Genomic DNA, 244,341 nt, shown 5'->3' on the forward strand with positions numbered 1-244,341 from the left:
AGAGCATTCTTGCAAAGTGTTGACATAAGCATATCTGTATTTGTCTTGCAGCTAATTCTCTGTAAAAATGCACGTCACATTAGTTTTTAACTTGTCGTATAATTGAATACTAATGAGTGAAGCAGTATTTAGAAGTATAAATACTTTGGTAATCAAATAAAAACCACAATACTTGACAGTTTTTGCTTTATTTCCCATAATTTTTTTTTAAAAAGACTATTTCAGAAATTAATTTTGAAACTGGTAAAAATGACTCAAAATATTAAATTTAGTCAAAAATACACATTTAAAAAGTGTATAATAATTGAAGACATACCATGTGCATTTTTATTTTTTGCAATTTAATTATCACGTGACTTTGTTCATGTCAATCTGCTGAAAAATGGCAGCTGCACCAAAAGAAAAAAAATGTTTCAGTAAAAGACCATCAAAAAGATCATATTGCCAGTAGGAAACTCGTAGAGAAGAAAGCAAATAAGACGGCAGCAATGGCAAAGCATTGCATTCTTCTATGCCGAAATCTAAGGTACTGTACTGCGTGTTTAATTGTTGTTTTATTTATTTCTTTTATGCTATCTGCCTTCAATAAAGGTATAATTAACAATAGTACACCATGGCCATTTCTTAATTACATTATATTATCTGACGATGAAGAAACTAACTCAAAGCTATTTTTGAAGCTATACATTCCTTAAAGGAAATGGATTGCTTTACTGTGTAGGAAACAACGTTTGTTTCATAAAGACATTCTGTCCAGAGACACCCCTCTTGTTAAACTTAGCAAATAACAAGGCAGAACCAGGATTGCTCTCACATGACATTGCTGAACTGTTACTAAACAATTTCCTATTTTTTTTTATTGTTATTGTAACACAAGATAGACACGTCTTCTCAAAACACCTTCAATTGTAGACTGAACTAGTGTCAGTGGAAGACTATAAATAAGACTCTCACAACAGTGCTGGACATTTGTTTTCTAATATAATTCTTAGGTTTTCCTGCTTATTTTAATGACAGCAATGAGCCAAGTGATGTCTATAAACATTATGACAGGTCTGAAGTGTCTTCAGGTGCTTTACTTACTATTACAGCAACAAGTGTCCTATTGAAAATGTTGACTTTAATAAAAATAAATAATTGTGGTAATATCTATTTATTTAAACTCCCAACATTATAGTTACATTCAAATGCCATGTTTAATTATTAATACAGTGATAAAAAGTGGGGGGCATTTTTGAAAAACAGAATTTGCAATTCCCAAAAATGGAAAATCCGTAGCCCTATGGTTACAATTGAAGGCAGTGCACAAGACAGTGTTTTATAAAGCAGTATAAAGCAATTATATGCAGACCACCAGTTAAGCATGCAGTCTACATCTATGAGAACAACTGACATGTCTGCAGTTATAATAAGATCTCAGGCAGGCTTCATAAAAGGTAACTATACACCTCATTTAAAAAAAAAGAGTATGTTATTTGTGTGTGTGTGTGTGTGTGTGTGTGTATATATATATATATATATATGATATAGATATATACACACACACATAGGCATGATTCAGAATCAGAGGCAAAGCCACTATAAATGTTGTTAATTTAAAACAAATTGTAAAATTGTTGATCCTTGTGTTAGAATATTTTCAAAATTGTGTAATGCAACAAAAATATATTTAAAAGGGTTAATGCGTGGCCGAAGGTTTCTCACTGTTAATTTACCCCCTCAGTCAAAAACAGCAAGTTTCTCAGTATCTAAAAAGCTTAGAGGGAACGCTGCCCAGTACCCAGTCAAATGATCTATAAAAAAGGGACTGAAACACCCACAACACAGCAGAATGGGTCTGATTTACTCAGGATGTGATTTCTGCATTTGTTTCCTTGCTATAGGGTACAGTTTCAAAATATCAATAGGCTTGTAATGATAAACTACTGTCATGGAACAATACATACAACCATATGGACCACATCACATGCTACGGTCCTGATGGGCTACTGGCATGATCCGTAAGGTCAAATGAGCATTTAAATGATGGTCAAGGATGTGTACTACCACCTACAAATCACACTTATTCTTCATTCAAGAACCATTTGGTGAACTACAACAAGCTGTTGTGCTTTTGGACTTGTATCACAATACAAATGATTCATACCTATATCACAATGTAATATGTAAAGAAAGTATTACAATTCATTGATACACAAATAATTATTACACCCCTAAAAATCAATATTACACCCACCCCTCGTTCTATCACCCTTCACTATACTGTGGATTCGATCTATCATGGTCCTGGAGTTGGCTCCCCATTTTTCCTGTCTAACCAAGTATGCCTTAGCTGCAAAATACATAGGCATTTACAATTACTGTTTGTTTTGTTTCGTACTGCACATCAAACAAATATACAAGACAATTAAAAACAAAGCATTAATATCATACTGTTATCATATACACACACATTGCACAATAACTCAGCAAATTAAACATCTATTTGCTGAAACAATTTTTATTTTAGCCAGCGAGGTGTTCACTTGTTGCAGCAGCAATGCACTAGCAGAAGTCACAGGGTAGTGACGTCGGCTCCCTAGCAACAAGCCTATGTTGAGAATGGATTCTTTCAATGCAGCAGGTTTGTGCATTTGAGAAAGGAGAGGAAGACTCATGAAATTAATTGGAGACTAAAAGTTGATGAGAAGCAATTATCCTCCACAGTACAAATTAAAACAGTGTGTTGCTTTTCATATAAAAAATGAGAAAAAGCGGGATTTATAGTGAGTGATTGTACAGTATTTGCTAGCCTATTTGTTTTTCTATGGGTCTCTCGCTATACAGCGGATTTATATCGGACCCCGACACCCATGATATATCAAGTGGATGTTGTACTGCAATGATCAGTACCAGAAGTTTGAGCAATCATAAACGGTTCATACCCTACAGCTGCATGGACAAGCAAGCCCTCAGACTCACAGCACAGGTGAGACTTCTACCCTATTAACACTACCTGAATAATGTGCAAGCATGATGTTTTGAAAGTGAAGGGCAATCATCTGGTTACAACACATGCTGCTTGCACATTGAGACAGAGTGGATCAGGAGCAATTCATGCTGTGAAAAGCATGATCAGTTCAGAGGAGCAGGGTTCTCCCCAGGCCTTTTCAGCCAAAAAATCTGACCTGTCCGTCTTGCAGATGCTACTGTGCCTTTAACAGTAAAGATTGATTGCGCTTCTAGCAGAGTAGATCAGTTGCGCGTTGCTGGGTGAAAAAAAAAAAAAAACCTTGATATCACGACTGCTTTCTTTCGTCTTGACACATTTAACCAATCAGAAAATTGAAGGAGAGGATTTTCGGTGTTAAGCACTTCAAGACGCTAAAACCTTAAAAATAGTCCCAATGAATGCAGGGGGTTAAAATAGCCAGCGATCGGCGCAATCCACCACCTAATACTAAATTTGCGCCTGTTACTTTATTAAGATATAATGAAAAAGAAAATAAACATAAATAAGAGTAACCAGATACAGTCAACGAAAGACGACACTATTTAAATTTATTTGTCTTATTATATATTTTAAAAGGTAAGGCAAGTTTATTTTTCCATTAAAAGTGATCCCGGCTACGGAGTTCTGCCGTCCGGCCATACAGAATTCCTGGGGAGAACCCTGAGGAGATTAAACAGGGGCCTGACAGCTCAAATTCCTGGCACCTGGTTATTACAGCAATACCTAAACAAGGGCAGTACTGAAACCCAGGACTGGTTTCTGGACTTGAGTTTTCAACCCAGTGTACTGATTGTCACAGAATCCTGAAAATGCAAAACAAGACCAGCTTGAGCCAGTTAGTTCAATTAAAAATCTTACTCAGGTGACAAACATGTACTGGTGTTTGTCTTCACTTGAGGAACATCTCATTTCATTTGTGAATTAGAGCAGAGAGAACTATTCTTCTCAATTACAAAAAGCAACTCAGTTAGAAAGCCTTGTAATTTCTACATCCCAATAAACAAGCATGTTTCAGTGCAATTTCTTTCTGCTTCAAACTAGGTATTAAATAATACAGCAATGTGTCTCGAAGAACAAATTATAAAACTCTGCTAATGAAACGACCAAATAGCAAGCAGACCAACTCAGTGCTTTATTTTATTTTTATTACAAGCTCAGTCAGCTGCAGTGAGCAATTTGTAGAATTGTGTTATGAAAGCCCATCGAATTATATATATGCCATCATTAAAAATTTTATTCATATTGCCAGTGGGTGAAAGTGTTGTACATTTTTCGATGGATAATATCAAAGTCTTCCAAAAAAATATTTATTTTTTGCCAAATTACCCTTTGTATTTTTTCATTATGAAAGTTTGTTATTTTTAAATTGGATTTTTTTTTTTTTTCCCCCCCAATACCTTTTTATAAAGCGGGTCAGGTCACAGGTAAAAAGACGGTGTTACATTGAGTTGCGGATTCGGGTTGATAGCGGGTCTTAAAAATCAGACCTGCACGTGATTCTGGCGTTGTGTTTGGGGAACATTTTACCAAAGCAGAAATTAAAACTGTAAAATTCACACTTTGCAATGAAAGACTTAGCTTCATGAACAGCATAAGGACAATGTTAAAACACCTACGATACAAGCATGTACCCACCTACCAGCAGACAAAGACCCTGACGCAAGCCTCGGGCTGTGTTGACTGTGAGAGTATGCCTTGCACAAGCAGAAGTAACGATAAATCATAACAAAGCATTACAGCTTGCTGCACCAAAAGCACTCCAAAGGCGCTAATAACCAACCCAATTGTAAATGAACGCTAAAGATAAATTGACTATCAGCACTGTTCAAGGACAGAGTCAAATAATTTATACATTAAAAAAAAAAAAAAAATTAGTTTTGTAGCTTAGTTTCTGTAACATACTTTTTTTGGAAGTTTTAGTTCATGACAGTCAATGCTCTAACGTCCAAAGTCATAGCACAGAAGATTTAGATTTTAGTCCAAAACTGTTCGTGGTCTTTACAAAATTAAACCTTAAAACAGAACAGCCCATGTGTTGAAAGGTCTCCCCACTGAGGACAGCACTAGCTTTCTTCACTTTTCTCAGGATATTACTTAAATTACTTAGGCCAAAGTGGTAATTATATGGATTTCAATTATTCCCCTGGTGACTAACTTAATGTATTTTGCTCAAAATGACTTCCTAAATGAAGCAAATGTTTCAATAAATCAACAGAAATTTCAGCAGCTTGTAAATTGTGTACCACAAATTCAGACTGACTGTAGTTAAGATTTGATTTACTGCCAGACAAAGAATAACGGAGAAATTGTTCAAACAGCTCCCTTGATAATGTAAATGATGAAGCCAGGAGAGGCCAGTTAATGGAGAAACAATAAACATGATTTAAATCAGCTTCTTTTCACAATAAGAATTGATCCCATCTTAACCCGGTCCTGTGGATTAAATCAAACTAATTCACTTGTAGCATACTCTAGTTGTTTTAGATTTCTTGACTATTTGGAGTGTTAGGGATCACATGCACACTTTGACCAGTCTTGGCCATAAAAGCCTGTAGCTCTTGCAAAGTTGCCATTGGCCTCTTGATAGCCTTTCTGATCAGCTTCCTTCTTGCTCGGTCATCCAGTTTGGAGTTCGTTTGGCTGCTGAGAGACCCTCAACGTTGTTGACAACTACAGCTCATGGAGACGCCAGGTGAATGGGCTCCCACAAGGCTCTGTGCTGTCACCAACTCTGTTTAACGTCTACATAAATGATATGCCTGTAACACAGTCACGCAAGTTCATTTATGCAGATGATATATGTCTCGGGTCTCAAAGCGGTTCATTCACGGAGGTCGAGGTGGTTCTGAACAAGGACCTGGAGGGCATGGCGGTATACTTTAAACAATGGCGACTACAGCCAAGCTCAACCAAGACAGTCTCCAGCGTCTTTCACCTCCACAATGTAAATGCCAAGCGTGAGATCAACATCATCTTAAATGGGCAAAGCATCTGACATGACCCGACAACGGTGTACCTCGGCGTGACTCTTGACAGATCATTAACCTATCATGAACACCTGAAAAAAAATGGCAGCGAAGGTCAGCACCAGAAACAATCTACTCTGTAACTTGGCTGGTTCAAGCTGGGGTGCCAGTGCCCAGACATTGAAAACATCAGCACTTGCTCCACTTGTGTTATTCCTCAGCCGAGTACTGTGCTCCGGTCTGGGAGCGTTCATCCCACACAAAGCAAACTGACGTGCAGCTAAATACCACCATGCGCACAATTTCAGGAACTCTATGTCCTACTCTACTTCCATGGCTATCGGTACTTAGCAACATTCCACCTCCGCATCTTCGTCGTCAGGAAGCGACAACAAAACTGCTAGTGAAAGTACAGGCAAACGACACCCTGCCACTTAACGAGAACATCTCCTCTCACCCTGAAGTTCGTTTGTCATCTAGGCGACCCGTCTGGCTAGATTTACCGCCCCTGGAAACAGCTAATTCGGCATGGAGTGTCGAGTGGTCCACAACCGACATTGTTAACCATTCCCTCGTAGCTGAGCCATTTGTCTGTCCCCCTGGCTTCAATCTGCCCCGACGTTTGTGGACTTCACTGAACCACTTCAGGACAGGGCAGGGTCAATGTGCTGCCAACCTCGTTCGCTGGGGCCACCGACCCTTCCTGCAGCTGTGGAGCCCGACAAACCATGTCACACATCGTCAACGACTGCCCACTGACCAAGTTCCCTGGTGGACTGCCGGCTTTGCACCTTGCTGAAGATGATGCCGTTCAATGGCTTGGCATGACACGCATACGACAGAAGAAGAATCCAGTTTGGAGGGACAGCCTGATCTAGGCAGGGTCTTGGTGGTGCCATACACCTTCCACTTCTTAATAATCGTCTTGACCATGCTCCAATGGATATTCAAGGCCTTTTATATTTTTTTTATACCTATCCCCTGATCTGTGCCTTTCAACAACTTTGTCCCGGAGTTCTTTTGAAAGCGCCTTGGTGCTCATGGTTGAGTCTTTGCTTTGAAATGCACTACCCAGCAGAGGAAACCTACAGGAACTGCTGAATTTATCCTGAAATCATGAGAATCACTACAATTTAATGCAGGTGGAGGCCACTTATCTTGGTGCGTGATTTTGAAGGCGATTGGTTACACCTGAGCTAATTTAGGATTGGTATTACAAGGGGGTGGACACTTATGCAACCAAGCTATTTCAGTTTTTATTTTTTATTAATTTTCTACAAATTTCTAGAATATTTTTTTCACTTGGAAGTTGTGGGGTAGGATGTGTAGATAAATGAAAAAAATTAGTTTCAGGCTATAAGGCAACAAAAGGTGAACATTTTGAAAGGGGGTGTAGACTTTCTATTTGCACTGTATGTGCTGTAACCACATTAGAGAAAAAACAAACAAAACAGTAGTACTTTAACTGTAAGACCTTGCAGAGCAGCCTATGGAAATGCACAAGGTTCACAAGATATATTCAAAGAATCGTTGAAGAAATAATTTATTTTAAATTTTTATTTGCTGTATAAAAAATGTTATTAGGTTGAATAAAAGTTGAAAATAAATTGTTCTATTTTTGGACAGGTTTTGTTTTATTTTGCTGACAACAATACGTCCATATTATCAAAACCTCTTAATTGCAAGAGTAACATAGTTTCCAATTCGTACAGGACTGCGTTTGAATTCACTGCCGCTAAAGCCACGGTGTTGGCTCTCGATGCCCCCACGAGAGCAGCTTACTGCTAATGTACAATACCAAATGCCCCATGCTCTCTACCTCCTGGGGAAGATCCATCCCTAGTCCTACTACATCAGAGGCATCAGTCTGCAGGATAAAATGTATGAATCAGTCTCAATTTACGTACTGATTGACTTCAGTTTTAGGGCTAATTTAAAAACCTGTCCTGTCTCAAATGTTCACAGTATGCCTATTTACATTTTAGAAGTTTTCCTTTTTCATTTGGGGGTTGTAATTTTAGAAAAAAAAGGCAGGTAAAGGTAAACGTGTACAAAGTGGGAGGCTGCAGGAAATTCAAATCTGGATGTCTACAGCCGGCAAGAGTGGTTTAAGTCCATAGTGTTTGTTTCTCTTCCTCCAAAAGAAAACTAAAAAGTAATAAAGGACATACAAGTTATTCCCTTTTTTTGTTAAACCACACTTTTGTTCTACTGAAGGCAATCCTACTATTGGTCTGTAGAAGGAATCTACAAACAGGTTTTGAAAAAAAAAAATTGCTTTTGCTTTGTACTAATATATATATATATATATATATATATATATATATATATATATATATATATATATATATATATATGCTGCTGTATATTAGCTGCTGGACTTTCTGGTAAACTAACAAAACCACTGACCATTAACCCCAGTGGATGTTATATTATGCACTTGCCAATGCTTTTCTACTTCACTGCGTGGGACTTTACAGCTTTTTTTTTTTTATGTCTGTGATCCATATTGCATCATTTTGTGTTCTGTGTTCCCACGGATGTTTGAATGTTAATTAAAATGATCATTAACAGTGAGATTTAACTATTATCACTCACATGTGATTTCAAGGCAATAAAGGCATACAGTTTAACAAACCTCATGCCCAGCTATGATCAGCAATGAAAAAAGCCTACATAAAGAGCTCAGATAATCGAATTTCAATTAGATGACGCTTCCTCATTATTATTGATTGGTACTGAAAAAATGTGTAAATTGAAAATAAATTTTAAAAAGTTAGGAAATATCATCTTGCAATTAACAGGTTCCTATGATGTGGTGTACGATGTACTCACCTATTTAAAACTTTGCTGATGACTGGTATCAAATTAGCTTCACACTGGGCTTGTTTGTATCCGACTATCTCATATGGAGCTTAAAGCAACCCACAAACACATATAAGCGAGTCTCAATGGGTCTAACTGACCCTCCTGTAGTGGATGAACTATCCTTAGGAATGCAGAAAATATAAGCCGTGTTCACAGTGCTGTATTGGTGCATAAACACAGAACTGTAAAAATAATATGTATGTAATAACCACCGACAGATGGGCACACTGATGCTGGTTCTCACATTTTTATAAGGCAGCTCCACAATTGGGAGAATATACACTTCTCTCCATAATGTTTTAGAAAGTGCAATGCCAATTACATTGAATATAAAAGTTTTTAAAAAAATGCAATTCAAGTCTGCAAAACATAAAAGTGCCTAATGTTGGTTTGAAACTGGAAAAATAATGGTTACCATGGACAGGCATGATGGAAAATACTGTACAGTGAGTGCATCTGTATTTGTCAGATTTATTTAAAAAAATTAAAAAATAAATAAATAAATAAATAAATAATAATATTGCAAACTCCATGGCCTAACGTGTATTTAAGAAAAAAGCTCCCCCACTCCATATACAATTGGCCCAATCCACTCACACTCTCTAGCCCTCAATACAGGGCCGGATTAACCAATATGCCAATAACACCATTCGCCATTATATGCATAGGGTCCCCAAAATATGGGTTAGCATAGAGTCCCTACATCCTTTAATCCAGCCCTGCGCAAGACATTCCGATCAATAAACCGATTAGAAAATTAACTGAAGCCCTTCTAATGAAAACAAAAAGTACACTTCTGATTGTAAAAGGCTTCTTCTAACAGTTAACAGATACTAAGCATAGGCATAGAACATGAGTTGTATTTACTTAAGCTGTGCTTTGTCCTTGTTAGACACACCTGTACGATTTCATCCCATGATGTTCTAGTGTGTTCAAGGCTGCCCTCCATACAGTTTCCAGACTAACCTTGGATAATGTAGGCTACCTGCTTATATGAGATTAAGGATTTTTTTTTTCAAATGTAGGTTATGCTGTAAATATATTAGTCTGTATTGATTAGCAGCACCAACAACATAACAGATGCAGTATAACTCAGTTATTTTCAAAAGGCACTGCTCACATCTACGTCTGCTTCACAAACTTATGTTTGTCACTATTTAAAATATACTATACAATAAATTAATAAATAATTGTGGTTATGTCACAGTGATACATCACATTTTTACAATGCTGTGTCGCTGCCAAGGACACAGCGCATATTTACTGACTTATTCTAGCAGCACACAGGTATTTTACACAAGCTCCAAGAAGAAAAGCCGCTATTCTAACTCCACAATGTAAACAAACTCACTTACACAGAGGAGGACCCTATCCTGCAGCATGTCTCTGGATGATCTATTCACTCTCCATTGCCCTCACTATCTGGCAGCTTAGATCCCTGCAGCGCTCAAATGCGCATGCACGCTTCGACGGGGAGCATTATGTGGCAGGATACCCCGCAACCTATTCACTTTCACTAACGGCTCACTATCTGGCAAGGCAGACCCCTGCGCTGCTGCACAGGCCCTTACGGTCCAAATAAAACATAAAAATGTAACTATTTACAGTTTCCAAAATAAGGACAGGAGAATAAACCAATTCGTTACATATTTAAATGAGACAGAGGATGATAGTTTACCAAAAATATGGCCCTTATATGCAAACAATAACACTCTCTTTGTGTTTCTAGTTTACAAATCAACTGTTTCTACCGCTTCTCGGTTTAAAAAAAAAAAAAGTTTTTTTTTTTTTTTTTTTTCAAATGAAAGAAAAAATGCACTTGTGTCAAAAGCGGCCACGGTAGTTTTGTTTTGGAAGTGAGTCTGACAAGGGGTTAAACTCAATAGACTTGTCCCGCTCCACCGATAAAGTGAAAATCAGACAGCATGATACACATGTAATACTAAAACAGCTCTACCAAGCCACACCGCATACTGATAAGATACGTTAAATAAAACAGTTGTTATTATTATAAACTCACCCCCTTAGGAGCTGCTTCGCCCGGATCGGACTTTCTCACAGCCGCTTCTCTACATCCGGGTTACCACTGTGACGACATCGCACTAATAACTAGCTTGGCTGACATCACTGCGCCGTTTATAACGATTGACGCATATAATAAAGAATGGTAATTGACATGTAACTTGAGCTAAGATTTTTTTTTTATCCAGTTATGAGCCAGCGTGTTTATGCCAGTAATCACAGCTTCTCCTGTGGATTGGTATAAGACTTCTATTTTAATGTATTTAAAATATATATTTTAGGCTTTCAATACTTGTAATGTGCACTGCTTCATTGTGGTGTTTTGCATGACTGGTTATTCTATTTTTTATTTATTTTATTCAAATTAACATATGTACCCTACTGGAATTGTCTGACACTCCCACAGGTTTCCTCACTCTGCTGGCCAAGCCTGCCTCACAACCCCAACCACATAATCACGCATTGATTTTCACAAGAACACACACAGCCTCCTAGTCTCTCAGCTCTACCACTAGACCACACTGCCTCCCTCCCAGTCACTCAGCTATAACCACTAGACCGCACTGCCTCCCTCCCAGTCCCTCAACACTAACCACTAGACCACACTGCCTCCCTCCCAGTCTCTCAACACTAACCACTAGACCACACTGCCTCAATCCCAGTCACTCAGCTCTAACCACTAGACCACACTGCCTGCCTCCATCCCAGTCCCTCAGCTCTAACCACTAGACCACACAGTCTCATTCCCAGTCCCTCAATTTTAACCACTAGACCGCACTACCTTGAAGTTAATGATCATACTTTTCACTCCTAGGGTAGTTGTTAAGCTCAAAGCATGCAGCCCAGGTTTAGACGTGCTGTGGCTGGTTAGCAGTAGCTTTTTCTGCTTTTTCCGACAGGCTGTGCTCTATGGTCGAGTCTTGTTGTCAAATTTCTGGAACATTAATTTCCTGTGGAACTTACCGATTCTGCTTCTGTAGTCTCTGCTGCCTATTCCCCTTATCTCCAGTTGTTTTTAATTTAATTATAAATTAAATAAATAAATAAAGGAGACAGAATGGGAAGGAGGGCTTTAGGGACCAGGAGAGAAGACTAGACAAGTAAAGCTTAAATAACCACGTTACACCAGCCCTCCATAATGCAGGACTGGTGTAACGTGATACACGACAAAAGCACTACATAGCTGCTTGTAGTCCAGAACATGCTTCATGCATCAATAAATAATAATAGATCTGAAGAGCTGATGCTGATTAAGTATGATAACATCACTAGCTTTCAAGACCTCACAAGCTTCCCTTTCAGGTAGAAGTTGGAATTTCCTGATTGGTCTTCTTGGGAGTCACATCTTTAAATAATTGATAAGACTAATTAAACCATTTCAATATAGGCTATTTTAATGGTTATTTAAATAGCCATCCTCTCACTCTTAGTATTATCTTTTTTTTAAGCAGCTAGCTAATTTCACAACACTCCTGACTCCTGGATGTATAATTTGGGGCTACAGTTCCACAAATAAAAGTAAACAAATGATTTTTTATTTATTTATTTATTTCCCTCAGTGCATCAAGCTCTGTTTATTGACTTAATTAGTGTGGTTTAACCATCTTGTGCTTCCAGATTTATTTTATTTTTTTCATATGCAATACTTTGAACTTTCAATGTTGCCCCCCTAACAGAAGACTCCTGTGCATATTTCAGTCAGGTAGTTTTATTACAGCTCAGCTCTGCTGCTTGAGAATACTCTGCAAGCTGCTAAACCAACTGAAGATCTGGAGAACACGCTGGGTCGCTGCTTACTGCTCCAGCCTCCTGTGAACCACTATGTTGCAAACTCCTTTTTAAACACAGATCATTGCACCTCACTAACAATTAGTAAGTTTCATTATTAGCAAATATGTAATGGTTCATGTGTAAAATCTGTAAATCTATAGACTAAACGCTAAATGTGTAGATTTACCAGCTCAGCAGTCAATCTATAAAATAACTAAGGAGATGGTAGTTATAATGCTACAGCATTTGAGATGAATTCAGAAAAAACGTCAGGTAGCTTAATGGCAAAAAATAATAATAATAATATAATTATTATTTAGAATCCCTCCTTAGAATCCTATATATATATTATATATATTATATATATATATTATATATATATATATATATAATATATAATATATATATAAACATTTAATATAAATGATTAATCTTTAAGAACTTGCATCCCCCTGCTTTATTATTATTATTATTATTATTATTATTATTATTATTATTATTAATTAATAATAATAATAATAATAATAATAATAATAATTAGAACTGCCAGGCAGTTTTATGGCTCCCAAGCCCCAGTACCAGTACCAAACACTTAAGCAATTACTGGAAGCAGCTGGTTTAGTTCTTGATATTTGACAAGTTTGAAATCAGTAACTTGTATTGATACAGAGATAATGGTTTTCAGGTTTGGAGTTAATCAAGTAAATTATTTTTAAACTGAAGCAATTATAAATTTAAGAAGATGTAGGTCTGGCAGCCATCTTGTTTTACGAAAGAACACCATTTTTCCATATTTGAATTTTATTGTCCCCAGGATAACGACTACCAAGTTAGGAGCTAGCTGGTTAAACAGTGTGCAAATAGATGCAGTTTGATGTTGATGGAAGAAGGTTAGCAAGCCTAATAATGTACAGTATGTATTTAGCAAAGAATATGTAATGTTTTGTCTTGTATACAGACGGGATAGAGACAGATTTGTTTTTATTGCTAACGATTTTATAACTCTTGCCTTTCACTTTTATGTAAAAAAAAAAAAAAAAAAGCTTTCTCCCGATTTTTATTTTACATCAAAATTTAACATAGAACAGACACTAGGTATGGTAATAATGACATCGCTTCAGCAAAACTCATGTCTCTACAAAGTGTGATGTAGTATTATTCATTTGAATTAATTTAGAAAAAAGCGTAAGTGCACGCTTGTTTTGGGTTTTGCATTTCAATGAGAATCATACAGTGTGCTCTGTCATTTTCCCGGCTAAACGTTACTTTGTTTTGTGAATTTTTGCCTGACAGTGATCATGGATCTAAGTGAAAGAGATCGTTTACTACCATCTCCTGAGTTATTTGATCGATTGATTGCTGAGCTGGTAGATCTAAACATTTGTCGGTTAATATATAGATTTACCTACAGTAGTGTGCAAATGTATTAGAGCACGTCAAGATTTGTTATTTACAGTGGTGGCTGGTGGCCAGAATTTTTGGTTGCTCACACCTCAGATGCGGTGAGGGGGTGGGGTCCTGGCAGGTGGGGTCCAGGGGGCCAACCTCAGTGGTAGAAGCAGTGGATCTGTTTCATGTTGGAAGCGATACAAAATGTTTGCTCTGCAATGTCTTATTGTGGCAACTTTTTCAATTACAGTACTTTTTTTTATTAAAGACAGCAATGTCAACCATCATGTCTTTTTCAATTGATAACATAACTAAAGCATTTAATCACTCGGTTTTCATACTATATATATAAAGTGAGATGTTGAAATAAGACAAATATATCAATATATATATGACATATATATGAGAATATATGAAGTAGATTTTATTTTTATTTTTAACAAGAGTATTCATAAACATTAATTTAAAGTTAGACCAAGTTAGACAAACATAATTAGACTGCTCACATGTATTGCCTTTCGTTATCATGTTGGCACATACACACTTATTGCCTGATCACCGTGTTCACTAACCGGCTCCACGCCATCCAGACTTTTTAAGCCAATCATAGCCAGTCCTGGCTGATGGCTGGCTACTACTGCGCATGTGCATGGGAGATTTGGGTGAGCTTCTGAGATTCCAGGCAAGCACAGCCTGGCTTCAGCCCATTATACAGATGGGATGTCACGTGAGAGGGGGAAATGAACACACATCACCCAGAAGAAGGGAAGTGTAATTCATTAATAAGACTCGGGGTTCAGCAAGCAAGCGAACACTGTTAACTGACTGCCTCTGGTCATTTATATCCTGTATATACCTACCTGCAAGCAAACCTCTGGAGTGTGTGAAATTAAGTGGCCTATTAAAGTCGTCATTTAAATTAGATTATCACTAATTTGACTATGTTGACAATATTCTTCAGTGGTTTGATTTCATCTGCAAAACAAAACTGCAGAAGCAATGGGGTGTTCAAATACATTGGCACACTACCGTATATATATAATTAAAAGATTTGTCAAAATGCCAATATATTTTGCCTTATCTAACCTTTTTTTTATTTTTTATAAATAGTTAATACTAGAGCGCAATCAGCAATCAATTTCCTAATAATCGACAATAATGCAACTCAAATTAAGCATAATTTACTAATATATATGCATGATAAATGAGTGTTATTCAAGATCAATTAATGTTTTATTGACGTTTGAAAAAAAGGCGATCAATAATGAACAAGAGATTAATTGATGCGTGTATAGTAATACATTGTTTGTAGGGAGTCTTTTGTTTTAGGAGAAAACATTCTGCACAGTTTGAGCCGCCAGAACCACTCAGCTTCGCTTCACTCATGCAAAGTGCACAAGAGGACCTACGCTGTATACACAGCATATTGACTGACTGTCACACTGTGGGCTAGCCTTGCACTACCTTGCCTGGAGTAGCATTAGATAGGCCTTCAGTCCTAATCAGTGCTATATATATATATATATATATATATATATATATATATATATATATATATATATATATATATATATATATTTGCAGTTTTATTAATATCCTATTGTGTGTGTATTCTGTGTGATTCTCTATTTGTTTCTGCTTAGATCATTATTTGCCATGCTTCTTAACTATTCCAGTAAAAAAATGCTTCTGAAAAGACTCCTCTAGTTTGAGGGTCCCAGGTGGGGAAGCATATTGGTGCCGATTTCAGTGCACAATGCTTCACCTATGGGCTTCGGCGCACAGCGCAATACTAATGCTTCCCCATGTGTCCTCGGCTATGTCGTTTTTTCGGAAGCAACTTTTGCTTGAACAGCTAGAAAGCATGACAAACAGCAAATGATACAGAACTTGCGTAATAGAAAATTAAACAGCTAAGAAACACAGGGTAGCAAGTAGCCCTTTAACATTGCAGAGCTTCCCCACACTGTTTTCCAAAACAGGGTTTCAATTATTTTCCTACTGTGAGATCATTTGGTTCGTAATTAAATTGTTTATAGTTTTTATAATAAAAGCTTACTGTTATATCCCCGTGGTGAAGAATAGAATAGTGTTGCAAAGCACAGCCAATGCACAAGACAGCAAAGAACAGGGGAGAGTGGTAAAGCATAGCCCTGCCACTGACATCCTGCCCCATTGTGAACCCCAGGAGTGAGTCTCTCTGTGAGTCAAACACTGGGAAAATTGCATTCCTCTCAGGAGCAAAATACAATTAAAAACTTGACTTGGGCTTTTAGCAAAAAAAACATGAAAAAACAGGATACTCACCTTTCACGTGCAAAAATAAATTATTCGATGGACAGCTTCAAACAGGAGCTAGGACTGTCAGTACTGTTTAAAATCATTTAAATATGAGTGGGTTTACATGGGATGTGGCAGAATAATTGAGCTCTGGAATCTAGACAATCTACAGTAAAATTAATCAGGCTTTGGGAAAGCTGCTGTTGTGATGGCGATTATACCTGTACGGGAGTGTGGTGGATGGCTTTGTGGATGACGTCGGACCAGGAAATGAATGAAAATCAACAGCAGACTGGGGTATGAATGAGCTGCTTAATTCATAAATAAAAAGTTTAGACAAAACAGAACAAAACTATTTTACAAAACAAAAGGCACGTTGGCCATTACAAACAGAAAAAACACAAAATAAAGCAAACACTGATAAAAACAAGTATCGTGTTGGGTTAAAGCCAACATGAGTAGCAATTGCTTCTATTTCTTGTTCTCGCTTTCTCTTTCCACCTCTGAACACTCTACCCCTTTCTCAACCATGATCACCCTATTTATACACCCGTGGCTGGATATTTCACCATTTATTCAATTCACGGGTCCAGCCACATTCCCACGTTTTTACAGGGAGGATTTTAACTGCCTCCCTGTCACCACTATTCCGCACACACATAAACCCACATCCGTGCTCACGTACCACAAATATACATTAACTCCCCAATGATACATAACCCAAACTATACAAAATAATCCAAACATACACCCAGGTAAAGCACATCCATTCCTGTAAATAAAAGCAATTAGCAGGGTCATAAAGTCATCAAATCCTGATTTAGGTGAGACTTTAATGGGCATGTCTACTCAAGCAGGAGGCGTATTGGAGGTGTTACACAGGGACTGACTGGTCATAATACTAAAGAGTTCTGCAAATATACTGTGTATGGTCATGTGAGAAACCACAGGACGCTTCTGGACAAATACTGGACACAATAATCACAGATAGGGGGTTTATTTGTAATGAAATAAAATTTTCTTCAGTGCATTATGCACATTTAATCCTCCATTTCAGAAACAACATGTTAATACCAGGACTGCACCCCCTGTATTATTCAAGGTTGTATGTTTTGTCCAAGGTATTAATAAAGCTGTCACTTATACTGTAGTTGAATCACCCATAGGTAGTTCTTGCTTTAAACTTGTATTGTGGTATCATGATTCCTGCGCTTTCACTAATATAGGGTGGCAGAAGGAGGAAGGCGAAGCAGACTGTCCACGTATGTTCTGTCTCACAAAATGAATTACCTGTATTGAGACAGTTTTTGCATTCCTGAAGTCATCGCTGACATGTCTATCTGTCTGTCAATTGAAAGTGATATGTTATGACCTGGTTAATTCCAGATTTCTCTCTTCATAATACCTGAAAAACATTTTTCCTCTTTTCTTAAACGCTATGGTCTTGAACACGATAACTAATTATCCCCCCCGAGTGTCATATATGAGAAGACCAACTGGGATCTAAAACAAGCACAGTGGCCATGCAGTACAGTGGAGGTGCATGCATTTTAAATCTGATCATAAACAGTACGTATAACACTCAATGACAAATGTTTCAACTACACGTATGTCTTAATGCCAGATGAATTTCTGTTAGTTTTACTACATATACCCTCTTTGAGTGTTTTATTGTGGATTGAACAATGCATTGTATTGGGTCCTTTGTAACAGGATATTTCTGTGATTTGAGGCAATCATGTCAAGGTTAGAACTCCCATACTCTTTGCTCTTTATAAATATGGCAGATTGAATTCTACCCTGCTAAAAATATCAGTATAAACAGTGTGAATATGACCAGCTGAGTTGAGATTGAGTTGCCAAGTGAACACAAGGTAAACAGACACAAGGAATTACACTTTAGTGGAAAATCGATAGCGATCTTGAGAAACTGCGCCTTTAATGATCTTAGCAATGGAATTCCTGAAAAAACACAATATCCGATATGCTCGGACACAGATGGAGTCAAGTCAGTTGCCCTGCCAGGATTATACGAATGAGCAATGGAGTCTAAAACGTGATGCATGGTAGAATATTTAAGTTAAATGGGTCATTTCAAATGTCCAAACTGGTGTGGTGGAATAATGATACATTTCCCCTTTTTAGATTTGATTTTGGCAAGGTGCATTTAGATTTTGTACGGGGTGATTTAAGAAGATGATCCTTTTTTTCTGAAAAACTAATAACAACAAGAAGCTTGATTATGTGCATTGTGACTGCTTGCCAGTGCATCACAGTAGTTATTTTCGCGCTTCAAGAGGCTGATGTGAACCAATAATTTGTCATTTCAGAAATTAAGATTTTAATCCAGTGAGAAAGGAGATTGCACCGAGGCGAGGCGGGGGGCAGGATAACCCATAATGATGGTAGTTGTAAGTGGCACACTTGTTTGCTGGAAAAAAGAGTCTTACAATCATTTTTACTAGTAAATAGACTGGAACAAAAACTGAAAATACCTACAACACGTAGCACATACTTTTGCTATAAATAAACAATCATGAATGTATCATGCAACTGACGTTTACAAAATATACTGTATACAAGTTGCATTTCCCTGTTGCAGTGGCACTAGCAGCAAATTGAACTTTGACAGCCCTTATAAAATATTACCACAGTAAATATGCTCTGTAATTTTGTTATGCTTTTCCCACGGTTATACTACGCATATACTATAGTTTACCAATGTTTGCCATACCTCTCCAGACTTTACAATGCTTACCTAAGGTTTACCATGTTTTAACTTTGCTTTATTACACTTGCCATGCTCTTACTATGGGAAACTTCTGTAAAGGCAGTCCCATGCTGGCTGCCATGGTGGCTCTGCACCCTACTGACACAGTCATGGCAGGGGCTTCTAAATAAAGAGTAAGCAGCTTCAGAATGTCATTGTAACTGCTTACATTCCCTTATACACCCTCACTATTCTATGGGGTTTGTAATCATTGTGAGTAGGTCTGGGTTCTGAGTAATAAGGGCATATAAAAAAGCAATTAAAATGACATCTGAAGCTGCTTGCTATTCAGTGAATTACTGAAGCTGAATACGCTGTGATCTCTGCTAATACCTGCTGTGGAGGGTATGACTGAGATCGTTTGCAGACGAAGGTATAGAAGGTGGATTTTATTTCTGCTTTATCTCTTTATTTTCGATGCATTTTAGGAAAGTACTTCCTTACAAATGACTTGCATTGGGATATCTGTTTATAGAGTTGCTGACCAGTTCTTGCACTTATGTTTTTTTGTTTTTTTTGTAATTACTTGGTGCTAGGGACATCTTTCAAAAAATGCCTGTCACACTGTACATGGTGAGCAGATAACTGTCTTGATTTTCCAAACCTTTATCATATATTCCTAGCCTCCAATAGACATTTCGGATTGTTTAACCTTTTAGGTACTGAGCGATTCTAATGGGATTCTGAAGATCTTCTGTATGTGTGTGCACTGGTTATTATATTACTGCATTGTGTGTAGCCTTCTGTGTTGTTTATGGTGTTCAGATAATGCAGCCTTAACTGTAGCCAAAACATTTGTCTACTTGACTTAGTTACCTTCTCTGCAATACAAAGAGGGTGAGGAGTAGGAGAGAAAATATTAGGAAGGGGAGGGGATCGGAATCCGAAACCAAGTGGGCTGGTCTTCTGGGACCGGTTTGTTATTTTGTTCACTCCATGAGTCTTAAGTTTCACTTTTAACAATGTTAAATCAAACTTGGTTGCAGTAGCTTTAAATGAGCTTCGTACTCCCAATTCTTAGGCTGTGCACAATATTAGTATAGGCGTAGTAATTAGCAGCACCCAGCAGAGGAGGAAGGCACACAAACTCCCATTAATGAAGCTCCACAGAGGTAGCATTTACTCAAGCCCTTTCCCAATTCTATTCTGTCTAGGATGAGAAGACAAAATTAGGCAAATAAAACAGAAGAAATGTCATTATAAACTGGCTGGACTCCAAGAAATTTGCAGGCGTTCACAGGCAGCACCATTAAATATCTGTGCCCTTTTAGCAGAGTGATTGAACCACAGTCTTCTCCTAATTACTTCAAGGGTGTCAGCAAAGGCACTGCTAATAAAAGCTGATAGGGGAGTATTGCAGTTGCACTTTAATTAGAGCGCTTATAGACTGGAGGTTGTGACGAGGGCTGCCGAGCCCACGATTACTCAATTAGATCTTCTCATGCAATTAGGTGGAGGATTGGCTGCTAAGATTAGAGCAGGTGCCAAACAGGAACAAGCTCCTCCGACGAGGCTGTGACCTGCCGACTCCAGGAGAGCAGCACTCAGCAAAATAACATTCAAATCCACACTCGACTCTCCAATCCCAAACCAACCTGTCATGCAAACTGGAAACTGTTTCTTTTTTTTTTAATTATTACTTTAAACAGTGTCCTGCACAGTACAATGCAGGAAGAAATAGTCTATATTACATTAGCTAACAAAATAGTTCCACGTCATGCACTTCTATTCACTATACATGTCGCAAATGTGCAGTTTTAAAAGATGTTAGAATAAATGTGTATTTTCATTTTAAAAGATATCGAACGCTATACTAGGTTAGAAATCACCATTTGTAAGCCTCAAGTTCATTGCACACACTGCACTTCCTTGGTCACCTGGAGAGTTAAATTGTTCCTACCGAGCCTTCTTTCCTGTCATTAACCAACCAGCTGATTCATCTATAGATTGACATTCTTTACACCCTAACCCAACAAGACACTTCTACATAAACTAGGAAGTCAACAGACTTCCTGTCACCCGGATGGCTTGTGGGTGACGTCGTCAGACCAGGAAACAGACAGACTCGGTACTACAGCTGTTACACGTTTTAATTATAAATAAAATATTTAAACAAACACTTCAAAAACAACTCGGCAATAAACAAACACAGCTAACAAAACAAGTATTGTGCTGAGCGAATTCTGTTCTAATTATAAGTTTGCAGGTGAACTACTTTGGCAGGGAAGGCAACGAACCTTAAACACCTGTGCACAAATACATGCATTTAAATTGATATCAAAACCCTTAAACAAGGACTAGTCCAGACATTTTTGCCTGATAGAGATTACTGCACTGAACTGGGTCCAGCATAATGGGTTAGGATAAGGGACAGTCTAGTGTGTTGGGGGTCTATCCTACTCATCAAATCAATAAACAGCACCCTCTCTGGTAGAGTATTGTGCATGTTTCTACAGACAGGAATACACAAAAAAAGGTTCACAGCCACTGTTCGATGTCTCAAGTTTAATGATCGAAGCAGTGGTATGTTGAACTATAGACCTCATTGTCTACAGTCATAAAAACGAGACAGCATGGGGCATTACTCCCCATGTGCCAGTCAGGAGGGCGAAGTTAAACAATACAGCTGCTGACACAATTAACTGAGGCCTTGTCATGAAGCACGCTGTCTGATTACTTAAATCAGAGGTTCTCAGACTTTGTTTGCTGTGACCCCCTTTGGAAATGTTTCAGGCTGTGATGACCCCCCACCTCGCGGTGTGAGATCATATGAAATCACTGAACATCAGTGACCCCAAAACTTTGCTGGCCCATGGGCAACAACACTGAACAAGTACGCACCGCAGGTAGCATCATACTCTGCTCTACCAATCAGCATGAAGAACCATGTACTTCTGGCAAACAGAATATAGGAAAAATGTATGTGTGTAAAATAAAATATAGGACCTACATCTCAGACATAGCACAAAATGGGGGCACCAAGGGGGCCCCAATTTAATTATGGAGGGGCACTTTAGGGGTTCTGCAGTGTTTTCACATCTAATAAAATGCCCCACAAAAACAACTGTGTTGATTAAAAATAAGAAATCTTCAATGGCATAATCTGATGCTTTAAATGAAGCGGGGGAAGAAACCACACACACACACACACACACACACACACACACACACACACACACACACAATTGTGTATCTTCCTGCAAATTAGTGACCCCCCCCTAACTTTAGTATCAAACTGGCCTGTATTATTACAAATATTATACAGATTGAATTTATTTAATTTTTTCCCTAGATATGTGAAGACTGGGTTTGCACATGTACAGCTGCAAACAAACCACTCTCCAAGAGTGACCATCCACATGTCAGGCAGTTTGTTCAGGAAGGAGTAACCGATGGGGGAGCCATTCCTGGATCTCACCAGTTACTTAACTGATACCTCAATTTGCTCCAACACACCTTTTTGAAATTATTTTTCAGGTGAAAACTATTTTAAAAATCTGGTTAAGATTGTTACTACAATTAAGGTGGCAATTAGGTAATTGGGTACTCAGTTGGAATGAAAACCAGCAGCCACAGCAGTTCCCCTGAACCAGGGTTGGGAAAAGTTAGTTAAACACATGATTCTGTAGCGATCTAAGTTAACGCAGGCAGACGCCTCACACAAGGCGAGGGAATCCAGGCATAGGTGGAGGGCGGGCGCGATTCCTGATCTCTTGCACTGAAGTATAGCACCGATACCGCTGTACAAAAGATCCGGTTTCTTTGCTGCCTTCCCCCGTGCACACCACAATAGGTTTACATAAGCAAAGCTTTATTTCTGTTCGGGAGTCTCATCCAGTTGTATTCTGTGAATGTATACTGTATTACTTCTTTTTTCTATATAAAAATACTAAAATGTAGTCACAGAATCTGACTTTTTACATCGCTGATTTAAAAAATAAATAACCATATAAATAAAAATTGCGGAATCCTGGATGGATTATAGATTATAGACTGCCGCTTACCTAAATTAACATTACATTTTATAAAACGGTGTTTTGAGTTACGAACTCATCTCGGACCCGTTTACTCAACGGAAAAAAATGCAAACAACCTGCCAACCCAGTGGATCGAAAAAATGGTGTACTATTAAGCAAAACAGACAAACATTTACATGTTAGTTTAAACCGAATAAAGAAATCACTGCATTTAATCTACCGAACCTAAAACAGCATTCGTAGAGTGCAAAAACCAAACGTTTTATTTGTAACTATTCTAGTCTGTGTCAAATCCATGGGCGCCGATCTCTACTGTAAATCGGGCGTATGGCAATTTAGGAAAATAAGGCGTGACGTCACGACAAATTATTATAAACACAGATGGCGAGTATTGAAACGGCAGCGATAACAAACGTTCTTCATGTACCTAATGTTAACCCTTGTAATTTCACCCCTTACAAACCCTCCACACACCCACAAACTCTTGTTTGTTGCCTAACTATATATTAGTTTCATTTATCATAATCGAAATTACACTAGTCTCTGCGATTACCTTCGCAAAACGATAAACTACATTTCATCAAAACATTTTTCTATCTCTTTTTTTTTACTTTGCGTTTTTTCACCTGTCCCCTTAATTAAACAATCATATCAAAGTATTTTCTGTAAATAACAGAAGCTGCATCAAGTTTCCCAAAATCGCTGTAAGATTAGCCCTTATATTTTATATATATATATATATATATATATATATATATATATATATATATATATATAAAAGAAATCCTACCTCACTAACTTACGTCAGTTTTTCGCTGCTACCATCGTGTTGTTGCACGCTACTGTTATGTTTGTTTGTTTGTTTGTTTTGCAGGTAGCTTCATAAAACAAAATCGAAGTTACATTTCTTAAAAAAAACATTGCTGTCTCAACATCAATGGCACGTGTAAGCAATGAGGCGTTCACAGGCTCGGACTAGTTCATTGTGTAAAATAAGGAGAGGTGGAGAATCTGGTGCGTTACAGTCCCAACAAAACATGTTAACAATTCTGAATTATCAAACCGTTTAAAAAGAGTTTTTAAAGGGTCGTAACAGTGTGTGTGTGCATATGGGGGGGCAAATATATATACTGCCCCCCTCCCACTATGAAGAGTGAGTGGGACTTGACCCCCTCGTCCATTACAGTGCGCCCAGCTAAATAATAAAACTTGAATAAAAGGCCTACAGATCAAGGCACGTTTTCTATTTATCATTATTACTTTAAAACATTTTATGCTTTAATGGCATGAGGTTTTTGTTATTCAAACAAATGTTAAATTCCTGTCAGGGTTTGTAGTAAACAAATTATTATTTTTTTTTAAATGTAAACAAATATAATTTGTATACAGACGGTTTGCTTCCACTCACATTCCTACGAAACACATTTGTTTCGAAACATGTCACTCAATCTGCTTGCAGTGTGTGGTGGACGGAGAGAGACGACGCTGTTAAGCGCTGTGCGCTTATGGTATAGCTCCAGTCGAGTAAAACAAAACAAAGTTAATTAGCCGACTAGTAAAACATGGCGGGAGGGCAGGCTTCATAATACATCTTTTACTGTTCGGGATTAAGTGTATATGCGCTGTAATGAAATGCTTAGAAAGTTATGACTGTATTTTGTGATTACGCGACCCCCCTACAATAGCCATGCAACCCCCTTATCTATGAGTCGGGACCCCCAGTTTGAAAAACCCTGATTTAAATGATTCAATTTAGATCGTTATGAAGATCATTATTTTAATTTTTATATCAGTTTTGTCACTTAATTTTTGTTCTAGTTTTAGTCTTGCCAAAGCGATATTTTTGTTTTTGTCATTATTATTATTATTATTATTATATTTTTAAAAAATGCACATTCATTGCAAAGTAACAGCTATTATTTCAATGGTGTTCCACTACATCTTATTATGAATCTGGGGCAATTTTCTTTACTTTATCTGTAGAACTAGAAAATGTATTTGATAATAACTGGAAAACATAAATTATTCAGGCTCTATTCAAGTGCATTACAATGGAATTCTATTAGCATGCATAAGAATTGTGTGGTCATTTTAAAGTGTTAATAATTGTATAAAAACTACTTCATACAGTAAGCCCATAAATGACCATTCTTGACAGTCCCTGTTTCAGTAGTGTTTCTGTGCCAGTACATGGTTTGGGGTTGTGTACAATGGGCTCCATATGTTTCAGCAGTACTGAACAGGGAACGGCCATTTCTATACTGGCCAGGGCTCTGTTTGTCACACTGCTGTTGGTGTATTTGTTTTTCTTCAATATCTTCATTAGAAATATGTCCTAAAGTAGAACAATGTCCAATAGGTCAAGCATAGAGTAGGTTAATATCTGAGAGAACACTCCTGAGACAACAGAGAAATTCACAAGTAGGATACCAAACAGGACGGCTGTCATTGCAGGTCTGATTAACGAACTAAACAAAGCATAGTAACACCACAGCTGCCCTTTTAATCATAGCTAACAGCATTATTCTATTACCTGTTTAGCATTTCCATTAGCTACACAGGTCTCAAGTGTGCACTTGTGAAAGAAACATGTAGCAAGAAGTGCATTGATTTTAAAGCATGATATCTAGTGCTACATGAGTACATACAAACATAACAAAAGTTTGGAAATGAGAAAAGGTCATTCGGCCCATCAGGGCATGTCCCTTGTTAAAGCATCATTACTGGGGGGAACTAATTTAAAAGCATGGAATCTCGCTTTTTTAAAATGTCCCCAGTGTTTTAGATCCTACTATTTCACCTGGTCGGCTATTCCATGCATTTATAACTCTCTGTGTAAAAATGATCTTCCTACCTCTGTTCCAAACTCACTTTTACTCAGCTTCCATGTATGCCCTCTTGTTCTTGTTCTCTCTGCTGAATTTGAAGTAGTGTCTTGAGTTAACTTTAGCTAGACCATTTATGAGTTTAAAGACTTCAACCAATTCCCCTTTCCCTGTGTTTTCTAGGTTTAAGAAAGCTTTCAGTCAATTCTGTTGAGAAATTCTAACCAACGTTTTAAATACATGTTCTTGTCTATTATTAGCACTAGCAACATTATCTTTCCGGTTTCTCAGCCCTTCTCTCCCTGTGTAAGGACACTGGCCAGGACCCAGAGAGATGTTTCAAAGCCGGATAATCATTTCACAGCTTCCCAGGCTCTGCTGTTTAAAGCTGGCTCCCAGTGGAGAGAGGATGATTCAACAGCAAAATGAAACTTGTTTGAAGGAATCAGCGTCTTGCAGCTCTCGTCGCCTGTCAGTTCTGTAATTACATACCACTGGGTCACGAACTCACACGGTCTCTCCAGCCTCAAGCACCCACGCTGGCTCTACCCCAGCTTCAAGCACCACAGCAGCTCCGTCTTGTAAGGTGTGAGAGGTGATTACCAAAAGAAGGGCAGCCCTTCTGAGGCGCTAGACGTCATCATGGGCCTGTGTGTGTGTGTTCGACTGCAGAGGTGTGAGAGTGAGATTTATATTATAAGAAATGGGACTGCAAGCAATAAAGCTGTGTTAAAGGACAAAGCAGTAACCAAATAATAATGTATTCCTTCATCCCATAGGTCTCAGATTGTTCCTATATAAAAAACACACACATTATGGGAAAGGTGAATTACATTTTTTAATGGTATTTGTTATATTCAGGAAGGCAATAACATATACTTATTATTGTTTATTCAGCAGATGTGAGACACAGAGATGAGTTTGCATTAACTTCTTTATTCGATTTCTGTAACATAACACAAAACGTAACAAGATGGTCCCAGCTATCCAGTAATTTACTTGCTTCTAAATACGCTAAACCACAATTATAGGTAATGTCTATTAAACATAACATTTTCTAAACTAGGGAATGAGGGTAGATGGCTTAACCCTGCGGATTATTCTGCCCCAATAACCTGAGTTCACCCATAACTATAAATTCAAATGTTGTGGTGGTCAGCTCTCTCTAGTTGAGTGACAACAGACTTTTGGTGTTCTTGTAGTGGACAGACTCCAGACTCACCATTGGAACAGGGAGGAATGTAGTATTCTGAACTGTGGAGATGGATCCGGAATGTGTAGCTATGGATTTAGGCATGACTCGTTTTCCATGGCAGAACAAGGCAGTATAGTACTTTCAACAAGAGGTGTGTCCTGAGCTACTGCTGCTTACAACAGTTGATCAGCATGTCTCTACCAGATGAGATTGTTTGCAGTCTTGACAGTGTACGAAACAGGTCCTCTCTGTACAATTACTGTAGCTGGGATCCATTTAGCTTCAGTAACATAGTTTTGAGCTTGTACTGACTGTTCAAGATAAAAAAAGTCTAACCTTTGCCCTTACTTCTCGTCCATTTACTTGTGCTTGTTGTTGACGTTGCACAACTTGTTTTGCTTTGGATTGTTTCAGTAGATCGAAGCAGGTACACAGCTGGCATCCCATTGTAGGACAAGAAGTTATCCAGACATTTTGAATGTCCCCATGCTGATCTTAAAGCTTGATTTTAAAGCTTGTTTCATTGCCTGAACAAATCTTGATATGGTGTATGCCATTTACTTGTAGAAAGTTCCAAACTCATGAGAGACAAACTGAGGCCCGTTCTCACTTACTAGTTGTTCTGGAAGACCAAGACGACTGAACATTTATCGTAACTTCTGAATAATATTTTCAGTCATGGTAGATGTCATCACAGAGATTTCTGGTCATTTGTAATAAGCATCCACAACTATCAAGAACATGTTTGCTTCAAAGCGTCCCGCATAATTGATATGGATGTGCTGCCTAGGATTTTCAGGCCAATCCCAGGGATGCAGGGGTGTCAGCTTAGATATGATCCTCACCCTCTGACATGAGGTGCAAACTCTTTCCTTCTCCTCAATAGCATTGCACCAGCCAGGTCACCAGAAGTAACTTCATGCAAGTTCCTTCATACAAATTATTCCAAAGTGACCCGAGTGGTACTGTTGTAACATCTGTTGTCGCAATGGTGGAGGACTGATGACTCACATCCCCCACATCTAGCATCCAGACTGAGCTGATAGCTATAAGGCATTAAGTCTGGTGAGACCCTGCAGTTCCCTGGAGACTTCCCATGTATCACCAGGTCCATAACTTGGGACAGGATTGGATCCACTTGTGTACACTTCCTTGCTTGGGTAGAAGTTCTAGGTGCATTCTCTGCTTGTCCAAAATAGAAAATTTCCCTCTGAAGAATGGCTGGCTGGCTAGCTAGTAAAGGCAGTCTTGAATGACTGTCAGCAGTATGGATCTCCAATACTTGATGACTTATGTGTGAACAGATAACAGCAAGTGATGCCAGTGTGTGGTCCACAAATTGAAGAGATAGGAAGAGAATCCATCAGAACTATAAAGTTTTGTTCAAACAAGTACTGGTGAAATTTGTAAACACCATAGATGATTCCCAGTGATTCATGTAAATTTGGGCGTAGTTACTTTCTGCCTTGCTTAATGTCTGGTATGCAAAAGCAGTTGGCTTCTCTTCTTCTGAAGGCATAATGTGAGACACAACTTCTCCCACCCTACATCATAAGTCAATTGTAGAGGTAACGGTGGATCAAAATGTGTTAACTTCTGAATTTAGCAGTGATTCTTTAGCCTTGCTAAAGGCCATATCACAATCTTGTGTCCACTTCCAGGTCTTGTTCTGACATAGTAGCCCATGTGAAGGTTTCAGAATTGTAGCTATCTGAGGAATAAATCGCCTGTAGTAATTAAGTAGCCCTAGGAAAGACTATAATTGGATCAAGTTCTGAGGTGCCGGAGCCTCTACTGTAGCTTTAACCTTTGATGGAGTCTTAAGAAGACCAGTGGAATCAATCACGTGCCTGAGGTGTTCGACAGAGGGCTGGAAGAATAATTCACCTTTGTCTTTGCAGACTTGTAAGCCAAACATTTCCAGTCTCTGTAAAGTGGCACCTAGATTTCTGAGGTGTTTCAATCTTGCCAGTTAACAGGATATCAGCCAAGTAGAGCTGGACTCCTGGTAGCTCACTCAAGGTCTGGTCCATGGTTCTTTGGAACAAAGCTGGAGTGGATGTTATTCCAAAAGGTAAACGGCAATCTTGATAGAGTCCTTTGTATGTCACAATAGTCAGCAGTTCCCGTGACTTTTCAGCAACATTAATCTGTAAGTATGCCTGACACAGATCAGTCTTGCTGAACTTCTGTCCTCCAGCGAGACCAGCAAAGAGGTCATCAATAAGAGGAAGTGGGTATTGTTCTGCCTACAACAGTGGATTAATAGTAAACTTAAAATCCCCACAGATCCTAATGGTGCCATCGTTCTTTAGTACTGGAACAAAATGCATTGCCCAATCACTATGGTCGATTGGTACTAGGACTCCCCCCTTGACCAGGCTCTCCAGTGGTGTGGCAGGGTGAAAGCCCTGCCAGTGCACAGGTGTGCGTATCTGTGGTGAAACTGGGTTGGCAGGGAGGGGGTTAAATTCCTCCCTGTAGATACATGTAGGTTTGCGACTGGAGCCGTAAATTGAATAATGGGTGATTAATTAGGCTCCAGTTACAGGGTACAAAAAGGCTGATAACAGGTGTTAATGTTAGAATTAATGTTGGTGATAGAGGTTGAGGTTCATGTTGCTATAGTGCTGTGCTGTGTTTATGTCCGTGTCTGTGTGTGTCAGTTTTTGTATAGACCTTTTGTTTTGGCCCTTATGCCTTTTATTTTGTTAAGTGTGTTTTTGTCTGTACTGTTGAGTACTGTCATTGCTATTAAATGTGTGCATTAGTGGTTAAAATTACAGCTTCTGTCTCTGGGTCTCATTCCTGATATTCACTAGCCTGGGGTGTAATGCTATCCTTTCCACACGTGATGTCAGAGCGGGACAGCATCCCTAGAGACTTAAGGAGGAACTGCAGGTTTAGAAGAAAGAAAGCAAGTAGAAAAGAACAATGGACAGGGATGAAAGCATGGAAGAAAGTCAATGGTGGTTAAAGGAAGAAGGGGCTCTGTGATACCGAGCTTATGGGGAGTTTGGGCACCTGTGGAGCGTGTGCCTATACAAAGACCTCCTCTGGATGGAGGCTTACTGTAGGGGTGAGGTGAGCACAGCAGAGGAATGGCTTCTCAAGCGAAAAATCCAACCCCAGCCACCTGCCCAAAAGAGTCTGAAGGAGGAAACGCTTCTATGGTGCCTCATCTATGCAGAGCCTGGGCACTATACACGGTGCTGCCCGTTTCAGGGGTCAAAGGAGGTGCCAGCTGCTACATGTGCTCTTTAAGGCTGTAGTTTTACTTTCAGCCTTTTTCAGTGAAAACAGCTCCAGCCACAATGTCAAATGTATAGTTTTCCTTATGTTAAATGTTTTCCTCTGAGTGGCAGAGCAGACGCAGGTCAGTCATTCTCGTCACCTATGTGCTATATTCGGGAAGGCAACGATTTATTATTGTTTATTCAGCAGACGTGAGACACAGAGGTGAGTTTGCATTAACTTCTTTAATCTCTTTCTGTAACATAACATAAAACGTAACAAGATGGCCCCAGCTATCCCATAATTCACTATGCTTCCAAATACGGTAAGCCACATAGGACATAACATAATTTATTTGAGGTTGTTAGTGAAGAAAATGTGTCAATCGTTCTTAGCAGGTGCTACACTTACAGATAATTTGCATGAAAGAACCAAGTTGACATTGAAAAACAAAATATTATTAGAAACATTTTACCCCTGATTTTCTCTCCAATTCCCCCAAACAAACTCATGATATCATCCTTAACATTGCAAATAGTGTCAATCAGCTGGTCATTTTTATACTGGCCTCATTATTGCAGATTACAACCCCCCCAATGAACCCAAAGGAATAAAGGTGTCAATCATTGAGGAACTGTCACTTATCCCAATGTCCTATTGTAAGTGACTCTGCATACAATACACAGTTCACAGTCTATTTCTGTAAAGCGCTTTGTGATGGTGGTTCACTATGAAAGGCGCTGTATAAAAATAAAAATAAAGATATTATTATTATTATTATTATTATTATTATTATTATTATTATTATTATTATTATTATTATTATTATTATACCCTATTGACAGTGATATGGCATGTGTTTATAATATTCTATCCCCTGCACATAGCTGGTTAAACTTCTGAAGTCAATTTCCTCTGAGATTAATACCCTGTGAGAAAGCACTCGACCCTCGCAGGCATATACATACAACCTTTACGTCTGTGTCTTTCAAAAGGCTATATTTTAATAATACTTCCCAGTGCTACACCAACACAGACGACTACCAGATTCCCTTTGGGTTATAAAAGATATACCTTCCTGCTGCAAAAACAACTGGCTTGATTTCACAAGAAAAGGAGGAGTGGGGCTGCAGTAGGGTTATGCATGGTTTACGACAGCAATAACACAACTGGAGAAGCAAGCTGTAATGATCCAGGAAATGCTTTAAACCCCATTTTGCTTCTTAATAGTATGAGCAACCTTATCACTGGCCCTCATTTCATGCTCTACCAATTTCATGTATGTAGCATCCTTCATGTGCAAAAAGGAGCAGGAAGCCAAAAGAGCTCCAAACTGCTCGCTAGTGAAAGGCCCACTCAAAGAGATCTGTTTTGAGCTTAGATTTAAAATTACTGACAAGTAAGTTCCTAAAGTGAAGGCGTTTGAAAATCATTTGCTGATCTCAAAGTAGCAGCCGGTTTATTAGGAATAAATAACTCACGTAGACAGGCAGGGAAAGTGACTATGTACTTTGAAGAGACAGTGTGCTCTTTGTAATGGATAGTATTGTACTTGCAATATCTGTACATCCCAAATTCAAGAGCTCCATAGTTTTTTGTTTTGTTTTTTCCTTCCCCTTATCTTTCTATGTTTGCAGTCATTTGGAGTGGTTCTTATTGGAATTACTCAAATGTTGGGTTTTTTATTTTTATTTTTATAAGACCATGTTAAGGTACTTTCACTTTAGTTCAGGAGCTGCTCTTCAGTTCAAGATGCCAGACAAAGATATAGGAAACATGGGCTAGATCCGAAGTACAAGCCAGTGCCATCTAGTGATCCCATACTTTCGATCAAGCTTCCTTCGGTTTAAGAAAAAAAAAGTACTCTGAAGTTACTTTATTTGGGATATACAGTATAATATTGCAAATACACGCTTCCTGCTAATGCTCGCTTCCGGTGTTGTAGGTCATACATCTCAAACTCACTTTTAATAGAGCTGTAAAGATCTATTTGTTTTTAAATAATGGCCATCAAACCTTTAAGTGTGTTTTATTTCATCGTAGTTCATTTAAATAGGATTGTAGATGTGCAAATGTATAAAATGGCAGGACAATCCTTTGTTTGGGTGAAGGTGACAGCTCAGTCTGGAACAGTAAGGTATGCTTGTTAAAGTATTTGTAGTGTTTTGTTTAAACTTTTTATTTCTACAGAAATTATATTCATAAACTGCCAACAAGTATTGGGATTGCTCTGAAGAAGTGGTGCAGTACGTTAAGACTTCACATAGTCAGGGTGAAATATTAAATGCTATGAAAAGAGCTAAAAAGAACTACCTGCACTGTCAGTTTGATCCCCCTGCTCGCCTCCAGGCCCGACACTTCTCCCGCGTTTTAATGTTCTTGTTAACGCCTGCAATGGGAGATCTCCTGATACGAAGGTTGCAGTCAATCCTGCAGGGCGCTGCTCCCAACAGAGCTTCTTGTTTTTAAATAACCGCCGAGGAGCCTGTCAGGCCCTGTCAGAAGAGCACAGGGAGCCGGGGAGCCGAGCGGGACCACAAAGCGCTTTGGGTATTCATCTGTCACAGCAACACATCTGAAACATGTAGAACTGGCAGGGGATCTGGGAAGGGAAAAACAGAACTTGGGTGCCAAAATGCGAAAATGATTTATTTATTGATTCGGAAGAGCATCCCAAATGAGACAACATCAGCTTCTCCAATGGGATTATTGGATGCATTTCTCCCTGCTGTTGGTGGGCTGGTGTTGGGAATTAACTGCATTCTTACTGGAAACCACAGCTGTTATGTAAAACCCCAGCAGACAAACATTACCTGACTTTAGAATTTTTTACGGTTTCTTGAACCATGTGCATAGTATTCAATATGTTGCTTTCTGATACATCCTGGACTAGAGGACACATTGCAGTTTGGCAATGGAGTAAAAATGACATACAGCACAGGAAGCAAGAGCAACTTTCATTTTAAAGGGTTTTATCTAAAACAGCTGCAGAATTATTTTTAAGAAAGAAAAGGGGAAGCTGTGCCATTGTTGCTAGTGTTAATAAGTGATGGGTTTTCAAAGCTCAGCTAGCACTCCTAAGTGTAAAATAACACAACACACATGGAGTCTATGTAGCCTAAAACAAAGAAGAATTATTAGGGAACATGATTGAAGTCTTTAAAATCTTAAAAGGAGGTGACACAGTTAACTCGAACCAATACTTTAAGCGCAGAACAGAAACCAGGAGAGAGGACAGAACTGGAAATTAAATGGAGACAGACTTAAGACAGAAGGAAGGCAACACTTATTCACACAGTAAGTGGTCAAAGCATGGAATAGGCTACCTAGTCATGTTGTAGAGGCAAAATCCTTTAAGACCCAACCAAGTTCTGAGATCAATTGACTACTAGGAACCAGTCAAGCTTTGATTGGCTGAATGACCTTCTCTTATGTACACTACCCTGCATCAAGTGTTGGGACAAGTGAAAGAATGCAATTTTATCTCCTGTGCAAATGTCTCCATCTGTATCCAATTGTGAAGAAACTTGGTATTAACATTATTTAGCATACATTATTAGCAGTATCAGATTCTGGGGATATGTTGCGCTGTCTCTCTGTCTGTACATCTGCATTTGTCACTATATTTCCTCTTGATGATAATAGAATGCCACCTTCAACAGTAATGTATTAATGTCAAAACATTTGTCACGAAGTTTCTTTGAGCATTTCTAAATGTAGCACCATTGAATGTTTTAATGGTTATGGATGATTCTTCAATGTAAGTAAAATTTAGTCAAGCAGACAAATGATATCGTAAGTGCCTTCATCTGTGTGTCAGGCAGGAGCCGAATGCTCCCTCCTGGACTTCTTTATTTCTAGAGATTAAATGAGTCCAGATTGTTTTCACTCAATAGGTTGCTTTTAGACTAGTGTGAAGTTCACATTGCTCCTCCGAGTGCTGATGTCACTTTAAACAAACAGTGCCTGGATATGGAATCCCCATGGAGAACCCGTGGCAGCCAGCTCAATCTGGAGTGCAGGATCTTCATGGGAACCACCAGATACCATGGCACGATCTTATAAGGGAGTGAGCAGGGTGTGTGTGTGTGCGTATGCGTGTGCGTGTGCGTGTGCGTGTGCATGTGGGTGTGAGAGAGAGACTCCAGACAAGTAAATTGACTGGAAAGAAATAAAAAACAGGAAAATTACATGCCATGGATGTAATATATGAGATCTACAAACAGCTGCCTTCATGTAGTGATGTGCTCATAATCTCGGAGATTGTGCTAAAGAATGTCCAGACCAAATTCCATCACATTTGCTTCCCTAGATAAATGTAAATACTTGTGTAGTTGACATATGGTGGTCATGGTGTCTCTATATACCCCACTCTAAATAACCAGTGCTAATGAATTTCCTTTTCAGTTATCATAAAATAATTGGCAGTTTGCTAGACATGTATTAAAATGTAAATGTGACAGACAAACAGTTGGCCCTGGGAATTAATAGCTGTCCAAGATTTGTTTGGCAAACTGGGATATTCTATGATTTCTTTACATGTAAAGGATAATCAACAAAAACATGTGCAAAACCCAAGAAACTATTCTAGCTTGGCAACAGTGACTGCAGTGGTTCTCAAATGATAGACCTGCTTGCATTGCCTGCAATCTTCTCCCCCTGCTGCCCCTGAATGGACATCTCATAAGCACTACCCCTAAATGGATATCTCACAAGCATGCAGAGATAATGATGAAAGATTCTCTCTATAATCGTACTATTTTATGAATGTAAAGATTAAAGAGTAGTTTAATTAAGTGCTTTTTGGACGTATTATAGAGCATAAAGCCATCTCTAGTTTAATCACGTATTTCCTCATATAAAAGCAGTCATTTGAAGAACACTATGCCAGGGTTCTAGAATTGATTTATGAGCTTGTGTCAGTAGAATAAACTTGCTGTGTGCTGGCTGTACTGCTGACTGAAACCTAATTTCACTTCAATCTCAGCTTTAAAACTAATCTCTTGTACAAGCTTCATTTTGTGTGTCGTACAGCCACACGGCCGTGAAAACGTCTCTGTGTAAATTTTTAAGAGTACACAGCTTCAAAAACCATTAATGTTTTTTTAATCTTTGTATTAAATTCCCATTTTGTCTGGTATTCACGGATGGAATTGCTACCTTTAAATGGAATTTAAAAAAATAACCATACAGCAAAACAAAGTTGATAGGATCATCAGTCTTTCTGTTACAATTCTATGTTAAAGTCCTTTGACTAGTCCAGGAGCTGCTCTTCAATTCAGCAAAAGTGTATTTGTATTAGTAAGCACCAGCTATTCCCAGTGCACAGAATTATATTGCCAAAAAATCCAGAGAACCCGATGGGAAGATGACTGTGCTCTGGCTAATCCAGCCTGTGTTACAAGTTAACAATATTTATATATATATATATATATATTATATATATATATATATAATATAATATAATATACTCATATATACGTATATAAATATATATATATAATAGTATAATATATATATAAAAGATAGATATATATATATATATAATATATATATATAATATATATAAACTGTATAAACTGTATATAGTGTAAACATATATACATTATAAAGCATAGCTAGGAAATTTAATATGGTACAATTGTACACGTAATGACCAAGAGGTTCAAAATGGTTTTGTTAATAATAACCCATTGTTTTTAACACACTGTGTAAATCTATACATATGGAAACTTATTGTCCAAATAATGTCAGGTGCCATTTTGTTTTGCTGAGGACTTTTCCCCCCTAAGCTCGTAACCACAGTGCCCAATAGAAGCTCGATATATTACTTACGGTGTCCTGCAACCCAATTATCTCTGCAATCTACCCTCTGTAAACAGCTGCTTTTCATTTGGAAGCCTATGCTGTGGGGTGAGATTGACCCACTCCGCTGGTGCAGCCCAGACTGACAGGTCAGAACTTAATGCTGTGGCTGCAGGAGAAATGGCCTTCCTCTGAGTATAATGTTATGTTGATGAGAGGCAAGACACTGGTTGTTAATACAATGAAGTGCTGATTTCTAATTCATCCCTGAACTATTTGATTTTACAAAAGTCAAAAGGCATTATGGCTGTGTTTAATATATTCATTTAATTTAAACTTTTTTAAAAAAATTGCAAAATTACCCAGTTTCTCTAAAGAAAAGTCATAATAAACAGAGAATACTATATAGAAAGGAGTTCAGAATAAACCAAAATGCTTTAAAAAGATAAATTATGGGTTCCAAAGTGATGCATCACAATGTTGAACCTTTTCATTGAAATTATTGTATGTTATATAATTTGTCATTTGTAACATTGCTGTTTTACACCCTCGTTTAAAAGAAAACGAGTGTTCATGTTAAATTTATTTTAATTTATATATTTGCTGTCAGTAACAAAGAAAGAATTATAGACACAGCAACACACATGACTGCCACAGTAACCTTGATACGCGTCCTAGTCGCTATCCATGGTGCTGAACGCACAGCGAGCTCGAGTCTAGCAAGTGCACGTGCCAGCTAGCGTTTTGTATATATGTATGTACTCATTAGCTTGATTGACTGTTTGGTTTATTGATGTATCCGTGTGTATAATTTAGTTTAAACTCAGTTTGCTTAGTGCATGATCATAACCCCGTTTTGAGACGGAGGAAGGACGGCCCTTTTAAAAATGTTCTTTGTGTTTTACATTCACTTTGTGTTCTTATGTATTTGTGTTGTAAGATAGGTTGTAGGCTGACTGGTAATTATTGCACTACATACATAAATAAACAACCCAGCAGCTGGGGGATATAAACCCTTGAAAACCCTTTTTAGACTAAACAGGCCGATCAAATAGTGAGTTATCTTTCTTCAACGCGATGTGTTAATCAGTAAAAGCTTTAACATCTTAAAAAACTAAATAAAACCATGTCTGAAATTTATTATAATAATCAGAGGCAGTCAAATTCTGTCTTGGTCATAGCGTTTGCTGTCACTCTGAAACGAGTTTTTACCACCCTTGGATACCACGAGCCGAAGTTTGTCCACGTACTTTAATTACAAAGCTTTTAATTAAATCCACACAGCGTGTTTAATAAGCCGAACTCTGTACCGAGCCTCCCAGCTTATTACCGGAAAAAAGGATGGTTATGCATCGAGTGAGTTTTAATTTCGAGACCCCTTTCAACTTTTTAAATCGCCTAAAGCTCCTTGCATATTGATGCTGAAATTACCGCTTTACTTACACGTTTTTGACCTGCCTGGTCGATCTCATTCTAATAATGAAAAGTCTTTTATCCCGCTGTTTGCAGACATAAATTTGCAATCGTGAGCCGCTACAGGTATTTGTTGAAAGCGTCGTTTTATTTGTTTGGCTTTACTGATCGGGAAAGTGATTTTGATCGGTGCATCGTGTAAGCTAACCTCTCTGAGAAAGCTGTCTGCAGGTGTTATAGTTCTACCCGGTTCCATCCCCACTGCCCTTAAAAAAATATACTTACTAAATATCTTGGTAAACCCGAATAGTTAACCACCCCCTCTTCTAATGATTTTGATGAGGAAGCCTTTCTCACAAGAACAGTGGTATCCCCAAAATGTTATCTGGTTCTAAGACTGACAAAGAAATTGACATCTGTTACCCCGTTTGCCTTCTCTTCTTGGTCATTCTATAATTTGTGTCTCCAGATAGATGAGCATCCACTCTTAAAAAACAGATTTAAACAAGGCAGACTTTGTTTTTTCTTTCCACAGCCCTGATGTTAAACTACTGGCAGCAGTCTTTTAGGGGTTTCTTACTGGTAACAAAATTTGTACTGGCACCCCCAAAATCTATTTACTACAGATGCACAATGACTGTACAGTGACTGCTAGGATGTCATATAATTACTCCTTGCTGTTTTTTGCCAGTATATGATGCTTAAATGTCACCGGCTTTTATCTACAGCAGCCATGGTTTCCCATCGGGATTGCTCTATTATTTCCATTCAATTTGCAACAACGCTCAGACGAAAATCGTGTATTTCTATCGTAGCAAATCGATGGAACAAAAAGCATGTTATTAGCTAGCCAAAACTCAGAAGCGGCCCAACAGAGAGATGTCTGATAATTGGTACGGCAGCGCTCACTCACCACTTCCCCCTCAAGTCTCACACCTGTGCTAAGAAAGTAGTAGCGTCCAGAGCGACAAAGAATCTGAATCTGACGTGGCCATGTAGTCGCTGTGTGGGAAGCCGGGCTACTACAACCAGTACGTCCCATTCTGATAATGTCAGCTTGCTTTGTCTCTCAATTGTTGCTACTACAGTCCAGGGCAGGTACATATAAAAATAATGTGACAGGCGAGCAGTCAGACAGACTCCGATGCGCAAAAGAATGTCCTTTTAAAGTTTCATCAGAATTTGAGAAGGGGGTTCTTTAGATAAATTTAGAAAAAATAACTGTGACACACAGGTGGCTGTCATGTACCTCTAGGATACACTCAGTAACCTGTGCCACAGAAGGGCCTGTCCTTTCTATACAGAACTATATTTAACAGATTTCATAGAACAGCTTGTAGATGAAAGAATACAACTAAGGGTCTGATGTCATTGGATTCCTAACACAGATTCCAAATGAGAAGAAGCCATTTTAGAAGCTCAATAACACACTTGATGAAGGCATGGGTGGCACAGATACAACCCAGTGTCCACTGGAACTCTACATCAGAATCATTGCATTACATAACCTATATGATTGGTTTCATATTGAACACATTACACGGACTGCCCCATTACTTAGCATTTAGTAAGAATCTATATCATAGCACATTGAGATAGCTTTTATTTTTGACTATGCATATTTGTGAAAAGCAATAACTAGCAATGGAATTGTAGGTGTTATAAAGCCGGATACCTGACAGTGATAAGTGGTCCTGCAATTGCAATATTGTCAGAAGAGGGCATCTGTAGCAGAAACCTGGCCCCAGACAGCAATATACAGAAGCTGTGCAGCACCTGCCTGAGTAGCATGCATAAAAAAGAGGGCTGCTGTTGGATCAGTCCTCCATTACAGGGGAGGAAGCTTGTGTGTTATTGTGCTTGGCAATGAGGGATGAGCAGCGCTGCATCTATGTCTTCCACAAGACTTCATTGCTCTTGGGAAGATACAGCTAGCCAGGACCGGTAAAGAAATTGCAGATAGCAAAAGAGTTCCATAAATCTTACCTGTCCTGCACGTCCATTCTTTATACTGATCTCAAATGTGCAGTTTTGAAAGAAACACTGTTGCGAGACAGGAAAGCAAGGACGGGCTGAAGCGGAGCTTGTGGTGTCTGTGTTGAGGAAGCTAGCCCATTCACCGTAGGGCGGCAGGCCTGCTGAAGTGTGGTTAATGTACATGCCCTCTATTGAAGTCCGCTGCCGCTGTCATCTGCACTTCTTCTCTCTGTTTTTCATATATGTGGGAAGGCTTCTCCCCATTGTGAGCTTGTTGTAAACCTTTTTTGCTTTGTGTCTTAGAAAATCATTTTACAAAGACCCAGACCTGTGATGTATATTAAAACATAACTATAGTCTATGTATACCTCTTAAAATGAAATATTTTTTGAACGTTATATAGTTGGCAGCAGGGATGAAATTCTCAAGAAACAAGTGCAGGTACTCGTATGAACTTTTAAAATGTATACATATTGGTACACGATACATTTATGAATACAAAATAAGCCTTAAATAACCGATTGATTATAACCAATTCACCATAAACAAAAGCTGAAAATATTGAAAGCTTTATACCTTCTGCACGTATCACTCAGTCATAATATAACACTTAAGTTAAACCTTAAATGACATGCATTAAGAAATATTATCCAATGCAGTAACTGATGTAGACAGGAAGTTCTGTTACAAGATATCCAAAAAAAAAGGATCATGTTATAAAAAATGATATAAAAAGACAACTGTGCTATGAAAAATGTTTTATGTAACAGGCACTACTACTATTAATGATGTACCTGTCCATTTTAATCTCCATAGTATTCTCAGCAATCATCCCCATACTTTCCAGACCCTGGGTACTCACCTACAACAGGACCTGGCCATGCTACAATAACAGCCTTGGATTAGAACATGTATCCCTGTTTCTTTCATTTATTTTGTATTTAGTACTTATCTTACAATAATATGTTCAGTGTGCTTCTCTGTTGTGTTTCTGCGTGGATTAATTACCATGATCTGTTCCAGGAAAAGATTTTCCAGGCAGAATCAGTATAAAAGTAGACTTTTAAAAAATAATTTATCCCTGGTATTATGGTTTCTGCACAAGAAACAAACTGGCAAAAGACACATTTTCATAAAGTAATATCATTACTGTGGTTTACATCTGCCTTTTTTTATATACACGCAAGTGAAAACTCATACTTAATTTAAATAAACTTCAAAATGTTTTAGAAAAGGGGGCATTGTACAAAGAAAAAACACCTCAGCATTTGGTTTTCGTTTATTACAGTCCTTATAATAGAAAATACTAGGATCACAACAGAGCAAAATGTTGATCACTATATTTGACATTCACTTTGCAAGTTGGGCCTGTGTTTGAAAAACGTGAAGCACACCTCCGTCTGTATCCCGATTCTGACTCGCTCACCAAAATCTGAAGCTGCACTTTCTTGATCCTGTTTCTTTAATGTTAATCCCTGTTGTCCCACACATCACTTTCCATTTGCAAGGCAAAACACGTTATGATAATTATTTCTAATATTTATCAACTGTGTAATTTATGGAGAACACCGATGTGGCTTTTTGCCTTCAAATTCATGTGCAACAATGTTTGTTTCGAATATGTCAGATGGTTTCTCCGCCACGCTAAAGAAAATAATTATTACTTAATTATTACAAAATTAAATGTGATCAGAATGAAAGATCGGCCAAACAACATGCACTGATTATACCAACATTAATGCTGGCCAATAGCAGCTAACAGAAACAGAAGCAGTATGAGGAAACAGAATCAAGCAGCACGAACTGTGTTGAATGAAAGTGCATTTGAGAAACTCTGCACTAGTGGACTGTGTTAGTAAATGGAATGCATCCTCGTTGGATGAAAATCATATTAAATAAGTCCCCGTACCCAGTGAGTACTGGCATCAAAATAAGTGTCATTACGGAGTACCTGTGAGTAACGACAAAATTTCATCCCTGGCTATTAGGCATTATCGTGGCGTTTGTTCGCCCTAGAGGTATTGACTGGTATTGTCAGTTTCACAGGTTCACTTTCATTTATTATTTTGTTTGGGGATTTATTAATATTTAAATGTGGATTATTTTACATATACTGATGCGCAAAAGAAAAGAAGTTCTAATGGATTTAATCAAATATTTTAAACCAAATTTATATCAAACCAAATCACAGAAAATGTGAACAAAAATATACATTGTTAAAAAGGAAACATTACAGAGTTAGTATCTGAGCATTAACACAATCCTAGCAGTGTTGACACATACACCTGATCAGCCTCTGGTTAGACTGCTGTGGGATGTTCTGCCGCTCTTCCTGTGCAGCTGCAGCCAGCTGGCGAAGGCTGGCTGGTAGCAGTTGTTTCCTGTGGATGGCACTGGTGATTTGGTCCCACAGATGTTCTATTGGACTCAGGTCAGCAGAAAAATCTGGCCACGGCAAGACCTCGACATTGTGTTTCTTGAAGTTGTGCAATTGTAATCTTAGCACTGTGTGGTCTTGCAATGTCCTGCTGGAAAATGGACACTTAAGAATATAAAAACATAAGAAAGTTTACAAACGAGAGGAAGCCATTTGGCCCATCTTGCTTGTTTGATTGTTAGTAGCTTATTGATCCCAGAATCTCATCAAGCAGCTTCTTGAAGCAGCTTACTTCCGGATTGCCTTGCAGGAACTGAAAAACTGTTGCCTCAAGGACTTTGTCAGTGTATCGTTGATCAGTAAGGTCACCCTCAATCTGCACCAAAGGCGTTCTTGTGTTAAAGGAGATTCCTCCCCACATCATCATACTTCCACAGCCCCACCGGTTGGCTTGGACAATGCAACAGCCCGCATAACACTCACCATGAAGTCTCCATACACGTTTCTTACATCAGGTCTGTCAAGGGCAAAACCGGCATTCATCTGTGAATAAAACACTCCACCACTCTCTCTGCTGCCACCTCAGATGTTCTCTTGCCCGCAGAAGACTACAATTTCATCTCTCAGCTTTCAACATGATACCCCTCAATGGCCTCCAAGCATGCAAATCATTTTCCTGCAGATGGCGAGCTACAGTCATTCTGCTGATGCCTGGGTTATTTCTTCCTGGAATTTCTCGTGCTGTAGCCACTGCAGTCTGAAAATGATTACGCAGACAGATCAGTCAGATGGGACAGTTCTGGGCCGGTGTGGTGACCCTTTGCCTTTCAGGACATGGCCTGTCCCTCACAGAGCCGGTTTCCTGGTTTCTCTGGACTAGTCTGCTGATTGTTGAAGCAGAACATTTCATTCTCTGGGCAACTACTCTCACAGACAGGCTTCCTTCAATCATACTGATAGCAACCAGGCGATCTTCATTTCTCAAGCGAGGCATGGTCGTATCTTTCACTGTTCTTGTGTTAATTAAAATTAAAATCATGTCTTTTCAAATGACTATACAAAGTCTTAAACTCATTTTGGCAATTTTAACTCAACTCAAATAACAAACCTACAGTATCTGCTCACTATTTAAAATGTAAATAACATTCTGTATGTGCCCAATGAGCTGTCGATGTAAAAGCATTTTCATTGTGCATCAGTATATATTAGATATTTAAGTAGTGTATGTTTTCACAAAGTTAATCTTTTTTTGTGGTTATTTTGTGTGTTCTGATTTACACTGTGTGTTCAGCAGAGCTACATCTCCAGCCTCCCACCCCTTCCTGGTACAGCTGCCTAGATTTTGCCTGTATTATGAAAGTTCTTGTCTTGGGTTTTTATTGAAAGAATATTGTGACCCCCACCTGCTTGAACCAGGACCTGTGGTTGTGTGTCATATAAGTACATTTTCCATGGTTTGAACTCAGCCTTAAGTGCTGCAGTTGCCTACAATAATTTGTTATGCAGCCCTAATTGGCCAGATGTTGCACATGTAATAAATGAAACATTCTGAAAGTGTGGATGATATAAAATATACTTTTAATGATATAGTACAAAAATAGGTTAAAAAGTATTTTCAGCCTAGAAAAGGAAGGGGTGAGGGTAGTTTATTAAAGTCCTGAATGGGTTAGATTAGGTGAGCCAAGTCGCTGCTTCAAGCACAGACAGCAGTACAAATAGAAGAAACAGCAGTTTTAAAGCAGGGTTGGAACAGCTACAACAAAACAATAGGTGCCCTGAAGCCAAGTCTGTGCTAGCAATGGATAAGAGTCGACTCTCATCCTCTAATCTAATATAACATGTACTGTTACTTGGGGCACCGAGTTCAGTGTGCTTTAGATATTTCTCTTTTGTATTGCACTCAGTGGGAAGATCAGAGCAATCATATCATTATCAGTATAATGTACAGTCCCCTAAGAAAGTTCCCCACAGTAGATGTGCACTGTAATTTTGCAGTTTTCCCATGGTTATACTATGCACTTACCATAGTCTACCATGGTTTGTTTTTTTAGTATGCTTCATCATACCTCTCTATTCTTCACCATACCTCTCTGTGCTTCACCATACCTCTCTGTGCTTTACAATGCTTCCCTATGCTTTACCATGTTTTCATTGTTCTTTATTTACACTTTGCTATGCTTTGACTATGGGAAATATGAAAATCAAGGCTGTAGGTAGCACTGCCAGCCATCATCTCTGTGGAGAATGTTCCCCCACAACAGCAGCCTGATGTGACAAAGCGACACTTTATCCTTTGCAATTTTTATTGTTTATTGGTTAATGGGGTAGTTGCTTTGCCAAGACTTATTTTAACAATGCAGACAGTAATTACTTTAAGATTACAAATGCAGAGACACTGACTAGTTCTCCAACAAAGGTTTATTCAGGATCTAAACAACATCAGTGTAAACAGTAAGCCTAAACACCTTTACTGCGAAGGAAGACTTGGCAAACCTAACAATGATCCAGACTTCTGTTTACGTTGTACTGCAAGAATCCTCTTTGTAACTACATGCAATGTACAGTTTCAAGCCAAGAATCTCTTATATTTAATTCTATAGAAGTTGCTTTGACTGATTACCCAAATGCTTTTATTGTTTTGTTTTGTTGTACAAATAAATCACATTTTTTTAAACAAACAGAAGAGTCTCATTTGCAAACTTGCTCATATATATCAACCTCAGGCTGGGTCTTAATAATAATAATAATAATAATAATAATAATAATAATAATAATAATAATAATAATAATAAATAATAATAATCTTATTTTTATATAGCGCCTTTCGTAGTGGACCACCATCACAAAGCGCTTTACAAGATACAAGACCACACAATGAGCCCGAGCAAGCCTGTTTCTTTCACCAGTGGACCACACAGCCTCCTGGGGACTTAAATCAAGGGGGAATTAATATTGTTTGCTACAGCATATAAATCTGATGTTAAATTCAGAGGATGACATCACAAAGAATTTATATGAGGTAATGAATGCTAATTACATTACTTAATAATTAGAATATAAATTGGAATATAAAATGTAGCTACACCAACACCCCTACAATAGATAGGAAACTTAACATAGACCATTAATAAACGCAGTGGCTGAAATTCTAATAATCCGAGCACTGTATTATTTACAGATGATCACGTCAATGTTAGGTATTATTCAGTGCCTGTTCTGGAGAATGAAAATCAATCCAGCTCAATTGATTTTACAGAGCAGGCAATGTAGTACAATTTGGCTGGTGATGTGGCGCATTGTCTATGCTGCAGACAGCAGTCTGTGTTCTAGAAAGGCCATCTCGCTGCTGAGATGTGTGATAATAGCCTTTCTTGCGGCCCTTTTCTCTGTTCTGATTGTTGAGTGTTTTTCTGTGTTAAACCCGGTCTCTAGGGACACCCCAGACAGATGAAATAGAAAATGAATATTTCTCACTCCTCTCACTGATCAATTACTTCTCAGCTGACACCATAAAGTAGTGTTGGGGCTCCTCTGTGCTAATCACACGTCAAAGAAAGGGGGTCTAGAGACACGTACAAGTGTGGGGTTCTTACAAGCATTGTAAAGCCCAAAGTGGTATGGTAAAGCTTATTAAAAAAAAAACTATTGTATAGAAATACATTGCAAAAATTACAATTCAAATTTACTGTGGGAAACTTTTATAACGGAAAGGTCCAACAACTACAAAGTTAAGTAAGTTTATTTATTTTTGATTGGGTGTTTTGAAGACAGCATATTCTTCAATGATAACCAAGGCTCTGAAAACCATTCCTTGCGTCTCATGAATGTGTGCTGCCTCCTCTCTGCTGCCCTCTTCACTGCCAGGAATATCTGTAGGTTCTTTCTTATCCAGCTCCTTTCATTTGCATTTAGACCCCTGAAGTGAAACTGATCTGCAAACACCACTGGTCAGATATACAGCAGAAGCTCCAGGATTGCATTTCATATACTTCTATGCATAACGTGGATAAAGAATATACAAAAGAAAAGCACTGTCTTCAGTAATAGAAGAAGGGGTCTAGGGATGATTTTCCTTGTGCTAATAAGAGGTGATGCTTTAGAGCTTGCAGTCTGTAGAAGAGCATTTATATACACAGGGTTGGGGAGTAACTCATTACTGTAATCTGATTACATTTTTCAGTAACTTGTAACTGGAATGGTTCCTTTTTCAGACAGATAACAAAATGTGCTGATGCATGACATTTTGTGTTAAAAAAATAACATAATTACATTTAAAAAATGGGAAGAAGGCTAACGCAGAACATGAAAATCAGAACGCACTTCAACAGTGCAGCAAACCTTACACGTCACATGAACGTGCTTTTCAAATCATCCTGCCAGAGGAAGGAACAAGTGGGTTCGATAGTTGGATCTTCAAAGAATATTTCAATCTGCAGCCTGACCAAACTGAAAAAAAAAAAAAAAACACGACTAAACGGTACTGTAGAAACACAAATGTTTTTATTTGTATTTATGTAAATTTTGACCCCCCTCTTCCCGATGGCGTCTTGTACTTTTGTCTTTCGTTAAGTTGTCACGGTCGTTTTGAATGTGCAGTGACTTGCACGAAAAGTTTTAGTGTGTAAACTGTGCCTAAGAAGTTAATTATTTGTAACCTTAAATAGTTACATTGTGTTCAAGTAACTTGTAATTTTTCTAAATACTATACTTCTCTAAAGTAACTTCTCCAGCACAGTACAGTATATAGTAATGTCCACTCACAATTGGGGTTTGTGGTTTGTGTGCTTTGCTGCCATCTGCTGGTGGTCATTGTTATTAAGCAGATTAGAGTGCAAACAATTACTGTGAAGATCTGTGGGTTGCTCAGATTATTGGTACACAACGTAATCTGTACCATACTAAAGATTCTAGTCTTTGTGTCTTTGATACTTACATTTCATCAAACAATAGCAAGAAATCCTTCAATCAAACAACCATGAGATGACACACATCACTAAATGATGAGAAGGAAGTTCAGTTTCTTCAATTGCTTTTAGCTTGCCTTTCGTTATGGTAGCAGCTTTCATTTCATAGGTCAGTTCACAACTCAAAGAAGCATCTGTCTCGGAGCAGACACCTGTCTCTTGCTCACAAAGCTCTTGCCAGTGAATCTTCTCAAACTGGCAGAGTTTCCTAGCCCTGGCAAGAGCGACTGCAGGCCTCACACACTGAGGAAAACTTTCACCAGTAATATATTGCAAATATTTACATTGCAAATTTGGTGTTACATATTATAACTGTACTTGGACAAAAACATAGAAACTCATGCCATAGCACTGTGAATGTGGGGGGTAAAAGCCACAAAGACAGACTGGATTCATTTGAGCAGTCGGCTTTATACTAACCTTATCTGTGCAAGTACATCATAGTCCCACATTATTAGGCAGTCCCCACATAAATCTGCAGCAACATTTCTTAAAACTAAAAAGAGGAAGAACATTTTCCTGCACTTGTTCCTCACTCAGATATCTCTACATGCAGCTCTGGTGCTATCTCGTGACATCATCTAATATTAGGGATTACAAATACTCAATTAGTGCAGTTCATGTTCTGCAGTAAATTATAAAATCTAAAATCAAAACAATTTTTATACTACCGCAGATTTTACTTCCTAAACCAAGAAAAAGAAATGTGTTTCTGTGACTGTATTGAGAACGAACAGGTTATTGCTTCATCTATGTATGGTACTCGAAATACAGCTACTACAGAAATTGGACCACAGGGTGACACTGTAATCCCAGTTTTTCATACTTTTTTAATAATACAATTACTGAATCTATTCTGAAAACAGCCCTGTAGGTCACACATGAACACTTTCAATAGATGATTGGCGGCTGTAGAACAGACATGCAGCCAATGTGTAGTTTACCTTGGGGGAAACCTCGGGCACTCAATGGCCACATGGGGCCCTTCAGTCCGTATTATAAGGACCACTGCTTTAGTACCAGAGCCTCACATTGACACTCTGCCAGATCAATAGACTGAAGCATCTGCTTGTAATCTCCTCTACTATCTCCACTAATAAAGTGAGAATAATTGCAATTAAACAGTTTTGTGGTGGAATAGTGTGCTTGGTTAGGCACTCTGTTTATAATCAAACATGGAGTCAAGGGGCAGCAGACAAAGCAAATGGACAGGGGGGCTCTGACAGCCTGTGTGTCATCCCCGGTCTCCTCCAGCTCCCTTCCCGAGGGGGGCTCCTGTTCATTTAATGAGCGCAGCTGCAGGGCTGTGTTTCTGGGCAGCAGGAAGTTAGGAGGTCTGTGGGCGGGTTTTGACGTTAGCTGGGGACTGAGTTTCTGTTAATGAGCCTCTCACTTTGAAGAGGCTATTTGCATATTTCATTAAGCGCTGACTGACAAGTGAGCCAGCTGTTCTATTTTCAGCTATTTAAATTTTGACCCTGTTTTTTTTTTTTTTTTTTTTTTTTTTTTATTCATCTCCTGTTTTGGTTTACAGGTTTGTTACTGCAAAACAATATGTTCCCTTTAGTGTGATCTTGAGAAAGCTCAGCTGGTATCAAAGGCCCGTCAAAGGGAGTCAGTATGCAGTGTGACCGAGAGGGCGAGGTTACTCCGGCCCCAGCCGCAGCCATGTCCAGAGTGGCCAACTCCAACCTGTGCACCAGGCCTGTTCCTGATTCCTTCATCAGGGGAGAAGTGGAGCTCCCGCTGCTGCCTTACTTACCAGGGGCTCTCCTCCTACCGCCACCTCCCAAGGGTCCGCTGCTGCCATCACCTACAGAGGAACTGCCTCTATCCTATTCTGATTCGCCTGGGGTCGCCAGCGCTGCTTTACCTGGGGTTGCTGACTTTGCTTCACCTGGGGTCGCCAGTATTGCTTCACCTGGTGTCACCTGCTCACCATCGCCTGGGGACGTCTGCACGCCTCCACAGGGGGATGATGCCGCCTGCATGCTACTGGCCGAGGTTACCAGTATGCCACTGGAGGCCAGGGGAAGCCTCCACTCCCACCCTAGAATGTGGACTTGGACTCTTGGAGTTTTAAGGGGGAAGGAAGCTGTTGAGGCCATGTCTACTGCACACAAAGGACGGAGTATGTGACAATGTCCCCACCCCTTTTATTATTATTATTATTATTATTATTATTATTATTATTATTATTATTATTATTATATACTGTGTTTGTGTTCGGATCCAATCAGACCCAAGAGCAAAACGTTGGGCAACGTTTGTTCCCTACCTCCTTTTTGCAGTGAGAGAGGTGCCACAGAGTTCGACAGGGTTCTCCTCCTTTGAGCTCTTGTATGGCCGACAGCCTTGCGGCATCCTTGATCTCTTGAGAGAGGGCTGGGAAGAGAAAAGGCTCGTCCAAAAATGTATTGCAGCATGTGTTCCTACTCTGAGATTGTCTGGATTTGGTCAGTCATTTGGCCCAGGACAATCTAAAATCATCTCAACACTGACAACAGCAAGAGTACAACTTTTCGGCCAGGAGACACAGTACTGTTGCTCCTTCCCACGTCTGAATCTAAACTGTGTGCTAAATGGCAGGGGCCATATGAGGTGATTCAGGCTGTAGGAAAGGTAAATTACAAAATGAAACACCCTGATCACCAAAATGAACGCAAAATTTATCATATCAATTTATTGAAGCCCTGTAAGGCAAGAGAGGCCTTATTTATAGCCCCAGGCGAACTAGAGGACGATTTAGGCCCCTGTCTAGAAGCTCCTAGCACCAGAGACATTTCAATGGGGGAACAGTTACTTTCAGATCAGAAAAGAGAGCTGAAAAGTTAATTGAGGATTTCAAGGATGTTTTTTCTGACTTGCCCGGTAGGATTAACCCTGTTATCACTCTCCCGGGCATCACGGTTCGAGAGACACTTTACCGGATCACAGAAAGTCGACGGAGTGGCGTTAGCAAAGAGGTATGGGCGATGCTTGAACTGGAGCCTTCCAGGAGCACATGATGTAGTCCAATAGTGACAGTCGCCAAAAAGGACGGTACCAACTGTTTCTGCGTTGATCTCCGCAAGGTAAACGCTATTGCCAAGTTCGATGCCTACCCCCATGCCTCTGGTTAAATCACACCAATAGCCTGGTTGTGCCACCTCAAGTAGGGTATCATTTTAAAGCATTTCTCTTCAAAATAAAGTACATTACAGAGTCACACAAGTAGACATTTTATATGACGCAACAGTACCAATTTTATCAAGCAGTTCCTTGATACGTGCAAAACACCACATTTCTATTTCAGGAAACCAGGGTTATGATAATAACCCTAACGCTCCCTTTCAAATATGAAATGTAACCATTACCGAATGAGATATATCTCTTATAACCCAGATTACCTGAGCACATATCAAAGCTGCCCCTTTAAGAGTCCCGTCTGTGTCAGGCGTCGTCTCCGCCCCCAAGAGATAGCAACGACAGTCGCACAGGGATCAGTGCCCTTTTTCTTCCAGCCTGCCTGAAAGGGATGAGCTCTGACTTTTCAGTCAAAACTACAGAGATATGTTTATATTTCACTTTTTCTCTGTCATTTCAATTCTCAAATAATTTTGCTTTAATATTAAGTGTATAATTATATCTTAGCCTCGGTTCTTATTAGGTCCCAAACCAGCTGTGCGAAACAGATGGTTCTGCCCGCCCCTTTCCCAGGATTCAGTCCTTTTATAAATTTTATATTTATATATATATATATATATATATATATATATATATATATATATATATATATATATAATTGTTTAGCGACTAGGCTGTCTCCCTGTACTAGGTTTGCCTCTGTCCACAGACGGTAGCCTGTGCTAGATGTCTATTTTTTCCAGCCAGCTTTTCTTGCCAGAGACACTGCCAATGTTAAGGGCTTTTTAGGTACACTGCTGTTGATTTGGCAGGAGCCTTTTCGAACGTATCTTTTTTCCGTTGCTGTGTCTGCTTTAGCATCTCTGCCAATGAAGGCTACTGATTTTTGGAGTTAACAGGCGTTCTGCAGCCTCTGTTCAACAGTGCATGCTTGCAGTTGCCAGTGGCTCTTTCAGATATTAAGGAGACAATGTGGTCCAGTGGTTAAAGTCTAGGGCTTGTCATCAGAAGGTTCAAATCCCACCTCTGGCACTTTCTGGCTCTCCCTGTGACCCTGAGCAAGTCACATAACCTTGTTGTGCAGCTCCTCCAGCTGTTGTGTGTCTTGTGCTCATTTCTCTACGAAGACATTGGAAAGCAGATGGGACTGCTCTGGCACAGATCCTCATGTCCTTCCTCTCCCTCCTCAATGTAAGTGACTGCATATAATACACAGTCCACAGCCTACCTCTGTAAAGTACTTTGTGGTGGTGGTCCACTATGCAAGGTGCAATATAAAGATATTATTATTATAATTATTATTATTCATCTGCACAGCATTTCTTGTGGTACCAGATCCGGTATCAGTGACCTGGTTAGGTACCATAGTCGTTACCACCCACCTTGCTCGGCACGAGGTTGGTATCAGTGGCTGAGCTCGGTACCAGAGCCAGTACCAGTGACTTGGCACCAGAACTGATATCAACAGCTTGGTTCAGCATCAAGACCGTTAACAGTGCTCAGTTCTTGTGCATAACAGTTCTCAGCACTCCAGTCGGCGTTGCTATCTGTTTTTTGTTTGCATATATGGAATGGCTAAACTGCTAACTTCAATCGTGCACCATGCCTGGGTTTCACCCTTTTGATGTGGTCTTGCAGCTTTGGGTCTGGCCCTTGAGCAGAGTCATTTGAGTCACCCCTGGTTATTTGATAGGGTCATTTTTACCCTTAAGAATGACAGGGCTGCGCCTACCCACTCCCAGTACAGCTACAAATGGGGTGTTTTCCAGGCATGTATATTTCATGGCATAGCCTGCGAATTCCTACTTGTGCACTCTGAAATCTGCTTATTTTGAAGAAAAATGCTACATGCTAAATGCTAATACTACAAAAGATTTAGAAGTGAGTAGTTTTTCGAGATATACGATTATACTGTAAATACAGTATAATCGTAAATCTCGAAAAACTACTCTCTTCTAAATCTTTAGTAGTCATTTTTGTATTACTTTAGTATAAATACATGTTAATTTGGATTCATATGTTGTTTTTTTCTGACTTTATGTGAACGAAAAGACACATATTTGCCAGTTTTTCCATTAGAAATAGTGATATTTTGAAATATCACTGTCCTGGTCACAAAAGCAAAGTTTGTGGGGAATAATAGCTATTTTCTATACTTTTGAGGCATAAGCAATTAGGAAATAACACTTACTACCCTGGAACAAAAAAATAATAATTTGTTACACGGTGTTATTATTATTATTATTATTATTATTATTATTATTATAAAAGTAAAAGGGCTAGTTGAGGTTTACAGTCATACATCTGATTTCAAAGCCTAGTTTTGGGCTGATTTGACTGGTACCCAGCTGAGTATAGGGCTTGTTGGTAAGCCAAGGTAAATAGGCTACCTTCCATTATGCAGGGGAAAAAAAGTCCAAACTGTAGAGCACACTACACCCCTATAAGTAATTATTTTAAATGAAAACACGTTTTCTGTAACGTGTTTCTTTAGAAACTGCACATATGAGACCTGCATAGCAAATGGCAGTGCACAACAGGTGTACTTCCTCAGCCAGAACCACTGGAATAGGCATTTGGGTTCTTACACAACTGCCAATAACCCAACAGAAGACCGCGCTGGCTCTCACTATAGACTAGAGTAAAGGGGCACTGACTAGTCAACTAGGACAGTGACAGTCAAGCTCAGAAACTGGTAATCGACTAATCACTTCAATTTCAAAGCAGTAGGAGCAGCAACATAGTAATGTTTTTGTGTGTTCAGTTTAAACTAGCAGCAAATATTGATATTTTCAATAAATGGTATTTTAGAACATTAAATATTAAGATTTGTGCTTACATGAATAGAGCATCAGACATTATCAAATACATGATTTATTTATATTTTGTGACACCTAATCGTTTTTCCCTTGACTATTCAACTTGTCGTAGTCGTTCCAGCCCTACTACAGTATCTGCACAGCCCCTCCTTTTTATTAGAAAGCTCTGAATCTAAGTGGTGAAGAGTGAACAGCTCAGACCGCCTCAATTCAAGCATGATTAAATTGAGCAGGCAAAGTAATAGCTGCTCTATTTAATTTCTCTGACCACAGGCTCTTTCTGCTTCATGGATGCCAGCCAGGTTTATCACACATCAAATGAACAAGGCTGGACAAAGTCAAAGAAAAACTCACTCGCTGTCACCGTTTTTTTAATGCAGTTTAAAAAGTTTATCCTTATTTCTGAAATGTTCAGCATTACCATATGGAGACATAAACAGATTTTCCGTTTCACTTGCTTACGTGTTTTAGGATAAAGCCAATGACATTCATAACCACCTGCTGCTGCAGGTTTAGAAGCTTGGACGTTTAGTTCAAAGAGAAACTTGTTAAAGTAAACTAAAGCTAACGGAACACAAAACCACTTTGGAACTTGGTTTCAGGCCACTGCATGGAACACCAGTGAAGACTTGGGGTTTGCTATATCAAGTATAAGGTTGCCCAACAGAGAGGCTGCATTGACCAACATGTCTATCAGGGGAAATTTAGGGGCTCTGCAATGGGAAGATTTGCAGAAAACCACCACCTCGCTGTCAGGTACCCAACCACTCAGGGACACTAAAGCATCACAAACTGTCCCTAAGCAATTACCACCACTAAACCACAGAGCACAAGGACCAACACAAGCACATATTTAGGATAAAAGGTTCACTTTCTTTATGCAGCAATGAAGTACCAGATGTTAGGACAATCAAAGTAAGCGAGGATGAGCAACACTGGTGACTAGGGAATACCAATGCACAGGCATAGTGCACCTTGCAATTCACTGCAGGAACTGTCTGCTATGCTAAGTCAGGTTTCATTACTCTGTGGTGTAATGTTGTGTAGTAGACAAACTGTATACTGAAAACAATACACAGATTTTTACAAGAGGCATTAGCTTTATTTCATTATTGCAGACAAAGTTACCCTTTGAGATACAGTATAAACACTAATTCTTTGTGCGAGTCGCTTCGTGATTTCTGTACGGATTTGCTTTGGTGAGCTGTCTGGCAAGAGAGGTATATTTAAAAGTCAGGTCCATTCTTCTTCAGTTTGCTGTAATCCATGTTCACAGCATAAAACTAGAAATGAAGAGAACAAGAAGGAAAGTCAGGAGTCATTATACAATAATGAATACCAGATTAAATACCTTGTTCTAATTAAGTGAACTAACTTATGCAGTGCCAAGGTAGGTACATCAAAATGTGGTAATCAGTTCAGCAATGAACATAAAAGCATTTAGAAGGCCAACCAACACAAGATTATAAATGTCACCATGATCTGGATGCGCAGTGACCGACTTCCCTTCCAGGTCTTTGTTCCAACCACGTCCTTTTTTATTAACCCAATTATACCCTAAAAGCACGAATCATGTAAAACCTGGAATGGAATAGTCCTCCAGAACCAGAGGTGCATAACCCTGACATGGACTCTGCTACCTTCAGAAACACAGTACAGAACACCCTTGCCAAGCCTCCTCTTTGGGCTCCACCAGCTATACTCTGTATAACAGAAATGGCACAGCAGCATCTTATGCTCTTTGGGAAATTACACAATATTCAAGCAGCTAGCAAGAATTCAGCAACAGAACTGTGAACTGCATTTTAAAAAAAAGTTAAGATCGATCTATTCAAAGCACTCCTACCCATACCTTGTACTGGGAAGTGGGGTTCATCTTGTTCCAGGGCTCAGGGTTGTTCTTGCGGTCCCAGCTAGAAGAACAGATAGGACAGCAAAAGGTAAGGCATCTCCAGTTTCAGAAACTGAATGCACACATCAGTGCGCCTGCTGGGTGTCTCCATTCAAACCTCACATTTAAACATTCAGTACTTCAATTCTAACATTCGGTTTCACTATGCTATGCTATGAACATAGAAGGAATACTCCTTACAGTTCAACCACCACAGCAATTGCATAACACACAAACATACAGTAATACTAGGTACTATGCAACAGGTAATACTTCATCAAGATGATGTCTCACAAAAAGCTTGTCTAACCTGTTGTATGAAGCTGCTACAAACAATGTTTACATGCAGACCACATTTGGAATTTGCTTTATTTATTAATTTTTTTAAAGGGTGATACAAATTGCTTTTCAATAGGGTTCTGGACCTTTGTTCTGTCTGATTAACTGGCCATTTTGTCATAGGTAACGAATAAGAGACACCATAGATATTTACTGGTAAGAGAGCTCCATAAAAAGAGGGTAATGACTTGGTTCCTGTAGTAGTTTGCTAGTTCCCTGTGCCATTTAATATAGAATTTTAGTTCCACTTTAAACTGAAAAGATGCACAGCAGCCATGGTTTGCAAAGATCTGATTGGTGTCGATTAACGAAATCTCAGCTTCTGTCCTTAATATTGCTACAGAACCGTAAGTTACACACACTGCTAAAACTAAAACTAGAATACAACAGCCCAAGTACTGCAACAGCAAGTAATCAGTTATTTCAAGGTAGAATACAAGAAAATAATCACACTATTTTAGGCAAAACTACTGTAAATTGCTGTGTTCGACATTCTACAAGATCCACCAAGGTTACCCCAAGTAGCAGACCAGTGGTCATGCAGAAAAAATAACTGCATATGCATTTCAAGCACTGGCAAGTCCCTAATTTTGCCGTTGATCGTTTTTTCCCCCCCACACCATTCCACTCGGGTGATGCCCATTTATTCTGCCACAGCACTACGAATAAATTCACTCTGCAGTGGAGGACTCACATGCATCCCTAACGCTGCGACACTCAGTTGCTGTCTTAATGCCTCCTGTAATAGGAAGGTTAAAACCACTTTATGTAGTAAGAGAAATAACAAAAAAAAATCACTTCTATCGTGCCCCCACCCAGGCAAACATACTGCACAGCAGAACGTCAGGATATAGAATACATGCTGTGATAGGGATGGTGCAACCATTGAAAGAGGCACAGGCACCCAGGATTTATTTTTAGAAGCACACAGGAAAAGCCTCGGTATAGCCGGGCCCACAACATGCAACTGTGTACAAAAACAGAAACACAAATGCTAAAGCAAACACTGAAAAAGAAACTAAAAACAAAAAAGGCACAGTGAACAAGCTGGGGCTGGGCAGCAAGCTGCTCTTACTAAAAGGAGGTCCTGCGGACAGCCCCTGTGTGGTTGTTGGGATCTAACAAAATCTAGTCCCAGTCCCTTACAGAGAAACGATGAAACAGTGACCCCGGTTCCACACGCAGGAGTCAGATGTGAAATAAGCAGTTAGGTTTTGCTCCGTGGCACAGGCAGGGTTGTTCTGGCTCTCGACAACCTGCTGGTTAGGAATCCTCAGCTGGCCAATCACCAGCTGCATTTCACCACACCCAAACACAGCAGGAAACAAGTTCCATACAGAGCGTCCGATTCTCTCCTCAAAGATACACATCTGTCCGAGGAGCCAGTGACAAGATGTTGTCTGTCACTGCAGAATAACGTTAAACCACTCCCACAGCAGTGAATGCCCCATCCCTCACTTACCTGACATCAGGGTTACGCATTGCCAGGCGAGCGAGGTACAAGCCTGCACCTGCAGCTCCAGTGCCAATGAAAATGAACAGAGGGATCAACTGAAACAGAGGAGGGGGAAAAAAAATGTTTAGAGTCTTGTACTTTACAGTTAAAAACGTTAATGGAAGGGAACCTTTTTATTGCTGCACCCTGACACTGTTGGTAAGCTCTGTGCTTTATTGACCATTTCCTAGGTGGTAATTCACAAACATATTTCTTGAAAAACATCAATAAGTTGAACTTTGTGAAGGTAGGGGCTATATGTTTAGAACTAATAAAATTAATTTAATAAATCCAATGACAAACGTTTTGCCTAGACGTGTTTTCAATGTCTTCAAAGAGTTTTTAATAGTTATAGATGACCAGGTATGTAATTAATAAAGTCGCACAATACAAATATTACTGTTATTAAAAAAATAAGGTACAACATACTCCAATATCCATACCCTAATACTGGACAGGAAAAATATATATGGTAAAAAGCACCACCAATGAAAACTATTTTGTTAATATACTGTGTATTCCCTTGGACAATGTTTCAAACATGAACTGCCTCTACTTGATACATAACAGTGTATATAGTTTTGGTGAATCGGGGACTTCTGTTTTTTTGGATTTCTAATGAAATATGCGGATTTTGCACTTCACCACTTGTTCTACTCGAGGTCTTCTGCGAGATTAATGACGCGCCAGAGATTTGACGCAAACGCCAGGTGATTTGAGTACTGCTGTAAAAATCTACTAGGAGGCGAGTGGAGTGTTTGTACCGGCCAAGGTCACACCCAAACTCAGAAACGTTAATACTGGAGTCGGGAATAATATTATTGCAATTGACATTTGATTTAGACACCAATAAATAAATAAAATATCTGAATCAAGTAAAACGAGTCCCAGTACTTCCAAATATGTCTAAGTGCGATACTGGTATTTTAACAACATCTGACTCCTAACCTTCATCAAGGTCACAACACACCAACGTGCTGCAGTTAAATATTACACATGCTGTTATTATTAATTAGGCAAATTTACTACATACGTTTCCAGTACACATATAAGCGACAGACGCTTCACTTCACTCTTAATGGCTGGGAGACAAAACCTACCCCAATTAACACCGTTTCCCCAGTTACGGTAGACTTATACACAGTAGTGTGTATGTAAAAAGAAACAAAACAACAAAATATTTTCTGTACGTTTATTCTGTTTGTCTGTCCATGTCCCAAACCACTGAACCCAGCGTTTGACCGCCAAAAGCCCAATGTCACGTCCTTTTAAGACACAGCTCCTCTTTGTATACTTACACTGGGGTGCTTCTTAGACTGACTAATCATAGTCCGGAACATTTTGATGGTCTTGTGTGTTTTCTAGCTCCCAAAAACAGTATAAAATGAAGGCCCTTGCACACAAACGTGCTGATCTGCTCTCCGCTTCCGATAAAGAACTTCAATAGGGAACCTCCGTCTTAAAAAAAAAAGCACGCTATCCACATTCCTGTAGTGAAACCAACAACAACATATTAAGAAAGGAAATCAGAAGGAATTAAGATAATTATTTATTTTTAAAATATAAATACTGACTGATGTGGTTTGAAGTAGGCAGTTTTATTTCGTTTAAATCGCGCCGAATTATGACAGGCAAAAACAAGGGCAACCAAATACTTGCATTCTTAAAAAAATAAATAAATAAATAAATAAAATTCACTCCAAATCAGGTCACGTTTACTCGTTTAGGTTTGTGGAATTGCAGTGACATTTTGGTCAAAAAGTAATTATTAATCCATACTTTGTGCATTTGCATTCTGACGGAACTCTAGTGCATCTTCAATGTCCTTACTGGAGTTTGGGTCTTTATTACGTGTTTCGTCTGCAAAATGGAGAACTGAGAAGTCTATTGCTCATGAAGTAAAACTCTTTTAACAACGGTTTCTGTATTGTAATCTGGAAATACAATATATTTTAAATAGACCATTATTGTTAAATAATATGTATGATTTCAAGATAACCTATTTGTATAATACGTTACAGGTGTATTGTATTATTGACCTACCTTGAACCTGTACTAACAGTGGAAAACTAGAGCTTTTGTAATCATAGGTAAAATCAATCATTTCATTTGGTTACACAATTGTCAACTCCCATCATATCTAGCTGCTGTAATTGAATTAAACTCTCTTGATGAAGGGGGTGTGGTGGGTAAACCACAGCTGAATTAAATTTGAATATTTGCAGCACTGGGAGGGCAACCAGGATTACATCAAGCACTGAGATTAGGTGGTGGTGCAACCATGAGGATTCTGCAGTGCTGTAAAATGCTCTAATCCATCTCTGAATTGTATTCCCTGAGGGTGTACAGTTTGATCATATTGACCCCTAGGTGGTGTTGCTGCCTCTGGTAGCTCAGCTCCAGCTCCATGGGGGCTGCAGAGCAGAGGGAGACCCCTTGTCTTTACCTGTTGACCACACAGTTTGGCATGATTCAGCACACTGTGCTTGAGTAAAACCAAGGCACGAATGGCAGGCAGGGGTGATAGAATAATGCATTATTTTTTTAAGGACAGCAAGTTTTTACTTTTCAAAAATGTAATATTGATAATTAATCAGAATACTTTGTCAGGGCCAAAAGAAGATTACTTTTCATTAGGTCAGCTGGAAATCATGCAGCATCTGCAGAAGCACCTGTGTGCAAATCACACGGGTACAATAGGAATGCCACACAGAGCACAGTGTTTGATTAAACTCAACATGTAAACATACCTCCCAGCTACACCGCAAGCTCTGGAGTTGCGCAGTATATTTTGTCTCGGCTGACAGCTGTACAGAATATCACAGCTCCAGGTGGAAGGAAAAAAACAACAACTTTCCTTTGTCCTTTTTATTGGTCTTGTATAGATGAGAGAAATTAAACTTTTCTTATTGTGAAATGAACACATTACGCTATTTAAAAAGATTGTTTGGGTTTAGTACCTGCAGACAAAAAAATCAGAGGGAATTACTCAGAAAGTATCAGCACAGCTGTAGTGAAATTCAACATGTCCATGAATTCTTTGGGGTGGGGGTGAGGATGCATTCATGGAGGACGGGGTTACAAGCCATGAAAGTTTGGGAACCAAAGGCCTACGCAATATTAGTTCTACCGAAAATACAGGCGAGGGGATCTCCTGATATGATTTTAGCATTCTAATACAATAATCCCTCTGTAGAGCACGCTTAAAGGGGACAAGGAAAATAAGCATTATACTGGGAGCGGGAGCGTTTTACTAAGAGCATGTGCTTTCCATGAATAAATAAAACACAGTGAACATTATTATACTTAAAGTGGGTTTCCTGGTTGCATTTATTGAACACTGTAGGAAATAAAAACAGAAATAAAAGTACTGTATTAAAGTATTAAATGCAAACTCTGTTTAATAATATACATGTATCTAAATGGAATACAGCAGAATAAATTATTGTAAAGTACAGTACAGCGTATTGCTGCTCAGGAATTATTTTCATATGTAAAATCATACTCAATGCTTTACTGTAATAGTACTAACTAGTACATAGTAAACAAAAAACAAATTTCTTGTACATATTTACAAAAAACAAAAACATATTTCACACTGTTAAATATGTAGGCTATCTGATTCATTGCTTACTGTGCTGGAAACCAGAAACAAATACAAGAACCAGTTAGTGTATAGTCAAGAGCAAGAGGAATGGTGACTACAGTATTCAGTACATTACAGTAGAATGCAATACTCAGAAACTATGTAACTGAGCAACCTTATAAAACTGTCAAAAATAGTGGATCAACCACACGTTTTAGCCAAGGGCATGGCTGATCCAAGAGCAATCTACCAGGGGGTTACTGTACCACAGGCACTCTGACATATTTGTTCATGTGCATTGGAAACAGAAAGCCCTTGAGTCATGCACTGTCAGATCAGACACTTTTGACATGTGATCATTTCATATTTAAAAATAAATAAATAAATAAAAGTGGTTAGTAAAGGTTTTATCCAGTGTACAAAGAGATAATAGTCTAAACAGTGAAGGATGCTGTACTAGTGAGGGAGTCTTCATGCACACTGCAGACAGTACACCCTGTAGTTATAACTGTTACCAGGGCAGGGGCGCCTAACTTTGTTTAATAGTTGGGGAGCAAAGGTAAAGAAGAACTGCCGAGCAAAGCTCTGGTAAGCCTCATTTTAACTGTTCAATCTTTTTTAAGGTACTGTTTTTGAAATAGTAAACCCACAAAATTGGGCAGGTGATTCAGCATAAAATATAGAATATTTATTAACTGAGTATTTATTAAATACAAGCATAAGTAGCATCACATGGCAGAACAAGTTCCAGTGGCATCTCTGCACCACACCGTACCAGGGTTGCCAATTGGACCCGTAAATCCGGGACTCAGACAGGTCAGGTTTTTTAACTCACCTCTAAACCACAAATGGATCGATTTAAAAATCAGTAAGTTAAGTGGGTGTGAACGGCATCAATAAATACGTTAATTGTTGTGGTGATTTTATTGCATCATATAAAATCGTACTGCTTGAAATTTTATATGGTCTATCAAAACATTACAATTCCATCGCTATAGAGAGAATTTTGCACGCACACACACACACTCTTTCTCGTTTATTAATACTTCTTCTGGCTTCACAGTCCCACGCCAATCAAACGTATACAGCAAATCAGCAAGCTGTATAAGTTTGACTGAGAGACAATGAGTTCTAAGAGATTTCAGTATGAGCTACATTGGTAAATATTGAGTTGCCCTTTTTCATTTATTTCTGGACTTATTAGCAAGTACACACACGTTTAGATATGAAAGCTGAACGTTCAAATAAGCAAAGAACAACTAAGGTAAATTTGTAGCCAACTTTTTCACTAAAGTAAAATCAGGCTTATGAAAATCCACTTGATATATTTACTACTACTTAATCTAAACTAAAAAAAAAAAAAAAAAAAAAAGATTTTGGTGGGAATTTAATTTGTTCAGGGTCCCACGGCAACATCAACCTAATTTTTAATTCTTAAACCCATCATTATTTAATTTTTAATAATTGTCTCATACTCTCTCTTCCTTATCATAAATAATAAAAAAAAATATGTCTGTATATATTGATGCATGAATACCCCTGCAGTCAAGTTCACATTCACTGAACGATGTGTTTTCTTGCTGTGCAGCTAACGTTAGCCACATGGTGCAGACCTTGGGCCAAACCAATATGTTAATGTAGGGAGAATTCATGGTGATTCTTTATATAATTTTACATTTTATTTCAAAGCTTTTAAAGACAAACCAATGCCAAACACAGCAAGGTATATTACATGTATGATGAATGAAAAAAGTGGAGGGTCAAAGTATATAGTTGGGGGGGGGGGGTGGTTGTTGAGGCATCTGTCCCTCCATCCCCATGGGTTAGGTGCCTATGTGCTTAGGTCCTTCCTTCCTTGTTTGTTTTTTTAATATCTGGTACTACACTTGGTTAAATTAATCTCAGTTTGCAACCATGCTTTCAGTTAGTGTTGCACTTGCCATTCCTTCAATGGCTTCTTTCCTGTCATTGACCAACAAGCTGCTTCCCCTATTGGCTGGCATGCTGTCAGCCAGTAACATTACCCAGAAGACAATGCCGAGGTGAAATGACCCAGGAAGTACAAATGTAAACAGACATGTAAAGTACAAAGTGAGAGCTCCCTTAAAGTACAGTAGAATCAAATACTGGGTTGTTAAATGGGAATACACATTTGAGTGCTATTTAGCTCCTGAAAAGTGTAAAACAGGTAAGACAATAGCTACAATTACTTTAAGTGCTGTATGCACTCTGTCTAACTTTATTGAGCTCTGTGACAGGCTGCTGGGGCTGTGCTGTCAATGGATTCTCGTGTGCCTGGACTGGGGCTGGATGTGTTAATCGCAGGGTAACAAGAGCACCGATGAAAGTGAATAGCAGAGATTGCACATGGCATATAATTACCTGTAACTCCTTTAAAAGGACAACGCGTGCTGTGAATAATGGGGAACGCTGGGTTGTCTTAATGCCTCGTGATGTTGCAGTGTCCCAGGGAAGAGCGGAAAGGAGGAATTCAAGGGGGCAGACCAGTCTGTGTTCTGCCGCTTCAACAGCATGTGAACAGATGGGAAACTGAAGAGCAGCTGCCCTAAATACGCTTTAATGTGCAAAGTGTGATCTTCTGAGGATTGACTTTCCAACTTGAAAGAGATCATTATGCAAATGAGCCTGCTCAGTGGCAGATTAGAGAAAAGGCTTTCTTTTTTTCTTCCTCTTGTTTTTTGATTAAGTAACTGGCATCTACTTGTTTGTGGATAGCTAATTATTAGAACAAGCACTCCGGAACATACAAACACAGATACATGGAGCTAAAGACACACACACATACAGATGCATGGAGATACAGACATACCTCACCTGGATCTCTTAGTCCAAACTGTGCCAAGGGGGTTTTCGCAGTCAGGTGGGTTTCAAATCAACTTCCTCCCCCAGGAACAAAAGCAACATTATACATTATTGTTTAAACCCAAATTAATACAGGACTCCCGAAAGACAGCTATTGTTTGAAAGTTGATACATAAATACATATAGGAAACTTAACAAGGTACAATTGTGCACAGTGACTGAAAGGGATAAATTTAAGAGTAAATAGCTTGACATTACATTTTCATAGGTTTTTTTTTTTTTTATGATCTTTGCTATTATTACAGGTCTGACATTAGGACAAATAAAGTACTTATGTTTTTCATTGTCACCACATATAAGCAGCATGTACACACCCCCACATCCACAGTTGCCTCAATATACCCCATGATTCTTAAAAACCTGTGTTAAACAATGTACTTTGCAGGATTAATCGCAATTGAATGTGTGGATCTCTAGATATCGTATAGGTTAACATGTGTGTACAGACTGACAGCTAGACAGACATTAGGATGCACTCAATAACGTGCTAAAGGTCTTTAGGTTTCATGTCAATTGGATGAGCGCTTCTCATTATATATTTAGGCATATACAGACAGCTGGACGGACAGATAAACAGCCTCCAGATACCCCAGGATTCTTATCTTTTAACTGTCTATCTTGGGGGACACTGATTTATCAACAGAGCTCTTCTGACTCTTCAAACCCGGGAGGCTTGTCCGCCATTTCACTGTTTGGAACAGGCATCTCACAAAACAAAACTAACAGTCACTACCACTGTAAACTCAACATCAAGGAAAAACAAGATCACCTTGCTTCCATGTGTCAGTGTACAGACAGCTTGAAAGGTGCCTCTAGTTATCCCTACATTTAGGTACTCTCAATAACATGCCATAAAGAATGCCCCTACCAAGTTTAGCACAATTTGATTAACGGTTCTCAGTAGCATGCGGCACCATAACTATTAAACAACTAAATCTAGAGATACTAAAAGAAATGTGATCAATTTTATCACAAACGCTTCCACTGGAAGTCTTTCTCAAGGTCTTTAAATGTTGGAATGGTTTGAGAGTCACTATATTATTTTGGGGTGCGATTGAGAAAGTGGGAGTGGTCACATTAGGAGGAGCGAGTGTACGCTAGTTATAATTTTACCTCTGGTAATAGCCCAAGTTTATTGCTGATCAGGGTCTGTGAAACTAAAGTTTGAATACCGAAACAGAAATACATTGCTTTTTTTTGGCAACACATTGCAAATCCTGATAACCATCTCTGGTTCAGCAGCTCTCTGGTTCTCTCGGTCCTGTATCCTGATACACTGATACATGATTACTTGCTTAGGATGAAGGCAGACTGCTTTATTTCAAGGGTTAACATTTCAAGTTCTCACTGGGAAACTCTTTGCTGCTGGGCACGTAAGCCTGTCACTGCGGTCCTTCACCACTAGGGGGAAACACAGAAGATGCAATGGATCTCAGGAAGCACATGCTGTGAAGCTTCTTAAAGGGGAGGTAATTGAACAGCTTAAAGAGCAACTAGGTGTGCTTAGCATAAAAGCAATCCCATAGTTCCATATACTCCTTGTGCACAGCTGTGTGTTAAAATGTGATTATGTGTGGAAATTACAATTACAGTATAAATACAAAGGATTTTCATTTCTTACACAGCTCTGTAGTTTATATCTTTTTGTTCAACAAACCCCAAACAATCCATAGCAAGTTAGTGGTGTTATTAATAGTGTTTTATGCTTCTATACAAGTTTTAGTTTTATATTTGTCCCAAGAGTAAGTGCATGCACCTCTCCTCACTCAAATACAGAGGCATGGACTTGTGATCATATCAGAGGAAATTAATAGCTAAACATTTATATGTAATTTTAATTACTTTTCCACATTTCCCTTACCACTTCCCGGTTTTTGTATATATCTAATACATACGTATGCATACACACACAATGCCATGTATTTAAAGACAAATGATAACTTAATATTAATATTGGAGCAACAGAAAGGATTGCAAACAATATAAAATAGTGGGGGGGGACATGATTCAAATGTACACCTCATATCCGTACGAAAAAACAGCTGTCCTCATGGTTTTCCTAAGAATATTCAACAGCTTAATAAGCTTTCGACTGAATTTAATTCAGAGTGGGCATCAAGCAAATTCACGCAAGAATCTGAACGTTTTCCACAAATTCCTTTAATTGTTTGTGCCCTGAAGTCTCGGGCTGACGTGATACAGAGGAGAGCTCACACTGGCAAACCTAACACTGGAGTTATTTAAGGCCTAACAATGATACACAGAACACACACGTAATACAGTAATCCATCTCATATCCGACTGCGCTGGGACCAGAGGAAGGGTGGATATGTAAAAAGGAGGACAAATTAATCCTGTTAAATCCCATTATACACAGCTGTAACAATTACTATATTCATACAATTATGGTTCTGAGATTCAGCTTTTATTAGGGAGCTCCCCTAAATCCCTTGTTTAGAAAGATAAAGGGTATTAATGCTTGTGACAGAGCAGCTGTCTGCATTATGGGGGCGTGCATTCTCTGCTGAGTGACAGGCAGGAGATCGAGGCAGAGGTTAAAGTTGATGCCCCGCAGGCGGACAGGATTGATTTACATACCAACACACTGAACAGCTCATGTGACACTACCAGCACATACAACACAATAAACAAAAACTTTGGTAGGATCTAAAATCTCTGAACTAATCTTCTCTGTTCGATAATAAACTAATGTTGCTGAAGAGCTCGATCATGGCAGAAAAACTTAGGGCTGACATGTGACAGGCTGATATGCAACAGATTACTGTATGTACTGTATGTGTTTATATATATATATATATATATATATATATATATATATATATATATATATATATATATATATATATATATATATATATATATATCCTTTTTTTGTTTAAAAAAGTCACAATAATTGAACTAAAACTAGTTGTTAAGTTACAGACTTGACCGAGGAAGGGTTGAAAAGGAAAACTTGCTTTTAATAAAACAGTCCTTGGGTTCCGATTCTAGATTCTACTGAGTTGTCTTTTTAGGTCCTTTTCCAAATTTGGCATCTAAACCCAGACCTGCAAAAAAAACAACAAAAATAAAACATTAGTCTTGCTCACATGGGCACACACAGGTAGATTCTAAATCAAGACGGCTACTTTATCAGGGGAGTGTTTAGATTCATGGTTTGAAACTCGCACTAGCCCTGCACCCAGTCCTGGACTGTAAGATTACTTTCAATTACCTCTATTGGGAGCGTGCAGTTTAATAGTAAAATGTTCCACCTTTTTAGTTGTATGAACAAGTCCTATACTTAACCATACAGACTCAGGTGTGATGTATCATGTACACACACACACTTATTTAAATACATAAAATTTGAGAACAAAACTGGAAGCTATAGCTGAGGTTTGTTGTACTGATGCTGATGTTGCTATGACAATGGATTGATAATCTTCATCACCTTGAAGAAGAATGATTGATAATTGGTATATCTGGTAATTCATTATTAGTAGGACTGCAACAGATGAATCTGATCTTATGTAAAGACTTTACAATACGAAATAAAGGCCCATAGTACAATTGTTTATTCATTGTTATTAATGTGTTGTGTATTAATGCTTTGGGGTAACATGGAGGTAAAACCAATTTTCTCACTATTTTAAATACCACTTATCGCTGTTTTTATTGTAAGATTTTTCTGAAGGTTTGTGAGGTATTGGAGAGTTTGATATGCACTGCAAAATCAAATAATTGTAAAAAAAATCAATTGCAAAATAAAACATTTGTACATATTTAAAATTACCAAAATAATTTATAAAATCTATTTATTTTGAATCATTTGTTTGGGGGGGGGGGGATGCAGACAAGTTACCATTTTGGGGCTTGTAATAGTTTTGTATTCCAGGAATTGAAATAAGACTCTGCAGAACAGTGCCACCCATTCCAGGTTTTATTACTTGAATAGCCACTGTGTACAAGTAACAAGCTCAGATGTGTCTTATTAAACTAATAGTGAAATCAGGAACTGCTATGCAATGGGAGTCTTATTTCCAACCCTGTAATCATTTTAGAATTGGAATGTGTGTGTTTTTCTTTGGGATAATGACCATGTAGCATGACTAGCCGATCCTGCCCTGTATCTGGTGCCAGGCAATGTCCTCAGAGACTCACCCAGGAACACAAGCGCCGTGCCCACCCACTGCATTCCGCTGATGGCATTTCCGAAGATCAGGACGGAGCCGAGGATGGTGAAGAACTTGCGGGTGGTGGTGATGATGGAGCAGGTGAGGGGTCCAAAGCTTACCACAGTCATGAAGATGAAGCTCTGCAGTAATGAGGGAACAAGACACGGGTCAGCAGAGAGCTAGGTGCACTGCACAGACTCAGAGCAAGCAGGACTCTCACACTGTTGTTTTTTTTTTTTTTTTTTTTTTTTTTTTTTAATTTTTTTTTAGTAACAAAAGGCTCAAATGACTGGCTAAAGGACCTCAATAATGAATGCCTTCTGACATTTCAAGTGGATCAATATGGGCGTGGCTGTTCAGTATGGGTACTCTCTGCACACACAGGAACACATGCAAGTGAGGCTCTCAGAGTACAGAACACCGTGGAGCTGATGGACAGCGATTAGTCCCGTAGCACAGCGCCTGTAATTAGCAGCCGGAGATAGAGTTGTGTTCATGGTTTTCCCTTGAATCCGGAAGAGCTAATTACAGAGCAGACCACAATGAATTATTCCACGCTGTGTAAAGAGGAACAATTCTCAGGCTACTCAGTCCTTCCATTCCCTGCTATTAGAGAAGAAAAAGAACCTGTAACAAGGCAGGAATTGGAATCACTTTAACTTGTTTGTATCCCACGTACTCCAGAGATATATTTTTCAGTTGGAAAAATTTTACCTGGGAGCGTTCAGCAGAAGAAAGACCCCCAGAGGAGGTTTAAAATTACAGTTATTTAAAATCATAGCTTTTCCTGATGTTGCCATCATTCTGCGATTCGTACAGCATTGGTTTTTAACTGATGAGTGTGTTAAAGCACTTTGATGGAGATCACAAGCTGCTCTTCAGTTCTAGTTGAGCACTGTAGGTTTTGCAGGGCTAAAAAGCATTTGAGTAATTGTGAGAAAAAAAAACATTTCAATGACTGCAACCATCATAATTATTAGGGACAAGGAAACAAAATGTGAAGCTTTGTACTTTTCAACATTTTCATTTCATGGAAAAATGTATTTGATTAGACAGCTACTTAAGGGAGATCATTTTAATTACAGTGCTGGGAATAAACTAAGTGGTCCCACTTTGCTAAGCGTGTTCATGAGAGCTTGTGTCATACCAATCTGGTACCATAGACAGGGTATTTTCCTTTCACAGATCAAGGTCTTAATAGCTAAGAAACCAGATTCCCTTTGGCAGTGTGTCCTGGGGGTACACCGCAGAAAAACACTCCCACTTCCCATACTGTCACAGCCACCCTAGGAGTGCAAGGTTGCTCTGCTGCTAGACAACAGCACCCAGTTGACCTACCTGTCCGAGTGCGCTTGTCAGCCCAAACAGCACGATGTTGTAGAGAATGCTGGGATAGCGGTCGGTGAAACTCAGGAATTCCCACACCTCTCCAGTCCAGACCACACCTGGGAGACACAGAGATATACTTACAGCACAGGACTCTTCAACGAGAGCAAGACTAAAGGAAACTTGTTTGCAAAGTGCTACCTTAATAGATTTTGACGGTTTTTGAATTGGCATTTTTCACTAAGCACGTTCACAAAGAAAAATGCCACAGTTCTGTATTTCTACTTTTCATTTCAAAAACATTCAAATGCATGTTTACTTAATGAAATCTGTCTTCTAAAACAGTATCTCATTTACAGTAACTGGTTATAGCATCTACAATGTCACTTCATCAACTTGGATATGAACAAAGAAGTCCTTCTGAAAATGCTTTACAGCATTATTGTTATATAGTCCTTCATTTTAAGTAATTGGAAAGGATTACTAGCTGCAGTACATTTTAACGTTAGGCATTTGCTAACTCATTCTTAAAATGCAGCTCTGGTTCATTAAAATAACACAGTGGAATGATCACAATAGCATTTAGTAATTGTGAAAACTAACAATAAAGTCAAAATAAAAATGCTTTTAAATTTAAAACTAGTTAATAGACTAGCAAGCACTGGCAAAATCAACTCACTTTTACACGGTGCAGAACTAATTTATTTTAATATATTGTTTAGGGGTGTTGCAATACCCCCAGTCAGTGTCTTAATAGGGTACAACAAATCAACAATAGTCTTTACATTATTGGTTTTGGTGTACTATTTAAAAGCTCTTGTGTAGTTAAAATTACATTATTTGTTGAATTCTTGTTTTTTTGCCGCACCGAGCCTGTGAAACGTACTAAAAATTAAAATGCCAAAATCGTAGCCTTAATTAACACTCACCAGCTCCCAGCACCAGCATGGACCACAGGTTAATGTTTAGCATCATCTGATTGGACCCGGTTTGGAAGTGCGCCCTCATGTGGTCCTGAGCCACGCCTGTCAGCCCATCCAGAGTGAGGGACAGCAGCTGTAACCAAGGCAAAACCACACCACTTAAACATCATGGCACCGGCCACATAGATCACCATTCACAGCACAGCACCTTACAGTTTCATTATTTTTATTCAAATATTCAGTTGATGTAAAATATAACATATTATAAATAACAACATTAGTAAGCCGATTCATCCACCCCCCCCGCCCCCCCGCCAAAAGTCATGTATTTCACCTTTTGTTTAAATGAATTAACACGTTCCACATTGTGATGAAGGCATTTCTTCTGTCCTTGTAGAAGCTGTTCAGTTTTAAGTAAGTTAATCATATCACTTTTCCACTTCAACACTGAGGTTATCCCCAATATCGACACATTATTATTTTTTATGATTATGATTTTGTATGTATTTGATTTTAAACACAATATTAGGTCCTGATGAACAAAGGAATGCCCATGACCAGAGAAATCTACGAATGGAGGAGGATATGCAGATTATAATAACTCAGGCTGCAGCATTCTGCACCAGGTTTTCAATTAAAGACAACGTCAACTGAATAGCACAAGCCATTTTAAGAACAAATACCAATTTGAATGCCCATATAATCAACTGCATCCTAAACAGAGATAGACCACAAAAAACAAACATTCAACAGCTATTTCAACACAGTTTTGGTAGAAAGCAATAACCCACCATGACATTTAAAATGACATTTCAAGTTGTTTACTGCAAGTTTGTGGTTTTGTGCCAGGATTGTCTGGGATTTTTGAAGCAGTACACAGTGACATCTTGTGGTTGTTACTGTAATTACGGTTTCCTGCTCTTGTTTTGTATCTCCGCACTGTTGACATCCTGTTTTTCCGGGACATTTGTAAACAAAGTATTGCCCAACAGAACTGACTGAGAGCCTCTTATCTTTTCAATGCAGTGTTCAAATTCTAACACTCTTAAATTATGCTAAGAACTATTGTGTAAAACATTGGAATTTGCAGTTAGCAATAAAATAAAGAAATAGTTTAGAGCAGGGGTCTCCAGCCCTGGTCCGGGACAGCCCAAGTCCTGCAGGTTTTATCAATGGCTAAATGAAGTAACAAAATGAAATAAAAACCAGAAGAGCCCGCCACTCTACATGACCAGGGTTGGTCACCTCTGGTTTAGAACAATGTTTTTTAAAAGTTGCTGTTTCGTAACTTCAAATATTCAGCACAATAATTCTTAGCACAGGCAGGACTTGTGTCCAAAATGTGTGGGGAGGCAAACCCAATTCCCTTCTGTGGGAGAGCAGTATGGCTGTTTCTTCCTGCGACTCTCACTGTCAGTAGTGACTCTAGTGCGTTTTAGAAAATACAGACTCTAAAGTAAACGTTCAGCCATTTGTTTTTTTTTATATGATATGCTGACATCTTAATTGGTATCACATGAAAATGCAGTTTAAAATATAATAATTATAATAATAATACAGGAATGAGTTAAATTCATACAGCTTTGCCCCCCTGTAATCCCCCTCTATGATTCTTGGCATTATTTAGAGTGGCCTCGCTGCTTCTGATGTATAAATTTTATTTCCTGGTATTTCATGCATGTTTCCACCTCTCTCATGATTAAGGCCCTGTGAAAATCACGATTTCACAGGCTGCGTGGAAATCGTGAAATTAGCCCAATACCGCGAGTTTTACAATAGTCTTAAGAAATAAAAATAATTTCAAAATTATTTGTATTTCATACACATTAACAAAACTGTACAGCTCTGCTATGTGCCTGCATGTAATATTCACCATGCACACAGTGCTGTGCAGTGAGATTATATATATTTTCTTTATATTTTATATATATTTTAAAAGTTGTTAACATCACTGCAAAAGCAGATGCAGTCTAAATTGTTAATAAATAAAATTGAACTTTTATAGCCTTTTTTCTTGTTGGGGGTGAGGGTGGGGGATTTGGGTCTTTCACTTGCTCACACAGTCATATGGATCACTTGCTGGTCTCTGGTAATTCTGTTTGTTGCTATCAATGTTTTCCCCTTTCCTGCATCTACTGTATATTCAGCATCGGCTTAACCTTTAGCAAGAGTCTGAATCACAATTCCAATTCAGTGTTGCGTGTGCGATACAGTAATTTACCTCCCGCTGTAGCACATCATGTTTATAATGCAGCCTCACAGACCTCAGTAAGCACTGATCTAATGTAACATTAGGCGGTCCAAGAAAGTGGGTATGTGGGTCTGTGAAACAAGAAATCTGTTGCTAACCAGATCCACAGTTTTGAGTTTGGTTAAAGCAATGGTGTATGGTTCCATAAATTGATGGCTTTTCTACATACAACCAACTTGGGAATTACACGGTTAAAATTCCAAATTAAAGTTTTAAGAAAAAAATACACATTGTAAACAAGAAAATGGATGTCTCTAAAAAGGCTAAAAATGTGTCTGCAGCAGATCATGTGGTAGATCCAGCAGGAGTTTTACACAGCCATGGAGGTAAGCTCTTGTTCTGCAAGTCCTGCAACGTTACTGTAGATCACTACCGAAACTCGTCTGTTGACAGGCATTTAGATTCACCAAAAAGAGAAAGGCGGAAATCCAGAACAGTACTGCGACTGCTTTACTTGCAAAGAAACAAAAAACGGTGACTTCCATATTCCAAAAGTCCACTTATTAAATTTTGACCTGACAGAGGCATTTGTTTGCGCAAATATCCCTTCTGAAAAATTGGACAACCAAAAGTTATGGAAATTCTTCACAGAGTGTAGCAAACGGTGGAGCGACTCCTTCATCCGCCCAGCTAAGACGTGAATACTTTCCTAAAGTTGCCCAGTATCACAAGCAGCATATTATGGAATTGATAAAACAGCCTGGTTGCTTGTCAGTGGTCACTGACAAGTCAACTGATGCCCAAGATCAGTATGGGTTACACAATGTATTAGTTTTGCAAGACCTAAATTGTGAACATGCATCTGACGTACTAGAACTGCTCATGATGTCTCACCCACTCATGAAGACATGGTGGCTGTTAGTATCCTGTGCCATTTCATAGATGCACAGCTCTCTTTGGACAGTAGTGCTTCCTGTGTAACTATGCATGCAGTAAAACTGAACTGAATGAGTGGATCCATTGATAGACAGACAGACGGACACACAGACAGATTGATTACCAGCAGCATCTCCCCAAAGCCGAAAGCATGTTCGTCCGTCCCGGGCAGCCCTTTCTTGGGCTTGTACATGAACAGAGCCACGCCACCGACGATCAGCAACACACACAGGTACTTAGACATGGGGTACTTCTTACGCAAGATCGTAACCCCCAAAATCATCACTGCACAGAGGGGAGAGGAGAGAGACCCTTTTAATGTGAACATACCTGCACTACACAAATATAAATGTGTGCAAGTACACAGTTTACCACATAAACTATGTTATTTTTGCTTGTAAGGATGTTAGAAATGCTATTTTTCAGGTGATAGACTATGGAACACAAATAGAGTAAGTTGCACAAACCATTTTCTTAACAAATGCTTCTTAATTTGCTTGCAAACACACGTCCAGGTTTCAATGCTCCAACTTTGAGTGAATTATTTTTCTTTAAATCTGTCTTGAAGTGACTCTACAGTAGAGTACAAGAAAGCAAAATACTTACAGGCAATAAATACCTCACCCCCAGTCATTCTACATGCATGCATAAATAGAAAAAGGACTGGATGAGAGGAAGATGTAGTGAATATAACACTAAGGCAATGTACAGGGGTTGGGCAAAATATTAGGAACACAAAACATGTGTTACGTACACTTGTAACTCATTGTATAAAACAGGCAGTCACCAGGAAGTAATTTTTTACATCAGTGTGTATAGTAGTGAGTTTAGGTGCTCCAGATCTGTGAGAGTGCACTCCTTACCTGGGATCGGTTTACAGGACTTCCCCAGGACCTGCAAGAACACAAACAGCATGAGCAAGCAGCCCACTAATGCACGCGCGCACGCACACACACACACACACAGCACCAGAACACATGATTTACAGCATGCCTAGGGGCGGAGATTGTATTGCACATTTTTCCTTACTCAAATCCTTTACTTACTAAGTACCCTGATATCTCTGAATAGATAAATCATCTCCTCTTTGCCAGATATTTTAATGAGCAAGACATCTCCCAAGTAAAATGGCACTCCGAAATGTTCTCCTTGTTCTAGGAAAGCAGCACAACTGCGGAAGGGGAGTTTGTTGCAGAATAACTTGGACACTCAGACAACTTGCTCACTAAATATCTTGGTATCTTGGTATTAATGGAATTGTTTTGTAAGCTCTGTGTACTAAGTTAGATCCTTCTTCCAGGTTTTTAAATAACAAAAGAAACATAATAAATTAAATGACAAACGTTACGACTAGAAGGCTTTCTCAATGCCTTTTGTGGTTTCATTAAACTATAAAAAAATAGCAATTAATAGCTTAATGAAAATTGAATAAATGTGCTCTGGGACACACTCCCGGGTGGGATAGCTGATAGCCCATGCTGCCCCGGGACACACTCACCTGTGTGGGGTAGTTGACAAACTGAAGCGCAGAGTTGCTGGAGACCATGGCCCCCAGGTAGGACAGTGAACACATTCCATAGAGCCAGCTCCGAGTGCGGTCCGGCTTGGGCTTCTCAAAGAACTGGATAACTGTGGGACAGGCAGCGCGGTTACATCGCCCGCAAGGAAAAGAATATTAATGTGCAGAAACTGTCACAATGCATCTGTCATTTCAAACATGCAAAAGAAGCAGTGCAGTAGTAACTACACAAATCATGTTCCAACAGTTGATGTGCACCTATTGCATTTATTTCTTTATTTTGACTTTACAATTAAACAGTTAGTTATCTCCAAAAATAAGCAGTAGAACTGATTAGTCATTTCATCAAATACAGTGTACAAAAAAAGTATCATTTTATTTTTTTTATATATATAGTGTATGTGTGTGTGTGTGTGTGTATATAGGTGTGTTGTGTGTATATATATATATATATATATATAATATTATATATATATATATTAAACAACCAAATGATCCAGAAATAGTTCTGACCAGTCCAGATGACTGTTCAGTGCTATGCATAGCGTGAGGTAAGATATTAGTAACATGAGAAAGTAGATAATTAATGCTGGCCCCCATACTCACGCAGTTTAGCGAACAGCGCGTTGATGACACACTGAATGAACACCAGGGTGGTGGCGTACTTGAATTTCTCTTTCGTCTCCCCCGTCCCATAATCCCCACGGGTTCTGACAATGAAGGGAACAGATTGTATTTAAAGTAACTGCAGTTAACCAATAAATAAATCCATCAATCCTACACTTCCATTAGCTAAATAGCTCTCAAATGTGCAGTTTTGAAATAAATCAATGTTGTAGCAAGCATGTATTTACATTTTAAAACAGACAGCCGGAATTTCTCAGTTTGCTTGCCTTGCCTTGCCTTCCAGGAAGTCTGTTACTGGTTTACGTCCTTGATCGTGTCACCCCAGCAGTGTCTTCTGGGTCAGATCAGTCAATAGAGGAAGCAGTGTGTGTTTCTTTCAAAATTCCACATTTGAGACCTATTAAGTGAATGGATGTGCATGGCAGAGAATTGTATGGAACTTTTTTGTGCAGGGTAAATGTTTATTTTAATTTACTGCAACTGAGCACAGAGGATGGTCAGAATTTCACTGAAACGTTTGAACGCAGCACTTAATTTTTTTTCCTGTACTTCCTCTAATAAAAGAGCACTGATTCTACTGACATGAATTTGGCATTATAGTGATTCCTGTTGCCACTTCACGGTTTTCAGTGTGCAGATTCTTCCGTACATCAACAACGTACTGTAACAAAAATAAGAGGTTGACCCCAAGCAAAAAAGTATTTTAAATGTTTCTATTATTGTCTACAGGCAATCATTGCCGTATACCAGGGTTTCTCAATTGGCTCCCCAATTGGACAGACTTCCTTTTGGCCTGTCGAGCGTCAGCTGTCCTTCATTACAAAAGCTGAAATTGCTGATATGAAAGATTGTAATGTCGCCGCTATCTACTGGGTATTCGAGTCCCCTAACAAGTGTTTTTTTTTTTTTTTGGCACCCTAATTAGGAACAAGTCAGCTGATCAACAAGCTTTCACTTTGATGAGATTTCATTTTGGCAATAGTATTTTCGTTAGTGCCGAAAAACTATCTGAATATTCTTACAAACACTTCTGCACATTAATTCGAAGGCAAAACTCCCCGTCTGTCTAAAATGGCAAGTGATGTGTGGTATTAATACAACACCAACAACGTGATGCTTTGGGAGGCGAGTCAGAATGCAGGTAATGCAAATCACTGGAAAATGTTTCACTTTCCAGACACTGGCCAAACTAGCAAGGGAAATGTTACATATACTGATCAATGTTTTTGTTTTGTTGTGATCCTATTTTCTATTATGAGGAGAGTAATAAACAAAAAAACAAAATGGTGTTTTTTTTCTGTGGCACGCCCCCTTTCCTACATTTATTTTTTGAAGCGTTTATTTAAGCTAAACAGTTTTCCCTTGTGTGCACAGCTTAAAAAAAAAAAAAAAAAAAAAAAAAAAAAAAACAAGGTCTACTTTTGTACTATTTCTGCCTGAAATACACACAAGACAAAGTGTATAATTAAGTTTTGCCATCCTCTGCTTATTTCAATGGAGCAAAGTAAAGCCTTCACAACCTATTCTCGAATATTACAGTTTTACGTATAGTATTATGACAAATAGAATTGGAAATCACCTTAATTTTGCTAGATTTAGCCGGAAATTGTGCAGCACATGATTGGAACATGAAAGTGAAAGTAGTTTTTGTGTTCATTTAATTTAAATGTGTTAGGAATGTACTTTAGCGTAGGTATTGTATTCAATTATATGACTGAGTAACCTATTACGTTTGACTTGGTGTCAGAGCATTTTTTTGTAATCTTGCAAAACACCAGACTATTGTCTCCAGTTTATTATAGAAAGGCTTGGGAAGTTGAGAGGAGCTGCTGTACGTTTTAAAATGAGAAACAGTTTGCCATTATTATAGAAATACATGAAAAACTTAAGTGCATATGTCTATATTTTCTTTATTTTTCATATGATAAACTAAGTATTTTTAGGAAAAAATAGCAATGCTGCCACCAGTAAGTGTTCAGTCACAGGAAATTAGCAGAAGAAACCGAGCCTGTCAAAGACCTTTTATTTGAGCTTAAAAAACCTGTCAGACAACAGTAAGAAATGCAACTCTGGCACGCCTGTCAAAACACTACACTGTGGATACGCACTTAAGTTTATTTCCCCCTCTGTTTACAGTCATGCTATCTACTTAATTTAGAAATGTTTCATTTACATTTAAACACATAGGAGCTAGAACATGCATATTACAACATCAATAAAGCTGTCACTAATTGACCTGCTCTCATTAGTTAACTTGAATGCTGGCTGCGCAGTCATTTTCAGGACATTTTCTAGTTTTAATAAAATTAAAATGAATAACATGCTGTTTTAATAGCATTAATGGGATTTGTATAATTATTTGTTTGCAAGAGGTCGTTTGAATATTGTCAGAAAAATACATTTGCTTTCTATTTTTATTATTAAATGGTGATCATAGTAGGTGGTTATTTCTGACATGTATTAGCTGATTGGTGCAAGTGTACTGCTGTAGCGTTCTGTTACCGTATGTAAAGTGTGATTGGATAGTCAGATTTTCATGACCATTTAAACAATCCCCACCAGTACTCACATCCTGAGCGCCCTGTGGGCCCCACAAAATGGAATTGAGTACCCCTGCTGTATATACATTGTATCTATCCTTTAATGCAAGTGCCATCTTTAATCAATATCATCTTTTAACATCTTTAATTTCTCATAATGATAAACGTGTACATTATTTAAACATTTAACCTGTTAATTCTGTAAAAAAATAAAATAAAAAAAAAAACCCTATTACACTAAAGACAGTATAAAATAAACTTAAAAACATTCCCTTATAAAGTATAACAATGCTTCAGTGCCTAACTGTATCTCACAAAGAAAACCACAAAAATCACTGAAACGTTTAACAACTATGGAAAGGGGGCAGGAAAAATGTTCTTGAAGTTAATTTAAAGCTGGATCTTAAAGTGCTATCTGCACCAGTATATTAAAAGGGTGTTGTCTCAAACTGGCACACACTCACTCACTCTCCATGTAGCATCACAAGGATCAGGCTCATGGTATTTGTTTTCATAAACAGTAATTTCTTGACACAGACAACTGCCAGGATGAGACGCCTGTCTGTATGCACCATTGTCTGGAAGGGTTTACAGCTAAATACACACTGTATTGAATGAGCTGGGAAAGGTGAGCTGTATACAGTATCCCACTTAAAAATGACAGATATTAACAGGTGCTTATCACAGTGAATAAGAGACGTTAGGAGTCATTCTATTTCTCAAGAACTGCTGTGCACGTGGGGGGGGGGGGGGGGGGGTCTGCTTCAAGACAGCATACAGGCATAAGGGTTTCTTTTCTCACGCTTCCTGTAATTTTGCCTGTTCAGAGCTCAAGCTCTAACAAATCAGACCAGTTTGCAAGATGCAAGCATGGCCACTACTGGTGCCTGTGAAGCACAAAGCTCCACAAGGGACATCTGAAAATGACATATTGACTATGGAAGCTGTTTCACCATTAACAGAGGGCCGTGTAGGCACCTCTTGTGCAATTTTGCAAATGTTCCTACTTTACACTGATTTTTTCAATGCACCATCTTAAACAATCTAATCTAATATTTATCACATCTTACAATGCTAAACACCATGCTGAAGACTGGCGTCGTTTAGAGAGGGCGCTCGCATTACAACAGGGACTCAAAGCAGGAAAACATTACCTTAAAATGAGCAAAAAGGCACTTGAATTTTTCGCATCCTAAATAAAACCGCTAACTCTAACCTTTACGAGTTTTGCCTATTTTGCTGATGTTAACAATTACACTGAATGAGAAGTTGAGATAAGAATCAGTGAATCTGTGCCAAATTGTCAATCAGAGATCCCTTAGGAATACCCATGGAACAGACTGGGAGATCTTCTCAATCAGACAATCTGTTATACTGCTGACTGCAGCTTCACCTCCTCAAAGCAAAACCGAGAGTTAGTGACAAGTTTTATGGGACGAACTTTGAGGATTCATTTAAAGGTGTAGTGTCTCTTTAAAGTGTGTTAATTTATCAGCTCAATATGTGTTTCCAGTTCAATAAACAGTAAATACCACAGAGGGAAGAGTAGAAGAACCAGATTGTAGGAGTGGCAGCCTGTGGTGGCAATGCTCTCTAGTGCACAGAGAGGGAGCAGCTTGTGTACCTGCAACAAAAACTACTTTCCTGGAGCATGAAAGATCACAATGACTGACTGCTCAAACTGATTTGGGGGAAACTTGATTTTAACCTAAACAGTAAAAAAAAAAAAAAAAAAAAAAAAACACACACTCAAAAAGGAGATATGTAAACTGCTCAGGCTGTAACTGCAGTTACCATGGCTTCTGTTCAAGCCTGAAGGATTAACACTATGAATAGAGTCATGCTGACACCGATAACCTGAGAAAGGGTACAAGGTGCGCATCTTGTGCCAACTCAGTGGCACTCCCTGCGCATGTGACCATCTACAGCCTGGGTGGGGTCTGCCTTTGAGTAATTATGGAGTAGGGAGGGCTTGTCTTGGTTCTGTGCAGTCAGCTCCCAGATGCAATGCTGTTTTTGATGTTCTAGAGTCAGTACATCACCCAAACAATTTGTACTGCCTATTCCTGATCATCCCACATTAGTGTCTCATATTTCTGCTCTATGTGAATGCAAATATGACTTGTATTGATAGTAACGGCATGATTTCAGTACCATATGCAGGTTTATTCAATGAACAGGTGATTCTATTATTAAGTGCTTTTCACTGGACTTTGATGGCCTTCAAGAAGTACGCTATTGTTACTATTTAAAAAAAAAAAGTTTAAGGAAATGAAATACAATTATGCAGGCAATATACAGCGACTCAAAGACCAAGAGTAGCCGACAGCTCTGCGCCTTGATTTTTTTTTTTTATTAAATCATCAATCAGTCTTGTTTACAGATGACGTAACTAAAACACACACGCTACAAATAAGCAGCGGGATAACTTACTACAAACAATGCACGGTTTACGTAAATCACGGTAAAACGCTTAGTAGCACAGCGTCCAGCAAGAGAGAAGGATATGCACTAGTGGTGCTTGGAAAATATGACGTGTAGAATCTCCAGTTTATAGAGCGCTGAACAACGCGTCGTTACCGTTTCAACTTCACGATGCTGTTATAAACGTACATTGTTTTTTTTATTAGATTTAGTATTTAATTAGATGATTTAATTAAAACCCATATACAGTACTATACTACCGAAAACTGTTGGTATAATGGGTTGAAATATAAATAGCGATATATAAACCTAAATATAATTTATATATATATATATAGGTACAAAATAGTGCTTCGTGTGCCGTTTTTATGCGTTTACAAACAATATAAATAACTGACCAATTACTTAACCCACAACGTCGTACTGCGAGTCTGCTACTTACATCGTCTCCTGCAGGATGCCGTAATAAAAATAACAGACGAAAACCCCTAAAAAGCAGACGAGTAGTCGGAGTCGCTCTCTCTTCGGCTCGGGTGTCTTCCCGGATCCCTTCCCTGCAGTCATACTCTCAACGAGTCCCGGTAGTGATATCGTAACAGTTCCGCTCCCTGGATCCCCTCTCCCCGCTATCTTCAGCCCGGGCTCCCGCTCCACTCTCCCTGCTGCTGGTCCCTGAATGGTGGCGCTGTATCCCCGGCTAAGGGGTGCCTCGCAGCTCGGATCCCACTGCCTACACACCTGATCGCGAGTACCGTTCACTCGCACACGCTCTGGCTCTTCTTGCAAATCAACAGAACCTAATCCCGAAGTAGCTGGGCTTTCTCGAATAGGGGGCCACTGCCTCGATCGACTCGTTCGCTTTTTCTCTCCGGGCTCTGCGACTTTTCTCCCGATGTGTCAGCTGTCGATCCCTGCGGACAGCCGTTCTTAGTTCCAATGATCCCTCTCAGATCCCATGCACCGGCGCGTTTTTCCCGATTGTTTTTGTCCCGGTCCACAGCCTCCTGTCCCGCTGCGCTGTCAAAGAGCTCTGTCTATCAGCAGCTTGATCTCCGCACTGATGGAACTCAGAGGCCGCGACAGCACCAGTTGTAGGACCCCGCTGATGGGGCTGCTCGGAACGTGCCTGTGTTGTTCACTTAAAAATGATACCTTTTTGTACACACCAAGGATGTCTTTAATCCAGAACATTGGTAGTTCAAATAAAGATCGTAAATTGTCATAGCACTGGTGTAGTTGTACACATACACACACACACACACACAAACACATACGTTGACCAGATAAATTGCAGTCCTGGTTGTGAAAAGTTTTATCTTCAAGAGATTTCCAGAGTGAAAAATGGGGATTTTGTTTTATTTTTTTCAATTCACTGACACAATAGCAAATTTAAGTCGTTAAAACAATCTAATATAAAAACCAAATCATAATTTAAAAATAAATAAATAAATAAGCATCGGATATATTTATTGTAGATCATATACGCATTTGCCATCTACTCAATGTACTACATAAACATGTTTGTCTTTTTTAAATCTGCCTTCCCATATCGATTTAAAAAATAAACAAATAAAAATAAAAAAAATCTACTAGTTTTAAGGGTACCAGACTGGGATTTGTCCAGGTTTTCAACAGTAACTCTTAAATAATCGGAGCGCAGCAAATTTTATGGATTATTTGATTAATAATTCTGATTGTGTGTAAATATCATATGCTTAAATGGTAATAGCTAATATTTGTTTTTCTAAGATGGATATTTGGACATATATAATAATATATATATATATATATATATATATATATATATATATATATATATATATATATATATATATATATTCATCAAATGCTAGTAGATCAAGAAAGTAAACAATAAATTATTATAATCTGTAACATTTTAAAATTATGATATTATATTCTGTTATTTTAACGGCTTCAGATTTGGTAAGGCATCAGTGAATTGGAGAAAAGTAGCTAGTTTTTCAATCTGTTAATCCTGTACAAACTACGCCTCACTTCGCTGATTTAACAATGTTACTGTTTCTCAACGGGACAAAACATTAATGCTGAAAACTGGGGCAATCCCAGCTTTCCCGGGACTTCTGTTAACACTAAATTGGAGGATTTTGTGGCCTTTTTTCCCAGCCACTTATCCACAAATAAATATTTAGCTATATTTTCAGGCATTATCACAAAGCTCCTACGTCATCCGTCTTGGGACTGCTTTTTTACACAGACGCTTTCGGTTGCTATGTCTCCTTTCTACGTCTCCAGATGTGGATGCTGCTGATTGGACAGCATCAACCTAATGTGGGCGATGCCAAATAAGTCGACAGAATGATCTCTGTGAAGGGACCCTTTGTTCCAGATGGGATGGATTTGCTGCCAGAGGCGGGGTAATCGGTTGAGTTTGGGCGGGGTTTATAACAAAGCTACACGTGTACTTGAGAGACAGTCAGTTATTATCAAAATGTTATTATGTTATATGTTATAAACCCCCTTTCAAAATTTTCACCTTTTGTTACGTTATAGCCTGGAATTAAAATGCATTAAAATAGTTTTTTTCTTCATGTATCTACACATCCTACCCCACAACTTCCAAGTGAAAAAAATATGCTAGAAATCTGTAGAAAATAAAAACTGAAATAGTTTGGTTGCATAAGTGTAATAGCAATCCTAAATGAGCTCAGGTGTAACAATTCGCCTTCAAAATCACACACCAAGTTAAGTGGCTTCCACCTGTGTTAAATTGTAGTGATTCACATGATTTCAGGATAAATTCAGCAGTTCCTCTAGTTTCCCTCTGCTAGGTAGTGCATTTCAAAGCAAAGACTCAACCATGAGCACCAGGGTGCTTTCAAAAGAACTCTGGGACAAAGTTGCTTAAAGGCAAAGCTCAGGAGATGGGTATAAAAAACAAAAAAAAAATCAAAAGCCTTGAATATCCCTTGGAGCACTGTCAAGACGATTATTAAGAAGTGGAAGGTGCATGGCACCACCAAGACCAAGCCCAGATCAGGCCGTCCCTCCAAATTGGAGGGCTGAGAAAAAAGGAGACTGATCAGCGAGGATACCAAGAGGCCAATGGCAACTTTACAAGAGCTACAGGCTTTTATGGCCAAGACTGGTTAAAGTGTGCACGTGATAACAATATCCCAAACACTCCACAAATCTGGCCTGTATGGTAGGGTGGGAAGAAGGAAGCCCTTACTCAAGAAAGCCCACCTTGAATCCCATTTGAAGTATGCAAAAAAAAAAAAACACTCAGGAGATTCAGGGGTGGAGACTTATCCAATTATGATGTTTCAGTTTTGTATTTTTAATATAACTTTTTTTCCCTTAACAGTGTGGAGTATGATGTGTAGATAAGTTGGGGGGGGGGGGGGGGGGGGGGGGGGGGGGGTGAGAATCTTCATTCAAATGCATGAAACTCTGAGGCACTGACACAACAAAATGTGAAAAAAGTTCAAGGGGGTGTAGACTTTCTATAGGCACTGTTTGTGTGTGTAATCTATCTATCTATAATCTATTTCCAATTTCTAATTATATTATCAGAAATAACCATTAACATTTAATATCAGTAATTCTATTTTACAGGTATTCGTCTTTTATAATAGTTTACAGTAGTAAGTATTTTGATCATAACAGCTTTATTAGAATGCACATTGTTTATCAGCAGCAACCGATTTAAAAAAAACTATTGTTTAAAATATTCACCATAAACATCTAGACAGCATGATGGTATATTTCATGTAATAAATTATGTTATTACATACAGTGGAAAGAAAGATTACTAATTGTGCATAGTTCACTCCTGTATGTTCCTCTATACAATTAAAGAATTCTTGAATACTTTGATACAAATTCAATTTTCTTGGCTACAAAAAAGTAAATATGGACATGAGAAATGCGTTTTGTGGCATTCGTAATTTTATGTAAGACTTTCAATTATTTCTTTTTGTTTGCATACCAGTCATTCTTTTTCCGTATCAACCCCAGTCACACAAGAAAACATTGTCTACTGAGATCGGATCTAGGATTTCAGTCCCTCCCGATCATGAATGAGGTGCTGCGTAAGACCTTGAACACAGGTTTACAAGCCATTTTCTTGCCTTTTGTTAGACCAAGCAACTTTATCTCCACCTCCTCCCTTTTCATTGTTTTGAAGATATCTAATGCTTTTTTTTTCTTAACTTTAAAATTTGTAATTAACCATGTAAATTTCCAAGTTGGTTGTATGTAGAAAAGCCAATCAATTTATAGAACCATACACCATTACCAAACTCAAAATTGTGGACCTGGTTAGCAACAGATTTCTTGTTTCATAGACCAGCATACCCACTTTCTTGGACTGCCTAATGTTACAGTAGATTAGTGCCGACTGAGGTCTGTGAGGCTGCATTACAAACATGATGTGCTACAGTGGGAGGTAAATTACTGTATCATACGTGCAACACTGAATTTAAATTCTGGTTAAAAGCTTTGGATTGTGCTCCTGTGGTTCAATCTCCTTACAAATGGTTAACCCAACATTGAATATTACAGTAGATGCAGGAAAGGGGAAAACATTGATAGCAACACACAATTACCAGAGACCAGCAAGTGAACAAGTCATGTAATCCAAGGAGCCAAGTGACAGTGAAGAAAAGACCCAAATCCCCCCCCCCCCCCCCCACAAGAAAAAAAGGCTATAAAAAAAGTTTAATTTTATTTATTAACAATTCAACAAATGCTACAGCACTAAAAGACCGCATCTGCTTTTGCAGTGATGTTAACAACTTTATATATAGCATAATAGTTTTCACAAAATATATGCAGACATGCAATGCTTGATCGTAGTAGTAGTCCACACTGCAAAAAATACTGACTGCTATGGGCCTTTGGAGACAAGAAAACCTAAAATAGCACTGTCCTGCTGCTTCCAAGAATAGCAAGAATACCCAATAAATATTCTGTTTAGAAAAACCATGCCACACAATTCAACTAAGCCTCAGCTAAACAATAATTAATCTTAACTTCAAAACAGTACCTGTACATATTTCTCCTTTTTAATTTTTTTCTAAATATTTGGCCAACTTTAACACCAAACTCTTCTAAATAAACATTTAACCAAATTGGCTTTTTTAAATTTTTATAATAAAGTTTGTACTTAGGATGATAACAGTTTATAGTCAGACTCAACTCAGTCACAAACATAACCTTAAAAAACATGACAGACATAGGGGATGGAAATTGACGGTTACATTTCCCAATATGTTTTTCAGTAAAGCTACATCAGTGCTCTCTGCACTATGCAGGTGTCAAAGAAAATAAACAAATTCAATACACTGAACTACATGCCCCTTCAATTTCTGACTAAAATATGCAGACCAAAAAAATAAGACATTCTGCAAAACTTAACCCACATCTTTGTGCTAGCATAATACTTGAACAAACAGACTTTGTTTTTTAAAGGATTAGGAAAGAAAAAATAAATAATGCCTTTATATAAAACTACATAATTTACACAACTAGAGCTGCAGAATAGACAGGTTCATTGGTTTTAAATCCAGACAAACACCTCAGGCTCAAAATATTAACTGATGCTCCCCCATTTAATCTTATATTAACAAATGCTATTTTCAGACAAATGCTATCTTTTAAAGTCAATGTCTCCCATGTCACTTAAATAAAAACAGAAAGTTGTATGAAAGGGTTAAATAAGTTAAACACATTCTTGTAAAATAACTTGAGCTTTCAAGCGCCAGGGACAACCCCCTGTGAAATAGTTAACCCATCTATCCGTCTATAGAGAGACAAGAGAAAACGGAGAGGACCAAATGCACAGGGTTTGGTTCTCAGTAATTTGATCAAGTCTGGTTAAATAACCACCAGTTTACATTACTACAGCCTTAAACATTAAAACAAAATCCTCTAGGCTTAAAATCCTCTAGAATATAATGTGATGTGGGCTCCATCGAGTCTGTCTGTAGAAACAGTCATCTGATACACCCACATATTTGTTCTCCGAAATACAACTTATTTGTGCAAACAAAAAAAAAAACAAACACTGGTTTTATCCAACCAACACGCTTGTCACTATGACCTCCATACTTTATATGCTGAAATGCATAAACAGCACCCTCTCGGGGTGACAATAAGGAACTATGCTGTCACCAGACACCTCTTGCTGACCTTTTAACATTTAATCTAACATTTAAAGTATTTTTTCTGCAAGTCTAAAAACATTCAATGTTTTTCAAAAGCCTCACCTGAAGCAATTTCAAAACACTCAAATCAAAAATACAAAAATGTAAAACTTCATAAGGAAATAAAGCAGAGAAAGTTTCAGCTAGTGCCCCCAGCAGTGCACTGCTGTTACCTGCCAGTCCCAATGAGAGTGGTCAGTTTTGTGCTATCTGTGCATTGCTTTCATCCAATGTTTACAGAAGGGTCAGTGTGTGACAGTGTCCCATGTTAAAATAAGAATTATTTTGAGTTGTCGTGTACTTGCTTGAGGAACTGTTTACTACACACCTCATTTTAAAAAAAGAGAGCAGTACACAGGAAACAAAGACCCAGATCTTCATTCCCTAGCCATGCTAGGCAGATCGGGTATGTGCTGCCAGGGCATGTTTCGGTCCTTTAAAACAGGATTTTAAAACATAGATCAACGTTCATGTTGGTGATCTTCGTAGTTCATAACCCCAGCACAGATGGGATGTTGAAACACACACAAGCACACTCACACGTTGTGCTAGAATCCAAATCATCCAGTGGCTGACTAGCAGGGCCACTTTGTAAATCATTGATAAAGGCAATAGTTAAACCATTTGTCTATAGGATTGAATTCCTTATAGTTTTGCCTCAGAATGCATAATTTGAGTATTAGAAGTTAAAAGTTTCCCATGTGCAAACAGCACAGGGGAAAGTTAAGGATGCAATGAGAGTTCCCTTGTCAGGAGAATAGAAGCAATGCATATTAACTAGTCGAGAATGGAACACAGAATTAAAAGTACCTTGTATGAAAACTATTACATTGCTAGCTGGATCGAAACAGATTTGTATTTATATTTGAAAAGCATACAGTACTGGCACTGGACTCAAACACCAAGAACTTTAAACAAAGGAATATTCTACCAACAAGACAACTTTCTCATCTAATGTAAATGAGTATTTAAATCACCCTGCTTTCAAAAGCATATATAATGAACAGTGAATGAACACACCTATTTGAACCACATGCAAACTATAAAACTTATCAAGTGCAAAATATTAACAGGAATCTATGTAAATTTCTCTTCACTACTGGCATCAAGTAATACCTAGCCAGTGGGCAATGCCTTTCTTTTATTGCCTTACAAAAGATACATTTTGTAACACTGTCAGTTATTTGATAAGCTTTCCCCAAATACAGGCTTGTTTAGAACCAAGTAACAGTAGCCACAAAGACATAGCATCAAAAGTACTTGACTTTGGTGGAGCAGAAAGAGTATCAGTAGCCTGGTTGCAATGGGAATTTTACATTGAATTATGTTTCTTTAAGTGATATTCATTTCCCATACCAACAAACCAGATAGAAAAATAAGCCAGTAAGCAGCACTTCATAACAAGTACTGGCTCGGGGGGGGGGGGGGGAGGAGCAGGCTATGAATAAAAATGTTACACTGGCGTATAAAGATAAATACAAATGTACACATGTGCTGTGTTTTTAACCATGTTCGGTATAGATAGTTTACTGCAGACTATTCAACATGATATTCTCCTCACCCCCTTCTACTCCAATTGACATAAGAGACTGAGAAAATACAACAAACAAAATTATGTACAACACTAACTACTGGAAGACCCTACCACCCTTGCAAGCTGTGTTTTAGATCAGGTCATATTTGTCATTTAACTTGTGGGCAGACTGGGGAGAGAAAAACAAACAAAACAAAAACAACCCACAAGCCTGCTGCATCATTCTGTACCTGCTGCAGTTCTGAAATGTTGATCAAGGAAAGACGGGAGTATCTGCGTTGACAGAGATTCCCTCCCTTTCTCCCTTCTCCTGCTTCAACAATATATGTAAAAAACAGCTAAGTGCATTTATACTCTGAAGCCGCAAACGAGGCTCGTCAGCTCCCAGTTCTGTGCTCAGACAGAGCTGGCCGTAGTGTAGTATCCTCTGCCCCCTTGCTGGACAGAAGGCTCCTTGTGATCCCTCCCATGTGCTGGAGGAGCTGGTTCACATGGCCGGACCCAGGTATCCGCCCGCAGTCCCCGCCGGACAAGATGCACCACTCCCGCTCGGGGAAACGGAGAGGCTGCGGAACAGGAAGTCCATGGAGGGGAGGAGGGGCTTGAGGAGGCTGACAGGGCAGAAGGCGGAGCCCGTGGGGATGAAGTTCACCTTGTTTTTGTCAGGACAGGAGTGCAGGAAAGCCTGGCCGAGGCAGGGAGGTCTGGCAAGAGTACAACAGTGGAAGGCTGATTAGAAAAGCACAAGTGAAATCAAGATGTATTCCATTCATCTGAAGAAAGGAGGCTCAAAAACACCACTGTATATATTCCCAAAATGCACTTTTAGCTGGGAAGACAATTTGTTTACAAGCTTTGGACGGCAAATGCAAGAAAAACTTTGTTCATTACTGGTTGTTTAGCTTCTGCTCTTTATTTTGCCCGTTCAGATGGCTTTTACTCACTTGGTCTCCTCGCAGACACGCACTCGCTCACACCCCTCAGGAGGCTCCCTCTTGAAGCTGTAGCTGTTGTTGGGTCTGGGGGAGGAGGAGAAGAGAAGCACAGGAGAGGGGCAGCGACTATCTGGGGTAGAGGTGCTGCAGGACACTGCACCTGAAGAAAAACAATCACACACTTCAGTGGAGGCATATATTTCACAGTATGTTAGCCCAACAGTGTGCTGCACTTAAAGTTTGTTACTGTACATAAACATCCCCTACCACAGCTGAGAATTCAAAAAGTACAGCTACCAGTATAAAAGGTAATCAATATGACCTACATTCACACAATGGCATGTATTATCCCCAGATCCTGATACATGTCCTTACCAAGTTTGATAATAATTGAATAACCGTTTTTTTTCTAGATTAATGTGAAAATGCACATGCAACATGCTGGGATACATCTGGGGTACATAGCTCGACACAGCCCTCCATATAAACCCATATTTTGATAATCCTTGCAAAATTCTTTCACAATTGGTTCTCCACATACATTTTAAAAAAATGTGACTGGGACTTCCGCTATATCGACAGCAGGGATATTTAAAGTGAATTAAAAGCTTGTCTGTGTGACCTCTCAAAACTTAATTTTGAATGCAACAGCAATACAACTTAGACAAATATTGTACAGATGTCAAATGCTTGTGTATCTTGCTCAAACTTAAAACCTTACACAAAACTAAAATAGTAAAGGATTAGTCGATGAAGCGTAGATTTCTATATTTAAAAAAAAACATTTTGTACAAGTACAATTGCACTAACTGCAGTAACAAACATACAAATGAAGTTGTAAAAGCAGTGAACAATAGTGCAAATAGACTACAGTGGTGTGTCTGCAGTGCCTACCTATGTCCAGGTCTGCAGCAGTGTCTCTCACACGGCCGAGGCAGGGCGAGGGGGAGCGGGACAGGGGTGCAGGGGAGTTCTCGCTTTGACAGTCTCTGCTGTAGTGCTGGGGAGGGACTGGAGCGCGGTGACCATCGGGGATATCCAGGATCTGACAGAAACACAGAGAAACCGACAATGCACACAGAGTTTCACAATATGAACTAACAAGCAGGGTAGCAGCACACGTCCCCAGTCAATAAGAGATCTCAAGATCATGAAGCAACAGATGAACATGTCCTATAGCCGATGTATGCACAAGGACAGGTTCCTCCATATATCCCTAAATTCCAAAACTCAGTAACTTGTGCTAAAGAATGTCCTAGGCAAGTCTCACCACAATTGCAGTACTGGTTTTCTACATAGAAGAAAAAGCCCGATATACACAGGTACATAAATACAGATGGAGAGGCTCTCGATAATGTGTCAAAGAATGATCTGACCAAGCTTTGTCACAATTGGATGTGAAGTTTTCTGGCCAGATTTGGGTGCCTATATGTTCATCACAAATATGACATTGTTAACCATATAGTTATAACACTTTCTACATCCTCACCACAAATTAGTACACCCACCCAGTGTTATATCACCCCTCCCTATACTGCAAGTTTGGATATACTGCGGTCCTGGAGTTGGCTCCCCATTTTTACAGTAACTACGCATGCCTCTGGATATTATTCACCGCATTCGATCGACCATTTGATGGTTGAATTTGCTGTAGGAGCTCAAAACGTCTTCAGAACCACCATGTGAACAAGACAAACAAGCAGAAAAAAAAAAAAGTCAGATTACTTTCCCGATTTGCGCTGACTGACGCTATTGTAACAGTTACCGATTTAAAAAATAAAACAGACAGACAAAAAAAAAAAAGTTTACTTTTGATTTGCTCATGTAATTTTGTTTAGTAATACTAATGCAGTGTGCAATGCACATATTTTTTACCGTTGGCCATGTAGCACACAGTGACTGACCATTTTCTATACTGCATCTGTAAACAGTAAAATGCATTTAAATGTTTATTACAGTTACACTATCTGTTTCTTGATGTACTCACTGCCCTCGTTCTAACAGAGGATTTATATTGGACCCTGACGCTCCCGATAAAACGAGGGAGTGATTGTACAGCATTTATTAGCCTATTTGTTTTTCCATGGGTCTTTTGCCATATCGTGGCCCACGATATATAGCGGATTTATACTGGACCCCGACACCCGCGATAGAGTAGGTTGTGTATTTCATAAAACTACATATTACAAAATAGAGAAAAAGACTCACCCTGCCGATCTCCTTCTCAGCCTGCTGTTTCACAAACACTCCCTCCAGCTCCAGGCTCAGTCCCTCCACACTCTGACGCAGGCGTGGGGTCAGCCTAGACATGGGGGTCTGGGGGCCCGGGGGAGAAGGCGCCTGCACAGGATAGGTCAGAGGAGAAGCTTGTGACGATAGGTAAATGTGTCAGTTTGTCTAGCTATATTTTACTTGCTGTCTTTTAAGAAAAAAAAAATAATAATTACGTAACGTTGGGATTGCAGGACAGGGATATAAAGCTAGCACTGTTGCATGACGGGAAGTTGTGCGTGAGGTGTGCTGCGGGAGATATGAGCTGAGCAAGAGAGCGAGAGATTGAGAAAGCAGTTTTGAAAATACGGCGGCACATTATTGAAGATAACAAGTTTAGCTGTGCTTTGTTTACTTTTTCAAGCATAGCTGTTGGATGTTTTATAGAATATAGTGAAGGAAGAAATAACTAATTACTTGAGTGAGCTGTGTTGCAGTGGGAGCTGTGGCTGGAGTGTGTGTGGAACCTGTGGAGACGTGTTGCTGCCGAATCTACATCGGGTTTGAGAAAATAAACTTTTCTACAATTAGTGTTTCCTAATCGGGACAATTGTTTTTTCATTGAACTATCTTAACTTTCATGCTGATTTGATTATGGTGGAAAAGGAGAACATACTACCAGCTTAATTGCTTTAAAGTTAATGGAAATTTAATGTGACTCGTTTTTATGCACAGATGCATTTTATTTCTTCTTTCATCTCTCCTGCTGCTTTGGATAAAGGTGCTGGAACTCCTGCGAACATTTAATGAATATATTCTGTGCTGGGTTACATGGTATGAAAGTGTAATTTGTTTAATGTATTGCAATGCATTGCAACCTTATTAGTTATGCTATATAGTTTTATTATTTATATTTGTATAGTATAGGTAAGCCATTGACTTTAGTTTTATTGAATATTGCAAGTTAAGAATAGTGTTGGGTAAGAACAATTAGAAACAATATAGCATAATGAATGGTCTTAAATCATGATGATTGATCACTTGATTTTGAAATTGAAATGTTGCTTGTACTTTTAATTCGGTGGTTTGAGACAATCATTAGATTTGTTTTGTTTAATTGATGGCTAATTAATCTATCATGCTCACTGTTTTAAAAAACGTTATGTGCAATATGTTAGCTACTTATGTGTAATATAACGAGCTTATTAAGTGTGTAAAAACATATTCATATTTAAATGGTTCAATATCTAAATGCAATATAACCATATGTGCAATACATAATAATGTGCAATATAATTTGTTGGGCTCAGTTTAGTTAATTAATAGTGTGATTGGTAGATTGAGGTAATTGACTAGTATTTTCATTTGTTAGATCCCTGTGTCAGTAACTAAGAGGCTTGCTTGTTACTTTGAGTGTAATAAAAAAAACTTGAGGACTGAATGGTTCATTAGTGCTTCTTCTTTAACTGTTTTTTCCCTCCTCTGTCCTGTTTATATATCTTAATTACAGAGTTATTATTCCCTGGGCATATATAGGGTGTAGTGGTGTCACATATAGAAAAGTGAATTACTATATCCTAGTAGCGGTTTGGTGACAATTAAAAATGGTAGATTATGCATTTGCCTGGCATTCCAGATAGCCAACCGTTACAAGCTCACTTACTGAACACCACACAAAGCAGCTCTCTCCTGATAAACTACTTATTTTGTTTAGGAGTGTTAGTGTGGATTCGGTGTAATTTCCTAAATGTTAAAACATTAGTATTAAAACATGTTTAAATTTTAACACATTTAAAAGGTTGATATAATAAGAGGAACTCCAATATACAGCTATGGCTATAGAATTAGCTAATTAAGTCGAATAAAGCATGCTGAATAATGGTATGTTAACATATTGAATTACATACACTTCAAAACCTAATATTTTATAATGTCTCAATCCTAAAACACTTGTGGACATGAAATAGACACTGAATAACACTGAATGGTCCCCTGGGTGTACGCGGTGCTGCGTACCTACACTGATCTGCCTGTCCCTTGGGTGTGCGCAGTGCTGCCTGCCCAACACTGATCTGCCTGTCCCCTGGGTGTGTGCGGGGCTGCATGTCCCCCGGATGTGTGCGGGGCTGCGTACCTACACTGATCTGCCTGTCCCTTGGGTGTGCGCAGTGCTGCCTGCCACACACTGATCTGCCTGTCCCCCGGGGTGGTGTGCGGGGCTGCATGTCCCCCGGTGGGGTGTACGGGGCTGCATGTCCCCCGGTGGGGGGTGTGCGGGGCTGCGTACCTGCGCTATGCTGAGGCTGTGGTCTCCAGGAAGTGGGTGGTGGTGCTCTCTCTCCCACACGCTCCGCACACCCTGCCTGCTCCGCTTCTGCAGCTGCTGCTTCAGCTTGGCAATCTGAGAAGGATCCACAGAGTTAGAACAACAAGGACACCCAACACAAAACCTGTATGGATAACTGAGCATAGATCATTCAAAAGACATATTCCCCATACGCAACCATCAATGTCAATTTAAGGGCATGAATTATATATTTAATGCAAGAAGTGAGCCTGAAATTGAACAGCTGAAGGTATTTCACAACACTAACTTTTCTACTCTTAGTATTTTTGTGGTGAATTGCACTATTAAATTTGATCATTATGATTCAATGAAGAACAATAGTCTGGAACAATAAAAATGTGGTTATGTACAAGTTATTCCATGTGTTTTCAAAAATACAAAAAAGAAAATAAAGGGCTACAAGTACAGTAGAGTCTCAATTATCCGTTCTTTGATCAACTGTACTGTCTAACCAACTGAGTGCACCTGTGATCGCGTGATGAACTGTGTGGTGTATTACGCACACAGCTTCTGCTTAGTTGCCAAAAAAAGGACCAGCAAACTGAGACAAATGAAAGTTACACAATTATCAGTCCACCAAAACCTTAGATGGAGCATGGTGTGCTTTAAGTTAATCTAATTAAAACAGGTCACCTCGTTCTTGATTTTTCTTCTATTTCATCAGTAAGGGCTGGAGATCCTGTCTGTCACGGACCAGCTAAGCACTTTTATTTTATTAATTTCAATTGTATGTTATTACAATGCCTTAAAAGCAAGTATCAAAAGTATACAAACATTTCAAAGTTGTACTGAATTGTATTCTTCGATTTTCAAAGTTTGATATATGGTACGTTTAATTACAGTATTTCATTACCTTAACTGTAGGTGTTAGTTTTACTGAATTGCATTAATTTAATGATTTGTAAAGCTTTGTAATTTTGTATGCTTAATGTGACCTAGAATAGGTTACTAGCTATATATTACCAGTAGGTACTTGTGTATGTTAACTTTATTGTATACATTATTAAAATGTACAGTAATTGTTATCAATACCTGTTCGATTAGTCATACAAACTGTTTATGCGAACTAGTGGTCGGTCCCAATTAGTTTGAGAACTGATTCTCTACTGTGTAATGTAGGAAACTGTGAATATTCAAACTAGTGTCACAGTCCACATACTTCTTGGTGCCACTGTTGGACACGAGGGATAAAAACACAACACATTCTATGGTTTGTCAATCTAACATTAACCCGAACAGCAACCACACCAAACACTAAGCAGCCCATTAGGGAGCTGCTATTGCAGCACCTTCCCTACCTCCCGCAGGTGCTCCACACTGCCCCAGGATGCAGAACGTTTGTGGGTGCTGGAGCCTTTCCTTCCAGGGGAATCCTCAAACCAAAAGCTGGGGGTCTGATAGAAGAGAGAGAGGTCAGCCTTGCATAGTAATGGATTTATAGCAAGAGTCTGACAATCCAATTATTAACCAATAATGCAAAACACCCTCTTTACTGCCTGTAAAAAGAATGACATGGCTTGTCCTGTGTCAGCACTCAACGACAGCTAGAGAAGCAAGTGCTCCGCATCCTCTGCTACTCATTAGAAAACCTTAAGTGAAACTCATTGCCTGAGATATCTGGAGTGCTGCAGGTGGCCAGGTTAACAGTTACACTGGCGATCCTGAGGGAAGGCATGTTTGACACCTGTGTACAGGCCAAAATGGTGCTTACCTTTCAGGTTTTGAAAAGTGACCAGGGTGTGATAAAACGTACAAAGGGATTTTACACAAGAACAATGCACCACTTAGGATAATGGAGACAAAGACTCATACCAAGTTAACAGTATTAAGAAATACACCGAAAATAAAACCACCAGGAAGCACACTGTAGCTAATGTGTTAATCACCGCCCAGTTTATTGCAGATCACTAGAATATCAGGACTAGTCTTTTCACTTGGCTGTGTACTGTTATAAAACCCTCTGTTCACATTCTTGCACATATCAAATCAAAACAGAGAACTACCCAATTTAGCAAAACCTACAATGACCTGAAAAGCCAAAGTTAAAAGGAGGATGTGGGCAAGCCACTGTCATTTCAGATACCAGAGGCATTTTGCAGAGCTGCCAAAGTGTAGCGCTGACATTGCACACTTTCACATACTCAAGGGTTCAAGCAGCATTTTGACACAGATGCATTCCTTACCAGGGTCTTTATTCTCCAACTCTATTATAACCACAGCATGCAAGCTCTTATTAGTCTTGTAGGATTTGGAATAAAGTAATTCAGCCAATTCCAGTTTAGCACATTTTAATAGAAGACTCAGTGTAAAGTCATTTATCTTGTATATTTTTTAAAAATAAAATAAACAACCCCCCACAGTTATTTTATACTCAGCATAATTTTTTTTTGCAAGTTAAAAACTAAAAAGATCAAAGACATTTCCCTCTTAAGTTGGGTTTGGAAAAATTGACCAACAGGATCACAGGTTTATGCTGTCGCCCGACCCTGCACACATCCAAGTCCAGGCACTACAGGGAGGTAGAATATGTTCATGTTACCTTAAAATTTGATTTGAATCAAAATAGTCTTCAACCATTTCCAAGACTTCCTGCACAAACCTGAACTGGCTTTTCAAAATTGATCTGGAATTACTTAGTGTTTAGAAAGATAGGTACCTATTGTAATCTAATCACTCCAAATAAGAAACACCGTCCCAAAAATCTAAAAATTGGTTTATTCTTACAACTTTAATCATTTACGGCTAGTGTCAGACCCTGACAAGCACCACTCTTGGACTACCTTACCTTTGGTAACATTAGGTAGTACAAGGAGTACATTTGGGTCTGTGATGCCAGCCAATAAGCAGTTAAACAGCATGCAACAGACCTAATCCAAACATCTGTGGAAAGCCAGTCTTGCAAAGTTTAAGCACAAAAGGGAAAGAATACAGTCTTACACACCCAGTATATGGCAATGCTGTATATTTACAGCAGATTGTGTTTAATAAAAGCATACTATATACATATTTGGTGTATGGAATATGTGGGGGTGCATGCATGATGTTATTGTGCTCATCTCAGAAACCAGATCTGGCCAGAGGGTTTGGACACTCCCACCTTTACACTCTGCATGCATTACTTAATCTGCAGTTTGCCTCCTTTTCTTGTACATCTTTGGTGGTTAGCAGCTAAAAAAATACAGCGTTAATACAAAAGACACAGAGCAGTGCGTGGGACACAATTAGAATACTGCAGAAGGGCAGCGCACCCAGCAGCAAATTAACCATTGCTGCTGCAGGAAGACTAAAGGTGAACGCTGCTGCAAGGCTTTGCATGAATGTGGGGCACGCCTTGGGCTCCGACACCCTTCCTGGAACCATTTAAAGGTTAACACAGGGTCACAGATTTCAATCCTGCCAGGGGTTTAACTTGACATTTACTAGATTCTGCTAGCTGCATGGAAGTGTTGCATTTATTTGAAATCATTTGCCTCCATTTATCACACTTACTACATTGTCTTACACGAGCAAATATTTACTATAAGTTTTAACTGCTCGTTTTCAAACTCGCTTTTACTTCTTTAGTCTTTATTTTGCTCTTACTTGAATTTGATCTTATTGTACCTTCATAATTGCTCTTACCTGTGATATTTTATAATACAACACTTTGCACTGTGATATTTTGTAACAATTTTAAGTCGCCCTGGATAAGGGCGTATAAGAAATAATAATAATAATAACAACAACAACCTCTCCTTCTCTTAAAAGCAAGTAGCAACTTCACTAAGACACAGTCTACAGAGGCTCAAAGTCAACAATAGTTTTAGCAATGGACTACATATTTAAGAACTTCACTATAACTGCAAAAGCTACAGAAACTTTTGGTTTTCTCCAGTGGTGGTTTTGGAATGTTCAATTTGTCATTAGGATCAAGTTGAAAGTGACTTAAAATCCCAGTTCAATCCGCATCAGACAGAATGAGCGCTGCATTCGAGGCCCGTGGTTCTGACCACATTCTTAGGTTCAGATGACAAGACCAAAGAGCTAGGATTTCAAAATAGTGGCTCTGATCTGGAAGTTAAGATCATTATTTGGGAAATTAAAAAAACAAGCCACATAAAAGCAATAATATACACTGTTTTAGTAGTTACTTAAATATCGATATTTTGATATGATTGCGTTCAATATTGTGGGATTATAAAAAAAAAAAAAAAACCTCACGTACGCTCCCAGACATACATTTTATTGCTAATACTGCTAAAATTAAAAAGCAGTTTAAAATCAAGTTTTTTATATTTATACAAGAAACCCCATATTTACCAATCATTTGTCAGTCTCGCAAGCAAACAATTTGATTCCATCGACTGGCATTTAGGTATCAAACTCTATCTGCATACTGCAGAAGCATCACTGGTCATCCTTTTTGCATTATTTTGAGATATGCGTCAGCAGTTCATTACTTACGCTATTAATGTATTTAAAATGTGAGTTTTCAGTATTATAAATGAGATGTACTTTAAAAACATCAAAGCAATGCAAAATTCAGCATGCCACCATAATTAATACTTTTAGAGCTGTCGTAAGTCAGCATTTACACACACAGCAGCTGACGATTCAATTATTTCCGTACTGGCTAGAAAGTCTGTGTACAATGAAGTATAGAAATGTTTTGGTTTTGGAGGTGGCTGATGATGGAATAATAAAACAATATAACAAGACCTTGTTTTTATCCATGGATATTGTGAAGCAAAGCATTAGTGATGATCAATTATCACTTATTCAACATTTTAAATACAATAAATACTAAATGTACAAATACATTCTTACACTGTACCATTACTACTGCAGAGGCCAAAATCTACTGTATGTTTCACAAGTATATTTGATAACTTTTAAACATACATACATATACACATTATATATATATATATGATACTATATATATATATATATATATATATATATATATATATATATATATATATATATATGATATATATATATATATATCATATATATATATATATACGTATAGATATACTAATTAGATAAATAGATATAAATAGAGATATAGATAGATAGATAAAAAGAGACACACACACTTAGGTCTTAACATCCTGTAATCAAAACAACTACAAAATGATACTGCAAAAGTCTACTGGAAGCCACAATAGTAGTACAGTATTTCATGTTAGATTTTCAAAATGTCACATTTTCAATTCAGTTATCTGTTAAGTATATGGAAAACTACAAAGCAGTATATAATTCAAGATGTTAATAGTAACATTATTCAGCAGGTTTCATGCGACTTTATGAAGCAAATTAGTTCATTCTATAGGGGGATGCAAAACCTTGGCTGTAGCTGTACACTCCTGACTGGCTCACGTCACTTGAAATAACGTTTGAGAAGGAGTGGGTCAGGGGAAGTGTGTGTGTGTGTGTGTGTGCTCGTGTGCATACCTGAGTAGCCTTGTCATTCAAGTACAGGTCGTGTCCTTCCAGCTCCCTTGGCCACTGTCCCTGCAAATAAGGGCCCACGATGGTGTCCAGAGACAGGGTGCGTCTGATGCGTGGCTTCGGTGGGCGAGATTTGGTCTTTTCACCTGCTTAAAAGAAAAACCACAGGAAAAGGTCACAAGTCAAAGCACACTAAGGGCAAAGTTACAGAGTCAGGAACCAATCCATAACTAATCTTTTATATACCAGTAGGGTGTGTCTAAAATTTGCCTATGCACTATAATCATTATTTTATTCTTCCGCTTTTATTTCTCGAACCAGAGAAACAGATAACATGATTGTTATCAGTTTGAATAATCTGCATATTTATAACTGTAGTTCATTATTCATTTTTATGAGTGTTAACACAAGCAAATAATGAAGCATAAGGGGGACATCATAAACACTGCTGGTGCCAAGAGGTAAAAATGGCTATTAAAACCTTCGTCATCACGAATTTTAGTCTTTACACCCAAGTCCGTTGCCTTGAATACATGCCAGCTTGTGTAGACTAAACCTGTAGTAAAGAATGAAATGGTTTGAAGTGCAATGCAATGTGAGCTTGTTATCCAGCAACAATTAAATAAACCCCAGCACACGTGAAAAAGGAGGAACCACATTGTTTATTTTGCAAACTGGTTTCTTACTGGTGTAATTTATCTTTTCATAAAAGGCAAAGGAACACATCCTGACCTCAAAGCAATGTTCACATAAACTGCAATCACGCTCTTCCTTTTAGAACACAGGTACCATTTCAGCTGCTGCAAAGTTATCACATTTCTGAGAAACCCCAATAGCAGACAGATCGGTCAGGCCATTTCGGATATAACACTAGAGCTTCAGATGGTCTGTTGGTAGGTGCTCAGTTGGATGGTGCTTCCACTTGAGTAACTTTGCAAATTAATGATTTTCTGCAGGGAAGTCTAAACAAGTATCAAAGTACAGTTGATAATCAAGATTCTTGACAAAAAAAAAAAAAAAAAAGGGAGGGCCCTTATGTGTCTGTCTGTGCGTCCCACGATCACTGCCTTGATTTTTTTGTACCAAACTTTTAAATCACACACTCCAAGCCTTCTATAGATGTTTTGAACTGCTATCATCTGATAACAACTCAAACAGTATACAAATAAATTTAACCTTTCAGGTACTGTGTATGTGCAGCAGCCAAGAGGTATGACCCCATGACCATCAAAGCAAACCAAATGAGTAGTCTGTGTCCACAGAGATTTCTGTATATATTTAGTTTATAATCCTTAGCAGGTGTGTGCATTACATCAGGGATGGTATCAAAACCACGCCACTCAAGTGGTACAACAGAGCTCTGTTTAATCCCCAGCTACACTACAGCCGGAACAGGCCGTTATAAAAACCACATCTGGCGATTTCATCTAGAGTTACAGCCTGTGCTGGACAGGGCACACATTCTGGAAGGAAGCCGTGCATGTTTCTTCTTTAAGTGTTACACTTAAGAATTGTACAAGGCAGTTCAACTTTAAGTGGATATTACTGCATTGAACAAAATATGCTTTTGTACAGTATGTATTGAACAGCCATGAATGCGACAAAAACAACCAACAGGGAACACCCTACTCCCTCGGATTTACACCAAAACCAGAGCTCATATTTAACTCAAAAACTATTTGACCTAGAGACTTGTGTTAAGTGTCTTCATTTGAAATTACACACACTTTATAGGCACACAAGATCGGCAGAGATGAATCCCCAATTCCCACACAAAAACCCTGAGCACTGAGGGTGTCAGATGTTTTGGGCGATTTGTCATGGAATAGCCATAATGTCAGCTCTGTAAACTTCTTGTTCTGCCCGAGAGATTCTAACAGACCTTAAATGATACATACTGTAGCCTTTGTTAATGCATTCCAAATGTGCAGCTTTTTCCTGTCCTCCACAATTGTACAGACAAAAGCCAGGAGAGGCTAGTTTAATACAGATGTACAGCTCCAGAAATAAATGTTCCACCACAATTCTTGTCATATTTATGTGTCAACAAAATAATCATACATTTTATCACCGACCTAAATATGGTTAACAGTTACAAAGCAGCCTAGAATAAGGCGACAAAGCTCCAGGAGGCTTTGATTGTTTGGGTACAGCAACGTACTTGCGGAGGAGAGAATATACAGCCTCTACGCCGAGTAAGACAAGTCAAACAGCTGATCAAGGCCCAAACACATAATATACAGTATAAGGCTTTGAATTGAAAAGCATATATAATTAAATAGAACAGCAAAGACAAAAGTTACAGGCAATGCTCTATTGGGATGCACAGTTCTGGTCTGCAGCCTCCCTGTACCCTGAACTACTTAATTTATCAATCAATATTCCTTTTTTATATCGCCTTTCATAGTGGACACCATTACAAAGCGCTTATAGATACCTCTGAACTCTGGAGGACTCTAGACCTAGATGACCACATGTATGTATCCAACACTCAACTTGAAAGCTCACCATAACATAACAGGTTTGCAACCAATACCACTGACACACACACAAAACACCCTAACACACCACACAACACCACATACCACAAGTTTTAACACAAAACTGCTTCCTTCTTCACACTTTAGACTGGCCTAGATCAAAACCTCTTTATCTGTCCACAGCCATCTTTAAAATGCCAGTACAACTACTATTGTGCACACATGCAGTTGTGCTTGCAGCAGTTTAAGATGTTTTTCTACAGCATTGTACTTGGCAAGGCAACTTAGCTTCAACAACGGTTCTATAAAAAAAAAAAAAAAACAGCATGACGTTGAGCCGAGATTTGTAGACGTCCACCACGAATAACACTATGCATTTCTTGTTGTAAAGGGGTCTGTTATAAGACAAGCTGTGTTATCCATGGTGAACATTTTCAAAACAGCAGCTCAGTTTTAAGCCCCAAACCATTGAGTCATAAACATTTGGAGTATATTTCTTTTTTTCAAGCCAGTTCCGGGTCAAAGAACATCTTATTGAGACTTGCATTTTGTTCAAAGTGACATCTGTTACATAAACAGTTTCTCTAAAATATGGCAAGAATTCTGCAGGGTTCCTTGCTTAGTACAGAAAGGTTTTCTGAATGGTATACTGATTTACACATGGGTGTATTTACATGTTAAAAGGTGTAGTGTCCCAAATGGTTTAACACCTCCTCATTCTACTCTGTTGTACATTAATTAGTTCATAAGAGAATCTTGCGCATCTGCAGCTAAAACTAACTTTATAAAATGTCCTAAATATTCTGGAAAGCCAACCATGCCTGGTTTCTGATGAAGTACAGTTATCAGAAGGGTAAACTAGGAAAGAATGCTCTCCAGGGAATCATATTTTAATTTAAAATTGAACATGACTGCGAGACAACTGTTCTTATGCATTTATATGCAGCGGGAACACCTTACTTGCCGACATGAATCTATTGGAAATTTAGGGCGATTGAACCTTATTTAAAAATAATAAAAAAAAAAAAAAAACACACACACAATATTTTGATGAATCTTTGCAGAGAGCATCATTATAGACTCTGTAATTTACAGTAACTATAGTAATTTTAAAAATGTTTAAAAAAAAAAAGTTGAGCTATATCTCCAAGTTACATTTTGTAGTTTTCCAAAAAAAAAAAAAAATTAACGGTTCACACTTGAGGAGGACACATGTAAAAGACACAGAGATGAAACTCCAGTTTTCCTCAGATCCTGACACTATCAATAGTTTGTGGTAAAGAATGTCCTAACAAAAGGTTTCATCACAACAGGACAAGAAGTTTTCCGAAGATATTATATATTAGACCCTGCCACTGATATGATACAGCCATGGAAATGACACATTAAATATAGCTGTACTGTTTAATTATTCCTACGTAACTGTAGTTTATAATATATAGTACAGGGTGCTGTGTAAGATACAAGCCAGTTTTCACTCATGGGGAGCTGCTCTGCCCTCTCGTTGAGTGGACATCAGCTTGTATAGTGCAGCACCCTTATAAAACTGAATATGAAACTTTCAATGGTCACACGTTAACATCTTAAGCCCCTTTCACACTGGCACTCCTACCTGTGTCCCAGCGACCCACCTCAAGATGTGGGTTGAGAGAGACAAAATGCATGACAGCCATTCGTGAGCTGACGAAATAAACAGGCACGCCTACGTGAAGGTTTCACTTCCGCAAGGAACATTTCTGTTTAGCCATATATTTGTTGATTGAGACCCAGCATAAGCCAGATTGCAGGAGGGATGAAGAAACATTTGCTCTAATCAACATTTGGGCCGATTGTTCAATCCAGAGAAGCTTGGATGGAAGCGTCCACAGCAAGCTGCTTCCGGGGCATTGATACACACATTGTGTACTTGCGCCTGTCACCCAGGTCAACCCTGCTTTATCAAAAGCAGTGTGAAATTGTGTCGCCAACCCACATGTCACCAGGTCCTGACCCAGGTAGGTGCCAACTAAGGTAGAGCATGCCAGCGTGAAAGGGGCTTTAGTTATCTTGAATTATTTTCGACAGGTTAACAGGAGGCAGCAGGATTTTTAAAAGCATTTTATATCAACCATCTATTTTTATGGGTACTCTCAGGATAACCATGGATAGGTGGTTCATGCAATCTAGGTCAATTCTCCAGTGCTGTAAAGTGGAGGAAAAAAAAAAAAATCAATCTGCTCACCAGGTAGTGTGACAGACAAACATTTTGAAGTTCAGATCCTTAAAGTAAAAAGAAAATTGCCATTTACCTTACTAGCAATAGCACTGGTCCCCATTTTCTTCTGCTGAAGACATTTGCATTTGGTTGTATTTTTATACTTTAAATTGAAATATGCAGACATTTTAACAGACAACGCCACAGAAGATAAAGTTGATGCTACTTCCTGGTACAAAATAACTTCCTGTGGTGTAGTTCAGTTCCACTCCAGTGATGTAGCGGCAAATAGGCCATGTGAGCTACCTCACAGGAAGGGGTTAGAAACCAAGATGAAACAGTCAGGTTTGCTTAAGCTTTGGACTTAAAGCACTAAGCCAAAGGCTAATATCATACTTTCATGAAAGGCACCCAATCCACCCTGCATCACACACCAGTGCATTACTGAACTTATACAATACAACATACAAGTATGCATGAAATAACTTTTAGTTATTACTTACCGCAGAATGTAAAACAGGGTGAAGCAGATCTTTGTAGTTTTTGAAGCAACAATTTTATCTAGAGATTTAAACATCTCAGCCCTCTTACAATTTAGGGGGTCAATAAAATACATATTTACTATAAAAAGGTACATTTATTTATTTTTGCCATTTCTGATATGAAGACTGAGGAGAGAGGGACTGCACCGCAGGGACCTTATAAAAACTGTTCTTATGGTTTTCCTGACTAAATATTTCAACTTTCTTTGGCAGTACAGTACTTTATATTTTAGTATGCAATAGTATAAATAACTAGTCAGAACAATGCATATCGATCTTTGAATACAGTCACACAGTAAATACTCACCCGTGGCACCTGCCCGGCTGTATTCCCTGTTGCCAGTCTGTTGTTTGTGTAGCTGGAAGGGGACGGTGGCCCTCAGCGGCTGTAACGCCGAACCTCCCCCACGAACCACCACCAGACCGTTTTTGCCCGACATGTAATCGACTAACAGTCACCAAAAACACACACAGCCACCTTTGTCGGTGGTTTAAAAAAATAAAAGAACACGAGACTCTAACAAAAATAAAGCCCCTAAGGACTAACAAAAAACATTGAATTTCTCTCAAATATCTCGAGAAACTAGTGTTTGAAAAGTCAAAAAACTTTCAAACTGCACAAATTTGCGAAGTTACGGGGTCGATTAACCGATACGTCATACACACTTCAGTTCAGTACAGTACGCTTCACAAAAGTAATTCTTTTGTGAGGATAATAATATTTGTAATATTGTATTCCGGCCCGGGCTGAACTTCGACTTTCAAAATCGCACGGACAGTGCGGTCAGTTTAAATACTAACTTATTTATTCATTAATTAATAATGTATACACAATTACTAACTATACTTTTTTCCCCCATCCCAACCACCGACCTCCTCAATGTTCACTTTGCCCAAAACTGACAACATCTACTATACGTGTGCTCCAATTTAACCACAATGGGTGGAGCTCGGATAAATAACGTCTCATCATTGGCTTCTGGAAAATACAGCTTGAATTCTATTGGTGAAAGCAACATCACTCACCTGAAGGACGGCCCATCTGCTTCTGCGAATCCACCTCCTCTATTAATATTAATAAGGACTTTTGAATAATTGGGCGTCGAGGTTGCCATTCACAGACTAAAGGAAATGACAACAGGTGATTAACTTTTCACTCAATAAATAATTGATTATTTTCGGGTACAGTAGGACATTTGGGGCCACCTTTTTAGGCAATAGTTTTGTATATCAAATAAACGAATACATGTTATTGGATTCATTGGGTCAAATCAAAGCAATAGAACTATAATACAATAAGATGCAATGCACACATATCGCTTTAGGTGGCGTAATAAGCCAACTTTTAGTTTTCTAAACACTATCTGAATATGAAGGATAACAACTCTTCGATCAGTGCCTGTTTCTGTGCGTTAAAATGATTTATGGGACGCTTATTTCATTCAGTGATATCCTGTGTTCATTGTCGATGTTTTGGTACTTACAGACTGCAAACAGCCTGCTGTTCACATCACAAATGAATTGTCAACACAGAGCTAGTGTCCAAAGTTGTAACAGGCTTTAAAAACATGTTCTTACTTTGCACGTACACCTTCTACTTTGCTCTTTGACAGCAATGCTGTCGGCTGAAGTACTTGGTTTCCTTCTGTAATTAACCTTATTAAGAGAAACCTATTAAATGAGTTAATTAACTGTGTGCCCAATGTACACTTACAGTTGCCCCTTTTAATTAACCAATGACTACGGTTACAACACGTCCCGGAAAAACTGTGTCCCAGTTTTCAGCCTTCATTTTTCATCCCAGTCAGAAAGTGTAAAATTGTTAAATCATTCCGGTTTTGCTATTTTGTTTTCACATTTTCATGTGTACAAAACTGTAGCATTGTGCACAGCAAGTGCACAGTAATCTATTATATAAAAAAATAATAATAAAACATATAGATTAGTTGTTTAAAAACTTGGATTGTGGATTTAATAATCACAATTGAGGTGATATAAACTATATATATATATATATATATATATATATATATATATATATATATATATATATATATATATATATATATATATATATATGTCTTGCAATAATTTGTTTTAATTCAACGACAATACTTGTGAGGGACTGTTGAGGTGCCTTGACAAGCAAGGGTTTACCCCAGAAGACTACACTACCCAACCCCTTTTCACTTCCTGTGTTACAAGTTATTGGACCCCACCTCCTGACTGTGTGCAGCATTGCTTTTAAGTTCAGGTGGGATGCTAGTACCTGTAACACAGGAAGAAAGTGAAGTTATACTGATGGATAGGCACTTCCATATAGCCCCACATTCTGATATTCTCCAAAAGTGTGTCTTTACCAAAATGAATCATAATAAAGTGTTTCTCTTACCATAAACATGAAAAATGGTGACATATGCAGTCAGCTCCATATATCTGTGTATACTAATAGTCTCAGCAACATAAAAGTCCTGACTGTGTTTCATCACAATTGGTTTTGTGGTTCTCTTGACAGATGTAAAGTGTGGCCTACCAAAATATTAGACACTGTAAAATGAAGATGGCCAACAGTCTACAATTTTGGATCTGTCTTCACACTCATGTCAACACACGTTTACATAAATTCATAGGGCCCAAGTTTCATCAACAGGAATACTGGCCCCGACTATTTGCTACCTAAATTATTAAAATGACATTTTGAATCAATGAAAGAAAAATAAAAACAACAATATTAATTAAAAAATATATAATTTGCAACTTGAATTAAGAACCCAACATTGATGGAGGATAGCTGCAAACATATGCAGACTGTTGCAGGTCTGCGTGTTTTAATGTCAGTTTTCAGGTCTGACCCGTGAAATGCGGATTCCTTGTGTGGTCTGATATGATAACCACTCACTAACATAATGGATCTTTGGAGTAACCCTTGTAAGGAGTTCTGTTCTTTGGATAAATACAAAATAAAACATACAGATTTAAAAAACAGGTTTTCTAATTCTGCACATCTGCACAGAATAAAGGGAAATGGGTTCCTATGCTATCACACTTTAACAGAATTTTAATATGCTTCAGTTTCCCTTTTATATGAAAAGGGTCCTCTAGCAAAGTGGTGAGTGGATGCAGGTCAGTGCAGTGCAGTGTAGGTAAGAATCACACAGACAGTAATTAACAGGTGCAAGGGTGTTTATTGAAATTACATCATTGTCCAGAGCCTTGTGGGAAACACCTGAAAATGATAAATGATGGAAGTGAGTACAGCGGCGTGTATCACTTAGTTTGTAAAAATCCCACGGGTTTGACCCACAACCAACAGTCCAGTTTAAAACACCAACACTAAACACAAAACACAAACACAGTTCTTAGTGATAGTGAATAGGTGGTTGCGGTGTATGTCTGGGTTTATGCTGGCTGTCACAACAGCTCCGGATCGTGCTACTGGTAGTCTATTAAAAAACAGACAACAGTTAACAAACACAAGACAAAACTCACGGTTCACAATACAGCAACATAGATTCCTTATAGGTTTAAAACACTAACCATTTACCAAGGAACAGATCACTTGTGCTATGCCCCCCTATATATACCCTCATTCATGACCCCTAGGTTAACATGCGCATCCGCTCCTTCAACCCTCGGATGCTCCTTCAATCCTCGTAGCTCAGCCCCCTTCCTAAATGACTGACTTCCACCTATCCTAAGGAATAAATTGTCATGCCATTTGATCAAGGGTACTCTGTTCCTTTAACATAGTGTCCTCTCAGGTCGGGAAGGAGATCTAACACCAAGAATCATTCGATCACTGTTACAGGTCCTTTTTATTGTGTCAGTGAGTATCCTTTGTATACATTCCTCCACGTGATCTAGAATCTGCTGTGCCTCCCACAAAGATGCACAAAAGGGAAGGAAGAGAGAGCTTTTAGTCACTGTGCTCCCTGATTGTGGAATACATTGCCACCTCATAGCAGAAGTGCTACATCAGCTAATAGTATTAAGTCCAAATTAAAAACATATGTTTACAGTTTAGCTCTTTTAAAATGAACTTTTACATTGTGTTTTTTTACTATTTGTAAAATGTCTTCTTAACATTATATTATACCAAACTGGTTTATTTTTTTTGCCTTGCTTTCTGTTTACTCTATACTATATTTAGTTTTGTCTAGTACAGTGCTTTTTGTATGAAAGTTGCTCTATAAATAAAACTGGCTTTGATTTCTGATTTGATATGACAGCACTGAAGTAACCTGTCAGGGTTGTGTATTTCTGACACTCCTGCGAGAGTAGGAATGAAAACCAGATCATGCAGCTGGACTGGATCAGGTCTACGTCACTCAGAACATTTCCACGGATCAGCTTGAAAGCTACCAGCGGAAACTCTATTTTAACTTCAAACAGCTGTATGTGGGTCGAGTCAATGGGATTCTTTGATACCTGAACTCCGTCTGTGGGCAATAGTACTGGGGCTTGCATGAAGAGGGGTGACGTCTTTTGAAAAGGGCAAAGGTCAAGCAGCAGGCACCACGCTGATCAAGTAGCCTAGATGTTCTATTTAATTCACCCTTAGTGGGTTGAGTTTTGGTCTTGCCAGTTGGTTATGGTGTCACCACAGGACCACTGCAATTGAGAACCCTGTGACACCTCTTTCAATGTAAGGAACCTTTTCATCTTTCCTATACAGCATCAGTTTAACAGCTTCTCATGGCACTGAATACAGCTACATAAAATACAGCACATATTTTACAACAACAGGTAATGGAATTGTTATTTAATACTGGTAACTGATTCTACAATCATGTATCAACACTCATCCTTTTACTCGTAAACTGCAGCTTTTTTTAAAAGGGCAACATACAATTAAAGTGTAGAACTCCATGAAACATCCTGGTACTTGTGTACTTATAGTTATGGGATGTTTTAAAAACTGTTTCCTGAATAAAATACTTTAAAATTCACTCAGATGTCATTGAGCATTGGAAGATGATACAACACTGGTACACTGAATAGAGTGAACTCAGCTTTACCAGAGTAAAGTCAAACCTTTATAGAAAAAAAAACAAAACATTTGATTGTATTTCATTAAAGTGTTCTGTTTTGTCTGTGAAGAACTAAAAGACAGTTTGCTGGTTAAAAATTACAATCTGCACTTTGTTACCCGAAGATCCCTTGCCCACATTATCTGGCGATTCAGTTATGATGGGACAGAATGATGTCTGCTAACACACTGAAATCTATATAGACCTGTTCTTCCTATGATTTCTTCTATGATGTTACCAGAAAAAAATCGGCATATAAAACAGAATTGTAAACAAAGTCCACTAAGGGCATAAATTTTGTAACGGATGCAGCAGGACAGGGGGCCTGCAATCCTAAGAATGTTTGTTTTATGGCAGGGACGGGGTTAAAAAGCCTCCCTGTCAAGCTAATTGTTTAATTTAATTGTTAATTATCACTTGCACCTGGCCAGAATTAATAATTAGAGCCAAGTGCAGTGTTTAAAAGGGGGGCAGCCAGTCTGCTCTAACATACTGCATAATTTGCCTTTCTTGTCTGCCTTGCATAGTTTATTGATGAATAATCTGCATCACATGCAGTAGATTCACTCTGTCATTCTCTTCTGAAGTATTTCTGGATAAATACAGTTAAAGAATGATTAATCTGCTACCCGATGAGAAATGGGAACAAGGTTACATTGATCAAGACATTTGTGTAAAATGTGTCGAATTGTGTTTAGGAATATAATCTATCTAATCTATGCATTACAATCAGGCCCTGTTGGTTTGGCATTTTGAAAATCTCTCAGCAGGGAAACATTTTTAAATATTTGCATAGATACTGCTTTGGCACCTTGACAGAACAACAGTAGGTGATGATTGTAAAATTTTAAAGAAAAAGTAGACCATGCCCAAAGAGGTCCCCAAATACTGAGCCACATCTAGTTCTAAAAATTGAATTTTCATTTGAAGGCTTAAATAGAATTGACCAACATCGACCAATGAAAATCCAAGACATTTCTCCACTTATTATCCACTGCTATCTTTCTACCAATATACCAATGAAATTCATTTTTGCATGTTATTTTTCATTTTATGCATGTTATCTAATAATTTGTTGTTTTATTATGAAGCTGAATCTCAACTCTAATTTATATCTTTCAAGAGAACAATTAGAAATTATAGAAATCGCTTTCTTTGTGTTTTTTCTCTTTTTTTTAACTGCCCAAATACTTAAAATTGCAATATAAGTGAATACATTTCCAGTAGGGTGCATATGTCTATGGCAGGCAATTTAACTGAGGAGCAACTCCTGAGAAAACACAGAGAAAAAAATGAATTTGAGTAATAGCAGTAAGATCATAAAATCATAAAAAAAAAAAAAAACTATTGATACAGTTTTAAAAAACTAAGAAAATCACATTTTAAACTACACTACTTTTTTAATAACCAAAAATGAAACCCAAATTGTTTTGCTCTTTTCTTTTCACTTTGGTTCAGATGCAGACCACACCTAACCCAAACTGTTTCCTGTAAGCCGCTACGTGAGTGTGAGTGGGACGCTAATAACAGTGACACAGGAAGGAAGTGGACTGATAACATTGTGTCAGGAAACACTGGTTTCTTCTGAAAGATGAAAATAAAATCTGGAGAACAAAAATGTCAACAGCAAAACAATGGAGGCCCGCCCAGTGAATGTAATTTATGTGAAATAAAAAAAAAAAGAAACTTACACAAATGCAGAGCATTTCATCATGACTGATCTGCAGGCCCTTTGCAATAAAAAAAGAATAAAACAATGTCATGCTGGATGAAAAGGCTTTACATTAAAATAAAAAAAAGAAACAAAAAACGATCAAACCCAAAGCCACCCTGCCAGTCCCGGGCACACCCCTCGACCAGCAGACTGAAACGAGAAGCGTTAAGAGTACCTTTAGACTGGACTGAAGCACAGAAATACAACCTGAAAGCCTCCGTACACCCCAGGCAATGATCACTCAATAGTGTGAGCTGAAGAAGGACCTTCGCAAGTTTCAGCACAATCAGAGAAGCAGTTCTCTGGTTATGTACAGCACTTTAAAAAGGCATAAAGATAAATACTGTTGTTCCCCTCAGACAGTGACCCCTTCTGGTCAGGAGCCGACGGCTCCAGGTGGAGACACAGGGTTCAGCAGCTTAGCAACATCCAGAGGGGGCCCATCGATCTGCCATCCTCCTGATCGGTAAGTGAACTGCAGTGGAGCAGCGTCATTTCATTGTATCTGCCCTATTGTATTGACTGTAAGATCAGAACCATTGCCACCGTCTGCATTGGCATTGAAGCTCATCTGAGGGTGCAGCTACCTTCCTAATATTCAGGTGTAGTATTGGTGCCTTAACACATTCAATGACAAGCGTTTCAACTAAATCTTTTCAGTGTCTTCAGAATATGAACTAAGCATGCAGTTCAGCCTCTTAAGCTGTATGTTTTTACAGTTAAACGGGTAGCAATACTGCATGCGGTTTTAAAACCTGTTGCCCTTGTGGAAAAACTAAAACCCCTTGAAACAGACTGTGAAAAAAGAGAACTGCTTTTAACATTTTCTTCCTGAGCAGCAGCTGATCTTGTTGTTAACAATTGTGACTTCCTGTTGGCTGTAGGTTGTGTTCACCGAGCGACAGGGAGCCAAGAAGGCTTTGAGGATGGAGGCAGGCGAAACGACCCGTTAAGAGACTGGAAACAAACTGGAAAGCCAACAAGCCTTGTAAATATATAGGTGTTTTCTGGAATATCATACTGTAACAAACACTACATTTGAAAAAAAAAAATTCCCCCTTTTGTGGTTTGCTTTGTCAGCTGGCTGTGGCAAGCAGGGTTATAGGAGGGAGGAAGTTCCCAATATTGAAACTGGAAGGGTGTAACTGAACTGTCAAAGAGGAAACCTCCTGTAGTATTTATCTAACATGCAGTCTGCTCTCTTGCAGTATTTGCATTCAGCATGTTAGATAAATGAAGCTGTGACTTTCTATTAAGCTGTGACTTTCTATCTACAGCCCTCATGTTTTAAGTCGGTGTTAATATGGCAATTCACATTTCTGTAGCACCTTTCATCACAGGGACCCCAAAGCGCTTCACACACAAAACCACTAACAATTTAAACATTAAATACAATACATCTAATACAAAAGGTACGAAACAGAAATTAGAGCTAAACATGATTTTCACTGTAATATTAGAACTAAGATAAAATGCTACTTTGTAAAAACAGAACAATTATAAAACAATTAATTAAAAATAAAAATAATTTGAATTGAAAATGAGAAAAGTGCATTGCAATAACCAATTCTATATTAAGCAAAAGGCATGCATTAGTCTTTCGGCATCAGGCAGAGAAATACCAGCTAGATTTCTCAAATGATAAAAGGACTTTCCTAAAACGAGTCTTGAATGATAGATCACTGATAGCTGTGTTTCTAAAGTGCTTGTGAACATGTAAAAATATATTTTTTACGTACAGCACCTTATTAGTCCTTGCTCCCTACCATGAGTAAGAGAAGCTTGCTTTCCAAGCACTGAATAGATGCTCCTGATCTCCTTTAAATACACCTTAACACAGATTTACTGAAACCGTGCTGTACTTGAGTAGTTCAATAAGATTTTTTTTAACTTTTTAAAAACATACTTTATTTTAAGCAATAACAAAAAAATAACAGAAATAACAAAAACACATTCATGCTACTCTTCCCAAAAATCAGACATAAAATGCAATTAACTTATCTTATCACCCTAAAATGTAAAGAAAACACCCTAAAAAGTCAATTTGAGTGTTAAAGGTAAGGAGACAGCAGAAATCACAACAGAAACTAATCATCTGAAGCATCTTTAAAATACAATTTATAAACTTAATCTAGCTGTTAACAGTTACAAAAGAAGATCCTTCAAATAATAACCAAACATGAGTGAAACTTTACTACAGTCATCCATTGTTGCCCACTGTGTTTTAGCTGCAGGCACACAATATTCCTTCCTTCAAGCTTTCTGGCCACTCTGTGAACTAAACAGACACTACCTGTAGCAGTGTAATTTAAACCAATATAAAATCTTTGTATTAACATTTTACAAGAAACCTCTAGAAAGCTAATGTTTCTAATGTGCTTGTGAAGAGAGTCCGACTGTGGGAAGGTTCTAAGGATATTTCGACCTGTTTTCTGGCTGGCGTGGTGGAAAGTTGTTGCAGTACAGAGCTAAGATCTGAGGATCCGTGGTGTACTTTGTGTTCATCAACAGCTACATTAAGACACATTTTGACATGATGTAAGGTGGGTCTTAGGCAAGGACGGTTTACTTCGCCTCATGACCACGTGCTGCGATGTTTGGCCTTAGCATTGGAAGACAAGTGCAGCATTACCAACAGGTTATCACCAATTCCAGCAATACATGACACACGAAGAACAACATTCCTCCATCCAGGGGAGCAACCACCAAGGAAAGGTATTAAAACCAAAACTCGTCTAGGACAACTGGAAGATGCTAGAGACTGGAAAATGTGGAGAGATGTTGGACAACGGCTTATTTTTCCATCTGAGATTGCCACCACTAACCTTTTGTCTTGTGGTCTGGATCAGCATGCCTTGTTCACCTGGTAGAGTTAACAGTGCCATGGGAAGATGCTGTGGATGAGGCGTATGAAAGTTTGGTACACTGAACTGGCTACTGAAGCAGGAAAGCAATGATGGAGAGTCCAGGTTTACCCAGTGGAGGTGAGTTGTCACACACTCTACCACCCGGTTTCTCAGAGACATCGGATTCAGTGGTCAAGAGTTGCGGCGCATAGTGAAGAACTTATCTGAAGGTTGGGGACCTCAAGTATTGTAGAAAGTCGATTTAAAGGAAGGTAAGTAAGCTGGCTTAGCTGAGTGGAATCACTGTCGAGGCCGCACAGTGGTTGATCCCTGGAGCCAGCATTGCAGCCGTTGTGTGTTGATGCACCTGGAAGGCAAAATAGGCTGATCCCTGGAGCCAGCATTACACTTCAGCCCAGGTGCGATTTGTCAAATTTCTGGGGGGGGGGGTTAGGGTTAGACAAACAACAAAACATCATGACAAGCCTTGATACTTCTGGACTGTAGTACTCAATTTAAACAGTTAAGAGCATCTCTAAGTTACTTATTTATTGTAACGAATCAACTGCTAAAAAATTACACATTTGACAAAAATGCCATCATGGAGCATAAATGCAATTATTTATTATGGATAGGGTCGTACTTGCCAACATTTGGAAACTGTTCAGCAGCACGCTGATCATGTCTATTATCATATAATATACGTATCCCCTCCAGCTCAACACCACACGACCATCATAACAGTAAAAATAGACATAATGAAGCGTTCTTACCTTCGTATAAGTTAATGATCAGAAGATGTGTTTCATCCGCAGGAAGAGCACGAGCACAGCTTGTGGATTTCATTAACTACTGTGCAGACTAAATGTTTTTTTTTTTTTTTTTTTTTTTTTTTAATGGATGAATATCGGAACTTTCTTTATGCATCGGGACGCGGGGAATTTGCCATGAAATCGAGACTCTCCCGACCATATAAAACTACCTACGTTACAGCAACTAAAATAATACTAAAACACACACATGACAAGTACTCGCATTGTTGCACCTAACCTCACTGACAACTGCACAGAGTGTAACAACAATAAATAGAACATAATACAACATATGTGTTCCTAACAAGACCTCTCGATTTATAATACAAAGCGAAAGTTGTTTAATATCATATCAGTGTTTACAAATACACAACACACCTGTTTTTATTAGGCTAGATATGAAGTCTGGCGTTCATTATGCTATTGCATACATTTTGTCGTGTTATTTTTTTATTTTTTTATTTGTGACCTTATGTTTGATTTTAATGTCTTTTTTCTTTCTTTTTTTAGTTGTATGCACTGTATTGCTTGTTATTTCTGTGATCTGTGGTGTCTGTATAGTCTTTATATGTTTTATTGTAAAAGAGCTTTGGCATATTATTGTATGTAAAAAGGGCAGAAGTGTTAGGCTAATGTCCGTTTTTTATGCTTTCGTTTTTATTTGCGCCCTGAAGTTTCATGGTCTTTTTTTTCCCCGGCTTAACATGCAGCAATCATATTTATTCGACTGGCCGTTTTCTGTTAGTGTGTATGCTATATTGTGGTAGTTTTGAGGACGTGTCTTATTTGAAAGAACTGAAAGAGTTCCTTTTCTGTATTGTATTGTGACTGGCTATGCTGTGTCAAAGGATCGTGTGTCATTTTGACAGATGTCCGGCAGTGTTGTTACCAAGCTTTTCCTATTTCGTGGGCGGAATATCCTCCAGTTTTAAATAATCATTTTCTAATCTTATTTTTTTAAAACCAGTCATTTAGTGTATGTAAGAAAGCTGCTTTGTTTGTTTTTTTATTTAAAATACTTAAACTTTTTTTTTTTTTTTTAGAGGGGTGCAATTAGGTGTGAATAGTCAGACTGTTTTCCAAATGGTTTCATGTGGGTATAATATAAGTATTTACATGCAAATAAACATTTTCCCACCCAACTAACAGTATGATTTTTCAAGCAAGTAGGTCATTTATTTGCGAGTTCCCTACATTCCAACTGTTAAAATTATTTTTCCATGAGGGTGAAGAAACCAAAACTATATTGTAAATAAATCAATTAAAGGGAAAAGACTCTCTGAACTAATCATTTGAAAAGTGGTACACTATTAATAATAGTTTAAGAGTGTATTTTATTATGTTTCATATAATTTTGTGTTATTTACATATAAGGGGAACTGTGAATACTGATTATTTTTATTGTTTTTAAATTGTATTTTAAAACTAGCCCTCTTATATGCACCGCACTGTATGTATTTGTGTTAAACAAACCCAGAGATTCACTTTTTTTTTAATTTAGTCAGCATTCACACCTATTACTGTGTTATGATGAATAGAGTCACAGTATTGCAATTGCATACAGTCCTTAAACACCACTATCTTTAATATATCATATTGAACAACAGCCAGAAGAACCCATGTTCCAAATCTCTCCTTTGGTACTGTGTGAGGTGGCTAGAAAATGTACTCGTTGGAGAAGTGGGGTTACAGCAATAAGTCTTTTTTTAAAAATGAAAATAAAACAAATAATTGAATGCTAATAAGCTACACATTTAAAGAGGCAGGAATCTAGACATTCAGCACAGGAAGTGCTAATTAAAGTAAATATAAACCAAGCCCTGCTGTTTAGTTCGATGGCGGGTTTTGCAAGAGATGTACTGAAGGAGAGTGGATTCTCAACAGGCTCAGGCAATATAGCTATTAACAAGTTACATATGACCAACAGTGAATCAGTCCAACATACAGCTACAACTTCCACAAATGCACTGAAGGCAGGACTCATGTGTACTGCTTCATATGGATAAGTAAAGTTAAAGGATTTTCTTGAGGTTAATGAGGCTTTCTATTATTATTGGCAAATAAGTGGTTCCTTTCCTTTAGGTAATGATGCTCATTTAAAGGGGTAATATAGCTTTTAAAGGTAAACAAGAACACTACATGGAGGTCATTATCTTTTATAATGAAGGGCAAAACTGTTTTATTTGTGCTACAGTATATATTCTACAGTATACATTATACTGTAAAGGAATGATGTTGAGCAGCATAGTGAAGGTTTATATTCATGTATGTACCAGCTTTTCCTGTTACAAATCCTTCTTAAAGGTTTCTGCTCTCTAGCATCTTTGATTAAGAGAACTGCACAGGGGTGTTATTTTGTATGGCCATTGGGAAATGCAAGCTTCAAGTATAACTTTTGTTTGTGTGGAATGGTTTTAAAGACACAACGTCTAAGAAACTAGCTCAAGTAAAAAACATTTAAAAAAAACACCCTCATCAACAGACTAACACTCTTTACCTTGGAATTAAGGTTTGAGAACTAGATGCACACTGCCGAGCTAGCCACAGTGTCTGTCTGCTCACCTTAGTTTCTTAGAGGTTTTGCTTCAGTATTTACGATGAATGATTTTAGTTGCTAATTGTATGTGTGAAAATCTTGGAACCAAATCCAAGTTATTCAGTTTCAATCTTACTGTAACTACTGACCCTCAAATGTTTGAATAACATTGACTTCACATTTTCATACAGGTGTATTTACTACATCTAATTCTAAAATATCACCAATAACATTCTGAACTTAATTTACATTGCATTTCTTTGTGCTTTCCCAAACAGAACTCTTAAAGAAGTGACAACGAAGCAATTAAAATCCAAACTTTAACCCACTATCGCAAGATCTTTTCTGTTTAATTAAATACACAACACCATGATTTTAAATAAGGTCCTGGTGTTGCCTTATTACTTCCTTGGTTGTTGGTCACACCCATAGTGAGGCTTGAACCACAGGAGTGAGGCTAGATCATGCAAATTATACTGACCCACAGCACAGGAAGTGCTAAAGTAAAAAAAAAAAAAAAAAAAAAACCCAAAAGACCTTCCGCATAATACTGAGTGGACTAATGTTAAAATTGCTTATGCTAAAAAGAAAGAAAATGGATTTTAAAGCTTTGTTAGCACCCCTTTATATATGTACGTACTGTACATGAAGTCATACACACCACGCTGCCACTCTACTAGAACCACCTGTCGAGACTCACTCGTCCGATGGCAAAGGCATTCAGTCTCACGTGACGGTGCTGTGTGGACACACTTTAGATCTTGGGAGTCTAGGAGTTCCACTAGCAGTAACCAGTGTATCTAATAGCACACATACATCTGTCTGGGAAACCGCATGGGTTACAAATTTACCTTTTTTGGATGGCAGATCAGCAAACTGCACCTGGAAAGTAGAACTGTTTACAGAACAAGCTGTTTTAAGGTTTCAATCTTGGGATAATCCTAAACAAGTGAACCAGCCTCAGGGCAATGTCCGTGGATACGGTAACCAGGATCCACAGTTGCTGCTTGAAGTGCAGCTACAGGCAGTGCAGCTACAGACAATTCCATTGCCACCTAAAATCCCAGAAGAAAATTGCAAGTTGCTACTAGCAATGGATTCTGATTACCTAGTTGTACTCAAAGTCTCATACTGCCCTGTGACTTGTACATTTATAAGAATATTAGGTAATGTGATTATGCAGTTATGATATCCACATTACAGAGGTATACACAGACAGAATGACAGATCGAGCGGGGGGGGGGGGGAGATTCAGTTCTATGGGGCTATTTGATCACATTTCCAGAGACAAGAGATTGTGCCACTGTGTTCACAAAAACAAGTTCCAGTGTTGATATTCAATGAGCTCTTACATATGTACGCTCTGGAAAATGAGACTGAATGGTTGCAGAGAACAGGTCAGTAACGAAGTATACAGGCAGCTTCCGAACACACATACTGTACAGCGCAATTATCCCATTAACACTGAACACCACAATCATTCCATTGACACTGTACAGCGTAATCATCCCACTAAAATTGACCTCCTTGTAGTTAACATTTATTGCACATACAGTACAAGACTGCTGCAATATTTATTTTATTTTCTAAATCAACAAAGCTTTTTGTAAACTTTATTGTCCTTTCTTTAGCTTGTCCCAATTTTGTGTACCTCATCAGCAAAAAGTTATTTATTTTTTTAAATTGAATCTTCCTGTCATATATATATATTATATATTTATATACAATGGAATGTGCTCATCATAAAACATATATATTATATATATATATATATATATAATATATATCGATATATATATAATCTATCGGAGTGTATATGTAGACGGAAGTTGTGTGCAGTAAATGTTATAACATTTGTCCACTGGAGGGCACTGTTTGCTATGCCAGAATCCCATTCAAAGTTAAAATAAAAAAAATTAAAAAAAAAGTTAAAGGGGAAATGATTTTAGCCATAACAAATCCCTAACAGACAGATGGACAGATACAGACAGTATGGGTCCTCGCAGGTCAGAGCTCTGTCATTCGAAGCAGGATTGAAACAGCCAGACAGAAACAGGGAGCAGTGGTCTTGATAGGAATGTCTGAGTTGAGCTGGGAGCTGGGTGGTGATGCAAGCAGGAGCCCTGCCCTTAGCTGGGGGAGAGGGCTGGACTGGCTTCACTGCTGACAGGGACCAGGCACTCACTGGACTTCAGGCTGGGCAGAGACTTACAGCTGGGGAGAGAAGCCAGAGAGCCGCACAGACCTAGCATTGATGGGGTATAGTCTTTGCCTGCAAGAAGACACACAGACAGACAGTTACAGTCATCTATTTTAATGATCTAAAGATCCTGGAAGTCTGTGATGGCAGTGCTGCATTACTGATGTAGCAGTGGAACCATCTAATACTCTAATCCTTTAGGTGCACAACTCAGGCCATGGAGGGCCAGTGTCCCTCCTGGTTTTTGTTCTAACTATACCCTAAATAAGTTAATTGGACCAATTAAGCTTCTAATAAGATCCAAAAAAGTACTTTAGGGTGCAGTTGGAATAAAAACCTGCAGGGACATAGGCCCTCCTGGACCAAGTTAAGCACCACTTCTCTAACCTCTGCATTTGTGTAATTTGATACATTAGATTTTTAAAAAATATATTTTAGAACACTTTATTATTTTATGGCAAGAGAGAAAAATGACCGTGTCTTTATGAAAACACAAATGTACCCGTCAGCAAAGAACTGATGGCTAAACAGTGGTGGATCATGGAGTGAACTTGTGAGCTAGCGACCCCTGGAGGACAAAGGCCAGACCTGCAGGTGTCCACTTTAAACTCACCATGTGCCTGGCCAATAAGGCCTGCTGTAGTGCAATGCTCCCTTTGAAATCCTCAACGAAGACCTGAGACTTGACTTCACGACTACACCCAAAGCGGCCATGCCTTTACCAGGGGAGACACTCAGAGACCAATTCAACCCAAATTGTCCTTTATTTTCAGTTAACACATTTTTTGAGCAAAACTCTTTTTTTTGGAATTGATACACAATTTGGCTCATTCAAACATATGAAATTCTGACTTCAACATAAAAAAATATTAAATTAAGTAAGTAACATTAGGTGGCATTGTGTTTTAAAATGCTATTTAGACTAAAACACTTGTATGTTCTGATACCAGATATACCATCATTAACTACTATATAAAACAAGAATTCAAATAAACGCTAATGCTTTCTTGGTTCCCTCAATTTCCATATCCATTTTTTCCTGTGTAATATCTATGCTGTGAATGTTTTTTTGGGGGGTGTACAGCTGCTTTACTTTTCCTTTGCTCCAGGGCTATGCATTGCACAATAGATTTTGCGCAGATCCCCAAACAAATTGTATTCACAGAATAGAAATGAGAAATATTCACATTAGAAGGGACACCTGGTTTGGATATGAAACATCAGATTTCACTTGACTACCTTGTTCTTTAGACTCTCTTTTCACCATTTTCCGTTCCAGTTCCTGGTGACTCAGAAGTTTAAAGCACCCCTATGGCTTCAGCAGGGCTCTCAGAATCATTTCTAAGTACATCAGCTCTTTTAACCTGCTCTGGCCGCACTGTTGCAGTGTACTGGATGTACAGTTTAGACTCAATTGAAGTCGTAGGGGTGTTTTACTATAGGATTTAAGTGACATTGGTTGTTTTTTTGGGTTAGCTGATTGATAACACATACCAAGTCTGATTATTTTTCCTGCTCTGTTCCCACTGCACCTCCACACTGCGCCCCGCTCCCCTCTCTCTCCACCTGCTCTCTGCACTCTCGGGAGTATCCTGTCCAGCATGGCTTTTTGCAAACTTGTTTCCTGGGCATTAAAGTTGTAATTGTTTTCATTTATTTATTTGCCAGATTTGCCACATAATAACATCTTATATTCCCCAATGTCAGGAATATATGCAGCCTCAAAAACACAAGTTCTAGATCAGTGGTTCTCAAACTTTTTGGAGCACACCCCCCTCCTCTAGTTTGTGGTACTTGATGCCCCCCCTCCACATGTACATATACCAGTAAAAACTAAATCCAGCACGCCACTGCCTACTCTGAATGTCACTGCTGTTGTGTTTTTTCTTTTGCAGGAACGAGCCACTGATCCATCATAATAAGAGCAAACTTAACACTGTAAATAATAGTTTACCGATTGTGACCAACATTTACTAATGTGCACTCCATGTAGTAAACAATAAACAATGTACATCACTAGATGGCACGACTTCATCCAGAAATATGAAAGCTTAAATAAATGGACAGCGTCATCCAGAAACTGTGACATGCCAGTAAGTGTCAGCAGTACGATTTGCTTTAAGATAATATATATATATAGGTTAAGATGTGCACGGTAATTTAAGAAAAAAAAAAAAACTTCTCATGCCTCCTAGGATATATTCTGCACCCCCCATGAGGGCGCGCCCCACAGTTTGAGAACCGCTGCTCTACATATAAGGTTCGCTTTACTAGTGAAATACAGTGGTTTGCAGAATTATTCACCCCCTGCATAGTTTTCACATTTTGTTGAACTACAAATAATTTATGCACAGTTTTTCAAACTAACTTTTTTTTATTCAAAGCTGTAGTGGTTACACTGAACACTGTTATATGAGGAGGAGGTTAAAATGTCAGCAAAACTTGCAAAGAAAATGTACAAAATGAAATTTATTGGTTACATAAGTATTCAGCCCCTTAAGTCAGTATTTGGTAGAAGCACCTTTTGCAGCAATTACTGCTATGAGTCTTTTTGGATAGGTCTCTACTAGCTTTGCACAGTAGGATGGTGAAATTTTTGCCCATTCTTCACTGGAAAATTGCTCCAGTTCTGATAAGTTTGTTGGGGATCATCGATGGACTGCTATCTTCAAGTCTCACCATAAATTTTCGATTGGATTCAAGTCAGGACTTTGGCTGGGCCACTCAAGAGCATTAATTCTCTTCTTGTTCAAACACTTCAGTGTGGCTTTGGCTTTGTGCTTCAGGTCATTGTCCTGCTGAAATGTGAATTTCCTCCCCAGTTTCAGAGTCTTGGCTGACTCAAACAGATCTTCCTCAAGGATTCACCTCTACATTGCACCATCCATTCTCCCCTCTATCCTGACATGCTTCTCAGTCCCTGCTGAAGAGAAGCATCCCCATAACATGATGCTGCCACCACCATGCTTGACAGTTGGGATGGTGTTGACTGGGTGATGTGCCGTGTTGGGCTTGCAACAGACGTAACACTTGGAATTTAGACCGAAAATTTCAATTTTTGTCTCGTCTGACCACAAAAACCTTTTTCCACATGTCTGCAGTATATGCTTTTTTTGCAAACTCCATACGTGCTTTAAGAAGAGGCTTTTTGAGTAATTGCTTCTTTCTTGCCACATGTCTATATAGGCAAGCTTTGTGTAGGGACCGGCTTATTGTTGATGTCTGAACACTGACTCCCACAGAACTTTGTAGATCTCTCAAGGTCATTATTGGCTTCAGAGTGACATCCCAGACAAGTTTCCTGCTTGCCCGGCTGCTCAGTTTGGGAGGATGACCTGATCTGGGTAGTGTCTGGGTGGTATGATGCATCTTCCACTTCTTAATAATGGACTTCACTGTGCTGAAAGGGATAATCAGTACCTTTGAAATGTTCTTGTACCCTTCTCCTGCTCTGAGTCTCTACCATTTTATCCCTGACTTGTTTCGAAAGCTCCTTGGTCTTTATGATTGCCTTGTTGGATCACTATGTGAGTTGTAGCTTGAAAGTCTTCATATACCTGAGAGAAATTATCTACAAGTTAAACCACGTTGAGTACACACAGGCTGAAACCATTTCACTAATTTTGTGACCTTTCAAACAAATCATTTGCACATGAGCTGACTTACGGCTGCAGTAGCAAAGGGGTTGAATACTTATGTAACTGAGATTAATCTGTTTCTCTGTAAATCATTTTTTACCTTTATCAATCTGGAGTAGTTTGTGTAGGTTCTACATGTAAAGTCTAATTTGAAAACGTCATGGAGTAAGCTCAGGTGCCGACAAAATGTGAAAACGTTGCAGGGGGGGTGAATATTTCTGCAAACCACTGTACATAAGAGCATTTCTAACCATCGCACCTGTAGCTTATGAACCTTTAGTGATAAAGTTCCCTTACAATCTTTATATGGTACATGGAAAAAACATTGTAAAAACAAAATCCACAGACAAGTAAAGCACAGAGGAGCATGGTACAGCACTGGGGAGAGCACAGGGGAGTACAGCACAAGGGAGCAAGATACAGCACAGGGGAGCAGGGTACAGTACAAGGGAGTAGGGTACAGCACAAGGGAGCAGGGTACAGCACAGAGGAATACAGCACAAGGGAGTAGGGTAACGCACAGGGGACCAGGGTACAGCACAGGGCAGCAGGATACAGTACAGGTTGAGCAGGATACAGCACAGGGGAGAAAGGTAAAATACATGGCAGAAGGTACAGCACATGGAAGCATGGGAAAGCACAAGAAAGAAGGGTACAGCACAGGGAAGCATGGGAAAGCACAAGAAAGAAGGGTACGGCACAGGGAAGCATGGGAAAGCACAGAGAAGCGTGGAAAAGCACATGAAAGCAGTATAAAGCACAAGAAGAGTGGTGAAGAATTGTGGTTATAGAATAGTACTGGTTACAGAATAGGGAGTTATGGTAAAATAGCTAAGTTTGGGGAAGCACAGTAATAAATCCTAGAGACTAAATTAACTACCATGAAGAGATTAATTTGTGAAATGACCATGGTACTAATGCATGCACATTCACCACAGGTAACTTTCCAAACGGTAGCAATTAGGCTTCCCTCACTAGTGAGGTATTTTCACACTAAGACGTATGGCCCATGCCTCCCCCCAGGGCCCCTGTCAGCAGCAGCAGCAGCAGCAGCAGCAGGGCGAGATGAGCTGCTCGCAATGCGCTCCTGACCTGCAGTGCACCAAGACTGTCCATTCTGCTTCCCCTCCATCTTCTGGGAGTCCGAGTCCAGACTGATCTCTGCGGAGAGCTGCTCTGCGCTGTGGTAACTTCTACAGAGAGAGAGAGCGAGAGAGCAAGAGAGAGAGAGAGAGAGAGAGAGAGAGAAACGAGTGCTGTCAATGTGTTTTCATGCAGTGTTTAGACTAAGTTTGTTTCCACTGTCCAAAGCTGAGAACCAAAGTCAGCTCAAACTAAATCCCTTACTCTTAAATTTACTGTGGTATTTTGGGCACTGCTTGAGTATAAAACCCAATGATCAGTTATATTTATCGAATCGCACTGGCTGACGGTGGACATTCTGACAATCTGTACCTTCTGTAGAGCTTGACGTCCTCTTCATTATTGAAGGCCCCCAGAGAAGGCCACTGGTTCACTAGTGGGATTGTCATCTCTTTAGACAAATGATTGGAGTCACAGGGAATCAGACCAGTCCTGATACCAGGGGAAAAAATGAATAATAAAATGTGTGTCACATTCACATACACATGTACAATACGTTACTTCCACTAAATGGCAAATTTGTATTGCAAGCATATCAATTATTTTTTAATAGCTGATACAAATCAAGAGTACAATAAATAGGTCATAGAGTCAAATAGGTCGACTAGTCGTCATGCTACTAAAAAACTGAATAAATCAGGTATTTGATAATGTCTGATGCTTTATTGCAGAAGGTAAAATTTCTTAACACTGCTGATTGCAGTATTTTTTAAATCTGCTTGGATTTTTTAAAAGCTATTTATTAATGTTCTAAAATGTCATTTATGTGTTCATGGACTGCAACTGCAGCTGTACTTCGGCACATCTGAAACTTTTTTTAAGATATGCATTTCACTCACAGCTGCTCCTGCAGTTCAAGCACGATGCCCTCCATCTCTTTCTTCTCCAGCTGATTCTGCACCTTCATCTCCTCCACACGCAGCTGCAGATGCTTGTTCTCGACCTCCAAGTTCTTGAGCTGGGACTCCCGCAGCCTGACCAGCTCCTCCAGGTACCCCTACACACAAAGGGAGAGGCGTTAGGTACAGGATTATTAAACGTCCAGGGAAAACTGGGATTGTCCCAGTTTCCAGCCTTCATTTTGTGTCAAATTGTTAAATCGTCTCGATTTTGCTATTTTGTATTCATATTTTCTATAAGTAAAAAACTATAGCAGTGTGCTCAGCAAGTTGACAGTACAGTAATTTAAGTTAGTCCCTATAGAATTATACCATATTCTGCCGGGTCAACGTTAGGGTCAGTTATCTTCGGTTCAGATAACTAAGACGTGGAGTTTGGCGGTTTCGGATCAGATGATATAGATACATATTTTGGATTATTTTTTTTAGATAGTGCTTGTAACTCAAGCCCTGTTTGTTTGCTATAGTGCTACTTTGTATGTTAAAGTATTTCATGTTGTGTTTTCTCAACAGACACTGCAATTTCTTACTTGGAGAAATGATGTAAAGCCCTTTATTTTAGTGGACCAAAAATTTCACATGTTTATATATTTTTTAAATGTTGAGACTTTTATTTGAGCGTTTTTCACCTACAAATGTGTTTAATCTTGACGTGATTTTGCAGTAGACATACTGCAGCAGCTTTGAATTGTAAATATGTTAAATGCACTTCTTTATCATGACTGTGTGCTGTGCTCTACCTTTTTTAATTTGAAGTATGCCAAGTTGTAAAAGCTACCTAATGTTAAAAATACTCCCTTTGCAATAATGACTGTAATTCCACCCTACCTGAGTCAATGATCACCTACCGCCTTGCCAAATGCCAATTTTCTACCTTTTGTGAATTGATGGGAACAAAAACAGTCCCCTTTTCCTAGTTTTCTGATGCTCATGGCACGTGGTACTTACCACTTTGCACCCACTCTTTAAGGAAGAGAGAGGAACATCTTGGCAACAGTGGCGCTAGCAAGAATTATTCAGTTCTACAAATAATGCAGACTAAATAAACTGTCCCTGATAGCACTACAACAGCTTCCTGTTCCCTGACATCACTATGACATCTTCCTGCTCCCTGACATCACATGTCAGCTTCCTGCTCCCTGAAATCACTATGACAACTTCCTGTTCACTGACATCACTATGACAGCTTCCTGCTCCCTGACATCACATGACAGCTTCCTGCTTCCTGACATCACTATAACAGCTTCCTGTCCCAGTGCTGGCTGAGCCTCACCTTCTGTGCGTAGACGATCTTGAACTTCTGCTCCATCTTGCGGCACTTGTTGGCCCAGCTCTCGTCGTCGGGGACCAGGGGGAGGTAGGGGTGCTCTGAGATGCTCTCGTCACTGGTGCTGCTGTCCACACTCTGCCTGTCCTCATCATCGCTCAGATAATCATAGCTGCCCATTCAAAAATAACAAAGGTTTGAAATATATTAAAAGTAATATATGTTACACTTATATGCATCTTATTTTTCTTAATTTGGTATATATGTATACATATATGTTCATATATAAATTATATGTGCATTGGTTGTAACAATGGCCTGATTTTATAATGTTTTTCATATACGGATTTTACGTGCTAGCATATGTAACTGTGACCAGACCAGGAAATGCAGGATACAGTATTGTGAGTGCAATGCGCTGGTGCGCAGATTTATTAAACAACAAAACAAAAGGCACGATGGCCAAAATAGACAGACAAACAAACACTGACCCACAACAACTACAACTGTGCTGGGATTCAATTGCTAATTAATCATTCAATGGAGTCCAGGCACAGTCTGCACGTGAACCAATTTGTGCAAAACACCAATATACACTTTAAGTCACCTGGGCTACATAACCCAAACCATACAAAATAAACCAAATACACCCAAGAGCGGGGGTTACCCTGTCACACATTTCCCTCCTTGTGAGCAGCACACATGGCCTCAAAGGCCACCTCCCCCCTTAAAATCCCAAAAGTTGGGCATCTTCCTGAGCCAGGAACAGAGGTATTAAGAGGTAGTAATCTAAATATACATCCTATATGTTGTTTCTTTTAATGATTTAAACAAAGGCAGAATTTAGATTATTTTCAAGCTTACCCTAGTACATTTCCATATAAGTTTTGAAGTTGATTTCATTATCTTTATACATTTCCCCATCCTTTACACCTCACTGACATTTGCCTGTGCTTACAGTCCTTTTAATATGCTTTGCAACACCTCGCTTTTACTAAGACTTTTAAAAGGATTGACTCTACCCACCAAATTACAGAGCTCTGTGACAAATATCATTGCCATTTAGTCTATGGCTTTAACTACCACCACCTTGCACTCAGTCCTGCTCACCTCTGGGTAAACTTCAGGTAGGGGGTGTAGTCAATCACTGCCAATGTCTTTCCATCCATTACCTCACCCTTCAGGCAAAAACTGGAGAGAGAGGAGGGTAAGGGTTAGGGTTAGGATGAACAAAAATGAAGTAAATCACCCTAATGAAGGACTCATGTACCCTTGAGTCCACTGCCATAAAACAATACCTGCTAAGCATGAGTTATGTCCACCTCAGCCAACCAGGTTAGATGTGGACAGATGGAATTAAAGCTCAATTCCAATGCCCTCAACGCTGCAAAACCAATGGATGATCTCCATTTGCTGCCAAGCCAGATGCCTCTTAAACTTAAGCAATGGATGTTACCATGCCATTCAATCCTGAAGGTAAGGGTCTGGCATGAAAAGTTTCTATCTTGACTCAGCAGATGCCTGACCAGTAGGGGCCACTGAGTGTGATGAGTTGAAATATGCCCGGCCCATACTCCTCAACCCAAGATCGGCAGGTTAGCATGACCAGGATTTCAGCCAGTAAGTTCTAGAGCCTTTTTAATTTTGCTGGATGGGACAATACTTCTAATTAGCAATCACAGAATTTGGATGAAATGCACTCCTTTAAGGGGGCAGTCACTAGTGTTTATAACAGATAAGATAAAGGATTTTAAGCTTTGAACGACACTCCTTTAAAAGGAGGCTGTGATAATATTGCCAGCACTAAAGAGGTAAGACACATGGTTATAGCCATGGCAAACACTCCTTTAAAGGGAATCAGTGATAACATTTTTAAAGCTAAGAGGTAAGACAATGGCTTTCAAAACGAATTAGAAATCCTTTAAAAGGTGAACTGACGATAATGTTGCAAGAGCTGAATATGTATGACAATGGATTACATCCTTGGGAAGCATACCTTCAAAGGTGGGCTGTGACACCTTAGTACTAATGAGAGGTGTGACAATGGATTTTAAAATTCTTGGTTAACACTCCTTTGAAAGGTCTAGTTTGTTATCTGACTCTCTTCTTACAGTCCTTTGTAACCAATCCTCTCTGTGCTTCATTACCTGAAGTCTATCGCACTCAGACCAATTAGCATCCCCGTGAGCACCGTGGCTTCCTCTCTCACCATGATCGCACCGTCATCATAGAACCTCCTGAAAGACAGGGGTCAGTGTGTCACCATTCAAACAGATAGCACTCTTCAACAGATTCATATGTACAGGGCTAGACACAAATAAACACACACACTTTAGTAATGCAACAGGAATCCCTGACTTGTATTATGTAATATCTATTGTGTAATAGATATAACAGCATCTCCCTGTTACAAATCAGATTCAGTTGTGCTGGTTCAGCAAGACAGCAGTTCTGACAGAGTTTGACAGAGGGCTGTGACAGAAAAAGAATGAATCTTGTTTATAAAGCTCCCTCCTGATCTGTGAGGGAGCTGTATAAGGGAAACAGAGTCGGATGGTTTGGAGGTTCATTCCAGGGTCAGTCGGAAGGGGGTGGAGTCACAACACCAGAAGTCATCACCCTAATACGGTAGGCAATGTGTCAGTCGTGGACTGGAGGACACGTGATTGCACTCACTACCAAAGTGGGCGTGTCTGAGGGTATATCAGGGGATGTGACGAAGCAATCTGTTCCTTTTGTTATGGTTGCAAATGGAGTGCTGTTTAACCATAAAAGACTGCAAGTGTTTTGTATTTGTTTTTGTGTTACTAACTGTTGTGATTTATAATTAGTAGATGGCTAGCACCCAGGAGCTGTTGCTGTTAAGCCAGCACCAAACCGGATTACAATACTGTACTGGTCACCATTAATTGCGTATTCACCACTGGAACTGGAGCACCGTGAAAAGGACACAGAGCCGTGCCTGTATACTGCTTGTACTTCTTATTGTTTCAGGACTGAAACCCTGTATTGTTTAGCTGTGCAAATACATATTGCTGTGTATTTGGCAGCACTATTAGTTAACGGCACGAAGAGCCACAATAAAGCTGCTTTCACCGTGAACATTGTTTGGTCATTTATTACTGTGCAATGCATCATCACCTCTACACCTGCACAATACAAACCACTTGGCCACACTTTGCCACAATATCAGTTGACAATCAACTGATATTGCACTAGGAACTCTCTCAAGAGGCAATGTTCATCGAGGAATGGTCATCTATCCCTCCAGTCTGGTCATGCAGAATCAGTGCCGTCCTGGCTGACCACAATGTCTATACACTGTATTGACAGTGTTATGGCAGATGTTAATTCTTCTCCAACCCTTCTACATTGGTCCTCTTTCCTGTTTTATATTTGGCACATCCATGCATCCTTTAACCCTTATTGGTGTAGACAGGTGCCAAGAACAAACAAAGGGTGAGGGTGGCTCTGTGCTATCTCACTATGTTATTCACACAGACTCACAGCATGCTGGGAAGCAAGAAAACGAAGCAATTCCAGATTGTACCCGAATAATAAGGGAATAGGGAAGAAGCACCAGCAAAAACGTGGTGCATGTTCGGCCCAGTGTATATATCTATTCCTCCCAGACAAACAGCTACTGTGACTGGCATGAATATCCTGATATTCTGTGAGTAGACACCATATCTCTGCAAAGATAAACTGTTTTTCCTGTTAGAGTCAGTTTTCATCTGGTTTTCGCTGACCTGACAGGGCTTTTAGCAGCTCAAGGTTACATTTTTAATCCAGATAAATTTATAAATCTTTACAATTCCTTTCTCAGCTCTTAACCACTGGGCCAAGTTTACAGTTCTAACTACTAGGCCTGCACTTCCTCTCTCAGCTCTAACCACTAGCCACACTGCCTCCCTCCCAGTCACTCAGCTCTAACCACTAGACCACACTGCCTCCCTCCCAGTCCCTCAGCTCTAACCACTAGACCAGACTGCTTTCCTCCCAGTCCCTCAGCTCTAACCACTAGCCACACAGCCTCCCTCTGCTCTAACCACTAGCCACACTGCCTCCATCCCAGTCTGTCAGCTCTAACCACTAGACCACACTGCCTCCCCCTCCCATTTCCTCAGCTCTAACCACTAGACCACACTGTCCCTCAGTTCTAACCACTAGACCTCCCTCCCAGTCCCTCAGCTCTAACCACTAGACCACACTGCCTCCCTCCCAGTCCCTCAGCTCTAACCACTAGACCACACTGCCTCCCTCCCAGTCCCTCAGCTCTAACCACTAGACCACACTGCCTCCCTCCCAGTTCCTCAGCTCTAACCATTAGACCACACTGCCTCCCTCCCACTCCCCCAGCTCTAACCACTAGACCACACTGCCTCCCTCCCAGTCCCTCAGCTCTAACCACTAGACCACACTGCCTCCCTCCCAGTCACTCAGCTCTAAACACTAGCCACACTGCCTCCCTGAAGTTGGAGTGTTTCTAGTCATGTATTACGTTACAAGCAGAAAGAATTAATAATTTTGTAATTGACTGTTTTGAATCCGAAAAAAAAGTGTAGTTTATGTGCAAAACTCAAATCAATGCTTAGCCTATAAACTTGAATCCCATTAAACCCCCAACACGATTCCAGCTCCAAATGGGATTAAATGCAGAACATATCATTTTGGAATCGATTCTTGAATCTGATTAGACTATGAATATAAACAGGACAATGCATATAAACGAATGAGAGAGCATCAAACCTGGTTGTCCTGGAGTCCCTCAGTGCTGTGGCGATGTATTCAGACAGGCGCTTCTCCATCAGTGCCACTCGGATCCAGGCACGGCCCTGCAGTTAACAAAGATACTGTTATCTACTGCAGCCAAAGCCTTCGCCCTACCCGGCTAACACAGAGTTGGGCTACAACTGCAAGGGGACATACATTGAGGAAAGAGAACCCGAGATACACCACATTGTAGGGCTTCAAACTCACGCTAGTCCTGGGTTATAGAACTACCTTCAATTAATTGCATTATTGAAAAAACCAGGAGCCAGGAGTTTGATGCTAAACACATTGTTCCACTCTTACAGCTGCATGAAACAGTCCTATTAGTAAATCTACAGGCTCTGGTGTGACTTACTCACGCTGTGATGAAAAGTGTGATTAGTTCATTCAGTGTAGATTTAGCAGGAGCCTGATGTTATAAGAGATCTCGTGCAGTTTGTATGAGAGGATTATAAAGCAAAGCTGAGTGAAGTAACTGTTCTAACTACGCAAAATGATTCGATTTTTAGTAAGACACCCTCAACACTATGTATTAACTTATTATAAATCACCAAAACAAAAATTGTATTAATGAACTACAAGTACTATCATGTGCTGTATGTTGCATGGGATGACATCTATACAAAGGTATACCTGAATTTTGACAAACTGTCTTTTGTGATTTATAATAACTTATAACAATAACAACCTTATTTAATTAATCACACAATAGTAGTTTAATGCTTGTCTCTCCTCTGTAGCACTGAACTTGAAGCTTGGCTGGGCGACTTGGCTTTAACAATTAATTTTTTTCAAGGTTGCCATGGACCAATAAAAGTCCCAGTTTTGACCCTTTGCCTAAGCACCTTATTAAAAGGCCGGGGATTGACACTTTTGGGCTACAACTCTATATAATTCTCTAATTGATTTCTTAACTACTTTCACACAGAAATGCCAGTACAAAATTGGGCCGTCTATGCAATCTAACCCCTTCATACAGCCAAAGGGATCATGAGAGACCAACTTTCAAACCTATCAGTCAACATATTGTTCTCATGGCAGTGCAAACCACTTCAACAAAATCACACACACACACACACACACACACACACACAACAAAAAACACAAACACACGCAAAAAATTATGCTGTAGATTTGTCTGTGTTTTCTTTACTTTTAATTTTCAATTACATTATACAGTACAACAACCTGGTAAGTGCCAAATTGCATAAGCTTCCATCACACTGTAGGTCTTGCATTTTACTGTGAAGGTGATACAGTATCATTTAAGAAAGATATTTGCTTTATATACAGGATGCTCGTGTGAACGCTCGACTTGGGCAAGGGAACGCCAGCATGGTGATGTATTTTTATAAGTATGTCTGGTATAGTGATGTTGCCTTTTAATCCACGCCCACTATAGCGCTTCAGTGTCGGCACAGCTCTTCACACTGGACATGTTTACTGTTGTTTTGCACGTTGGCCATTTATTTGCACTTAAGAATCAATTACCCAAAGCATTCCCCAGTGGCACCAGTGATGTAAAAACCCAGGCTCCCCTCCAATACTGGAGAGAGTGTGATTACTGAGCTAGACAATAGAACCAGGCCTGTGCTGTCTCTGAACTGCCTCGCAAGCTGGTGTTGTACTGACTAGGAGACTAGCCATTCCCATTATATACACATGGCCAGACAATGGGCAATCAATTATCCAGTTTAACCTGGTCACTTTCTCACATGTCTTTCTGGTTCCCCTCCTATCATGTCAGATTTAACCCAGTTCAGCCGATTCTCGAATGGCTGGCTTGCCGGTCTGTTGGAGACAAAATCAAGCCTTACAAACATTTACAATATTTACAATGTGCAGGGCCTTGTACTTCATTGTATCTGGATACTGCATCACTAATTTGATCTAAAATTAATTTACGCATATTGAAAACATTAACTTTGAAATATTTTAATATCTCAAAAATATTGTGCTGAAACACTCTTTGTTTTCAATTTTCCTTCACTGTTCTCTCTTTTTTTTTTTTTTAAATCAAAACCTGCAGAGTTTTGACATCCTATGTCAACAGAATTGACTTTTTAAAGGTATGCTGAAATCATGTAATTGCTATAGCTTTAGGACTGACTGTGTGTAACTGTCACTCGTCTGTCTCTTTCCTCATATGCTGAACCAGCCCTAAAGTTATCCCCTAACTAGTAACACACCAAGGTCTTTATGTATAATAGACACCAGACATAACCTTATGTAGCATGTAAAACAGACAAAACCTTTTTTACAGATAACCACTTTATCAACCAAGATCAACCTGACCTACACCCAAACCTACAGAACAGCATCTCATAACAAATGCCCATGTGTCGGTTCTTGAAAAGCCTGCTTTAGATACTGAACAGCCTTCAATAGACTGTCTGTGGCATAAAGAAGGAGGTAATTAAAGCACTGACCTTTGCCCTGGAAGTGTTAATGTTTTCCATGTTCTCAATGCTAGTGACGCAGTTGTTCGGGACTTTGCCACAAGCCAATCGGATGAAATCCCAAAAACTCCTCTGACCATCATAGCTGAACCAACTGGCTGGGCCTGAGAGTGGGAAACACATTCCATCATTGATTGAACCAGCAAAGCACACAAATGAGGCTCTGACCACAGCAGCAGCAGGAACACTGCATGTCACTGGATACAGAGCCAGTATTGAGACATATGTGTTTGAATTATCTTAACACAGTGCTATCCTTGGTTTTAAAATCTATTTTCTTACCTTGTATGTATATTTATAAGTGCTCAGTGGCTTTCTCTAATCAAGTTGTGAGTGTATTTCTCACACACTCTCTGCTGTGCTGTGTCAGGCCTGCAAGCGAAGAGAGTCAGGTCTGTTATACAAAGAGTGCAAGAAAAAGTACACTCAGCTTGATTAGAGGTAGCCACACAACACTTATAAACATATTATAAGTCCTTACATCTCAATAAAAAACAGACAAAAAGCTGATATTATCACACTTGGTCTTTATTCTTTGTTTGTTTTTTTAAATGCTCTGTCATTGACGTTCTGAGTGCAAGATCTACCCTCACAGTGGCTGCCCAGTTTCTTGTGTTGAATATCCTTTTGTTCTTTGTTCTTTATACTTTAATGTAGGATGTTTATCAAACACAACGTCTGAGTGTAGCTAAACCAGGTTAAACTGCAGCTACAGCACAGAAAGTGATTTTGTACCAGCAATTTTTACTTCTATGATATTGCTTGTGCTAATAAAATACATGCAAGTATGGTGTAGTACATTGTATTAATATGGAATATTAACAAGGTAAACTAAACAGGGAGTTACCACCAAGGAATAGTGAAATATTGGGCTCTTATTCACAAAGTTTTAACTGGAAGCTATAGGTTTAAATGCAGATTTTCAAGAAAACTGTTTAAATCCCCAATTACTGTCATATTCAAACTTGTGGCTGCCCATAGTTAACTGCAGTACTTGTATATGTGCATACTGTTTGTATTTCAAGTTTGGCCATTTATTTACATTTCAGAATCAGTTACCCACAGCACTCCCCAGGTGTGCCAGCAATCTAAAAATCCAGGCTCCCCTCCAATACTGGAGAGGGTGTGATTACTGCGCTGGACAATGGAACCAGGCAGACCTGCTACTCGGATTGAGCTCTCCATATGGGAGGGACATAGGAGGTGACTGGGGTAATTTATCTTTCCAAGTGAAACACCAAAGTGCCTTCAGCTTACAGAAGGGTAGGTGCCTTGAGCAATGTGAATGATGAAAAATTAAAATGGCATCTACAGTGAAATGGTCGGAAAATGTAACAGGGGCTGAGCCTTTCTGTATCTTAGCCCTGTCTCTGAGCTTCATACTTGGCTACCGTTCTATATGTGTAATGTTCTGTGCTGTTCTATATGGTCAATGTTGTGTACTATTGTTTTATATGTGCAATGTTCTGTGCTGTTCTATATGTGCAAAGTGGATTTTCCAGTTATTGTATCTTGTAAAGTGCTTTGTGATGGTAGTCCACTATGAAAGACGCCATATAAAATAAAGAATGACTGATTGATTGATTGATTGACTGTTCTTGCTGTTCTATATGTGCAATGTTCTGTGCTGTTGTTTTATATGTGCAATGTGTTGTATGTGCAATGTTCTGTGCTGTTGTTTTATATGTATGTTCTGTGCAGTGTTCTGTGCTGTAGTTTTATATGTGCAGTGTTCTGTGCTATTGTTTTATATGTGCAATGTTCTGTGCTGTTGTTTTATATGTGCAGTGTTCTGTGCTGTTTTATATATTCAGTGTTCTGTGCTGTAGTTTTATATGTGCAATGTTCTGTGCTGTTGTTTTATATGTGCAATGTTCTGTGCTGTTGTTTTATATGTGCAATGTTTTGTTCTGATGTTTTATATGTGAAATGTTCTGGGCTGTTCTTTTATATGTGTAATGTTCTGTGCTGTTCTGTATGTGTAATGTTTTGTTGAGTCCCAGGTTGCTGTTTTGTTTGCTTCACCCCTACCTCCTCACATGAGAGCCAGTGTAATGTTACCTTTGAACCGATGGCTCAGTATCTGTTCTAGAATGGCTGCGAAATTGATAAACTCCTCGGACGAGTCATCGATCGGCTCTGCTGTGTATTTCTCCAGTAGCGTCTTCACTGAAAACCTGTAACGCAGAAAGCAGAGACGTGAGTGTGGGTGAATCCTACCATTCAGAGACTCAGCTTCAGCATATCTAACAGAGGGAACAAGACCTGCAACACTGCACAGAGATACCAAAAAAAAAAAACATACAACAACAATCTAGCGCTTCTCACAGCCAAAGCCATTCCATTGTGCTTTACACAAGAAACACTGAAAAACACTATGTCAATAACGTACGCCCCCTTATAAGCTTTTAGTCTAGATTAAAAGATGTAGTGGCAAATAACTGTAACTGTTTTATCCGCAATTGTGAATGCCCAATTATGCTCCCTCATTCCCCACAACAGCTCAGGAGAACTGGAGGTCAGTGGAAGTCATCCGATCCCCAAGCTAATCGTCTCTTTACACTCAGGGGCTTGAGAGTGGAAGTCAGCAAGCTACAGGCCACTAGAGGACAAAGGCCAGCCCAGTAGGGGAAACAACCCCCGACAATTTTGCTTCTTTAACCCATGGCAGTACCAGAGCCAATACGATGCTCCTTGTGGAATCGCCAGCAATGATCAGCAATTCCCACAGCCAGGATGCTTTCCTGTGGTCTCCTGACTGTATGATTCACCCTGCATATCATGCAGCCCTGCCTTTATCAGGTGAGCCTCTCTGGGCCCCCGGTTATGTAGCTTGAAGATGTATAACAATCTCAGGCTATTCTACACATCACTGTTATTTATCCATATCAAAGGATATCTCTATCTGCATAAAGAATGGCACAAACACATCAACACACCCTTCTTTATAATTAGAGCTTCTGTTTTTAGTTATATATTTTTAGAAATGCTCATGACTTTTGTAGATGTGTTTTCTGCTATTTTCCCCAAACTCCTGACATGTTCTAATGTATTGAGGCTGTTATTTCAGTGCTTTGAGGATAAACATCGGTTTTATTTGTTTAGAGTTTTACCATTTTTTATTAGCTAAAAACTAAAATGAGAAAATGCTGCACTGGGCACACAATCTAAACAGTTTGTCGACAATAAACAGATCAGCCTGTTATTTCTGAACATGATATACTGAGATAGGTCAAAGAGATTGTAACTAACAAAATAATGCCATACTTTTACCATGCCATTATTATTATTATTATTATTATTATTATTATTATTATTATTATTATTATTATTATTATTATTATTATTCACTTTACACTTTACTGGTGTGAGATGTGTAGGTTTGAAAAAATGCTTTAGCAAACATGCATTTTCATTTTGAAACATGATACTACACTTGGTTTCTCTGTTTGTAGGCCTTGCTTTCAGATAGTGTTGCACTTTCACTGTCATTTCACCTGGAGAGAGAAATTGTCCCCACCCTTTCAGAGCTGCTTTTCCTGTTAGTAACCAACCAGCTGCTTTCCCTATTGACTGACATGCTTTGCAGCCAGTTAGATGCTTAACCAGGAAGACACTAATGAGGTGATATGACCCAAGAACTGCAAGTGTAAGATATATCCTGGAAGGAATTCAAGTAAACTGTGAACTTTCTTTAACCTGGTACCAGTTGTCATGTTTTAAAACTAAAATACACATTTACAATACTATGCATTATTAAAAACTGCACATTTCAGACCTAAATAGCCAAAGAAATTGCATGACAGGTAAAGTTTAATAAAGTGTTTTGTTACCTACACTTAATAACAGTAACTCTGAGTCATGCCGCTGACACTTGCACTATCCAAAATAATTAAAAAAAAAAAAAAAAAAACTTGTAAGAAGGCTTCCATGGCAACAGCACAGCAGATGGCAGGGGCTGCTCCCTCCCTAACCTCTCTTATGTTCGTGGCATCAAAGGTCTCTCAGGACAGCTACCTGGATTGAAACGCAATGATAACCTTGGAATCAACAAGTAGGAACGGCAGTATCATTCAAGCCCTTCTGTTACATCTGATCGGATAGGCAATCGTCAAGGTACTGTGGCCAGGTTTACTGTTATAGGTCTTAGGTCTTACTATAAACCGTCTTTCTCAAGGGAACACTAGCACACAATCTGGACTCCTGAACTCCTTCTTGTGTTTATAAATGCTGTCAGGAGCTTGCGCTACCAGGCTCCTGTTAAAGGGTAAGAAGTTTCAAGTGCCATTTCAAATTTACTTTTTTTTTTTTTTTTTTTTTACATTCCCCTTACTATTTTACCGGGTTTGCAACCTGTTTTTACCTGTCTGGCAGAATTGAAAGGTGTCTTCAGATAAGCTCCAAGCAGCTCAAAGCCAGGTAGGGGCAGATTTAAATAATAATAATAATTCAATATTAAACCTAGACTCAAGACTGAAATCACCATAAAACAGTAAGGGATAGGGGCTCATTTGTGCTAGATCGCACCAGATCCCAGATCTGTACCTTTTTGTCTGACTGGCGAGAATTAGGCCATTTGCAAATGATGAACCATAGCGGGAGGGAGGGGTGGGGTGGGGTGGGAGTTTACAACATGTACAATAAAAACAAATCTTTAATGATCTAGGAATAGAATGACAAAAGCGTGCTGTAATAATACTTCAGGATACCGCAAATGGCATAAAAAAAATTGCTTTTAACAACAACAGTGTCATGGCTCCTGTTCATCACATTAGTCAGACTGCCACTGGTATTGTTCAAACTTGATTATGTTAGGCAAAGGTGGGCTTGCAGCTACCACCTTCCCCCCTATCCACGAGCAGATGAGGGTACAAGCAGTGTACAGAACATATGCAACTGTAATCTCAGAAAAACTTTTACACCCTCTTAACATGGTAAGAGGTATGCTGTGACAGTAATGCTGAAGCAAGAGAAATCTATATTAAAAGGAAATACAATTTCAATTAAAAGCTTGTTTATATCAAACTGCTTAAGATCTATGGGTTGTCTTTGTATTTTATTTATATAAGATGATCTTGAATGAACTCACTAACTACAGGTCAGTCATACAGTAGAAAAAAAAAGGCATTACTTTATTTCTGTAGCCTTTAACCTTCAATCATATGCTTTGTCAGCAATGCATTCACGTGTGTGATCAGTCCACAAAACATGTCATTCACCTCAGTCTCTCGACGCTGGATCACCTACATTTATAATACAGTAATAAGTCAACCCTGGGTTTGTAGGCTATAATTAACTGGTTTATTGGGAGCCTATAAAGGGTACATTGATGTGCACTTATCCAAAATAAGTACTATTAAGATCAGCAGTAAAGACTGAAAAAAATATCCTTGAAGATGTCTAGTTTTATGGCTTTTGGTACCTAAGCTTTAAAAAAAAAGAAAGAAAAAAACTATGTCAAACAAAATATGATAACGAAATGTGAGTACTAGCCCTATGAAGATGGTGGTCAAAACCACACGGTAAACTGAACAGTGACCTAATCAGAATGACAATAGCAGAAAATGGTAGAGAATTGACTATTTCATTTATAATCCTGCTAGAAAATGTATACTATTTATGAAAGAAGGTAAACAAAACTTGTATTTCGTAGTAGCCCATCATATTCACTTCGGTTTATTTCACTACTTGTCTTCGTATGCTGGTAAGATTCAGTGTTTATATTTATACAATTTTGGGAAAGAAAAATAACCTTTCAAATGACAAAATAAGTCTGTGATGCATGTGTGTGAAGAAATAATACATGTTTGTTATTATTTTGCCAGAACATAAACTGGCAATTTTACCATGTTATAAAATAGGGCTATTGTAAAAAAAAAAAAAAAAAAAAAAAAAGGGGACTATACAGAAATTAGGGCCTTGAAACCGAGCACTCCTAGTCGGACTGACAGCGTCCTTGCGCCAGGAAGGTTTCGTCATGGCAACGACATCATGAAATTCCCGTTCATGCATTACCTCACATCCAGTCAGCCTCCGAGGGCCCTCTCGCAGCTTGCGATCGATGCCTCCTCCATTACACTGAGAGTAGCCGGGTTTGATTAACGGGCACGTGTACCACAACCGACAGTTTCAGATATTGCCTTTAAATCTCCCATCCAGTTTACGTTGTGCAAAGACCCTGGTTCTTTTTCCACAAATCCGAATTTTTGATGACTACCTAATCACTGTATAAGACTTCTGAGTAAAACAAAACTCTTCTCTACGCAATGTTATGTGGTAAACACCAAGCAGTACTACTGCATAAAGACCGCTTCCCATATAGGTGTACCACAGGAGGGTTAAATGTCACAATATATGCCTAAACATGCCTCAAGATTTACCAGCATCGCATTAAGTTTATATAAACGTAAATAAAACATGACGTTGCTCAAAATTTGCTATAGCATTTCGAAGAATGTACGTAGAAGCACTACAGAATATTAAAAGCAATAAACACTACAACGCAATAATACTCCTTGGTGCTGCTCGGCTGAGCCTTGGAATGTAAACCCGATTTGTTGAGAAGATTATTATAAGGCATACCTGCAAACCGTGATGAGGTTTTTTCGTTCCACGGCAGTATTTCTAGAAGATGCTTTTTTAGAGGATAACCCCATAGCCATCGCTGACTGGATACAGCTAGGTTCCATTCAACCTTGAGAGAGCCACGGTCCCTATAAAACCCCTCCCTGTTACACTGTACAAAGATCGCTCAGGCTCCGGGGGTAGGGAGAGATGTCAGCGGTAAACAGCCTTCTGTATTTCCAACAAGGGGCGAACAGGGGAAAAACAGCCTCGCTTGGTTCAAGCTACCCCCGGCTGCATTCCAGCCACATCCCAAACAATACGGCGTACTTCCCGTTTTTTTTTTTTTTTTAAAACTGGACCGCCGCTGTCCTTGGTGCTGGGATGCGCGGTGCTGGGATCTCGCCGGATGTCGAAAGCCCCACCAACCGCCCATGACGTGCTGCTGAAATCAGAGCTCACGTGTGGCCTCCCTCCCTCCTCCTCCTCCTCCATTCCTACAATACCAGAGCCATTTGCCAAAAGATTACTTTCTACAGAACATCGTTTCAAACTGACTTTCTATTGGCCACCGTGTGATTGAAATGCATTACATGATATATATTCGTTAACTTTTGAAGTATGTCGTGAACAGACAGCAGTGTGTAAAATTAAACATTACTGTGAAATACGGTTGGTTTCGCAAATCTCGTTTAGCACTAATGTCAGACTACTCATTGTTAAAGTAATCCAAGATTAGAGTTAATCAGTGTCGGTGAAACCATGTGAAAACAAGCTGATATAAGATCGATGCCTATGTGTTCATTACAATAATTTGTAATGCAAAGGTCAAGAACAAAAAGCTTAATCTGGAAATCAATAAGGAAAACAAAATAGCAAAATCTAGACTCGTCAACCCATTATATTACATATTAGCATGCTCAAGAATATACATTATATCGATAAACAAATTAACTGTCATTTGAAAACGTGTGTATGTATGTGTGTGTGTATGTATATATATATATATATATATATATATATATATAATATATATATATATATATATATATATATATATATATATATATATATATATATATATATATATATATATATATATATATATATATATATATATATATATATATATATACACACACACACACACACACAAAACTGGAAACAGTAATTTAGTATAATCAAGGCCTCGAGGAATTTTAAAGTTAATTAAAGAGTAGAGTGAATTTTGAATATGAGAAACATTTCGTTTTACGCCCCATGCCCGCATGTGGTGAAGAAATAACACGATCAGATTTTCAGCTCGATCTTAGTTTTATTACTGCAGTTCACTCGTTGTACACATTGTTTTCACCAACTTCAAATCATTTCCTTGCTTGTCAAATAAAGCTTATTGAATGCATGACCCTTTAATAACTCTATATAAACACCAATACACTACTGCAAAGCAAGCTTAATGAAGAAGATAGTTTAACCAACTGACTACACTTTTAACAGCATGTCTTTATTAATGGTAATACTAGGGTTTTATAATGAAATATTTTACACTAATTATTAATATACACCACTACTCTACTGTAAAGCCTCCTAAGTAACGGGCGCTCTATGGTAGCCAACTATGCCAAAAACATGTTTAATGAGCACCTTACCTTGTAAGTTCCTAAAAGCTCCATCTTAAAATCGCTCTGCCCAGCTTCTATGGTTATTTTTGAAAAGTCTGTGGTTGTATTCCACCCTATGCTTCGAGACAGGATAAACAGCTAATTTTATTTGAGTTAATTGTCAATAAACAGTTCAGCACAGTACACAAAACACTTTGAAAAAAAAAAGTTAAATCAATATTCACATACTATCGGTATAATTTAGGTCAATTCAAACATTTATACATAGTCCAAATACTATCGAAAGGGGGGTTAAAATAGTTAATCTACATTGTGTTAAAGCGTTGTTAATGTCCACATTGCATACATTCAATAACATAGCCCCAGTGAAGGTGCACTGCAAACTATAGGGTGCCATGTGTAACAAAAAAAAAGCGTTAATATTTTAACATGTCTTTTTTCCCAGATTTAATTTAAATCTTGTATTTTTTCCCAGATTTAACTTAAATCTTGTATTTGTAAATGTTGTGAAATGTTGTGAAAATAAATAAATATGTTTTAAAACGTGTACATTCAGATATAATTTATAAATCTAGCTACAAAATTTAACATTCAGATATATATTTAACTGGCCAGCTAAATCTGGAGTTTGTTTGCAAAGGAGCTCCGCCCACTTTGTGCTTTCATGCGATTTGATTGGCTCTTATAATGTTAATCGTGGAATATGCAACTTTCAGCATTACAAGAGTCAATTAAATCACGTGAAGCACAAAGCGGGCGGAGCTCATTTGCATACAAACGCCAGATTTAGCTGGCCAGTTAAACATTTAGCTAAATGTTAAATCTTCTTAAAAGATCCCTATCCCCTATACAAACCCAAGCTGAAGAATATCATGGTTGACTGATTGTGACAACAGGGCAATTCAGCTGAAATACAAACCAAATAATAAATGACTCTGCACTGTGCAAATGCATTTAGGGGGCTGTTATAAGTCTACAGTGCGGAAGGGCTGTCTGACGGTTATTACATTACAATTAGAGATGCTGTGTAATAGTCTGCTAACCTTTCCTATAGTACGCTGTGATACATAACATTAGGTGTTTGGTGTGCTGCACCTCAATATGATGTCCAGCCTTGTACAGATGTGTGACAGGGTATCTGTCGCTTGCGTGGGTATAATATGAGTGAGTGGACAGACACACAGGACTGATGCGTTTGCCACGCCCCACAGGCGCGCAGGATTTATTAATCAAAAAAAAAAAAGAAAGTAAATAAAACAGGTCATGTGACGTTACGTTACCAGCGATGGTAACGCACAGAGGAGACATACAGCAAGCTGTACAAAGGAAAAATAAAACACAGTACAAAAAAGTACAAATAAAATGTGCCGTAAAAACGGCTAGTGCTACTCCACTAAACAGGAGGTCCCGCGGGAATACACTTCTCTCTATGCTGTAGGCTGTTGTTGCCTCAAACTAAACTCTGTTCCTACCCCACCCCGGTACACACACGACCGCCGGCGGCTGCAGTTTCTTCTTGCGTGAGTGCTGGAACCCTGACCCCGGTTAACCCATGCAGTAGTCAGCAGTCTCCAGTGCTCACCAGCTGGACTCCAGACCCCCGTAACGCAGAGTCTCGCAGCCTTGCAGCATCCGCGACCAATCTCGGCCGGATGTTTTAAGGAAGCGAACACTCAGTTGGGACAAGGCCACCTACTGGTCAGAGATTAACAGAACCAATCGCTTACAGCCTTTCCCCTCAACCAAACACGTCAGACATCCAACCGAGCGGCGCAAGTTCCAACCGATGCAACGGCCGTGAGTAAACTGTATAACCGAAGTTTTAGATAATTTATGCACAATTTGGCTATCGGTCAGCTTGACACACCGCGCAGTCCGATTTCAACCTTCAGCTGCTCCAGTCTTTACAAGAATTGTGCAACAACCAACTTACGGTTCCCCTGCCTTATTGGCATTTGTCTTCCCACCACACCTAACGTTTTAAAATATTAATTTCATGTAAGTTACATGAATAACAGCCTTTATTTTACCACATCGCTGATGACATACCCACTCTAGAAGGATGTATATGGGACCTTATCTGCCCCCAAAACAGAGAAAATAATATCTCTACTGGAGGTTGAGCTTTTCAGGATTTAAAGCTCTTTTTTAATTTAGATGATAGTCTGTGCCTTAGTCACAAGACTTTCAAGTGCTGTTTTAAGTGCTGTTTTAAGTGAAGGAGTGTTAAAAAAACATACTGGGTTAAACAGGCTTTGTTAGAATCCACAGCTAGAAGAAGGTCTTTAAGGATGAATACTGTAACAGTTTCTTCTAAGGGAGTTGTCTTAATAACCCCCCTGTCACTATATGATAACATGTATAGCTGGCTGTTTTCACATGAGATAGAGTTAATCTTATTTCACTGTGCCTCTAGCAGTGCTTGCCTCTGTTGTGCCCCACTCCACTTTAAAGACACTTTATAGCCAGCACTGTTTAAATTCCAACCACTCGACCATTGGTTGGAATCATTGTTTGTGTTTTAAGTGAAACCAATAGCAGGGCTTCATTCATAGATTGTTATTAGTTGAAATTGAAAGCAGGTCAGTGTTGGAATTTAAACTGACCAATCCTGGAATACCAGTAATAAAATGCTACAATGCGTTCACAGGCTTTTTAAATTATTATTATTTTTTTTAAATTAAGATTAAAAAATATGTTTGCATTTTTTAAAGTTAAAATCCGTAATATAGATTTTATAACAGTCTTTACTCCAAAAATATGTTTGTGTGTCACACATAAACCACTTTATTAGGACCTATAACTAATATTGGGTTGGGTTACTGTCTGCCTTGATCACAGCCTTGACACGGCATGGCATAGACTCCACAAAGTGCTGGGAGGTGTCTCGAAGGATCTGTTCAGTCATTCATTTTTCACAGAACTGGTGCAGAGAGTTAGGCAGAGGATGGTGATGAATAATGTGTCGTCCAAGCTCATCCCAAATATGCTCAATTGGATTGAGATCCAAGGACTGTGGTGGACTTTGAAGAATTGTCTCAGTCATGCTACTCAAACCATTCACACATAATTCTTGGATAGTGGATGGGTGCATTATCGTTTTGAAAGTAGCCATTACCATCAGGGTATAAGTGCTGTGTGGTTGGGTGAATATGATCTGCAACAAGGCTTAAATAAACAGCAGCATTCGTTCCGTCTACCAGTAATTAAGGGAACCATGGGACCAGATGAACATTCCTCACCAGACAGGTGTTAATAAATTACAAATGTTTCAGCTATGTCCTTCAGTAGTACTGCTACCCCCTATTAAGGCCAACATACTTCACTGGCCTTAAAAGTGATGTTATACTGTAGTTACATGAAGTACCCTGCATCACATTCTATATACAATAGTCACTTGTGTGAAAACGTTAGACCACTTTGTGCTTCAATTAGTCATCTTAGACAACTAAAAAGTCTCATGCATTGTACCATTTGTGGCTCTGTATTACTTTTCTCTTACTGTTTTAAATGAATTGCATGTGTGGCCTGTTAAAGTCATCAATTAAATAAGACAATCACTAATTTGCCTATTTTTCCAATTATTCAAGATTTTTAGTTCCACTGGTTTGATTTCATATGCATAACAAATCAAAACAACAGAAGCAAACTACAAAAGGCTCTATCAGAGTGTTCCAGTGGTCAGCTCGCTTCCTGACTAGTGGATGAAAGTGAAGGAAATTCGCCTACAAAAATGGTTTTATCGACAGGAAAATCTCTGTAAACAGACAAGCAGACAAGGAAGTAGCTCCTCCATTCACAATCAGTGGCAGTGCCTAATAGTATTCAAGCCAGGTAAAGGTCGACTCTCTATAACATGCTTTAAGTTCAGCTTCAGTCAATCGATACAAGGCAGCAGCAAGTGCCCTGGCTGAGAGCAAGGCAATGTAAGATTGCTGTGACACATGCTTGTAACAACAGAGGTTTATGCACTAATAAATAAAAAAAAAAAAAAAAAAAATAAAACTTTTTTGGGGGTGATTACTTTTTTATAAGATCAACTGACTATGTAAATAAAATTCACTGCACCATCATAACCTTTAAACATTTACCACTGTGTTAATACCTGAAATGAAAACAAAACGCTGATTCTAAAAAGCTTCAAATAATAACTTTGTTGTTATCTGTTGTTTCTCGTTCTATAACATTAGCAGTTGTTTTTTTGTTTTACGAAAAGGAAGCAACAGTGGTAAATGTTTTATGAATGGGGCAGACTAGCTTTAAGACAACAGTGGTCTCTTCAGATTTAAAGTGGAAAGTGAAGGTAATGAAAGTACCTCTTACAGGTCATACTCATAACATGGGTAGCAATCTTATCTAGACAATGCAACAATTAGATTTGTCTTAGCAATCTCTCTCTGTCAGATACCCTCTCCCTTTCCAGAATGAAGTGGTTAGCTACAAATGACCGAGTAAGGAAAAACAATTAAGGTGTGTCTTTAAAACTTCAAATGTTAATATATTGTTTTTGCAGCACTTTTGGTTCAAATACATGACACTGGACCGTATTCAATGTTATTATTGTAATTCGCATAGGTCAGCTTGTTTAAATTAAATTTAAAAACCCTTGTGAGACCACCTGAATTTAACTTCTCACAATAAGACATACATAATATTGGCTATGTACAAAAACATCTTCTTAACATGACTAAAAAACTTTAATGAATAAGGTTTCTCTGTGCGTTGTGGAATACAGGAACGAAAGATGAGCTCTGATTGGCTGAAACATCCTGAGCATTCACACATTTGGTGTCAGACTAGCCAATTATCAGGCAGCAACATGGATTTAAAATTGGTAATGGACCATTCTCTGGGTGGAACCCTAACTTGGAACATTCAGTGAAAGGTATGCTGCTGATAAAAGCTAAACAGACACTGAGGCTAGCCAGATAACAAGCTCAGCGCTGGAGCCTGTGGTCTACTCTCGGCCCAGGCTTTAGATAGGGGCCCTCATTTGAAACTGAGCTCCTGTTCAACCTTGGTTTGAAAATGAAGTACAATACTACAACTACTCAATTATACATTATTAGGTAAAACTATAACAAGATGATTTCTAATGCAGCTAATGTCTTGAGCTGCTGAGAGTTAAAACGTAAACTATAGTGAAATTGACATACAGCACAGGAAGTAATTAGGTTCCAGAAAGCAGCAAAAAAAAAAGTATTTTTGGGAAATTGACAAAAAAAACCTGTTGTATTGTTACAACCTCAAACAAATGAAAGTTCCACAACTTAAAAAATGCAAGAAAACTTTGCTCTCTTTTAAGTACAGTTGCTGCGCAGCAACAAGAATCAGCTCCCAGCCTTAGGAAAGACATTCTCACACCTCAAAAGAAAAATACACCCAATACATTTCCCAAAACAACAATACACACCACATGCATTTGATTGATTTTTATTCACTTTAAAAATTGTATTTTTTTTTTAATCCTTTTCATTTTAATATCAGTATGGTATACATCCAGAATTGATGCTAACTGCATACAATATAGGAGATCATACATGGCACATAGTTTAAAGACCCTGGCTGACAAATGTGTATACAGCCTGAGCTCACAGTAATGTTGGGGAAAAATGGCAAACGGATGGATAAAGATAGAGAAGGATGCAATACGTTACTGTATCAAAAACACAAGAAAATGGTTTAAGTTTGTAATTCACCATTGCTCATGTTATTTACTAATGTTATCACATTGAGGTTCTCACCCCAACACTGGCATTCCGTCCTGGGCCTCTCTCAGGCAGAAACTGACACTGTACTGCATGGGCTTGACATGTAAACTTCCCTGAGGGCCACCGAACTCACATTTTGGAGACTTCTCGCTCAGACACACGATAACAGATGCAGGAGGCGTCTCGGCTTGTAATAATGATGATGAACACACTATAAGGAGGGAATCCCCAGATAGTAAGCAGGGTGACGTCAAAGATGAGCATGTCTATCAAGATAAGAGTCCTCAGAAATATTTGATCTGGAATGCTGAAACAAATACGACGAAGCAGCAACAGTTTTACACTTCTTCAAAGTTTTGGCTGAGAAAGGTTTGGCTCAAGTCCAAGGTGGTGGGTGGAGGAGGGCAGTTCTGTTGGGATAGCCCCCTTGCTTCAAGATGTCCAGCACAGATAACCTTGTTTTCATTTAAAGAAGGGTTAATCTTGCCTGAAGCACCAGCCAGGGTGATGATGGGGCAAGATTAAAGGTTGAGCGTGACTCAGAGCTTTTGATAAGGAGCAGTTTGTTCCCTCATTTAGGACTCCAGTACACTGCACCCAGTCTGTACATTGAGAAGGTTGTCCTGTCACCAGCATCAAAAGAAACACTTCTAGGTAAGAAAGCTATGATTTTGCTTATTACATTGCGGCAAAGTTCTGTAATGAATCCTAGCCTTGGCTAGAACTTCATAGTTTTGACTTGTTCCGCTACTGCTGCTAGGATTGCCTGCCCGTTTTTTTAAGATCTTTGATTTAGTTTTGTACAGTTCTTCAAGTTGTTGCTGAATTCATTTTAAGAGTTGGGATTCATTGTGTTTCATTGCTCTTCAGTGATGGAGACTTCATCCCAACTTTAATAGAGTTCCTGTTTCAACAAACAGAGAGGTTTTGTAAAGGATTGTCTGTATCGAGCATAAGGATACATATTTTGGTTAATCTTTAGCTTCAGGGTCTGTTACTGTGATTTTATACATGCATCTTGCAATAATATATGTTATAACATACCTATAAAAGGTTATAGCAAAAGTGATGGCAAAAGTGTAATGTAATAAAGAGAGGGGTGGGGGGTGGGACCTGATAGGAACTTGAGATGCTAAACAGAATATGGAACCCTGAGTATATCTTTTATATTTACTTCATTGTGTAAATCGAATCAAAATCAGGACTCCACATAAACATCTGTTTTATTGAATTCAATATTATTATTTTTGCATAATATAATGGTGTACACTTTTTTCCTGCTAAAATGTCAATCAGATATGTCTTAGTTTTCTTTTTCCGAGAGCTTGAACATCTGAGAGCTTGAACACCCGCTCTGTAAAACAAATATGCCTTTGGGAGTATGCCTGCTCTGTGATTCTGTTGTGAATTTGCTGCTCAGTAATGTCTTCATAAAGTCAGGTGTAGTTTTTATTTTTAATATGGTCTACGAGAGTCCCCAAACCCCTCATTCAATTACAAACCCCACAGTTAAACTGATTACATGTTCCTTATGAATATTTAATTTAATTATTATTTCATAAAAATTATTCTTTAAAGTTGTATTAATACAATTAAACTGATACAACTGTAAATCTATAAAGTCCTAATAAAGTATACACCTTCAAACACAACTTGAAATATAAAATACATTACGATCACAGTTCAGTTCTGAAATATCTGAGCACTAAGCTGGATTTTTAGAGCATTTGACAGCACTGGGGAATCGTCCTAGATTGCATTATCCACCTCTCCATGGTTAACCTGAGGTTAGCCCTAAAAATGTATGGAGTTGGATTCCCGGTACTGTAAAATGCTCTAATAATATCCATCCATGGTTAACAGCTTGATCAAATCAACCCCTTCTAGGTGAGCACAAGCAAGGGGTCCATGACTGAGTTAATGCTACTTTCATGCACAACAGCACATCCTTCCTCAAATGAAAGTTTAATATCTTCACTGCAGAGTATGTCTGTTATGGTCCAAAGTGGTGTCAGTTTTTTAGTAGAGGCATCTGAGCAAGGCAACTTTCTATAAGCAGCCTTCGGAATCATCACATCAGGGAATTAGAGGAGGCTTGCAACTTGAGGTCTTTTTTATTACGTTTCTTTTGGGATTCATTTAGAGTTAAGTAAAGTAAGTGACTTCGCTTTAGTATTTGTAGAATTTAGTCTAAAAGGGACTCAAGCAGACAAACGTTTCAGCCAGTGCCTTCTTCAGGATCTGGCTTAGTTTCCTGAAAGTTTTAACACAGAATTCTGATTGAACATTTGGAAGTAATAGAAAATAAACATAAGTTTGATTCTTTTTCTGCTGCTGTGGAAGGTGGAGATGTGGGTTCCTCTGCATGTCAGTTTAATGTAAGTTTGATTCTTTTTCTGCTGCTGTGGAAAGGTCGGGGGTGGGAGTTCCTCTGCATGTCAGTTTAATGTTTCGTGCTGAACAACTGAGAAAGAATGCAGCTCAAAAAAGCACAGATGCATTTTTTTAACAGAGAGTTTGTCTACTAGACTAGACTACTAGATGGTCATTTATGTCTGTTTCAGTACATGCAGATTTTTTGCATGTTTAATTTAGTCACCAGTATATTTGGGACTTTTTGTACAACACTGAGCAAGGTTCATTTTTCTAATGATGCCAGTATAAAAAGGACCACTATGGTGTGCACCAGTAATTTCTCCCCCCCTGAAACAGTGAGTTATTTTAGAGATCTGCAATGGAAAGTAATTACTGGTGCACAACCCCTGTGCACGCCTAGTGGTCATTTTTATAGTGACCTTATCGCACACTACTTGTGCTTGCTTTTTCTGGGAACTCATAATTGTCTTTATGTACCTCATGTCTTGTTGTCATTATGATTATGATTAATCGATTATATATATATATATATATATATATATATATATATATATATATATATAATATAATATATATTATATATATCACGTATAGAAACATTACATGTAAGTAGGGTTTTGCAATATTCGTTTAAAAAAAAAAAAAAACCTCAAAATAAATGATTTTTTACTGAAAATACCTTTAAAGTTTATGGTAAGTCACAAAGAATAAAATTATTGAACTTTGTGTTTACACAAATTAAGGTACATCCCCTTTCTCTTAGAGCTGTTGGACTCGATGCTCAAAACGGGGACTTGAGACGAGTTTTGTCAAAACAGAAATATATATATATATATATATATATATATATATATATATATATATATATATATATATATATATATATATATCAAAATGTGACTAGCAACACAGCATTTCTAATAAACCAATCAGAAACATCCTCAAGTTGAATGTTAAGAGACTGATGAGGTCTAGTGCTAGAATCCTGCCTCTATCGTTGTCTGCCTGAGTCACACCTGCTTGTTTCCTATCGTTAAAGATTTTTAGTTCCTTTCAGTACCAATGGGGGCTAACATTACCTTTCCTTATAATGGGATCCAATGAATCTAACGCCAGGACCGTCTCTCCTCAGGTTATGCAGCTGGGAAGCTGAATACAACATTGTGACTGTGAGGCAAACCCAGGACAGTGTACAAACCTAGGGAAATTGGAGACATGGCGTCACCTTTGGTAGGTTCATCGCTTGGTGGCAAGAATGTACCAAAATCTTTATGTTAAAAATGAGCTTTAAATGTCATTGTCTTACTGTCTCATTGGTATGACTGCGCCCTTGTTTGCAATCATAGTGTGTGCGTGAGTGTTTGTGTGTGTGTGTGTGTGTGTGTGTGTGTGTGTGTGTGTGTGTGTGTGTGTGTGTGTGTGTGAGTGTGAGTGTTTGTGTCACTGTACCTTGCCGAACTAATTGGAAATACATCTATAACAACTGAACCCAAGTGTAAACAGCTTTTCTCTCCCTAGAGCCAAGATGACTCTTTCGAAGAGGAGGACCTTCAGGTCACCGGAATGGATCCGAAAGAGTGAGTGTCTATCTGGGTTTTACTCCGGCTAGTTCAGTTTAGTGACAGACTGGAAATGAAAATCCTTGTAGTGATGTGTCTCAGAGTGCTATTTCGATACATGGAACCCGGTAACACTTTACATTAAGTGTCTCTAATTGCTGTGTATTTATATAGTAGTTACTTATCTAGCATGCTTTTACTATGTGTTTACTGTGTTGTGTTTGCCATGTTTGCTCTGCTTGGCCCCTGGTTTAGGGCAGCTGGTTTCTTGGAGGGGGTTTACCGGTGTCTATGTTTCTGCCTGCAGGGTGCAGCCTGGTCGCTCTGGAGCCGACGACCTGGAGAACAGGAGACAAATGGAGGGCGATCCAGAAGGGCGCTTCCACACAGTCCCGCTGGACACAGAAAGTAAGTGTTGTTTCTTTATTTAGTGAGTCCCAAATGGAAACAAAGAACAGAACTGTCATTACTTCACTATGCAAATTACAAATGGTAAAGGGTACATAGTGCACAATTTACTGTCAAATGAAACAAATTCATTTCAAATCATGAACACAATTTCTTTCAAAGCTGCACACTTGAGTCCTTTTCTAACGAATGGATGTGCATGGCAGAGAAATGTTATGGAACCATTGTGTTAGCTACAATCACTTTAATGCAGGAAATGATCCAGGTAGCTTGGATCTGATTACTGGCACCTGATCATTTCAGTAAACAAGGTTGTTCTAATAAGCAGGACTGTGTGCAGAGAGATAGCAATTCCTCCCCCTGCTTTGATCACAAATTGCGTAGCACTATAGTAGTATAGGAAAGAACTCACAATCAAAAATGATGATACAGCTTGGAAGAATACCAGAAGAAATACAAATAATATCTTCTCCGTGCATTGTGGTCATGTCCTTAATTAGCTATGAGGACACAAAGGTCGTGTCCTTGCTTGTTTCTTTGCATCATCAATGCTGATGCTCATGTAAAAATGCTGGTAAAGTACAAAATACTGCTTCATTTTCTCTGTTGGTTTGCCTTGTAATATAGATTTGGAGGTTGAATAATAAATACCAAGCAGCTATATAAACATTGCCAGCTATAGCTTGAAACCTCAGACCTTGGTAGAATGCCAGCTCTGGTTATGATGCTGCTTGTGGCCATCGATTCTTTCAGAAAAAAGAAAAAAAAAAAAAATCTTAGTAATTCATCCAGTTAATTGTTGCCCCTTTTTCAGAATGATAGATGAATATTTCAGTCGCAAGTGTCTTTACATGATGTTTCTGTATTATTTAATAGATAGAAAACAAGGGAGAGTTTTTTTTTTTTTTCCTGCACACTAGTCTCTGCTTGAGGTTGATGTTTACTGTCAATATGTGGTCTTCAATTTGAAAACACTTGGAGCAAATTGTCAGAAAGAGGGGCAGCAGCACACTCTAAAAGTCTGTTTTTATAGATTTCTGGTTTACCTGCTACACCTTCTCTCTGGGCTCAGGTAGGTGTTGTTCTGTGTTTTACTCCAGGATGCACAGCATTTCATTAGAGATGCAGCTTTAGATTAAATGTTATTTACCTTTTTTTTTTTTAAAAGGCCAACTTGAAATGACACATTAGCATGGTAAAAGTAGCATCATGGCAGCCGAGATCCTAGGTGTTAAGAGGCAATTGGGGATCAGGGGGTTACCTCCTCCTGAGCTTTTGTGGGGAGCTGGCACACAGTTGGAAATTCTTAATTGGGAAGAAAAACAGGGGTCAAATAATTAGGGGAAAAAGGAACACCATCCCTTGTAAAAGTTTACTATAGTACACCAAGGAAAAGTGTGTGTGTGTGTGACTGCAGCTGAACCGGGAATCCATCTAACCCTCCTATATAGAGAGAGTTGAAGCCAGTGTGTGTGTATGACTGCAGCTGAACCAGGAATCCATCTAACCCTCCTATATAGAGAGAGTGTGAAGCCAGTGTGTGTGTGTGTGTGACTGCAGCTGAACCAGGAATCCATCTAACCCTCCTATATAGAGAGAGTGTGAAGCCAGTGTGTGTGTGTGTGACTGCAGCTGAACCTGGAATCCATCCTAATGTGTTCTTTGGTTTTTGCCAGCAGGTCTCAACCCCGAAGTCCGCAGGAAGCAGTTTACAAACTCAGGCAGAGGAAGCCACCAGGTACAAAAGCAGCTTGTCAGGAGCGCCTTTATACATGAAGGGGCACTTTTCTATTAACTGCTAGTCAACTTGCTTACTAACAGATTAACAGATGTTTCATTTTCGTGTTGACATGACTTGAGCAGCAAGTTCCAGCCACGATTGTTCTGCGCTTAAAAAAAAAAAACTTTTAAATGCAAAGAATGAAAGATAACCCTTTGAGTGGATAGTATGGTATTGACACTTGTAAGGTCACTGTTATACCAACAAAGAAAGTGCAGGCTTATCAGCTGTTATAGGGGCTAGTGCTTACAGCCCAGGCAGAAACCAGCACAAGACATACTGAGGATATAATGTTTATCACGTGAAACCACTGATAGCATTAAATAACCCCTGTTGGAGATTGTGATAAAAATGCAACACAATACTTAAAGAACAATGGAAGACGAGTCGTTGAGGTCATGAAGTCAGAACATCATATTCAAACTAATAAACAGTATCAGCTCTTCAAATCTTTTCACAGCAATATCATATTTATACATTAAACTACAGCATATTTCTAAAATAGCCACATTGATAATAATAATAAAAGTTAAGAAAAAAAAACTGCACAAGCTGATTTACCTTGTAATAAACAGATATCGTGTTTGAACAGGTGTTTCTTTCAAAACTGAACTTTTGAGACCAATAGATGTGCATGGTGGAGAGAATGTATGTATTTAGTTAGCTAGGATTAATTTGTACATTTCTGGAAATTGTTGGTAAATCCACTCACCTTGCATCCTGTTCTGTGCTGATGAGCTGTATTGAGTTAGCCAAGCAATAATTAGACTCACCTGACTCTAATCCCTTTTCACACTTCTTAAATAATGCTTGATCAACATGTGCTGATCACACTTCATCAAGGGAGTGTGAACAAGGGTTTTAAGAGCATCTGAAAACATCACATCTTAACTAATACACTGCCAATTATAATAAGGGTGTAAATGAAAGTATATTAAAACAAAACTGTTCACGTCTTTGAATTGTTAAAAGTCTATTTAAATAGGAACCAATTTTAGCAGATTTCCACCTGCTCTTTAAAACAGATTCAGCATTTTTTAAATCCGAAAAACCGTAACCCCTGTGTAAATCTGTAAGAAACTACAGTCAGTCTAGTAGACAAAACTACTGGGCTTTGCTTTCATCAGAAACAACTGTCAACATGATATAGGGTCAGATTCTCAAATCATCATTCCATCATTGTTTTTCTGGATGGAGAAAACACCAAATACCATGCTTTTCTCATGGTTATGGTATGCATTTACCATAGTTTACCTTGGTTTATGATGTTTATTAATATGCTTTACCATACCTTACTATTCTTCATAATGCTTACATATGTTTTTATCATGCTTTTGCTAAGCTTTATTGTATTTTGCTATGCATTTACTATAGGAAACCTTTCTAAAGGACAGCACAGATTTAAGCACAGCACTTCAGTGATCAGGAGCACTCGTGAGCACTTGTGAGCACTCGTGAGCTGGTTTTTAAAGACGGTGGTTTGGCTGCATCTTGCTGTTGCTGTATTCCAGTCGTATGTGGAGCTGAGTGAGCTGAAGATAGACAGGAATCAGGAGCTGTTCTGGCAGGAGATGGCGCGCTGGGTCCAATTTGAGGAGGACTTCAACCACGATGTGGAGCTCTGGGGCAAGCCGCACGTCTCCTATCTGACCCTCAAGAGCCTGCTGGAGCTACGCAGAACCATGGGGAAGGGTGAGTTTCCAGGCATCCCCCCCTCCAGACCTGCTGCTGCCAATCAAATCCTACCCACTGCTGCCCGGAGAAATCAAAGAACAAGAGTCTGTAACCAGGGTGCACAGCTCTGGTCCTGGAGTTCTGCAGCTTACGAGTTACTGTCAAAAATGAAATATTTACTGCGAATGTTGTTTCTCCTTTAATGGAACTACCATGGGGTATACTTGGTCTATTGCCACATCATAGGATTTGATACTCATGAGAAACAACAGAGTGTGGTAACATACCTTATGAATCAAAGATGAAGCAACTCCCACTGTAAACCATTCATTATTGTCTGTTACTTTGGCAGATATTCCCATCTTATAGACCCTTGTCTTTTCTAGCTATTAATGTCAATGGATATCTCACAATAAGTTCTCATAGAAAACAATTGATTCCTGTGTACAGCTCTTTCCTGTAGTACTGCTCTGGTTGTAACATCGTTTCTATGGGGAAACTCCAGATGTACTCATGGATGGTCCCAATTTTTTCTACTTCATTTTCCATCTAGAAAAAACTTTCAAGACTTTAGTAACTAAGAGCAGATAACATTTATTGAAACAGAGTTACTGGTGTAACACGTCATGTTGTCTGCAGACAGACTACGACGGATCAGGAGTGTCACCCACAGATTCGTATTGAAAGGAACTCTTTATACTTTCACACAGTGAAGGCAGCTGAGCATCCAGTGATCAGAATCAGGATCAGTCTCACAGCAAACATGTCAATGCCTTGGCTTTTGGTGTTTGAGTCGAGTTTCAGTAAAAAGAAATTATAATTGAATGGAAATGCAAGAGTCAAGCATCATTTGCAATGGTCAAGCACATTGACTGAATGAGTCAATTAAAAACGCTCAAAGGTAAAGGCAGATTTATAGAAGAATAATAATAACTCAGCAGTGGAGCAGCAGAACCCAGAACCCTCAAACAGAAGCATTTCAAAAAGGACGTACTCTTTCATTTAAATGGAATATTTGTGGGGAAAAATTGTGAATTAGGGTGTGGTTTCAAAATGCTTACTCTGTAATAAACCTTTTAACTTTATACAGAACTTCAAACAACATTGGATTGTTTTAAAAGTAATTACAAATAACTTTAGCAACATTAAAATTAAAGTAAAGGCAGGTAAATACTTTAAAACTGATTCATTAAAGAGCGTATATTCTGTGCTTTTAGTATTCACTTTATTACATTTAAACTATATCTTATTTTTGTATTAGTATTTTTTATTCAATAATAAAATAGTGAATACAAAACAAAGCAAGCAGTAACTACATACCAATCACCGCTCATACTGATGAAACATATGGGGCTGGTTTCAAGAACCTGATTAACACAAATCCTGGATTGGCTAATGTTATCTTCAGACTAGTGTTAATAAGGCGCTGTGAAACTACAAAAAATAAAATGCATTGTTTATATATATATATATATATATATATATATATATATATATATATATATATATATATATAAACTATATAATATATATAGATATATAGATAATATATAAAACCATGTTTTGGTTATTTTTTAAATAATAAAAACATTTATTATATTTTATTTTTACGTAAGTAATAAAATTTCATTTATTTCACAGAAATGTACTTAATGCCACGTTACGTGCAGCTATGCTATCTATAGCTTATCGCACCACACTAGTATATGGTCTTGTAGAAATCTTCATATATTATATATAATATATATATATATATATATATATATATATATATATATATATATATATATATATATATATATATATATATATATATATATTAGGCAAGAAATTGAGAGCACTTAAAAGACAACATTCCAATAAATCCATTTTATTTTGTATAATCCTTGCTGTTTAGAGACAGGATGTTACTGTCCTCAGACAACAAAGCTGACGTTTTGCTGCACAACCAAGTCCTTCTCTTATAAACAGTATACAAATGTAATCAGAAAAAAAAATCTTTCTCAGCTGTGAAACTTATCAAAAAGAATAGAAAACAAGGGGAAAAAATAAAAGCTGGTTTGTGTTGGTGAGTGGTCAGATGGAGGGAGGGGAGTCTGTCACCTCTGCCCCCTCCCCTTCATTGAAATACAATAGCTGCTTCAATCTAATAGCTTTACCACCCCTAAGTGTAAATACATTGAATTCTCAAGCCCCACTTCTCACAGTGTGTGCTCCATTATTGACAAAAGCTTGGTTTATTGCATTGCTGTTGGATCCTGGCTGTTTTGTATAAGGCTCTGGCTGGCTCTGGGTATGTAAAGAATGCTCTCCAGTGTCCTCCGGTCTCAGCCGGCAGTGTAGAGTGTTAACCCCACTCTCCTCATGCTTCCAGGGACCGTTCTCTTGGACCTGCAGGAGCGCAGTCTGGCGGGCATCGCCAGCAAGGTGGTGGACAGCATGGAGAAGGACGGCCAGCTCACAGAGCAGGACCGGGCCCAGCTGCTCCGGGCTCTGCTCCTCAAACGCAGGTCATTGTTGCATGCTTTTATTTTCTTGGTCAGTTCAGTGCTCAGGTGAGGGCCAGTGGGATTGCAATCAGACTCCCTGCAGATGCTGTATTCACAAAACTTTAACCTGCCAGTTATTTGTTCTTATTTGTTAAATACAATTGATCATCCAGAACATCAAAACACTCAATCGGAATTCTAAAACTATAAGAAACGAAGTCAGCTGTTCTACTGTACTTTTTTTTTTTTTTTAAGTTTTCCTATAAAATCCTGTTTGTTATTCTTCACACTGTTCCAGGCTGCTGCTGTCTAGAAAACCAGTCTAATTAATATGACACTTTATTTTATGCATAAAAAAGACTTCAGTTAAAGTTCTGTGAATATGTATTTGATGTTATCTTCATCCCAGGTTCATAATAATGTTTATGTTATCCAGGTCTGGCCTCTCTCATAATGAACATACATTTCCATAGACTATAAAGTGACATGTTTTAAAATCCCATTGTAAAACCATGGTACATTTTTATAAGGCAACGAATGCAGTTTTCATGCAGTTCCTCTGTGGAGAAACTGTTTGCTTGTCTGAAATGGTTACCCTGTCCTCCCAAATGATACTCCTGGAGCTCTTGTCTTACCTGGTCTCTTGCCCCCTCATAGCCACCCCAAGCAGCCAGCCTCTACCTCTGAGCCTCTCCTGGAGGACGAGCACATCGAGGTGGAGACCTTCTCCGTTACTCAGGAGGTGAATGAGGCTACTACTGGGCATACAAGTTATATATATATATTTCAGCATTACAAGTGCCAATCAAATCGTGTAAAATTCATCTAATGGCTTCTACATTCACAGCATATTAAAAGTCAGGGTACAGTACTTGCAAGACATGTTTTGCCCTGTTCGGGGCTCATCATTTGACTTTTAAAACGCTGTGAATGTAAAAGCTGTCAGGTAACTTTCACGCGATTTGATTTGCTTTTGTAATGCTGAAATTTGCATCATTCCCCCTTAACTAGAGGGTATATACATTAATATATATAATAATATATATATATAATAATATATATATATAATATATAAACAAGTTAAGGGGAATGATGCAAATTTCAGCATTACAAAAGCAAATCAAATATATATATAGACACACACACACACACTGTAAACACAATATGTCTTATATGAAGTCAAAGTGGCACCTTTCAGACATATATACAATAGTGTGCAAATGTAATTAGAACACCTCAAGATTTGTCCTTTATATGCCTTTATAAACCTCTCGTTCAGTAATCGATGATATAGAAACAATAGTGACACATGTAAAAATGTTAGACCATTTGGTGCTTTAATTACATCTTAAACAACTTCTAGCAAGTTTCAACTATTTTACCATTTGTGGGTGTATGTTTCTTTTCTCTTACTGTTTTATATTAATTGGACAATCACTATTTGCCTTTTTTTGACAATTTTCCAAGATTTCCAGTGGTTTGATTTCATATGCACAACAAATCAAAACTACAAATGCAATAGGGTGTTCTAATACATAAGCACACTGCTGTATATATAAATAGTGGACAGGTCATAATTGACAATAACTAATGTATTGAGGTCACTTTATTAGTAAATGTGCAGGTTCTTCACAAAAGCAAATACAACTGATAAAACATGTGCTGGTAATATGATCTCAACACGAGGCTCCAAATAGGGCACCGGGACGATTAATCAGTCCAAAAATGTCTAATTGTTTAATAGAGAATCAAAGTCAAGATGAGCAGTTGTCTATAAACTAACTGAGTGTTTCTCCAATATGTGGATTATGAAATAATATATATATATATATAATATATAATACATAGTCCCACAACCTCGTCCCAGTCCTCTACAGCTTGTTGGAGCGCAGCCACACTGAGTCCCAGGAGATGTCATTCCCATGATACAGAACAGCATGCAACATAACAGAGGAGTGGGATTGTGAGACTAAAGGGAGCCACAACCATGCCTTGCTTGTATCAAGTGCTAAAAGACCAGCTTTGAAAGGAGGATCCCTTTGATAGTCATATTGGGCACTAGTAAACACTTATGTTAAAGACTTTTTTTGTTTTAAAAGTTACAGTTTTAAATTAAAAAAACCAAAAAAACAAAACACAACCTGTTAATAAATAATGGTTGTATGATTAACAAAGATAAATAAAATAGTTGCTTACTACGACTACTACTACTACTACTAATAATAATAATAATAATAATAATAATAATAATAATAATAATAATAATAATAATAATAATAAATCTTGAATGCCAGCCTAGCTTTAATCCCTTGCTTTTTCTTTCAGAGGTTTTCTGCAGAGAATGTAGAGGCTACTGTTGTGCTTATAGGTAAGTGCCACTAACCCAATCTAGAATGTTCATTCTGTTGGAAAGCTTGTCAGCAACACACGTCTGTCAGCAACATAGAGCACTTGCACAGGACCTATTGCCATGCAAATGTGAAATAAAAAGACAATTGATCACGTTGTGATTCAGATGAGGTAGTTACTGAGGGTATATAGAAGAAAGAGATGTTCAGCTTACAGATCTCAACATTAACACTTTGGAACTTACAGCACAGTTTTGTTCACTTTTTGAAAGTCTGTGTGAAGGTGCTTTCAACTGAGTTCAAGAGCTGCAGTTCCAGGTGTTTGGAATGTTGGCATGATCAGACATTATAGAAGTAAGTATAGAAGCCAGTGCCATCTAATGAGGAGATAATGAGGACAGAGCTGGTGTCTCGCTGTGCATCCTGATGTGGTGCTCTCTTTCAGGCGAGGTGCAGTTCTTGGAGAAGCCCACCATGGTGTTTGTGCGTCTGAAGGATCCGGTGGTGCTACAGTCAGTGCTGGAGGTGGAGCTCCCTGTGCGCTTCCTCTTTGTGCTGCTCGGGCCCAGCCTGCCTCACATGGAGTATCACGAGATGGGACGAGCCATCTCCACCCTCATGGCAGACCGGGTAAGGGCTTCCACTCCCGTCATCATCGATCACTTCGGGGGCAGCTTCATTGGTACTGTTTTGTGTTTAAGGTTTTTAAAGGTTTTCTACATTGTAATTGTCTCTTTATTGTTTTCCAGGACCCCCTTGTAAATTAGGTCTCGGTCTCAATGGGTAAATCTTGGTTAAACAAATAAATAAATACAAATACTGGAGGGGTGTCGTGTGTATATTGCAATAGGATACTATAGTACGTGTCTCGGTAGTAACTCCAGACAAGTTGGAATAAAGAATGGTGTTCCTATACACGACCAAACTCAATGGGAAATCTAGGGTATTGCTGCAGCTATCCCAGCTGTATCCGCTCCATGGGATTATGTTTCCAGACTGCTCTCTGACATCACATACAAAACAATATTTTAAAGTGCAACAAATCTTCATGAAATTCAATTCATGATAATTGTTGGGATTGAGATAAACGTTTTGTATTCATGTAGCTACAAGTTCCTCCTGCAATAGAAATCGGTAGCCAAGTTTGCCTTTAACTTTTCCATTACATGTTTACAGGGCTGGCCCTTTTCTGTTTAAAAATGGGCCCCTTTTGTAGATCTACAGTATGTGGCTGATTCCATTCTAACTTGGCTGGTTTTCTGAATGTGAAATTATGTTTTTGGAGGGCCTGAATGTGATGTAGCTGGTGGCTGTTTCCTCCCCTCCTGTAGGAGTTCAACGTGGCAGCGTACCTGGCAGAGAGCCGCAGTGAACTGGTGACAGGGATCAATGAGTTCCTGGACTTCAGCATCGTAATCCCTCCCTCTGAGATCCAGAACGAAGGCCTGCTGCACTCCATGGTGCAATTCCAGAGGCAGCTCTTGAAGAGCCGCTTCAAACCACTGGAGCACCAGGGAGGGAAGCAGCCGTTGGAGACACCAGGTAAAGGTACAACCAGCCCCTCACGAGCCTGACCAAACCAGGGCTGTACAAGCCAGCCCCTTACCCCCTGTTAGCACTGGGAGGATTGGGCCCTATTCGCCACTGAGCAGCAATGATGAGTCATGCTAGTTTTATGAGATCCAAAAAAATTATACTATAATCAAGCTGTTTGTAATTGCATCCGTTTTTGTGCCTTCCCTTATACAAGAGTTCCTGGGATATATAACCTAATTTAAAATATTTATATATCTTCTTAATACATTAAGAACAAAGTTTGTTTGTCTGTTTGTCTGTTCCTTTATGCATTCGGACCCCGCAGGAGCCAGTGCAACCAAACTTTGCATGGCATCCTCTTTCGTCCAGGGGAAGGTTGAGGACTATATTTGGAGCCAAAATTTTGACCCCCGGGGAACTTATTTAGTAGCCCCATTGCTGGATCACTACAGTAGCCATGTATCTCAAAACCCACAAAACCAAAAAATAAATAAAAAGAACAAACATTTAAAAATGGCAAAAACCTAAAAAAAAAATTAAGTTAAAAAAAGGAAAGGGGTCCAAGTGCATTGTGCGACACCCAAGATCGTTAACTTATAGGAAACCATAACGCTACCGTTCCCCAATTTGTCATGCATGAAATACTGAAATATTGAATTTCCCCGGGTCAACAGCGGGTACTTCAGCTAGTTCCTAATAACTTCAAATTAACTCAACTGAACACAGCAGACCAGTTAACAATTAATCCACACCCACATGTATGAGACACTGAAACTTTTCATACGGATACAATAGGGTTGTCTAACTTGACTACAACATGAGTTTTAGAGCATTTTACAGCACCAAGGAATAAACCAGGAATACAATGCAATCCAGGGGGGGGGGGGGAGTGTCTCTGTTACTGTAAAAGGTTCTATTTAGAAATGATAAAAAAAAAAAAAAAAAAAAACACTTTCCCGAGAAGATTTTGGACAATGGTTAACAGCAGTGGTTAATTTAAATTGATATCATTTGAAACTTGAATTAAGGACCCATCAAAGAATGGAGTATAGATGCAATCACATGATGATGATGACAGATTTTAATGTCAATTTGCGGGTTACTTGGATGGTCTGTAATTGTGATTAAAATGCAAGGTGTTCAGGCATATTTTACTCTGTTTTCTCAGTCCTGCCCTCGAAGCAGCAGGAAACGGACGACCCTCTCAGGCGGACAGGGAGACCCTTCGGGGGGTTGGTGAAGGACATCAAGCGGCGCTACCCTCACTACCTCAGTGACATCACCGACGCACTCAACCCCCAGGTCCTGGCCGCTGTCATTTTCATCTACTTCGCCGCCCTCTCTCCCGCCGTCACGTTCGGGGGGCTGCTGGGTAAGTGGGTGGGATAGGGGTTCAATCAATGCTGAAAGAAACTTCATCGTCAAAGACATGTGTTTCCACTAGAGGTCTTTTTCAATGTCTTCAGATGTTTGCCATTGTTAACTTAAAATTCTTACTTTTCATGAAAAACTAAATTAATATTACATGTCAAATCAGCAGTCAAGCTAAACAAATGTACAAAGCAGAAAGAAGGTTGTAGCGAGAGAGAGAGAGAGAGAGAGAGAGAGAGAGAGAGAGAGAGAGAGAGAGAGAGAGAGAGAGAGAGAGAGAGAGAGAATAGGTGGAGCTTGCAGAATTTAAAGGCATGCTGTCACATGATTTGAAAGTCAGGTAGGATTCTCCAGACAAGCCCTTTAGATTAGAAGAAAGCTATGGAAGGAAAAGTAACTTACCCATTTGTTATAGTACCATTCACAAACTATACAGTTTCATATCATAATAAGTCAAGCAATATGAGTTAATACTGTACCTCGTTAAGGGGACTCCCAGTTTGAGCAGCCCATCCTGCACAAAATGACAATATAGAATGTGACACCCAAAACACAGCATATTCACTTATGTGGCAAAACTTTGCTACAACAAACCCAGAATGTGTTGCGATGATAAGAACATAAAGTATGAATTTTATCTTGCAAGGTGTCTGCCTGAGTGCTTGACTGCAGGGATCCAGTCCAGGTCTTTGATCTGACCATGCAGGTCCTCACGTAGGTAATCAAGTGCCTGTTAAACTTGAGTGGACCTGGACTCACTCTGCAGTCTAACACTCAGTCAGACTCCATTGGAATTATTGTGGCTACCTTGGGCAGGAATAAGGAGCATTTGGGCTTAGTCCTGATCTTGTTCTAGCCCTGTTTATATTAAATGAATGAGACCAACTAACCTCATACCCTTTTCTTAAAGACCTTAACAATGTAACTAAACCAATGAATGAAACCAGGATTGCCCCAAGATATCATATACCTTAAAAGGTCCATAAAATAGTCAGATTAGCACCTCAGATTTCTCACAAGTCCATTGTGCAGTTTGATGTTTTTTGGGTATCAGGCTTTGTTGTCACTTGGACCCCAGTGAAGCCAGCCATTACATTGAATGTTTCATATACTGGGCCCTTTAAATCAAACATCAAAGGCAATATCATAGATTATCATAGATTAGTCTGATAATTGAATGATTTAGGTCCCACCACAGTTCACAATAAATTAACTTACACTTTAAAGCTGGTTTGTAAAAATTGAACAATTAAAATAGTCTAAGACAATTTTCCCAGACTGTGGCTCTGAGTCCTAGAGCGAGCCAGCCGCAGTGTTGCACAGCTTAGACTGTGGATCTGAGTCCTAGAGAGAGCTAGCCGCAGTGTTGCACAGCTTAGACTGTAGCTCTGAGTCCTAGAGCGAGCTAGCCGCAGTGTTTCACAGCTTAGACTGTAGCTTTGAGTCCTAGAGCGAGCCAGCCGCAGTGTTGCACAGTTTAAACTGTGGCCGAGTCCTAGAGTGAGCCAGCCGCAGAGTTGCACAGCTTAGACTGTGGCTCTGAGTCCTAGAGCGAGCCAGTCGCAGAGTTGCACAGCTTAGACTCTGGCTCTGAGTCCTAGAGCGAGCCAGTCGCAGAGTTGCACAGCTTAGACTCTGGCTCTGAGTCCTAGGTGAGCCAGCCGCAGAGTTGCACAGCTTAGACTGTGGCTCTGAGTCCTAGAGTGAGCTAGCCGCAGTGTTGCACAGCTTAGACTGTGGATCTGAGTCCTCGAGCGAGCCAGTCGCAGAGTTTCACAGCTTAGACTGTGGCTCTGAGTCCTAGAGCGAGCCAGTCGCAGAGTTTCACAGCTTAGACTGTGGCTCTGAGTTCTAGAGTGAGCTAGCCGCAGTGTTGCACAGCTTAGACTGTGGCTCTGAGTCCTAGAGCGAGCCAGCCGCAGAGTTGCACAGCTTAGACTGTGGCTCTGAGTCCTAGAGCGAGCCAGCCGCAGTGTTTCACAGCTTAGACTGTGGCTCTGAGTCCTAGAGCGAGCTAGCCGCAGTGTTGCACAGCCTAGACTGTGGCTGAGTCCTAGAGCGAGCTAGCCGCAGAGTTGCACCGCTTAGACTGTGGCTCTGAGTCCTAGAGCGAGCCAGTCGCAGAGTTGCACAGCTTAGACTGTGGCTCTGAGTCCTAGAGTGAGCCAGCCGCAGTGTTGCACAGCTTAGACTGTGGCTCTGAGTCCTAGAGCGAGCTAGCCACAGTGTTTCACAGCTTACTCAGATTGTGACTCTGAGGCTTCCCTTCCTTGTCTCTGTTTCTGCCGCAGGGGAGAAGACGATGAACTGGATGGGGGTGTCAGAGCTGCTGGTCTCCACGGCTGTTCAGGGGGTCCTGTTCTCTCTGTTGGGAGCCCAGCCTCTCCTTGTCATCGGGTTTTCAGGCCCACTTCTGGTCTTTGAGGAAGCCTTTTTCGATGTAAGCTGCGTTTCATCTCACACCTTAGATATAGCCCAGTGCTTCCAAATCTTACTGGGTGAAAGGAGTGCTTACCAAGGTTTATTTTTTATCCATTTCCATACATCTTATTGAGCAACACTGTAACTGCCCACCCTCCTTTTTCCTTGTGAATTTTATACTTTAAATTACAAACGTCTTAAATACAACCAGTGCTTGAAGTGGAAAAATGAAGTGGCGGTACACAGAGAAATGGAGGGGGGGGGGGGGGGGGGGGGGGGGGTGGTAGTAGGGGAATTTGCAACATTTTAACTACAATATATAACTCACATGATTAAAACTGAAATTAGAAATTACTCACTAAACAGAACTCCAGCTAAAAATCCCTTCCCACGGGCTCAGGTGTTAAATTTTCAAAACTATGTGAACAGCAAGCAGCCTCATCAGCAAATCAGATCAGGAAAAATGAATACTTGTCTAGCGTTTAAATGTTTACAGTGTAAGCTATTAACCTCATCTCCCTATCTACAGTTCTGTAAAGACCAAGACTTCGAGTACATCGTGGGACGTGTGTGGATCGGGTTCTGGCTCACCCTCATTGTTGTTGTGATTGTGGTGTTCGAAGGCAGCTTCCTGGTGCGCTTCATCTCGCGTTTCACCCAGGAGATCTTCTCCTTCCTCATCTCCCTCATCTTCATCTATGAGACTTTCTCCAAGCTCTTCAAGGTTCGTGCTGCTAACTCTGCGGCCTGCAATCCTGACCAGTGGCTCTGTTGTTATTACCATTTTTATTAAAATCTCCTTTGATCTGGTCTAGAGAATCTTAAGTGCCGGTTTTCCTTAAAATCCTGCCCCCCTGTGGAACCATGCCTCCCTGCATGAACTGCACATGCGTTTCTACTTTTGTAGTTGTGAAAGCTCCTCCCATAAAAGGGTGTCTCCCCTGTGCAATGTCTTACTGCATGTACATTTCATTCAGGTTCATTCAGGACAGAAAAGGTAAGACAATTCCTTATTATGGTCTGTGCATTTATACATTTATAAATAGTTTGGTCCCTTGAAATGAAAGAAACAAACGTTGATGTGAATGTAAACTGGTACTGTTTCTATTTAAAACTTGTACCTGTTACTGTATATGTTAATACACACTCTCTTTCTCAGGATACTGAGGTGCATAGCAATTTACACTGATATTAAGTATACATCGTTATTACAGTATTCAAAATTGAACATACAGTATATGTGCATATTAATAATTGGGGAATACATATCATTATCACCAACTATATATTTTGCTCTCTGTGTGGATGTTTCCACAAATACCAGTTTAAGTAACAATAACGTCATACTGTTAGTGAGGGGAGGTGTAGCTTCATGGCTTTAGCTATCGGAACATACCTGTGGGAGGCGGGGTTTCATGGCTTTAGCAATCAGAACGTACCTGTGGGAGGCGGGGTTTCATGGCTTTAGCTATCGGAACATACCTGTGGGAGGTGGGGTTTCATGGCTTTAGCAATCAGAACGTACCTGTGGGAGGCGGGGTTTCATGGCTTTAGCAATCAGAACGTACCTGTGGGAGGTGGGGTTTACATGGCTTTAGCAATCAGAACGTACCTGTGGGAGGTGGGGTTTCATGGCTTTAGCAATCAGAACGTGCCTGTGGGAGGCGGGGTTTCATGGCTTTAGCTATCGGAACATACCTGTGGGAGGTGGGGTTTCATGGCTTTAGCAATCAGAACGTACCTGTGGGAGGTGGGGTTTCATGGCTTTAGCTATCGGAACATACCTGTGGGAGGTGGGGTTTCATGGCTTTAGCAATCAGAACGTACCTGTGGGAGGCGGGGTTTCATGGCTTTAGCAATCAGAACGTACCTGTGGGAGGTGGGGTTTCATGGCTTTAGCAATCAGAACGTGCCTGTGGGAGGCGGGGTTTCATGGCTTTAGCAATCAGAACGTACCTGTGGGAGGCAGGGTTTCATGGCTTTAGCTATCGGAACATGCCTGTGGGAGGCGGGGTTTCATGGCTTTAGCTATCGGAACATGCCTGTGGGAGCCGGGGTTTCGTGGCTTTAGCAATCAGAACATACCTGTGGGAGGCGGGGTTTCATGACTTTAGCTATCAGAACGTACCTGTGGGAGGCGGGGTTTCATGACTTTAGCTATCAGAACATACCTGTGGGAGGCGGGGTTTCATGACTTTAGCTATCAGAACTTACCTGTGGGAGGCGTGGTGAGAGGTTCCGTTGTCACATGATTGGAATGGAATAAAGAAGGCTATTCAGGATTCTCTAGACAACCTCAAAGCAGCTTAAAGCCAGATGAAACCAGATTTTAAAAATGATTTTGAAAAACAGAACACAAAATCACATAGAATGCTTCCAAATACAAAAACCTGACCCAATAAACAAAGCGAGCTTACTCATAAAGAGCGTGCTTCTTACTGAGATTGAAAGCTGGGTTTTTTAATTGAATCATTTTCATGGCTGTTGTAGCTTTTTAGCTTAGAGACAGTAACAGTCAGAAACTTTCTCCCACACATCCTGCAATGTTGCTTTGCTGTAAGGGATATTAATGAGTGAAACCTCTCTGAACTCCTCACAGATTTTCCAGCAACACCCCTTGCTTAAGAATTATGAATACCTGAACTCCACTGCAGGCAATAGCACAGCTTACAGCACCCCGAAAAAACCCCACCCTAACACTGCCCTGCTCTCCCTGGTTCTCATGATTGGAACTTTCTTCATCGCCTTCTTCCTCAGGAAATTCAAGAACAGCATGTTCCTGCCGGGGACTGTGAGTATTCCAGGATCCACCTGTTTGAAAAAACGCAACGGAGAACCAAGGAAGGCTTTTAAATTAATGGTCTCACCTCTTTCTAGCTTTAAGGAATAATGTACGCCCAACTGTACATAATAGGACTGCGATGCAAATGCAAAAACAACACTGTAGATAAATGTGCTGCACATGGTTAGCTACCAGGAAGCATCAGCAGCTTTTCAGCTTCAACGTTACTAGCTGCGTATTCCAAACATGAGCACTGTTTAAATAGGCAAATAACCAAAAGATCTGCAAAAGATGAAATGGGAAACAGTGCTAATGTCAAAAGGTCTTGCAGATAAGAACATGGATTTTAAAACCAGGGTAGCACTCAGAGAGGAGCCTTTACAATATCTTCCTTGCCGTCAAAACGTTTGTCAAAAGATTTTACTTGTATTGTATTGGAATATATCTTACGATTTATAGTTATTGATGAACTGTAGTGCAAACTACATTTTTCAGTTAAAAAGGACCATTATGTGTTTCCATAATTGACTAATTCTCCAATGAAACCCCTGTGTAACTATATTCTTCTCCCAGATCCGTCGTATTATCGGAGATTTTGGAGTCCCTATCTCTATCCTTATCATGGTTCTCATAGACTTCTTCATCAGTGACACCTACACCCAGGTCAGTGTCGACACAGTCGTTCTGCAGAACCCCTGATAATGAGCCTACACAGAGCTAATATTTTAACTGTGCTCACCTTCCAGAAACTGAGCGTGCCCTCTGGTCTGTCGGTGTCACGCAAGAATGACAGAGACTGGTTCATCAGCCCCATGGGGCTGAAGAAGGAGTTCCCCATCTGGATGATGTTTGCGTCTGTCGTCCCGGCACTGCTGGTCTTCATCCTCATCTTCCTCGAGTCTCAGATCACAACGTGAGTACACCTCAGTCAGCCACAAGCACAGAGCATTCCTATCACACCTTTGCCAATCACGAGTACAGAGCAATCCTATCACACCTTTGCCAATCACGAGTACAGAGCAATCCTATCACACCTCCGACATCCGCGAGCACGGAGCAATCCTATCACACCTTTGTCAGCCACAAGCACGGAGCAATCCTATCACACCACCGCCAGCCACGAGGACAGAGCATTCCTATCACACCTCGCCAGCCGCAAGCACGGAGCAATCCTATCACACCTCCGCCAACCACAAGCACGGAGCAATCCTATCACACCTCCGCCAGCCACAAGCACGGAGCAATCCTATCACACCACCGCCAGCCACGAGGACAGAGCATTCCTATCACACCTCGCCAGCCGCAAGCACGGAGCAATCCTATCACACCTCCGCCAACCACAAGCACGGAGCAATCCTATCACACCTCCGCCAGCCGCGAGCACAGAGCAATCCTATCACACCTCCGCCAGCCGCGAGGACAGAGCAATCCTATCACACCTCTGCCAGCCACGAGGACAGAGCAATCCTATCACACCTCTGCCAGCCACGAGGACAGAGCAATCCTATCACACCTCTGCCAGCCGCGAGGACAGAGCAATCCTATCACACCTCTGCCAGCCACGAGGACAGAGCATTCCTATCACACCTCCGCCAACCACAAGCACGGAGCATTCCTATCACACCTCCGCCAGCCGCAAGCATGGAGCAATCCTATCACACCTCTGCCAGCCACGAGGACAGAGCATTCCTATCACACCTCCGCCAACCACAAACACAGAGCATTCCTATCACACCTCCGCCAACCACGAGCACGGAGCATTCATATCACAAAGACGCCACTGACTCTTGAGCTGGGCAACCTTTTCACTGACAGAGTCATAAGATTTTGTATTTTATTTTTCAAATCACTGAAAAAAACTAGTTTAGTATACTTCTCAATGAGCCAGGCCTATTTGCTTGATATAACTGACCACAGTAACAATGACAGGTGTCAGAATGAGGGTCAGTTGTCCAAAGGTAATGGCTGCTGCAGGTCAAATGTTTTTGTGTATGAGACAACCGCCCCCCCCCCCCCCCCCCCCCCCTCCCCACTGAGCTTGTGTTTTTGTGGTACACCAATTTTATTTGGCATAATTATTTACATACCATAATTTTCTCATCTGGTTCCTCAAAATACTTCCAAATGTGAATTTGTCTCATTTCTTTGTTTAAAGATGCTATTTTATTAACAAATGTCAGAAAAAAAAAAAATCTACTACAGCATGAACACAGAGTGCACCAATGAAGCGCCAGATCGACCGAGAATAAAACTTGCCCCAGTGTCAATCTTTCTGTTATACCAAGTATAAAAACTGTTTGGCAATTGTCAACCCCGTTGCAGTTCAGGAGCTGCTCTTCAGTTCCAGTTACTTGCATAGATATATAAAACCAGTGTTTCCAGAAGTAAGAGCTAGCGCCATCTAGTGATCTGCCACCTTGGATCGCATTTCCTCTTGCCGTTGTTGGCAGTCCTCTAGATGGCGCTGGTGCTTACTAATATAAAAATGTGAAGAAAAAAAGTAACTGCAGAAAGACCCATTCAGAGTGATGGGAAACATAATAAAACAGGGAGTAAAGTAAGGGAATGTAGCAGAAGCTATAATTACTCTTTAAGAATGCCTCGGAGTGTCGGGAGAGTATTTGCGATTGTTTCCCATGCCTTTTGTTTCTGCGCCCCTGCCACTTGGACAGGCTTATCGTGAGCAAGCCGGACAGGAAGATGGTAAAGGGCTCTGGGTTCCACCTGGACCTGCTGCTGGTGGTGGGAATGGGAGGTGTGGGCGCCCTCTTTGGGCTGCCCTGGCTCAGCGCAGCCACGGTGCGCTCCGTCACCCACGCCAACGCACTGACCGTCATGAGCAAGGGGGCCAAACCGGAGATCGAGAAGGTACTGGAGCAGAGGGTCAGCGGGATGCTCGTCGCCATCCTAGTGGGTAAGGAGGGCACCAGTACTGCTGCCAACCCATTACAGGAAAGTGCAGGCTACGCACGACAAAGAGGTGCACTAGGAAAGCACAAGAAAATGACTGACTCAAAAATATCTCTAAGTGAACCTCCAGAATCGTAGATTTGAACCCTCACTCACCTCATAAAATATATATACAATATTCTCACTTCCTAAAGCATCCCAATTGATTTACTGTGTGTAGAAGTACCCTGTCCACTGTGTACTATACAATCTGTACTTTATAAGGCTACACATTTTTCAAAGTGTTAGCAGGGCAACGTCTCATAGAGTTCACATGTTCATTCTTAAATTTTAAAATTGGGGATATAACCATTTTTTCTAACCTCATATTAGCTTAATTAACTTTTATCCCTGATCATCTGTGTATTGGGATGAGAATTAGTTCCTCTTTTTTTTTTTTTCACAAGAATTCAGTATGTTCAAAAATATCAAATGCAATGCTATACTTAATTCAAGGCCGTTAGAGTTAGGTAATACTTATTTATTTTTTTAACTAAAGTAATTTGCACTTTGAAATAAAAATCTTTCAGAAATCAGCCCCTTACAGCTGCACTGTTACAGTGCGTCAGTGTGTGTGTCAGCGTGTGCGTGTGTGTGTGTGTGTGAGCATGTGTGTGTAAGTGTGTGAGGTACCCTGGCACTAGAATCGACAAATTTGCACCCCTGGTCAGTGTGTGTGTTTGTGTGTGGTTTTAAGTGTGTGTGTGTGTGTGGGCAGGTATTACTATCAATGTGCGGAAACAATTTGAGAAAATGTCCCCACAAAGATAGTAACTCCTGAAAAAATAACGTTGTGGGGATGTCCCCAGTTTGTAAAACACCTTTTTAAGAACTAAATATGCCTCAAAAAAAAAAAAGTGCCAAAATATTTAGTTTGTTGTCGACTTTCACCCTGTGTGGAGTTTTGTCTGACTGGAGTTAGAAATAGTAAATAAAAATATAATGAGAGCCAATGAGAAGTCCCCACAAGTATTGGAATATAAACTTGTGTGAGTGTCAGTGTGTGTGTGTGTGTTAATGTATGTGTCAGCTCAGCGTGTGTGTGTCACTGTGAGTGTGTCAGTGTATAAGTGTGTGTGCCAGTTTGTGTGTGTCAATGTGTGTGTGTGTGTGTGTGTGTGAGTGTGTGTGCCACTGTGTGTGTCAGTGTGTGTGTGCGCCAGTGTGTGAGAGTGTGTGTCAGTGTGTGAGTGTGCCAGTGTGTGTGTGCCAGTGTGTGAGTGTCAGTGTGTACCACTGTGTGTGTCAGTGTGTGAGTGTGCCAGTGTGCGTGTGTCAGTGTGTGTATGCCAGTGCGTGTCAGTGTGTGAGTGTCCCAGTGTGTGAGTTGCGAGTGTGCCACTCCGTGGGTCAGTGTGTGTGTGTGTCAGTGTGTGTGTGTGCCAGTGTGTGTGTGTGCCAGTGTGAGTGTGTGTGTGTGCCAGTGTGTGTGTGTGTGTCATGTGTGTGAGTGTGTGTGTGTGTGTGTGTGTGTGTGTGTGTGTGTGTGTGTCAGTGTGTGTGTGTGTCAGTGTGTGTGTGTGTGTGTGTGTGTGTGTGTCAGTGTGTGTGTGTGTCAGTGTGTGTGTGTCAGTGTGTGTGTGTGTGTGTGTGTGTGTGTCAGTGTGTGTGTGTGTGTGTGTGAGTGTGTGTGTGTGCCAGTGTGTGTGTGTGTGTGTGTGTGTGTGTGTGTGTGTGTGTGTGTGTGTGTGTGTGTGTGTGTGTGTGTCAGTGTGTGTGTGTGTGTGTGTGTGTGAGTGTGTGTGTGTGTGTGTGTGTGTGTCAGTGTGTGTGTGTGTGTGTGTGTGTGTGTGTGTGTGTGTGTGTGTGTGTGTGTGTCAGTGTGTGTGTGTGTGTCAGTGTGTGTGTGTGCAGTGTGTGTGTGTGTGTGTGTGTGTGTGTGTGTGTGTGTGTGTGTGTCAGTGTGTGTGTGTGTCAGTGTGTGTGTGTGTGTGTGTGTGTGTGTGTGTGTGTGTGTGTGTGTGTGTGTGTGTCAGTGTGTGTGTGTATCAGTGTGTGTGTGCCAGTGTGTGTGTGTGTGTGTGTGTGTGTGTGTGTGTGTGTGTGTGTGTGTGTGTGTGTGTGTGTGTGTGTGTGTGTGTGTGTGTCAGTGTGTGTGTGTGTGTGTGTGTGTGTGTGTGTGTGTGTGTGTGTGTGTGTGTGTGTGTGTGTGTGTGTGTGTGTGTGTGTGTGTGTATGTGTCAGTGTGTGAGTGTGCCAGTATGTGGTGCAGTTCTCATCCAGCTCTTTTGCCGCAGGTCTCTCTATCCTGATGGAGCCCATTCTGAAGCTCATCCCCCTGGCTGTGCTCTTTGGGATCTTCCTGTACATGGGGGTCACCTCCCTGAACGGCATCCAGCTTTTCGACCGAATGCTCCTCCTGCTGGTCCCCCCGAAGTACCACCCTGACGAGGCCTACATCCACCGGGTAGGAGCCCTTACACCCCTCCTGTCTGTGTGCGCTGTTACAGCGCGCCACTCTCAATGAGCCATACCCCTTACCATTGTACCATATCAGCAATATATTATTTATTAAGTTGTTATGTTTTAACTTCCATTAATTGCAACTTTCTCCCTAGTTAATAGCTAGAGTTCTCTCACACAGTAGAATTGAAATAATGTCTAGAGTCGGATTACTGTTGCATATTATGTGATCAATAAAGCAGAAATGAAGGGCACACATCACATAATGCACAGATACATAGGCAATGAGCCCTGACACAGAGGGCATTACCAGGTATTATGACCCCTAGACAGTCATGTGGTTACATTCTAAGGCCGTATACTTAAGCGATAGAGTCCATCGATAGGGATATGCGTCCCGAGCCCCCGGATGATGGCGCTAACGAAAGTCAAGGCCATCTACTACACGGCAAAGCCCACATCAGGGCTCTATCGCTATTAGAAAACGATTTATTTATTTATTTATTTTCTCTTTTAAAAAAAAACTTTAAAACCTATATTAACCTTCAACTTCTGATAGTTCGTCGGGTGGGTAACCTTCCGCTGAGGAAAATCGTCCCTAACATAATTAATATCTAAAAACGACATACACATAGAGAAAATTATTATTACTAAAATTATTATTATTTGACTAACATATTTATGTATTGGGGTCTTACTCTTTCTTATTATAATTTATCTGGACATGTACAATTGCTGTCCATGTAGTACTGAGTCGGACTCGAAACTTGTTGTTGGAGGCGGGGCCTCATTCATGCAGGCAAGGACTGGATTGGCTGGTGCGGAAAGAGCTGAAACAGGGCTGGCACTTTGACTGGCTGGATTTGAGGGAAGGTGTTGTTTGGATCCAGCCGATGACAGAATTTTGGACCAATCGTGTCTTTCCTGTTGATTTGCTGTCAAGTATCTACGAATTGAGCCTTCATTCCGATGTCCTGTCACAGATATGATTTTGCTTGTCTCTAGCCCAGTGTCAGAAAGTATGTTTAAGTAGCATTTTATGTTATCAGATTAGTTGTAGATTAGAATGTTAAGGGGAAAAGCCTGTATTTATACGCAGATTGATTTAAAATGTAATTCACAGTTAAGCATTGCAACGTTCCAGCGGGCATCTATGCAAAATAGAATCCCTCTAGATCTGGAAGCTGATTGGCTGTTTTCACTCAATCGTTTTCTAAGTTATATCCCTGTAACTCAGTCAATCAGAGTGCAGGGAATCTTTCTATTGACGTATAAAGAATGTTATAGCCTTGATCTATAAGTGTGGTGTCAGTATTATTCTAATAGTTGTTTTAGATCATATTGCATGGCTGAAAAGACACATGTTTGATGGAATAGTTAGTAAGCATGGTAAACAGTCATGGAAACAGAGAACCCTTGAAACGGGTAAAGAATTCACATGATCTGCTGTTATCTCCGCTTAGATCATTACTTATTTTACTATTCCAGCAAAAATGTCCTTACCCTGTACCCCTCATAACAAATGTTTGCCGTCCTATAACCTTATGATATATGTGATATTTAGTGTATATATATATATATATATATATATATATATATATATATATATATATATATATATATACATATAAAGGCGTCTGCCAAATAAATACATAATTATATAACTAAGCATTATAAAAACAATGCATCTATGATTTCAAATTGCTCAAATGCTTTTTTTGTCCATATATTTTGTATTAAATATTACAGGTATATCTTTATAATCTGCGGTTTATAAAATGTGAAAAATACATGTGCTGCATCAATCTGTATATTTCCCTATATTATAGTATAGAGCATCATCAATCTGTATATTTCCCTATATTATAGTATAGAGCATCAGTGTGGGTCATAGCTGTGCAGGAGCATTGTGCTTCGGCGACAGGGTGGCCCTGGTCCTCTGTGTTAATCTCTCTCTCTCTCTCTCTCTCTCTCTCTCTCTCTCTCTCTCTCTCTCTCTCTCTCTCTCTCTCTCTCTCTCTCTCTCTCTCTCTCTCTCTCTCTCTCTCTCTCTCTCTCTCTCTCTCTCTCTCTCTCTCTCTCTCTCTCTCTCTCTCTCTCTCTCTCTCTCTCTCTCTCTCTCTCTCTCTCTCAGGTGAAGACGTGGCGCATGCACATGTTCACCCTGATTCAGATTGTCTGTCTGGTGCTTCTGTGGGGGATCAAGTCCAGCTCTGCCTCGCTGGCTCTGCCCTTCATCCTCATCCTCACCATCCCCCTGCGCAGGTTCCTGCTCCCCCGTCTCTTCAGCGAGCTTGAAATCAAATGCGTAAGTGCTGGAATATTAGAAACACCTGCCAGAACACTTTTGTTGTCTGAGTTTGTAGGTCTTGTCGTCTTAGTTTGTAGGTAATATATCAGTGACATTGCATTACAAAATGAATTAGTCACGTTAGGGACAACAAATCACTATTTAGGTCTCAGACTGAAAAACACCTGGCACTGTTAGACTCAACAATGTGGCAGCTAGTTTTAAACAGCAATGAGATAATGATCAGTTACCTGATTCTCTGGAAGAGAGCTCGGGTACGGAGATGGCCTGTCGTCAGGAGAGGATTCAGGCAGTTTGTCTCACTCGCACACTGTGAGTGCCTGTCTTTATATATCTTACCTAACTGCGAATGCATTTTTTTGGTGTGAGTTATGATTCTGTTCCAGACACAGAACAATATGCCAGGTAGCAATATAGTCCAGTTTATCAATCCCTGGTCCAGTAGGATAACGAATAGGACAACATACTCCCACGACTGGGCTGCAGTGTTATCTGTTTAGCCTTTGAAGATCCTTAGACTATTACTTGTGTTTCTTTCAAAACTACACACTCGAGACCTAACAAATGGAAGGTGTGATTTGGGGTAGTCTTGTGTTTGCTGCAATAATTTGTAAGAACCAGTTGAGAACCTATGTCAGTAGCTGTCTTGCTAACAAGGAGTCTCTGAATCCTGGATGATAATGATAATGCTGTCTTGTTTCTCTGCAGTTGGATGCGGACGATGCCAAGGTGCAGTTTGAAGAGAAGCTTGGGGAGGACGTCTACGATGAAATCCAAATGCCCGTCTAACCGCCACGGGGGGCCCTTCACAATTCTAATCAGGATATGCTCTGAGCTTCTGTATACCTCCAAAAATACTACTCAGGGACTCAACAGTGCCTTCCAGCCAATAAAAGACACTAACGCAGCATCAAACATGCAGGGATTGAAGAGTTTGAGCCCTAGCGAATACATTAACCTATTTATGTATTAGCAATCAGTTAGATTAATTTCCAAGTGCCTATACTGCCATGCTAGACTGTTACTGGAAACAGTACTGATCTATGCAGAGGTTTTATTTGGTGATATCTTGGGGTCCACTGAAAATGTAAATAAAACAGGCTTTAGACTGTTGTGGTCTCTTTTTTTTTTACCTATTCAGCTGATCCTATAATTTGTCACCGTCAGACCTGACATTGTTAACATCAGGATTTCTGTGACAGCCAGAAATGAATAGATTCGACTCCTGTATAGTTGATAGCTTGTCTGTTATTTTCATTGCTACCTTAATGCACTTATCACTGAATGTCCCAGCAATATGATAAACAAACCAGATTGCTTCAACCTGCTCCTGTGCTTTGCTTTAAAAATGCTGTTTTTAGATATAAAATAATGTCTTAATGATTTAGCACGCGCTGAATCAACAAGATTTAAATAATAATCTGTGTGCCTTTATCCTGCAGTGTTTTGGCTGGAAATAGTTTTGGATAAGAGATTTTGTAAAAGTGTGATTGTGGTATATTTTAAAATTGTATTTTGCAGTAAAAATAAAAAGCTGTATGCTTTAAACACTGTAAATAGAAATTAAGTTACACTGTGAAAATGCAATGTACATTTTATTCAGGGAAGGGTGGGTAACTTTGCATTGTTTTCTCGTTTTTCTTTTTGAAATTGTTTGTGTCGATTTCTGCTGCCAGTGGAATATGTTGAATATGTTCAGTAAGTAGAATGGGAAGATATAGCTCCATGTTTTAGAGTAAGAGCTCTGACAAACAATGATAGCATCTGCATTGGGAGTGCCATCATATTGCTCAGCTCTTTAGCTTTGTGCAAAATGGTTTCACTTCATTCGATGGATAAAATAGGCCAGGTCGAAATCAAGTAAAACAAACAGCGTGTGGTTTTAATGAAAACCACAAGGGGGCGCTTTATTCCATCTTTAAGGTATTTTTTTAATATTTAATCCTGTTTAAAAAACAATTTTCAAACGTATTTTTTTTTTCCTTTATGAATTTTTGTTTTCAAAGTTATTAAATACTGCCAGCATGTCTGAATATTATTATTTTATTTGCACATTTATACAATTCTAAACACTTTTTATTAGGGTTGAGTGGTGTGATGTCTACCAGGTAATTCATTCAGATAAACTTTTTTTACCGTCCTGTGAGTGGTTGTATAAATTATTATATACCGGTATTCTTTGTTTTACCATTTCATGTCAGAACAAAGAAGACGATATATTCTGCTTTCATGCTGCGTTACACTAATGCTTCTGTGGTTTCTATTCCTACTTTGTACATCCCAGTAGCGCAGCACTCAATAAAGATACGTTATGCCAATGATCTGTGCATGGAGTGAGATGCTTTATCAACTCGGTACCAATATTAAAGTTTAAAGGAGTGCTAAGGAGAAATATTTAGTATTCAATTTGGAATGTACAGAGCTCAAACACAACGCTGTAGATGAAATGTTCCTACTGCTGCCTGGCACCTCTGGCCGCTGGATGTTGTCAAACAGACTGCTAAAGTGACCCGAAATGTACATCTTAGTTGTTCGGTTCTAGTTTTGTTAACAGATGTTGTGCCTTCTTTAAAAAGAAGGATTTAATTAAAGACTGGATTTTAGGCTTTGAAAATGTGGCCCAATACAAAGTCTTGTGTGATGTGATGTTTGACAGTTTCTAAAACATGTACTGACAGAATCCTTGACATATTAAATTGGAAGTACTTAAATTGTTTGATATGACTATGTTTACTTGATGTACATTTTTATAAGCCACTATTAATACAAATACATACTAAATACATAAGACATCCCAGAACACTGCAGATATCTACTTAAAAAGCATATTTTCCAGCAGACACACAGACATAGACAGGGGCAGTGGGGTGAGAGAAAGAGGGGGTGGAAGTGAAAGAGAGAGACAGAGCGGGGGGTGGGAAAGAGATGCAGAGAGAGGGAGGGGAAGAGAGAAAGGAAGAAAAAGAAACACAGGCAGACACACACACACACACACAAGGATTGAAATAAGACTACTATTGCATCGCATTTTCACCCATTCCTAGCAACCATTACATCTATTGAAGTAATTCAGTTATCAGCAAGAAACAATTAGTCAATTAATTTATTATTAAAAGTATATTACAAACACAAAAATTGTTACAAGTAGCCGATGTTACAGTACCAGGACGCTTCTGTAGCATTGTGTTTGAAATAACGACTTAATGTAAAACCAAAAGACTCTCAACATAATGCAATCAGCTGCAGAGTCACTTACAATAATATCTCACCAGAAGCGCACAAGGAGGTTCAGTGACTTGCTCAGGGTCACACACAGTGAGCCAGGATTTGAATTGGGGACCTCCTGGTCTCTTGTTTAACTACTGGCCCACACAGCCTCCTATGATACAGTGCTATTCTCTTAATAAGGACACACTGTACAAATGCAAGGGAAAGTAATAAATGTTCTTTCTGTCATAAATGTGAAATTGTTTTTATTGTTAAAATAGGATGAGTATGTTTACATTATTATGAGTCACCACGGCAACCACTATCTGTGTCCCTTTCAAGATTGTAAATCAATCAAGAAGACTGACAGTGATATGGTTTCTCTGTAACTGCTATATTTAAGGAATACTGTGTAGAAATAACTGTCTAAATGAGCATTTTTCAAAGTTTTTGTGCTGAAGCCCCCTCCCCCTTTTCTTTTTAAATTAAGACTCCCCAACTCAAACAGTGATCACAAGGCTGAAAAAGGTAGGGTGGGTGGAGTTAAAATAAGGTTGGATCTAGCGAAAATTGTTAAAAAAAATAATTTTGACGATCTGGATTTGTTTTAGATTTGTTACGGCACTGGGTTGCATCAACCAGCTATCCGTAGTTATTTCCAGGTGAGCCCTAAAAATAAGTGGTCAGTGCAATCCTGGATGAGTCACCAGTGCTGTAAAATGCTCTGAAATAAATCCAGCTGTGGCTGATCCCAGCTGTGGAGTATGGGTTGTTCTAATCAACCCCTAAGTCAAACAGACAAACTTTTCAGCTAGTGGCCTCTTAATGATGTGGCAATGATGTAATTCAGGTCTATAGCTGTGTTTCCACTGCCACTACTCCAGTGACTGCCTTCCCCTCCCTCCCCCTCATTCAGGTCTCAGTGTGGAAAATGGGTAGTAAAGCACTGTGCTGTTCCAGTGACTGCCCTCCCCTCCCTCTGCAAGCCGGCTCATTCAGGTCTCAGTGTGGAGAATGTGTAGTAAAGCACTATGCTGTTCCAGTGACTGCCCTCCCCTCCCTCTGCAAGCCAGCTCATTCAGGTCTCAGTGTGGAGAATGTGTAGTAAAGCACAATGCTGTTCCAGTGACTGCCCTCCCCTCCCTCTGCAAGCCGGCTCATTCAGGTCTCAGTGTGGAGAATGTGTAGTAAAGCACTATACTGTTCCAGTGACTGCCCTCCCCTCCCTCTGCAAGCCGGCTCATTCAGGTCTCAGTGTGGAGAATGTGTAGTAAAGCACTGTGCTGTTCCAGTGACTGCCCTCCCCTCCCTCTGCAAGCCGGCTCATTCAGGTCTCAGTGTGGAGAATGTGTAGTAAAGCACTGTGCTGTTCCAGTGACTGCCCTCCCCTCCCTCTGCAAGCCGGCTCATTCAGGTCTCAGTGTGGAGAATGTGTAGTAAAGCACTATACTGTTCCAGTGACTGTCCTCATCAACTAATCATCTACTCAGTTATGTTAGTAATTAGTTTACATTGTCATTATTTTCTTTAATGGCTTCTTACTCACCCAACACATTGTTTGACTGGGTAATTCAGCCTAACCTCTCACTTTCCCCTTAAAAATAAATAAGATCGAGGACTGATACCTGACGACTGACTCGAGGAGGACTGATTACTGACACAGGAAGGAGTGATACCTGGGGATGTCCCAAATGGACACCTTATACCTTGGAACATAAAACCATCTACAATATAACTGGGACCGCTGCTTTGCTAAAGCGAAGTGGGAAAATAAAAAGATTTTAAAGGCTTGGTTAAGACACATTTAAAAAACGATATGTAAGGATAAACAGCCCAATCAAAACACTAAAAGGCACTAGTAAAAAAAAAAAAAATTCTTAATTTCAAATAATAAATTGAGTTGTTTTCATCTCTCTAAACTGAACGCGTCAAAATAGTTTACTTCACCCAGACTGCAATGTATACAAAATAGAATTGTATAATTAATAGAATAAAATAATTAAAAGAAACAACTTTGTTTAGTCTACAATTGAAGATAAACCCCAAACAAAAAACAAAAAACAAACAAACAATACCACACACATTACCTGTCTGAAATGCCTAGACAGTTTTTATTTTCCTTTATTTTTTATCGAGTAACAGCCTAGTATCCCCCTGCCGGTCGCGTTGTCATTCAGCCAGCCCGGAATTAATGCCACACGCTAGCATGTTCCGAGTCAGCCACTGTCGGGTCATCATTTAGAAAGACCAAGCAATAGACTAGTCTAAAGTAATTGGAAATCTGTGGAACTGACATTTAGCTCTCAAACTCGTAATGCAAAATTACTTCCACATATTATACTAACGTCATGCCCGTCTCCTTTCGTGTCTGTGTCTGTGTCTGTGTCTGTGTCTGTGTCTGTGTCTGTCTGTCTGTCTGTCTGTCTGTCTGTCTGTCTCTCTCTCTCTCTCTCTCTCTCTCTCTCTCTCTCTCTCTCTCTCTTATATAAAATGTAATGCCTCCAGGCTTATTGGAATGTTATTAATTTGTTGGTGAGATCCCACCACAGGATTGGTTGGTTCGGGCGACGCCCACAAACAACAAAGGTGGAGCTGGAAGAAATTAAAATGAAACGTAGCTGAAGACTAGGAGTAAAAAAATCTACAATTGAAACTCATCAATTGTAAAAACCGCAGTTTGGGAGTTTCGCTGTGAAAACTGAGTTTTCGCACTGTCCAGTTGTTATATGTTTCAGTAAATATGTGGGGGGGGGGGGGGGATCCCAAGGGTCCCAACTTGATAGTTTCAAACTTACTGACATGAAAAAAAGCAAACTCATTAAAAAAAAAAAAAAAAAAAAAAACTTTGCAAATGATCTTATCAGCTTATTCCAAGTATAACCTTACGGTGTTAAAGTTACTTTTGTAACTTTATAATACTGCAACTTTAAAGGAAATAAACATTTTCTATTTCCAGTTTGACAGTTGGGTAATGTTAAATGTAAAACACTACTACTACTACTACTAATAATAATAATAATAATAAACTGCATTTGCATATCATTTCATATAAATAATAAATCATAATTTTAAAATCTGTAAGGCCAAAATCATGAGTGTCGTGAAGAAACTACGCGGCTGCGATGTGCTTTGGAAGATGTATGGTTTGGGTAATGGTGCTGGAGAGTGATCCGGTGTTATCTGGAATAAAGAGAAGAGCGAGTGAGATGGAGGCGGGGGGATGTTTCCATCTCTGCGGGGACTGAAGTGTTCATGCCCAGGGCCAGCGCTGCAGATCTGGCTAACATTCAACCCAGCCCTCCACAACAAGCGTGCAACAACAACAAAAAAGCAGGTAAGAGACTAAAGCGTTTCTTTAAAAAAAGCACCCCATTTATTTTATAAATCCGGACAAATAAACAAAACAAAAAAACGGTTATGATGGTCTCGTTGGGTGTTTTGTCGAGGTTTTCCTGTTTTGAAAAATGGGTGCGAGTGTTTCGGGAAGCCCAGTCCTGCAGGGGAAGCGCATTGTGAGGTCGCCATGCCGATGCTCTGGTTCTCTTTCACGGATTGATCTGGCTTTGCACAGTCTAGTCTCGTGTTTGCTTCCTGCAGGCGAGACTCGTTTCTGCATACATCGCGTGCATTAGTGGTGGGTATTTGGTTGATGTTTTCATTATTATCATTTTTATTTATTTGTTTTATGTTTTTTTTTTCCTCTTTGTATTTTAATCGCATTCTTTTAGGGTTGTACCTCCACGCGGTGATTCTCGGGATAACCGTGCAGACTCCCCGGTTTGCCATCTGCGATCTTAGTTAAATTCTCACCGTGTGGAATCGCTTCGTTAATGTTCTGTGAAACCTAATATTTGGTTTGCCGTGTACAGGCTGCTTTTCTTGTTACTGTCTCCGAATCGTATATCGAATTTAACCCAGGTTGGTGTAACGCAGTTTTATCACAAACGTTTATTTTTTTATGCAGCTTCTCTAGCGAGGTTACGACCATGGCGGCTTCAGCGGAGGCTCACGCTGGTCGCCATGCCAGCTCTCTGATCACAATTTCGGATCGGAGATACATTTTTACCTGCTGAATAAATCCTTCACTAGCAACCCCAAATCCAGACACCATAAGCGCCTTTTAAATCACGTTACCCCGTTTCAACAGCGAAACGACAGACACGAGTTATTGCATGAACCGTGTCTTTTTTTTTCCCCCCTTCTTTTCCACAGACTGTATTCGAAGACGATTCTCTGAAGTCGCCATACCCGCCTGAGAGCCGCCTCTTCCCGGATTTACTCTCCTACTTACCAACCATATTGTCTGGACGAATTTAAAAGGTAATAACGTGTAACTTTAATTTAAAAACTAGAATTACGTGTTAGCGCCTTTTGAGAGAGTAAAATGCACTTTGTTGTTTAAAACCTTTTTTTCAAGCGTTGTTTTGGTCGTATCGCCTCTTTGGGATTCTTTAGAGGTCACCACGCCGCTTGTCTGGTTTTGGTTAGCCATCTCAGTTTCAGTTTTTTCAGAATTGCAGCTGTCTTTTCTTTTTTAGATTCTTCACCTTGTTAAAGCTAAAGCAACATTAAATGAACCACAAAGAAACGGTGTCCATTTTTTTTATAGATAGAAAGTGGCTACATTGTTAACAGATATCCAGGGGAGTTGCATAAACACACCCGAGATGAAAGCAAAGTACCTTGGATACACAGTGTCGATTCTTACCCTTTTAAACCGCTGATGGTGATGCTTCAGTAGTCAGGGTGAATTTAGGTAATATCGGTTTAATGGAGCTCGCTTATGGGAAAATTATCATTTTTTTTTTAAATCCTTGTTGGAGGCTGTATATTTGCAAATCAACATATTTAGTTAACTATTCCTTTCTTACACTTCCCCCGATTGAGGGGAAAATGCGGTTATTATGGGGTTTAAAAAACCCAGAAGGTACTGTATTTTAAAGCCAGTCACAAACTCTACAACATATATATGGTTTGTCTTTTTTGTTGCCCGTATTAACACTAGACTAAATAGGGGGATAAAGCACTTAAAAATGTCTAAAACGGTCTGATTTAATTTTGTTTAAGACGACGAATTCTCGGTCGTTCACAGAACCTAACTGGTTGAGCAGCCCTGCTGTTGCTGCAACAGCCGCCATTTCAGGATTGAGATTCTGAAACTCCTGGGTGTAGAAAAAACAAAACAAAAAAAAAAAAAACCTTTCACGGTTATTTTTATTTTCCGTAACCAAATTGGAAAGTGTTTTGTCAGTTGGCTTTAAAAACTGTAACTCCCTTTTACACAGGATATATCCAGATGCATAGCTTGTATGTTAATCATATTAGCGCATTTCATTTGGAAAATGTCGCACAGACGTGAAGATGGGGGAGTAGGCAGCAGCTGGTTCCGCATGCTAAGGGTGATAGCTCAGGCGAGTCGAGCGGTTTGCAGTCAGCCAGGCTTCATTTCCCCTCAACAGCAGGGGCTGAGACGAGATCTTCCGTGATCACCTGGTGTTCACCGCGGCAGCCTGTCAGCGTTGCTTTTTTCCCCTCCTCTTGCACACAGTGTCCATGTTTGTTGAGCCCGCAGCATCGGAAGGCGTTAGTTGCCTGTACTTGTTCGGAGAGAGACAGATTATACAAAGCATTTAGGAAGGTAGTTGCGTTTCGCAGTGCTGATCGACTGCTGCGTTAACATTGAGGTCTGAAGCCGTCACTAGTCTATAAATAAACGTGTCTTCCAATGCAATGCAAACGCTTGGAGGGGCGGTGTAGTGCAGCGCATTTAAAACATATTGATGGGGCCTCGAGTTTTTGGGCAAAGGTGATATTTTCGTATAAACCATTTCTTATAGAAAAAAAAAGTTTAGTAGTAATATCTGTTTGACATTTTTGAATATCGACACTGCAGTAAATATGTATTAAGAGTTTATAGATATAGTAACTGAAAAAATATATACTGTTTTTAATTTGGTAAATAAAAAAAATACAAACTAGCAATGCATAGTAAAATGTGTAGTTAATTTTTTTTTTTTGTATGTTACAAACAAAGTAATGTAAACAACTAGGGCTGCCAACAAGGCCTGCTTTCTGATGAAGCAAGACTACTACAGGAGTTCTCAAACTCTGTCCTGGGGACCCCCTGTGTCTGCTGGTTTTCATTCCAACCGAACTCTCAAGTACTTAACTACCCTTAATTGAACTAATACTTTCAGCTCTTAAACAGTTGCACTTCAAGTTACTTATCAAATGTTGTGGCTAACTTGAAATATGCAACTGTTCAAGAGCTGAAAACAAGTTAAAAGGTCTAATTAAGTAAATTATCAGTTCAGTTAAGGGTCTAAGTAATTTAGAGCTAGGTTGGAATGAAAAGCAGCAGACACAGGGAGGGGGCTCCCAGTACCTAGTTTGAGAAGCTCTGGTGTACGAATACCTAAACAATGGAAGACTGCAAAACAGTATTTTTCAGTTTACAATTTTAGCTTAAAATATCAGACAGCACTGTTTTTACATCAAGCTAATTATTCAGTATTTTTCTTTTAACAGAAGACTCTTATTACATACCAGTTAAGGCTATTTCAGAAGTAATTATGAGCTTAATTAGTCACACCTCCTCCGAATTGGAGACTTTCTCTCTGCTTCTAGAATTACACCCGAGAATATAAACAAACTGGTCAGTCAGCAAAACCATCTCCAGACATTGCTGAGGAAATGTAAGAATGTAGTAAAACTGACCAGTGGATTATGTTTTATTCTAATAAGTTAAATGACAGTGTCTTCAAGATCAGGAATGACATTTAGTTTTATTTAGGTTTGTTTTCTAGTATTTCTAAACTGATTACATCCAGAAATCTTGATGCATTGCTGTGTTTTAGACCATTCTGCAGAACAGAGGAGCAGTAAACTGAGACCTAGCCAGGTGCGCTACACCCGAGTATGAACGGAACTATGGAGTTGTCTGATGAAGTCATTGCTGTCAAGGAAAAAGGTAAGGGATGAAGCAAAGGTTGGGTTTAGGACAAAAAGAACACAAAGGAAATATCTGGATGTTTACTTGATTTAAAACAGTGTGTAAAAACAATGTACATTAAGATGACAAGTGATGAAAACTAATTGCTATGAACAAATTAGAAACTTGCATGAACTAGTCCTGGGTTTCAGAACTACCCTCAATTAAGTAGATTATTTACATGGTCAGGAGGCAGGTGTTTGTGCAGTGATCCACTAGTTGTTCCTCTCCTAGCGCTGCAGGAACAAGTCGCAACCCTACAGACTTATTCATGCAATCTGTCCAGGGCAGATTTACGTTCTTAGAATGTTGCAAATGGTGGTTTGTGAATCGTTCCATACCAAACCAAATGACTCAATCTTAATTGAATTCATAAATAAAGCAAATAATTTGTCATTGTGTCATCCTCTAAATGTGATAATATGAAAGTGTGGAGAAAAAAAGGAACTGCCCATGATCCAAAATATACCACCTCATCTGTGAAACGTAGTGGAGGTAGTGTTATGGCTTGGGCATGTATGGCTGGAACTGGCTCACTTGTCTTCATTGATGATGTGACTGCTGACTGCAGCAGCAGGATGAATTCTGAAGTGTACAGAAACATCTTGTCTGCTCAGATACAACCAAATGCCTCCAAACTCATTGGACAGTGCTTCATCATGCAGCAGGACAATAACCCTAAACACACTGCCATAGCAACCAAGGAGTTTTTCAGGGCCAAAAAGTGCAAAATTCTTGACTGGCAATCACCTGATCGGAATCCAATTGAGCATGCATTTCACATGCTGAAGACAAGACTGAAGGCAAGAAGCCCCCGAAACAAGCAGGTACTGAAGATGTCTGCAGTACAGGCCTGGCAGAGCATCACCAGGAAAGATAGCCAGCGTCTGGTGATGTCTGTGGATCGCAGACTTCAGGCAATCATTGATAGCAAGGGATATGCGACCAAGTACTAAACATGACAACTTTATTGTACATAATGTTAATCTGTCCAGATACTTTTGGTATCCTAAAATGGGGGGACCGTGTACAAAACGTGCTGTAATTACTAAACGGTTCATCCGATATGGATGAAAATCCCCTCAAATTAAAGCTGACAGTCTGCACTTTAACTTTGTCACTTAAAATAGGCTTTAGCTGTTTGTAAACGGTACAGAAAAACACAAAAATCAGCTTTGTGACTTATAACTCACCTGGGGTGTGTGGATAATAGAGTATATCCTGTCGCCCCCTGTTGTGCCCTATTGCTTATATATATACACACACACACGCACACACACACGTATGTAGTGTTGCACACATAACTATTGACACCCTGTATATGAAAGGTAATTCACTAATTTATTGAGTGTAATAAATATTGTTAAACTATACTTTAGTCAGTGTGGGGCTGTCAGCAGTTTATGGTGATTTTTACATTTTAGACTGTCAGATATCACTTAAAATGGGGAGGTATCGATTTAAAAACTTGTAATTACAAGATGAGATTCTCTGCTTTTACATTCATCTTCACGCTATGTATTGTTTTCAGTACCAGTCATTAATAATGGGATAAGTGTCTTCTGATCTGAAATGTCATCTGCTTCTACTTGTGTTTTTAAGGACTAATTGCTGGCCATGGCTGCAGTTAGTTTACTGTATATGAAACAAGCTGTGTGATTAATTGAATCTTCATTATTGTGTAATGCAGTATGTATGTTTATATTCAAAATAGTAGAAAGTTAGAAACTGGGTGTACAGGATTTAATTAGATCCTAAAGTTGTGTCAATTTTATAACACAAAAATAAGTTGGAGGATAGTGCAGAATTAAGGATAACTATAACTCTGGTATATTATCAGAAAGGCTGTTATGTGCAGAGAAAACGAGTCTCTGCTAACCTAAGCCTAGTACACATTTTTATAAGCCCATTTTAGAAACATCTCTTCAGACACGTACAATCAATTTCAGAAAATACCACTAATACTACTACTAATAATAATGCAAACGGTGAACAGTTGAAAGCATTTTCTTAATGTATGTAAAACCCATGGATAAATGTCTTGGGTCATGTTGGCCTGAGGCATTATGTTTACAAAATAATTTCTAAAATAACTAAACAGCAAAGAGTTTAATTTTTGTTTAAGTAAATGGGCTCCAGAAAGATCCTTAGCAGACAGGGATAACATACAAAACTGGACCATGTATATTCACTTTAATTACTTGATAAGAGAAATACAAGTGCTTAATAATTTAATTAAGTTAGGCCTTATGTGGCAGTGTGAAAGCCCTGCTGGTGCACGTGTGTGGGGAATATTGGGTGGCAGGGAGGGAGTTAAAGTCCTCCCTGCACAAACACATGGGGATGTGGCTGGAGCAATCACTTGAATAAATAACTAAAACATAAACCTGTGGATGGAGCGTAATTAATTTAAAGGGTGATCAAAAATATTTAAATAAAAAAAAAAAAAAGTGGTTTTATTGACATAATTTTAACCCCATCCCTGTCAAATTGACACATAATCTATTAATGTGACAGGAACCCTGTCCTGCCATGTTGTTTTATTTAATTTACATGCTGTTTATGAATTGGTTTCCTTTGCATGGTATTTTTTTGATGTAGTTATGAATTCTGTTGTATAAACGATTATGAACATTGTCATTTTTGCAACCAAATGCATTTCAGGCATATCTGTTTGCATATTCAAATATTTGAGTAACATTGTTTTTAATGACCATTGGTGAAATACAGTAGCGATGTAGTGATTTTGGTCAGTTATGCTGATTATTGATACATACCCTCAATCACAATGCAATAGGACATATTAAGCATCTTGATTAATCAGTACGCATTGAATCGTTTCTCCACCTTTTAACATACATTTTAAGCTCATTACATTCTTCCGGCTACCTGTGTTTTAATCCAGAATTAAGGTACTTGCAGTCAGAAGGTGAAATACAATGTAGCTAACTTGACCAGTTCTAGGTTAATTGGCACAGACCTAAATTTAGGAATTAGTTACTTGGTTTTACTTTCACACTGTCAATTGAACCCAAGTATAATGTAAATTGAACTTGACTATATACACTCGCATACAGACTTGGAGGGTCCTCAAGATTACATTAGTATATGTAACGTTTTTTTTATAAATTTGTGGATTAACCCAAATGCAATACAAAAGGTCTATTAGAGACTGTTCGAGAGAATGCAATGCAGTTGCCGTGCTTACCGTGCAGAGTGTGACAGACAGACAGACAGACACAGTCTGCACACAAGGCTCCACGTTTTGTCTTAGGAGCCTGAAAGCTGTGCTTCACGAAGCTTTGATTATGTTTCTTGTTCCACTGAAGGAGTCGGTTTATCCAGCTGATTTTGCTCCTTTTTCCCTAGCTTCAGAAAACTGGCCCAAAGAGGACTTGCTGGGCTTGCTGGAGAGCATGAGAATCAACCTTCCCCAGAATGACCTGACCAAATTCAAAACTGCAGAGTCGCATCTGGACTGGGGCAAGGTGGCGTTCAACCAGTACACAGCAGACATGTGCAAAGAGAAGTGGCTCGAGATTTCTCAAGAGGTCAGTTTACTGCAGTGGTTATGGGATTCACAAGCACTACGTGTGTGTGATTTTATTATTTTTATTTTATTTTTTTATATATATCTATATAAACAATCTGACCTCATCATCATCATCATCATCACTGTGTGTAGAGCCTGTACACAGGGCACTTAATTGGCAACAAAGGACAAGGCCAAAATAGACGTGCACTCTGCTGTGTCGCTGTGCACTCTGCTGTTTGCCCCTCCTGTAGCAGCTTACTGACCTGGCTCTTCCCTTCCTTCCTGTCTCAGGTGCGGAAGTTCCGCACACTGTCCGAAGTCATCTTGGACGCTCAGGATCATGTGAAGAACCCCTACAAGGGCAAGAAGCTCAAGGTGGGTACAGCTGTCTAATAGAGCTCTCGGGCTGTGGTTTTCATACCCCTTCACTATTAGTATAGTCCATCTTTACATGAAATACCTTTTCTTAACTTAAAACATCACTGTATCCAGGTCATGGTAAGTTTTGTCCTCAATGCACCTGCACAGTATAAGCTTTGAAACGTGAATATTATATCTTGTATAGCAAGTGTTGAAGTCCGGTGTAAAAAAAAATTTTAAAAAATATTGCAACAAAAGGACTAGGCAAATTGCACCAATTCTCTGAATTCAGCTGTTTTAAGATTTCTTTTCCATACACTATACTGCAATTGGATACTCAATGAATGTTCATGGTGTGCTCTGGTTATTTCACTCAAAAGGAATGCTGTGGACAACACGTTCACTCCCTTCTTGCAATAACTACTGCACCCCACTAACGTCCATACAGTATATACCCTCCGACATACTCTGGATGTAGGTCATTATATCTGTTTTTCAGTTCACAGACGATCTTGTAGTAATAATAATATGTGATGTATTCCAGAAACACCCTGATTTCCCGAAGAAGCCCCTGACTCCCTACTTCCGCTTCTTCATGGAGAAAAGAGCCAAGTATGCCAAACTGCACCCAGAGATGAGCAACCTGGACCTCACCAAGATCCTGTCCGTAAAGTACAAGGAGCTACCAGACAAGAAAAAGGTGGGTAGACAGCAGGGGCACTGAGGCTAGGGTTCCCCCACTCTGGGATAGGTCAGCAGAGTCCTTCAGTTCCAAGCACCGAAAGTAAAACGGTCTTACTGGAGTGCTGGATACTTAGAGAGAGAACTTCAGACAGCTTCCAAATTGAAAGACTGACAGGGAGGGAGGGGTCTTATCAGTGAATTAGTCCACAGTGTGCATCAGAGAGAACTTCAGACAGCTTCCAAATTGAAAGACTGACAGGGAGGGAGGGGTCTTATCAGTGAATTAGTCCACAGTGTGCATCAGAACTGTCTGTCTGAACTTCTGTTATGTGGCTTTAAGACATGTTCAGTAATACAAATATAAATAAATAAAGCCTCTTGGAAGAATGTATTTGCTCTAAATGGTCTTGAAGTGCAAAATAAAATGCAGGAGTGAATTAGGTTGCTGTTTGTAACTATTTCTATAATATTTATTTTGGTATACTTTAAGAGCTAACCATGACTTCAGCAACATTATCACTGGTCCCCTTTATTATAGATATTTTTTCTGTCTATTATTATTATTATTATTAGTAGTAGTAGTAGTAGTAGTAGTACTAGTTGTTTAAGAGGAGATTTGCACATTTTCTTTAAATACGCTACAGGTTTATATAGTTTAACTGCTGCTTCCCACAACCTCATGTGGTCTAATTGCAGCTATACCATTGGAGTAGGATATGGGTACCAGGAAGGAGCAGTTTGATCTTTTACTCTGCAGTCTTGTGTTGAAAACAACATTCTGTTTGTACGTTACTCTAAAAACAGTTACAGCTCTTGAAACCATCATGAAGTTTTATAATTCTGCTATTTCTATTCTGTTATGTCTGTCTGTCTTCTGGTGCCTGATCTTTCCTGTCCTTGTCTTGCTGCAGATGAAGTACATGCAGGACTTTCAGAGGGAGAAGGAAGAGTTTGAACGCAATATGGCAAGATTTAGGTGAGCTGGATGCCTGTTGCAATTGTTTATTTACAGGAATTGCAGAAAACATTACCAGGGCTTTAGGCTCCTCATCAGTAGTAAGTTGGTACTATGTTATTGTTTACAGCTATTTTCAATGGTTATGGGTTATGTTGCTCCAATATTAAGTTATCAAATTAGGCTGATTTTGCCTTGACTTGCATTTGAACTGTTCGGAGCAAGCAGAGTTAAAAAGCCACATTGTTACATGATTTGAATGAAATAAGGAAGGCTGTTCAGTCCTGGCACTTAGAATTCTCCAAGCAAGCTCAAAAGAGCTCAAAGCAAGGGAAAGGCTGATTTTAGAGAATTGTGATATTACTCAGTAGTGGAACAACCTAGAACCGTTCACTGCAAACGGCATAAAATAATAGATGTGAAAAAGCGATTTAAATGAAGCTACTGGTCTCTTAAATGGCCATGATAAAATTGGTTCTTTCTGTTAATATTAATTTGATCTTAATGTGGAAACACATCGGTGCAAGGATAAAATCTGGATTGCAGGCAGGATATCTGAAACGAGCAGCTTGAGTTGCATTTATAAATGTAAATGCCCACAATTACATTTTTGGTATGACTCTTCCTGTGTTTAGGCAGGAGCACCCTGACCTGATCGAGAACTTTAAACGCTCGGATGTCCCGGAGAAACCCAAAACACCCCAGCAGCTCTGGTACTGTCACGAGAGGAAGATCCACTTAAAAACACACCCTGATGTAAGTGTAGTTCCACCCCCTGCCACTAGGGACAGCAACATGACTCAACATCTTCGAGACAGAAACTCCAGTTTCCCCAAGGGCTGACTTTTTTTTTTGTTCTTTATATAGAAGAACTTAGCTGTCTAAAAAGCATGCTTTACAGCCAGCTAGTGTTTACTGATTCAGAGTTTTTTTTAATAAATTGTGGACATTTTTGTTTGTTGGTATAGGGATCCCACCTGATCTCCTGTACAGTGTAAAGCTCGTTTGGGGTCCTAGTACGTAAAAAAACAAAAAATCTCAAACAATACTTGTAAGAATGCAAATGAGATTTACATTTTTAATTATTAAACTTTGATTATTTACCCCTATTCCTGTTTTGGAAAATGACCGCTGATGAAGGCACTTGTTGAAATCTTTGTCCACTGGACTTGTTTGGTTGTCTCGTTTTCATAAATATTGTCTGACTTGGATTGGGTGTCCTCTTGCTTTTCAGGCCACAACCAAGGATATCAAAGAAGGCCTGGGCAAGCAGTGGTCCCAGCTGCCTGACAAGAAGAGGCTGAAGTGGATCACAAAGTCTCTGGAGCAACAGAAGCAGTATGGGGTGCGTGTGCAGCAATCGTAATGACCTAGGGATCCCCATGTAAGGGTTCTTGCTAGGGGTGTGATGAGACACTAATGTCCTGATACGATGTGTATTGCGGTACATGTGGTGGGTCACTTGTATGGTGCATAACAAGGTCAAATGGTCATTTAATGATGGACAAGGTAAAAAGTTAATGAGATGGGGAGAGTGTGTTTTCATACCAACTAGAAAACATTGTTCTTGATTTCAAGAACCACTTGGTGAACTACAATGAGCTATGTTACACTTTTGGTCTTGTATCACGAGACATACCTCTATTACAATACGGCATATCATGCACAGTGAGTCATTACACTTCTAGTTAAGGGTAAAACCCTTTTTTTTTATGGAGTCATATCCTGGATAGAAAGCCCATTAAAACTCCCTTGTTCTTTCACCATGTGATTTAATATAGAAATTGGATTAATTTGTGGTTTAGTGTTGTTGACAGGGAATTACACCCCGCAGTATTTCACAAAGCTATGTACACTAAACTGTGATTTTATTAAAAGAGAAAAGCAGCTTTTCATATCTCAAAACTATAACTGAAGAACTTTAATACTTCAGAGGCGTGGAGTTAAATTATTGGGTGGTTTATTTCAATCCTTTTTCAATGTGTGCTTTTCTCCACTTAAAGGCCTGGAGTAAATGGCTTTATGAATTCCCCCATTGTTTCTGTATAAAGCGTGTTTGTGTTTGAGCAGGAGATGATGCGAGGGTACATCCAGCAGCACCCTGAACTCAACATGACCCAGGAGGGGATCACCAAGTCCACCCTGACTAAAGCTGAGCGGCAGCTGAAGGACAAGTTCGATGGCAGACCCACCAAGCCCCCTCCGTGAGTACTGGGACTGTTCGAGAGTCGAAAACAAGTCTTAGAAGCACAGTTACCTACCTACTAAATACCTACTGTATGTATGTTACGCCGTGTAATTATTTGTGTATCTAAAGAACTGTGTGTCCACTAGTGATGGAATCTGCTAAAGATATTCTGTACCACAAATTACTGATCATTTCTTAATCTAATCAAAGTGTACTGTCTCTCGGGTCTGTGGGGCACTTCTATCAGAATCTCAACTGATCCTATTTATCTAATAGTGGGATGCATTCCTGATTTGATTGATTGAGCGAGTCTTGTAACATGGCATGCCCCCTCTGTCCTCTCCTCAGGAACGGCTACTCCCTGTACTGTGCCGAGCTCATGTCCAACATGAAGGACGTCCCCAGCACAGAGCGCATGGTGATGTGCAGCCGACAGTGGAAGCTGCTGACCCAGAATGAGAAGGACAGCTTTCAGAAGCGCTGCGAGCAGGTGTGGGAGAGGGGTGTGGGTTGACAGAATACACTAACTGGACCTGGAGTGACCTGTTCATGTGGGAGTCTTTGTGATTCATTCAGCTTGAGTAGTAGAGTACAGTCTTGTTTTTGTGAGTTATAATAAGTTAATACATCATGTGTAGGGTGTCTTGTTAATTGAAGTTAGGAAAAAATATATACAGTAGTAAAAATATATTAAAATAATCTGTTTTGATTAGTGATTGTCTAATGTAATTAATGACTTTAATTGGCCACACGTGCCATTAATCTAAAATAAGAGAAAAGGAACACGTAGCTAGAAATGGTAAAATACATGACTTTTTAGAAGTTTAAAATGCCTAATTAAAGCAAGAAGTGGTCTAACATTTTCACACACGTGCCTACTGTTTCTATATTGCGGATTACTGACAAAAAATTGAAATTCTCACACCCAGAGATTTTCATGCAGGCACGTATATAAAGGCTGACTTAATTGCTAAATAGAGTCCAGTACAGTTAACGTTGTTGGGTGATACGATTAAAATGTCAAAAGAGAGAATGAACATCATTTGACAGTCAAGAGCCAAAACCTTACATGATGATCAGTAAGTAACATATCTTGAGGTGGTGTTCTACATTTGCACACTACTGTATCTTCTCCATCCAGCTCTCATGCTTTCCAGTGGTTTGCTTTGGATATAGCCTAGCTACACATTATTGCATTGCAAGTAAAGAACCATGATGATTGATTGATTGAAAAACGCAGTCTATCAAAATGGAAGTATGCAAAAAGCTTTCCATTTGAATTCTGCTTATTGAAAAGGAACCATTCTTCGTTTATTATAGGGTTAGGGTTACTTTGTATGTTGTAGGTACCAAACATTACTGAAGAGATCTGTCAGATTTAATGCAGTATTTTGTGGTTAGGTTTTGGTGAATTGGCCCCTATATTTAATTGTAAAGTGCAATTTGTTTTATCATGAAAACTGATTTAACATTTTTTAATTTCGTTATTTTCAGAGAAAGAAAGCATATGAAATTGAGATGAACCGGTTCTTATGTGTAAGTGGTTTTTTAAATGTATCTAATTTATTTATTTATTTGAATCCTAGGAATATGCAGAGTTAAATGATTGGTTTTTAAAATCAGTGCTACACAATGATTGCTCAGACTCAGATAGTCCAGAGCTTGTATTTAAGCAATTTGCTTGTGTCGTGTAGTACTGTCCTCTCCTAAGTTTTTATCCTTGTTGTGCTTTTTCTTTCTGCTTAGATACACAGATATTATTTTACATTAAAATTGCTACGTTAAATATATTTGAGCAGTTATACCAGTCTTTCCGACCATCTGAATGTGCCGTGACGAATATAGTTTTGGAAAATGTTGTATATTCTGATTAAATATCTGATGACTTCAACACAATAAACGTGATACCAGAGCAACCTCTACTCTTGCACTTTGTCTTATACTGTGAAGTCAGCCCCTTCAGTTTAAATGTGTGTGTGGCTGGGAAGGGTCTCTCTCTGTGTCTCGCACTCACTCACTCACTTCCCGTCTGTTTTTGTGTTGTCAGAGTCTCTCCGAGGAGGAGCAGCAGCGTGTGTTGGGAGAGGAGAAGATGCAGGGCTTCAACAGGAAAGGAGCTGGTAACGCTCCCTCCAAGAAAAACTCCACCTTCAAGGTGAACACACAGCATATACAGGGGCTTGAAGACAGGCCTGTTAGTGTCACAAGATCCACTTAACAGGGCTAAAAATGCACCCTAGTGCTGCACCCAGCCCTGGCTTTCAGAACTACCCTCAGCTGAGTATGTTTGTCAGCCTGTTAAATAAACTATTGTTCCATTAGAGCTGCATGAACCATACCTAAAAGTAACCCTAAAGATTTGGGCAAGACTTGCTCACGCTGTGGTAAGTGTGGTCAGTAGTGTTGCAATTTTACCATCTGAAAAAAAGATCCAATTCATTTATTTTTTTTGGCCTTCGTGCTGAACCACCACCACCCCAACATAGTCCAATATAAGGGTAAAAAAACAACTGACTATAAACATAAAAACGAAATATTTTCATTGGCGTGAGGTGAACAAACTTAAATGGCACTCGTTTCAGGTTTTTGTGTAAAAACATTAACATGTTTATATGTTCCGATGAAAGACATGATCGAAAGGGTGTTGCAATATTTCCACATGTGTTCAGTATTTCCAGATGTTTTCATATTTGTTTGATTACATCTCATTCATAAATAAAACAGCTACTTGTAAAAGAATATGCAGGACGAAGTATACAGTATGGTACTGCCAGATCACATTAAAAATTCCATCGCTGCAATTTAAACTTATTTGTATTAATAATTTAGCGTTACAAATTGACATAACTATAAATAAATAACTACAGCGATATTGAAAAATATTGACGATACAATAATTCAGAATTTTTATCACAAAATCTTTATCGTTATATCACAACACCCCTAGTTGTGGGTATGTGAACCTGCGCAGGACTCTGCTCTGTGGCAATAGACTACTGGACTAGGTTTTGTTTTTTTGTGTGGAATGTTTTCTCTTAATTTCTTACTACAATACTCAGTACTGGCAGTACGGCTGATAAATACGTTATTATGAAAATGAAGTATCGTTTAACATTTTTATTGCAGTATTTTTGATAATCATCCCAACACTGGTCAGGTCAGTAGTGGGTGTAGGACTAGTGTGATGTTATGATGAAATCATTCTTAGTTCACTTCTGTTAGTAAGTGTTGTGCAGTTTGACAAATTATGGATAATCCTCTCGTGTTCTTGGTCTCGCAGATTGGGGTGAATCTGTATCGTCTGTAGTGACTGAAGTAAAGTGCATGCAGGCTGTGCGTCTGTATTGGAGGATTGGGTTCAGGGATGGGGGCCGTACGGCAGAGCCTCTCACCGCTGTCCATTTGCTGTTCCAGGTGGGCTCAGACAAACCCAAGCGACCGATCTCCGCCATGTTCATCTTCTCTGAGGAGAAGCGTCACAAGCTGCAGGAGGAGCATCCCGAGCTGGCAGAAAGCCAGCTGACACGGCTGCTGGCCCGCAGGTGGAACGACCTATCTGACAAGAAGAAGGTATGCATGGCAGCTTGGGGACTGCGAGGAAGAGCTGGACATTTGGGTTCTTTTAGTTCTTGGAAATTTGGTTTCTTTACTGTAGCTTTGCTGTATCCCAGTGTGACAGGATGACAGAGGGTTGAGGCTTAGAGACAGAGTAAAGGCAAAAATAAAGTTCTTTATTAAACGAAAATAATCAAATAAATAGAACAGAAAGAGATTCAAACAGAAATAATCAAAATTAACTTACAAAGTAAACTGTCAGGTTCCAGGTCTTTTAAAACAAGACACTCCTTTTTTCCAAACACAAAACTCTCCAACACAAAAGCAAACTCCCCAAACAAAAGAACACCACCAGCCAGGCCCTCTCCTCTGGCTTTTATCCCCTGTGGCTGGAGCCCAATTAATCAATAATTACTAATTATTCAATTAGAGCGCCAGCCACATTCTCAAATGTTTTCCTGGCAGGGAGAAATTTAACCCCCTCCCTGCCAGTTCCAAACATATTCATATAGACGGGGAGTTCCCCGTCACACCTAGCAGTATATCTATCTATCTATCTATCTATCTATCTATCTATATATATCTATATATATATATATATATATATATATATATATATATATATATATATATATATATATATATATATAGAGAGAGAGAGAGAGAGAGAGAGAGAGAGAGAGAGAGAGAGAGATAGATAGATATATATAAATACAGTCCAGATTGTTTGGATATTTTTGTACTCGCATAGAGTAAAACATTTTTTGTCCATTTCTCCATTTTCTGCTCTTCTCACCATATGCTTTAATCTGTCCATATCTCTAGATGTTAGGTATCATAATGGTTAGAACGCATTTTGCCTATTAACAAAATGGCCAATAGTTGAATGAGCTTTGTTAAGGAGCTCTGTGTATTGGGCTCTGGAAGTTGTAGTTTGTGATTGTTCTTTGTGTACCGCAGTGAGCTTTTATTAAGCGATGAGCTACAGTGTTCGTCAGGGCTAGCTGTGCCAGGGCCTCTGCTAAAAGGCTGCCGTTCCTCGCCTCTCCTCAGGAGAAGTACAAGCGTTTGGAGGCTGCGGTGAAAGCGGATTCAGAGAAGAAAGAGCTGGAGGAGCGTGGGCACCTGCCGGAGTCTCCCAAAACAGCAGAGGACATCTGGCAGCAGAGCGTCATCGGGGATTACCTGGCCAGGTACCGGGTGAGTAGCAGCACAAAATTGTTTTATATATAAATGGGAGGGAGGGAGAAACGGCCCTTTTCATTGTGTTGCATGGGGATATATTTTGAAGTGTATCTGTTGCTTGTAAGCTTTTTCCTGTAGGGGATCTGTTTACCCCCTAATTCTTCTCCTGAGGTGCAGTACCAGTCCTCTCCGTGATGTGGTGTGAGCCCCGACTCCAGCCTTATGTTTCTACATGCAGACCACACAAGGATTATTAGTTTCCATTTAATATTCTGAACCTTTTAAACTTTTTTTTGTTAAATATATTTAAAAAGTTTAACACATTGGGAATTTTTGTAACCACCCAGAAAAGCCATCATGGGAAGCCTTGCATCACTTTTTATTAATAATTTGTTTAAGATCTTATGAGACATTTTAATTGTATATGGAAAAGAAAGGGAAGACACATAGAATAACATAAATTGGCATGCACTACACCAATGCCAACACTTTGCTATCCTTTAAAAGTTTAAACTGCTAGCACCCCTAGCCCACAACCCCTCTTATTCCATGTGTTTCCTATTCCATCCCAGAATGACCGTGCCAAAGCACTGCAAGCCATGGAGGCCACTTGGAAGACCATGGAGAAGAAGGAGAAGATCATGTGGATCAAGAAGGCAGCTGAGGATCAAAAGAGATACGAGGTAAAGAGCGGACAAGCCCAGGATATGCTGGAAACGACTGTCCTATTGCACAGCAGTTTGAGCCATTCCAAACTTTACTGTGACCTTTGGCACACAGCCTGTGATGTTTAAAAAACAGGTGCGATATATTGGCTTGTGAAACCTGCAGTCACTGTAGGGATAAACCCAACATCGGTTTCACAGGCTGGTTTATCTTAATCCTCTGTTTAGAATGCAGCTTTTTGCAACAGGGCACATATCTGCAGTGGTGGGCCGGTCGTTCAAAATCGTTAATTTATTAAGCATTAATATCATCTTCTCAAGTCTTGTTGCTGTGCTTGCCTGTCCTGTGTGTTTCTTTGTATTCATGTATTCATGCCTGTTGTCTTTCAGAGGGAGCTGAGTGAGATGCGCGCCCCTGCCACAGTGACAGGCACTAGCAAGAAGATGAAGTTTGAAGGAGAGCCTAAGAAGCCGCCCATGTGAGTACCTCCTGACCATTCAGCATGCACTGCTCCTTTCTGGCAATCCTGACCACTCAGCATGAACTGCTCCTTTCTGGCAATCCTGACCACTCAGCATGAACCGTTCCTTTCTGGCAATGCTTTGTCAAAACTGGGAATCTTTTTTGTACTATTAGAAGTAGAATTTTGATGGGTCTAATACATTGTGACTTATGAGTCAAGTTGTAGGGTGGTGGGTGGGTGGGGTGGAATATAGTCAGGGATTCTAGGTTTGGATTTGGAGGCTTGAAATATAAAATACCAAAGCCAGTGTCTCCCATTCTGTTGTCAGTTTGGTCTGGTAGAAATAAGTAACTGGCACATATTGCAAATATGTTAATTAATATTGATTTAAACAAGAAATGACAGCACTAAAATATATATTGAGTTCTGGCCCTGTGTTAAAATTTGTACGAAGTTGCCCGATTGCATGGTTTACGAAATCAGTTACAAGTGAATTACTTTGAGTAACCGAAGACAGTACTAACCACCCTTTCTCTCTTTGTGGTGGGGCAAGGTTGCAGTTTACTTTCTAAGGCTTTAAACGAGAAAAGAAATCGCAAAGATGCTAGGGGTGTGGCGTTTCACGCAGTGAACCATGATATTTTTCCTGACAATGAGATTAATGGGAGAGACCTCTGTAGCGATACATGTTTTTTTTTTTTTTTTTTTTTTTATGCAAGCAAAATTTGATCATCTAACAAACATGAGCATGCATTAATTCGTGTCTGCATGATTTTATTGATAATATTAGTTTTTTGGGGAATTGGCGTCTAACACAAACGCTGTCTCTCCCTTTAAAAGCATACGTCAGTATTTATGAATTTGCTATGCTGTCAGTCTGTAAGGGGGGAAAAGACATATCACATGTTTTAATAAACTGAAGGACGGTAACAAATAAGCTAATAATAACAATTTAATCAAATACAAATAGTTAAGCGCAGATAGGTGCTGTTTTAACACCAGAAAACAGTAACCTCAGTTTCATGCAACAGTTGTGACGGTGACCAGATGTGTTTGAGTGTAAAAATGTAGTATTTTTAATATCGTAAATAACAGAACCAGCTTACTGCAATTTTAAACTTATTTTTACTGAAAAATAAACGGTAACGTGTAATCATAAGAGCTGTCTGTGTTACATGCTGTCAGATCAGGAATTCACTAACACTGAGCATTGGAGCTGCAGCATGCTGTTTCCTATGTTACACCTGTACACAATTAGAGGTGCCATCACCAATTCTGGAAACAACAATATTTCAAGTTTATTGCAGTCATCCGCTGCACAGATTAACCATTCAGCAGAATGGCAAGTGAGTACTAACAAGTTACTGTTTTAGTATCACTTTAGTGTCTTAACAAGCTGCTGTTGTATTTTAAGCAGTTGAATATGATAGCAACCAATTTGCTCCTGAAGCGGTACACAGCAGCTGGATTTGACGACCAATTTTGTTTGGAGCCCCGATTTTGTAATTTTGTTTTTAAGACTATGAAGCTTATTTGACCAAGTTCTTTATCAGTATTATTGCAAACACTTGCACAAGCAAATGAGACAATTGTGTGGTTTGTATGTTTTCATGCTTAATTTACTGTATTGCGATAAGTATCATATTGTGACCCTCGTGTCGCGGTACATATCATGAAGACACTACCGATACCCTGCCCTAAAAGGTGCACAGTGCCAAGTTGTGTAGTAGATTTGTGATTTTTTGCTTGACCCAGGTAAGCCCAGACTGCAGTGTATTAGATGTGCTGCCTGGCCTGTCTCTAGGTTACTTGTAGGCAGAAGCTGTTACCATCCATAACTTAAACACTCAATCAGAATTAGAATTTTAGAAGTTGTTTAAGATGTCTAATTAAAGCACAAAGTGGTCTAACACTTTTCACACAAATGCCTGTTGTGTCTATCACTGATTTACTGACCGAAAATCTTTAATTCTCATAGGTTTTCATGCAGGTAGGTATGTAAAGGGTATTAAAGGACAAATATTAATGTGTTCTGAAACATTTACACACTTGCTGTAAGTCAAGTAGATACCGTTTTTGCTAGGGCCTTCTCCAGTGATACTAAGCTGATTGCATCAGTACACTGAAGGAAGCCCTAGCCATAGCGCTGGCCTGGTCTCTAAACAGTGCGTCTCATCTGATTCTCAGGAACGGGTATCAGAAGTTCTCTCAGGAGCTGCTGTCGAACGGGGAGCTGAACCAGCTTCCCCTGAAGGAGCGCATGGTGGAGATTGGGGGGCGCTGGCAGAAGCTCACGCAGGCTCACAAGGACCGCTACAAGAAGATGGCAGAGGAGAAGCAGAAACAGTATAAAGTGCAGCTGGAGCACTGGCTGAAGGTAAGAGCTGGAGGAGACACTGCTGTCACAAGAGAGACCAAACCCTGCACATGATGCACAGTCTGCAGCTGTGGGCAAAAGTTTTACATTAGCTAGAATTTTAGGATTGAGACAGAATAAGCAAAAACCTATATAAACATCATTTTAGATCATATTTCAGTTAACATCTCGTAATCAAAGAAACTACAAAATGATACCGCAAGTGTCTACCGGAAACCATAATAGTAGTACAGTATTTCCGGTTAGATTTCAAAATGTAACTTTTTTCAATGTCAGTTTTTCGTGAAGTATGTGGGAAAACTACAGCGATATGCAAGTCAATATCTTAATGTAACTTGATACAGCAGGTTTCATTTGACCTTTTATTTAGAAAATGTATTAATTCTACGGAGTGATGCAAAACTTTCTGTCATGACAGATTTTGAATGTTAATTGTACCATAAAACAAAGGTGGAATGGGAGGGAAGTGTATAAAAGCACAGCTCATACACATAATGTTGTACCTTGTGAAAGTGCAGAGATTCCTAATCATGCTTTTAACCCTTTGCAGTTCCTTTGTTCAGCGCCTGTCAGGCGCGTCAGGTCTAATTTATTTTCACACAAGCTGTTTATTTTACACTCGCTGTTTTAAAAGTAATTTTATTCACAGTAAAACAGGTTTAAAATGCACTGCATATCAACATGACACTCAGTATTGTATCACCAGCCCCGCCCCACTCCTTGTTCGCTGTATTTATCACGCATCTCTTCATAGTAGTGCATACTCCTACTCCATACTCCTGATCACTCGTTTTATCACCAAACTACCACTATTTTTAGGCTTTTATAGTGCTCTGAAATACTATCTACTTAGGGTTATTTAATGTTTAAACAGGTCTGCAAAAATATATATATTCTCTGCGATTTTAAGTAGACCCCTAATGCCTAGTTTTGTTATTTGCACTAATCTTGGACTGTTCTTGTTGAGTTTACATTAGTGTTGCTGACTAAACCAGAACTCTAGTTTTATAATGAAACATCAGAAGTTCCAAACGAGTATATACATGTGAGTGTGTTTTTCAACTTGTATTTATCCATCTTTATTTCAGAGCCTGTCCTCACAAGATAGAGCGATATACAAAGAGTACACATCAAATGTAAGTAAAAATCAGTGAAACAAGGTTTGTAGGAGATAGTCTGTTCACTTTATTAGGATGCACGTGCAGCTGAGAATTTGTAGACTTTTAAAATGTCTAATTCAGTTTACTTCAGACAAGTATGTTAACTTAGAGCTTTTCATTCTCAAACTACTACCAAGCCTTACTCCCATGCCAAGCCTTAAGATACTGTCCCGGAAGCCCATGGGCTGGGCTAAACGGAACTCCTTCTGCTGTCTGGGTTTAAATTAACCCTTGGGTCAAACACTTCAGTTACTTTGTTTTGGTGTCTATGCTATTGAAGATGCACTAGCCTCCCAGTCTAAGTTCATTAGAATGTCATTGTTTGATTTTACAGAAACGCAAAAGCACTTCAAAACCAAGGGGAACAATTGCCAAGGTGAAGGCTGTCGTGGCCAGGAAATCTGTAAGTTCAATTGTATTTTAATTGTTTTTTATTTCTTAGTGTATCTGCTTCCAGGGTTATGATCTATGTAAGCCCAGGAATCTGGTATGACTGGGATCCCTATAAGACCTCTTGACAGGTCTAAGCTCAACCAGCTGCTCGGAAGCAGACGTGTACTGTATAAGTCTTACGTATTTTTTTCTACAATAGCAGCAGACCAATTAACCTTCTGACCTGCTCCCAAACTACTTTGTTTAATTATACTGTTAAACATGGAGTGGCATGGGCCTCCTGGACAGCAGTTGCCTCTGCTGTGTCAAACGGTTTGCCCTTCATTTAATATGATGAGATTATCAGGTGAGTGTTGATTATCATGTGTTCGATGTTGGTGAAATAATGGCATGTTGTTCCTTTGTCAGGACACAGAGGAGGAGGAGGATGAGGAGGATGAGGAGGAAGAGGAAAAAGAGAAAGCTGAATCTTCAGAGGAAGACTCCTCCAGCGATGAGGAGAGCGAGGGGGAGGAGGTAGGGGACCCCTGAACTCTAATCCAGTGAACTGGGGTGTTGAAAGGGGGCAGCCTTGTTGGTCTGCACCACCATCCTTGGATCTTTTGAATAGGTGGATTTCAGAAGTCTGCATATACACAAGCCAGTTGCTTGCTTTATATGTTTAAATGCTAAGAGGAAGGAAAGGAGTATCAGTGGGATTTGCCATTGGCATTTCATCTGTGGTGAATTGATGTTCAAATTATTCTCAATCAGTGTTATAAAGAGGGAGCAGTGTAATCGCTGGGGCAGAGTCATGCCCACAGTGTTATAAAGACGATGCAGAGAGTCTAAAGCATTTGTCCTTGTAGAATGAAGAGGAGGAGGAAGGTGACGAGGAGGCCGACGACAAGGAGAACGAGTCCGAGAGCAGCAGCAGCTCCTCCAGCTCCGAGGAGACCTCGGACTCCGACTCGGACTGAGCCCCGAGACCCCATCCCAAAACCAGCTCCCTCTTCAAACTGCTTCAACTGCACTTGAGTTTTAAAAAGAGAGGAGGTGGGACGCCATTCACCGTGTGTGAGCTGGAACAGACTCCTTAACCAAAAGCCTGTCCAGCATGGATGCAACCTTGGCACGCTGGTTAACTAGAAAACTGCCCCTTTCCCAATCCCCAGCCATTATTTTAAACCTTCCCTGAGCCCATAAAAAAACACCCTTCTCCCTCCACACCCCTTCCATACTAGATGGTTTAAAAAAATAAATAAAACCAAAAACACCACTCAAATATGCTGAATGACAAAAAATAAAAAAAATGTACGTCTCCTCAGACTAGCGGATTCAGCTCTGGACTGTCAATCATGAAGATGCTTTTACCACTTGATTCCAATTGGAGAATTTGGGAGGGAGGGGTGGTAGGGTTACTCAGATATTTAGGTACTGACTAAATCTAGTACCACGGAATGGCCAGCAGGAGTCACTGGACACAGAAAGCCGAATTAACAATCAACTGATGTATTCTAAACAGGTTAAATTCCCTGACAGTGAATCTGAGAATTAATAAACAGGACAGAGGACCACAGACCTGTATTTTTTTTGAGTTTAGACTAAAGAAAAAGTGTATAGTCAACAGGGACTTTTTTATTTTTATATTTTAATTTAATTGTTTAATTTCAGGAATACTAAAGCCATGTTTAGTGTGTAGTTCAAATAAAGGCAGACGGTTTGCTTGTAAGTGTTCTGCTATTTCAGTGTATCGAGTTAGTCTTACAAGAAAATGGAATGTGTGTTTGTGTGTGTGTGTGTGTGTGTGTGTGAAGCACAAGTTCCTTTTTAAACATCGGCCTAAAATGAATTTCCAATGTATGTATTGTTTACTTGGTACCACATAGTCTTAACAATATCAGAGGGTCTGGGTTTGACTCGATTTATTAAAATACCCAGTTGGAAAAGCGTATAAAGGCACTTTGTTATTAAAGTCAGAGGTAGACCACTATATTATTTCAGTTTTTCTTTATCTTTTACCAGTAATGTATTTATAACCAGCAAGCTTACAATTGATTAATTCACAGAATAACTCCTTGTGGCATACCCTATACCTTCCTTTAAATCTTGTGTGAATGTGAAAGATGCCTGCTGTACTGTACACATTTTTAAAAAAAAAAAAACTTTTTTTATTTAGTATGTTAAAGAATTGGCCTGCAGACAGTTCTCCGTTTTGGAGGTTGTTAGGTAAAGTAGATATTTTTTGGGTGGAGACAAGTCCTATTGATCAGGGGCATTGCAGGTATTTTATTCAATGATTTTTGTTAACCACTATTTTAATTATTTTTATTGACCATTCACCCCGAATCATCTATCATTTTATTTTTTTAAACTACACTTAACAGTCCTCCTATTATTTTTAAATGAGTGCAGCAGTGTTATGAGGCTGCTGTTAAAATAAGAACTATTTCTAATCCTGCATGCTTATCATTTACCTACACCCTCTTAGGACTACATTATATTTATCTAATTTAAATGAAATCTGTGATTCAGATTTAATTTTGTATTTCTACAATATGGCTTAGTTTAGTAGCGGGCTGCTGTTATGAAATTGTATTTAAACACGTACAGCTTTAGAGCAGAATGATGATAATGCAGGCCAAAATAATTTCACAAAAGCAGAAATAGAAGTTAGTAAAGCTGAATGCCTTCAATGTAGTGTAACCAGAAATGGCAGAGCAAACCTAAATGTTTATAGATGGTAATGTTTTACCCTATAGTTTTTGCTGTAGATATTTATGAGCTTCATTTTTTTCATAGTTCTAAACATCCAGATCCTGTCTTGTAAAATACTCCCATTCACATTTGTGTTGTCCTTGGTTATTAATTATTATTAAACAGGATCAAGTCAGTTTAGCACTTTGCAATGCAGCTGTGGAAGGCCATGACTAAGAAACATTGAAAGACACTCTCCATCAATAGGAGCCCTGCTTCCCAGTCAACAAGCTGCATCCTGCATTTCTCTAAGATTTCCTTTTTGAGATGATGATCCAATGACGCACATCATTTGGTGCACAAACCAGTTTAATTGCTGAATGTTATTTGTCCTTCGCAGCGCACAAGTGGCAAAATTTACTATTTAATCGCTTGTGTACTTTCTGTGTTTGCCGTACATTTTTTGTATTTTTTTTCCTGATGCTATCGGGAATAAGCCAATTAAATAAACAGGCTGAATGGTGTTGACTTTAATCTTGAGGCTGAGACATCACAGGTGGTTGGGTCCCTTTCCACAAAACGATACTGATCTCGTAGTCCAAGCAGCTCTGGAGTGGTGCCTGAGCTGTTTGTGCAAAATCAACGTGTTCCAAGTGATAGAAAATGTTACCAGGCCCTGAGAAGTTACTGAGGTTCTGCCATAAAGTCTTTTAAAAAGTGAATTTGAGCTTAATCTATGTAGTTTATGGCATGCATCATTTCTGTAGTGGAGGTTAAGAGGTCAGAAAGATGACTGTTCCAATGATACAGAATCTAATGTGTGAAAGTGCACAGGGAAACTGCACAGGGGTACTAAAAATTGAAGGGGGGGGGGGGCGGCTTATCTTGTGTGGGGTTTAATATGGTTGTATGTTATTTGTATATAATGCTCTTTGTAACACGTGGCTTTTGTTTGACTTGTATATTTTATTTTGTTATTCTTACTGCATTCTTGGGACACTGCTTGGGGAAGGGAGAGGATGTGTTATTTACTGTAAGAAGAACTTGGTGCATTTTTGCACTTCCGAGATCGCCTTGTCACACTGGTGATTGTCAGGAGACTTTTTTTCTAATATTTCAAAACAGTTCTTTTTGTAGAAACAAAAAAGAAAGAAAAAATGCTTTGCAGATTTGTATCGCTGATTTTAAAACCTGAAATCTGTAAGAGTTTTTATAGGTAAAGGTGTTCTTTATTTCAAGTGATTACTATTTGAGCAAGTAAACCTGTTTAAAAAAAAAAAAAAAAAAAAAAAAAAATCTAATACTGTCTTTTTATTGACTTTCTTACACAGACACACACACAGATGTCCAGCTCAATGTCCAAAAACCAAATCTAGCTGCACAGGGCAGTTTTATCCAGCCCTGAAAAACTTTCTGCTGCTGGGGTTCCAGTACTATTATAAAGGACTGTTTTGTATGTCTGCATTTGAGTATCTAATATTGGACTACATAGTTATATTAGGGTGTTTGTGCTATCTGGGGTCTATGAAAACGGACAATCTGTATACTTTTCAGAATTAACATGAGACACATAACTTACAGTTATGTACAAGACGTACACATAAGTAATATGGATATATAGCTATGGCCAGAAGTATTGCATCATTACCCAATAGAATTAACACGTTGCTTTATACATTCGAATGAAACCTGCTGAAGGATGTTATGTTAACATATTGAATTACGTACTGTACTAAAAGTGTGACATTTCGCACAGCTGGGAAACTATAACGGTATGCTGGCTGCTTACCAGTCCTGTTTGCTGAAATCACTCTGTGTCTCCAAACTAAATGGGCAGGCTGTGGGCAGGAACCTGGCTGCGTTGGTAGCTGCCAGAAGGCAGCTTTGGCTTTCCTAGGCACGCAACGCATGCATGCCTTCTATGGATAAAGCACTGCTGTTCCCCCATTACACTGGGGCATACTTTTGGTCCTGAGGTAGATGAGATACTGTAGCTCTCACCACTCATGGGAATCTACAAAGGAGCAGGTGCGTCTGCTTCCCAAGCGACCACCTCCAGTGCGCAAACCAGCTGCAAACTAGTGCCCAAGGGCCCAGCAGTCTCTTAGACTAGCACAGCTGGCTGCGTCTACAGGGGCATTTTATAACCGACCTGTGGCTGCGCGCTGTGGCAACTTTAATAAGTTCCGCCACCAGGCAGAGGTGAAAACCTCAGTTTAGGCCACAAGCCCAGCATTACCTTAGGAGCTTGCTACCACAAGCCCAGGGCTCCTTTTCAGGAAGCCACAGACATCTGGGTGCTTACTACTGTACAGACTGGCTATTCCCTTTCAGGACGAGACTCCAACATTAGTCATGGACCCACGACACACTGTGGCGTTGTCTCGGGAGGTGACAGCTCTGTTGCAAAAACGGGCAATTTGCATAGTACACCCTCTCCACTTGAGAGAAGGGTTTTTACTCCAGGTACTTCCTGGTGCCCAAGCGGGATGGCGGCCTCAGACGGGTCAACCTATGTTTAAGTCGCAGGAGGTTCAAAATGTTGACTATGCAACAGCTGTTTCAGTCAATCAGGCCAGCCGACTAGCTCATCACGGCGGACCTCAAGGATGTTTATTTCCACATCCCCGTAAGACCAGGGCTCAGTAGGTACCTGTTGTTCATGTTTCAAGGAACAGAGTACAAGTTCCGGGTCTTGCTATTTGGTAACTTGGACTCCACATCCATGCTGTCCACTCTGGTTGGTCAGAGTGTGGAAAACAGCTGCATGTTTGAAGCTTTTTCAGCTCAACAGTGCTTACAGTAGTGAAGTTCCAGAGACTTATGGGCTTGAAGTCGTCTGGGTCTATCAAATAGGGTCATTGACACTGCAAAATGCCAGAGCAGCGTCCACACGTTCCCAGTATGGGTACAAGTGGGGAGTCTTTCAGACATGGTGCCTGCCTCTGGGTTTTGACCCAACAACTTATCCCATTATCCCATGGCAATTTTTGCAGGACCTGTTTGATAAGGGGAAATCCCCCTCTACATTAATGGTCTATCTTACAGCTATTTCAGCTTGCCATGTCAAAATTGACTTTCTTCCAGGACAATTGTTAAAAGGATAGTGTTCCTTACTGGAGGCTTAATGTGGTTCTTCAAGCACTCATGAAGTCTCCATTTGAGCCCATGCATTAACCTAAGCTGAAATTTTAACTCTTAAAGTGGCTTTCTTGCTTGCAATCTCCTCCGAAAAGTGAATGAGTGAGATGCAGGCATAGCCTGCTTAATTTTTGCAGAAGCCAAGAGAAAGGTTACACTTCGTATCAATCCTGCTTTTTTGTTGAAACCTATCTCGGAATTTCATGTAAACCAGTTTGTGGAATTGGAGACTTTCCATCCACTTCCTTTCCAGTCTGATAGGGAGCAACAGCCCCATATGCTCTGCTGTGCTGGCACTAGCATATTATGTGGACAGAACACAGAGTTGGAGGCAGTCTGCACAGGTTTTTTGTCTTATGGAGCGAAGTCCTATGGTAAAACCTTGTTTAAACAGAGGCTTTCGAAACGGTTAACAGACACACTCAAGACTGGCTAAGAGTGAGCCAACTTGCCCCCTCAAGAAAAGCTCACTGCCCTTTTTAGCAGGGGCATAGAAACTTTGTGGGCTTTGTTCCAGGGTGCATCTGACACAGACATTTGCAATACAGCAGTGTGGGCTACTCCCCATACTTTTACCAGGTTCTATAGACTGAATGTCTACAAATCCACAAAGGATATGTTAAGGGCGGCTTCAGGGTCGACCCCTAGAACATAAACATAGAGGTAAGTTTCTCCCTCAGTTTTTTAGCCCTATCTACTTGTTACTGGTGTTCCAAATGGTAACGTGCAAGGTAGCCTTTGGCTAAGCCTTGTAGCATTCCAGTTGTTCTGCAATATTGCCCTTGTGACGGCTTTGGTATTCACACCCATTAGGTAATGGTTACATTTCGTACTTGATGGGGAATCTTCGGTTATTATCATAACCCTGGTTCCCTGAAATAGAAATGTAACCATTAACCTTCAAGGTCACTGCGTCCATGACTGCAGCAGGCTTGAAGGAAAAATGATGCGAAGATCTGTGTGCGTAGTCCTTATATGACCTCAGGGTCGGGCACGACTGCACCACAGGATCTGACAAGCAGCTTTGATATATTATTCAGGTTCTGGGTCTTTATAAGTTAAATACCCATTAGGTAATGGTTACATTTTTATTTCAGGGAACCGGGGTTATGATAATAACCTAACGAAATGTGACATACAGTACATGCATACAACTGCATCCCCTTCATAGAGAATGTAATCTCCAGACAGGGATAACAAGACCAACATGCTATAAACTAGCAAATACCTTCATTTGCATAAAAAAAAAACTATTACAAACTAATATATATATATATACACACACACACACACACACACACACACACACATATACAGGTATTAGGCAAAATTAGTTGGTAAAAATACCATTTGTCTTGGTTGTTGTCAAAGAATGCAAAATAATGCACACTGTTCTCACCTATTGACACAGTTAAATTATTCCTAATCCCGTCCATTCCCTCAGTTACAGAGGAGTTGCTCTGCAGTTTCAGCCTTGAGTTTCTGTGGGCGTATTGAATGCGTGCCGCTGGCAGAGCTAGTCTCCTCTGACACAGCAAGTGGAAAACCAGCACACCACCCACACATTGTGAAGATCAAAATCAGCATCAATCACTGGTGGGGACACAGGGGACAAGCAGGCATTACCATCACGTATAACAACAAGCACCGGAGCCTAGTATCCACAAAGCAAATGAAACCTGCCGCAGGGATTAAATACTGCACCACAGGCATATGGTGGAGGCAGTCATATCTATTTATGTCACACTATATTTTTCCATATATCTGGAAAACTTGGTAATAACATTATTTAGCAAAGGTTATTGAGAATATCAGATTCAGCGGATATAGGGGATGTCTGTCTATACATTTGCCCCTCTATATGTTACACTTCAATTTTTGCATATATCTAGAACCCTTCTCATTTTGTTGTGATGAAAGTTGGTATTCGCATTATTTAGCAGAGGTCATTGGGTACAAATGGAGGTGTCTGTCTGTCCATCTGCATATCACGCATTTATACATGGCTCTTCAGAACACGAGACGTTATTCCACATGCTGTAAATAGCCATTGTAATATCCCATGCTATTAACACCTCATTTGCTTAGATATCACTGAAGCAATTTGTTGCCATTTCTTATTCTAAACTATTCTGAAGTTATCTGGCAAAAAACTTCCCATCCCCAGTTGTACTGCTGTCATAGGAAAAGAAGAACATTCTGGGGTGTCATACGACCTGTGAACTGTCTCGCTCATTAAAATACTCAGCATATTTTTTAAAAGAAGACAATTATCTATTCAGAGATACCAGGGTATTTAGTAAGTAAGGGACCTGAGTGAGGAAAAATGTACAATACCCCCACCCCTAGTTTTGATGTAAATCATCTGTTGTTTCTATAATTTGTGATGGTACTTTACTTTAGCACAATAGCCATTGCCCCTCTGCTTCGGGTGAGCTAAAGATCTTTTGTTTGATGGCTTTAATGTTTTCTCAGGATATTATGTAGATCTTTCAAACAGACTCCTGTTATGTTCCATCATCACTTCTTGTGCTGTACGTCACATTGTATTGTTGAAGTAAATCTTGACAGTGGTTTCAAATATTATGGCAGTATACTTGATTTAAAAAAGGGTCTTTTATATCGCTTCTCTACTGGCACATCCAACCTGTGCCGGCTCAGTACGGTACGGGTACGGGTGGTTCTCCCCTGGATATTTGTTGAGCCAAGTGAGAACCAAACCATGAAACTCCAGCCTCACAAGATATCTAATGCCTCTTTTTCACCGTACAACCAAGCCGTGCCAGGGCCGTACCGAGCCCTCACGGGGGAGCCTGGGTTGTTTTTCCACTGTGAGCCAAGCCGTAATACTGACATCACACACAAAGAAAGGCAGTTGTTATTAATAATTGTTATTAATTAATTCAGTTTGCCAAAAGATGTACAAACAAATGATGTTCAAAAATGAACAGACCAACAGTACAGCGGTATCTTGTATCATTATATTTTGTAAATATATTTAAGAATTTCCTTATAATCCACACATTTAAAAAAGATATACCATTCAAGGATAGTTGCTGTTTTTGTTTTTTGTTTGGGTGTTTAAAAAAAGAAGCTGCACAAGCGCTTCAAGAGCCGTGTAGTTTTATGTATTGTACAGCTGTATTTTGTTTTACTATATTATTGGAAATAAATTTAAAATGTTCTTATTTGCCAATTTTTGGTTTTGTTTATATTAATATAATAGAGGTCAAGGATGAGAAATTTGGCAAGATTTTGTGTTTTTGAGTGTGTGGGTTAAGTGTACCACACCCGCGAGTAGTGGCCATTTGCTTTAAATCATTAGAAATTCAGGAATACACTTTCTCATTTCTGACGCACAACTCCAAATCTTCCTGAATACTTCTATCTGCCCACAGAGAAACTAGCGCCCGCGCTTCCTCGGTGTCCCAAGACAGTACTTTTCTCTCATCACACTCGCTGTGCTGAGTGGGTGGACAAAATTTATGCCCGAATTTCTGACTATTTGAAGCAAAATTTATGTCTCAAACTGACCATTTAAAAATGTGCCAGCAGAACACACAGCTTCTCCCTCTTTCCTCTTCTCATCCCCCCAGTGCTCTCTCTGGTGCCCTCTGCAACTGTCACTCAGCTTCCAACAAGGCTTACTTCATCTCTGCCTTTGCCTCCCATCTCTCTCTTGACTTCCAAGCTCTCACTGAAACCTAGATCTCCCCTGAAAACGCTGCCAATCCAGCCATCCTTTCCTCGCCCCTCTGGACAGGGTGGAGGTACAGGACTTCTGCTCTCTTTCTCCTCTGCTCAGAAAAGAAATGGAAGAAACCCAATCTCCCTGTTGCCTTGGATCTCTATCGCTCACTCCTTCTCTTCTACACTCATCTCTGCCAAACACACCTACTTTCATTCTATCATTCAGTCCTCCACTAACAAACTTTGTAAACTTTTCTTTACCTTCTCCTCCCTCTTTAGTCCCCTTCCTTCCATCCTCCTCCATCTCAGCCTCCTCCAAAATCATAGAAATCTGCAAACTCTTGCCTCCTTCCCCACCCATACCATGTCCTGTGCTGTGCTCACTCCCTCCCCACCACCCTCTGCAACCCCTACTATTCTACCCTCCTTCTCGCCCCTCTCGGATTCTGATCTCCTCTGCTCCTCTGAGCTCACTGCTCCAGAGCCATAAACCCACCATGTGTGCTCTGGACCCCCCTCCCCTCTCACCTCTTCCAGGCTGCTGCACCTGCCCTACGCCCTTTTATTTCCTCTCTCCTTAACACCTCTCTGTTCTCTGGCTGTTCCCCCTCTGCCTTCAAACAAGACTGCATCACCATCATCTCTCCAGAACTACCGTCCTGTCTCCATCCTCTGGTTCCTCTCTAAAACCCTTGAGCGAGCAGTACACCAGCAGCTCTCTGCTTTCCTGTCAACACATTCTCTGCTCGACCCCCTCCAATCTGGTTTTTGCCCGGCACACTCCACTGAAACTGTTCTTCTCTCTGTCACAAACTCTCTACTCTCTGCTTGTGCCACCTCCCTCTTCTCTGTCCTAATTCTTCTTGACCTCTCTGCTGCCTTTTACACAGTTGACCACTCTATTCTCCTGTCCTCCCTTGCTGACTCTCTAGCACTGCTCTTGCCTGGTTCTCCTACCTCTCTGAGCGCACATACCAGGTGTCGTCTTGCTCACCCCCTGCCTTTTGCCCTCCTTTTGCATCTCCTCCCATGGCTTCTCATATCACTTCTATGCTGATGATGCCCAGATCTTCCTCTCTTTCCCACCTCTGACTGACATTTCCTCCCATATCTCTACCTACCTCTTGGCCATCTTCTCTTAAATGCACACACATCATCTCAAATTCAATCTCTCAAAATCAGATCTCCTTTTCTTCCCCCCTCTTCCTCCCCCACTGCTGATCTATCTCCATACTGCTTGAATCCACCACCCTCTCTCCCTCCTCATCCACACAGCTCCTAATTCAGCCCCTGGTACTGTCCCACCTTGACTACTGCAACTCCCTCCTGGCCGGCCTTCCTGCCTCTGCTACCCGTCCACTCCAACTCATCCAAAACTCTGCTACTCGCCTCATCGTCTCCCTTCCCCATTTCTCCCACACTATATCGCTGCTCCGCTCTCTGCACTGGCTCCCTATCACGGCTCGCATCCAATTCAAAACTCTTGTACTCGCCTATCGCTGTCTTGACCATTCTGCTCCTTCCTATCTCCAGACTATCATTTCTCCCTACACCCCCTCTTGCTCTCTCTGCTCCTCCACCTCTGGCAGACTAGCTGTAGTCCACCTCCACTCCCCCAACTCCAGAGCCCGCTTCTTCAACACCCTTGCCCCTCAGTGGTGGACCAACCTACCAAAGGATATCAGGACTGCTCAGTCCGGCCACCTTCCGGCGCCTCCTCAAGACACACCTGTTCAGACAGCTGTAACACTACAACTCTTGACCATACTGGACTATACAGCACCCACTTGTACTAGTACTTGCATCAGCTTGTACTTGCACTGAACTGCTCCATACCTTGCTGCATTCAACTACAGCTCCTACCTATAACTACTTACTGTATCTTGTATTTAATTTTACTCTTATAGGTATCTGTACTCATATTTTCTGTAATTATTCTAATTTGAAATCATTCTCATCCATTTATCACACTTACTGCGTGTTCTTACTGGACTTTGCTCATATAAGCACATAATTACTATAACGTTTAACTGCACTTAGTGGAATTTGCTCGTACTTTTTAATTACTGTATGCTGCCTTATTTTGCTCGTACTTTAATTGATTGTATTGTTCTTTCATATCTGCTCGTATCTGTATGATATTCTGTAATGTGGTATTTTATAATGTGATACTTTGTAACTTTGATAACTTGTAACAGTTCTAAGTCGCCCTGGATAAGGGCGTCTGCTACGAAATAAATAAATTAATAAATAAATAATAAGAGTTCAATTTACAACTTCCACAGTAAATGCTTTATTTTGGTTCGGCACTAGGCAATGTTTGTATTTTTTTTAAAGAAACCCTGCCTCTGTCCCAGTATAGTAGTAATTTTAGCCCTTCTTACTTTCGTGCAGGAAACTATTTAAGTAATGTGGCAGCAGCGGCATCTTGCGAAACGATACAGATGCGACTAAATACAATTCCTGTGTATTTATCAGTGGCGTAGCCAATATTTTGTTTCGGGGGTGAATGGAGATTTTATCATGATGGTTAACACTGATCCAGGAGAAAGTTGCGCAACGACAACAATACACAAACATATTTAGGCTGTGATTCGAAATGTATTTGAGGATAACTGTATGTTTAAACCCGTGTTACAGGGTAACGAAACTGTAAAATGCATTTACTTTTTATCATTATTTTAACCTATGGTGATTTGGTAAGGGGTCACTTTACATGGTTTCGTATCCATTCGCCGCGTCATTATTATCACAATGTGCTGCTGTAATAGTACACTCGCGAATATAGAATCACGGAATGGCTGTTTCCGTACTATGCATCGTCAGTTCCAATTTAATTACTTACTAAAATATGTATAACACCGCCTTTAAGTTTTAGATTAATTATGGTAAGATACTTTAAAATTGTTGCGCATGTCGACGTAATTATACGGTGTTTTTAGTCCCAGTATTCACAGGAACAATACATATTCGGTAAATGTCTATTTGTAAACTATACAGAACACGAAAGGAATAGGGGTTAACATTTCGAAACGTTAAACCTCTTTTGAATAAATGTGCATTAGTCGTTGTAAGTATCAATGCTTTAAACATATCGTTATGTGACGTCGCTATTTCGCTAAAGGCAGTAAAAAGCACAGCAATAATATTTAGCATAACAACAATGATATGAATTACATGCAACCGCGCAACGCAACTTGAAACAGGACGATTGAGGAAATATCTGCCCACACCGAGAGATAATTGGTGAACATCTTACAGAACCACTCTGCTGTTGGTCAGTTTTGGTGTCAAACTGGGCGCGTATCGACAGGACTACCAAGGTAGGTTGTCCTCCGCGTCTGTATTGCTGCTGTATTATTTTTTATTTGGAAATATAATGAGTTTTGGTACAACTCTGTTTGCATGTGCACTTCACAGATAAAGGAGTGTATATGAAACGTATAGCGCTGCAGTTGCAAAACTATACAGTTAAATAAATAGTCATTTAAAAAAGCGTCTGGCAAAATAATAATAATTATTATTATTATTTTTGCATTTTGTAAGTATTTGATTTATTTTGGCTGTAGAAATAATGGGAACATATATTTAAGTGTGTGTGTGTGTGCATATTTCTGAGAGGAATTTGTACAGCTTCAAATTTAATTATCGTATTCGTAAAGGAGTTATGCGGGGGTCGGATGGGACACCGGTGTCTTCATGAGATGGCTTGCCGGGGAGGGAGCTGCTGGATTCGGCTCTGATCTCCAGCTTCGACCTTTTAAGAGTCAGGGTGAGTAAACTGCAAGTAACAAAAGGTAATAACGTCTTAATACTTGTATAGGATTATCTTTTGGACGGTTTTTACAAATTACAACATTGCTCCCATTTATGGCTACGGAAATGGTGGCATTCTTTTCTATGAAGCCAGTCTGTTGCTTTTCAACAGTATAGTTTGGGCTTTGTTTTAATCGATGTAACATACCTGCAAAGATAAGATAATCCATATTTTTAATAAACTGCATTTAGAAATTAAACGCTAACCTTTTCAGTTGCATTTAGACAGATACAGATACAACGAGTGTTCTGTTTTCAGCTTTTAATATGTATTTGGTTGATTTATTACCTAAAATATATTTTGGGATGATTACAGTATGGTACATCCTGGACTTACTCGTTTAACTATAGTAGACCAGAGTAAATGCTGGCTCTGTACTAACAATGCACTGTAGCTTGTGCTACCCAAAAAAGTAGTTATTTTCTTGTATCTGAAAGTTGCACGCAATAGCAAATAAAAAAAAAAAAAAAAAAAAAAAACCTTTCTCTAAACGATCAGAATTTAATTCCACTGTATGAAGTTTCGACAGGAGAAATAAACTGCAATTCTCACGTTTAGTTCATGTTTGTTTACTGTAGTTTTGACTTTTTGACGTGACTTGTAAATTATGATGTTCAAACTCAAGTAAGGCCTGTTAAATATTTAGATATCCCTTCTCGACAAGACTGTTGATATAAGTTAGTTTTACCACATAGGGAAATGAAAGAAAAAAGAGGATGCTACATGTTATACATAATCCCGAATAATGAATATACACTACGCAACTCCTCTTAAAGAAAAATATTTGCCCTAGAGTTAAACAAATATCAATTTCCCCAGTACAGTAAGGCTCGTCCAAGGAAGGACGCAGTTTTATCTGAGGATAAAGAAATTAAGATAGACTGGTGTTGATCTGGATTCTGTGTCCACTGCAAACCCTGGCATTCACCACTATAGTTCTACTTTTAAAAACGAACTTATTTTAATCACACGTTGCAGGATTAATAGATAAATAAAGCTGCATAATCAAAGATCATTTCTCAAAAATTACAGTTAGAAATCTAATGATGTATAGAGTATGCATGGGAAATACAACACAATTTTGTAACCATCTCCATAAAAAAAAAAAAAAAAAAAAAAAACAAAAAAAAAAACCAGACCACTATTTAAACGTCTTATTCCTAGCAAAACAACATTTAAAAAAAATAAATAAATAAACAAATGCTTTTGTTCTCGCGTAAAACAATATCAGACATTTTGATATGTTTTGGAAAGATACAAGTCTATGTTGTGCATGAACAAAAATCAAAGTACATTTCTATTCTCATGCAAAATACACAGAACTATCAGATCGTTTGTTTTTCAGTTCCTGCCGCCTTTTATCGGGTTTCCACTCTGCAGGTCCTTTTCTGCTGTATAAAGTCAGTTCCAAACGGAGACGATTATGTTTTATAGAGCAAACAAAGCGGCCAAAAAAATAAACAAATAAATAAGTAAAACAAATCATGGCAACAGTGTTCTCAATCATTTTGTTGTTGGTAAGACAAGTCAGTGCTAGACCTACAGATTCTGAGAACAGGCACTTGTATCTATTGGTTATTACATCAGTGACATTTGTATACATTTTTCTTAGAGAAAAGGAAGATGCCAGAAGGGAAAACAGAATACAAGTTTGCAATCTGCAATCAAATATCCCATCAAGATATTCTGCATTGGTAGTAAATGGGTGCTATTTGGAGTACCACTGCAGTTGCAAGACAGCATAAAAATGTAGCTGCTTTTGCAGAGTTGAAGGTTATATATTTAGGGATTCAGGGATTGGCTTCCTATGAGATTTATGTATCACTTTTAAAATTGTTGACCTTTTAAAGCATTTTCAGGGTCTTGAATTTTACTTTTTATTTTTTATTGTGAAGCGCTTTCAGATGACTTTGTCAAGAACTGTGCTATATAACAATTGGCAATGGGAGCTTTGGCATGCTCACCAGATCTGTAATGACTATTACTACACTGAGGATCAGGGCGGCAGGGAAGAGATTTACATTGTGGTGTAGGAGACAGGCTGATGCTGTGCTATTGTACTCTGCACAAGTAAACTGATAATTCTACCATGAGAGGGAGAACCCAAATGTAACAAACGCCCTGTCTGCTGAAAATGCTAGCCTTTGCTTTTGTTGTATGCAGCAAATGCATGGGTCCTGTCTTGTGGCTAGGGCTATGGAAAAGATCAACAGAAATGAAATGCTAAATCTAAAATGTACATTATACGGGTGATTTAGTTTACTGATTTTGTTGATACATGTCACCATGACCTGCCACAACAGTGTGAAAGTACTGTACTTGGTTTTGACTGCCCCTTCATTTCCTGTTATGGTTTCCTATGTGTACCATAGAATGAAAGCGTGTGGATGGGTTCCTATTATCTGTGACAAAGGAAGTGTGTGTATTAGACGATAGGCCTTATTTTATTTGACCTTTCACTTACAGTTTTATGATGTATGCAATCACTGATTGATCCTGTGTTCTCTTGCTCCAATATTGATTTTTAATTAATTTGAAGCTACTTGCTCTTTAATTAGGTCTTTACAACTAATGGCTGGTTTCACAGATCCTGATTTAGCGCTAATCATGGACTACGTTACCTAAGGCAACATTAGGAAGTCCAAGATTAGTATTAATTGGAGCCTGTGAAACCAGGTAAGTGTAATTTACAGGGGGCAAAGCAATTCCAAAATTTGCATTTGCATTTAAGGACTTGTGTGCCCAAGGCTAGATTTGTAACATTACCTGTTTTATGTTCTCACTAACCCGACCCCGCCCAAGAATGGTGCAGTACCTTGATAGATACAATGTCTTGTGGCGAGAAAATAGACTTGATCCGAGTCAAAGTCAGGTAACAGCAAAACAAGCAGTCCTGGGAATAATGAGGTGCTAGTGGTAAAGCAGGTGGCCAGAATCAAGTAGCTTCTTGAAGGATCCCAGGGAGTCAGTTTCAACAACATTACTGGGGAGTTGATTCCAGACCATCACGATTCTCTGTGTAAAAAAGTGCCTCCTATTTTCTGTTCTGAATGCCCCTTTGTCTAATCTCAGTTTGTGACCCCTGGTCCTTGTTTCTTTTTTCAGGTGCAAAAAGTCTCTTGGGCCGACATTGTCAATACCTTTTAGAATTTTGAATGCTTGAATTAGGTCGCCGCGTAGTCTTCTTTGTTCAAGACTGAATAGATACAATTCTTTTAGCCTGTCTGCATATGACATGCCTTTTAAACCCGGAATAATTAATAATTTCTAGAGCAGCAATATCCTTTTTGTAGCAAGGTGACCAAAACTGAACACACTATTCAAGGTGAGGTCTTACTAATGCATTGTACAATTTTAACATTACTTCCCTTGATTTAAATTCAACACTTTTCACTGTTAGTGATAGGAAAAATGGGCTTCACCTGTGTCAAGTTGAAAATAAAACCGTGAAGACAAAAAGATCAACAGCAAAGCAGTAAGAACAAGAGGGCCTATTGAGCCGCCCTGATAAAGAAAGCGACCTGACAGAGTTGACATTTTCCTTGACCTAATGCCTACGTGCTTCTCTATGCAGGCTGTGCCCAGAAAGATAACCAGCTTTCACCAGCATTAGACTGCACAAGCAGCAGCCTTCCTGTAATCTGTTGTGAATGTTGATGTGAGAGGCTGAGATCGTAATATTGATTTTTGTTTCTTTTAAAGGAGCGCATCACACTGAGAAAGGAAAGGCCATTCTGCAGGGCTGAGCCAGTCTGCACCCACCTAAAACCCCGGCTAGATCGCCCCATCCCCACAATTGGCACATCTCTACATATTTGTAAGTATTGAATACAGGGCCAGTAAGTTGAAGCCAGTGCTACAAAAGGATTGCCCAAGTCTACTAATTGGGGCTGATTCAAAAAACACTCCTCGGAATTAAAGTACAGTGGGGCCCATGGAAAAATATATATATTGATGGGACAATTACATAAATGTAACATAAAAGCAACGTAAGATTTAGTCCTACTTTGGCTAGAAAACAGAACTGATATTATGGTGTCCAAAATTTGGACGCAAGGCGAGCGCTTCCACCAGGATATACTGGACTTTGAACGCCGCTACCGAGGACAGTATAACGAGAACATGATGGGAGACTACATTTGGGGGCAGATTCGTGAAAGTGATTTACAGTGTAATTGTAAATCCCGAAAAAATACTCACATCTAAATCTTTTGTAGTCATTTTTGTATTACTTTAGTATAAATACATGTTAATTTGGATTCATATGTTGTTTTTTTTCTGACTTTATGTGAACGAAATGACCGTTTTCTCATTGGAAATAGGTACATTTCAAAATATCACTGTCCTGGTCACAAAAGCAAAGTTTGTGGGGAATAATAGCCGTTTTCTATACTTTTGAGGCTTAAGCAATTAGGAAATAACACTTACTACCCAGGAACAAAAATTGTGTTACATAGTGTTATCAAATGCTTTTAATTTCTGTCAAATACATTTGATAACTATAATGGACACGTTCATATTGAGAAAAAAAAATTTCCAAAAGGAGATTTCCAAAAATTTCCTCAAGTGCACATTATTAGTTTCATCAGCTGTGGGCAGCACTGATTCTATTTACTGGACATAGATGAGGTCCTCAATGAGGAAACACAGGGGGAGCATGCAGCCCAGTTTGAAAAATACATTGTTAAAAAAAAAAAAAAAAAACAAAGAAAAAACTCAAAAAACATTATTATACCCAGGGTTAATAGTTCATTTTGAAACTCCAAAGAAGCACAAACTATGTACAGTCAGATTTCTTCATTGTGCACAGTTTGTTTACATGTTGTTTGCCAAGAATCCTGCTCTGGATCCAAGGCGGCGCACTTTTTTTGTACATCAAATACACAAGGGTGCGTACTTGCAAAGCATTTTTAAAACTGATTCGCTGGTAGGATGGGACCAGCAAATCAGATGCTAGTTAACACAAGCAGGAAAAGAAGAGCACGCCCACGTCTTGTCTGGCACAAATACTGTAAATAGCAAGGCAGGGCATTCGGTGCAGTTTCGTTGATAAACTTAAATAATGTTATTAACTATGCACGTTACAAAAATATAATTATTTAATCGATTAAGCAATGTTTATATCAATTGAAAAATCGATTTTCGATTTAATCGTGGCAGCACTGTATATACATTTATATATATTTTTGCTCAAAGAGCCAACTTCCCAAACGATATCCTTAACATACCTTTCTCAAGGGAAAGTGTGTTTGGAAACAAACATTGGAGGTATTTATAGGCTTTTGAAGCCATGGTAGCCAAACATTTATTTCTCTTTAAGTCTAATTTCTTTGTTATGTCATTCACTATATAGCTAATGATGTAACAGTTGACTGTTCATTTCTATTTAAAGCTTCAGGAACCTAGTCATCGGCAGTTATCATAATTTCTTTCATAACTGAATATATTTTATTTAAAGTGCGTAATATATGCAGTATAAACAGAAATAATGGAAAAACACCAGTGTACAGTTAGTTTAATACACTGTAGATCAACAGTACTATAAAAATTACACAGAAACTGTGTGGGCTTATGTCCCTTATTCTTATGTATTTTGCTGCCATCAAGAGACAGTCTTACAACTACTGTACCGCACAACAACGCTAGTATTTAAAATGTCTTGCTCGCAAACATTTCATGTTTTACAGTATGTGTCGTGGCTCTCGGCCATATGGAAGTTTTGGTATGTGGTTCGTAGTTCATGTACATTTATCTAATTACATTTTTTCTAAAACCACAAACTTTAGGTCATCCATGGTGTATCTGTTCCCTGTGAAGTGTTGAACTATTGGTTTGTTTACTTTTTTATTTCTTGTATTTAATAGGTGGTTCTGTTATTTTATATAATGTACCTGTCCTACATATTTTATTGTATTACATTTCATGCAAATTGTAATATATACAAGGTTGCGATCCTTGCATGATGTATTTAAGATTATTTGCGATTTTCACTTTTATTTTTACCAATATTTTTTGCACACTTTACATGTGATTCAAAACCATTTTTGAAATGTTGGGTAATAATTTAGAAAATGTAATTATTAGTGGTACTTTCTTATGGATAAAACCTTTGTTAAAACCTTGGTTTCTGCTTAATAAGTTGTTTTGAGCCTATATACAAACCATAATCAAACCAATTAAAATTGGTTCTAAAACCATTTACTTTTGTTAAGTGACATAACTTTGGGTAAGTGTCACGGAATGCATAGTAGCACTATACAAATGGAACGCATAGATTTTTTGTGATACACACACCCTGTGAGGGGTGGTGTCTATTCCAATTAAAATGCGCAAGCTCTATTGGTTCATCAGCCTTTGTACCTTTGCATTATGCAACGTGTTGCTTATGTTGCCCCTTTAAATGGTAAAGAAATCATTGAAACTGTAAACATTACGTGATTTTTTTTTCCTGTGTTTAAATGTAAACTCTGAATCAACGCAGGGTTAATTAACTCTTAAAAATAAACCGTACATAGCTGTGTACATCAGCAGTTTCCAATCGCCAGCCTTGTCGTTCGCCCTTGTGATGCTTGGGTATAGTGCTTTGCTGCTAGTGAGAATTTAGCAAAACTCTTAAATGTAACTTCTTGTTATCTGGGTGTCTCCTGACATTGGTGAAGTGAAGAAGATACACAACTATTAATGTGCTTTTTCTCACACCATGCATCATGCTAGAGAAATAAGACCAAATTTGGTCAAGGAAATTATGTAAGCTAGCTGTATATCTGTGCTGTATGAAGTAATTGCTCAGCTCAGAAAACGGACATCTCTGATGCCGTGAAAGCTGGGCTCAGAAGTAAATGATGCCTACACTGATGCCAGCTCAGAACATCATCAACCAAGGCCTGTGTGTGAGATCACTGATGCATCACATTTGATTTGCTTTGTTTCTGCTTGCATTTTGATTCCTGAATAAACTACTTTTGATTGACTTTCTGAAGAGTAATTATATTAGAGAACCTCTTGCAATGGAAACGAGGTAACACAAACAGACCATTATCAACAGAAAGTTATATTGGTCCTAGTCCTAGCAATGTGAATCTGTACAAAATAAATGGAGATACAAGGTACCAGGACCAAAGGACACAGTTGGAAATGAAGTGGAGACAGATGTTGGACAGAGGGTAGGAGGCAGTTCTTTTACATAGAGAGCGGTCTGGGCATGTAATGGATGATCTAGTCTTGTTGTTGATGCTTAGTCATTGGGCTCTTTTAAGTTTTGAGATTAATCAGCTACTAGGAACACGACAAGTGCTGAAGGAGATGGAAAGCCTTGTTCATAAATATTCTTAAGTTTGTAACTTCCAGAGAGACCCATTTTGATTATAAACTAAACTTTCCCTCATTTTAAGATTGCTCATAATCTTTTTATTATACCTAAATGTGCGTCCGTATGCCCCACTTGAATTTTCACATATATCTAGGAAACTCATTGTGATGACACTGGGTGAGACATTGTTTTATGACACTGGGTAGGGACATTGTTGTGGTGTTTTAAACCATTTTTTTTCTCATTACCTCATTACCTATTTAACAGATACACAATGAGAACCAAGCTTGTACCTAACTCTACAGTGTATCCATATTGGATCAACATTTACTATAGTCTGAAGGAGGGAGGCCCTCAGCAGGGCTGCTGCATTTCATAATTGTTTCCTCCCTTAGCCTGCAGCTGTCTTTCTGCCTCTTGGTATCCCATATGCAAGGTCTGGGGTGGACGAGGGTAGAGAACTGAGCTCCGTCACTCACAGCACAGCGCTCACGAGCAGAAGCTTGACAACACTTGGACTGAGACATTCTATTTCACTTCTGTTTTCAGGCTACAAACTGAAAGGCAAGAATTCATGCTGCCGCATAGACACACACAAAACTCATCCATGTAATAGCGACTGTTCTGTATCAAAGGGTAAAGTTCATTTTATTAGCTGATAACTAATGAGAATTATTGTAGATGTTCAAATACTGTAGGCCCATGTCAGGATATGTGCTTCTATGGGGAGGAAAAACTGCTTGAGCGGAAATTATCTACGATGTACAACAACGACAAAAATAACTATTCCTGGCCAACAGGTTCTAGCATTGATTGTTGTTGTTTTTTTTTTTGTTACATATCCCAATTTATCTTGCATTTATTCAAATCCAAACTACAGAATGACCGAGCAGAGTGCACTGTTCCAAAAAACGCAACCAGTTGCAACTAGTCAACTAGAAAAACAACTAGTAAAATCTACTAGCTGTGTCCTATTAGTTAACCCTCTATTAGCCAATTTGTTTACAGCCCCAAAAAAAGCAGTTTCAGCTGCAAGGACACCAGCTGTCTTGCTATTTTGAAAACTTAAACGGGTATCGATTTAATGCGATATTATCAGGATAGAATATAGATTATTGTGTTTATTGTACTGCTGATGCATTGTGATTTGCATGTTGAATGGTGGTTGATGTTATTGAGCCATTGCACTTGAAAACTATTTCTTTTTTTGACAACTTACTAAGAGGAGTCATTCACATTCACATTCACATTCACTGGTGTTTTTTTTGCATGAACCTGTCACTGTATGCCATGCCAATATTACAGGGTTTTCCATCTAGACTGTCTCATGAGGTGATCTTTCCAGGTCTTTAACCTGAATTCTTTCTGTATTATTTTTCAGTGCCATTTCCCAACGCTGCCTGTACTATGTAGACAAGAATTCTACCCCATTTAGTGTTTGCAAATGAAAATGGAGGAAATGTCTCTATCTGGCCTGGACAACAGTAAACTGGAGGTAAGAAGGAAAGGGAGTCTGGCTTAATCAGTGCCTCAGTCTGGTCTAAGCAGTGTGGCATCTTAATATGGCCACTCTAACATGTATAAACCTCGCTTTCTGCTGACCTTAATTCACTGAGTTCTTATTGTACATATTTAACCCTCCTATTATGTTCAGAATGTAGGTACATCTGTTATGTTTTGGGTCATATTGACCCGATGCAATTTCAGACTAATTTAAAAAACCTTAAATTGATTAAATGTTTTTATTTGCAAAGGTGTTACTCTTTTATGCTCTTTTAATCCAGGAGCTGTGATAAAACTTCTTTGACTGCCTACCTGGGAGCGCCTCATTTTGGAATGTCTTTACCATAAGATGCTGTTGCAGTACTGACAGAGAAAATTAGGCTCTGCCTTGTACATATATATTGTTTGTTTTTTTATTTATAAAAATCTCCAGACAGGTGCAGCCATTTCCAGAGATAATATAAATATAATAATAATAAAATAACAAATTGAAGTTTGATTTCTGCACACAAATCTACATAGATAAGATGTTTCATCCGTGGCATTTATTTGTATGTGACCTGTTCTTAAAAAAAAAAAAAAAAAAAAAAAAAAAAAAAAAAAAAGACAAAAACTTCTCAAAGGTTCTGTTTTCTGTGTTTAAGTTCATGACCCCAACTTAGGAAAAGTCATAAAATATTATACAGAAAATAAGAAAAAAAGAGCATTCAAGCAGGTTAGTTAGACACGATCTCCCTTTCCTAAAACCTGCTGACTTGTTACCATAGGTAATTTTCCATTTTCCATTTTTCTTAGTTTCCATAAGCTTACATATTGTAGAAGTCAAGATTATTGGCCTGTAGTTACCTGGTTCGGTTTTGTCTCCCTTTTTGTGGATTGTATTAAGTTTGCAATTCTCCAGTCTGTCGGTACAACCCCTGTCTCAAGAGACTGTTGCATAATCTTTGTTAGTGGTTTGTAAATTACTTCTTTCATTTCTTTGAGTGCTATTGGGAGGATATCATCCAGCCCAGGGGATTTGTTTATTTTAAGAGCTGCTAGTCCCTTTAACACTTCTGCCTCTCATGCTAAAGTTATTTAAAACTGGATAGGAAGAGGTCGACATGTGGGGCATGTTGTCTGTATCCTCCTCTTGTTGTCATTTAATAATGTTCTGATGTTGCTATTTGTATCTCTTAGACATTTTACTTCCTCCTTGAATGTTCTTTTGCTGTTAAAATATTGGAAAAAAATTTTGGCATTGGTTTTAGCCCTCTTGGCAATGTTAATTTCTATCTCTATTTATTCATTCATTCATCATGTATTTATTTATTGGGGGGAGGGAGGGGGATAGTTTTCCAGATTTTGAAATGCCCATTCTTATTGGTATTGTGTTTATGCGCTGTATTCCATGATTCTGTAGGACAGGTTTGATAATGTAATATACAACACTGTGGGCCCCATCGACTAAGTCAACATCAATCTGAAAAAACATTTCAAAATTTTTGTTTTTGTTTTGTTTTTTGTTACCATGACTGTTTCTGGCTCAGTTCTTTTTTGACTCCTGTTTGTTTGAGGCCCGGATGATTTTAAACACATGGCTGCAGAAATCTCCTCTTGTAGCATCTCCACAAGTCCCGCTGGCAGTGCTGAGGATCTGAAACCAGTCCCAGTCACATTTAAATCAGGACCAGGGCAGGAATGAGTAATACTGAACCACAAAGTAAAACATTCAAAATGGATTATGAATGAGAACTGCTGCAGTGGTAGTGGCCCTGGTTTACATTTCTCTTGCTAAGGTAAAGCTTTAGAGTGTAACATTGATGCTGTTGAAACCATCTGAATTGGCCCTTCGATATTTAAAATCTGGACCTCAATATTTGCTCTGTTGTCCAAAATGTTTACCACTGTCTTTGCACTCTAGGGGTTACAGGTGTTGAATTCTGAGGAGTGTTTCATAATTCCTGCCTTGTTGTTGATATGCAGGTGGATTCCTACTGCCAATGTAAACCATTTCGGCTAGCACCTTCATTTATATATTGTTGTGTTCATTTAAAAGGGATAATCTGACGGCGCCCTTCACTTTAACACATGTCCTTAGGTGAACACTGTGTTGGGGAAAATGTGCCTTTCTGGGTGATAAAGTTGTTTCAAGTTTGTCTGTAAATATTGATAGTACAAATACCTGAACTTCACAAGTACATTCAGCACAACTCATTTTAAAACATTAAAATTTGCTTTAGTACTTTATTGGTACGTTCTGAGTTTAGTGCACCCAAGGCTGTGTCCAGGTATGACTGTGTAGTACTGAAGCTTCATGAATCCATAATCTCTCCCTCTCCCTGTTCCAGGCCATGGCTCATGAGATCTACACAGATCTGATTGACGATGCCTGCCTGGGTCTGTGTTTCGAGGTCCACCGAGCTGTGAAGTGTGGCTACTTCCTTCTGGACGAAACAGACCCAGAAAGCATGAAGGACTTTGGTGAGTTGATCTCCAACGTTTGGCTCCTTTTTTTTTTCTTCTGCTGGTTGAATACTCCCAAGTAAATGCTGAGAAATGTATTTCCAATATATGTTTTTAAAAAAATTGAAACAGTCGGCAATATGTTTAAAAAAATAAGTCTGCAATATGGACAACATGGGACACTGCACACGTATCAGAACGCATTCTAGAGTCTGGAATACTGCCTGGAACACTGAAGTGGAACTAAAGCGAGTATTCTACTACTCTGTGCTCTCAGTCTCCGCTTTTGTGCTATTCAAGAAATAAATCTGCATTTTATTTCACATTTTGAAACACTTTTTAAATATAAAACAAAGGAATGATCAAAGATAGAAATATGAGAAAGACACAAATGTGCCCAAGGCCCATAACCAAAACTCTTTCAGAACCTCTGCTATACAGTTAATGTGCTCTCTGCACAAGAATATTTTTTGTTTCTTATTACATCACCTTCATTATTACATCACTTGTATTATTACATCACCTTCATTATTACATCACCTCTGTTTCTTTCCTTTCAGAAATCGTAGACCAGCCGGGCGTGGATATCTTTGGGCAGGTGTATAACCAGTGGAAGAATAAGGAGTGTGTGTGTCCCAACTGTAACCGTAGCATTGCAGCCTCGCGCTTCGCCCCACACCTGGAAAAGTGTTTGGGCATGGGCAGGAACAGCAGCCGAATCGCTAACCGCAGGTGAGCAGACCACAGCAACACGGTGAATTGTGTGATATACCTACGCCTGGCACTGGAGGAACAGTATAACCTTGTTGTTGCTGTTTGAGTGAACTGTGACGTTCAGCTTGCCCTTATACCCTTTGCTTTGTTTTTTTGTTTTTTTAAGTTGTATTTCCTGGTTGTAATTTGTTACTAAAATGATATTATGATAACAAACCTATTTGCTTACTAAGAAGCACATGCTATCAAAAAAGCATGTGAAGCATATCTACAGTTAAGAAACGGCAGGTATCATGCATGTTGCTGTGCTACTATCTCAAACTGTCTCAGAGGCCGACTTCGTCCTTTTGCTAATATATCTTTCTTAAATGTCGTGACTTAAGACGAGTAATTCTACTTCATGGTTTACGGAAGTTTTTTAAATCTCTAGATACCCTCAGTTGTGACTTCATATTGAAACCTTGCTGCTGAATATGTTAGTGACCTTAACTTCTTATTTAATGTGGTTGCCTTGTTGAGGTCATGTGACCTTTTAAGTTTATGCTGTATGGAGAAAGTACAGCTGTGTGCCAAAAGTTTTGTATCACCTAGAATTTTTCTGTTACATAATAAAAAAAAAAAAAAAAAAAAAAAAAAAAAATTTGATCTTTTACTTATCATGTTATTAAAGAAATTAAAAATTGATATCGCAAAAGTCTACCGGACGCCATAATGGTAACACAGTATTTCAAGTTAATTTCAAAATGTCAAATTTTTCATGAAGTATATGGAAAGCTACAAAGCGGTGTGTAATTCAATATGTTAACATAACATTATTCAGCAGGTTTCATTCGACTTTATGAAGTAAAATGTGTTAATTCTGTAGAGTGATGCAAAACTGCTGGCCAGAGCTGTACACTTTGTTATTGTTTTCACTGCCACTTTGTTTTTAACCCCTTCAGGTACACAAGAAATTGAGCGGCTGTTCAAACAGTTTCTTCTTAAAATGCACTTTGACAGTGAGTGAAATGTCACGAGGAAAAGGACAGTTTGGATATTTCGATCCAACCTGTCAATAAATTTTAAACCCTGCTTCTTGCACCTCATTGCAAAAATAAGAAAGTTAGCATTGTTTTATTTGTGGTACAACCTATGGACATATCAAGGACAGTGGCACTGGAACAATTTTTAAAGTGGGGGTGCTGAAAGCCGTTGAACAAAACCAACTAATATTTATACCAACTCATATTTATGATTGAAGCCAAGCAAAGCTGGTGCATCCCCAGCATGCCTAGGTCCAGCACTCCTGTTCAGCGATACAGATGTTTGACACATATTCATGTTTACAAACGTTTTTTGTCAGATGACTTTCTCCTAACATGCCTGCCCCTGGTATGCTCTGTTTTTGTTCTGAAAAGCTCCCATTTCTGATTGGTTTGAAGATTGGTTTCTGGAGTACCTGGTTCTGTGTTTTAACCTCAGAGTTGTTCTGTCTTCTTATTAAACAGGATAGCCAGTCGTAACAATATGAACAAATCAGAAAGTGACCAGGAGGACAACGATGACATCAATGACAACGACTGGTCCTACGGCTCAGAGAAGAAAGGTGAGCACAGCAAGGGGTGTGTGAAGAGGCTCCAAAATAAGTTGTTGGGGGCCACTCACACCCAGCAATACACATGCTGCACAGCGTTCACACATACATGAATCCTTTCAATCATACCAGTCTTGCATTTTAATTCTACAAGTAGATCTCATGTAAGCAGATCTGAAAGAAGCACATACACGTGATTCGCACGGGACTGAAAATCAGGTGTCCTTAGAGTTGGTCAGAAGCAGTTTTCATCAAGGAAAGTTGGTAAATGCCAAATTAAATGTGATGTTGTGGCCCGAGAAGGTGCTTTTGTGCATGATTTGTAAACAATGAACCAGGTGTAAGTAACAATTTAATAAATAAGGTTTCTTTAGAAACGGCACGTGAAGTGCACAACAGTGTGTTTCATCAGCTGTGATCATAAGATTAAGTGTCGGCTTCTTCAAGATGCTTGTCATTTATTTCACTTGAAAAACTAATGACAAGGTTTTATTGTAAACATTTATATCAATGTAGTTCGTTCGCAACAGAGGCAAGGCACCAGAAGGAAGGCAAAAAATATGAATCTTTTATAGCGTTGAAACATTTAATCACCGAACAGAATCACAGTAAGTCACAATGTAAACTCTATGATATGCCAGGCTACAGAGACTGTGGCGAAAGTTGGAGTCTACAGATAAATTAAAAAATCAAGAATATATTTACTGCATAAACAAACAGAAATTGATTTCTGTTGTAATATTAAAGTCATTGTAGCCAAAAAAAAACATAAAATAAAACAGGGATCCTACCTGCTTTTGACTTTCATTATCTCAATGTGCAGTTTTGAAAGAACTGCATGTTATAGCACACAGGTGTTTTAATTTTAAAACATGCTAGCTGGTACTACTATAGCTTAAAGGAAGCTCTCAGTTTTGATGCCTTATTCTTGGCTTAACTGTTTGCATTTGCACTTCCTTGGTCATTTTACCTCAGCAATGTCTTCTGGGTCATTTTACTGGCTGAAAACATGCCAGTCAACAGGGGAAGCAGCTGGTTGGATAATGACAGGCAGGAAGCAGTTGAATGGGTGGGGACAATTTCACCCTCCAGAGAAATGACCAAGAAAGTGTGACACTATCTGAAAGCATGGCTTGTAAGCAGATATTTCTTTAGCCAAGTGTAGTACCAGATACCCTGTTTTTAAAATGCAAATGCAGGTTTTTCATTCAGAACTGCACATTGGACACCTCGTTAGTGAGTGGAAGTGCACAAACTGTAAACATGATGGAATTATTTTGTTAACTACAGTCACTTTAATCAGATTTCAACTGACCTGACAAATAGTTTATGAGTTTGAAGCTGTGGTTTTTGAAGTCAGTATTTTCTCTTGAAACAGTTTAGTCTAACTTCTGCCTCTCCTCATGTTTACAGCTAAGAAGAGAAAATCTGATAAGGTATTTTTACATTCTTTGAAACAACCCGGGTTTGTGGTAAGTTTTATTCTTTAGTAGAAACATAACTTTGAAAATGTGAATGAAACAGCACTTGGTCATAATAATGACACACACTTGTATTGAGGATGAAATGCTTGTTGATGCTTTTTAAATGTATTAGTAGTAGAAATGTTAGGATAAATCTGTTACTGATATGTTTTTGTTTTTGGTTGTCATATGTTTGTTCTTGGTTGTCAAGAATGTACAAGTTTGGGCATCGGTTTAATAAAATTATAGTTTTGATTTATTAAAAACAAGGGAGATATGTATATGTGTGTGTGTATATGTGTATATATATATATATATATATATATATATATGTGTGTGTGTGTGTGTGTGTGTGTGTGTGTGTGTGTAGTTTGAAAATACAGTACACCCTCGCTATAACAAACCTGTCTGAATTGAATCTGACATGAATTGTTTCAAAGTGCATCAAATCGTAATCCGACAAAGAATCCCAAACTGAGCTTTTATTCCAAATCAACCCGACATGAAAAGTTAATCAGACCTCGTTTCTTCTTTTTTTTTTTTTTTCTTTTAATCAATTTTGCTTTGCCGCATGGTTGCTGAATAAGCCAAAAAAAGAGTGCTTTTTGACAAACTATATTTATGACAGACACATGCCTGCTTTACGCCTTTTTTCAAACAATCAAGTTAATTTCCAGCTTTGTTTCAACATAAAATAATTTTTGTTTCGGAGACATAATAAAAAAGTGCGTGCTGTGTTGACTTCACCGTAGAGGTGGATCTCGTGTGTACACACTGGGATGTTGACAGTGTGTGTTTTATGTTATTTTTTATTATTTGGGGTCGCCAGGTTCATTATAATGAGTGCCGTTATAGTGAGAGTGTGCTGTCTTTGTATTTACATGAATTTTACTTATGTATTTTTTATTTATTTATTTATTTTTATACCCAAAACATTCTGGATTGATTACAAGGTTGTGTCTCTCTCTTGTTTACTTTCAGAATCCAAATTCTCCAAGAAGATCAAAATCAATAAAACATAAAAACGGTAAGTAAAGAAAACATTTCCATTTCAAAAACAAAACAAAGTTAAACTTCTGCTTTACAGCTCTCTGGGTTGCAACCTGCCTTTTAAATGTGATTTCTAGCATCTCACAACTCAGCTTGTTGCAGAAGCATGTCTATTTTTACTCTGATGGATTGCAAAACTGGTGTCTGTGAGGGAAGAGGAAGATTGTCTTTACAGTTACAATTTGGGGAATGTACATAAACTGTACTTATAAAGCAGAGTACACAAGGAACAAAACTAACCAAGGTATTCTATTTGAATGTAAAACTGCAACTGGTGTAAAACAGGGGATGATCGCTTAAGACGAGTTAGATTCCAATGATTGCTGAATATACTGCATAGTTACATTCCTCTTGCCTGTTTCCAATTACAAGCAAGCAAAGTCCTAATTCTTACAAGTAAACAAAGCTGTTTAATATATATTCTGCACATTCTAGGTGAATCAAGAAATGAAGGTGCACATTTATCTGGGAGAAAGCTTGTGGGAATTGAAGATAATCTGTCTTTATGAGCACATCGAAGTATCAATACAGAGCTGCACCTGCAAATGTTTCATACCACCTGGGTTTTTTGTTTTTGTTTATTTTGAATATTGTGAAAAATCTTCCATCTCCTGGTCACCAAGTCTCCAGTGGAAATGGAAGCTGGTTCTTAGTTGACCCAGACTGGTTAAAACAAAGGATTTGGTGATAGTGAAAATCAATCTAAAGAATAATTTTCAAATGTTTTTTCTTCAAGGTCAATTTAGAATATGCCTTTCTTGTGTACATCATCAGTTTTCAGTAACATTGTTCTTGAAACTTGTACAGGCAACCTGGCTATAACGTCGCTTCTGTCAAAGCCAGGTTGTCTACCAAAGTTCCATGTACAGTGCCTCAGCAAGAAAACTGTAGTCAGCCATCACATGATCAATTTCTATGAGAGCATATTGCCGACTATCTGCTGACCTAGGCGTCCATGGCCCAAAGAAGACCTTTCGTAAAAAATAAAAAAATCAGATCATATTCAAATTATATTTTCAATTGAAATTTGATTTCATGTCCTAATCGGAGGTTTCGTTTTGTAATTTTGGAACTGGCCCTAACCAGACATCTAGTGTTTTGACAGAGGAAATAACAAACCACAGTGGAGAGGATATCAGCAGTGACACATCTGAACAGCGTTCAAAGCAGAGGAGTGAAGGGACTAGCTGGAGAAACTACCGTAACAAAAGAACACCAGGCCAAATTATGACTAGGAGTCAAAGGTTGGCATCGCAAGACTGTATGTTAGGAGGAGGACACCAAGAATCATGTTTTGAAGAAGCCAAAGAGATCTACATTAATGTTTGAAGGCTTTGGTAGGAATGATGGCTCTGGTCCATCTCCCCTGGCTGCAAAGTGCTTTCTTCAGGACAGAAAAAGAGCCCATCCAGAGAGAGAGTGGCTTGCTGATGTCTTTGAACAACAAACAGTACTTTATAATAGACAGTTTATAATACTCATGGTGTGATTAATCCTTTTTTTTTTTTTTTTTTTTTTTTTTTTTTTCTTATACCAGAGCAGCTGTTTCTGTGGTTGTCTAAGACTTTTGCACAGTACTGTATAATGTCTCTGATCTATATTCTGTTCTTGGTTAATCATGGAATTGTATCAGATTTGATCGAGGAGGGGAGGGGAGGGTACTTTTAATTGGGTTTAATATGTCTCAAGCAGTATGTGGGAGAGTCAACATGTTTCAACTTTAAAGAGACTTCAGTATAGTCAACTCAACTAGAGTGGCTGCTATATTATAAACGAGGATCATGCCATGGTTTGTGTGGGTTTTTAAGTATCATGTTTTGTTTTTCTTGTCTTGTCTTGTATGGATATCTGCAGTTGTGTAACTAATTGTGTCTGCTGCTATCTTGTTGGGACCCCTGAAACAGATTGGTAATCCAGAGGGTTCTTTTCCAGGTTAACATGGATCAATAAATAAAATCACTGAATAGACTAAACAATGCATTTGAGAGTGAGACCATCAGAAATGTTGGGAACTAGAGGAGGCCATTGAGAGTCTTAACCCATTGAACACCAAGAGTTGTATGTACTTTTCTGAAGGAACCCATTGAGAAGCTATTCCATGCATGGGTCCCCAGTTGCTCACCTCTTAAAGGCAGGGTGAGTCATACAGACGGGAGCGCAGGTTTGAGTGTGTGTGAAGTTGCTGGTTTTGGCTGGGGATTCCACAGGATGTGCTGCATTGGTTCTGGTGCTGTGCGGATTAGAGGAGACAAAATCAACAGGGACGGTGAGCTGAAAGCACCCACCTATGGGGCTTGCCTTTGTCCTGCAGTTATGAAGTGGTGATGGGTTTGGCTGTGGGATCCAAGGACGCCCACTGACCTTCAGTTCTGAGCTGTTGTGGGGAGTCGCTGTGATGAGGGAATGTAATTGGACAATCTAAATTGTGGATAGAGAAAAAAAAAAAGTTGCAAACATAGTGGTCGCTGGCGTGAATCTTGTTCCTTCAGATTTATGTGACGAATAATGAGAAGCGACCCTAACCGCTTCCCAAGACACACAGTGCAGAGTGAGGCATCCGAGTCATTCCTCATGAGTGGCATGACTGTTCCTCTGCATTTCAAGTAAGACCGATTTTATATCCAAGGCAACAGGCACAACGTCTCAGCAAAGCATCTTGATTTGCATTGAAACACTAAACTGATGCAGGGCTCTTGAAAGGTGATTTCTCCGTTCATAAAATGTATAACAATTCAACTTAGTAATCCTGTGCTCGGCAGCGCTGCAGATCCGAAGATGCAATAAATAAAAAAAATGTGTTTTATATGTGTCGTCTTGCATGGTGTAACAATAATAAAGTGTAGGTTTAAAAAAAACAAAAAAACACTTGTTCACATTGTTGTTTGGATGCAAAATGCATTCTTATTTTTTAGTTATGATTCCTGTTGGTACCATTACATAAAATTGGTTACCATTTACATTAAACAGCACGACTCAATAATCGATCAAGCATTAAAAGACGCTCCACGTGATCATTTTTCAACCTCAATGGAAATGCCACTGACTGAATCACTAAATTCTGCAGACAAAACAAGGCTGTGGCTCATGACCTTGCACTGACCACTGTTAACAAGCTGTTTTACAAGAGGATTCAGGAGAAAGGCAGTTTTATGTGGTGGGATACAGGCTTCTCTCAAGCAACCACACTTCGCTGCAGGTCTTATCTTCCTATTTATTTGTGCCACTTCCTCAGAGTGCTTGCAGACAACTGCAGTTTTTATCAAACCGTTCATATTGCTGTCCTAGTTGCAGTTTCAGTGACGGGTGTCTCTTAAAGACAGTAATGCCTTTACTAAAGGCGCCTAACTACCTGTCGGATTACAGTGCAAGGTCTTCTATAAACCACCCCTGCTCCCTGGACCACATGTTTATAGTTTCCATTGATCCAAGCTGGACTGTACCAGCATGGTTTTCGGGGTAGGATGATCCTAGTATATATTGTCAACAGCAGAGGGTGGTGTTCTTTGATAGGTACCCCAGTCCTTTTTGTTTGTTTATAATATGTGTGTTATTTCCTCTTAAGTCTATTACTTGTTGACACATTTTTGGTATTTAATTGGTATTTATTATGATGTTGTGTTTGAAACACTAAGCACCAACAATGCTAAAAGAAACTAGTACAATTGTTTCACAAAAGTCTTCAAAAATGAATTCTGCAGAGATTGAGGTACTGTGAAATAGGAAACTGCAGCGACTTCATTTTGTGGCTGTCCTGTTATGGATATATTTACAGCAATAAATATTTGCCAATATAAAGCATACATACTGTATATTAACTCAGTTTAGTGATTATGCTATTTTTGCAGCATTTACATTTTGCAGATTTGTAACATGCCCTGTTTTAAAGCACCCTCTCGTGTTTGCCAGGTTTCAATGACCTGTAATAGTTTTGAGATGTACATAGTTTCACTGCACTCAATCATAATATAAACTATTACTAAAAAGACATTTTGTCAGTGTCCCAGCACAATAAAGCGAGCAATGGGAACCAATTGCAGATCAGAATTAATGAAATAGCCTGATCGGCTCAGATCTTGAAACCAGCCCCCAGTGGTGACAAAATAATTGTGAATGAATTTGGCAGCTGGTTTGCTAGAACAAGCAATTTGCAGTGCAGAATGTACATGACTCCCCCTTATAATGTGCCACAGAACCAGTTATAACGCCTCAGTTTTCCCCATAATCCCATTCCTCTGCACTTTCATTGTCTTTATAAGGCAGAAACACAAATAGCACGGCCTCGTAACTGTGGCTCCCGACTAGCATTATAAAGGTAGAGCACCTGTCCTGACTGTCTGCTGTTGTGTTGCTGTACAGCTGCCTGTATGATTCCATCTGTCATGATGGCAATTTCTTTGTGCTTATATTTGCAGGGGAACTTAGTAGCGGAAGCTCTGATCCCTATAAGGTAATAATATATATATATATATATTTATATATATATATATGTGTGTGTGTGTGTGTGTGTGTGTGTGTATATATATATTTTTTTTTTTGCAGGAATTGTTATTTCTGTTGTAAAGGTAGCTGTTTTTAATATACAATTATTTGTTTTGTACAGTTCTCTATTGCTATTTCTGATTAGATTATTATTGCCCAGGCTTGTAAAGTATTAGTGGTTTTCAGAAATGTCTTTCATTCCTGTCCCCTCTAGGGGATTTATTATTATTTTTTTCATGCAGTTGCTTTAATTTGACATTGGGTTTTTAAGGTGGATCTAAACTTTTAGACCAAATTATTTTAGCCAAAGGTTCTCAACCTGTTTATTAGCTGGTGCCCTTCTTTATATTATATCAAGCAGCCTTCATCACAGGATCCGCACAGGGTTCTATGCCATTTCAGTAACTCTTTTCAGACTAAAGTTGGCTATATCAGTTGCTGCCAAGTACTGTACGTCACGTCAGTTTGTTCAATGGGCCACAGGTAGAGGACCACTGATGTAAGCAGTTTCTTGTCGTTTTACCTCATGTTTCCTATGTTTTATTCTGTACTAACACATGCCGTTTTCCCTCCCCCATAGTACACTTATAATTCAGGTATTAATTATGAAACTCTGGGTCCTGAGGAGCTGCGGTCGTTGCTGATGACGGTGAGTACACTAGTCTGCATGATGGATCTTCCTGAACCCAGTGTCTTATGGGAGTTGTAGTCAAAAGGTTCTGGGATGTTTGCAGTGCTGTTTTCTTACACTGTCCTCATATATTAAGAGAGGAACATGAAAGTTTTGACTCCAAACAATGCTACTTCTTCATCTATATGTTACAAGGACAAGGCTCTGTGAGGTGGGGATTGTTGCTATGCTAATTGTTTGGTTTGTTAGGAACTAGAATGGAATATTTTCAGTAGTTTAACCTGTCTATTGCCGTCCATTTGTATCAAACGCTATGTACTGTAGGCCCAATTTTGCAAATGTTTCTAACTTTGCATCAAAACAATGTCTGTTTTTAAACAATATCAGTTTTTAATATTTCTCACATCTCTGGATATTAAACAACATAGTGAAGACAGAAGTAGTTTAATGGTGGCACTCGCAATACATTTTACAGTTTCTATTACACATGGAAAAATACAAATGTTGCAAGAGACTTGTTAATTTCTGCAAATGTTGTACCCTCAATGTTGTTCCATTAAAGGTGATGCAGCTTGCATAGTAACACTCATTTTTGGTGCACAATAACATCTGCTAGGGGGGGAATATTTTACAGAAAAGCAGTGAAAATGAGGAATTTACGTTTTTCATTTTTTACATAACTAAACAAAACTAAACCAATTAATATTAATTGAAAAATCCGTATTTAACCCTCCTATTATGTTCAGAATGTAGTTACATCTGTTATGTTTTGGGTCATATTGACTCGATGCAATTTCAGACTAATTTAAAAAACCTTAAATTGATTAAATGTTTTTATTTGCAAATGTGTTACTCTTTTATGCTCTTTTAATCCAGGAGCTGTGATAAAACTTCTTTGACTGCCTACCTGGGAGCTCCTCATTTTGGAATGTCTTTACCATGAGATGCTGTTGCAGTACTGACAGAGAAAATTAGGCTCTGCCTTGTACATATATATTGTTTGTTTTTTTATATATAAAAATCTCCAGACAGGTGCAGCCATTTCCAGAGATAATACAAATATAACAATAATAAAATAACAAATTAAAGAAGTCTGTTTTATTCCTGCCCACAAATCTACATACATAAATGCCACGGGTCACAGTGACCCAAAACATCTTATTTGTATACATGACCTGTTCTAAAAAAAATAAACCTCTCAAAGGTTCTGTTTTCTGTGTTTGAGTTTATGACCCCAACCTAGGAAAAGTCATAAAATATTTAACAGAAAATGAGAAGAAAAACAGCATTTAAGCTAATTGGAAACTAGAGTCGGGTCAAATAGACCCGAAACTTAATAGGAGGGTTAAAACGCACATTTCAGAGACGTTAGCAATGGTAAGAATACTTAATTGAGAAGTAACACTAAAGTTTGAGAGAGGAAACCAAAATATACTGGTTTATTACACTTTCTTTTATACCACTGAAAAATATCATTCGTTCTTGTAGGTTTTATTTATTATTATATTATTATTATTATTTATTATTATTATTATTATTATTATTATTATTATTATTTAATCACACAGAATGAACATTTTATTTCTTGTGAGCGTGTTAGCATGGCGTACTTTAAAAACCTAAGAAATAAGACACTGCAGAATAAGCCACTTGGCCTGGGTATACTGAGATTAAACATAGCCTTTTAATATGTGTTCTTTTTAGCAATGTGGGGTCATTTCGGAACATACCAAGAAGATGTGTACAAGGTAAGCTTTTAAATGCTTTTGCAAAGAAAAATGTCTGCGCAGATTTGTCAATCTCGATTTTGAAAGCATGTGCAGCTTTTCTAAAAGGGCTTCAATGTGATACTTAACTATACTTAACATTAGAAAATCACTAATGGACTGCAGTTATCCTTTGAGCAGTTCGAATGAGGGTGATGTAGATGAATTGAGGACACACTGAATTGTCAACGCTTGATTAAATGCCATTTACTTTTGAATACACAGGATACTGAACATCATTGGGTTAAGGGTATGTGTTACAGGGGTCTGGCTCACCTGGTAAAGGCACAACTGCACAGTGAGCTCGAGCGGACATCTGCAGGGCTGGCCTTTGTCCTCCTGTGGGCTGGGAGCTCATAGAGATCTGCTGTAGAGATAGGTGCAAAGAGGAGATCGGCGTGATCATGGGATCAGAGGCGCAGTTCTTCTGAGCTGCTGTGGAGAGGGGAGTGTAATTGGACATTCAAAATTAGGGAGAAAAACTGGGGTAAAAAAATCGGGCGAAAACACATATGCCCATATCTGACCCATTTGATCTTTCTCTCTTTGAGACGGATTCCTTTCCTCCACCACGTGGCTTCGTTGCCACCCTGTATGCGTCACTGTTGTTAATCGCTGGGTGTTGCGTGTCCCGCCAGGTCGCTGCGATGTCCGCAGCACACAGACGAACAGCGGAGGACAGTGCGAGTCTTCCTGCTGGGGCCTTCAGCGTGAGTGTCAACTCAGCTAGCTGACAGGGATGGAAATGAGCCTCCCGCTTCATAGCACATAGATCCATTTATGGCTTTACTATGAGTTTAATAATGCACACCGGCATTTGTTACCTATACACTGTGACTAATCAAGCAAGTTTGAAAACCTGGAATAGGGAAAACTGCTATGCAATAGGAGTCTTATTTCCATCCCTGCATGGTGCAAACAAAGTAATTCCTGTAACCAGTAGCAAATTGACAGAGGGAACTCAAGGTTCTATTTAAAAAGACGGGTGCGAAGAGGCCTAAACAAGGTTCAAAATTAATCCGCATCAAAGAATATTCTTTTGACAATGATCCCCTTCAGTCACTGTGTGCACAGTTGTACCATGTACTATCTATATCTATATTCTAAGTTACATTTTCAAAGTTATGACAGGGATATATATATATATAATAAAGTCCATTCATACAAATACTGTATATCCAAATAATTTCAAAAAAAGCAGTCCCTATTAAAGCAGTATAGGCAATTTATAAATAGCCTAAATAGTTTTGTGTTAAGCAATACTATTTTCTAAATAATCTTTTGTCTTTGACTTTCACCTTTTTTAAATATGTATAAAATCCAATCTCTACTAGACCTGCGCTTCAGAGAACCTGCACATGTACAAACAGCAGCTGTACTACCAGGATCACTATTTTCAGACCCAAGTGTAGGAAGTCACAATAAAATGTAAACAAAGGTTTTCACAAGATTTTTAAGTAGACGTGATAATTCTGTTAATTTTTCACATTAACAAAGTTGTGTTTGTCCTGTTCCCCTCTGATTCCCGGTGGCAGGTCTCTCCCGGAGCCGGAGACGAGTGTGGAGAACGACAGCTATGACCCCTCGGAGAACCAGGCCCTCATGAGCCGACTGCAGTGGGACGGCTCCTCTGACATCTCGCCTTCAGACTCTGCTTCGTCCAAAGCAAGTAAGTGCAGGATTCCTGACTCCTACAGCCAACCCGTCCTCCTGAAGGGGCCGCCCCCCTTGCACTCTGCCGCTGGGGATGCTTGATTTTTGTTCCGAATACCACCCTGATTCTTCTCTAGCACATGGCCTGAAGTGTCCTAGGGTTCAGAACGGCCTTCAATCAAGTATAGTGTTAGAACAACCACCAGGTTCCAAACAAGCACAATTGAGCTCGCTGGCCTCCTCTTGTCAGTAATAATGTAAATGATGAGGACCTAAGAGTTTGATATGAATTAAATTGTTCCCACCGTATAGCTGCTTGAACAACTATCATGATGAGAAATGTTTTCTGTTTAATTCAGAGCAGGTTTACCAGTAATATATGTAAACAATGGAAGTTATGAAACCCAGGACCGGATGCAAAGTGCAAATTTCAAACCCTGCTAAACATTATAATAATTACAGTGGTAATATTTATCAGTGATAGTAAAATAAATGGATTTTAACCCTTTACTGCTCTGGCTATGTTCCCATACCTATTTAATGCCTATTTTCTCAAAGTCAAATATATTTGACACTGGGCAGCAAAGGGTTGAAACGTATTCAGTGCTCCTTTTTAACTTCTCAGTAACCCATCAGGTACCAACAACTCTGAGTCCAAGAAAACCAAAAAGAAGAAACCTCACCTGGGCCTAAACAGTGGCAGCGGCAGCTCGCAGCAGGGGCTGGGGGGCTCGTCCAGCAAGAAGAAGAAGCCCAAGCTGCTGGCACCACCAACCCCCAGCATCTACAATAACATCAACTAGCATCCCACCCCCAGCATCTACAAGGACATCAACTAGCACCCACCCTGAGCATCTACAAGGACATCTACTAGCATCCCACCCCGAGCATCTACAAGGACATCAACTAGCACCCACCCTGAGCATCTACAAGGACATCAACTAGCACCCACCCTGAGCATCTACAAGGACATCAACTAGCACCCACCCCGAGCATCTACAAGGACATCAACTAGCACCCACCCTGAGCATCTACAAGGACATCTACTAGCATCCCACCCCGAGCATCTACAAGGACATCAGCTAGCATCCCACCCCGAGCATCTACAAGGACATCAACTAGAATCCCACCCCCAGCATCTACAACATCATCAACTAGCATCCCACCCCGAGCATCTACAAGGGCATCAACTAGCCACATATTCTGTCCAACCCGCCCAGCGAGACAGAGAGCGCCGCCTAGCCCCAGCGTCTTCGACATCAGCTAACTCAAGACCACCTGCCCAGTATGACAGAGAGAGCGATGCCCAGCCCCAGCATCAACAACATCAGCTAGCCCCCCCGACCACCTGCCTAGCGTGACGCACAGAGTGCACTGGCCGCCTATCCATCCTCCAGACTCTCCACACAGCTTTATGTGGGGCAGTTCTGCAGCTAAACAAGCCCACCACCAGAAGCCCCTCCCCTTCCCTGCACCAGCCGTAGTTTGTGCTGATTTCCTGATCTTCGTTCGAGGCATTTCACTGGATATGTTAAATCGTGAACGCCTATTTACAGGCTGACAACATTATTATTATTATTATTATTATTATTATTATTATTATTCCTAGCAAAATGCCAAAATGTGAGTAATTGAATGAATGAATGAATAATAACAAGTTATAATTATACCTCTTCTTCAGACTGGATTCTAGTGGTGACACACATTACCATTCTTCTAGGCTTGATGGAAATATTCACCAGCCTTTTGTGGATCGTTAGGTTGACTAAGATTGTGTGTGTGTGTGTGTGTGTGTGTGTGTCTGTGTGTCCTCTCTCTCAAGTTATTCTAGGGATGGTACTTCACCTTGTATTCCTGGATAAACTTTCTGGATGAACCCTTTTTTCTAACTGAATAAACCCTTAGCAGTGCAACCTGCTGCAGCCCTGAGAAAGAGGAAAGACACATCAACGCAATTTCATATCTCTCCCCTTCAGATTTCTCTGAGTCTTCTAACAGTTGCAATGCCAACATGAAGTGAAGAACATTAAACACCCAATCACAAGAGATACAGCCGTAGTGAAGAAACATTGCATATGAAACATTTCAACAAGCAGGTTTGTCTTTCCTGTCACGATGTAATGGGGCTGGATCAAACATACGTTATTGTGATATTATTGATATTTTGTCTAGTCTTGCTGCCTTGATTTATGTAGAAAGAGACGCAGGGTATTAATTGATTTGTGTAGAAAGAGACGCAGGGTATTGATTTGTGTAGAAAGACGCAGGGTATTGATTTGTGTAGAGAGACGCAGGGTTTTAATTTGTGTATAAAGAGATGGGGTATTAATTGATTTGTGTAGAAAGAGACACGGTATTTAATTATCATGTAATTAAACTGAGCATCGGTTTATTTAAATTCTTACTTTAATTTTACTTTAATTCAGCCCCCCCTCCCTAGTGTGGGAGAGAACAACGATCTGGCTTTGTTTTAAGCCATCAAACAAAAAGCAGAATAAAAGTGTGAGATAAAGAACAAACTAAGGGGGGAGGGGAAGGCACAATTAATGGAAGTTAAAACCTGAGTAAGGTTGATTTATCCTAATTATTTTTAGCCGACAATTAATAATTTGAATATTTAATTATCGTCCAGCTCTTAATACGTAAGACACAAAACACAATGAGAAAGACTTAATTTATAAGCTCTGTCTAATTATCCTCAAAGGTCAATATTCTTTAGGTTTTGAGTATTAATGGGGACCTGATCATGATTAATACACAAACTTAATGAATATAAAATCCAAGGATACATCTCTAACTCAGTGTATTATTACTTCTTGCATTCGTATTTCAGAACTGCAGGTCAACACTTTTTGATTCTAGTAACAAAAGTAATCAAAGTATTGGCAAACCAAGTTTTGTTGAAACATTTGGTTACATTACCTAGTTCCTTCATTTAATATGTCAAGATTTGGAATGAAGAAAAAAAACAAACACATTCCTCATTTGCAGCCAATCTATTGCTGTGTATTTATTTTGAAGCAACCCTTGTTTGGTCGATTTGGCTTTCTAAGTATTAAGTAACTGTCCTAGATTCCCATGATTTAACCTTTTAAAAACCCTTTAAAAAAATGCTTTTCCACACATTTGCTAATAGCACAATTCCTTTGTGTTAATACTCTTTTGGGAGGGACAAAAGCGATTTATTTGCCTATGTTTATTTAGGAATTGTTTTATACCGTTGGTCTGAAACTAATTTGAAAGTTTTAATTACTGCAGGCAGCTAGTTTTATTTTAGCTAAGACAAGTGGTACTCTCTAATGCCAGTTTTCTAGTCATGTTAGTTCCATTCCAGGACTGTTCCAACCGTGAGCCTTCTTGCAGCCAGAGCCTACTTTCAAACCTAGTTAGACAGTTAAATAATTTGAAGGAGGTTGAGAAAAAAAAGTCCTGGATTGAAATGGACTTACAAAGCGAGTACCTCTGACAATTTCTCAGGGAAATCTGAAGTAGGCCAAAATGGAATATTCTAGAACACCACCCTTAATTCAAGTGTCTCAGACCTGCGCTTCCATGCCCATTCTCCACCCTCACGCTGCCTCCCCGCACACTGCTGGT

General features: G+C 39.2%; 8 protein-coding genes across 22 annotated transcripts in view; 3 read left to right on the plus strand and 5 right to left on the minus strand.

The window, feature by feature from the left end:
- The window catches only part of LOC121324138 (speckle-type POZ protein), a 143,534-nt gene extending 132,612 nt beyond the window's left edge, over positions 1-10,922 (minus strand). The window contains exon 1 of the mRNA XM_041265653.1: positions 10,847-10,922. The gene's annotated coding sequence lies outside the window, so the exon portion shown is untranslated. The remainder of the gene's footprint in view (positions 1-10,846) is intronic.
- Positions 10,923-53,849: 42,927 nt separating this feature from the next.
- Positions 53,850-57,953, minus strand: ndufa4a (NDUFA4 mitochondrial complex associated a). The gene is made up of 4 exons (XM_041265009.1): positions 57,793-57,953; positions 56,462-56,550; positions 54,622-54,682; positions 53,850-54,052 (listed from the first exon to the last, which is right to left on the minus strand). The coding sequence occupies exons 1-4, from the start codon at positions 57,832-57,834 to the stop codon at positions 53,996-53,998; spliced, it is 249 nt and encodes an 82-aa protein (XP_041120943.1). The 5' UTR covers positions 57,835-57,953; the 3' UTR covers positions 53,850-53,995.
- A 7,881-nt stretch (positions 57,954-65,834) lies between these two features.
- Positions 65,835-80,712, minus strand: slc35b1 (solute carrier family 35 member B1). The gene is made up of 9 exons (XM_041266853.1): positions 80,070-80,712; positions 74,643-74,746; positions 74,016-74,146; positions 73,381-73,411; positions 72,642-72,802; positions 69,397-69,523; positions 68,480-68,586; positions 67,128-67,281; positions 65,835-66,031 (listed from the first exon to the last, which is right to left on the minus strand). The coding sequence occupies exons 1-9, from the start codon at positions 80,189-80,191 to the stop codon at positions 65,979-65,981; spliced, it is 990 nt and encodes a 329-aa protein (XP_041122787.1). The 5' UTR covers positions 80,192-80,712; the 3' UTR covers positions 65,835-65,978.
- Positions 80,713-84,323: 3,611 nt separating this feature from the next.
- fam117aa (family with sequence similarity 117 member Aa) lies at positions 84,324-104,381 on the minus strand. 2 transcript variants are annotated; one of them, XM_041266566.1, is made up of 8 exons: positions 103,802-104,381; positions 98,282-98,424; positions 94,141-94,236; positions 92,783-92,896; positions 90,493-90,624; positions 89,179-89,329; positions 88,294-88,444; positions 84,324-88,053 (listed from the first exon to the last, which is right to left on the minus strand). In XM_041266566.1, exons 1-8 carry the CDS (start codon positions 103,932-103,934, stop codon positions 87,837-87,839), a joined length of 1,137 nt encoding a protein of 378 aa, XP_041122500.1. In that variant the 5' UTR covers positions 103,935-104,381; the 3' UTR covers positions 84,324-87,836. The 2 variants fall into 2 exon arrangements, with proteins under 2 accessions (XP_041122500.1, XP_041122499.1); XM_041266565.1 differs by having other exon boundaries at positions 98,282-98,427.
- A 13,871-nt stretch (positions 104,382-118,252) lies between these two features.
- On the minus strand, positions 118,253-139,785 carry LOC121323808 (RUN domain-containing protein 3A-like). Of its 3 annotated transcripts, none has more exons than XM_041265026.1 (12): positions 139,394-139,785; positions 134,873-134,988; positions 132,782-132,915; positions 130,329-130,414; positions 127,727-127,816; positions 126,690-126,770; positions 125,586-125,751; positions 124,253-124,410; positions 123,726-123,845; positions 123,363-123,463; positions 120,127-120,256; positions 118,253-118,704 (listed from the first exon to the last, which is right to left on the minus strand). In XM_041265026.1, the coding sequence occupies exons 1-12, from the start codon at positions 139,498-139,500 to the stop codon at positions 118,641-118,643; spliced, it is 1,353 nt and encodes a 450-aa protein (XP_041120960.1). In that variant the 5' UTR covers positions 139,501-139,785; the 3' UTR covers positions 118,253-118,640. The 3 variants fall into 3 exon arrangements, 2 of the variants coding, with proteins under 2 accessions (XP_041120960.1, XP_041120961.1); XR_005951186.1 differs by having other exon boundaries at positions 118,623-118,704; positions 119,246-120,256; XM_041265027.1 differs by lacking the exon at positions 120,127-120,256.
- Positions 139,786-147,260: 7,475 nt separating this feature from the next.
- On the plus strand, positions 147,261-177,831 carry LOC121324081 (anion exchange protein 2-like). Of its 4 annotated transcripts, XM_041265538.1 has the most exons (22): positions 147,262-147,362; positions 150,217-150,314; positions 150,603-150,661; positions 150,951-151,051; positions 152,085-152,123; positions 152,731-152,789; positions 154,343-154,523; positions 156,880-157,015; positions 157,652-157,736; positions 159,320-159,362; positions 159,788-159,972; positions 160,674-160,884; positions 162,047-162,250; positions 164,541-164,689; positions 165,200-165,394; positions 167,270-167,461; positions 168,026-168,115; positions 168,199-168,365; positions 170,125-170,366; positions 172,639-172,808; positions 174,939-175,112; positions 175,824-177,831. In XM_041265538.1, exons 2-22 carry the CDS (start codon positions 150,300-150,302, stop codon positions 175,902-175,904), a joined length of 2,778 nt encoding a protein of 925 aa, XP_041121472.1. In that variant the 5' UTR covers positions 147,262-147,362; positions 150,217-150,299; the 3' UTR covers positions 175,905-177,831. The 4 variants fall into 4 exon arrangements, with proteins under 4 accessions (XP_041121475.1, XP_041121472.1, XP_041121473.1 ...); XM_041265541.1 differs by lacking the exon at positions 167,270-167,461 and having other exon boundaries at positions 147,261-147,362; XM_041265539.1 differs by lacking the exon at positions 152,085-152,123 and having other exon boundaries at positions 152,728-152,789.
- Positions 177,832-181,331: 3,500 nt separating this feature from the next.
- On the plus strand, positions 181,332-204,545 carry ubtf (upstream binding transcription factor). 4 transcript variants are annotated; one of them, XM_041265589.1, is made up of 22 exons: positions 181,332-181,656; positions 182,535-184,128; positions 185,180-185,292; positions 188,683-188,864; positions 189,140-189,223; positions 189,753-189,908; positions 190,804-190,868; positions 191,483-191,603; positions 192,082-192,192; positions 192,918-193,051; positions 193,384-193,525; positions 194,530-194,571; positions 195,083-195,190; positions 196,450-196,605; positions 197,644-197,790; positions 198,348-198,458; positions 198,831-198,919; positions 201,092-201,281; positions 202,370-202,417; positions 202,776-202,844; positions 203,243-203,350; positions 203,683-204,545. In XM_041265589.1, the coding sequence occupies exons 3-22, from the start codon at positions 185,241-185,243 to the stop codon at positions 203,791-203,793; spliced, it is 2,226 nt and encodes a 741-aa protein (XP_041121523.1). In that variant the 5' UTR covers positions 181,332-181,656; positions 182,535-184,128; positions 185,180-185,240; the 3' UTR covers positions 203,794-204,545. The 4 variants fall into 4 exon arrangements, with proteins under 4 accessions (XP_041121523.1, XP_041121520.1, XP_041121521.1 ...); XM_041265586.1 differs by having other exon boundaries at positions 182,535-182,642; XM_041265587.1 differs by lacking the exon at positions 181,332-181,656 and adding an exon at positions 181,689-181,956 and having other exon boundaries at positions 182,535-182,642.
- A 10,346-nt stretch (positions 204,546-214,891) lies between these two features.
- LOC121324480 (ataxin-7-like protein 3) lies at positions 214,892-242,340 on the plus strand. 6 transcript variants are annotated; one of them, XM_041266416.1, is made up of 15 exons: positions 214,892-215,664; positions 216,004-216,113; positions 219,861-219,975; positions 224,849-224,962; positions 227,301-227,433; positions 227,976-228,147; positions 229,617-229,714; positions 231,116-231,174; positions 232,147-232,192; positions 236,628-236,662; positions 237,275-237,343; positions 239,030-239,073; positions 239,730-239,801; positions 240,627-240,760; positions 241,381-242,339. In XM_041266416.1, exons 4-15 carry the CDS (start codon positions 224,912-224,914, stop codon positions 241,545-241,547), a joined length of 1,080 nt encoding a protein of 359 aa, XP_041122350.1. In that variant the 5' UTR covers positions 214,892-215,664; positions 216,004-216,113; positions 219,861-219,975; positions 224,849-224,911; the 3' UTR covers positions 241,548-242,339. The 6 variants fall into 6 exon arrangements, with proteins under 6 accessions (XP_041122350.1, XP_041122349.1, XP_041122354.1 ...); XM_041266415.1 differs by lacking the exon at positions 214,892-215,664 and having other exon boundaries at positions 215,684-216,113; XM_041266420.1 differs by lacking the exon at positions 214,892-215,664 and having other exon boundaries at positions 215,684-216,113; positions 241,370-241,526.
- Positions 242,341-244,341: the final 2,001 nt, after the last annotated feature.

Source organism: Polyodon spathula, chromosome 12, assembly GCF_017654505.1.
Source record: "Polyodon spathula isolate WHYD16114869_AA chromosome 12, ASM1765450v1, whole genome shotgun sequence".
Classification (NCBI taxonomy): Eukaryota; Metazoa; Chordata; class Actinopteri; order Acipenseriformes; family Polyodontidae; genus Polyodon; species Polyodon spathula.

Bases quoted from the DNA above. Each gene is read 5' to 3' on its own strand.
- ndufa4a (XM_041265009.1), bottom strand. From the start codon at position 57,834: ATGTTCCGGACTATGATTAGTCAGTCTAAGAAGCACCCCAGT. The intron at 56,551-57,792 runs GTAAGTATACAA...CCTCTGTTTCAG, and splicing joins AGTCTAAGAAGCACCCCAGT to TTGATCCCTCTGTTCATTTT. The intron at 54,683-56,461 runs GTAAGTGAGGGA...CTGTTCTTCTAG, and splicing joins ATGCGTAACCCTGATGTCAG to CTGGGACCGCAAGAACAACC.
- slc35b1 (XM_041266853.1), bottom strand. From the start codon at position 80,191: ATGACTGCAGGGAAGGGATCCGGGAAGACACCCGAGCCGAAGAGAGAG. The intron at 74,147-74,642 runs GTGAGTATGGGG...CCTGTCCCACAG, and splicing joins CGCGCTGTTCGCTAAACTGC to TTATCCAGTTCTTTGAGAAG. The intron at 68,587-69,396 runs GTGAGTGTTAAT...TGTGTCTCCCAG, and splicing joins CATGCTGGTGCTGGGAGCTG to GTGTGGTCTGGACTGGAGAG.
- fam117aa (XM_041266565.1), bottom strand. From the start codon at position 103,934: ATGTCGGGCAAAAACGGTCTGGTGGTGGTTCGTGGGGGAGGTTCGGCG. The intron at 92,897-94,140 runs GTAGGGAAGGTG...GATCCTTCTCAG, and splicing joins GTGTGGAGCACCTGCGGGAG to ATTGCCAAGCTGAAGCAGCA. The intron at 88,445-89,178 runs GTAGGCACTGCA...GTTTTTCTTCAG, and splicing joins TGCTGCAGACCTGGACATAG to GTGCAGTGTCCTGCAGCACC.
- LOC121323808 (XM_041265026.1), bottom strand. From the start codon at position 139,500: ATGGAACCTAGCTGTATCCAGTCAGCGATGGCTATGGGGTTATCCTCT. The intron at 126,771-127,726 runs GTAATGAAGCAC...CTCTCTCTCCAG, and splicing joins CTGAGTGCGATAGACTTCAG to TTTTTGCCTGAAGGGTGAGG. The intron at 123,464-123,725 runs GTACAGATTGTC...CTCTCTCTGTAG, and splicing joins GACGTCAAGCTCTACAGAAG to AAGTTACCACAGCGCAGAGC.
- LOC121324081 (XM_041265538.1), top strand. The intron at 150,662-150,950 runs GTGAGTGTCTAT...TTCTGCCTGCAG, and splicing joins ACCGGAATGGATCCGAAAGA to GGTGCAGCCTGGTCGCTCTG. The intron at 154,524-156,879 runs GTGAGTTTCCAG...TCATGCTTCCAG, and splicing joins ACGCAGAACCATGGGGAAGG to GGACCGTTCTCTTGGACCTG.
- ubtf (XM_041265589.1), top strand. From the start codon at position 185,241: ATGAACGGAACTATGGAGTTGTCTGATGAAGTCATTGCTGTCAAGGAA. The intron at 189,224-189,752 runs GTGGGTACAGCT...GATGTATTCCAG, and splicing joins ACAAGGGCAAGAAGCTCAAG to AAACACCCTGATTTCCCGAA. The intron at 201,282-202,369 runs GTAAGAGCTGGA...TCTTTATTTCAG, and splicing joins AGCTGGAGCACTGGCTGAAG to AGCCTGTCCTCACAAGATAG.
- LOC121324480 (XM_041266416.1), top strand. From the start codon at position 224,912: ATGAAAATGGAGGAAATGTCTCTATCTGGCCTGGACAACAGTAAACTG. The intron at 231,175-232,146 runs GTAAGTTTTATT...GTTTACTTTCAG, and splicing joins TGAAACAACCCGGGTTTGTG to AATCCAAATTCTCCAAGAAG. The intron at 236,663-237,274 runs GTAATAATATAT...CCTCCCCCATAG, and splicing joins GAAGCTCTGATCCCTATAAG to TACACTTATAATTCAGGTAT.